General features: G+C 51.9%; 3 protein-coding genes across 10 annotated transcripts; 1 reads left to right on the top strand and 2 right to left on the bottom strand.

Annotated features, from left to right (window-relative positions):
• Positions 1-23,451: 23,451 nt before the first annotated feature.
• LOC119942875 (calpain-15-like) lies at positions 23,452-185,034 on the bottom strand. Of its 8 annotated transcripts, none has more exons than XM_038763897.1 (26): positions 184,448-185,034; positions 153,860-153,953; positions 131,083-131,174; positions 104,033-104,244; positions 99,778-99,954; positions 93,527-93,661; positions 88,293-88,328; positions 86,182-86,275; positions 83,060-83,163; positions 80,669-80,809; positions 77,430-77,511; positions 76,097-76,234; positions 75,795-75,950; positions 74,966-75,106; positions 74,525-74,634; positions 37,971-39,426; positions 31,445-31,653; positions 30,388-30,571; positions 30,080-30,303; positions 28,178-28,303; positions 27,914-28,066; positions 25,909-26,070; positions 25,368-25,597; positions 25,018-25,184; positions 24,536-24,714; positions 23,452-23,646 (listed from the first exon to the last, which is right to left on the bottom strand). In XM_038763897.1, the coding sequence occupies exons 1-26, from the start codon at positions 184,859-184,861 to the stop codon at positions 23,469-23,471; spliced, it is 5,394 nt and encodes a 1,797-aa protein (XP_038619825.1). In that variant the 5' UTR covers positions 184,862-185,034; the 3' UTR covers positions 23,452-23,468. The 8 variants fall into 8 exon arrangements, with proteins under 8 accessions (XP_038619825.1, XP_038619826.1, XP_038619827.1 ...); XM_038763898.1 differs by having other exon boundaries at positions 75,795-75,926; XM_038763899.1 differs by lacking the exon at positions 93,527-93,661.
• A 5,231-nt stretch (positions 185,035-190,265) lies between these two features.
• On the bottom strand, positions 190,266-198,116 carry LOC119942706 (peroxisomal 2,4-dienoyl-CoA reductase-like). Its single transcript, XM_038763606.1, has 8 exons — positions 197,961-198,116; positions 195,217-195,285; positions 194,982-195,033; positions 193,727-193,862; positions 191,941-192,065; positions 191,758-191,851; positions 191,342-191,446; positions 190,266-191,023 (listed from the first exon to the last, which is right to left on the bottom strand). Exons 1-8 carry the CDS (start codon positions 198,044-198,046, stop codon positions 190,806-190,808), a joined length of 885 nt encoding a protein of 294 aa, XP_038619534.1. The 5' UTR covers positions 198,047-198,116; the 3' UTR covers positions 190,266-190,805.
• Positions 198,117-200,097: 1,981 nt separating this feature from the next.
• LOC119942463 (protein mago nashi homolog) lies at positions 200,098-206,084 on the top strand. The gene is made up of 5 exons (XM_038763293.1): positions 200,098-200,278; positions 202,263-202,321; positions 202,821-202,931; positions 204,596-204,678; positions 205,918-206,084. The coding sequence occupies exons 1-5, from the start codon at positions 200,191-200,193 to the stop codon at positions 206,015-206,017; spliced, it is 441 nt and encodes a 146-aa protein (XP_038619221.1). The 5' UTR covers positions 200,098-200,190; the 3' UTR covers positions 206,018-206,084.
• Positions 206,085-210,669: the final 4,585 nt, after the last annotated feature.

Raw genomic sequence — 210,669 nt, 5'->3', positions numbered from 1 at the left:
TGGGGCATCTGAGGCTGGGGAGGAGCAGGCCTCTGCTGCCCCGCACTCCGCAGTGGCCTGTAACGCCTCCACCCGCCCGCCAGCCGGGGAACAAAGTAGTCTTTGTCGGGGATTTTGTTCTCTCCAAATAGACAGCCTCTGCCCCGCAGGGTCGGCATGAAAAATGGATGTGGGGGCGCGGGGGGACGGCGGTGAGCGGAGGAGCGGCGATCGATCACCCAGCCCTGAAAGCCACACAGCTGGTGCGGCTTCCCAGCGCCCGCCCCCCACCTCATCTCTGTCTGTCGGGGCCCAGAGTCTGCCCCTCCGAGTCGACGGCCAAGGGCTGCCCTGTAGATCTCATCCCCACTGGAGCTGGGCAGGAGGCCGGGGGGCCTAGGGGGAGAGGCCGCCCCGGCCTGCGACCCTCCGCTCACCCAAAAGACCCCTCCTCCCCTCCCAGAGGAACGGGATCCCTTGGCTTTTGAGGAGGGAGATGAAGCAGCCTGGCTCAGTGGAAAGAGCCCGGGCTTGGGAGTCGGAGGTTGTGGGTTTTGATCCCAGCTCCGCCACTTATCAGCTGCGTGACTTTAGGCAAGTCCCTTAACTTCTCCGGGCCTCACTTCCCTCATCTGTGAAATGGGGATGAAGACTGTGAGCCCCACGTGGGACAACCTGATGACCTTGTATCTATCCCAGTGCTTAGAACAGCGTTTGGCACACAGTAAGTGCTTAACAAATACTTGTTAGCTTGATTAGCTTGAGCATTCACTGTGTGCAGAGCACTGTACTAAGCACGTGCTAAAGGGGTCCTTAAGAAGACCCCCGCGGGGGGCTACCCCCAGGTACAGCTTCTATGGGGTGGGGGCCCAGGTACACATAAGTACTGGCACACATATACCCACACCTGCATCAGAAAGACACACCCTTGCCCATACTGAGAGCTCACCTCCTCCAGGAGGCCTTCCCAGACTGAGCCCCCTTTTTCCTCTCCTCCTCTCCATCCCCCCTGCCCTACCTCCTTCCCCTCCCCACAGCACCTGTATATATGTTTGTACAGATTTATTACTCGATTTATTTTACTTGTACAGATTTTCTATTCTATTTATTTTGTTAATGATGTGCATCTAGCTTTATTTCTATTTATTCTGATGACTTGACACCTGTCCAGATGTTTTGTTTTGTTGCCTGTCTCCCCCTTCTAGACTGCGAGCCCGTCGTTGGGTAAGGACCGTCTCTATATGTTGCCAACTTGGACTTCCCAAGCGCTTAGTCCAGTGCTCTGCACACGGTAAGTGCTCAATAAATACGATAGAATGAATTAATGAATGTGCAGCCAAGACAGAACCGGTACCTGCACAGAATGCAGCTGCATATGCACAACCTTGCACACACACAATCAATCAATCAATCAATCGTATTTATTGAGCACTTACTGTCTGCAGAGCACTGTACTAAGCGCTTGGGAAGCACACATCAGTACACACATCATCTCTCACACACACACACACCAACCTCTCTCACACACACATCCGTGCACACATCAATATGTAGATTAGGAACTCACCTGAACAGAGACGCCCACCACCGGGACTCTAATTATTCCCCTTTACAAGTGGGGAAACTGAGTGAATTCATTCATTCATTCATTCAATCGTATCTATTGAGCGCTTACTGTGTGCAGAGCACTGCGCTTGGGAAGTCCAAGTCGGCAACATATAGAGACGGTCCCTACCCAACAGCGGGCTCACAGTCTAGAAGGGGGAGACAGACAACAAAACAAAACATATTAACAAAATAAAATAAATAGAATAAATATGTACAAGTAAAATAAATAAATATATAGAGTAATAAGTATGTACAAACATATATACATATATACAGGGGCTGTGGGGAGGGGAAGGAGGAGTGAATGACCCAGTAGCAGCAGTTGTGGCAGATCCACAATTTGAGTCCTTGGTCGACCACACATGTGCACATATACAAACTCACACACGCTTGTGCATACACACAAACCCCATGCACCCACACCCAAATGTTTTTATTCTGATAGTATTGACACCTGTCTACATGTTTTGTTTTGTTTTGTTGTCTGTCTCCCCCTTCTAGACATTGAGCCCGTCGTTGGGTAGGGACCGTCTCTATATGTTGCCGACTTGTACTTCCCAAGCGCTTAGTACAGTGCTCTGCACACAATAAGCGCTCAATCAATATGATTGGATGGGTGAATATGCACATTATCCCCCTTTAGACTGCATGCTGATTGTGGGCAGGGAACGTTTCTATTCATTCTGTCATAACTCTCCCCAGCGCTTATTACACTGCTCTGCACTGTAGAGCACGGATGCTCACCAGCCATTCGGGAAGGAGAGACGGAAGGGGAGTGGGAGAATATTTTTTTCGCTGCCGCCTTCTCTATAGGCCCCAGGCCACGGAGTCAGGAGGGGCAGGGGGCATGGGTGGATTTCTCCCAAACCATAATCATAATAATAATGGCATTTATTAAGTGCTTACTGTGTGCAAAGCACTGTTCTAAGAGCTGGGGAGGTTACAAGGTGATCAGGTTGGCCCACGGGGGGCTCACAGTCCTCATCCCCATTTTACAGATGAGGTAACTGAGGCCCAGAGAAGTGAAGTGACTTGCCCAAAGTCACACAGCCGACACTTGGTGGAGCCGGGATTTGAACCCGTGACCTCTGACTCCAAAGCCCGGGCTCTTTCCACTGAGCCACGCTGCTTCTCCCATACCATCCCCTGCCCTGCTCGCCTCTCCTGCATCCCAAACCAGGGCACTCTCCGAGCTGCTCCTGGGGGTAGAAACCTCCAGCACCGACCTTGAATGGACTCTGAGGGACAGCAGTGGCCAGGGCCACTCATTCATTCATTCATTCCTTCGTATTTATTGAGCACTTACTGTGTGCAGAGCACTGTACTAAGCGCTTGGGAAGTACCGGGAGAACGGCATGGCGAAGTGGCTAGAGCCACTAGTGAAGTGGCTAGAGAAGGTCATGGGTTCTGATCCCGGCTCTGCCTCTTCTCTGCTGTGTTGCCTTGGGCAAGTCGCTTCACCTCTCTGGGACTCAGTTACCTCTGTAAAGGGGCGTTTAAGACTGTGAGCCCCACAGGGGACAGGGACTGTGTCCAACCCGATTTGCTTGTATCCACCCCAGCGCTTAGTACAGTGCCCGGCACATAATAAGTGCTTAACAAGTGTCTCAATTATCATTATTATCCCATGGGAGAGCGGGCCTGGGATAGAGCCGAGCCAGGACGCGGCCTCACGGAAGCCCGGCTGGAGTGGGCTCCAGGACCAGGAAACCGAGGCACACAAAGTGGGTTCAGAAGAGGCTGTGGATCTGAGAGGGGAAGGGCTCCCAGCTCCCCTGTGCCCTCAGAGGGCACTTCCAGCTGGGCCCAGAGCAGGCATTGGCAGATGTAGCCTCAACGGGCCCATCTGGAACTCACTAGGGAGATACCCAGGAGAACTGTCACTCCTCCCTCCTCCCTATGCCAAACCCTCTGGGGAACTGGGGGAGGGGGCGGGGGGGCGAAGAATCCAGCCTTTCTCCTCCCCCTCCATGCCAACTTGGGGACAAAATCCAAGTCTTTGCTCCCCCCCGGCCGTAGGCAAGTGTCCTGGTGCCCGTGGCCAGTTAGAGAGGGACCTGAAGGCTTCCTCGGGGGCGGGGGCTGCTCGCCCACCACTCACATGGAGCTGGCATGGGCCTATGGTTGGGTTGCAAGCAGGAGTGCCGATTGGTGGACCCACGGGGCCGGAGGGAGGGGGTGTACAGCCTCTTCTGGGGGTGCAGGGCCTTGACCGTGAGAAAGGAGGGGGAACGGGGCATGGACTGCTTTTCAAGCCAGCTCTGAGGGGGTTGGGGTCGGTGCTCTCCGGGTCCCAGCTGTGGGTGTGATGGACACCCCCCTGACCCCGGTTCTCAGCTGTGGGGGCCGATGGACCCCCATTTCCCAGCTGAGGGGGAAGATGGACTCTGGGTTTCCAGCTGTGGGGGCCGTGGGTCCCCAATTTGTAGCTGTGAGGGGAGGGCCACTCGGTTGGGGTTCATGGGTCCCACGTCCCCCATCCCAGGACTGGACTCCCAGCCTCACCCCCTGGTAATCTCCAACCAGACCTGAGAGCCTGCCCGCCTGCCCCTCCCCAAGTTCTTCCCAGAGCCAAGACCCCCCAACCCCTCCTGTTTTCCCTCTAGCAGCAGTTCTGGGCTGGGGGTCTGTGTCGGGGGGCCTTCTCCTGCCTACTCCTGTCCTGAGCGGAGAGCATCCCCCTGACCCTCAGTGGGACCTACCTCCGCCCCTTCCCCTCCCTCCCTGGGGGGCCCGCCCCACCCCACCATCCGAACATGCTTCGCTCCGTCATGTGGAGCAGGGAGATTGGGGTGGGGGGCTTCTTCATCCTCCCCACCCCCAGCCCCGGTCCAGGACGTCGAGGAAGTGAGAGATTCTCTCTCTCCGGAGAGGCGGTGGTTGTCCGCCGGGGAGCGACTCGGTTTGGATAACTGACCCTTGGGGTCTCCAGTCTCTGGGCGTCCAAACCCACCCAGTGCGGACACCCAAGGATCGGGTAATCGGCTGCCTGCAGTCCTCTGCTCCATTGGACTCGTCCCTTAGGGTTCGTAAAGCAGCACCCGAAGTTATCGAGCATTATTTCATTAGGGAGCCCCTTCCCCTCCTCACAAGAGGCTCTATAAGAGCCTAAACTCCATCTGCAGACACACATGCTCACACATGGAAACACACATGGCACACACATGTGCGCGAACACTCGGCACCCCGAGAATCCTCCCACCCCCGTCCCCGTCTCCTGAGAGCGGAAGAGCTGCAGCTCGGAGCTTGGGCAGAGCGGCCCCTGGCACTGACCCGCGCTCAGTCCCCAAGCCCTGGCAGACACGATACCTGAAGCGAAAATGTCTGGGGCCGTCTAACTCCCCGAAGGATCCTTCCCCCTTCCTCCCGCCACCAAGGTACCTACTTTCCAGAAAACTAGCGTTGAGCCTCCTGGAGTCCATGGGAATGCCCCCAGTCTCCCCGGGCATCCCACCAAGCCTTTTCCCCAACCTCAGCTCTGGTCACAACTCCATCCATCTCCCTTCTGCCCCCTCCCAGCCCCTGGCTGTGACAGAGCAGCATGGGGCTTACCTTTCCACGGCTCCCTTTCTCGCTCCTGCTCTGGTTCTTTCTCTTCCTCTCTCTCTCAGTTTCTCCGTCTCTCCCTCTCCCCCACTGCCCCCCTCCACCCTCTGTCTCTCTGTTCTGCCGGGTGCTCTCTCTCTGCAGGAGTGGGAAGTGTCTTTCCTCGAGCGGAGCGTGGCTATATATTGTCTGCGAGCCTGGCCTTAGGGCACCATGGTGCGGCCCGCTTGCTTGCCTCTGCCCCTATATGGAAGATGCCATCACATGCTCGCGGCCCCCCGGCCCTCTGGATGGGCGACCGCACAGAAGGGAGGAGGGGGGCAGGGAGAGGAGACAGTCTGACTTCTGAATGAGGGGCGAGAGCGGCGGCTCGGCGAAATCCCCCCCAGCCTCAAACCCACCTAACCCAACCTGGCTCTTCCTTCTGTGGTCTCTAGGCCCCTGGCTGGCCCTTTCGAGTCCGCTCCAACCCCTTCTGCTTGGCTCCAGATATCCTGGCCTCCACCTCTCTGGGAGCAGAGGTGGGGCACCCCCTCCGATCAGCGCATCCCTCTGCCCGGATTGTCTCCCCGGCATCCACATCCCACCCGCTCCCCTCCCGCCACTCAGAAGGTGAATCCTGGATGACTTAGGGGTCTTCTAAAACACCAGGACCGCTTCTAGGAGGAGGCTAGGGCTGCAGAGGTCCCCTTAAACTTCCAAAGGGTGTGGCCAGGCCCACCCCGGGACCTCCTGTGCCCAGACTTCCATGGGCTCCTGGAACCAGGAGCATGTTCTGCACACAGAAAACGCTCAATAAATACAATTGAATGAGTGAATGAATGAATGGAAGGAGAGCAGGAGGTATAGAGCAGGTCCAGAGGTAGCCCAGCACTCTGGGAACCATCAGCCGAAAAGGTACCTCTTGCTACCAAGACCCTCTAAATTTGTTGTTTAATGGTTTTTCAACCTATCGATCAATCAGAGGTGTTTACTGAGTGCTTACTATGTGCAGAGTACTTTTACTAAGCGCTTGAATCCGTACGACGCGACAGAGTTAGCAGATACACTCCCTGTCCACAGTAAGCTTACCGTCTATAGGGGAAGACAGACATTAATATAAATAAGCAGTTTATGATAGAGAATTTAAAGATGTGCATATAAATGCTGCAGGGTTGAGGGCGGGATGAAAATCAAATGCCCCAAGGTCACAGATCCAATTGCAGAGATGACACAGAAGGGAGAGGGAACCGGGGGAAAAGACGGCTTAGTCAGGGAAGGCCTCTGGGAGGAGATGTGACCATAATAAGACTTAGAAGGTAGGGAGAGTGGTGGTCTACTGTGTATGTATATGTATATTTATATGTATATTTACTATTCTATTTATTTTATTTTGTTAATATGTTTTGTTTTGTTGTCTCTCTCCCCCTTCTAGACTGTGAGCCCGTTGTTGGGTAGGGACCGTCTCTATATGTTGCCAACTTGTACTTCCCAAGCGCTTAGTACAGTGCTCTGCACACGGTAAGCGCTCAATAAATACGATTGAATGACTATGGAGGGGGAGAGAGTTCCAGGGAAAGTGGAGGACACGGACAAAGGGTCAATGGCAAGGTAGACAAGACACAGTGAGTAAGATGGTACTAATACTTAATAATAATAATTGTGGTGGTATTTGTTAAGCGCTTACCATGTGCCAGGCACTGTACTACGTGCCGGGGTGGATACGAGCAAACTAGGTTGGACACAGTCCCCGTCCCATATGGGGCTCACAGTCATAGTCCCCATTTTACGGATGAGGGAACAGAGGCACAGAGAAGCAAAGTGACTTGCCCAAGGTCACCCAGCAGGCAAGTCCTTCTGATTTCCAGGCTTGTGTTCTAGTCCCTCCTTTGTCTCTCATCTCCCCACCCAACTTTTTATCTCCCCCCACTACTGCATCATTGAGTCAATCTGTCAATCTATTTATTGAGCACGTCCTGTGTGTGGAGCACTGTACTAAACACTTGGTAGAGTCACAACAGAAAAGGAAACATCAACCCCGCCCATGAGGAGTTGACCTTCTAGGGGCAGCGAGATGAGACACCAGAATAAATCACGGAGAGGGGAAGCAATCTTAAAGCGATAGATAGGAGTGCTGTGTCAGTGTAGCGTCTATCAAAGTGCTTAGGGAATACGGAGTCAATCAATGAACGGTATTTATTGAGTGCTCACTATGTAAAGAACACTCATAGTTAGTTATGGTATTCGTTAAGTGCTTACTATGTGCCAGGCACTGTACTAAGCGCTGGTGGATACAAGCAAATCGGGTTGGACACAGTCCCTGTCCCTCGTGGAGCTCATAATTTCAATCCCCACTTTACAGATGAGATAGCTGAGGCCCAGAGTAGTGAAGTGACTTGTCCAAGGTCAGACGGCAGACAAGTGGCAGAGCGGGGATTTGAACCCGTGACCTGACTCCTAGGCCTTGGATCTAGACTGTGAGCCCACTGTTGGGTAGGGACTGTCTCTATATGTTGCCAACTTGGACTTCCCAAGCGCTTAGTACAGTGCTCTGCACACAGTAAGCGTTCAATAAATACGATTGATTGATTGATTGATCTACTAAGCCATGCTGCTTCATCATCCCCTTCAGTGGTATTTACTGAGCACTTACTATGTGTAGAGCACTGTACAACGCTCTTGGGAGAGTACAGTACAACAGAGTAAGCAGTCACGTTCTCTGTCCACTGTAGTAAACGCTTGGAAGAAGACTACCACAGAGATGATCTAGTAGGAGGGGAGATGAGAGGTTAGACAAGGAAAACTTCCCAGAAGAGGTGTGATATTAGTAGCGCTTGCTCCCAGAAGCATTTAGGTACTGACGCCATCCTCCCCGACTCTGACACTGATGTCCATATCCTTATACTTTTCTGTGTTCCCCTACCTGTAATTTATTTTGTTGTCTGTGTTTCAGCATGTGTGCATATGTGGCTCTACGTAGGACAGGGCTCCTAAGGGTGACCATGTATATAGGTGTGTGCATGTGTATGTGTGTTGTGTGTATGGGTGCAGTGTGCACGAATGCACCCTTTTAGACTGTGAGCCCACTGTTGGGTAGGGACTGTCTCTATATGTTGCCAACTTGCACTTCCCAAGCGCTTAGTACAGTGCTCTGCACACAGTAAGCGCTCAATAAATACGATTGATGATGATGATGATGAATGAATGAATGAATGAGGCAGAATGTGCATGGGTAGGATTGTGTGTGAGCGATAGCGTGTGACAGGATGGTTATGCGTGTGACCAGCGTGGCTCAGTGGAAAAGAGCCCGGGCTTGGGAGTCAGAGGTCATGGGTTCGAATCCTGGCCCCATCAGCTGTGTGACTTTGGGTAAGTCACTTCACTTCTCTGGGCTGCAGTTCCCTCATCTGGAAAATGGCGATGAAGACTGTGAGCCCCACGTGGGACAACCTGTTAATCTTGTATCTACTCCAGCGCTTAGAAAGGTGCTCTGCACATAGAAAGCGCTTAACAAAAACCATCATCATCATCATCATCATCATGTAACGGTGCTTACAGAGTTGTGGCACTGTAGAAATGTAAGTGATGGTTTGCAAATCTGCGGATTACTGGGGCTGTGTAGGTGAGTGTGTGCGTCTGTGTGACCCTCCAGAGGAATGCAGATAAGAATGTTCAAGTGTGCATGTGTATGTGTGTGTGTAACAATAGGCATGTGTGTGGAGGAATGTAAATGACATTATGTGAGTGTGGCCATGTATGAGTTTGTGTGACACTGTGTAGGAATATGAGTGACAGTGTGAAAGTGTGGGCATGTGTGTAACCCTGGGCAGGTGTAAGTAGAGGAATGTGAGTGCTAATGTGTGAGTGTGCGAGCGTACGTACGTGAAGGGGTAAATATGTGTGTGTGACTGTGTCTAGGAATGAGACAGTGTGTGACCATGTGGGTGTTTGTGTGTGTATGTGTGTGTGAAAGATGTATGCCCAGGTAGCCCTGGGCTGCTTTTCCCCTGCCCGCAGGATGCAGCAGGGGAGCCCGGGCGGTCCTGGAGAGGAGTGTGTGGGGCCATCGGCGGCGGAGCTCCCGTGTGTGCGTCTGTGTGTGCATGTGTATGTGTGTTCCCGGCCCTCCCCGCTCCCACCCCTTCCCCTGTGCAGTGGTTTCTGTCACAAGGAATCAGCCCAGCTGTCGCCCAGCCCTCCCCAAAGCCGGACTGACGGCTGTCTCTGCGGCCCATCCAGCCGCGGCTAACGTGTCAGCGAGCCGAGTGCCCCGGGAGGGAGAGATGCACACACAGAGATAGAGAGAGCGAGAGAGACAGAGAGAGAGGGGGCCCCGATTTCCAGGCAAACGGAGACTAGGGAGTCACCCCCATTCCTCTCCACCCCCGCCCCCTGCTCCGGTAAGAACTGGGCCTACCAGTCTGGGGGTTATGAGGAAAGTGCTCCTTCCATCTTCCCCATAGGCACCAGGATTGGGCCTGGCCCCGACTCCTGGGGGAGGAAGAGGGTCTCCCCTCCATGGGCACCAGAGCCAGGGAAGAAGGGAGCACCCCTGACAGGGACAAGGCCTATGAGACCCCCCCAGCTCTCAGCTCTGCCCCACCCCACTCCCAAGTCTCTCCCAAATGTTGGAGGCTCCCCCAGACCTCAGAGCAACAGACCCCGCGATGCTCCCCGTGGCTCCCACCCCTGGGACTTCTCCAGCTTGGCTGCCCTGAGTATAAGTCAGTCCTTTGTCGGTCTTCATCCGGGCCTGTCCAGGCCTAGGGATTCCCAGACCTCCGGCAGGGCCCTGCCGGGCACCTGTGCCAGCTGGCCTGGTGGCCTCCGCCTGCTAGCCACTGGGCAGAGGCGGGAGCAGCCAGGGCCAGAAGGCAGGGTTGGACTACTAATAATATCTGTGGTATTTGTCAAGCCCTTACTATGTGCCAAGCACTATCCTAAGCGCTGGAGTGGGCCCAAGCAAACCGGGTTGGACACAGTCTCTTTTTCCATGTGGAACTCCCGGTCTCCATACTATCCAGAGTCTGCAGCCTGGGTTCTTTTCAGGACCGCCCTTTTTCTTTCTCTGCTTCTCTCCGGTAGAGGAGAGGATTAGATAAGGCTGGAGGGGAGGACAGAGACCTAGTGCAATGGATTGTCTTGGTGAAATCTGAGATGGGGGGGGTGTTTGGGCCCCTGCAGGAGGGGCCAATGGAGGTAGCCTTCCCCTGCCCCTGTGGTACTTGGCGGCTCCGCCACGTCTGCTATGTGACCTTGGGTAAGTCACTTAACTTCTCTGGGCCTCAGTTACCTTATCTGTAAAAAAAGGGAGTAAGGGCTTGAGCCCCACTGGAGGACAGGGACTGGTCCCACCTGATTAACACGTATGTACCCCATTGCTTAAAACAGTGCTTGGCACATTAGTACCGTGATTATTATTATTATTACTTGCTGGGGACAAAGCTCAGTCCCACACCAAAGTTCCCTTCTGCATCCTCCTCCTCTTCTGCCACCTCCTCCTGCTCTTCTTCTCCTCCTCCTCTTCCTCGTCGTTCAGCATCCACATCCCAAGCCTGACAGCGGCCTGTCACTTCCATTCCTGCCGGGTGGGATGAGTCTGACTGACAGTGCGGGCCCCGGGGGCGAAGGACAGGGGAATCCCTCCCTGCATATGTTTCTCCCCCCATGTCCTCCCTCCCTCCGCTCTCCCCCAGGCACCCCCGACCCGCGGCCTCCGTGGAGAGTCGTTTATCAGGTCCCCGGGGCCAGCCCGGGCCTCAGGGCCATCCCTGCTCCTGAGCCAATGTTGGGGGTGGGCGGAAGTGGGGGCTCATGGGAGCCGGAGCACTTTGGGCCAGGGGGACAGGGGCACGGAGAGGAGGGGACGGCTTCTGTCGCATCACATCAGCATGCCCTCGCCTCTTCAGTAACTGTTTCGGGCTGGGCCACCCCTCCAGCTGGGCCAGAGTGAAGCAGGGCCTGCTAGGGGAGGGGAAGGGGGTGATCGCACACCGAGACCCCCAAGACCCAGCCCCAAACCGGCTGAGCTCTCTCCTTCCCCCTACACACACAGTCACCTCCTCAAACTTGCCCACCTGGGCATCTCCATACTCCCATAGACATTCCCATGCACCCCATAAGCAGCTCCGGCTTAATTCTGAGGGGTACCTCTCTATCTCTCATTTTACAGGCTCACTGTTACCTTCCCCACTTAGCCCCAGTGCGTATTATTTCTCTTTGGTTGGAGGATCACTTAACTGACAGTATATTTGGTTGATTTTAGTTGGCACTCGGGAAATACCACTGACTGATTAGGCGTGTGGTGTATCTGTGTGTATGTTTGGGTCCCCTCTAGGGCTCTGAATCTCAACCCCTGAAGCCCCATCCAAAAGCCCTCCCTTGTTCACGTACCCTTCCTCCTACAGAAACACATTTATCCAACTCATATTCACGCCCACAGCCCCCACAGATGGACAATCAATCTATAAATCTATTAATGGAATTCACTGAACACTGTACTAAGTGCTTGGGAATATAAAATACAATAGAGATGGCACCAATCAGTGATCAATCAGTGGCATTTATCAAGCTCTTACTGTGCACAGAGCACTGTACTGATGGGGTCAGAGGAACAGGTGAAGAGGGTGGATTTTGAGAGGAGGAGGGAGATCTCCTCTTGAGACACTGTTGGGAAAGATGTGAGAGAAAAAGCAAGGGCAGGAGGAGAGTAACGGGAGATTTTAGGGAGATCACGCCTAATGGTTTCAATTTTCTCCATAAAGTAGATGGCCAGGTCATTAGGGGCAAGGGATGGAGGAGAAATGAACCCCGTGGAGTCTAGCCCAGCCCCCAGGTTACATCCATCTACCCCAGAACTTCCATGGAGACGGGGAAGTAGCAGCCAGAGGGGCTTGGGAACAGTAGGAGCAGAAAAGCTTCCGGGAGCAGAGAAGCAGTGTGGCTTAGTGGGAAGAACACGGGCTTGGGAGTCAGAGGACATGGGTTCAAATCCCGGTTCCTCCACCCATCTGCTGTGTAACCTTGGGCAAGCCGCTTAACTCTGGTGCCTCAGTTACCTCATCTGCAAAATGGGGATTGAGACTGGAAGTCCCATATGGGGCAACCTGATTACCTTGTATCTACCCCAGGGCTTAGAACAGTGCTTGGCACCCAGTAAGCGCTTAACAAATACCATAATAATAATTATATTAGTAGTAGTAGGGGAATTTGGCTTTGGGTCTGTGGGGGCTGGCCAATGAGAAGTATGAGTTCTCACCACTGCTCCTCAGTTTACCTATCTGTAGCCAGGGAGACAATAATAATAATGATAATTGTGGTGAATGTGTCTGTTTATTGTTGTAGTTTACTCTCCCAGGTGCTTAGTATAGTGCTTTGCACAAAGTACTTGCTCAATAAATACCATTGAATGAATGGTGCTTGTTAAGTGGTTACTAACTGCCAGGCGCAGGATTAGGAACAGGAATTGAATTCTCATTTAACTGAGGCCCAGAGAAGTGAAGTGACTTGCACGGGCCCGGGAGTCAGAACGTCATGGGTTCTAATCCCAGCTCCAAAACTTGTCTGCTGTGTGGCCTCGGGCAAGTCACTTCACTTCTCTGTGCCTCAGTTACCTCATCCATAGAATGGGGATTGAGACTGGGAGCCCCATGTGGGACAGGGAGTGTGTCCAACCCAATTTGCCAGGGAGTGTGTCCAACCCAGGGCTTAGTGAGGTTCCTGGCAAATAGTAAGTGTTTAACAAATACCCAAATTATTATTATTTCACAGCAGGAAGGTGTTGGAGCCAGAATGGGAACCCCGGGACCTCAGATTCCACTTGTTTCCACTAGGCCCCATGCTCAGGCCATCACCTGCTGACCATAGAAAGCCCTCTTTTCCCCACCTTCCCGGGTGGTCTCTTCCCATTCACTCAACCCACCCTCAGCTCGCTGTCCTCACCGCACGTACATTCGCGGGCACATGCAGATACACACACTAGCACAGACACAAACCAGCAGCTCAGCAGCAGCAGCAATTACCTCTTCGCTCCCAGCTGAAAGGGGCCATATGGTCGGCAGAGGAAACGAACTTGTAGTTTCCCGCCCCCCAGGGCCCCGTCGGGCCCGGCCTGTCACAGCGGATTTTCCCCGCCTCAGTGGTGGGCCTCGCGCTGAGCCGAGGAGGACCAGGGAGGGACCCCGGCTCCCCACTCCCCAGCCCAAGGACCCCCCCCGCCAGCCTCCTAGACCACCCCCCCTTCACAGAACCCCGCTTCCTCCATCTTCCAACAAAACCCCTTTCCGCACCCACCCCTCCTCCCTTCATCCTCTTTCCCTCACAGAAGTCCCCTTCCTCATCCCCCACAGAACCCCTTCTCACAAATACCCCTCCCCTTCATCCATCCTCCCTCGCAGAACCCTCTTCCTCAATTCCCCCATCACAGAAACTCCTTCCTCAGCCATCTCTCTCCCAGAACCCCCTTCCTCCAATCCCCCACAGAAGCCCTTTTCACACACTCATTTCCCCTCCCTCAGATGCCCCCCTTCCTCAACTCCCCTCTTCCACAGATTCTCCTTCCTCAATCCCCTTCCCTCACAGAACCCCTTCTTCAAATCCCCCACAGAATCCCTTCTCACAACCCCGTCCCCTTCACCCCCTACAGAACCCCGCTTCCTCAGCCCCGTCTCTCACAGAAACTTCCCCTTCCTGAATCATCCCACAGAACCCCTTTCACACATACCTCTAGTGCTTTGCACATAGTAAGCGCTTAACAAATGCCATCATCATCATCATTCATTCCCCCTCCTTCACAGACCCCCTTCCTCCACCCCTGCCTCACAGAACCCCCCCTTCCTCAACTCTCCTCCCTCACAGAACTCCCCTCTCCCCTCACCCTTTTAAGGTATTTGTTAAGCACTTACAATGCCTCAAGCACCGTTCTGAGCGCTGGGGTAGATACAGGCTAATTAGGTCCCGACACAGTTCCTGTCCCTCCTGAGGCTCACAGCCGAAGTAGGAGGGAAAACAGGTATTGAGTCCCCATTTTACAGTTGAGAAACTGAGGCACAGAGAAGTCGAGTGACTTGTCCAAGGCCACACAGCAAGCAAGTGGCAGAGGTAGGAATAGAACCCAGGCCCTCCGACTCCAAGGCCCGAGCTTTCTCCATTGGGCTTCGCTGCTTCCCCTTCCTCAAATCCCCCGCAGAACCCCTTCTCACACATGCCCCTCCCCTTCACCCCCCTTCCTCCATCCCCACCACAGAACCCCTTTTCACTCGTACCCCTCCCCTTCATTCCCCCTTCCTCACAGAACCCCCTTTCCTCCATCCACCCCATAGAACCCCTTCTCAATCACACCCCTTCTCTTCATTCCCCTTCCCTCGCAGAACTCCCTTCCTCCACCCCCCTCACAGAAACTCCCTTCCTCAATGCCTACTCCCTCACAGAATCCCTTCTCAGACACATCTGTCCCTTTCCTCTCCCCCCCGCAGAATTCCCCCTTCATCAAATACACCTGTCCTCCCAGAACCCCCTTTCCCAACCTCCCTCCTTCATAGAAACCCCTTCTCACACACCCCCCTCTCCTCACAAAACCCCCTTCTTATGTAGCTCCTCCCTCCCAGGCCCCACTTCCTCACAAATACACCGTCCCCACCCAAAGTTCCCCATTTTCTCCCCCAGCCTTCTTCTCACAGTTCCTTCACACTCCCCCCTTCATGCCTCTCAATCTCTCCATGGTCATGAACCGGACAAGCCCGGGCATGTGACATTGCAGGGGTTGCCCCGGACACGCTGTCACGCTTTGATGACATAGCCACCACCTTGCTGCTTTCTTGGGATCCTAAAGGGTTTCTCTAGTGGAGCCATGAGCCCCCCACTTGTTCTCCCAGGGTCCCCACCCAGGTCAGTTTGAAGTCTGGCCATGGCTGAGGGAGGGAAAATAAAAACTGGACATAAGAAGTGAAGCAGCACGGCGTAGAGGATAGAGCACGGGCCTGGAGTCAGAAGGACATGGGTTCTAATAATGGCTCCGCCACTTGCCTGCTGTGTGACTTTGGGCAAGTCACTTGACTTCTCTGTGCCTTAGTTCCCTCATCTGTAAAATGGGGCTTGAGACTTTGAGCCCCACGAGGGACAGGGACTGTGTCCAACCTGATTTGCTGTATCCACCCCAGGGCTTAGTACAGTGTCTGGCACATAGTAAGCACCTGAATACCACAATTAATTAGAAAGTGTCCAGTAACATAGTGGTGTGGGACGAGGGACAGACCAGCTGAAAGTCGGACTATAAAACTGGAGAAGTGGTCCCTCGATGTACAGACCCTCTCGCCCCTAGCCAGCATCCCCAACCTTCACAGATTCCCTGTTCACTCCCTCTCCACTTCCAGAGTACCTGTCCAGGTCTCTCCTGGCCCAAGAAACTCTCCTATTGGCCCGTAACTCCTGGAAAAGGTTGAGGGGAATGGCAGGGGGCTGGAGGGGTGGCTAGAGCCAGGCTGGGGGTCAAGGGGGCTAGGAGGGCCAGAACAACGCCCACCACCCAGGTGCAGCAGGAGGTCCAGGAACAGGGAGTTGGGCAAAAGTCCAGTGGTTACCCATCCATCCGCATCAAACAAAAACACCTCACCATTTAAAGCAATCACCTTGCACCTCTTACCTAACCTCCCTACTCTCCCTCTGCAACCCGGCCTGCACACTTCTAACTTCTAACTCTTCTAACCTTCTCACTACCTCCATCGCCTCTATCTCGCCATCAATCCCTGGCCCCACATCCTGCCTCTGGCCTGGAACGCCCCCCCGGCCCTGACACCCTCAAATCCTACAATCACTTCCCCCACTTTCCATGTCTTATTGAAGGGACATCTCCTCCAAGAGGCCTTCCCTGACTAAACCCTCATTTCCTCTTCTCCCACTCCCTTCTGCATCGCCCTGGCTTGCTCCCTTTATTCATCCCCCCTCCCAGCCCCCAAACACTTATGTACATATCTGTAATTTATTTATTTATATTAATGTCTGCCTCCCCCTCTAAGCTGTAAACTCGTTGTGGGAAGAGAATGTGATTGTTTATTGTTATGTTGTACTCTCCCAAGCATTTAGTACAGTGCTCTGCACACAGTAAGTGTTCACTAAATATGACCGAATGAATGAATGAAAGGGGAGCCGAGCCAAAGCCGTCCCGTTCCCCCTCCTTTCCTTCTCCCCTGCTCTCCCCTTCCTCTCCCACTCATTCCCTAGATAGCCCTCCTCTTCCTCTCCTCCCTCATTCCCATTCCCCCTTTCAATCTCCTATCCCAACTGCATGACCCCTTCACCTTCTCCCACTCTCCCTTTCCCACCCCTTTCCCTTCACTCTCAACTCTCTTCTTCTTCTCCTCCATACCCTCCTATCGATTAATCCGTGACATTTATGGAGCTTCTTTTGTGTGCAGAGAACTGTACTACGCACTTGGGAGAGTCTAGTATGGTTGGCAAACATGATCCCTGCCCTGAAGTGGGGGAGTCACAGTTAAATCAATTGCACGTAGGATACGGACATCAAGGGTACCACAGGGTTAAGGGTATGGACACAGGTGCCTAAGCAATGCAGAGGGAAGGGAAAAGGGGATGGGGAAGTGAGAGGTTAATCACCCTCCTCTTCTCATCCTCTTCTCTTCCCTCCACCTTCCTTCCTCTGCATCCTCTTCTCTTCCCTCCACCTTCCTTCCTCTCCATCCTCTTCTCCCTCCACCTTCCTCTCCTCTGCATCCTCTTCTCCCTCCACCTTCCTCTCCTCTGCATCTTCTCCCTCCACCTTCCTCTCCTCTGCATCCTCTTCTCCCTCCAACTTCCTCTCCTCTGCATCCTCTTCTCCCTCCACCTTCCTCTCCTCTGCATCCTCTTCTCATCCCTCCACCTTCCTCTCCTCTGCATCCTCTTCTCATCCCTCCACCTTCCTCTCCTCTGCATCCTCTTCTCATCCCTCCACCTTCCTCTCCTCTGCATCCTCTTCTCATCCCTCCACCTTCCTCTCCTCTGCATCCTCTTCTCATCCCTCCACCTTCCTCTCCTCTGCATCCTCTTCTCATCCCTCCACCTTCCTCTCCTCTGCATCCTCTTCTCATCCCTCCAACTTCCTCTCCTCTGCATCCCCTTCTCATCCCTCCACCTTCCTCTCCTCTGCATCCTCTTCTCATCCCTCCACCTTCCTCTCCTCTGCATCCTCTTCTCCCTCCACCTTCCTCTTCTTCCTCCACTTTCCTCTCCTCTCTGCAGCCTCCTCTCCATCGCTCTCTGGCCTTCTCTATCTCCTCCCAAAGGCAAAGGCGTTTCAGAAAGGCCCCAGGAGGGGCCTGCAGCCTCTGGAGCTGGAGTGGCCCATGAGGCTAGTGTGTGCCACCGCCAGCAGCCAGGCCTGAGCCCGGAATCCCTGGGGGGCTGGGGGCTGGGGGCTGGGGGCAGGTTTCCTCCCTGGCTGGAGTTGGCAGCCTCCCCGTGGAGGCCCGAGCCCGGAGCCCCGGGGGTGTTTCCTGGGTGTCGCAGTTGTGTGCCCCTTGGGCCCTGGTGCTGGTGGAGCCTCGCCCGCCGTCTGACCTGCTATTTTGCCCGGCCAGAGTTGGCAGCGCGGGCCGCAACGCCCCTGTCAAATTAGGCAGGCAGGAGCCCGCGCGAGGCCACCGCCACTAATTTGTACATTAACTGGTTCTGACAGAATATTTTACAAGTGAAAACACAGAAACGTCCGCGAGTCACCACGGGAGCCAGCCGGCCAGCCGGTCAGTCAGCCGGCCGCTTCATCCCCTCGAGGGGAGGGACAGGACGGGGGTGGGGGGCAGCACAGGGGAGAGGGTCACTGGGGATTGGGGTGGGGGATGGAGGGACGGGGCCTGAGGACCCCGATGGGTCCCGGAGGGAGTGGGAACGGATGGCCTAGCGGCAAGAGCCCAGGCTTGGGAGTCAGAGGCCGTGGGTTCTAATCCCGGCTCCGCCACTTGTCCGCTGTGTGACCTTGGGCAAACCACTTCACTTCTCTGGGCCTCAGTGACCTCATCTGTCAAATGGGGATCAAGACTGTGAGCCCCATGTGGGGCAACCTGATGACCTTTTATCTAGCCCAGTGCCTAGAACAGTGCTTGGCACATAGGAAGCACTTAACAAATACCATTATTATCATGATTATGGATAGTTAGATGATAGGTGGGTAGTGGATGGATGGGTGGGCGGATGAACGAATGGATGAGTGGATAGGCAGGTGGGTGGCTGGTTGGACGGATGGAAGATGGGTGGATGGGCGCCTAGGCAGGTGGGTGTACAGATGGTCGACAACCTCCCATGGTCACTACTTGCTGGGGTCGCCTATTCCATCTCCCGGGGGTTAGGCATCCAGCACAGGGTGCCTGGTCTGGGGCTCTGCTTCCCGAGGCCGGTCCGCACCCCCGGAGAGGACCCGAGCACTCTGATGCCAGTGGTCCACCTGGTCCCTGGGGGAGCCAGGCACAAGCCTCCCTCATCGTCAACATTTGAAGGACAGCCTCCTGTCAGAGCCGCGTAATAATTAATAATTATGGTACTTGTTAGGCGTTTAACCCAGTGCCAAGCAATGTTCTAAGCACTGGGATGGATAAAAGGTAATCAAGTTGGACACTGTCCCTGTCACACACGGGGCTCACAGTCTCAATCCCCATTTTAAGAAGTGGTTTCCCCAAGGTCACACAGCAGACAAGTGGCAGAGCTGGGATTCGAACTCACAACCTCAGGCTCTTGTCACCAGGCTGCACTGCTTCTCAGTACAGTGGCCAAACAGCTTTCTGCACCCAACCCTAAGCTGGGTTGCTGAAGCACAGAAACCGAACCACTGGTCCCTGAGACCTCCGGACACCTCAGTCTGGTCCAAGAATTATCTGAGCTCCCTCCGACCTGGTGCGGGGGAAACGGAATCCATCCCGTCCTTGACATCAATGAATCACCCCCCTCCCCAGTCCACCAGGGAAGATGGGGTGGACAGAGTCCGGTCTCTAGGAGACCCCCGGTCCACTGGGGAGAAATCGACTCCTCCCCAGGTGCTTCCTTGGGCAGGCTGTGGGGTTCTGGGCTGTGCTGGTGGGAGGGCTTCCTGGAAGAGGGGGCCAAGAACTGGGATTTAACAAAGGGGATGTGTGTGTTGGGGGGAGACGGGTGTGTAGCGGGCTGCCCCACGTGGGAAGTTGGACTGTGGTGGAAGTGGAGCAAGGATGGATGGGCCAGAGCGAGTGGGCGGGAGGAGCTGGAGAACAGACAGGGAATACGGGGACTCCCAACCCGGAGAGAAGACGGTCCGGACTGGCTGCGGGATATCATCCCATTCTGCGGTTATCATCCCCTCCGGGCAATACCTGGATTCTCACCTCTCTGGGCTTCTCCTGCTTCCCACCTTTGGGCTCAGCTCTCTCTTCTGGGTTGGGGCGGGGGGGCCTCGCAGGCCGACTCGGTTGGATGCTGGGGGGGCAAGTGGAAGTGGTTGTTACAGTGAGAATTTGGGGTCCTCTGGATGGAGGGGTGTGTGTGTCAGGGGTCCACGCTCCTCCTCCTTGGGTTGCCATGGGGATGGCGGGGTTACCCGGTTTGGTGGAGTAGGGTGTTGGAGGACTACGGGCCTGACCCACCGTGGGCACCAAGGGGTTAACAGTGCACTGATTTTTCAGACCCTGCAACCCTGGCTCCTGTCACAGTAGCAGTGGGGCTTAGCAGAAGGAGCCTGGGAGGATGTGGGTTCTAATCCCACCTCTGCCACTTGTCTGCTGTGTGACCTTGGACAAGCCACTTGACTTCTCTGGGCCTCAGTTATCTCATCTGTAAAACAGGGATTGAGACCGTGAGCCCCACGTGGGACAGCCCGATGACCTTCTATCTACCCCAGCGCTGAGAACAGTGCTTGGCTCATAGTAAGGGCTTAACAAATACCATAACAATAATAAAAAATTAATTCTCTGTGCCTCAGTTCCCTCACCTATAAAAAGGGGATTAAGACTGTGAGCCCCACGTGGGACAACCCGATGACCTTGTATCTACCCCAGTGCTGAGAACAGTGCTTTGCTCATAGTAAGCGCTTAACAAATACTATAACAATAATAAAAAATTAATTTTCTGTGCCTCAGTTCCCTCACCTATAAAATGGGGATTAAGACTGTGAGCCCAAGTGGGGCAACCTGATGACCTTGTATCTACCCCAGTGCTGAGAACAGTGCTTGGCTCATAGTAAGCACTTAACAAATACCATAATAATAATAAAAAAATTAATTCTCTGTGCCTCAGTTCCCTCGCCTATAAAAAGGGGATTAAGACCGTGAGCCCCACGTGGGACAACCCGATGACCTTGTATCTACCCCAGCGCTGAGAACAGTGCTTGGCTCATAGTAAGCACCTAACAAATACCATAGTAATGATAAAAAAATTAATTCTCTGTGCCTCAGTTCCCTCACCTACAAAAAGGGGATTAAGACCGTGAGCCCCACGTGGGACAACCCGATGACCTTGTATCTATCCCAGCACTGAGAACAGTGCCTAGCTCATAGTGAGCGCTGAACAAATACCAGAATTATTATTACGTGCCCCATCTGTGGCTCCGGGCCCCAGTCCTTCGCCCTGGCCGGTGGGAGGTCGGGTGAGGGGTCCGGTGGGGGCCGGGCCTGCGCAGACAGTTGGCGTGATCTGTTGTGGCAGCTTCGCCCGCTGCCCGGAGCCTGCCTGGAGCGAGCCTCGCTGCTGCCTTTAATTGCTTTCAGACTCGATAGGCCCGGCCTGGCCCGGCCCTTGACAGCTCTCAGCGCCCACACCGGCATAACTCCCCCGAACCCACCCCCCAAAACACACACAACACACGTATACACTCTCCCTGTAGTGGCTTCAGGCCTAGTCCCACTGCTGCCTGCCCCAGGGGGAAGGGGGCTCTGGGGCTGTCCTGACGGCGGGGCCTGGGACCCCCAGCATCAGGATGGGGGCGGCGGGCAGCACATCTCCCCCAGGGCCCCGCTTGCCTCCCTCCACCCCCAGCTTTCGAGGCCACTGGGCCCCTTTCACCACGTGCGTCCCCCAAAGCGGCAGAGTGGGTGGGGGGCGGCCTGCAGAGTGTGTGTGTGTTTATGCACACGCTGCTGGTGTTAACTGGTAGCCCCTTGGGGAATGTGGGGTCCCCGAGGGCAAGTTGGGCCTCGCAGCAAGTAGGGAGAGGGTGGCCGGGAGAACTGGGCGCCCGGCTGCACCTCATTTTTCTGGGAGAAGTCGAGGCTGAGCAGAGGCGGGGAGAAGTGGAAACCTCCCCCACCTCCCCGTCCCCCCAAACCTCTCTCCATCTGTTCGGGCCTGGATGACTCTGATGAGTTCAGACAGGGCCTCCTGAATGCAAAGATGTTTTGCCTGGGAAAATCTATTACAAGTTCCTGTAAGAAAGACAGAAAGTCTCTCCTTCTGTCTCCCGAGCTGGTCTCTGGCTCCCGCCCGAGGCCGCGCAAGAGCGGCTGGTCTCTGCGGCCTCCTCTGCCTCGCTGCCCCTGCCCCCCGGGCATCCAGGGGCACCCATCGAGGGAGAAATCCGCCCCCTCCTCCTCCACCCCTGCATGAGGAGGCATCGACAATCCGCAAGAACCGGGGGGGAGGAGGGGGCTGGTCCTGGGGAGACTGGATTAAAAAACAAAACTTTTATTTGGTCCGTCGGAGCCTGAGTTTGCAAACCAGCCGGGGAGGACTGCTACTGTACAGGGGCTGTGGTTCTGATTTGCAGTTGACAAAATATCCTATGTTTCCGAAGAGCTGGACAGTATTTACAGGGTTAAAAATATTCACAGCTCAGAGAGCAGAAGGGGGGTGCTGGGGGAAATAAAAAGACCGGAGAGTGTGTGTTTGTGTGTGTGCGAGTGCATGGAGGGAGTTTTTTTGGACGTTTAAACAAAAAATTTTAAAAAAACCTGCCAAACTCAAAACACGAACACGAAACAACGAAGGGAAATAAATGGTTCCAACAAGAGCCTGGCTCAGGACTGCTGATGGCGGGGGTCTGGGGGAGGAGTGGGGGTTCCGGCTCCTTCCTCCCCCAGCTCGGACAGTCGGTGGACACTCCCCGCTCAGGCCCCCGACCCCTTGCCGGGTACCCCCCTATGCGAGGGTCCTGGCACCCCTGGGCACCTGTGGCTCAGGCCGGAAACTCGGAAGTTGGGGCTCGGGACTGGATGACCAAGATGACCAAGGGGTGTGTGTGTGGGGGGTGTCATCCCCAATCCAGACCCTTAGTTTAACCTCTCCACTTCTCGCCCTCCTCCCCGGGGCCGGAACGCGGCCCGGGCGAGGTGGGCAGCGCCACCGGGAGCCTGGAGCCTCGAGGTCGGGTCTGTGGGCGGGGAGACGACAGGCCCCCGACCTCCGCTCCGCACAGCAGCCCCCTGCGACGGCGGCTGTTCCCGCAAACCCCAGGGGGACGTGCTCTGGGGCCCCTGGGAGCCTTCAGAAAGAGGTGGGTCCCTCTGACCCCTCCCCAGGCCGTCCGCCCCCACCGCCAAGCTCATGGCTTCTATCCTAGCACTGCTCTCCGGGAGTTGCATAGTATCGCGGTCTCGTGCTGGGCAGGGGCTGGACTGGACTGGACGCCCCCTGGTTTGGAAACCACCTTTCTCCACTTGGCTGGAAGGTTTGTCAATGGTCCAAGAGGTTCAAACACCCGCGGGGGCAAGCCTGGCCACCCCCGCCCCTGCCCCACGGCTGCTGGCCAAGCCTTTCCCGGGAGCCCAGACAGTGGGCAGGATCAGAGGGCCACCCCCAGGGCCAGGGCTGAGGCCTGCAGGGAACAGGGTGGCAACTGGAGTGGGGGAACCTGTCCTTTCTGCAGTCAGATAGTTCCCTGCCAGGCCCCCAGGCCCATCCCACCCCCAGAGAATTTTGGTTTTGCTGGAGACCCTGGGGGTGGGGGGCTAATTCCGCTCCCACACCCCCGTCGCTACTGTGCCGAGGGTTTGGCTGGGGCTGGGTGGGGTGGTGTGGGGCCGGGGAGAAGCCACCGAGCTGGGGAGCCAGGGCCACCCCGGGCGTCGAGGTATTTGGTTGGCAGCAGCAGGATACCGGTGTCCCAGCCAGAAGAGCAGAGACGAGGTGGCTGGGGGCCGGCTGGACAGACAGACAGACGGATGGACGGTGGTCCTGAGATTTCCACAGTTCAAGCATCGTTCTAGGTCCCCCTCCTCCGCCTCCATCAAGGGCCGGTACCTGGAGCGGCCGAGGGGCCGTGGGGTGCGGGCCGGAGTCCGCCCGTGGCGCCCGGGCTTGGGAGGGGGACGTAGAGCGGCGGGGGCTGACGGGAGCGGACGAGGCCGGGGCGAGACCACAGCCGGCGGAGATGGCGCGGGGAGGGAGGGCGGGCGGGAGGGCGGCGGGGGTCATAGAGGCCGAGGGCCGTGCAGGCCGGCCACCTCCACCGTGAGCTGGGGGTTGTGTGTGCCCTTGGTGGCCAGCCAGTCGTTGAGGAACGGCTGTGTGGCTTTGCGGTGGGCCAGGCGGTGGGTAATGGAGAAGCCGGCGTTGCCCTCCAGCTGGGAGAGGATCACCAGCACCTGCCTGCAGAGGGAATGGGGATGTCATGGGGGGTGGGGAGGAGGGCACGTGGGCAACCCGGGAGGGGCCCAGGCCTGGACTTTGATTCTCCCCCCACCCCCTCCCGGACTCCAACACTGGGTCGCTTCCTGCTCTTGCAGAAGAGGGTGTGATGGGGGCAGAGGGGTGGCACCGCTCCTCTCCCCCCAGGCTGGCTGCGGCCCCACCCAGTTAATTCCCAGGCTGAAGGGGGCTTCCAACTCGGTTATACTGTACTCTCCCAAGCAGTTAGAACAGTGTTCTGCACACATAAGTGCTCAATAAATATGACTGATTGGATGAAGACAGGTGGGGGGGGAAGACAGAGATGAAGGGGGAAGGCAGAGAGATGGGAGACAGAAGAGGAAGACAGCTGAAGGAAGTGGGGGGAAGACGGTCAGAGGGGGAAGAGAGAGGTGGGCAAGACAGGGACCGAGAGGGAAGACAGACATGGGGGAGATGGACAGGACAGGGACGAGGAAGGGAAGAAAGAGCAAGGGAGAAAGTTGGCAGGGAACAGAGAGGGAAGACGACATGGAGGTGGGGAGACAGTGCGGACTAGCGGAAAGAGCTCAGGCCTGGGAGTGAGAGGACTTGGGTTCTCAGCTCCGCCGCTTGTCCGCTGTGCGACCTTGGGCAAGTCACTTCGCTTCTCTAGGCCCCACTTTCTCATCCGTAAAATGGAGATTCAATCCCCACCTCCGTACTACTTAGACCAGGATCCTCACGTGGGACGGGGACCACGTCCGACGTGACAGTACCACACCCACCACAGTGTTTAGCACATCCGAAAGTGCTCAACGGACACCGCAATCACCATCAGCACATCATCGGGACGGGGAAAGGGGGTGGCCAGCCCCGTGCCCAGCCTTACCGGTGCAGGGGCGGGACGCTGTCCTGGGTCTTGAGGCTGCCTCGGGTGGACACCACGTTGAAGCTGTCGGTGCAGTCGCACTGCACGTGCAGATAGGACTTGGGGTGCCGGTTCTCCACCACCACGATCAGCCCCGCCCAGCCGTGGGTCAGGTAGTAGCACGTCATCCCCTCCCGGCCCTAGGGGCGGGGGGCAGTGGCCAGTGGCGTCTGCCCCCGCAGATGGAGGGACCCCATCCCCCCGCCCACGGGCCCCGGGTGGGGGGACTCGGACTCGCGCCGGGGCTGGGTGCGGAGTGCCACAGGAACGGAGTGGATGGTGCCCGGCTTTGAGGGGAGCGAGGGCACTTGAGGGGATGGGCTCACCCTCGCCGGGACACCGGCTGGGTCCCCGGTGCCATCAGAGGCCGGAGAAGCGGTCTTCCGGCTAGCCCCGCCGGAATCCCTCCCAGGTCTCCCCTGAAGTCCGCGGCCGGCACTCACCTCGTGGCGCTCTCCCTTGTTCTCCGTCAGGAGGATGATGGCGTCGGCCAGCGTGGTGGGCCGGGCCTCCATCTGCTCCACCATGACCAGCCGCGAACTGTAGATGGCCAGGATGTAACCGGGGGGCTCCGGGGCGCTGCGGCCCCCTCCGCCGGTGGGGCTGGGCACTGTGCAGGGCGGATCGGAGGTTCAGCAACAGGGCACCGCTGCGCCTCCCCACCCCCATGGTCCCGCTGGGCGGGGGTCTGGTCCAGGCGGAGGGAGGTGCTTCCTCTTTTTCCCTTTCCCACCCGGGCCGGCAAGCCCCCCGCCCCAGCCTCCTCCCTCTCTCCTTCCTCCCGGGCCCTTACACTGGGCGGGCAAGGGGCCCGGCAGGCTGGGGCTCCAGTGGTTGAAGGCGCAGCAGACGACCGCGTACTCGCCCGGCTCCAGCATGACGTCGCAGTTGACAAACTTCTTCACGGCCCTCTTGCTGTGGGCCAGGAGCCGGCCCAGGCACAGCCGGCTGCCGCTCGTGAAGGTGGCCCGGAACACCATGATACACAAGTCCAGGAGATGGCTGTCCACCGCGTCCGAACGCCTGTGGTGGGGGGGAGAGGCGGGGCGGCCGGGGTCAGCGCCGGCCGGGGGCCTGGGGACGCAAGGGAGGGCGCAGCCTGGGAAAGCAGAGGTTCAGGGGACACTGTCCGTCCTCTGCTTGCTGGCTGCCCTCCCTGCTGCCTTCTCCGGAGGCACACCCCCGGCCCATCCCAAATCTAACCAGCCGAGAGCCTTCTCCCTTCCTCCTGCCAGAAGGAAGGGAAGGGAAATGAGGAGGGGAAGGGGAAGGGAGGTTGGAGAGAGGGCGAAGGAAAGGGGAAACACATCGGCCTGGCCCAGCCCGGCACCCACCGGCTGCCCTCCTGGAAGAGGGCACACTCCAGGGCGGCACGCTCCAGCACGGTCAGGGAGGTGACCACCACGGGCCCGTTGGCCTTGTTGGGGAAGGTGCCCTGAACCCGCACTTCGTGCCAGTCTGAGTGGATCTTGCAGATGTCCACCGAATCAAAGTACCTGCAGGAGGGGGAGGACAGTCAGCCCACCCTCACCCCCACAGCACCCCGTCCCCCGATCTATCTTCACATCTTTCTCCCCCTCTAGACTGGAAACTCCTAGGGGCAGGGAGCACGTTGTACTGGACTCCGCTCCCCAGCCAGAGACAACCGAGCGGAGATCGGCCAGCCTGGGCCGGATCCCTGGGTCCCGATCCTGCAGGGCTCCCTCCACGGAGGTGCTCCCTCACCCCATCCCCGGGAGGGGCTCTGAGATGGGGAAGAGACCCTCTCGTGTCCAGGGCAAAGGAGGGGGTATAGGACGCTGCAGCCCAGGAGCGCCTTCTGCCAGGTGGGCCCCAAAGCTGGAGGAGCAGACACCCACCCACCCAGAAGCCCCAGATCAGGTCACCTGCCATATCTGAGCCACGCACAGAACCCCACTGGGGGTGCTCGATCTGCCCCGCTAATCAGGGGCAGACCAGAGCGGTGGAGGGGTCCCAGCCGCCCACAACGTCAGAGGCGAGTCCCCAGGGGGATGCTGGGAGGTAGCCATCCCCACTGGAGGGGATGCCCCGGGCTGGCTGTGGGGCCTCTGATCACTCGCCCTAGCCCGGTGTCCTCCCCGGGGGCGGCAGGTTCCCCACGGTTCGTGGTGGCCGCCCGGATTTCTGGGGTGGGTGTCTGCTTTCTTCCTCATGCTCCTCCCCTCGGGTGGCCCTTGGGGCCACCTGGGCCTGGTCCAGCTGCTCCCCGGCATCCGACCGCAAGGCACTAAGGCACGGCCAGGCCCCAGACGTCCCTCCTCTTGGGCAGCCCCGGCCACGGACACCCCCAGGGCAGCTTCCGCTGGGGAGGGAGGGGCACAGGGGCCACCCTTAGCCTAGCTAACTGGGACCCGGTAGAAGCAGCAGCAATATTAGGAGCTGCAGTAATTAATTTCACTTTGTGTATCTGTCCTTTTACACTGCTTTAGGGTTTCAAGGTTTCACTGCCCCTTGGTGTGTCTGTTCTCGGTCTCCTCTCCCGCTTTCTCTTAGGTTGGGAGATCTCTCATTCATTCATTCACTGTTGTATTTTACTGAGTGCTTACTGTGTGCAGAGCACTGTACTAAGCGCTTCTGTCCCTCCCACCCCTGGCCAAGGTCCAGGGACTAGTTCTAATTCCCACCCATATGTCTAGTACCTACCCCAGTGCTTAGTACAGTGCTTGGCACTTACGTACCACACACTTAAATACCACAATTGCTGTTATTATTATTACCATTAATTATAATCGTGGTATTTGTTAGGTGTTTACTATGCGCCAATCACTGTACTAAGTGCTGGGGTACATAAAATCAATCAATCGTATTTATTGAGCACTTACTATGTGCAGAGCACTGTACTATGCGCTTGGGATCTAAGGAAGCTAATGATAAAAGATAAAAGATCATTAGGTCTCACGCAGGGCTCACAGCCCAAGGAGGAGGAAGAACAGGCACTGGATTCCCATTCTACAGATGAGGGAACTGAGGTACAGAGAAGTGAAGTAACTTGCCCGAGGTCATTCAGCAGGTAAGGGGCTTGTAGGGATTAGAACCCAGGTCCTCTCACTCCCAGGCCCGTGCTCTTTCCACTAGGCCATGCTGCTTCTGTGTTCTTCCCCAGGGCTGAGTACCATGCCCCGCATGCAGTAAGCGCTTAATAAATACTCTACTACTGGGTGCCGGGCACTGTACTGAGCGCTTGAAAGGTCCAACTGAACCTGAGCCCTATTCCAGGCCTGCAGAGAGCCTCGGTTCAAGCACCGGGAGAAGCCGGTGCCCAGCCCTTCCTGGGCTGCCCCCCACCCCGGGGCGGGGACCCCCGCTGGCCTCCATCACCTGATGAAGTCGCTGTACTCCATCCAGAAGACCCCCTCGCTGCTCCCGTGGGGCATCAGCTCCTGCCGCAGGTGCCCCGGCCAGTGCGGCCACTCGTCCGACCAGCTGCCGTGCCAGGAGAAACGGCCCCAGGGGTTCCGAAGGCGGAGCAGCCTGGGGGGGCGGGTGGGAAAGGGGCTGGGAGACCACGCCGTGGGTGCCCCGCCGCCCGCTCCCCCGGGATCCCAGCCCGCTGGGCCCCGCCGGCCCGGCCCCCTCACTCACCTGAAGCCCTGGACGTCTCGCACGTCCAGGACGGAGTAGGCGTGGCGTGGGCGGAGGCCCATGCCCTCGTAGGCCACGTCGTCCACCTTCATGTTGCCCCCTCCGCACGAAGCGCCCATGAGAAACCTGCAGCGTCGGCAGGGGAGAGCGCAGCCGGCACTGACCGGGCACTGTCGGCTCCCCGCCCGGGGCGGGACACACCCGGCCTGCCCTGTGCACCACGGCTCACCCTACAGCTGGGCACCAGGCCCAGAGGGGCAACCTGGGTCCTCCCTCTCTCCACCCCCCTTCAACCTGACCCCCGTGCAATGGGCCCGGACCACACGTTCAAAGTCCCCTCCTCAGAGGTCCGTGCCCACCAAGCCCGGCAGTGCTTTGCAGGTGAAGAAACAGGACCCCAGGCACCATCCCGCCCCCAAGGCTCCTTGGAAGTCTCAGGCCGGAGAGTCGCCTCAGTTTCCCCTGAGTTCCAAGCAGCAACGGAGCCTTTGACTGTTGACAAGTGAAGCTACTGTATCTTCCCACCAGTTCTCAACTAGGCAGGGGGTAGGGGGGATACTGAGGCACAGAACGGCAAGAACATTCCACTTCCTGGTGGGGGAATGAGGAGCAAGATGCCCTTGCCAGACGCCCGGGCTGGGGCTCATTCTGCTCCTGGGGCCATGTGATGGGTGAGGTCCACCCTCACTCCCACCCTTCTCTAGGGAGGATGCATCCTGTGAAAGGTGGACCCCCCCGCCCCCCTAATCCCTTGGGGATTGCCAACAGGGATCCCCACGCCCCCGGAGATGGGGTAGAGCGATGCCCACTGGGATGCGCCCGTGGCTTGCCCCCCAAGGCAGGCCTGCCCCAAGCCTCGGCCCACGCGGCCCCCACACCTCCTAGGGGCGATTCATGCCCCTACCTGGGTGCTACCGTGCAACTCCCCGCCGCCGCCACCCCGCAAACATCCCCCCAACTCAGGGTCACCCTCGCTATAATGGAAAGGCCACAAGCTCGATTGCCAGTGCTGCCGAGGACCCCCTGGCATCAGGACCCCTTGCGGGTGGAGCGGGGAGGGACCGCTGCTCGCGAGGGGGAGTGGATGGGCCCCGTGCACGGGAAGCAGCAGCCCACTCTCGTCCCCAACCCCCTCTCAGCCGGTGGCCTGGGAGGGAGAGGGTCCCTTTGGCCGCTCCTGCTCCCACGCAGCCCACGCCTCCCCCGGGCCAGAGAACAGGAACCCAGGACTGCCAGGGCAGGTGATCGCCCCCTCAATGCCCCGCAAACCACGGCTGGGACTCTGAGCTTCCCCCGACCCACCTCCGTGAACACTCGAGGGTCCCCCCCCGTCTCCTCTAGCCTCCCTCTGCCCCCACACTGCCCCCTAAGCCCACAAGGACCCGCGAAGCCTCCCTCTGTCCAGCTCCCCCGAGATCACGAGGGCCCTCTAGCCTCCACGGCCTGGCTCGCCTCCTCCAGCCCCCGCTAAGATCGTGAGGGCCCTCTGGGCTCCACACTCCCATCTCTGTGAGTTCAAGAGAGTCCTTTGGCCTCTTCTGGCCCGGCGAGCCTCCTGCCACCCTCCACCATGAGCTCGCGAAGGCCCTCACGACTTCGCCCTCCCATCTCCGTGAGCTCCTGAGGGCTCCTTAGCTTCCCTCAACTCACCTCTGAGTCCCCAAGAGCCCTCTGGCTTCCGCCCTCCCATCTCCGTGAGCGCCCGGGGGCCCTCTAGCCTCCACCCTCCCATCTCCACAGCTCACAAGGGCCCTGTAGCCTCCGCCCTCCCATCTCCGTGAGCTCCCGAGGGCCCACTAGCCGGCCCCGCGCCCACCTCTTTGAACCCCAAGGGTCACCCTGGCATCTTCCTAGCTCAGCGCTCCTAAGAGCTGAGCCGCAGCCCCTCCCGCCTCCTCTTACCCAGCCTCCTTAGAACTCAGCATTTTGGCCCAGATGAGGTCAGTGTCAATTGGCTCCTCGCGGGGGTTAGTGGAGCTGACCTGCAGCATCAGGCTCTCGCACGGGGCGCCAGTCAGGGTGGCCAGGCCCTCAATGGCGCGCCCGGCCTGCAGGGCGAAGTAGGACCCGTGCAGCTTGGCCAGGGCCTTCTCGATGAGGGCCACCCACAGCTGCTTCCGCTGGGCCTGTGGGCGGGGGGCAGGCCGGGTCAGAGCCGAGGCGGGCGCCCCCCACCCTGCCGCCACCCCCCGCCCCGGCCGGACGCCCACCTGGGAGAAGAGGAGGAAGCCGCAGTCGTCGCAGGGCAGCATGTCATCCACCAGCACCGTGGTCCACGTGCCATCTTTGCACAGCCGCACCTGGTAGGCCCCCTCTGGGCACAGGCCCCGGGTGACCATCACCCGCTCCACCAGCTCGGGCCGCTCTGCCAGCACGGCCAGGGCGCTCAGGAACCTGCCGGGAAAGGGCGGGGGTCGGGTCACTCCCGGGCGGCCCTGCCCAGTCCGGGGTAGCAGGGCACGGGCACCACCCATTCCTATTAATGATTATGGTATTTGTTAAGTGCTTACTATGTGGAAAGCACTATTCTAAGCGCTGGGGGGATACCAGGTGATCAGGCTGGCCCATGGGCGGCTCACAATCTTCACCCCCATTTTACAGATGAGGTCACTGAGGCCCAGAGAAGTGAAGTGACTTGCCCGAAGTCACACAGCTGACAACTGGCAGAGCAGGGATTTGAACCCATGACCTCTGACTCCAAAGCCCGGGCTCTTTCCACTGAGCCACGCTGCTTCTAGGCACTGTACTAAGCAGAGGGAGAGTCCCCCTGCGGCCGGCCCTGCCTCCTCCCAAGGAGCCGCCCAACACGGATCTGGACAATGAGGCCGGAGGGGGGTTGGGAGACGAGACGGGACTGCCCCGGCCCTGCACCCTGCCGGCAGGTGGACCTCAGAGTTAAGTGGGGAGGGGGTAACGGGATCGAGAGGTCCCAGACTACGTTCTGCCCTCCTGGCGGCAGGTCGGAAGGGTATCACCTACCCAGCAGCACCAAGCAGCCCGGGAGCGCCCAGCTCCGCCGTCAGAGACCCCTCCGGATCGGCCTCGCGGTGCCTCTGAGCAGGAGGCCGGCCTCACGTCTGCCAGGCCCCGGCACCACGGGGCAGATGGCATTCTGTGGTCCAACCCACCCGGAAAGGGGTCGGTTGGGGACGCCCGATTTAGGGGGGCTCACGAGGGAAGGCAGAGGATCCCAACCGGGGGCACTGTCGGGGAGAACGCAAGAACGATCTCCGCTGCCCCCGTGGGAGATGCCACGTGCTTCCTCACCAGCAGTTTCCCAGAAGCCCTTGCAGGATGTCGGAGGGCCGCAGCGTCCGGAACACCGACCAGTCCTCCCCCTGGTCCTTGAAGATGGCGCAGTTGATCTCGTGGGGCCGGAGCCACTGCCGCACCCTCAGCTGGACGCTGTCCCCTTCCGGGAAGCCCACGGACTCGGGTCCAGGGGGGAAGCTGTCGTCCACGAAGTTCACTTTGTTCTTAAAAGAAAGGGTGAGGAGCTCTCTCAGGGGGCTGCAGGGCCTCCCCTTCACCAAGGCGGGAGGGTCCTGGGCTCCGGGGCCGGCCAAGTGGGAGGCGGTCCCGCGCCCAGACTACTAAGACACCTCCCCTAGGGGCCCGGAGCAAAGAAGGGGAGAGAGAGACTCAGGTCGAGATGGGGGAGGGGGTTTCCTGGGGTGCTGGCTGACTCCCAGCCTGCTCCCTGACTGGGGTGGCAGGGTGGTGCCCTAAAAATCCCTCCAGCAACCCCGCCCCCTGCAGAAAATGGCTTCCTTCCCTCTGGGAGATTCCCCCCAACTCAATAGTTTCCTCATTTTCAGTAACTTCCCCACCTCCTGGCCCTAAATGCTTCTCTCCCCTCTGGTAAGTTTCTCCCTGCTTCCCTAAATGGTTCCGTCCCTTCCTGGAGATCTCCCCGCTAGCCCAGATGGGTCAGTTCCCTCCCCTCCAGCCCCCCACCACTCCCCCTGGCTCCTGAAGCCCCCGGGTCTTCCTTGGAATAATAATAACGATTATGGTATTTGTTAAGCACTTACTATGTGCCAAACACTGCTCTAAGCGCTGGGGTAGATACAAGGCAATCAGGTTGTCCCATATGAGGCTCACAGTTTTCATCCCCATTTTCCAGATGAGGCAACTGAGGCCCAGAGAAGTTAAGTGACTTGCTCAAGGTCACACAGCTGACAGGCCGAGTCGGGATTATAACCCACGATCTCTGACTCCCAAGCCCGGGCTCTTTCCGCTGAGCCATGCCGCTTCTCAATCCGACTCCAACTCCGGCACTAGGGTCCCCGAGGTCCGGGCCACCCAGGTTTGAAGGCATTACCCCCGTAATTGTTTACCCACAGTGCCGCACTTCCTCCTTAAATCAGCGCCACTTATTAAAGTCGCTAGGTCATTACCAGTTCTTTATGCGATGATGTTATTTTTAGGCGGTGAAACGTGCAGAACGGCAGATCTTCATGCTGCAGAGCTGGGTGGGTAGGGGGGAAGGGGCACAGTGCCATGGCGGGGGGGACGGACTAGAGAGGAGCGATGCATTCGAATCAAAGGCTCTGGCCCGGCCGGGAGTGCCCTGGCGGCTGGGAATCTGGCACAGGCTCTCCCCGCAGCTAAGGGTGGTCAGGCGGGGAGCCCCAAGACCCTCGGGCGGTGGGATCGATGAGCGAACGGGCCCACCCTGCTCCCGGGTTGCATGGGGGCTGCTGACCACCTGGACGGGGCGCTGGCACGCTACTGCCAACTGCGCCAATGGGGAGGGGTGGCGGCTGGGCAAGGGATGAGCTGAAATGGGTGGGGGCGGGAAGAGGGATGGGGAGGGATGCGAGGAAGGAGAGGGGAGGGAAAGGGAGGAGAGGTGGAGGGTAATAGGGACAGCGAGAAAAGGTGGGGGGCAGAGAGGACTGCAGAGGTGGGAAGGAGGTGGGGAGGGCAGGGCGGGTGGGAAAAGGGGAGAAAAGGGAGGGGAGGGAGGAGCAGGAAGAGGCACAAGGGAAGACGGGGACTGGGGAGAGAACTGAGGAGACAGACCTAGGAAAACAGGGAGAAGAAGGGTGGAAGGAGTGGCGAGAGGGGATACGGGAGGGAGGAGCAGGGAGAGGGAGCTAGGCAGCCTAGACCTGGATTCTTTTTTTAATGGTATTTGTTAAGCGCTTACTATGTGCAAAGCCCTGGTCACCTTGGTGTTATCCTTGATTCCTCTCATTCAACTCACATATTCAATCTATCACCAGATCCTGTAGGCTCAGCCTCCACAACACCACTAAAATCCGCCCTTTCCTCTCCATCCAAACTGCTACCACGTTAATAAAATCATGTTTTCACTCCCGCTCTGATTACCGTATCAGCCTTCTTGCTGACCTTCCTGCCTCTCCCCACTCCTTAAGCATACTTCACTCTGCTGCCCGGATCATTTTTCTACAGAAACGTCCTGGACACTTCTCCCCACTCCTCAAAAACCTCTAGAGTTTGCCCATCCACCTCACATCAAACAGAAACCCCTCACCACTGGCTTTGAAGCAGTCAAACCCCTTGCCCCCTCCTCCCTCACCTCGCTATTCTCCTACTACACCCCAGCCCGCACACTTGGCTCCTTTACTAACCATTTCCTCTCCATCCAAACCGCTACCACGTTAATCCAAGCATTATCCTATCCCTCCTGGATTACTTGCATCAGCCTCCTGGCTGATCCCTCAGCCTCCTGTCTCTTGCCATTCCATATTTCACTCTGATGATGGGATCGTTTTTCTATAAAAACGTTCAGCCCATGGTTCCCCACTCCTCAAAACCCTCCAGAGTTTGCCCATCCACCTCCACATCAAACAGAAACTCTTTCTTGGCCGTTGGCTTTAAAGCATTCAATCCCCTTGCCCCCTCCTACCTCACCTTGCTATTCTCCTAACTACAACCCAGCCCGCACAGTTGGCTCCTCAAATGCAGTAACCTTCTCACTGGACCTCAATTTCGTCTACCTCGCCGCTGACATCCTGCCTCCGACCTAGAACTCCCTCCCTCTTCCTAGCCAACAGACGATGACTCTCCCCACTTTCAAAGTCTTATTGAAGGCCCATCTCCTCCAAGAGGCCTTCCCAGTCTACGCCCTCCTCTCTTCCGTGTCTCCCTGACTCCCTTTATTCACCCCCCACTCCCAGCTCCACAGCACCTATGTACACATCTGTCATTTATTTTATTTACATTAATGTCTGTCTCCCCCTCTGGACTGTGAGCTTGCTGTGGGTAGGGAATGTGTCTGCTATATTGTTACAGTGTACTCTCCCAAGTGCTTAGTACGGTGCTCTGCACACGGCAGTCAATAAATACGACTGACTGACTCGGCTCTCGTTTTTTTTATGGCACGTGTTCCTCATCATCAACGGTATTTATTGAGTTCTTACTCTGTGCCAGGCACTGTACTAAGCGCTGGGGTAGAGAAGCAGCACGGGCTTGGGAGTCAGAGGTCATGGGTTCAAATCCCAGCTCCGCCAACTGTCAGCTGTGTGACTTTGGGCAAGTCACTTCACTTCTCTGGGCCTCAGTCACCTCATCAGTAAAATGGGGATTAAGATTGTGAGCCCCACACGGGACAACCTGATCACCTTGTATCCTCCCCAGTGCTTAGAACGGTGCTTTGCACATAGTAAGCACTTAACAAATGCCAAAACTATTATTATTATTACAAGATATGGGTTTTTTCATGGTATTCATTATGCACTTACCAACTTGTACTTCCCAAGCGCTTAGTACAGTGCTCTGCACACAGTAAGCGCTCAATAAATATGATTGATTGACTGATTGATGTGCCAGGCACCGTACTAAGCGCTGGGGTGGATACCAGGTTGGACACAGTCCACTGTCTCACATGAGGCTCACTGTCTTAATCCCCATTTTATAGATGAGGGGACTGAGGTCCAGAGAAGTGAAGTGACTTGTCAAAGGTCACACAGCAGGTAGGTGGCAGAGCTGCAATTAGAAACCAGGTCCTTTGACTCCGAGGGCCACACTCCTTCCACTGTTCTCTCTCCCCCTCGGGCTGTGAAGTCCCGTGTAGGACAAAGGGTGCAGCTAATCTGATTGTATTGTATCCACCCCAGTGCTTAACAAATACCACAATCATGGGACAATCGCATCGCCCTCAGTGTGACTTTGAACCTTGGGTCAACTCTATATAATAATAATGATAATGGTATTTGTTAAGTGCTTACTAGGTGTCAAGCACTGTACTAAGCACTAGGGTGGAGGCAAGATCTTCGGGTTGGACACAGTCCCCTGTCCCACAGTAAGGGGATTTAAATGTCATTATTAGGGTTAAGCACTTACTATGAGCCAAGTATGACACAGTTACGGTGTCTGTCAGGCGATTATGTGCCTGGAGTAGATAAAAGCAAATCGGATTGGACAGTCCCTTAGGCGCTTACTATGTGCCAGGCACTGTACTAAGCGCTGTGGTAGATAGAAGCAAATCGGGTTGGACGGGGTCCCTGTCTCGGGTGGGGCTCACAATCTCAATCCCCATTTTCCAGATGAGGTGGTAATTGAGGCCCAGACAACTAAATCAATATGCCCAGGGTCACACAGCAGACAAGTATTCTGTATATACATAATTCTATGTCTACATATAATTCTATTATTCTGACGGTTTTGACACCTGTCTACATATTTTGTTTTGTTATCTGTCTCCCCCTTCTAGACTGTGAGCCCGTTGTTGGTAGGGACTATATGTTGCCGACTTGTACTTCCCAAGCGCTTAGTACAGTGCTCTGCACACAGTAAGCGCTCAACAAATACGATCGAATGAATGAACGAACCGGGGGCTCACAGCCTGAGGAGGCGGGACAACAGAAGAACCAGTGAGACCGATCACCCACACCACCCCCTCAACTGGTCTGCTTTGCCCTGCCCTCTGCCAAACAGCGTCCTTCAATCCATCGGTGGTATTTATTAAGTGCTTGCCACGTGCAGTGCGCTGAACTTCCCACTTCTCTCCCAACTTTTCTAAAAACTTCACTTTGGCTGTGCTCATCGCCCCCTGCTCACCGAGGCGATTCAATCTGGTCTCCTCGGCCTCTTTCAGACAGGCGGGCAGGGAACGTTGTACTGTATTTTCCCAGTAGGCATTCAATACCTACTCTTGAGTGATGGACTGATCGAGGACAGGGGTGGTGTCCAGCAACCTTACTGGACTGTACTCACCCAAGCGCTTAGTACAGCGGCCTGCATACAGTAAGCGCTCGATAAATACCACGGGTTGACTGATTGAGGGCAGGAATCGTGTCTACCAACAATACTGGACAGTACTCTCTCTTTCCCAGCGCTTTGTACAGTGTTCTGGCCCCCAAGAAGCCCTGAGTAATTGACTGAGAGATCGCACGCGCTCAATAAATACTACTGATGGACACCCAGCACCGGGAGGGTGAATTCACCAGTGTCCTGACCTAAGTACTACAGGCTGGCTTTCCCCAGTGGATGGAAAGCCAGCCGGGGACAGGGACCGGGCTATCTCCCTCCTTTTGGAGCCTCGCCTTGCCGTTGCCGGTTTGCCAGCGTGCCTTTTTTAAGCTCCGTATGTCCTCGTGCTGCCATCCAGTTGGCCGAAGCCGCCTCTGCACGGCATTGGGGCCTAGTGGAAAGAGCACGGGGCTGGTGGGTGGTAGGAGGTTCTGATCCCAGCTCGGTCCCCGGCCTGCTGGGTGACCTTGGGCCACTCGCCTCACCTCTCTGGGCCTCAGCTTCCTCTCTTAGGGAGGCAGCCTGACCAAGTGGAAAGAGCCCAGGCCCCGGAGTCAGGGGATAAGGGGTCTAATCCTAGCTCCACCCTTTGCCCGCTGGGTGACCCGGGGCTAATCTCCTGCCTTCTCTGGGCCTCTGTTTCCTCATCTGTAGAGAGGAAGGAGAAACCCCCGTTTTTCTCCTCCTCAGACCGGGAGCCCGACGAGGGGCGGGGGCTCTGTCCGACCTGATCATTTTGTATCTGCCCCGGCACTTAGAGAAATTCTCATTATGACGTGTAAAGAAAAACAAAGTCCGTTCTTCAGATCTCGTGGGTTGGGAGCCCCAGCAGGGGCAGGGCCGTGTCTGATCCGATGACCCGGGACCTGCCCCAGCCCTGTGTGCGGGGCTAGACGGTAGTGCTCACCCCGAGTGGCCATAAGCCTGCTGCCCTGGGTTGCTAAGGGGAACTGTGGTGCCCCCCTCCCCAGGGCGGATTCAGTACATATTTACTATTTTATTTATTCTATTCTATTCATTCATTCAATCGTATTTATTGAGCGCTTACTGTGTGCAGAGCACTGTACTAAGCTCTTGGGAAGTACAAGTTTGCAACATATAGAGATGGTCCCTACCCAACAGCGGGCTCACAGTCTAGAAGGGGGAGACAGGGAACAAAACAAAACATACAAACCAAATTCTATACTATACTATATATATATATATATATACAATACTATATTCTGAACTATTCTATTTATTTTGTCAATGATCTGCATCTAGCTTTACCTCTATTTATTCTGATGACTTGACACTTGGCCACATGTTCTGTTTTGTTGTCTGTCTCCGCCTTCTAGACTGAGACCGTTGTTGGGTAGGGACCGTCTCTACGTGTTGCCGACTTGCACTTCCCAAACGCTTAGTTCAGTGCTCTGCACACAGTAAGCGCTCAATAAATACGACTGAATGAACGAATGAATCCTGGCCACCCCTAGACCGTGAGCTCCCAGAGGGTGCCTTCTCTCTCTGCCCAGCGCCTCAGCTGGTGTGCCCGGGCTGAGATGGGCGGCGGCAGGGCGGGCTCACTCACCTCCCGGCAGAAGAGGACGATGTTCTCCCACAGGGCCTTGGCCTCGCCCTCGTCCGTCAGGCGCCGTTTCTCCACGTGCATGCTCTCCCGCCGCTTCAGCGGCTTGCCGCCCTTGCGCTGGGCCAAGTAGAGCTGCGGAGTGTGGCAGGCGGCGCAGTGCTTCGCCTTGGCCTCGTTCAGCAGGGTGCAGGCCGGGCACGACCACTGGCTGGGCCGCTCGGCGGGCGGCGGCGGTGGGCAGGGGAAGAGGCGGGCGGGCTCCCGGGGCCGCCCCCCGCAGCAGCAGCTGCCCCCGCCGCCCTTGTCGGCAGCGCTGCAGTCCGGGCAGCGGGGGGCCGGCTCGGCGGGCGCCGTCCCCGCGTGCTCCTGGAAGCCGTGCAGTTTGGACGAGCCGCACGCCTGGCACCGCTGGGCCGCGGTGGGGTTCTTCAGCGTACACTTGGCGCAGGGCCAGGTGGTAAAGTCGGGGCTGGAGGGGCTGGCGGGCGTGAAGCGGACCGTGTCGCCTGTTAGGTCGATGATGTCGCCGCCCGGCGGGGCACAGCTGGCCTCGCTGGCGGCCGGGGGCCGGGCGCCCGAGCCGCACTTCCTGGACCCTGCCGGGCCGGGGTCCACCGCCCCCGTCGCCTCCTCCTCCAGCACGCTCAGCCGCTTGGTGCCCAGAAGCTCCTGGAAGCGGGTGGCGGGCCGGCCCTGCCCCTGAGGGGACCCCTTGGGGCCGGGGGCCGCCTGGGCCTCGGGCGTCCCCGGCTGCAGCTGCGGGGGCACCTCCCTCCGGCTGCGGGGGACGGGGTTGTTCTGCGGGGCGGGGGCGAAGGGGCCGGGCGTCTTGGGCCCCTCGGGCTCGGCGGGGGCCGGGGCCCGTCCGCCGGGCGGGGGCTCGGAGGGGTCGGCGGGCTCGGGGGGCTGGCCGGGGGCGACCTGGAAGCCGGCGGGGGCGATGACTTCGGGGACCACCAGGGCCTCCGGGGGGATCTTGGGCAGCGAGAGCCGGCGGGGCCCCCCGCAGGCCGAGCAGGAGTTGGCCGCCGGAGTGTTGTGGAGGGTGCAGCGCGGGCAGGTCCAGCCGCCGGCCGCCTCCGTCTCCGGGGGGCTCTGGCCGGGGGGCTCCCCGCCGGGCCCCGCCTCCCTCCCGCCCGCCTTGGGCTCGGCCAGGACGGCGGGCGGCTTGGGCAGGAGGCCGTTGATGGCCGGCAGCGGGCAGGCCCCGGGCGCCGGGTCCGGGGTGAAGCCGCACACCTCACAGGCCCCCTTGCCCAGGAAGTTCCGGAAGGTGCAGCGGGCGCAGGGCCATTTCTGCTCCTCCACGCTGAGCCGCAGGATGTGGTTGAGGTCGGGCTTCTGCCGGGGGGCCTCGCAGATGGAGCACTGCCGCTGGCCCACCGGGTTCAGGAAAGTGCAGCGGGAACAGGACCACTCCCGGGCCGCGGCCATAGAACCCGGCGAGTGGCTGTGGCTGCAAGAGAGAGGCCAGGTGGGGTCACCGGGAGGGCTGGGGAGAGACACGCCGTCCCGACGACGACGGGGGCTCCCTTCCCTTTCTGGGAAAAATCCACGCGGGGCAGCGGGAAAGAGCCCGGGCACAGGAGGCTCTGGCAGTTGCCCGCTGTGTAACCTTGGTTTCCTCCTCTGTGCAATGGAGGTTCTACCTCCCCTTTAGACTGTAAGTCCCATGTGGGACGGGGACCGTGTCCAATCTGATCAACTTGTATCGACCCCGATACTTAACATTCATTCATTCAATCGTATTTATTAAGCACTCACTGTGTGCGGAGCACTGGAAAGTACAATACGACAATAAACGGTGACATTCCCTGCCCACGGCGAGCTTGGCTTAACGAACGTAATAATAACAATAACGACGACAACAATGATCATGATGATCATCTTCCCTGGTCCCTCCCGCTTGCCCGCCCTGCACTCGGGCCTCGCCAGGAGACTGTCAGCTCCTTGAGGACAGGAAGGGTTGGCCCCCGTTACTGTTCTCCCCTCCGGGTTTCTGCCCACAGTGATCAAGGTAAGCCACACGACCCAGGGAGCAGATCCCGGCCGTTATCACTGACCTTCACTGATCCTCCACTTCCTCCACTGTAAAACGGGGATTTTAATACCCGATCTAAGCCAAGAGGGCAGGGGTTAATCAGGGAAGCCCTCCCGGAGGTGGTGGCTTTTAAAGGGAGGACGGCTGTGCACCCCTTGAGCATTCTGATCCCCATCTCAGCCCCACAGCACTAATGTCCACGCTTTACTTCCTCTTTATTTTAAATGCCTGTCTCCCCCGTGTAGAACGTAAGCACCTACTACACTCTTCCAAGAGCTCAGAACGCTCCTCGGCACATAGCAGGCGCTCGGTAAGCACTACTGACCGAGCTGAACTGAGAAAGAGCTAGTTGGTGGAGAGGGCTGTAGTCACTGAATAGGAAATTTGACTTGGGTTCAAAGACGAGTGGGCAGCCTAAATGGCGGATTCTACGGTGGGGCAGAGTTTCACGCAGCGAGACCGCAGGGAGAAGAGGTTGGAGAAGGAGAGGCCAGTTAGGAGGCCGTCCCAGAATCTGTGAAGTGGTGATATTGATATTCACCCCACCCTCAGGCTCATAAGCACCAAATGACGTCCATCTCCGTCATTTATTGTCATGCCTGTCTCCCCCTCTACATTGTAAGCTCGTTGTGGCCTGCAAACGCTTCCACCAACTCTGTTGGACTGTGCTCTCCCAAGTGCTTAGCATGGGGTCTGCCCACAGTAAGCGCTCAATAAATACCACTGGTTGACACTCTAACATAGAAAACAGACACTGTCTTTTGAAGAGTGTGTGTGCCTGCGTAAGGGAAGCACAGTTGTGTACTGGCCTCATGTAAGTCGCCGACCTCGGCGTTCTTTCTCAGCTAGTTGGCAGTGTGCTAACGGAAGTGCTTAGCGTGGGGTCTGCACATAGTAAGCGCTCAATAAATACCACTGATTGATTGACACTCTAGCATAGGAAACAGACACTGTCTTTTGAAGAGTGTGTGTGTGTAGGGGGCTGCTGATGGGAGCACAGTTGTGTATTGGCCTCATGTAAGTTGCCGACCTCGGCATTCATTCTCAGCTAGTTGGCAGTGTGCTAACGAAAACATCTTGAAAGAGTGGCTGCTACCAGTAGCCCCACTTCCTGCTTGGGAATATGCCCCATCATTTACTCTATTTATTTATTTATTTACTTATTTTACTTGTACATATCTATTCTATTTATTTTATTTATTTATTTATTTTATTTTATCATCTATTATTCTATTTATTTTACTTGTACATATCTATTCTATTTATTTTATTTTGTTAGTATGTTTGGTTTTGTTCTCTGTCTCCCCCTTTTAGACTGTGAGCCCACTGTTGGGTAGGGACTGTCTCTATATGTTGCCAACTTGTACTTCCCAAGCGCTTAGTACAGTGTTCTGCACACAGTAAGCGCTCAATAAATACGACCGATTGATTGATTGATTATTTTGTTTTTGGTAAAAGGTATTGTTAAGCACTTACCTTATTCCACGCACTGTGTCAAGCACTGGGGTAGATGCGAGTTAACCAGGTTGGAGACGGTCCCTGTATCACAAATTAATCCTCATTTTTCAGATGAGGTAACCGAGGCACCGCAAAGGGAAGTGACTTGCCCAAAGTCACACGGCAGACAAGTGGCGGTGCCTGGATAGAACCCGGGTACTCTGACTCCCAGGTTCATGGGTATCACTGGGTGTCTACTGCATCAGGTTCTTGAGACAGGAGCCCCCGCCTCGAGTGGCTTCCAATTCCGGGCACGGTCCCGGGCCCCATTTCTAGCGCAGCGTCCAGCCGGGAAAAATTTCCCGGTGTCCAGCCGGGCCGCAGCTCCCAGCCAGTCACCGGGGGCCTGGAAACGGCCCGGTCTTGGGTCCAGCTCAACCGGTTGATCCCACACGGATCCCCCTGATCCCCCCACGAGACGTCAGCCCCTTTACTCTCCCAACTCCATTTGACCGAAACCTCCACCCGCTCACACGGTGGGGCAGCTGCCCCATGAGGTCACTGGCACAGGAGGGAGGGTCAATCAACGAGGAACAAAGGAGCCACGCTGTCCCAGCCAGCAAACCTCGAGGAAAACAGCCACTGACGTCAACGGGAATGCTCCAGGGCTTGCTGGGATCGGGGGCGGGCGAGGATCTGCGACGGGACCATAGTCGTTGCTCTACAACTCCCCAGCCCCCCTTATTCCACAGCCTCTCAACTTCCCCCATCCCCCAGGGCGGGCAGTGATGCTGGGCACAGATGGTCCTTGCAGGTATGTTGCCAACTTGTACTTCCCAAGCGCTTAGCACAGTGCTCTGCACACAGAAAGCGCTCAATAAATACGACTGAATGGAAGTAGCAGACCCGGGTTGCCCATGGTTCTGTGCGGGTCGCCAGACCCACAGCACATTGTGATAGCGTCCAGGAGCCCCAATGTGGGGGTTGTCCCAAACCTGGTTCCTGGAGAACCCCTGACCCGAAGCTCCAGAGCCGCGGTGCCCCGGGAGTTCAGGTACCCCTTCCGAGCTGCGGCAGAGGGAGACTGGCGCTCATTCATTCATTCAATCGTATTTATTAAGTGCTCACTGTGTGCAGAGCACTGTACTAAGTGCTTGGGAAGTACAAGTTGGCAACACATAGAGACGGTCCCTACCCAACAGTAGGCTCATAGTCCAGAAGATATGAAAGCCCCTGACGGAAAGGCATCGCCTGCCTCAGGCATGCCGGACGGAGGCCGACCTCCTGGCAACCGGTCAAACAGTCACTTATACGCCGCAGTAGCAACATCGCTGACTCTGGTTCTTTCCTGACATGGCCCAGTGGTCTTGAAATCAGAAGGTCGCGGGTTCTAATCCTGCCTCTGCCACTTGTCAGCTGTGTGACTCTGGACAAGTCACTTCACTTCTCTGGGCCTCAGTTACCTCATCTGTAAAATGAGGATTGAGCCTGTGAGCCCCATGCGGGACAGGGACTGTGTCCAACCCGATTTGCTCGTATCCACCCCGGTGCTTAGTACAGTGCCTGGCACACAGTAAGTGCTCAACAAATACCACAGCGACGGGTTCTCCGTCGGCCAGAGCTGCTGCTGTCTGGGACCACCGCTGGCAGGACCTTCACTAGGGCCACCCCTGGCGGCTGGGCCACGGGGAGGAGGAGACGGGCTGGGGGAGACGGTCCGGGCATCTCCTTTCCATCCATGGAGAAGCAACGTGGCTCAGTGGAAAGAGCCCGGGCTTTGGAGTCGGAGGTCAGGGGTTCAAATCCCGGCTCCACCAGTTGTCAGCTGTGCGCCTTTGGGCAAGTCACAATCAATCAATCAATCAATCATATTTATTGAGCGCTTACTGTGTGCAGAGCACTGTACTAAGCACTTGGGAAGTACAAGTTGGCAACATATAGAGACAGTCCCTACTCAACAGTGGGCTCACAGTCTAGAAGGGGGAGACAGAGAACACCACCAAACATATTAACAAAATAAAATAAATAGAATATCAATCAATCAATCAATCATATTTATTGAGCACTTACTGTGTGCAGAGCACGGTACTAAGCGCTTGGGAAGTACAAGTTGGCAACATGTAGAGACAGTCCCTACCCAACAGTGGGCTCACAGTCTAGAAGCCCACTTAACTTCTCTGTGCCTCAGTTACCTCATCTGTAAAATGGGGATTAAGACTGTGAGCACCCTGTGGGACAACCTGATCACCTTGTAACCTCCCCAGTGCTTTGCACATAGTAAGCGCTTAATAAATGCCATCATTATTATTATTATTGTTATCTGCTTTCAGCCCCTGTGGGAGTCCTCCTCCTCCCACCCCACCAGCTTTCCCTGGTTCACTCCTCGCTCCAGGCCCAGGGAAGCGCCCTCTCGCCTGACCCCACTTTCCCAGGCCACAAATAATTCAATCGTATTTATTGAGCGCTTACTGTGTGCACAGCACGGTACTAAGCACTTGGGAGAGGACAATATGACAATAAACCGACAAGTTCCCTGCCTTCAACGAGCTTATGGTCTGGCCCGGCAGCTCCACCTGGAACCTTGAAAGCCAAGTCCCCAAATGATTGGGGAAAGTGTGTGTGTTCCCGAGGACCTGGGCAGGCCCCACCCCGGCCGGGCCGCCCTCTGCCCCCACTGCTACCGTTAGTCAATTGATGGGATTTGAGGGCCGGCGTGTTAGGCATCATACTGAGAGCTTGGGACGCGGATTAGACAGCCACACGCTTTTCCGTGCACACCAGGCCCTACCCGCAGCCCCAGCTGAACTCTGGCTGGGGCGTGACAGGAAGCGATAGGAGGTGGAGGGGGCAGCCCTCGCTGTCTCCCAGGCTTCCCTACCCACCTACAGCCAGTCTCAAAGGCTGAGCCCACCCCCACCAAGCCCTGGCCAGACATACCGCAGCCAATGACCAAGGCCCGGCACTGCGCTTCTGCCCGGGCTGGACCGGCCGGGTATGCATCACCCCGGTGCCTCGGTTTCCCCAGCGGCCATGCAGTGGGGGCAGTGTCCAACCCCCTTAGGGCTGTCGAGGGGATAAGGTGCTACCCGGCTCTGAACCCATCTCCCTCACCCTATGGGCTCACTAATGCTGCTATTTAATTATTAACTCAAGTAGCCAACCAGTCCTCCTCCTCCCTTTGGCCGTGCCCTTTGGCCGTGCTCAGCCCCTCCCCGGGCCGAGCCAAGGGCCTTGCCTCCCAGTCACTGGAGGGCCCTGCTCCCAGTATGCTCTGTGAGCGCCAGGCTGCAGGGATGAAAGAGAAGCAGCGTGGCTCAGTGGAAAAAGCCCGGGCTTTGGAGTCAGAGGTCATGGGTTCAAATCCCGGCACTGCCAATTGCCAGCTGGGTGACTTTGGGCAAGCCAATTCACTTCTCTGGGCCTCAGTTCCCTCATCTGTAAAATGGGGATGAAGACTGTGAGCCCCTCGTGGGACCTTATCACCTTGTAACCTCCCCAGCGCTTGGAATAGTGCCTTGCACATAGTAAGTGCTTAATACATGCCATTATTATTATGATTATTATGAAAGCTGCTGCCACGTGCCCCCGGCATTCCCCACCGGACAGCAGGCCATGCCGCCGTCCCAGGAGCAGACACCGGCTGTCCTCCTCCGTGCTTCCGAGGAGTCCCCATCCTGTCCTGCCTTCCACAGCCCTGGCAGGAATGAGAGGAACAGCTGCTGAGCGGAGCCTCCACAAATCCTGGGAAGATGGGTGGCTACTGGCGTTCTCACTGTGGCTATGGCTGGGCCATGCGTTTTCTGAACCCCCCGTCTCTCCCCACTCCACTTCATGCTGCTTCCTGGATCATCCTTCTACAAAAATTCATTCAATCGTATTTATTGAGTGCTTACTGTGTGCAGAGCACTGTCCTAAGTACAAAAATGCTCAATGTTTCCCCACTCCTCAGGAAAGGTTTCCCATCCACCTCGGCAACAACAAACACTCCTCACCATTGGCTTTAAAGCAGTCAATCACCTTGCCCCCTCCTACCTCACCTCGCTACTCTCTTACTGCAACCCAGCCCACACACTTTGCTCCTCTAATGCTAACCTTCTTACCGTTCCTCGATCTCACCGCTGACTCCTCACCCAAATCCTGGCCTGGAACACTCTCCCTCCTCAAATCCGACAGACAATTACTCTCTCCCCCTTAAAAGCCTTATTGAGGGCGTATCTCCTCTAAGAGGTCTTCCCTAATCCTCCCCTTCCTCTTCTCCCACTCCCTTCTGTGTCACCCTGACTCACTCCCTCTGTCCTTCCCCGCTCCCAGCCCCACAGCACTTATGTTCATAGCTGCAATTTATTTATATTATTTCCTGTCTCCCCCATCTAGACTGTAAGCACACTGTGGACAGAGAACGTGTCTGCTTATTGTTGTACTGTACTCTCCCACGCGCTTAGTACAGTAAGTGCTCTGCAAACAGTAAGTGCTCAATCAATACGACTGAGTGACCCACGAGAAGCCTGAAATTCTGCTCCTCCAGCCACAGATTCCTACTGACTTTGGTTTTTATTCTGGGTATCGGATTCTTTGTCCTTGTCCCTTACGCTGCTTTAATGATTTATTGTTCCGCTGCTCTGGATGTGCTTGTCTCTTGTTCTCTCCCCAGCCTATATTTGCAGACCAAGCCCCACGGCACTGCAGTACACACCCGTAATTTATTTATTTCTATTAATGTCTGTCTCCCCCTCTAGACTTTAAGCTCGTTTTGGGCAGGGAATGCTCCTTCCGACTCCGTTGCATCGTATTCTATCGATCCGCTTTTAGTCTGCAAGCCTTGAGAAGGGCAGCGACTGGATCTGATAGATCAACCAATCAATGGTATTTCGCTAGTGCTTTATTCTATACACTGTACTAAGCACTTGGGATCCGGTAGGGAGACAAACCCCTACCCTCAAGGACCTTACAATCCAGAGGGGGAGATAAGACATTAAAATAAATTGCATATACGGCAGAATGTAAGGATATATACGTAAGTATAGATAGAAATCCTTCTTTTCAACCACCATCTCTTCACCTGCCTTTTCTCCCACACGACCACCCTGTTCCCCCGCAGAGACTTCCAATCTTTTGACCCCAGCAGATTTTCTCCAGTCATCACGCCCCATTTAGCCTCCATACCGAACCTACCTTCCCTCGACGACCAAATCGACGCCCCTCAACACCACCCTCTCTACTGAACTCAACTGACTCGCTCCCCTATCCTTTCAGCGATCTCCTACCACTAACCCACAGCCCTGTCCGCCTCCAGTCCGCTTCCTTCAGTCCTGTCAACGAACCACTGAGTGTTGCTGATGGAAATCCAGATACCAGGCTAACCACACCAACCTCAACTTCATCCCTACCTGCCCTCTGCCCTCTCGTCCCTCGGGCAACATTTTCTCAATCGATCAATCAATCATATGTATTGAGCAATGCACTAAGCACTTGGGAGAGTACAATATAACAACAGAACAGACTCATTCCCTACCCACAATGAACTTACAGTCTATATCCCCATAGGCTTTAAAGCATTCAATCACCTTGCCCCCTCCTACCTCCCCTCTCTAATTTCTTACTACAAACCAGCCCACGCACTTCACTCCTCTAACGCCAACCTATTCGCTTTACCTCCATCTTGTCTATCTCGCCACCGACCTCTCGCCCACGTCCTGACTCTGGTCTTGAACGCCCTCCCTCTTCGGATCCGACGGACGATCACTCTCCCTGCCTTCAAAGCTTTAGAGAGGGCACATCTCCTCCAAGAGGCCTACCCCGATGGAGCCCTCATTTTCTTTTCTCCCACTCCCTTCTGCGCTGCCCTTGCCCTTGGATTTACACCCCTTGTTCACCCCTCCCTCAGCCCCACAGCACTTATGTGCAGATCTACAACTTATTTCTGTATATTAATGTCTGTCTCCCCCTCTAAACTGTAAGCCTGTTGTGGGCGGGGAAAGTGTCTACCAACTCTGTTATATCGTACTCTCCCAAGCGCTTAGTACATGCTCTGCACACAGTAAATGCTCAATAAATACAACTGATTGACTGGTCCTTATTTACTCCCATGCCCGTCGACCCAGACAGTTGTTTCAGATGTTTCAAACACCCGGTTTCCCCGTCACCCATGCCTTGCCTCTAATGACCTGGCCACTTAGTTTATGGAGAAAATTGAAACCATCAGGTGTGATCTCCCTAAAATCTCCCCAGCTCCCCTCCAGGCCCTTCCTCCTCCTGCCCCTTCTTTAATTCTCTTGCCTCCTCTCAAAACCCACCCCTGCCACTTGTGGCTCTGACCTCAGCTCTTCTTCGCACTTCGCCAAAGCGCTTCCTTCCTCCCTGATCCTCAACTTCAAATGCTCACTCTCCAAGGGCTTCTTCCCCATTGCTTTTAAACACGCTCACGGCTTCCCTCTCCAGTTACGATCCCAACTCCCTCAGTCGTATTTATCGAGCTCTCACTGTACTACATGCTTGGGGGAGTACAAACCACAATATAACAGACACGTTCCCTGCCAAAAACAAGCTTACTGTCTAGAGTCTTCAGTCCTACCAGTCCTCTCCAGACGCCATGAGCGAGTTGTCGACACCCACCGTCTCAACTTCCTCTCTTCGACTTCCTCTAATCTGGCTTCCACTCCCTGAAACTGCCCTCTCTAAACTCACCAACCAACTCCTTCCTGTCGTAGTCAACGGCCTGTACTCCACCCTAATCCTCCTCAACCACTCAGATACCTGCGGCACTCCCTTCTCCTGGAAACGTTATAATAATCTGGCATTTGTTAAGCACTTACTATGTGCCAAGCACTGTTTAAAGTGCTGGGGGAGATACAAGATAATCAGATGGCCCCACGTGGGGCTCACAGTCGTCACCCCCGTTTTACAGATGAGGGAACTGAGGCACAGAGAAGCTAAGTGGCTTGTCTAAGCAGACAAGTGGAGGAGGCGGGATTCCTCTGACTCCCAAGCCTGTGCTCTTTCCACTAATCCACACTGCTTCTCTAAGCATTATTCAGCCCTGGCTTCACTGATACTGTTCTCTCCTGGCTCTCCTCCTATCTCTCAGGCCACTCATTCTCAATCCCTTTCTTGGGCTCCTCTTCTGCCTCCCACCCCCTAACTGTGGGGGTCCCTCCAGGGTCAGTTCTGGGTCCCCCTCTATTGCCCATCTACACCCACTCCCTTGGAGAACTCATTCACTCCCACGGCTTCAACTACCACCTCTACTCAGACGATTCCCAAATCTACATCTCCAGCCCTGACCTCTCTCCTCTCCGCCTCTGCAGTCCTGTACTTTCCTCCGGCCTTTCAGGACATCTCGCTGACTCCTCAAGTTTAACATGTCCCAAAGGGAACTTTATTTACCTCCCCGCCTCAGCCTCCGTAATTTATTTATATTAATGTCTCTCTTGCCTTCTAGATGTGGTCAGGGAACGTGCTTACCAAAGCTGTCGCGCTGTACTCTCCCAAGCGCTTAGCACTCAATAAATACGATTAAGTGCTTAATATAGTGTTTTATCGCATACTAAGTGTGTAACGAACACCATAATCATATTTGTACAATGGTACTTCCTCAAGGCCTCCTGAGAGCTAGACACTATACGAAGCACTAGGGAGAGTATGACAGCCACCAGAAAGATGCTTCCTGCCCTCCAGGAGCCTGGCGGAGACTACTTGTGGTCCAAACCGCTCTAAAACCCTCCCGGACTGCAGGGTTTCCTCATGTCCCACCATTTCTAATCCTCTCACCTCAGTCCCGCTGAAGTCCTCCAATTGCCTGCCAGACTGTAAGCACCTCTTTATTTCATTTTTTAATGGTATTTGTTAAAGATTTACTATGTGTCAAACACTGTCCTAAGCACTGGGGTAGACCTGCGATGATCAGGTCGGAGGGCACAGACTGTGCCAAACAACCCTAGTCACGCTGCGAGAGAAGCAGCGGTGGCTTTGGGGCTACAGCCGGGGCTTGGAAGTCAGAAGGACCTGGGTTCTAATCCCAGCTGCGCCACATAATAATAATAATAATAATAATAATAATAATAATAATAATAATAATAATAGCATTTATTAAGCACTTACTATGTGCCAAGCACTGTTCTAAGCACTGGGGGGGGGGGGGGATACAAGGTAATCAGTTTGTCCCACGTGGGGCTCACAGTCTTAATCCCCATTTTGCAGATGAGGGAACTGAGGCCCAGAGAAGTGAAGTGACTTGACCAAAGTCACACAGCTGATAATTGGCAGAGCCGGGATTATGAACCCATGACCTCTGACTCCAAAGCCTGGGCTCTTTCCATTGAGCCACGCTGCTTCTCTACGCTTCTGCTGTGTGATCTTGGGCAAGTCACTTCGCTTCTCTGGACCTCGGTTACATCAACTGTAATAATAATAATAATTATTTGTTACGCGCTTACTATGTCTCAGCCACTGTACTGAGCGCTAGGGTGGATACAAGCAAATCCGATAGGACACAGTCCCACATGAGGCTCACAGTCTCAATCTCTACTTTACAGATGAGGTCACTGTGGCACAGAGAAGTGAAGTGACTTGCCCAAGGTCACGCAGCAGATAAGGGGCGAAGCCGGGATTAGAACCCATGGCCTTCTGAATTCCAGGCCCGGGCTCTACCCACTACGCCATGCTGTGCGGATTAAGAGTGTGAGCCCCATGCCGGACAGGGACTATGTCCAAACTGATTAAGCTGTATCTACCCCAGTGCTTAGAAGAGTGCTTGGCACATAGTAAGTGCTTAACAAGTACCACGATTATTATTTATTATTCTAAATGAGCAGTGTGGCTCAGTGGAAAGAGCCCGGGCTTTGGAGTCGGAGGTCATGGGTTCAAATCCCACCAATTGTCAGCTGTGTGATTTTGGGTAAGTCGCTTCACTTCTCTGTGCCTCATCTGTAAAACGGGGATTAAGACTGTGAGCCCCCTGTACGACAATCTGATCACCTTGTAACCTCCCCAATGCTTAGAACAGTGCTTTGCACACAGTAAGCGCTTAATAAATGCCATTATTATTATTATACGCAGTAAGTGCTCAATAAATACCACTGGTTGAATGACTGGGTGATTCAAGAAAGAGCCCATGCCATCCTTGTCCAGCCTCTTCCCCGCCTGTAGGGCACCAGGACTGGAATTTTCAGACGGGCTCCTATATGCTGCTCATCCCAGGGGAGGAGCGTTAAAACCTCGGGACCGGGAAGAGGGCCCCGGACCCCACCTGAGGCTTCGCCCGGGGTCGGTGAACCAGCCGCTGTCCTCGACCGTCTCCTGCTGCCCGTTTGGCATCGGCAGGCGGGTTGCTCCGGGCCCTGCCCACCATGGGGGGTGCTGACTCTCTGCCCCCCTCCCTCCGACCTCCCTCCAACACCCACAGTGTCCCACGACACATTCCCACGGTCCACCCCGGTTGCACAGCAGGTACGACGCCACATGCAGCGTGCCCCCCGACACCGAATTACCACAACGGATCAGCAACACACCGACAAAGCGACTATTAGACCATCTGCCATAGCACACGCCCACTCACACCCCGACGCACCGTACCACGGAGCAGCTGCACAACAACATACTGGCTGCTGTACGCTCTGCTATACAAAGTTGGAGCTTCATGCCAATATACCGCATGGCACGCCGGCTAGGTAGCGGCTACTAGGCACTCTGCCACGCAACATACCAGCGCCACACCGACACGCCACACAACACAGCGGCCAAAGAGCGGAGAGGCTGAGCCCGCACGGAACGGGCCGGGGCACGACAGCATGGAAAGGGCCCGGTGGCTTTGGGATGGCTGGGGTGGGAGAGGAGGGGCCTGGGCTTTGGAGTCTGGGTCCCCCATGTCTCCCCGGGCCACCAGTCCCCAAAGCCTGACGCTCAGCCAAAGTTTAGGAGGGAGTGGGCCGGTGTCCGGCTGGGAGACCCAGAGCTCTAGGGACCGAGACCCACCTTGGGGCAGAGGCCGTTAGCCCAGGGGGACGGGGACCCGCCCAACGGAGACCGTGTTCTTGTGGGGGTCCCGTGCAGCAGCTGGGGGACAGAGGGTCGCGAGGATAGGAGGGATGGAGGAATGGAGGATTGGGGGCCCGGTGGGCAGGAGAGTTGAGAGGAGTGGAGAAATGGGGGGGCCCAGAGGGAAGGGGGTTCGGTGGGTTGGGAGGATGCGGGGGATAGGAGGGTCAGAGGCCTGGGTGTGACTTAGAAAGAGCCCGGGCTTTGGAGTCAGAGGTCGTGGGCTCTAATCCCGGCTCCGCCACTTGTCAGCTGTGTGACTCTGGGCAAGTCTCTTAATTTCCCTGTTCCTCAGTTACCTCGTCTGTAAAATGGGGACTAAGACTGTGGGCAAGTCTCTTAATTTCTCTGTGCCTCAGTTCCCTCATCTGTAAAACGGGGGATGAAGACTGTGAGCCCCACGTGAGACAGCCTGATTACCTTGTATCTACCCCAGCGCTTAGAACAGTGCTTGGCACATTGTAAGCGCTTACCAAATGCCATCATCATCATCATTATCCAGCGGTTGGGAGGACGGGGGGGATAGCGTGGCTCAGTGGAAAGAGCCCGGGCTTTGGAGTCAGAGGTCAGGGGTTCAAATCCCGGCTCCGCCAACCATCAGCTGTGTGACTTTAGGTAAGTCACAACTTTTTAGAGAAGCAGCATGGCTCATTGGAAAGAGCACGGGCTTTGGAGTCAGAGGTCATGGGTTCAAATCCCAGCTCCGCCAACTGTCAGCTGTGTGACTTTGGGCAAGCCACTTAACTTCTCTGGGCCTCAGTTACCTCATCTGTAAAATGAGGATTAAGACTGGGAGCCCTAAGTGGGACAACCTGAACACCTTGTATCCTCCCCAGCGCTTAGAACAGTGCTTTGCATATAGTAAGCACTTAACAAATGCCATCATTATTATTATTATTAGAGAAATGGGAGGTCGGGGCCCGGAGGGATGGAGGAACAGGGGGTCAGGAGGAGATAGGAGAGATAGAGGATGGAGGGGGCCGGGTATGGGGAGGATTGGCGGCCCAAAGCTTCCCGACAGCCCCACGCCCCCCCCAGCTCTTACCTGCGCGCCCTGGGCTGGAAGAGTGGGTGCTGACGGGTCCCGAGGACGCCCCCCCACAGGGGCCCCCCGTGCCCGCTCCTGTACCAGCCTGCCGCCGGGGGCCCGGGGTACGGCGGGCTGGGGAAGCCGTGGTCCGACTCGGGCTCCGCGGCCAGCGAGGAGGCCGAGCTGCCCATGCTCCCCGCGGGCGGCCCGGGGCCGGGGCGGCGGGCCGGTGGGGAGGGCGGGCGGCCACCGCAGGCATGGACGGGCGGAGAGAGCTCCCAGCGCCGCAGAGAGGGCTGGCAGGTCTGGTGCCGGTGAGAGACAGAGACACAGAGAGAGACGGAGAGACAGAGAGACAGGAAAGAAGAAAAACAAAGACGGAAACAACAGAAAAAACAACCAAAAAAACAAAAGAAAGCAAGAGAGAGAGAGAGAGAGAGAGAGAGAAAAGAAACAGAGTATGACTGAAAGGAATACAGCTCCCATCGGAAAGGAGAGGCTCCCAGCACGTCTTGGAAGGATCAGACGGGTTTACAGAGCCATTTGGCGGTTAACGGAGCCCCGTGGAAGCCCAGCCCCTGGCCCGCTTCGGGATCTTGGGCCAGTCCCTTGACCTCCCCAGGCCTCAGTTTCTTCATCTGTAAAATGGAGAAGCAGCGTGGCTCAGTGGAAAGAGCACGGGCTTTGGAGTCAGAGGCCATGGGTACAAATCCTGGCACTGCCAACTGTCGGCCGTGTGATTTTGGGCAACTTCTCTGTGCCTCAGCTACCTCATCTGTAAAATGGGGATTAAAACTGTGAGCCCCCACCCCCTGGGACAATCAGATCACCTTGTAACCTCCCCAGCGCTTAGAACAGTGCTTTGTGCAGAGGTAGCGCTTAACAAATACCATCATTATTATTATTATTAAAATGGGAGTGCGATCCTTATCCACCTATCCCGCTTCGACTATGAACTCAGGCGGGGGACGGGGCTTGAGTCCTATCTGACCGGCATATAATCGTTAGGAAATATTTGTAGTATTTGTTACGTGCTTGCTGTGTGCCAAGCACTGAGCTAAGTGCTGGGATAGGTATCACACGATCGCCTCAGACAGAGTCCTCATTTGGCCTTCAGCTCAGTGCTTTGGCACCCATTAAACATTTAACAGGAACCGTAATTATTACTATTATTCTTACAAATGGTTTGGGGGCCGGAGGGGACCCATCCTAGACACTGGGGATGCCAGTAGAAGCCTTTGCCCACAGAACCCCCGCAAATGGCTGCCACTCCCCAATTTATGGTATTTATTCAGTACCTCCTGGGTGCAGAGCACTGTACTGAATGATTGGGAGGGTGTAATATTCGTTCTGATGCCTACCGTTAAGGAGCAACAAGGATCTCTTGTGTTGACCAGTCTACACTCCTGTATTCTCCCTCCCTCCCTCCCCTCAATCTATTGAAGGTATTTATTGAATGCTTATTCTGTACTGAGCACTGTACTAAATGCTTAGAAGAATACAATAAAGTAGTAGACACAACCCCTGCCTTTAAGGGGCAAAAAGGATCTTGTATTGACCAGTTTATCCCCCAGAATTTTCCCTCTCACCCCTCAACCAATCAATCAATTGTATTATTGAGCGCTTACTGTGTGCAGAGCACTGTACTAAGCACTTGGGAAGTACAAGTTGGCAACATAAATCAACTATTTATTGAGCACCTTTTCTGTTCTGAGCTCTGTATTGAGAGCTTGGAAGAGTACAATAGAGAACACAGCCCCAATCCTTGCCCTTAAGGAGCAAAAAGGACCTTGTATTGACCAGTTGATTGCCTATATTCTCCCTTTCTCCCCTCAGTCAGTGGTATTTACTGAGTGCTTACTCTGCATGTGGGAGAATGTAGTGGAGTTAGCAGATATAATAATAATAATGGCACTTATTAAGCGCTTACTATGTGCAAAGCACTGTTCTAAGCACTGGGGAGGTTAAAAGGTGATCAGGTTGTCCCACGGTGGGGGGGGGGGGGGGGCTCACAGACAGTCTTCATCCCCATTTTACAGATGAAGGAACTGAGGCACAGAGAAGTGAAGTGACTTGCCCAAAGTCACACAGATGACAAATTGGCGGAGCAAGGATTTGAACCCATGACCTCTGACTCCAAAGCCTATGCTCTTTCCACGGAGCCACGCTGCTTCTCTACCCTACCTTTGAGGAGCTTATAATTTAGCACAGGAATTGGATACCAAAATAAATTTCAGGGAGGAGCAAGCTGAGAAGGTTTTGGGCGGTGGAGGTGAGCGAGCGGTGAGGGGGCTCAACAGTCCGCAACCCGCCCCGGCAGGCCGGAAAACCTGGTTCCACCCAGGTCATGCCTGCGGTGCCTCGGTTTCCCATCTGTGAAGAGGGGACAGAGCCCCGGACCTCCACCCAAGGTAGCCGGAAGCTCGCTGCGGGCAGGGAATGTGACTGCTGTATTGTTATATTATACTCTCCCAAGCGCTTAGTACAGTGCTCTGCCCAGAGCGCTCAATAAATATGACAGAGACGTGGCTTTGATTGCAAAAGAAAGGGCTTTAGTTTTCATTCATTCAGTGGTATTTTCTCGAAGGGAGAGAGTGGGAAGGAGTACCCCCAGACTGCCCAGAGGAAAGGGATGGGGGGGCGAGTCCCCCCGCCCCCCCCAGTCCCTTGATCCCCAGCAGTAGGGGCAAAACCCCAAAGGGCTCCCCAGGGCTCGGGGCGGGGGGGGGGCAGAGAGACAGTGAGAAGGCAAGGGGAGAGCACAAGGAGGGAGGAGAGAGATCCGGGTGAGAAAATCCATGGATACACCCCGATCCCACAGGGGAGCTGGGCCATGGCCTTAGGTTCAAGAAGCGGGAGGGCCGGGGGGAAGGGAGCCCAGCAGCTCCATCCGAAGCCCCGACCGGCCAGAACCTCCCGGGCACAACCTCTGGAGCCCGTCGCCTGGGCAACCAGATGAGCGTGCCAATCTACACGCACACGTAAACACTCACGCTCGCCCGCCCGCCCCACGAGGCTGCGCTTGCAAATTCTGAGGCCGGGAGACGGGGGTATATTCCAAACCCGGGAGCGGGAGGAGATGCAGCCTGGAGCGGGCCGGAGGATGGAAGCGGGCCTCGGGTACTCTGGAGGGCGAAAACACGGTGGGGGGGATCCCCCTCTCCTCAGCTCTCCCCAGTCACTCGGGGGGTCACCCGCTGGGCAGCAGAACCGGGCCCGAGAGGCAGGAGGAAAACCCGGATCGGCATGGGGACAGAGGGCTCCCTCCCCGTCCATGAAGTAAACAGGCGATGCCCCCGATCTCCTAAGGGTAGTATTAGTAATATATAATAATACAAATAATGATGATGTATGTGCCTCGCAGTGTACTAAGCTCTGGGGTAGAAACGAGACAATTAGGGACACCGTCCCTGCCCCACCTGGGGCTCACGGTCCAGCGGGGAGTGAGAGCGGGAATTCGATCCCCCAAATGAGGCCCAGAGAAATAAAGTGACTTGCCCAAGGTCACGTAGCAAAGCGGTAGGGCTCGGAATCGAACCCAGGTCTTCTGACTCCCAGGCTCCTTCTTCTTGACTGGAAGCCCCTTACGGGCCGGGAAGATATCTACTGACTCTGTTGTTCTGTACTCTCCCCCAGACGCTTAGCACAGCGCACTGCATCTGAGCGCTCAATCAATGCTATTGATGGATGGTTTGATTGATGCTTCCCCGGTGCACATCTCCTCCCCATCCTTCTCGTCAGCCCGTGTTAACTATAATGATGAAAACACCACCAGCGCAGGCAGAGGGCATGAAGCGACTTTGCCGTTCCCGAGGCGGCACCCTCCGGACCCAGTGGCCCGGGGCCAGCGCAGCCCACTCCTCACGGCCCCCCGGCTGCCTCGCTGCAGCCGTGACCTCTCTGCGCCTTGAGGGTCACCCCAACGGACCACGAGGGTAGAGGGCCCCAGGGGTGGGAGGAGGGTCTCACTTGCAGTCCTGTGTTATCAGAGGGGCAAGCTGGGCAGCCACCCCACCCGCCACCTGAGCACAGACAGACGTGGCAGGGCAGCACCCCATTTTAAGGGTGTGGAAACCGGGGCCCGGAGATATCTCAAAAGCGGGGGCCGGGAGGAGAGCCCGGGTCTCCCAACTTTGGCCCGGAAAGCCCCCCTACCAAGCCTTGAGCAGAGGAAGAGGGGAATCTACCTTCACGTCAGACGGGGCTTGGGGGTCAGAGGACCTGGGTTCTCATACCACGCGCCCGCTGCCTGACCTTGGGCAAGTCGCTTCGCTTCTCGGCGCCTCAGCTATTTCATCTGTAAAATGGTGATTAGGACGTGAGCCCCACGTGGGACAGGGACCGTGTCCAACCTGATTAGCTTCTATCTGCCCCAGCGCTTACAACAGTGCCTGGCACAGAGTAAACGCTTATCAAATACCACTAACACAATCCAAAAACATGAGACCCTCTCATGAGAATGTAAGAATGCAAGCTCCCTGCAGGTAGGGCACATAATCTTGGGGTTCTCATGGACTTTGCATCACACACAATAGGTGCTCAATGGATACCATCCCGACTACTACTGTTGGCTTTTCCCAAATGCTCAGTACAGTGTGCCGCACATAATGGGTGTTCAATAACTGCCATCACCCTGACAACTAGGCCAGCTAGCAGGGGCAAATTATTTTTGGGGGGCACTCTGGAGTGCATCAGAAGCCCGCGTAACAAAATGCTGTCGGCATTAGTGTTCGACTATTGAATTTGAGGGTGGAACTGTTGTTTCTAGAGAAGCAGTGTGGCTTAGTGGATAGAACACGGGCCTGGGGGTTAGAAGGTTCTAATCCCGGCTCCGCCACTTGTCTGTCGTGTGACCTTAGGAGAGTTACTTAACCTCTCTGCGCCCCAGTTCACTCATCTGTAAAATGGGGATTAAGACTGTGAGCCCTTTGTGGGACAGGGACTTTGTCCAACCCGATTACCTTGTATCAATCCCAGTGCTTAGAACAGTGCCTGGTACGTAGTAAGTGCTTAACAAATACTATAATTATTATTATTGCTATTTAACTGAATTTATGCCTATTCTTTTCCCGCAGCACTCTCTCCTCTCAGTAGCCCCTACTGTGTACTAAGCACCTGGAGAGTATAAATAGAGCCAGAAGGCACAATTCTTGCCCTTGGGAAGCTTAGCCTATTGTGTGAAGCACTGTATTAAGCATTTGGGTGAAAAGGAGTCAGAAGGTATGATCTCTACCTCAAGAAACTTCCGTCGACTGCATACAGAGTACTGTGCTAAGTGCTTGGGGGAGTTCAACAGAGTAAAAATAAAGATGGTATTTGTTAAGCGCTTACTATCTGCCAAGCACTGTTCTAAGCATTGAGGTAGATACAAGGTCATCAGGTTGTCTCACATGGGGCTCACAGTCTTTATTCCCGTTTTACAGATGAGGTAACTGAGGCACAGAGAAATTACGTGACTTGCCCAAAGTCCCACAACTGATGAGTGGCGGAGGCGGGATTAGAACCCATGACCTCTGACTCCCAAGCCCGGGCTCTTTCCTCTAAACCACGCTCCTTCTCGAGTAAGTAGGCATAGCCCCTGCCCTTAAGAAGCAAGAAGGATTTTGCATTGACCAGTCTATCACCACCCTCCTTCCCCTCGATCCATGGTATTTACTGAGCACTTCCTCTGTGCACAGCACGATACTAAGTGCTTAGGAGAGTATAGCAGAGTCAGAAGGCATGATCCTTGCACTCAAGGAGCTGACAGGGAGATGGGGGAGACAGGCCCAAAACTGCTTTCAGAAAGAGCAAGAAAAAATGGTCATGTAGACGAGTAAATGCTTAAATAGTGGAGAATGTGGGTCGCCACGGACAGAAATGACTAATAAGCCCGGGAGTGTGGAGAGGACAGTGGGGGGGACGTGCTCTGGGAAGATGAGAGAGATTACTTAGGCCGAGGATAAAAGCTGCCCCCTCAGAGGCTCTCAGACCCCTCCGCGGCTGCCGACAGAAGTGTCCACGGAAACCGCCACCTTCCCACCTGCCACAGAGGGTCTGTTCCCGTACTGCTCCCCGTGCCAGGGATAAAAGCCACTGGCGGCGTGCCTCCCGTCCCTTCGGAAGCCACCTCAGCTCTCCTGCCCCGCGCTCTGGGGTGGCTTCCATCCCACCCTGCTTTCCACTGCCCCGATGGGAACGAGGAAAGTGGCCGCAGAGCGAGGCCTCCTCGACACCCCAGGAAGCCCGGTGGCTGTTCTGCACACAGTAAGTGCTCAATAAAACCACTAATGATAATGAGGAGGAGGAGAAGGCATAGATCGTAGCCACCAGCTCCTGCAAGCGCTCAGTACAGTGCCCGCATGCTCGGCCCAGCCGTCCTTCGGCCGCCTGCGTGTCTGGGCTGAGCGTCCGGCTGGGAGCTGGGCCACTCCCCGCGGAGGTCCGGCTGACTGGATTTCCGGAAACGGTTTCCGATCCCGGAGGTCCCCCGGGGATTTGTTTGGAGGCTGGGCCACCGGCACCGAGGACCACCCGTGGCAGGGGGGGAACGGGAACGGGTGGAGGGCCAGGGCTGGGGAGGGGGCGGTTGCCGGAGCCCCTGTTGGAGGGATGTACAGCCAGGACGGGGGAAGGTATGGGATCCAGGGTCCCACCGGAAAGGGGACCCTGTCGACCACTGGAACGAAGCCCGGAGCGCCGAGCCCTCTCGGACAAACTCTCTGGCGGGGGCCGGGTGAATGCCTCCTGCCCAGGAGGTCGGCTGCCCCATCCAGTACCGGGCAGGGAGAATGAGTGATGGGCAGACCTGGTTAGCCCACGATGGAGCCAAACGGCCCAGCCCCACAGCCCCCATGCTGGGGTGGGAGCGGAGAGAAGGCCACACTTTCGGAGAGAAGCCCGCGCTTCCAGATCCAGAGGGCTGTCTTGGGTGGGTGGGGGGGGTCCCCTTGAGAAGCTCCCTCCCAGCTGCCCCTGCCGAAGCTCACGAAGAAGCAGCGTGGTTTGGTTGGAAGCAGCGTGGTTAGAGAAGCAGCGTGGCTCAGTGGAAAGAGCAAGGGCTTGGGAGTCAGAGGTCATGGGTTCGAATCCCAGCTCTGACATTTGTCAGCTGTGCGACTAGGGGCAAGTGGCCTAACTTCTCTGTGCCTCAGTTCCTCATCTGTAAAACGGGGATTAAGATTGTGAGTCCCACGTGGGACAACCTGATCACCTTGTATCCCCCCAGCTCTTAGAACAGTGCTTTGCACATAGTAAGCACTTAACAAATACCAACATTATTATTTATTTATTTAAGTGCCCCGGCCTGGGAGGCCGAGCACCTGGGTCCTAACTCTCGTTCCGCCACGATCTGCTGGGTGCCCTTGGATGAGTCACCTCACTTCTACGCCTTTCAGTTTCCTCCCCTTTAAACTGTGGACTAATTACCTGTTCTCCCTCTTCCTTAGGCCGTGACCCCCATTTGGGATGAGAGGTTTGTCCGACCTGATTGCCTTGTATCTACCCCAGCACTTAGCTCCGTGCTTGACAAACTATAAGCGCTTAATCAGTCAACGGTATTTACTGAGTGCTTACTGTGTCTTAAATGCTTGGGAGAATACATGTTAGCAGACGTGTTGGCTGCTCACAAGGAGCTTACAGTCTACAGGGAGCTTAACAACTACCACAGTCACTACTGTTGTCATTATTACTATCCGCCGCTTAGAACGGTGCTTGGCACACAGTAAGTGCTTAACAAATACCGTCGTCATCATCATTAGCCCCGTTGGGTTGTATTACATATCAGTGGGCAGAGGGAGAAGGAGAAACGGCTTTGGAAGCACGGGAACAGAGGCAGTGCGGCCCAGTGAAAGGAGTCAGAAGACCCTGGCTCTTATCTCGGTTCTGCCCTCGGCCCGCTGGGTGACTTGGGGCAAATCGCTTTACCTTGCTGAGCCTCAGTCTCCCCATGTGTAAAACGGGGAGAAAAGATCCCTGCTCTTGCTCCCTCTAAGAGGGTGAGCCCCGGGCTAAGACAGGGAAGGGGTCCGACCCTCCCTCCCAGCATCTCCCGGCGAGTTCCAACCTGGGCACGGACCAGAGGGACGGGGATGGGCTAGTCAGAGGGAGAAGGGGAAGGGGCCCAGGTGATGCCAAGTTTCCCTGAGCTTCCTAAAGAAGGGCAGCCGGAAGTCTCTGGCCGGCCAGTCTGTCCCACTGGACGCCGCCGTGTCCAACGGGCTCCCGGTTCTGCCACTGCAGCAGTCCAAGATAACAATGCAGGAAGGAAGATAGCGGAGGAGAGGTCACACAAACACACACACACTCCCGCGGGGAGTCTGGCCTCTCCCAGATCCTCTCTCTCCCATCAATCGGATCGATTGGATTCCCACGCTGATCTTCCCCCTCCGAACCCAGGGCATGGCCCAGGCTCCCCTGCCCACTCGGGGGGGACAAGATATCAGGACCCCGAGCTGACGGGGGCCGGGAGGCTGGCAGAGGCACCCGGGCCTGGCCCCAGTCCCCGTCCGGCCCGTGTCCCGACCCTCCGCAGGCAGCGGGGAATATTTCTGGTCCGCTGATCCCGGAAGGGAGAAGGAGCCTTCTGGTCCCTCCCTCACAGGTGAAGTGAGACGGATGCAGCCTCATCCTTGTCCTTGAGGACGAGGTGTGTGCCCGGGCTTTGGGGGGAGAGGGGAGGGAAAAGATCAAGCAGCATCATCTTCACCCAGTGACCCCCGGACCTTCCGACTCCTCCCGCGGCCACCCTGCCTTTCGGTGGGGTCTCCACCGCTGTAACGGGCTTAGGCCCCTTCCCTGTGCCGACCAAGAACACCTTAGTGTACTGAAAGGCCCCTCTTCAAGCGACTTTTCCAAAGGCGTATATACGCCACAGAGGCCCGTGGTGTTGCTTACACCGATCTAAATCAGGTTTGCAACCGATCTGGCCCAAACCAGCTCCACTTCTCTCCCCAAGAGCCGATGTGGCCAGTTCCCACACTGGGAGGAGGAAGAGGGGTGTTTTTAGCCCCTTTTTACAGATAGGGATGCTGAGGTCAGAGGTTAAGTACTTCCCCTTTCAGTCACTGGTCCAGGAATAGCTACAGAGACCCTCACTCTCCGGGAGATAAGGCCCAGGGCCCCCAGGCCCCACCAGGGGCAGGCCGGGGGCCAAAAGATAAGGTGCATGGGGATGATAAGAAGCTAGAGGGAACTCGGGACAGGAAGAGAGAAGAGGGAATCTAAGTCTTCCTCCAGAGAATTAAATCTGGGAGGCCTGGAATCTGGGGGAGCCCACCTCCCGATACGGAGGGAGACCCTCTCCCTCTTCCAGGGGAGCCCCTCTCCTGATATGGGGGAGCCTAACTCCCTATCCAGGGGGACTCCCCCCCCCACCCACATCCAATCCAGAGGGAGCCCACCTCCCAATCCACACCCCCCAGCAGATGCTGGCGTCCGACAGGATTTGCCTCCAGACTCTCCTTCCACTGGGCAACGGTGTGCGAACGGGTGGAGTACTGGGGCCTGCCCGCTGGTGACTGGACACCCTCCATGCCCGCCCCCGACCCCCCAAACCCCAAATATCTGCTAGAAGCGGCCTGGTGTAGTGGACAGCGCACGGGCTTGGGAGTCAAAAGGTCATGGGTTCTAATCCCGGCTCCGCCACGTGTCTGCTGACTTCACTTTACTTCTCTGGGCCTCAGTTCCCACATCTGGAAAGTGGGGATTAAGATTGTGAGCCCCCCATGGGACAACCTGATCACCTTGTATCCCAACAGTGCTTTGCACATAGTAAGTGCTTAACAAATACCATCATTATTATTATTATAAGTAATTTTGGAGGCCCCAGGGTTGAGATGATGGGGTGTCCCTGCCCAGCCGGAAACCGAGTCGCCGATCCGAAGTCGTACGGCGCTCTTCCCCACGCGGACCAGCCGAAGCCCCCTCCACCGGACAGACCTACCCCGACTTCCAGAACCGACTCCCAAGTTTCCCCATTTCCGGGACATTGGCGGCGGAGCTGAGCACCCCTGAGCGGAAATTGTGACCCTCTTTAGGGTCACCGGGCTCTGCCAGTCTGGTCAACCTGACTGTACCCCGACTTTGCGTCCCACCTCCCTGGCTTGGGGTCTCACACGGGCACCTCAGGGTTCACGCTGGACACCGGCCAGGGCTGGCACGACATCGAGGCTGGCACGACATCGAGGCTGGGAAATGAGAAAGCCCCGATGCCAGGGGCGGCAGGGGACCCTGGCATCCCCGCCACCGCGACCCTGGGGGTTTCTTTGGGGGCCCTTGGCACCTTCTCTGAGGTTTCCCGAGGGCGGAAGGGGAAACTGAGGCCCACCCAAAGAGGGGGAAGAGGGCAATGCCAGCAGACATCCTGCCGTCCTGGCCTAGGAGTCGGAAGGTCATGGGTTCTAATCCCCACTCAACCACCTAATAGTAATTATAATGATGGTATTTGTTACGCGCTTACTACATGCAAAGCACTGTTCTAAGCGCTGGGGTAGATATAAGGTAATCAGTTGGTCCCACGTGGGATTCACAGTCTTAATCCCCACTTTACAGATGAGGGAACTGAGGCCCAGAGAAGTGAAGTGACTTGCCCAACGTCACTCAGCTAACAAGTGGCAGAGCAGGAATACAAACCCACAGCCCACCTGCCTGCTGTGTGACCTTGGGCAAGTCACTTCATTTCCTCCAGGCCTCAATTCCCTCATCTGTAAAATGGGGATTAAGGGTTTGAGTCCTATGTGGGACAGGGACTGTCTTCAACCTAACTTGAAGCTACTCCAGCGCTTAAAACAGTTCTTGGCTTTGACTTTGGGCAAGTCACTTCACGTCTCTGGGCCTCAGTTCCCTCATCTGTAAAATGGGGATGAAGACTGTGAGCCCCACGTGGGACAACCTGATCACCTTGTAACCTCCCCAGCACTTAGAACAGTGCTTTGCACATAGTATGCGCTTAATAAATGCCATAAAAAAACCAGTGATTGGCACATAGAAGGTGGTTAACAAACACCCTTATTATTATTATTGTATGCACCCCAGTGCTTAGTACAGTGGCAGGCCACACAGTTGGCACTTAACAAATACGCAATTATTATTATTAGACAAGCAGCGTGGCTTAGTGGAAAGAGCCCAGGCTTGGGAGTCAGAGGTAGTGGGTTCTAATCCCAGTTCCCCGGCTTAACAGTTGTGTGACTTTGGGCAAGTCACTTAATAATAATAATGGCATTTGTTTAGCGCTTATTATGTGCAAATCACTGTTCTAAGGGCCGGGAAAGATACAAGGTAATCAGGTTGTCCCATATGGGGCTCACAGTCTTGTTAATCCCCATTTTACCGATGAGGTAACTGAAGCACAAAGAAGTTAAGTGACTTGCCCAAAGTCCCACAACTGACAAGTGGCTACGTCAGGATTTGAACCCACGACCGCTGACTCCTAAGCCTAGGCTCCTTCCACTGAGCCACGCTGCTTCTCTAACATATACACGACGAGGGTGCCTCAGTTCCCTCATCTGTCAAATGGGGATGAAGGCTGTGAGCCCCCCGTGGGACAACCTGATCAACTTGTACCTACCCAAGTGCTTAGAACAGTGTTTGGCACATAGTATTCATTCAATCGTATTTATTGAGCGCTTACTGTGTACAGAGCACTGTATTAAGCGCTTAGAGATGGTCACTACCCAACAACAGGCTCACGCTTAATAAAGACCATTATTCTTATTATTATTCTTATATCCACCCCAGCGCTTAGTACAGTGGCTGGAAACACAGCAGTCGCTTAACAAATTCATTCCATCGTATGAGAAGCATTGTGGCTTAGTGGCAAGGGCCCGGGCTTGGGAATCCGAGGTCATGGGTTCTAATCCCGGGTCCGTCGCTTGTCAGCCAGCGCTTAGAACAACTTGTACTTCCCAAGTGCTTAGTACAGTGCTCTGCACACAGTAAGCACTCAATAAATACGATTGAATGAATGAATATAAGAATATAACAGATCCATTCCCTGCCAACAACGAGCTTACGGTCTTGTTAAGCACCTTCCATGTGCCAGGCGCGGTATTAAGCTCAAGGGTAGATATAAAATCTCAGTTTGGAGACAGCCCATGTCCCACATGAGGCTCAAAGTCTTAATCTCCAATCTACAGATGAGAGAACTGAGGCCCAGAGAAGTGAAGTGACTTAACCAAGGTCACAAAGCAGACAACTGACAGAACCTTTCTAAACTGTGAGCTCGTTGTTGGGTAGAGACCATCTCTATATGTTGCCAACTTGTACTTCCCAAGCGCTTAGTACAGTGCTCTGCACACAGCAAGCGCTCAAGAAATATGATTGAATGAACTGTGCACATAGTAAGCGCTTAACAAATGCCCTCATTATTCTCTGGGCCTCAGTTCCCTCACCTGGAAAGTCAATCAATCGTATTTGAGCGCTTGCTGTGTGCAGGGCACTGTACTAAGCGCTTGGGAAGTACAAGCTGGCAACATATAAAGGGGGACGAAGCCTGTGAGCCCTACGTGGGACCGCCTGATGACCTCGTATCCTTGTAGAGAAGCAGCGTGGCTCAGTGGAAAGAGCCCGGGCTTTGGAGTCGGAGGTCGTGGGTTCAAATCCCGGCTCCGCCAACTGTCAGCTGGGTGACTCTGGGCAAGTCGCTTCACTTCTCTGGGCCTCAGTTCCCTCATCTGTCAAATGGGGATGACGACTGGGAGGCCCCCCTTGGGACCATCTGATCACCTTGTAACCCCCCAGCGCTTAGAACGGTGCTTTGCACATAGTAAGCGCTTAATAAATACTATCATCATCATCATCATCCCCCCCAGGGCTTGGCACGTAGTAAGCGCTTAACAAATACCGTCGTTCCCATTACTTACTGAGCGCTTCCTGGGTGCAGAGCGGTGCACTAAGCGCTTGGGAGGGGGCAAATGGTACCACAATTAGGATGATGATGATGATGGTCGTTCGTAATTTGGGGTCCCCCCCCTCCTCCTCAGGATGGGGGAGGGTCTGTGGGGGGGGACCCCTCCCCTCACCACACAAACACACAAACCCACACACAGACACACACTCACCTCCGCCGCTCCACAACTTGGGCCTCCGGAGGGAAAGGGAAGGGAGCGGGTAGCCTAGAAACTCTTTTTTTCCCTCAGCGCCCTCGACGGCCGCCCTCCTTCCGCCGCCTCCGTAGCGTAGCTCCTGCTAGGCCGCCCCGGCGGCTACGGCGCGCGGGCCGCCGAGAGGCGCGCGCGCGCGCGCTTGGACTACAAGTCCCAGAAGGCCGCGGGGCCGCCCGGCATGCTGGGAGTTGTAGTCCCCACTGGGGGAGGAATCTGGCGGGGACGAGAGGTGGGAACTACAACTCCCAGAATGCCCGGCGGCTGGGCCTCAGGGTGGGGGGGCGGTGCCTCAGGTCGTGCGGGAGGCGGCCCCATCCTTTCCTCAGCCCCATTCATTCATTCAGTCGTATTTATTGAGCGCTTATGGTGTGCAGAGCACTGTACTAAGCGCTTGGGAAGTACATACAGCCCCCTCCGAGGAGGTCGTCCCCTTGACCGGTCCTAGTTAGTCATTCATTCGGCCGTGTTCGCTCCCCCTGGTAACAGCTGCTCTTTTCCCGGCATCCTTTGGGGGCAGGCGTCGCCCCCGTCCCAGGCCCAGAGAAGCCCCTCAGGATCAGCCTGTGGCCGCCATCGCTCCCTCACCCCCCACCTCGGCTCCATTGACTGTCACCCCCACATCCCAGGGAAGCATTGTTGCCCAGTGGAAAGAGCCCGGCCTTGGTAGTCAGAGGTCATGGGTTCGAATCCCCACCCCGCCACTTGTCAGTTGTGGGACTTTGGCCCACTTCTCTGGGCCTCAGTTACCTCATCTGGAAAGTGGGGGTGAAGACTGTAAGGAAGCCCCACGTGTGACAACCCGATCGCCTGAAGCAGCGTGGCTCAGTGGAAAGAGCCCGGCCTTGGGAGTCAGAGGTCATGGGTTCGAATCCTAACCCCGCCACTTGTCAGTTGTGGGACTTTGGCTCACTTCTCTGGGCCTCAGTTACCTCATCGGGAAGGTGGGGGTGAAGACTGTAAGGAAGCCCCACATGGGACAACCCGATCGCCTGAAGCAGCGTGGCTCAGTGGAAAGAGCCCTGCTTTGGAGTCAGAGGTCATGGTTCGAATTCCGGCTCTGCCACATGTCTGCTGTGTGACCTTGGGCAAGTCACTTAACTTCTCTGAGCCTCAGTTCCCTCATCTATAAAATGGGGATTACGACTGTGAGCCCCACGTGGGACAACCTGATCACCTTGTATCCCCCCAGTGCTTAGAACAGTGCTTTGCACATAGTAACCGCTTATCATATGCCATCATTATCATTATTATCCCTCCCAGCCCTTAGAACAGTGCTTGGCACATAGTAAGCACTTAGCAAACGTCATTATTATTATTATCCCACAGTCCAGGCTTTACTGACGCCCAGGGGGCCACCCCCTGCCCCCCAAACACACACATCACCCCCAGCCCGTGTCCCCTGTCAGCAGGCGGCTCCAGCCCCCCACCCCCATTCCGCCACTTGTCAGCTGTGTGACTTTGGGCAAGTTACTTGACTTCTCTGAGCCTCCGTTACCTCAGAACATAGTGCTTCACGAATGCCATCATTATAATTAAGGCAAGTTATTTCTTTGAGCTTCAGTTACCTCATCTGGAAAATGAGGATTAAGACTGCGAGCCCCATGTGGGACAACCTGATCACCTCGTATCCCCCCAGCGCTTACAACAGTGCTTTGAACATAGTAAGTGCTTCACAAATGCCATCATTATTATTAGGGCAAGTTACTTCTCTGAGCCTCAGTCACCTCATCTGGAAAACGAGGATTAAGACTGTGAGCCCTACGTGGGACAACCTGATAACCTCGTAACCCCCCAGCGCTTAGAACAGTGCTTTGCACATAGTAAATGCTTCACAAATGCCATCATTATTATTTGGGTAAGTTCCTTCTCTGAGCCTCATGAGCACCTGTATGTATGTTTGTACAGATTATTTATTTTACTTGTACATATTTACTATTCTATTTATTTTATTAATGATGTGTGTATAGCTATAATTCTATTTATTCTGTTGGCATTGACCCCTGTCTACTTGTTTTGTTTTGTTGTTTGTCTCCCCCTTCTAGACTGTGAGCCCGTTGTTGGGTAGGGACCGTCTCTATGTGTTGCCAACTTGTACTTCCCAAGCGTTTAGTACAGAGCTCTGCACACCGTAAGTGCTCAATAAATACGATTGAATGAATAAGCCTCAGTTAGCTCATCTGGAAAACGAGGATTAAGACTGTGAGCCTCCCGTGGTACAACCTGATCACCTTGTATCCCCCCACAGTGCTTAGAACAGTGCTTCGCACATAGTAAGAGCTTAACAAATGTCATCATTATTATTATTCCTCCCCCGCTACACACGCAGGCTCCCCACCCTCCTGCCCTCCGCCCCCCAAGCCTGGTTCTGCTGGGCCCGGTAGGAGCGGCCTCTGCCTCTGAGAGGTCATCCCATCCATCCCCCTGCTTCCAGAGCCTTTCCCAATCCCTCCCCAACCTGCGTCCGGTTTCGAGGGTGCTTTCATAAGCACACGCGCATACCCGCGGACCTATAGATTGGGGAATTTCCAATGACTTCACCTTCCCCAGCAGCTCCCGGAAAGGGATGGGGGAATGAATCAAGGTTGGGTTGGTTCCTGCTTCTCTTGTCCTGCAACCCAGGCCCGGGGTGCCAAACCTAACCCTGATTCCCTGCAGGGCGTGGATGAGATATGCCCACGTGTCCCAACGCACAAATGGGCCCCCGGACCTCAGAGCGGGAGCCCTGGGCTTCCTTTCCGGTCACCCCCATTGCCCTGCCCTGCTATCTTCTGAAAAATGTCCCCACCGGTTGTGTGGGAATAACCCAAAACATCGTGGGCTTCTTTGAGCCCAAGACCCCGACCGCATCTTTCTTGCTGTGTTCCACCCTACACCGCTGCTATCACCCTCCAGCTCGTGACAAGCAGCAATGCGTTGTGGATAGCGCTTAGTACAGTACTCTGCACACAGTAAGCGCTCAATAAATACAATTGAATGAATGATAGAGCACGGGCCTGGGAGACAGAAGGTCCCCCACTTGTCTGCAGCGTGACCTTGGGTAAGTCAGTTTACTTCTCTGGGCCTCAGTTACCTCATCTGTAAAATTGGGGTGGAGACTGTGAGCCCCACCTGGGTCAGGGACTGTGTCCAACCTGGTTTGCTTGTACCTGCCCCAGTGCTTAATACAGTGCCTGGTAAGTGCTTAACAAATACCATAGTAATAATTATTATTATCCCAATGGTTTGTGGATGTCCTTGCTGGATCACTGGATGGAGAGAGACAGGGATAATAATAATAATATGGTATTTGTTAAGCGCTTACTATGTGCCAAGCACTGTTCTAAGCGCTGGGGGTAATCAGGTTGTCCCACGCAGGGCTCAAAGTCTTAATCCCCATTTTACAGATGAGGTAACTGAGGCACAGAGAAGTGAAGTGACTTGCCCCAGGTCACACAGCAGACGAATGGTGGAGCCAGGACTAGAACCCAGGTCTTCTGACTCCCGGGCCCGAGCTATTTCCACCAGGCCCCGCCGCCGCTTCTCTCTCACTCACCTTCCCCCAGCTCTGCGTGAACCGGGCAGGGCTCCTACGGCAACCGCCGACTTCCTGGAGAGCGGGACGACTTCCAGTCAGGCGGATGGACGGATGGACCGACGGAGGGGTCCCCGGAGGCGGGGGCAGGGCCAAGGCCGGAAACGAAATCCAACTGGGCCTTGAGATCAGAGCCCTCGTCCAAATCCCTTCTCCAAAAGGGGTCGGAGCTCAACCCGGCCCACCCCTTAGAGTCGGGGACCCCTCCAGGCTTCTCGGGGGTCCCAGCTGAACCTCCTCTTCCATCCCTCCCCTGCCAAGGTCTTCCAGTCTGCGTCGTCTCTGCACCCGGATCTGTGACCTTCAGACATTTGATATTCACCCCACCTCACCCCAACCCCAATCCCACCGCACTTATGTGTAGATCTTCAAATTATACAATCAATTGTCTATTTATATTATCATCCTCTAGACTGTAAGCGCGTTGTGGGAAGGGAATGTGTCTGCTAATTCTGTTGCGTTGAATGCTCTGCACGTAGTAAGCGTTCAATAAATACCACTGACGGATCGATTTGCCTGCCCTTCTCTGGAAGTGAGGGGATTGAAGCCAGAGGGGCTGGAGATGGGGCTCCCCGGGGGGACTCAGCCCCTCGGTAGCCTGGGGCGGGGTGTTGATTCAGTCAGGGGTTGGGGTGGGATCTGGAGGCAGGAAGAGAGGCATATATTATCATCATCACCATCATTCTCAGAGAAGCAGCGTGGCTCAGTGGAAAGAGCCCGGGCTTAGGAGTCAAGGACGTGGGTCTGTGGGCAAGTCACTTCTCTGTGCCTCAGTTACTTTATCTGTAAAATGGTGATTAAGACTGTGAGCCCCATGTGGGGCAACCTGATTACCTTGTAGCTACCCCAGCGCTTAGAACAGTGCTTGGCACATAGTAAGCGCTTAATACCGTCATTATTCTCATTATTCTTCCGATGGTCTCTGCAGTAGCAGCACCGTCCTTCAGGCTCTTTGGCTCCACCTAGTGCCAGGAAAGGGGTCTCATTTTACAGAGGAGGAAACTGAGGCACAGAGTCCAGGCCACCCAGCTCCCCGTGGGCAGATGGGCACGTCCCCCTGCCCCCTCCCAATTCTCCACCTGCAAACACAGGCACACAAGCACACCCCCACAGACTGTGAGCCCGCTGCTGGGTAGGGACCGTCTCTATATGTTGCCAACTTGGACTTCCCAAGCGCTTAGTACAGTGCTCTGCACACAGGAAGCGCTCAATAAATACCATTGAATGAATGAATGCGTGCACACATCTACAGCTATGGGCATGCACGTGTACACAAACCCACAGGTCCGTGCATGCATGGGCATGCACACGCGGTCACCCGCTCGCTGCGCTTAAAAAGGCTGCTGGTTATTGGGGAGCTGTGTGCACTCTCTTGGGAGGGCGGCCATGGCTGAACTGGGCAGCTTCTTCACCACTTCTCCCCTCCACCCAGCAGCCTTCTAGACTGTGAGCCCGCCGTTGGGTAGGGACCGTCTCTGTATGTTGCCAACTTGTACTTCCCAAGCGCTTAGTACAGTGCTCTGCACATAGTAAGCGCTCAATAAATACGATTGATTGAATAAATGAATGAATGAATTGGGGCCCTGTCCACTCCGCGGCTCCCTCAGCATGGCCTCTGGAAAGTCCAGTTTGCCCCCGTTTGTCCCCGGAGCTCCCAGTTAGAGCCAGCCGGTCCTCAGCGCCAAGCAGAGGGAATTCCCAGGCCTCCTCTAACTCCCAAATCCCGCCACACCTGCCCCACCCCCATGGCCGCCCCGGCCACTTCCTGTCACTCCCGCGGGAAGAGCCCCGGCCATTGGGGGCCTATGACGGCCTCGGTGAAACAGCCTTACCTTTTGGAGCCCCCCATCCTCCCAGCCCACCCTGAGCTTGGCTGGGCCCACGGATTTGGCTTCAGGGTCCTCTCTGCCCCCGCCAGCCCCCTCTCCCTTCAGCTTCCTAAACACATCTGTGTGTTCCTGCTTACTCCGTTGGCCACTTCGGTATTTATCACTCGCGCACCTTGTCCCGAATGGGCCGGCAGTTTGGGGAGGCCGGGCTCCCACTGGACCGTAAGCCCCTCGAGGGCAGCACCTTCACCTTGGACTTCTGCTGTTTTTTCCCAGGGACGCTGCTGATGCTGTCCAACTAATTTACCCTGTGCTCAGGGAGAAGCAGCTCTCCCATCTACCTGGAATGAAGACTGGAGATACCAATAATGATAATAATGGTATTTGTTAAGCGCTTACTCTGTGCCAAGCACTGTTCAAAGAGCTGGGGTAGATACAGGGTAATCAGGTTGTCCCACGTGGGGCTCACACTTTTAATCCCCATTTGACAGATGAGGTAAAATGAAGCATAAAGTGACTTTCCCAAGGTCACACACCAGACGAGCAGCGGAGCCGGGATTAGAACCCACGTCCTCTGACTCCCAAGCCCGTGCTGGGAGGCTGGGGGCCGGGGGAGGTTCCTTTTCTGGCCGGGATGAGAGGAACCGATTCCGGTTAAGGGGCTGCCAGGGGTCAGCTGGTGGACTCGCTGCAGTCAGTGCCCTATGTGGACGGGGCGGGGGTCTCAGGCCAGAGGCACTGCTGAGAGCAGAGCAGAGGGCCCCAGCCTCACCACTAGCCTGGTCAGCCTGGAGGTGGTCCTGGGCCGGGCCGCCCGCTTGACCTGGAAGCGGTCCCCTTCGCAGGGATCATCGATCGGAAGGATCATTCCGAGCAGGGTTCCGATGGCTCAGAGGCCGGATGCAAGCCACGACCTGGAGAGGACTCCCGGGCTCTCCGAACCGAGTCTCCGTCCGTCCGACACCCTCTCCTGCCCCAAGCTCCCTCTATCCCAAAGAACCAGCCCTCCAGGCCTTGTCGGGAACAGCTTTTAATCAGACAAAGAATCGGTCCATCATTAAGACAACACGGGTTCTCTTCCCTCGGGCTGGACGTCCCCTATCCCCTCCCCGCCCTTTCCCCGGGCCGGACTCCCAGCACCGGTGCTGGGGGGTGTGTGGAGGGGAGTGCGCTCTCCGCAGGGGTGAAAGCGTGGCCAGTGTGTGCAAATCAGTGCTCCGTTCGCGGTGCGGAAACCTTTCCCGGCGGCGATTCCTATTTACAGTTACAGTACCTCTTAGTGACCCCGGCAGGGACGAGGGGAGTGGGCGTCACTGGGGATACGGGCCCCCAAGTTGAGAAGGCAGCGCTCTGATATTTATAGATTTTGTACATATACATATATATATATATATTTATATAGCTCAGGTGTGTACACGGATAGTTTTAAAAAAATTGACCGCCCTCCAGTCTATAAAAAATACCTACTCTACAGATAGAAAAATTTCTCCTCCAAGTATACATTGATTTACACACAAAGCTTCGCCCAAAATGTACAACACGAGACAGCTTCCTGAAATACGGGGGTGGGGTGGGGAGGGCCAGGGTTACCAGGTCACCCTCTGAAGGGTCCCTGGGCCCTTAAGAGGGAAGGAGTTCCATCTTGACCCTCGCGTCCCCGGGACCCGCGGGGCTTCTGAGCTCACTGAGAGGTCTGGGGGGCGGGGGGAGCGGGTGAGGGACGGGGGCAGTTTGGGACGGGTCACTACTGACCGGTCCACGTCGCTGGAAGAACCTGACAGAGTTGGATGGGGATCCGCGAACGGGCTCTGCCCTTCCCCGGCCGGCCGAGTATCTCTTTTGGATTTTTTTTTCCGTCTCTTCCATTTTCTCCGTAAGACATCATCGTTCCTCCCTCCTTCCCCTGCCCCTCCGGGCCCCTGGCTCGCCGCTGGCGGCCTCTGCCCGACCGCATCCTCAAAGAGGGAACCCCCTTGGCGTCTCCGAGTGGAACCCGCTCGGTGACAGAAGCCGGGGTCAAAACTAAGGCTAAGCCGGGATACCCCACCCCCTTGAGACCCTCTGGGGCTAAAGGGGTGGGGTGGTCTGGTCAAGAACGCCCGTCTGGGAGGAGGGGGTGGGAGTCGTGGGGACTGCAGCCTTCGGTGAGGTTCACAGTGGGGGTCTGCGCTGGTCTGGCAGGGTAGAGGTCAAAGAAAACCTCTTCTCAAAACAGTTTGCAACTGGACTCTCCCCCTCTGATCATTCTTTACCAGAAAATGCTCGGGTTGGTGGTGTCGGAGGGTCAGATCTTAAGAAAAGCGTAAGCTTCTAGGAGAAGCAAGCCTTTCCTGTCTAATGGATGCTCTTCCCTCGACCGGGAACGGGAATCTGACTCCTGCTCTACTCGCCTCAGCTGGGAAGGCGAGCAAGGCCGTTGGGGGTGGGGGGCAAAGCCTTCCCGTTTGACGACCTGAAAACCAAATGAAGGGAAAAGGCTGCTTGTGCCCTACCCCAGCTGTGGAGGATTCCTCCATGTGTCCATACCTCAGCACCGGGGCTCTGCCCGCAGACCAGCCTGGGGTCCTCACGAGCCCAAACCCCCGGGAAGGGGTGGGCCGGGCAGCCCGACCATCATTCCCCCCAGGTTGTGGGGGGCCCGGACACCGCCAGTTTGGGGGCCGTGGCGGCCGGCTCGGGCCGGAACAGGCATGAGGAGAGGGCTGCCCCTCCGGCCACAGAAAGGTTACGGCTCTCTCCGTTTCCCCTTCCCTCCACGGAGCTGTGCCTCGGCCCTAAGTCCGGGGGGGAGAGTGGGAGGAAGAAAGGAGGAATGCCACGGCGGCGGGGCCTCCGCCCGCGGAGCGCCCGACCAGCCCTCTGTGCCGGGGACGCGAAGTGCGTCGGTTCGGGGATGGAGATGAGGCTGGCACGGGGCAGGAGGGCGGCCTCAGAGCACAGCCCAGACAGAAGCGCGTCTCGTTTCCCTGCCGTTCCTACCACCCAAAGCCCCTAGCGACCGGGGAAGGAGCCCCGGGATGCCGGGAGGAACGCTGCCCCGCCCTGAAGAGACCCCCGCCCAGACCCTCGAGCCCTCCTTGGACATCTCATTAAGTCGAGGGGTAGCCGGCCCCCTCTTCCCTGCCTTCGCCTGGGGAATTCTGCAGGGCCAGGCGGGGCCAGGCCGGCTTCAGCTGGGTCAAATTCATGTCCGCCCACTGCTCTCCCCGAGCCCTGGGGCTCCCCTGAGGACCCCCGCCCATCGCCACCCCCAGGGTCCCCCGCTCCCCTGCCACGCTCCTCAGATTCAGGGAGCGGGGTTTGGGGGGCTTCATCTTCTCCCCTTCCCGGGAGGGTCTCCGGTTCAGCCCTCGGGGCCGGAAAATGACGGCAGCAAAAGACAAAGCGTGGCGGGGAGGGGAGAGTCCTTCTTCTATTGCTCTGGGTGAGTCCACACCCCCGCAGGGCCCTCCTCCTGCCCGGGAGTCCAGGGAGAGCCCGCCCGCCCCGCTCCCTGGGGGCCGGTGGGCCGCTCTGGGCTGCTGCCGCTTACTTCACTTCCAGGATCGATGGGTTGGTTTCCATGATGGCCACGATGATCCTGTCGATGTAGTCCTGCAGGCGGAAGTTGATCTCCTCCTGCTTCTGAATGGCCTCCATCAGCTGTGCCGGAGCCGGGGCGGAGCGGGGAACGGGGGGAACGTTACCCGGGGCCACCTGGGGCCTCTCCCAGCCCCGGCCCCCTGATCCCCACCTCCACCCCGTCCTGGCCACGTCTGCATGGGCACACATGTATGTGCTCACACACACACACGCATACACACACACACACACACACACACACACACATACATTGGGGTAGTGGGAGGTGCCAGAGAAGGGGAAGACACACTCCAAATGCCCCCCTCCCCTCCTCCCAAACAGGCCCGCCCGTGCGGAGGCGGCTCCGGTCCAAGCCTGAGGCCGGCAGGACCCGAGCTGGGCTCGGCCCTACCTCGTCGCGGGAGACGGAGCTGATCTCTGCGGCCAGCGACTCGGAGAATGAAGCGGAGAAGAGGTTCTTGGCCCCCTGGATACTGAGGTTGATGATCTGCCCGTTGAGCTCATCGTTTTGCTCCTTGAGATTCCGGTTATCCTGAGTGACGCAGATGGGCGGAGGGCCGTCAATCCGCCAGGCAGGCCGTGCGCCTCGCCCGCTCGCCCTGGGTGGGCCCAGACTGCACTTCTACCCTCCGCCCACCCAGGGGCCAGGACGGTGGGCCCCTCAGGCAGCCCGGACCCCCATCTGGGGTGACCCCAGGCCGATCTCCCCGGCCACGACGCCTGGGGCTCGGACGGTGCCGGCGGCTTCCTCTGGCTTCGCTTCCCCGACCCGATGCCGAGGGCCAGGGCTTCGCTTCCTGGCACCGCTCGGGCCCACCCTGACGGCCCCCCGGGAGGGCATCCGGGGCTCCTCCGACAACCGGCCACGTGCTGAGATGTGTCTCGGAGGGGCAAGTGGGCTGTTGGACTGTAAACTCCTTGAGGCAGGGACTGTTTTCAGCTCTTAGCACAGTGCTCTGCACACAGTAAAGGCTCAGTCAAGACTGCTGACTGACTGATTGATCCCCGTTGTGCAAATGAGGTAACGGAGGACCAGAGAAGTGAAGTGACTTGCCCCAGGTCACGCGGGAGACAAGTGGCGGAGCCGGGATTAGACCCCAGGTCCTTGTGGCTCCCGGGCCCGGGCTGTAGGCCTCGCTGCTTCTGGGGGGTTTTGGGTGGTCCCTCCACACCCACCCCGCCCGGTGGGTCGGCCTCCCGGGCCCCCGCGGCCCAAACACCTGCTTGAGCCTGCGGATCTCCTGCTCCAGCTCGTTCTCGCGGGTGCGGCTGTGGTACTCCTGGAGCCCCACGCTGCTGCTCCGGCCCCGCCGCTGCTCCGCTTCCAGCTTGAACAACTGCAGCTGCTCCAGCTGCTTGCGGAGGTCCTCAATGAGCTGCCGGCGCACGCGGAGCAGAGGGGAGGCGCTGGCGGGGGATGCCCGGACCCCGCGCCCCGCCTCCGGTCCCTCCCCGGGAGACCCCGAGAGACGAGCCTGGGCTACTCAGGCCCCGGGCCGGCCGGCTCTGACCCCCGCCTCACCTCCTGGGTCGACTCCTTGTCCTTCTGAAACTGGTGGCGCTCGTGACTCAGCCTGTCGCCCATCTTCCTCTTGGTGTCCTGCTCCTCGCTGAGCTGGACGGCGAGGTCTTCGATCTTGTCCAAAAGCTTCCGCTTCTCCTGCCGAAAACCGAGGTGGTCGGGCCCGGGATCTCGACCCCCGAACCGGGCCGCCCCGAAGCGTCCCCCAGCTCCTGTCTCGGCCGGGCCGGGACGTCCTAACTCTCTCCATCCCTCGGGGACTCGGGGAAATTGGCTCGGAGGACTGGCCTCGCCGCCCCTCCACAGGGTAGGACAGTTGTGGGGGAGTGGGAATGTGTGTGTGAAGGATTGCGCATGCATGTGTGCCTTCACCAGAGTGCCCAGGATCTCCCTCGTAAGGGCCACTATTTACAGAATGAAACAGAACCAAAACCGAGAAAGGCCAAATGACAGGATGGGGAGAAGGGGCTCAGAGGGGCCGGAGCGCGGGGCGAGGACTTCCACGAGGGAGGAAAGGCGTGTCGAGAGGAAAAGCGTATGACTCACACATCTTTCACATCTCCCTTGGGTTGTACTCTCCCAAGTGCTTAGTACAGTGCTGTGCACATAGTAAGTGCTCAATAATACCACTGATTGATTGATTTCCACTTCCTCGGCCGCAAACCCCCTGACTCTGGTGCCCATTTCTCCTGCAGGTGTGGGATGGGGGTGTCCATCTTGGTGGCCAGGGCGGGGAAGCGGGGGGCTGCATCCCTCCTTGGAGGTGCTCTGCCTCCTCCCTCGCCCACGGAGGGGGTTGCGGGGGAGAAGGGGATGGCAGTGAGGGGACAGATGCGGTAGTACTGTGAAAAGGGAGCCAGCTGAATCCGGTCTGGGCAGAGGCGCTCGGAAAGGAGAAGCCGGCGATGGGATGGGGCGGGGGCACCGGAGATCCTGCGGTCTCTGGCGTCCTGACAGCAGCTCTCCGGGCAGTGGTGTGGGCTGGGCCGGGGCGGGGACGTGAGGTGAGAGGGAATGAGCGCCGGGCACTCCAAGGGAGCCCATGTGGACGAGCCCCTGATGCTCGGGGAAGCTCGGCTGTGGGTAAGAGACCGTGATCTTGCTGGCTGCTCGATCTTTAAAGAAATCTCTGGGACCCTACGGCCCATGGATGGTGTCTGAATACTGGAGGGACAGGAGGAGTGGGACCATGGGGAGAGAGCCTACGGGGCTCAGAGGAGACTCAAGTCTGGTCATTCCCTGACTGGGAAAATCTGGCAACGGGCCCTGGGGAGGAACACCCCACCCTGCCTCACCTCCCCTACCCACCCCGGGCCCGAGCGGGCTCCCTCACCTCCTCTAGCCGCTCGATATTGGCCTTCAAGCAGGGGGTGCAGGACCGGAGCTCGCTGTTTTCGTCATCCAGCTGCTGCAGCCTGCGGGAGACCAACACAAACCCTCGTTCTCCTTCGCCCTCCCCACAGGGCAGGGCTCACCGGGGCCAAGGCCTTTCCCCGCAGAAAACCACACGCTCAAGTCGCGGCCCGGGACTGTGGGACTGAGCCAGGAAACCAGGGGGTTGGAGGAGAGTTGAGGGGCTTTGGGCGGCTGAAGGAGGGAGGAGAGGGAAGGGAGCCTCCCCCACTAGACTGTAAGCTCCTTGAAGGCAAGAACTGTGCTTACCAATTCTGTAGTACTGTACTTTCCCAAGTGCTTAGCGCAGTGGTCTGCATGCAGTAAACCCTCGGTAAATACCGCTGATCGACTGAGTGATTGATTGATTGCCCCGAGGTGAACTCCAGATTCCTATCCCGCCTAAGGGAGGTCCTCTCTGGCTCCCCATCCCACCAACTCTAGTGGGCCCTACCTGTCCTGCCTTCTAGCTAAGTGGGGAAGGAAGCTGTAATAATAATAATAATAATGTTGGCATTTGTTAAGCGCTTACTATGTGCAAAGCACTGTTCTAAGCGCTGGGGGGGAAACAAAGTGATCAGGTTGTCCCATGTGGGGTTCACAGTCTTAATCCCCATTTTACAGAATTGGTAACTGAGGCTCAGAGAAGTTAAGTGACTTGCCCAAGGTCTCACAGCAGACATATGGGGGAGCCGGGATTCGAACCCATGACCTCTGACTCCAAAGCCCGTGCTCTTTCCACTGAGTACCAGCCTGGCTCTGAGCCAGAGCCCAGGGGGATCTGTTGACTGGTTACGGAGGCCAGTGTGCTAATGGACGGTGCCGGTTGGCTGTGTCTCCTCTGTGGGCTCCCCTCGGGAGTAGTCAATCAATCAGTCAGTGGTATCTATTGAGCCCTTCTTGTAATAATAATAATAATCACAACAATTATAGTATTTGTTAAGCACTTACTATGTGCCAACCACTGTTCTAAGCACTGGGACAGAGACAGGTCATCAGGTTGTCCCATGTGGGGCTCACATACCCATTTTACAGATGAGGCAACTGAGGCACAGAGAAAAGGAGTGACTTGCCCAAGGTCACACAGCAGACAAGTGGCGGAGGCGAGATTAGAATCCACGTCCTCTGACTCGCAAGCCTGGGCTCTTGCCACTAGGCCATGCTGCTTCTTGTGTGCAGAGTAAGCACGTAAGCACGTGGGGAAGTACACACAACACAGCACAGTCCACGAGGAGCCTCCAGTCATTAAAGTAGACTAGGGGTGGGGGAAAGAGTAGAGCAGGGATACTGAGTTGACCCTTGACCCTAAACTGCCGCTCCTGCCCTACTCCATGACCAAGGCCATTTCTTTTGCACTCCCCTGCCTGGAATTCCCTTCCCAACAGAGTAAGCCAGACCTCAGCCCTCCCCACTTATTGAAATCTCACTTCCTCCAGGAAGTCTTCCCCAATTCACTCCCAACATCTGTGGAAGCACATGTTCCTGCCTTTATCCACCTTTCTCTCTGACCTTTCCCTCTGCGTAGGCCAGCTTGACCACTTTGGGTGTGCATGATGGGTTGACTGACTCCAGGCTTGGTTGCTTGATTCAATCAAATAAACCCATATAAACTGCTTAACTCAAACTACCCGGTTACTTGATTTACTCAAAGCCAAGCCCAATCTTTTAACCGACTCAAATAACTTGGCTACACGATTGACTCAAACCGAGTAGCCAAGCTCGATCTGAGTCAAGCGCATTACAACATGGTAAAACCACTCTCTTGAACTAATCAAGCCCCTGGTCCTGTATATCACCTTATCGAAGGAGGGCCAGGATTAAACAGAAAACGCCCCAGGAACTCAGTGCTTTCTATCCTGAAGTATTTCTCTTACTGTATTGTTCTATCATTAAGATGTACATAAAGAATCTCTGTATTACCTGAAGTTGAGCTGGCCTGGATTAGCAGGAGAATCTCTACCACTCAACGCCTCTCCCTCCTACTGCCGGCTGAAGCGCTAAGAATAAAACTTGTCTAACCGTCATACCCTTTTCTAAACACAACGTAGAGTGTGTAAAGTTTTTTTCCATCGAACATCCCAGATCACATCAACCCTTCGGCTGCCTCCAGTGTTTCGCATCCACTCCTTGTAACTTTTTACGCCTCTCTCCACCATTCGGGTGTAAGCTCCTTGTGACCAGAAGATGTGTCTTGTGTTTTAATTTTACTTCCCTGGGCATTTAGTACAGTGCTTGGTTCCTCGAAGGAACTGCGTCTTGCTCGGTACAGGGTGTTGAGGTATTTTTTTCTCCCCCTTCAACTGTGATCCCCTAGGATGGGGGACAGGAGTGTGTCAGATCTGATTGTATGGTATCTACCCCAGTGCTCAGCAGGAGCAGTGGAGCCTAGTAGATAGAGCACGGGCCTGAGAGTCAGAAGAACCTGGGTTTTATTCCCAGCTCCACCACTTGTCTCCCGTGTGGCCTTGGTCAAGTCATTTCACTTCACTGGGACCCTGTTACAGCATCGGTAAAATGGGGATTAAGGCTGTGAGCCCTATGTGGGATAAGGACTGTGTCCACCCGGATTAGCTTGTCTCTACCCCAGAGCTTAGTACAGTGCCTGGCGCACAGTAAGTACATAACAAATACCATTTAAAAAAGCACTTATAGTTGAGAAGCATAGTGGGCAAGTCACTTCACTTCTATGTGACTCAGTTACTTCATTTGTAAAATGGGGATTAAGACTACGAGCCCCACATAGGAAAGGGACCGTGTCCAACTCAATTATCTTGCGTCTATCCCAGAGCTTAGTACAGCGCCTGGCATATAGTATATGTTTAACAAGTACCATAAAAAAATATCCTCAGGATGCAATCCTGTTCTCTGAAGGGACAGCTGGGTCAGGTCACACCCCTCATTCGTTTATTCATTCATCCATTCAATCGTATTTTCTGAGCACTTACAGTGTGCAGAGCACTGTACTAAGCACTTGGGAAAGTAATAATACAACAGAACGGTGACTTTCCCTTCCCACGATGAGTTCACCAGGATCCTGGGCTCTGTCTCCTTTCCCAAGGGGAGAATCTGTCCAAAAACGCCAAACCACTGGCAAAGGCCTTCTTTTCCCCTCCCACCAGGTGACTGCGGGGTCCCCACAGCCCCTCAGGACCCCCCCCCCCCCCCCCCGATCTCCCCTACCTGGCCTGGAGATTCTCAATCTCGATGCTCTTCTCTCGCTCCATCCTGCACAGGAGGTCTTTCTGCCTCCGAATTTCTTCGAGGATCATCTCGTCCGCTTGCAACTCCTGCTCTTTCAGCTGCTCCTCGAGGGCGTTGGCTCTTTGGAAAAGAAAGAGGCGGGAGGTGAAGGGAACCCCGGAGCTTGCTCTGCGTACACCATTGCGTGGCCCTTTTTTCCCTACCTCCTCTACCTAACAAGTGAGGGGCTACTGATGAATACAGGAGGGCATTCATGACCTACAGTGGTCCACTGGGGTTACCTAAAAGCGACGAAATGCTTCCTCCCAGAACCCAAGGCAGCCTCTGAGTACTGAAGCCATGGGCAGAGGGAGGGAGGTGAGACTCTAAACGCATGCTGGGAGAATTTCTTCCCATCTCCACAGCATCTGTCAGCTCTGAATCCTCATGTACCTCAGGTCTCACCCTCCCCCAGGCATAAGCTGTGTGACTTTGGGCACCCACTTAACTTCTCTGTGCCTCATTTACCTCATCGGTAAAATGGGGATCAAGACTTTGAGACCCATATGGGACAACCTGATAACCTTTTATCTGCCCCCACGCTCAGAACAGTGCTTGGCACGTAGTAAGCGCTTAACAAATACCATCATCATCATCAAGAGAAGCAGCGTGGCTCAATGGAAAAAGCACGGGCTTTGGAGTCAAAGGGCATGGGCTCAAATCCCGGCTCCGTCACTTGTCAGCTGTGGGACTTTGGGAAAGTCACTTAACTTCTCAGGGCCTCAGTTCCCTCATCTGTAAAATGGGGATTAAGACTGTGAGCCCCCTTGGGACAACCTGATCACCTTGTAACCTCCCCAGCGCTTAGAACAGTGCTTTGCACATAGTAAGCGCTTAACAAATGCCATTATTATTATTATTATCATCATAAGCTATTCCTTAACGGAGAATGAGGCTCCTGGAGACCATGGTGATTTATCGATGGAAAGATTGGAATGTTCTTTCACACACCCCAGCCCCAAATTTCTAACTTTTTGGTCTCAGGGAGAGCGGGTGAGCATGGAGAAATGCCACACTTAATTAATGGGGTCGATCAGCGGGCATCTCCTATGCCAATGTCTGTTCCCATTCCCCTACCAATACCTGCACTAGGTTCCCTCCCTGCCACCTTGATTTCTCCCATTTCTCTAGAAGCAAATTGAAGGGAAAGGTGCCACTAGCTCTCTTGCGGCGACTCTGAAATCACTAAGAATCTTCCCAGAGGGCGGGAGGGTCCCTGACAGGAATTGTTGCATCCAGGGCACTGCCATCCCCTTGGGGAAAAGCAATCTGGTTTTCGCCCAGATTCTACAAGGGATTGGAGAGAGCCCCGGGACCGGTTCACACAAAGTAAATTCGATTCCTTCGAAAGGGCAGAGTCCGGGCCTGGATGTGAGAAGGATCTGGGTTCTCATCCCGGCTCTGCCACTTGTCTGCTCTGTACAGATTTATTACTCTATTTATTTTACTTGGACATATTTACTATTCTATTTATTTTGTTAATGATGTGCATCTAGCTTTAATTCTATTTGTCCTGACGACTTGACACCTGTCCACATGTTTTGTTTTGCTGTCTGTCTCCCCATTCTAGACTGTGAGCTGGTTGTTGCATAGGGACCGTCTCTATATGTTGCCAACTTGTACTTCCCAAGCGCTTAATACAGTGCTCTGTGCACAGTAAGAGTTCAATAAATACAATTGATTGAATGAATGCTCTGGGATCTTGGCCAAGTCACTTCACTTCCCTGGGCCTCAGCTCCCCCATCTGTAAAATGGGGATTTTATTCATTCATTCAGTGGTATTTACTGAGCGCTTACCGTGTGCAGACCACTGGACTAAGCACTGTGAGGCCCATATGGGACATGGACTGTGTCCAACCTGATTAGCTTGTATCTACTCCAGCAATTAGTACAGTACCTGGCTCATAGTAAGCGCTTAACAAATACCATAAAAAGCAAAAGAAACCCCTCCCAACCATTTGCCACCTCCCTTCTGCTTCATTCGAGAGGGGCCTCACGCTCAGACTGTTTTGGGACACTGAAAATAATAATAATAGTAATATTTGTTAATTGCTTACTATGTGCCAGGCACTGTACTAAGCCCCAGGGTGGATACAAGCAAACTGAGTTGGACACAGTCCCTGTCCTACGTGGGGCTCACGGTCTCTATCCCCATTTTACAGATGAGGTAACTGAGGCCCTGCCACACAGCAGACAAGTAGCAGAATCAGAATTAGAACCCATGACCGTCTGGCTCCCAGGCATGTGCTCTATCCGCTCCGCCAGGATGTCGCCCAGACCTCCCTCAAAAGGCCCCATATATCCCCCCAATGAAACATCCGAGGGGCTCACCTGTGCACCAACTGCAGGTTTTCCTGCCTCAACCGGCTCTGCTGTTCTCCGTTGGCAGCTGTGTCCTTCTCCAGCTCCGTCACCCTCTTCTCCAGGAAGACCACCTGGGTGACAAAAACGGGGGAGCCTTACTCCAGGCCCCGAGGAACCAATGATGCCTCTCCCCACCGTGCTGCCCTGGCTCCCCTCGGTCAGGGGGGTGGGAGGAGGGAGCGTTCTCGGGCTCAAGAAACTGCAGGCCAAGGATCTTGGCCGTTCCCATGCTCTATGCATGTCCTAGAGCGGTGCCTCCTCCCGACACTGAGGTGAGACATATCTAAAGAGGCTTGTGTGAGTGGACAGACAGAAAGATGTGCCGGGAAAAGCGGGTTCTGGCAGGACTGAGTGTACACTGCTCCTCTCCATGACGGAACTGAACGGCCGAATGAGTGAGTGAATGTGTGAGGGAATGATAAAGTGAAAGTGTAAGTGAATGAATTCCCACTGGATTCATTTATTCCCCTCTACTCAAGTACTGCTCTCTCCGCTCACGGCTTTTCTGCTCCCCCGCCACCTCTGAGGGCCGCTTCCTTTGCCTGATTCCTAAGTTACGGTGAGCAGGCGTGGCTGAAGCTTAATCCTTTCCAGGTTTGCCGGCGCTCGCCCCGACCGTGAAGCTGCTTTGACCGAAAATGACCCGTCCGAAGGCCCGGAACCTCGTTCCAGAGTCTCCGAAACGTTCACCGCGCAGAATGCCAGCCTCAAGATCTCGGTGAGATTACTGCCACGAATTAGTCGCTCCTTGAGGTGAAGGGACCTGAGCAGGGGCAGTCTGCCCGAGAGCTGTTCAGACGGGGGACACTTAAATCGGGTCTCTTCTCTCCGGCCTCAGGACGGCCCAGCTCCGGTCTTCACTACGAACGGAGATGCGCTCCTTCTGTCCTCTGTGCCATGCCCACACTCTACTGCTAAAGGGTGGGGCAGCGCCATTATGAGCACAGCAAGGTGACGGTGAATGAGAATGCTTGAAAAAGAAAAATTCTACTAATGGGAAAATCTGACAAAATCCACTTGGAAAATTCAGGGAAGGAAAGGCCCCGGAGTTTTGAAAACTCCTCCTACTCCTCCTTGAAACCGAGCTTTCAAAACAGCATCTGCCGAGTGTCAGACGTAGCTACAGAGCTAAGTTTAGAGTAGCCAAGGGAATCCCGGGGGAAATCCTTATTAAAATCATGTCTCTTAAAAGAGGTCTGCCCTGATTATACTCTCGTCTCCCCTACTTCCTCTCCTTTCTGCATCAGCCTTGCACTTGGATTCGCATCCCACCCTCAGCCTCATAGCATTTATGTCCCTATGCGTCAATTATTTTCACGTCTGTCTCCCTCTCCAGACTGAAGCTCCTTGTGGGTAGGGAACACATCTACACACCGTGTCACATCGCACTCTCCCAAGTGCTTAGTACAGTGCTCTGTACACAGCTTAATAAATACGATCGACTGACTGACAATAAATTTGACCGATTGACTAATTGATTGAAATCCTCTTTCCACGACCCTAAAGCCTTCGGGGCTTTTGCCAATGGCATTTGGACTGTCAGACTAAAGCCACCTAAGTGCCGTACCTTTTGACCTCTCTACCTATGGACTCTGTCACTCTGTCCTCTTTCCCTCTTCCTCTCTGCCTGCCTCTTTCTCTCTCCATCCAGACCGTCCAGCGCACAGCTTCTCTCAAGGTGTGACTTGCCCAAGGTCACACAGCAGACATGTGGCAGAGCTGGGATTAGAACCCCTGACCTCTGACTCCTAAGCCCGGGCTCTTTCCGCTGAGCCACGCTGCTTCTGGAGTCAGAAGGTCATGGGTTCTAATCCCGGACCTGCCACTTGTCTGCTGTGTGACCTTGGGCAGACCCCTTAACTTCTCTGGGCCTCAGTTATCTCATCTGTAAAATGGAGATTTAAGATGGTGAGCCCCATGTGGGACGGGGACTGTGTCCTACCTAAGTTACATCTACCTTAGCGTGTAGAACAGAGCGTGACACACAGTAAGCGCTTAACAAATTACCATCATCATCTTCATCTCTGAAATTGCTGAAGGAGGAGGTTCACGCACAGTACCCTCGAAACAAAGATCTCTCGAGGAAAGTATTCCCACGTACTGCTCCACACACAGTAAGCGCTCAATAAATACAACTGAATGAATGAATGCTATCAGAAAAGGGGGAAAGATTGGTACTGTTACCATCAGGAGAAAAAGTTCCTTTGAGAAGAAGATTGCCTGGGAAGAGATTACCGCTTACTATCAGCAAAAGAAAGGTGGCCACTGGACACAGGACAGCGTGCTACATTTTTCCAGGAGTTTATGGAAGCCTAGTCAGATTATGGTATCAACCTCCTTACTGGTCTCCCTGCCTCCAGTGTCTCCCCTCTCCAGGCCACACTTGTCTCTGTGCCCCATATCCTCTTCCTAAAAAGCTGTTCTTCCCTCGCTTCGCGACTCCGTTCCTCTCTAAATCGAAAGGAGACTCCTGACAATTGGCTTTAAGACCCTTCGTCAGCTCCCCGCTTCTTGTCAATCCACTCCCCTCTCCTTCTCCACCCCAGATCGCCTTCTCCGTTCCTCCCGGGCCCACCTTCCAACTCGACTCTCCCGCCTCCGGCCCTCTCTCCCCTTTCCGAGCCAGCGGACCACGGTTCTTCCTATCTTCAAAGCCCTACCGAAATGCCACCTCTTCCAGGGTGCTTTCTCCGATCTGCTTTTCTCCTCCTCGGATCGCACCCTCCCAGTTACCCCCTCGGCGCTTTTGCGCTCGTTTCTCCTCTTGTCCCTCTTGGATGGACCGTTTTATCCGCTCTAGTATTTGAGCACCTCTTCTGCCTTCCTGAAAATTATTTTCTATTCCTCTCCCCTGCTGGGCTGGAAGCTCCTTTTGAGCCGGGATCGTCCCGGGTATGTGTTTCGTGCTCTTCCAAGCACTTCTCCCAGCAAGTGCACAGTGAGACCCGTCGGTTAGTCAGTCACTTGTATTTATCGAGCACTTCCTGTGGGCAGAGTACTGTACTAAGCGCTTGGGAGAGGACGATATAACACAGACACACTCCCTGCCCACGACATGCTTACAACCGGTCGAAAGATTCCCCGGGTACCTTGTCGGTGATGTCCTCCTCCGTGATGCCCACAGGGTCTCGGTAAGGCTCCTCCATCACATCCCCGGCCAGCTGGCCTGTCTGGTGCAAGTGCCTATGGCCAAGCAGAAACAACCCGATGCCAAGCAGGTTCCACGTTTGGGCGGAAATGATATAGAGGGATTTGAGTAGGACTCCAGTGAGCACCGAGACGCCCCAGCCGGCCAGAAACTGAGCCTGGGTGGCCCACGCCATGGCCCACGCTCCCCGGCTGCGAGGAGCCACTGGGCTCAGGTCCCCGGTCCGGGCCCTGGCCCTCCTGACACAGGTGGAGATGGCATGGCCCCAGCAGGGGAAGAAAACAGCTTTATTTGCCACGTTCCTCTTCTCTTGCTCTTTGGAATAGGCCTCCAACTCCTCAAACCGGGCATGTGGGAGGATAGCACTTTGTTCTCTGGGGCAATTAAAAGGGAAAAAGGGAGGGGATGCCTTTTGGATGGACTCTAATCTCCCCGAAGCTAGTAAATTATTAATTCTGACACTACGGTCGGTAGCCAAGCTTCATCACCTGCACCCATCTCTATGGGATTTCTGAATTAATCTGGCACGCTGGGGAAAGAGGGCTTTTTTTTTGACATTCCAGAATCCCCAGGGTCGTGTGGTTCAGCCCCCCACAGGGGACTGACTTTGCCATCCAGGCAGGGTGCTGAGATCCATTGCTTGGAGAGCCAAACGGATGGGATTTCCACAACCTCCCGAGGCCCCCCGGATCGGCTAGTGTCTAAGCTGATTGGGTCATCGCCATCTGCGCTTGGTATCCAGCGCTTAGAACAGTGCTTTGCACATAGTAAGCGCTTAATAAATGCCATTATTATTATTATTATTATTATTACAGTGCTCTGCATACAGTAAACGTTCAAATATATACGACTGAATGAAGGAATCTGTGTTCAGCCAGAAGCTCTGGCGTATAGGAGCTGCTTTCTACTCGGTAAAAAAAATTTTAGTGTCTTTCTCCCCCGTTACACTATAATCTCCTTGAGGGCAGAGATTGCTTCTACCAAATGCAGTGTACTCTCCCAAGAGCTCTGTCTAGTGTTCTGCAGGAATTGCCCGATAAACACCACCGATTGATGGATTAATTATAATCACCCTAGTAGGGAGAGAGACGGTAGAATAGATTAGGGATTGGGGAAACAGTAGCGTATAAATAGTGTTCTTCCCAAACTGCCTCCCTCACTACTGGGGAGTAAACTTCGGAGAATTGGACTCTGAACTACGATTGTGGCTTGGTTTTACCTCCTCCTGCCAATCAATTAATCAATCAATCGCATTTATTGAGTGCTTATGGTGTGCAAAGCACTGTACTAAGCGCTTGGGAAGTACAAATTGGCAACATAATCCCTGGCTATTTCTCCCAGAAGGTATGCTGGGAAATGGTATTATATTTATCATACTTATATGATTTCATCCTTGACCCCCCACCCCTACTCTCGGCTCTGCCACTTGTCAGCTGTGTGACTCTGGGCAAGTCACTTCACTTCTCGGGGCCTCAGTTCCCTCATCTGTAAAATGGGGATGAAGACTGTGAGCCCCGTGTGGGACAACCTGATTACCTTGTATCCCCCAAGTGCCTAGAACAGTGCCTTGCACATAGTAAGCGCTTAGCAAATACCATCATCATTATTATTATTCTCTGGGCCTCAGTTACCTCATCTGTAAAACGGGGATTAAGACTGTGAGCCCCTTGTGGGACAACCTGATTACCTTGTATCCCCATCCAGCGCTTAGAACGGTGCTTGGCACATAGTAAGCGCTTAACAAATGCCAGAGCAAATTAACAAACAAATTAACAGAGCTACTACCACTACCAATGCCACCATGTAGAGGGCTGAAGATGAGACTCAGAGGCAGCAGCCATAACTAAAGCTTCTTCTAAACCCACCCGCCTCCGCCCTACCACCCACGGTGTCAGAAGACGCGAAATCGTGACCGGCAGCCCTCTTCGGCTGCCAGAGACCGGGGGCGATTCCTGCAAGGAGTCCACTTGCCTGCCTGCCGGTCTGCTTGCCCTCTCCCAAGTTTCCGACCCACGACTGCTCGGGCCCGGGGAAGGAAGAAGAAATACCTACCTTGCTACCTTCTTGCTGGAGAGCCTCTTATTCGGACTGTGTCGGGGGGACAGAATAACAGGAAAACAGAGTCAGGAAAACAGACAGAGGAGGGCAAGGGGAAACAGGAAATTCGAACGAAAGATACGGGGATGGGACGTATCCTTTCCCGACCACAAGCGCGCACACACACACACACACACATATACAGTCATGCAGTGCTAAGCCTTGAGGCTAACTCCATGCAAAGCACATACAAAGACACACACAGACGATCGTGCAGTGCTCAGCTTGGAGGCGACCTCCATGCAAAATGTCACAGACCCGGCCAGCGGCGCCCTTCTGTCCCCCGCCACTTCCCCAACTGAGCTCACTCACCCCTGGCTTGAGCGGTCGGCCCCCACTTGCTCACCAGGGTCCCCCGACACCAACCCCAAACACCGCCCCAACCAGGACTGGCGTTGAAGGGAGCGAGGGCACGGAGGGCCACTGTTGGGTCGCCCGTGGGGGAAGGCCGGACTCTGGCTGGACGGCTCTTCCTCGTGGCCCGTGGAGACGCCTAGGGAGCGATACCCCTCCGCCCGGGGGCACCAACGCCGGGCATCTCGGGGCTTGGCGCGGCGGCCGTGTTCTCCGCCCCGTGTGGCCCCATCGCCGTTCCGCTCTGCCTGTCCAGCCTGGGCTCCGGGACCTCGGTCTCTCCCGCCGTCGGCCCATGCCAGGGATGCGGGACGCCCCTCTTCCCTGCCAGTTTCGCACCGGACCGGGCCGACGTACAGAGGGAGGCATCGCTTGAGGGAGGCCTGAGGTTGGGGCTGGGGTTTATTCTCTGGCCAGACAATGGGCACTCTTCTGGCTATGGGACACACCTCTGCTCCCCCAGCCCCACCCTGACGGGCCCTGGCGATTCCAGTTTCGGACACGATCGCGGCACGGCCCACAAAATTCATCAGTGGGCTCTCGCTGGCTTGCGGGTTCCCTGGTTTCATCCACGATAAATCAGGGTGGCTAAAGTCCCTCCTCAATGGCAGTGGGAAAGCTCTTCCTTTTGGCGTTCCCCCCGGAAGGAACTCAAGTTTATACTGAAGCCAAATGTGCTCTCCCTCACTTTAGTGGCCTGCCCAAATCCTTTTGCCCACCCAGAGAGAGGGACTTTTCTTTCCTCGCCCGACCTAGCCCAGACCACTTTCTTGGGGTTCTCCTCCTTTGGCTTTTTGAAAGAACTGCAAAAGCCCATTTTGTCCATGTCTCTAGGCACCCTCGCAGGGAAGGAGGTGGGTTGAATCACAACCGCGCAAGAAATCTCTCATTTTGGAAAACGTTTCTCGGGATCAGGGAGAAGAAAATCCTTTCGATCGATTCCTTGGGGAATCAGCTCTCTCTGAATGCAACAGACGGACCCGGGCGGCCCACCGTCCGACGGGTGGATTTTGACAAGTCCCACCGCCGGCCCCTCTGGTGGGGCCATGTCGGCTGCGATGGCCACATCCAGAACTCCAGGCCACCAGCCTGGAGGCCCCAAAATCAACTCCGCGGATCGCCAGCTGATTATCAATGATTCCCCAACTAGCACTTCACAAAGTGGGCTGGCAGGGGACGGACAGATGGCTATCTTTATTGTTAAACTCAGGGTAGCCTAATGGCAAGAGCTCGGTCCTGGGAGTTAGAGGACCTGGGTTCAAGTCCCGGCTCTGCCACTTGCCTGCTGGGTGACGTTGGTCAAGTCATTTCACATCTCTGGACCTCCTCTGCTGTAAAATGGGGATTCAAGCTCTGTTCTCCCACCCACTCCGATGGAGAACTTCCAGTGAGACAGGGACTGAATCTGACCCGATTACCTTGTATCTATCCCCCACTGCAGTGCAAACTCCTTTTGGGCAGGGACCGTGTCGCTTCCTTATTCTGTACTTCCCAAGTACCCAGGATGGTAGATTTTGATCCCCTATCACCAACTGTGAGCCTGTCCAAAGGCAGAGATGTCTAATTCAATCAATCAATTTTGATGATGAGTTTGATGATTTTGATTCTAATTCAATCAATCAATCGTATTTACTGCCTGCAGAGCACTGTACTAAGCACCTGGGAGAGTACAATACAATAGAGTTGGTGGACACAAACCCAGGTCACAAGGAGCTAGAGGGGGAGAAAGACATTAAAATAAATTATGGATACGGACATAAGTACTGTGGGGTCGATGGAGGGGTGAGTAAAGGGTACAAATCCAAGTGCAAGGTTGATGCGGAAGGGAGAGGAAGTGGGGGGAATGTGGGCTTAGGCGGGGGCAGGCCTTTGGGAGGAGATGTGAATTTAATAAGCCTCTGAAGACAGGGAGAGTGATTGTCTGTTGGATATGAAAGGGTAGGGAGTTCCAGGCTGGAGGGAGGCCATGGAGGAGGAGTCCCACATGCACACTCTTTCCCAGCGCTTAGTACAGTGCTCTGCTCACAGTAAGCGCTTAGTACATACGATGGTTTCTGCAATGCACTCCACCCAGCGGGTGCTCAATTTGTCTCTTAAGAGCAATATCTGCAGAGCACGCTCGGGACTAAAGCTCTCTGCTACTCCTGTTGGGAGATTCCACTTGCACCCGATGAAGAGCTTCTTATTTAGTGGTTTCACCAGCGGAGAAGAATTATACTTTGTTGGACCTGTGATGACTTTAATTATATCGAGCAATTCTCTCCTAATAAATCAGTGTGGAGGGAACCGCATAATGTCCGCACAATGCTAAGACTATTCCGAAAATTTGATGATTTCCCAGTATTGCTTTTTAGTGACGAACAGCCTGACCTTCACCTCGACTTGAAGGGAAAAAAATCTTTATTTTTTATTTCTTGTGGTATTTGTTAGAGACTTACTATGTGCCAGGCTTTGTACTAAGCGCTGGGGTAGATTCGAGATAATCAGGTTGGACACAGTCCATGCCCCACTTGGGGCTCACGGCTTTAATCCCCATTTTACAGATGAGGTAACTGGTGCACAGAGAAGTAAAATGCCTTGCCCAAGAGGCGGAGTTGAGATAAAAACGCAGATCCTCCGACTCCCAAGCTCCTCTCACTCAGCCACGGTGCTTCTCAATCTTTTTTCAAACTTGAATTCCTCAGCCCTCCCCTGGCCTCCCACCACCCCTCAAAGGTGGTGGATTAGGCAATTTGGGAGGAGCCCTGACTCTGACACCAGGAGGGTGGGGTGCTGCCCTGTCGCGGGCCTGCAAATCTGTGGCTGTAGACTGCACAACCATCCTTTCCGTCTCCCGAGCCCGCAACCTTGGCGTTATCCTTGACCCCCCACCCCTCACTCAACACACATAATCAACCCACCACTAAATCCTGTCAAGTCCCACCTTCACATCGCTAAAATCCGCCCTTTCCTCTCCGTCCAAACTGCTACCGTGTTAATACAATCATTCATCCTATCCCACCTAGATTACTGCATCAGCTTCTCTGCAGACCTCCCAACCTCCTGCCTCTCCCCACTCCAGTCCATAGGTCACTCGGCTGCCCAGATTATCTTCAGGACGTCACCCCCGCTCCTCAAAAGTCTCCAGTGGTTGCCTATCCACCTCCGTATCAATCAAAAACTCCTCACCACTGGCTTTAAAGCTCTCCATTACCTTGCCCCCTCCTACCTCACCTCACTTCTCTCCTACACACTTCGCTCCTCTGGTGCTAACCTTCTCAATGGGCCTCAATTTCACCTGTCTTGCCGCTGACCCCTGGCCCCCCTCCTATCTCTGTCCTGGAACATCCTCCCTCCTCAAATCCGCCAGGCATTTACTCTCCCCCGCTTCAAAGCCTTACTGAAGGCCCATCTCCTCCAAGACGCCTTCCCAGACTAAGACCCACTTTTCCTCATCTCCCACTCCCTTCCATGTCACCCTGACTTACCCCTTTTGACCTTCCCCCTCTCCCTGCCCCACAGCACTTACGTACGTATCTGTAATTTTATTTATTTATATTGATGTCTGTTTATTTGTATTATGTCTGTCTCTCCCTCTCTGGACTGTGAGATCGTTGTGACACTCTTTATTCCCATATTGTACTTTCTCAAGTACTTTCTCAGTGCTCTGCACACAGTAAGCACTCAATGAATATGGCTGAATGAACGAATGAGCGAACCTCCTCACTGTACTTCGATCTCTGCTGACCTCTAGCCCACATTCTGCCTCTGGCCGGGAACCCCCTCCTTCTTCATATCCGTCAATCACTCTCCACACCTTCAAAGCCTTACTGAAATCGCATCTCCTCCAAGAGCTGTAAGTCTTCATTTCCTTTTCTCCCACTCCCTTCTGCAACGCCCTCGGATTTGTTCCATTTATTCACCTCTCCCTCATCCCACAACACTTACATTCATATCCATAATTTATGTATTTATAATAATAATGATGATGATAGCATTTATTAAGCGCTTACTATGTGCAAAGCACTGTTCTAAGCACTGGGGAGCTTACAAGGTGATCAGGTGAGGTAACTGAGGCCCAGAGAAGTTAAGTTGTTGTCAGCTTGTACTTCCCAAGCGCTTAGTACAGTGCTCTGCACACAGTAAGCGCTCAATATGATTGATTGATTGATTGATTAAGTGACTTGCCCAAAGTCACACAGCTGACAATTGGCAGAGCCGGGATTTGATTTATGCTAATGTCTGTCTCCCCCTCTAGACTGTAAGCTCACTGTGGGCAGAGAACGTGTCTACCGGCTCTGTTATATTGTACTCTCCCAAAGCGCTCAGTATAGTGTTCTGCGCACAATAAGCACTTAATAAATACAACTGATATGATGAACTCCCTGTGGGCAGGCAACACGCCCACTGAACCTATTATATTGTTATACTGTACTCTCCCACGCACTTAGTTCAGAGTTCTGCACAGAGTAAGCGCTCAACAAATACGACTGAATGAATGAATGAATGAATGAATGGACGCTTCCAGATTAAGTGGGGTAGAGCGAGATCAGTGGACCCGTGGACCTGCCCGCATGCAGGGTGGATGGAGGAAGCGCTGACGGCCCGACACGCCAAACCGATCCCATGCAACGGACCCGCTACGGGGTTGAAAAGAAGATTCCCATTGTCAGCTGTGCCATCGCCTTCGACTCTGAGAGTCCCGGGGCCTCCCCCCGGGGAAAGGTGCGGGGGCACCCTTGGACACTGAGCCATCGTGGGTCGGGACTCGGGACGGGCGCGGCAGGCCGGCGACAATGAGAGCCTCCCTTTCTTCTTCCGGGCGCCGACGGGGTGCCCCCAGCTGGGGCCATTACCTATTCATTTCAAGATCATTCAGGCGGGCGGAAAGATCCTCGAGGCGGTCGATTTGTTTGTGGCACTGGCTACAGTAAAACTCAAAAGCCTCATCAGTGAGGAGGCTGTGAAGCTTTGCTGCGAATGGGTTGACGCTAGAGAGACCAGAAGGGGCCGGTTAGCCGGAGGCCACGGGCTGTCACCTTTCCGCCAGTGGCTTCCGCAAGTTTCTGGGTTTATGTTTTAGGGAATTTGTTAGGCACTTACTATGCGCCAGGCATCGTACTAAGCGCTGGGTTAGACACAAAGAATCACGTTGGACGCTGTCCCTGTCTCACGTGGGGCTCACAGTCTTAGACGCAGCATGATTTAGTGAAAAGAGCGCGGGCTTGGGAGTCAGAGGTAAAGGGTTCAAACCCCGGCTCCACCTCATGTCGGCTGTGTGACCTTGGGCAAGTCACTTCACTTCTCTGTGCCTCAGTTCCCTCAACTGGAAAATGGGGATTAAGACAGTGAACCCCACGTGGGACAACCTGATTACCTTGTATCTACCCCAGGGCTTAGAACGGTGCTTGGCACACAGTAAGCGCTTAACAAACACCATTATTATTATCATTATTGCTATTAATAGCCCCCGTTTTACAGGTCTCGGAGCGCTCTGCCAGAACAGTGGGCAACCCAGGCTAGGGTGGTGGGCCCGTTTTTAAGTGGGTGCTGGCCAGAGAGGGCCCCGGTCGGCCGAGCCCAGCTTCGGGGGCGTGGGGGGCTGCAGGGGACACTGGGGTCGCTGGAAGGGTTTGCTACCTCCACGGAAATTTCACACCTCACCATCCAGGGACGCCGTACCATGGGATGGACGGCAGTGGAGGTGCTCCCATCCGTGCCCTTGGGCTCTGGGCAGCTTACAATCACTAGAATGTCAGCACCTTGAGGGCAGGTATCAGGTCTAGTTACTCTACCTCATTCTCCCAGACACTTAGCACCATGCTGGGCACACAGCAGGCGCTCAACAAATACTGGACCTATCGACCCCCACCTCCCTGCCCAGCCAGAACACAATGGCTCCTTGGATCGGTTTTGATGCCGCCCACCCGGAGGGGGCCCGGGGATGGTACTGATGAGCCAGACTTTACTCGGGAGTACAGGTTGATGCCCATTTTTTATCAGGCAATTCCACAGGGGGAGGTTGGGGGAGGGCATTTAACGTCGTCAACACGAAACTTGTGGAAGCCGTGCTTTTACGTGACAGGAAAAGTTAACAGAGAGGGATAGCGCTGGATAGAAAACTGTACCTGGAAAGCAAACATAAAAAACATCAGACAAGAATACCAGGAGGACAGGTGAGCGGAAACAGAAATGTGACCCGGAAAAGCGACGGGGACTTAGAAAGAGCCCAGATGAGTAGTTCTTGCTTGGGTAAGCTGAATTCAGTCTCTAAAGTAGATCTTAGAGGGCAGAGTTGGAGAGGACAGAAGCAAAATGAGAAAAGGTGAGAAGGTCTAGGTTTTAAACAGGGCAGTTATGGAAGCTTGTCTCTAGACCATAAGCGCGTTATTGGCAGGGAACGTATCTACCGACTCTGTTATACTGTACTTTCCCAAGCGCTTAATACAGTGCTCTGCACACAATAAGTGCTCAATAAATACCATTGATTGATTGACTGATTATGACATGGGGGCCAAAGGGGAAGGAGGCATCTGAGTTTCTATTTTCATGGACCGGTCTAGTGAAGTCAAAGTCACTATTCCACAGCCCCCGACAGCAACTGCTCGTAGAGGTGAAATCTTGGTTACAAGGTTCCCTGAAGTACACTAACCCCCACGATGACCCCGGGTTTCATATGGCAATCTCCTTGAAGGGAAGGGGGTTCTTGCTCTGGTCCCTGCCAGGTATTTTGAGTCCCACCCCATCTTTTTACCTCCCCAGAAGCCCTGCGATGACCTGGACTTTACTGCACACAGCAAATGGGGAAGAGAGGTCCCATTCTGCCAAAGAATTTTAACTCACTGATCTAACTAAGTCTCTCTCTCCCCACTAGACAAAATCCCCAGACGTTCTGTCCCTGGAATGAAAGATTCCCTTTGCTATTTCAGCAGATTTGATCTCACGTAGCCTAAGGTGGCCTGAGCCAAAAGGTGGCCGTTTTGCAGGCGCATCTCCCAGGGGAAAGGTCGCAAAGAGAAAGGTGCTCCCTGTGGGCATCATCATCATCAATCGTATTTATTGAGCGCTTACTGTGTGCAGAGCACTGTACTAAGCGCTTGGGAAGTACAAATTGGCAACATATAGAGAGAGTCCCTACCCAACAGTGGGCTCACAGTCTAAAAGACTGTGGGCATGGCCCTGTGAGCTGTGGAGCCGTCTTTCCTCTCCAAATTGGGCAAGGGACTCCAAGACAAAGGCCCGGGGACAGGTCTCCCAAAAGACCTTGGAGGGACTGACTCTCTCTTTAGTGTTTGCACCCACCAGGAATCCCCACCCGAAAAGGGGTGAAAGCGGAACGGGGACCCGGTGACTGGAGAAATAGTGGCACGTTGATCCTAGCCCCTTACCCACAATTAGCCTGGACACGTGCTTGGTTCCGGGCGACGGCTACCGATTGCCGGGAACCCACCTGCTTCCTGGACCTCGCCAGTTCCAATTCAGCCCCAAACCCCACTACCTTTCCCTTTAGAAACCAAACCTGATTCTTGGTTAAAACTCTTCGGCGGAGAAGAAGTGAGGCGGCTATTTGCTTGGAACTCGAAAGAGCGCTCAATCCATACCATACCATAGCAAGCACTCAGTACATACCACTGACTGATCGACTGGCATGCCGGGACTAGACCGTGAGGCCTACCTCCAGGTTTCCATTCGGAGGACAAAAATCCGCTCCGCACGAGGACAGATTGTCGGCCCGCAGTGAGAGACACCCACTTCGGGTAGGTTGAAGGGATATACGCATTGATCATCAGCTCTCATTCAACAATCAGAACCTTTACTTCTGAGGAAGAAGAGAGGAAGAGGGGGGACATAGCTTCCATTCTTACACTCCTTGTGGCCAGGAACTGCGCCTTCCAACTGTGGGAATGTATCTACCAACCCTGTTATATTATGATCCCCCAAGTGCTTAGTACAGTGCTCTGCACACAGTAAGTGCTCCATAAATACAGCTAATTGACTGATTGACTATGAGCCCCGTGAAAGACAGGGACTGTGTCTGACAATAAAAATAATAATATTTGTTACGTGTTTACTATGCGCTGTTCTAAGCACTGGGGTAGATACAGGGTAACCAGGTTGTTCCACGTGGGGCTCACACTTTTAATCCCCGTTTTCCAGATGAGGTAACTGAGGCACAGAGAAGTCAAGTGACTTACCCAAGGTCACACAGCAGATAAGTGGCAGAGCCAGGATTAGAAACCACGCCTTCTGACTCCCAAGCCCGGGCTTTTTCCACTAAGCCACGCTACTTCTCGACTAACCCACACTTGACTGCTTTGTATCTATCTCAGTACTTAGTAGGGTGCTTGGTACAAAATAAGTGCTTAAAAATACCATAATTATAATTACTATTAGGTTTCTGTTCTCCCACGCACAGAGTACAGTGCTGTGCACATGGTGGCTGCGCAATCAATACCTACTGACTGATTCCCAGTGGGGTAAAATCCTATATACCATTCACCGTCCTGTTTTGCCGTAGCAATTTCAGCCTTCCTTCACATCCCTCTTGCACCAGGCCGACAGAACATGATGGACCATCGCCCTCAGACATCAGTTCCCCACAGAAAAATGAGCCTCAAGCCAACAGAAAGACCGTGAATCATGTCCCCTGAGGGAGAGGGGCCAGAAGCAGCATGGCCTTGTGGATGGAGCATGGGCTTGGGAGGAGTCAGAAGGTCATGGGTTCTAATCCCAGCTCTGCCACCTGTCTGCTGTGTGGCCTTGGGCAAGTCACTGCACTTCTCTGGGCCTCAGTTCCCTCATCTGGAAAATGGGGATGAAGAACGTGAGCGCCATGAGGCATAGGGACCCGATTTGCTTGGATCCATCCCGGCGCTTAGCACAGGGCCTGGCACACAGTAAGAGCTTAACAAATGCCAATTATTATTATCTCTAATTCCGACCTCTGCCTTCTTTCCCAGGGCTTAGCTACCACTGCTATTACTACTACCAACAACTACTGTCCTGAGAAGCAGCGGGGCCACGTGGATAGAGCACGGACCTGGGAGTGACAAGGACGTGGGTTCTAATCCCCGGCTCCGTCGCTTGTCTGCCGCTGTGTGATCTTGGACAAGTCACTTCACTTCTCTGTGCCCCAGCTTCCTCATCTGTAAAATGGGGATTAAATCCTCTTCCCTTCTACTTAGAATGGGAGCCCCACGTGGGAGAGGTACCGTGCCCAACCTGATGACCGGGTATCTAGTCCGGCGCGTACAGCATGCGCTTAATAGATACCGTAATCAATTAATTAAACATTTCCGGTCTGGGTCTGTGCTAGTTTTAAGCTTGGGCTTGTGGGAAGGTCCTGAACAGTGCACTGGGCCAACATTCATTCATTCATTCAATAGTATTTATTGAGCGTTTACTGTATGCAAAGCACTGTACTACATGCTTGAGAGAGTACTATATAATAACAAACGGACGCATTCCTGCCCATGGGGAGCTCGCAGTCTAGAGGGGGAGACGGACATTAATATAAATAAATAAATTACAGATGCATATGTAATATTACACATATGAAATATATACACATATGTAACATATACACAGAAATATACGGCAGTTCTTCCATATGGCACCTCTAGACTGCAAGCTCATCGTGGGCAAGGGAATGTGTCTGTCAACGCTTTTATTTTGGACTCAACCAAGCTCTTGATACAGTGCTCTGGACACGGTAGAAACTCAATACATATGATTGAGTGATTGACTGATTCTCCAAGAGGTTAGCCTTCCTGTCGCCAGGGAGGTGGCCGGTATAAGAGCTGGGGCCAGAAAGAAAGAGAACATTCAATCTGCTCTCTCCCTCCTACTTAGCTTCGCTCCTCTTCAGCTTCGACCCATCTCCACACGTCGCTCCCCTAAGGCCAACCGACTCACTGGGCCTCCCTCTCATCTCTCTCTCCTTCGACCTCTTGTTTACGCCCTCCCTCCTGTCTGGGACTCCCTTCCCCTGCTTATCGAACAGGCCACAGCTCTCCCCATCGTGAAAGAGCGCTCTATAAATACTTCTGATTGTTTGATTGATTGATTCAAAGCCCTTCTAAAATTGCAGCTGTTCCGGGAGGACTTCCTTAACTAATCTCTTCTCTCTCCACCCTCTTTCCCCACCTAATGCAATCCATCGATGGTATTTATCGAGCCCTTACTGCGTGCAGAGCACTGTAATGAGCGCTTGGGAGAGGCTGATACAACAGAGTCGGTAGAGATTGGGGTCCTGAGGATTGCATCGCCTCTGCCCTCGAGTCCTCAACCACTAAGCACTTACGTGTTCATTCCAGCTCCCATTCCTGACAGCGTTTATGTCCAGATCTTTACACTCTGTTGCTTCTCCTACCTGTAATCTGTTTTCAAGTCCATCTCCCCCGCTGGACTGTAAGACCCCCTGAGGGCAGGGATCACGCCAACTGACTCTACCGTACTCTCCCAAGCGCTGGGTACAGAGCGCTGCCCAGACTACGCGCTCAACAAACAAGATTGACTGACTGGATGAGGACAGGATGCCTCTGAAAGGTTTGGACACTGAGCACAGAACCATGTTATGGCAGAGAAGACTGTGAGCCCACTGTTGGGCAGGGACTGTCTCTATATGTTGCCCACTTGTACTTCCCAAGGGCTTAGTACAGTGCTCTGCACACAGTAAGCGTTCAATAAATACGACTGAATGAATGAAAAGAAAGCGGCAAACTGCTGAGTAAATTGCCGACGGGAAGAATTCTGACTGTAAATGCCGTTCCCCTTCAAGGGATTAAAACCTATATTGCAACATATTTCATTTTTCTCTCAGAGAACTCATACAACTGATATGGTTGAGCAGTAGTCGGAGAATGAAGAGCTCGGGGCCACCGGGGACAGAAGTGCACTGTGGGACTCGGTGCGATGGGCCGGGAGACGGTACTTCGGTCGACACTCGATGACCAAAGCGCCGGACCGGAGGTGATGGATGAGGTCACCCCGGGCTGCTTCACTAAGTTCGCTCCTCCTTAAGAACCAGGTGGGACCCGGGGCCGAGCGAGCGCGGCCATTTGGGCAGCCGCCCCCTCCCGCTGCCGCCGCCTGGCCTGGGCTTTACCTGGGAGACAGGAAAGAGGAGCTGTTAAAGGCGGTCTCTCCGTCACACAGGTTCTCTGAGAAGAGTTCGGCTTCATTCCCTTCTCCGTAGTCCTCAAAGTGCTCTTCCCCGCTAATCACGGTCACGATGGAGTGATTGTGGAGGGCGGAGCTCAGAGGCAGGCCGTGTGGGTGGGATCTGAGGGAGCAAAGGGCACATACACACACACAAAAAGAAGGTATTGAAATGCTGACAAGCCCTCCCTGATTTAACTTATGTGCCTTCCGGCTACCTTTAAAACCCAGGGGGAAATGGGCAGAATTCAGGATGTTTTAGCCACAGAAAACATGCTTAGCTTTTAACAGGACACATGTCTCTTATTTAATGAGTGTTTGGGCTCATGCTCACCCACACACACACACAGACACATCCCTCTATGGATAGCCAATCACCTAAATCCTTCCCTTAATCAATTAACTGGTATTTGTTAAGCTCTGACTAGGTGCCAATCACTGAACTAAACCCTGGGGCAGATACCAGGTATTCAGTTCCCCACCACAATCAGGTTTCACAATCTAAGTATGAGGGAAAACAGGAATTGAATCCCCATTCTACAAAAGAGGAAGCCGGAGCACAGAGAAGCTGAGTGACATGGCCAGGGTCACACAGGAGGCAAACGGCAGAGGAGGGATTAGAATCTGGGTCCTTTGACTCCCAGGTTTGGGATCTTTTCACTAGGCCACGCTGCTTCTCTACTTTCCCCAAGAAGCCAGCGACCGGAGTTCTGAGAAACAATTCCCATCAGACAGCCTGTGGTGGCTTCCAAGATTAGATCCAAGATCCCGTTCCCTCATCAAACGCTAAAGCTCGCTTCTCCCAGGTTCCGAGTGCCCATCCGCGGGTTTGCGTGGGACAGAGGGATCGCGTTAGAGGAAGCAAGCAATTGTGGTGAGTTTACCATCCTAAAGAACACAATCGCTGCCCACTTTCAGGTCAGCCAGTTCACTATTCTTATTTCAAGTCCCTTAATACTTTTCCATCTAAAAATAAGCACTCCAAATTTTTTTTTTCATGGTATTTGGTAAGCGTCTACCAGGTACTGTTTGAAGCACTGGGGTAGATATAAGGCAATCAGGTTGGGCACAGTCCGTGTCCCAGTCGGGGCTCACTGTCTTCATCACCATTAGGGAAACCGAGACCTGGCAAAATGATTTGCCCAAGGTCTTCAGGCCTGGGCTCTATCCATGCTTTTCCAGCTGAGCCCGATGGGGTCCTAAGGTTAAAAACGGTAGCCTTCCCCGAAGGCAGCTGGACAACCAACCCCAGGGAGTATTCAGAATTCCAAATAATTGACAACTGAGTCACCCGGTGACAAGAAACAGTTGGTTTGAGGTCTCCGCTCGCTGTTCCCGACGGTTTCCAACCAAGATTTCTATCCACCTGTGGCGAGTTTCTGGGCTGCTTTAGACAAAGGACTTTGGGGGCTTAAAGTGCCAAGCCGGGCTCCATGGAAACTGAACAAGGAAAACAATACGTGGAATGTACAGTGACTTGGAGGAATTTCCCGCCTTCAGATATTTGTGAATAATCAAAACCCTTTTCCCTGCTGTCCTGAGAGGGCATTCATTCAATCGTATTTATTGAGCGCTTACTGTGTGCAGAGCACTGCATTAAGCGCTTGGGAAGTACAAGTTGGCAACATATAGAGACCGAACAGCGGGCTCACAGCCTAGGGCAGCAGGGCGGCAGATGTAGTCCGAGAAGCGCGTGGCCTAGGGGAAAGAGGCCAGGCCTCGGAGTCACAGGACTTGGGTTCTAATCCCCGCTCTGCCCCTTGCCTGCTGTGGGACCTTGGGCAAAACACTTCACTTCTCTGGGCCTCATCAGCAAAACAGGGATTCAATCCTGTTCCCTCCTACTTAGAACGTGAGCCCCACGTCGACAGGGACTATGCCCAATCTTGATGATCTTGCATCTACCCCAGCACTTAGGACAGTGCTTGGCACCCAGGAAGCCCTTAACAAATACCACCATTAGTAGGGGGAAACCGAGGCCCGAAGAGATGGGATGGTGGGATTGAAGCCCTCAATCAGCTCGCCTCATCCTACCTCACTTCAGCCAATTTCGGAATGCAGTCTTTCATGTCTACAAAGTGCTGATTCCCCCCAGGAAGGTGGGCAAGGTCCGTGCCACGACGGCCCTCCTCAGAGCCAATAACGTTTCATTATTATTATTATCATCATCATTATTAATAATAATAACTGTGGTATTTGTTAAGCGCTTCCTACATGCCAAGTCCTGTAGGGATACAGCATGACCCTGGGAGCCAGAAGGTCGTGGGTTCTAATTCCAACTCTGCCACCTGTCTGCTGTGAGACCTGGGGCAAGTCACTTCACTTCTCTGGGCCTCAGTTCCCTCATCTGTAAAATGAGGAGTGAGACTGTGAGCCCCATGTGGGACAGGGACCGTATCCAATACGATTTGCTTGTATCCATCCCACCTCTTAGGACACTTCGTGGCACACGTAGTGAGTGCTTAACAAATACCACAGCTGTTATTATTATTACTAAGTGCTGGGGTAGAAACAAGATATTCAGGTTGTACACAATCCCTCCCCCCCATCTTACCTCCTTCCCTTCCCCACAGCACCTGTATATATGTATATATGTTTGTACATATTTATTACTCTATTTATTTTGCTTGTACATATCTATTCTATTTATTTTATTTTGTTGGTATGTTTGGTTTTGTTCTGTCTCCCCCTTTTAGACTGTGAGCCCACTGTTGGGTAGGGACTGTCTCTATATGTTGCCAATTTGTACTTCTCAAGCGCTTAGTACAGTGCTCTGCACATAGTAAGCACTCAATAAATACGATTGATGATGATGAATCCCTGTCCTACATGGGGCTCACAGTCTAAGCAGAACTTTCTTGTGGCCTGTTTTTGCTTACAGAAGAATTCCAGCGCGGACATCTAATAACGGCCAATCTGCAAGCACGTCCAGGAAAGACAGCACGGCTAAATCTTATTTCCGCAATCACCCGGGGACCTCCCCGTGTCAACATTCCTGCGGTGCCCGGACTGAGGATGAAGGATGTTTCCCCTTGGCCCTTTCCCTGCCTGATGGTAAACAACTGCTTCCCTTTTTCCTTCCCCCCTGGCCAAATGAAGACCGGTTTGCTGAACTGCATCTTCCCCAATACTTTGCTCATTTCTTTGTAGACGGCAAGTGCTTAATAGTTACTGTTATTAAGGCACGATTCCTGCCCACAGTGAGCTCACAGTCTAGAGGGGGAGACACATGAATATAAATAGATAGATAAATAGATAAATAAATAAATAAATTACAAATACAGACCTGCTTTGGGGGAGGGGGGAGGGAGGATGAATGAAGGAGCAAGTCAGTGCGGCGCAGAATGGAGTAGGCGGAGAGGAGGGCTTAGTCAGGGAAGGCTTCTGGGAGGAAATGTGCCTTCAATAAGGTTTTGAAGTCAGGGAAAGAAATTATAATAATAATGGTATTTGTTAAGCGCTTACTATGTGTCAGGCACTGTGTTAAGCGCTGGGAATGGATACAAGCAAATCGAGTTGATACTCATGTGAGGCTTACAGTCTTAACCCCCATTAAGATTCCCATGAGGGAACCGCGGCCCAGAGAGGTGAAGTGATTTGCCCAAGGCCTCACAGCAGACAAGTGACAGAGCCGGGATTAGGACCCTGGTCCTTGTGACTCTCCGGCCCGTGCTCTAACCACTAGTCCACCCTGCTTCTCACGTTGCTTGTGTCTGTGGCCCCCATTTGACAGTAAGCAGCCTGAACGCAGGGAATGTTGGTCTCGCCACCAAGCGCTTAACCCAGTGCCAAGGGCCTAAGAGGTGCTCAATAAATGTCCCGGATTGAATGACTGACTGAATTTTCCAAGCAGCTGTTCCCTTTGCCCCGTGCGGCCCTGGCAGCACCCAATCCAGCCCATTTTTTATTTTTCACTCTGTTTCGTTCTGATGTGTTCAGACTGCTTCCTGCTCGGTCTAGGCCTTCCTTCGCCTTTCACCGTCTGTAGAGGAGTTCTGCCCGTCTCCCCGATTTGACCGTGAGCACCCGGAGGGCTCCTCCTCGCATCCTGCTCCGATGCCCTTCCCCAAGTGCTTGGTACAGCGCCCGGCCTACCCCACTGATAAAGAGAATGAACTTCTTGCCCCAGAGAGGTGGACGTCTGTGGCGCCCGACGGGCGATCGTCTGGGGAAGCCGGCGGAGGCCGTCCCGTGGTACGTACGTTGCGGGGGTGAGCGGCGACGACCCGTTCTCCGGTTCCTCGGCCGCGTCGGCGATCTCCGAGTGCACGGCCGAGTCGATGGCGCTGTCCGTTTCCACCTCGTTGTGCATCTCGGGGTGCACTAGGGTGCCGGTATCCTCGTCGGTGAAGGTCTCGCATTCGCTATACGTGCTCTCAGACCCCATGTAAGCGCTGTCCGTCACCTCATTTGCCTGCGGGTAGAGGAGGAGGCACAGACATCGAGAGAGAGAGCAAGAGGGACAGAGAGGGGTGGGATGAGGGAACCATGAGAGATTATTCACCTCTATTCAATTACTTGACATTATTTATTATAAATGATTTATTCACACCAATGTCTACCTCCCCCTCTAAGCTCATTATGGGCGGGGAACATGTCAGCTAATTCTGTTGTATTGTAATAATAATAGTTATGGTATTTGTTAAGCGCTTACTATGTGCCAAGCGCTGGGGTAGACACAAGGTAATCGGGTTGTTCCACATGGGCTGGCAATCTTAATCTCCATTTTACAGATGAGGGAACTGAGGCCCAGAGATGTGAAGTGACTTGCCGAAGGCAACACAGCAGACAAGTGGCAGAGCAAGGATTAGAACCCATGACGCCCAGGTCCGGGCTCTAGCCACTAGGCCATGCTGCTTCCCTCTACTTTCATTCATTCATTCAATTGCATTTATTGAGCGCTTACTGTGCACAGGGCACTGCACTAGGCGCTTGGGAAGTACAAGCTGGCAACAGACAGAGAGGTCCCTACCCAACAACGGGCTCACAGTCTACAGGGGGGAGACAGACAACAAAACAAAACAGGTGGACACGTGTCATTCCCAAGCACTTAGTACAGTGCTCTGCACATAGTAAACGCTCGATAAATACCTCTGATTGACCGACTACTGTGAAAAGTTCTTAGAGAGTCCTAGCACAGGGCTTGGCTCTGCTGTATCAAAATACATTTTCCCCCAACATCTCACACATTCGTTCCTGGCAGCCCCTTTCTTCAAACTGAATTCTCTCTTTCCCATATCTACTTGCCATGTTCAGCGTAAACGACGGTGACATATTTCTCCTGGTCGGATCTTTTACCTAAATTTCTGATTCTGCCGGGGACCCAGAAGCTAGAGAACCCAGGGATTTTTCAAGCCTGACAGATCAAAGTCGAAGAACCTTGGGAATAAAATTAGATGGCCTGCTATCCTGGAATTCCCCAGGTTGCCTCCTGAAGAGGAAGTTCCCGTTTAGAAGGTTGTTTTCGGCGGTCTTCTTGTCTAGCCCTTTGGAGCTCAAATGATAATCATGATTATAATTATGATACCTGTTAAGCGCCTACGATGTGCCGGGCACTGTAATAGGCGCTGGGGTGGATCCAAGCAAATCGGGTTGGACACAGTCCCCGTCGCACCTGGGGCTCACGGTCTCCATCCCCATTTGACAGATGAGGTCACTGAGGCCCAGAGAAGCGAAGTGGCTTGCTGCACAGCAGACAAGTGGCAGAGCCGGGATTGGAACCCATGACCTTCTGGCTCCCAAGCCCCGGCGCTAGCCACTGTGCCATGCTGCTACTGCTGCTTCAGCCCTGGCAGAGTCTTCTGCACAATGTCTATGCCAGGCCAGCCCTGGCACCCGAGCGAAGAAGGGCTTTCAATGCAGCTTTGTCTTCCTAAATCAATCAGTTGTACTTATTAATAATAATAATAATAATAATGTTGGCATTTGTTAAGCGCTTAGTTATTAAACACTTACTGTGGGCAGAACACTGTACCAAACACTTGGGATAGTACAATATAACAGAGTTGGAGTTGGTAGACACGGTCCCTGCCCTCATTGAGCTTTCAGTCTAGACGGGGAGATGGGAATTAATAACGGTCCCGCAGAGCAGTATTTGTTAATGACTGTATTTGTAAATAATGATGGTATTTGTTAATACCTTCTAGACTGTGAGCCCCTTCTAGACTGTGAGCCCACTGTTGAGTAGGGACCGTCTCTATATGTTGCCAACTTGGACTCCCCAAGCACTTAGTACAGTGCTCTGCCCACAGTAAGCGCTCAATAAATACGATTGATTGATTGATTAAGTGCTTATTATGTGCAAAGCACTGTTCTAAGTGCTGTGGGGATACAAGGTGATTAGGTTGTCCCACATGGGGCTCACAATCTTAATCCCCATTTTACAGATGAGGTAACTGAGGCACAGAGAAGTTAAGTGACTTGCCCAAAGTCACACAGGACTTAATATGTGTCAAGCACTGTATTAAACACTAGGGTAGATACAAGATAATCAGGTTGGACACAATCCCTGTCCCACATGGGGCTCACAGTCTCCTATCCAAGCACTTAGTTTGGTGCTCAGCATACAGTAAGTGCTCAATAAAAGCCATGGATTGTTTGACTGACTGACTGAAGTCTCAGCCTTTGTTTCTCTCATTAAACTCTCCCAGTAATAATAAAAATAATAATTATGGTTATGATTATTATGGTACTTGTTAATAATAATGATAGCATTTATTAAGTGCTTACTATGTGCAAAGCACTGTTCTAAGCACTGTTAAGAACTATGTGCCAAGCACTATCCTAAACGCTGGGGTAGATACAAGCTAATCGGGTTGGACACAGTCCCTGTCCCACATGGGGCTCACAGTCTTAATCCCCATTTTACAGAAGAGGTATCTGAGACACTGAGAAGTTAAGTGACTTGCCCAAGTTCATACAGCAGGTACGTGATGGAGCCAGGATTAGAACCCAGGACCTCTGACTCCCAGCCCCATGCTCTGTCCTGCAAGGCACGCCGCTTCTACAGTAGAATAAATAACTGGATTAAAATGGGGATTAAAACCGTGAGCCCCGTGTGGGACCTGGACTGTATCCAACCTGATTAGTTTCATTCACTTATTCATTCAATCGTATTTACTGAGCTCTTACTGTGTGCAGAGCACTATACTGTATCTACCCCAGCGCTTAGTACAATGTCTGGCACTTATCATCATCAATCACATTTATTGAGCGCTTACTATGTGCAGAGCACTGTACTAAGCGCTTGGGAAGTACAAATTGGCAACATATAGAGACAGTCCCTACGCAACAGTGGGCTCACAGTCTAAAAGACTAAAAGTAAGCACTTAACAAATACCATAAAAAAAGAAGAAGAAAATAAATGGATGGGGTAAGGCAGAGGTAGGGGCAGCCAAGATGGAGAGAAGGTTCATTTCCCTCTAGACTGTGAGCCCGTTGTTGGGTAGGGACCGTCTCTATATGTGTCACTTTGGGGAAGTCACTTCACTTCTCTGGGCCTCAGTTCCCTCATCTGTAAAATGGGGATTAAAACCTGTGAGCCCCCCGTGGGACAGCCTGATCACCTTGTAACCCCCCCAGCGCTTAGAACAGTGCTTTGCACATAGTAAGCGCTTAAGAAATACCATCATTATTATTATTATTATATGTTGCCAACTTGTACTTCCCAAGCGCTTAGTCCAGTGCTCTGCACACAGTAAGCGCTCAATAAATACGACTGAATGAATTAATTCCCTAGCCACCTCAAACACCTTCCTCTGCACACAGGAAGCGCTCAATAAATACGACTAAATGGATGAATTACCACTCCGGCCCCCTGACCATCCCAGACCTCTCTCTATCTCCACCACCCAGGCCCCTTCAGCTCTCAGGGTGTGAAATTTGCTCCAGGGCACAAAAAGCCTCATTTACCCCCACTGCAGTTAGATTAAAACAGATGACATTGTCTCCCGCAAGGTCAGGAGGTGGAAATGGAAAATCCTAAGTAAGCCATTAACCGCCAAGCAAAAGCTAAACTTTAATCTTGACAGGCTGGAGAGGAGACTTTTAAATGTTCGCAGGGGCCACAGAGACCCAGGTCTTGGATCTGACCATCACGGAGCCCAGAAGACCAGATAATAATAATAATAATAATAATAATAATAATAGTATTTGTTAAGCGCTTACTATGTGCAAAGCACTGTTCCAGTCGCCTCTGTTCTTCCGAAGGCTCCGAGGAGCAGCGTGGCCTAGTGGGAGTCAGAGGACCTGGGTTCTAATCCTGCCTCTACCACTTGTCTACTGAGTGACTCTGGATGAGTCGCTTCACTTTCCTGGGACTTGGTTTCCTCATCTGTAAAATGGGGAGTCATTACTCCTACTCAGATTGTGAGCTCCCTGTGGGAAAGGGACTGCCTCCAACCTGATTAATCCCAGCGCTTAAAACACTGCTTTATCAGTGAGCGTTTATCAGATATAATAATAATAGTAGTCTCTTAACTGTAAGCTCCTTGTGGGCAGAGAACATGTATAGATGTCTGTATGTATTTATTACTCTATTTATTTATTTTATTTGTACATATTCATTCTATTTATTTTACTTTGTTAATATGTTTTGTTTTGTTGTCTGTCTCTCCCTTCTAGACTGTGAGCCTGCTGTTGGGTAGGGACCGTCTCTATATGTTGCCAACTTGTACTTCCCAAGTGCTTAGTACAGTGCTCTGCACACAGTAAGCGCTCAACAAATATGATTGAATGAATGAATGAACTCTGGTGTACTGTACTTCTCCCAAGTGCTTAGAATAGTGCAGCAGCGTGGCCTCGTAGATAGCGTACGATCTTGGGAGCAAGAAAGACCAGACTTCTATTCATTCATTCAATAAAATGTATTTATTGAGCGCTTACTGTGTGTAGAGCATTGTACTAAGCGCACAACTAGGCAACATTTAGAGACAGTCCCTACCCAACAACGGGCTCGCAGTCTAGAAGGGGGAGACGGACAACAAGACAAAACATGTAGACAGGTGTCAAAACCATCAGAATAAATAGAATTATAATTATATGCACATCATTAATAAAATAGAGTAGTAACTATGTACAAGTAAAATAAATGGAGTTATAAATCTGTACCAAGTGCTGTGGAGAGGGGAAGGAGGTAGGGCGGGTGGGGGGAGATGGGGAGGAGGAGAGGGAAAAGGGGCTCAGTCTGGGAAGGCCTCCTGGAGGGGGTGAGCTCTCAGTAGGGCTTTGAAGAGGGGAAGAGAGCTAGTTTGGCAGATGTGTGGAGGGAGGGCGTTCCAAGTCAGGGGAAGGTCGTGGGCCGGGGTCTGACGGCGGACAGGCGAGATCGAGGCCCAGTGAAGAGGTTAGCGGCGGCAGAGGAACGGAGGGTGCGGGCTGGGCTGGAGAAGGAGAGAAGGAAGGTGAGGTAGGAAGGGGCGAGGGGATGGACAGCTTTGAAGCCGAGAGTGAGGAGTTTTTGCTTGATTCAAAGTTTGATAGGCAACCTCTGGAGATTTTTGAGGAGGGGAGTGACATGCCCGGATAATCCAGGTAGCAGAGTGAAGTATAGACTCAAGCGGGGAGAGACAGTCCCATGTCCCCGCCCCCCCCCCCCAACAACAGCCATCCCCATTCCTGAAAACAAACTTAGGTTCCTAGGGTTTTTGTTGCTCAAAAGGTACCTGTCAAAAGAACACCCTCAAATTACATTATTTTCATCTGTGCAAATCAAAGGCCTTGAAGTTAAATATCATAATGTGATTCAAAATACAAGGCTTTCCGTGGCCCAACATACTTGAATTCCTGTTTAACTTCTGCCATTTTTGAGGCGTCAGGGTTTCTCACCAAGTAATCAATCAAACGATAGTACTCTTCTGTACAGGGCTCTGTACTAAGCGTTTGGAAAGGTCAAGTCGGCAACAAATAGAGACAATCCCTACCCAGCAACGGGCTCCCGTGATCCCTGCCCACAAGGAAATTACCACGAAGCCTCTTTTCCCCACTGGGTCGCCCATATTGAGGATCCAGGGCATCCAGGGTAGTTGCCGAACGCGGCCTTTTCATTCAATCGTATTTACTGAGCGCTTACTGTGTGCAGAGCACTGTACTAAGCGCTTAAGGGCCTTGGTTGGGTCCCTCTATGTTCAGAATGTGGAAACTCTGATGCGTCTCTTTCCCGCATCGTTACAAGAACTCTCAGTAAATCAATAGCGCTTCTTGATAAACTGATCCTCTAGTGAGGCAGCTGAGTACATTAGGAATAATCACAATTATTCCACTTGATGAAGTCCTGTGGGTTTACTTTAATATCTGTCTCCCCCTCTAGACTTTAAGCTCACTGTGGGCAGGGAATTTGTCCACCTACTCTTCTGCTTGTCTTCTCCCAAGAGCTTAGTACAGGGCGGAGAAGCCACGGGACCTGGGTACTAGTGCTGACTCCACCACTCGTTTGCTGTGTGACCTTGGGCAGGTCAGTTCACCTCTATGGGCCTCAGTTCCCTCCTCTGTAAAATGGGGATTGAGACTGTGAGCCCCACCGTGGGACAGGGATTATATCCAATCCGATTACCTTGGACGTACCCCAGTGCTTAGTTCAGTGCCTGGCACAAAATAAGCGCTTAACAAATACCATTAAAAAACAGTAAGCGCTCAATAAATACCACGGATGATGTTTCTGTTGCTCTGCCCAATAAAAGCCGACCTATTGACCTGTGCTGTCAGCATTTTGGCCCCGTTTTTAAGGCTAGTCTGGCATTCCGGAGATAACCTCACTTCCACTGTCCCACAGGAAGACGGAAACGTGATAGGGAGGGATGTGGCTTCCCAAAATTGCTGGGTCTGAAAATCTCACATCTTCATTTCTCCTTACCGATCAATCTCTGATATTTATGGAGCCCTCACTATGTGCAGAGGACTGGATTAAGCGCTTGGGAGTGTACGATTCCATCGAATTTGTAGACGCCTTCCCTGCCCATGATGAGTTTACAGTCTGGATGGCTTACAATCTATTGCCAACTACTGTTCTGATTGGCAGAAGACTTTTAGGGCAATTATGGGGTGGAATGGGCTTAATCTGGTAGGGACAGCTGACCTCCAATAATAATAATAATGATGGCATTTGTTAAGCGCTTACTATGTGCAAACCACTGTTCTAAGCGCTGGGGGGATATAACATGATCAAGTTGTCCCACGTGGGGCTCACAGTCAATCCCCATTTACAGATGAGGTAACTGAGGCTCAGTTACTGAGGGGATAATTGTGGTATTTGTTAAGCACTTACTATGCACCAAGCACTGCACTAAGCGCTGGAGTGGGTACAAGCAGATCCGGTAGGACACCATCCCTGTCCCACATCGGGTTCACAGCCTCAATCCCCAGTGTACAGATGAGGGAAACGAGGCCCAGAGAAGTGAAGTGACTCTCCCGAGATCACACAGCTGGCAAACGTGGGGAGGGAGGGATTAGAACTCACAACTTCTGCCTCCCTGGCCCGGGCTCTACCCACTGCACAGGCTTCTCAGCACACGGGGCGGCCACAACGTCGTGGTGTCGTGCTCACCAATGTCCGCCAGGCGGCGCCCAAAAGACGGCAATATCACGGAGGGGGTCAGCGAAAGCCGCAGGGGTGTCGTGCTCACTAATGTCCGCCAGACGGCGCCCAAAGCACAGCAATATCACGGAGGGGGTCAGCGAAGCCGCAGGGGTGCCGTGCTCACCAATGTCCGCCAGGCGGCGCCAAAAAGGCAGCAATATCACGGAGGGGCCAGCGAAGCCGCAGGGGTGTCGTGCTCACTAATGTCCGCCAGACGGCGCCCAAAGACGGCAATATAACGGAGGGGCCAGCGAAGCCGCAGGGGTGTCGTGCTCATGAATGTCCACCAGACGGCGCCCAAATACGGCAATATCACGGAGGGGCCTTATTCATTTATTCAATCATATTAATTTATTGAGCGATCAATGTGTGCAAAGCGCTGTACTAAGCGCTTGGAAAGTACAGTTCAGCGAAAGGGAGAGACAATCCCTGCCCACACGGGGCTTACAGTCTAGAAGGGGATAATTGTGGTATTTGTTAAGCACTTACTATGTACCAAGCACTGCACTAAGCGCTGGGGTGGGTACAAGCAGATCCGGTAGGACACCGTCCCTGTCCCACATCGGGCTCACAGCCTCAATCCCCAGTGTACAGATGAGGGAAACGAGGCCCAGAGAAGTGAAGTGACGCGCCCGAGATCACACAGCTGACAAACGTGGCGAGGGAGGGATTAGAACTCACAACTTCTGCCTCCCTGGCCCGGACTCTACCCACTGCACAGGCTTCTCAGCACACGGGACGGCAACACCGCAGAGGTGTCGTGCTCACCAATGTCCGCCAGGCGGCGCCCAAAAGACGGCAATATCACTGAGGGGGTCAGCGAAAGCCGCAGGGGTGTCGTGCTCACTAATCTCCGCCAGACGGCGCCCAAAGCACAGCAATACCACGGAGGGGGTCCGCGAAGCCGCATAGGTGCCGTGCTCACCAATGTCCGCCAGACGGCGCCAAAAACGCAGCAATATCACGGAGGGACCAGCGAAGCCGCAGGGGTGTCGTGCTCAGCAATGTCCACCTGAGGGCGCCCGCAGACGGCAGCCTCCTGCACGCTACCGGGCCTCACACTGTGCTAAGCGCTGGGACCGATACAAACAAATCGGGGTGGGCACAGTCCCTCGTCCCACGTGGGGCTCACAGTCTCCATCCCTATTTTACAGATGAGGGAACTGAGGCCCAGAGAAGTCAAGTGACTTATTCATTCATTCAATCGTATTTATTGAGCACTTACTTTGTGCAGAGCACTGTACTAAGCGCTTGGGAAGTACAATGTGGCAACATATAGAGACAGTCCCTACCCAACAGTAGGCTCACAGTCTAAAAGGAGTCACAAGGTTTGGTGCCATCTGTCTGCTGCATGGGGTTGGCTCACGGGCCTGGGAATCATCATCATCATCATCATCAGCCATATTTATTGAGCGCTTACTGTGTGCAGAGCACTGCACTAAGCGCTTGGGAAGAACAAGTTGGCAACATATAGAGACAGTCCCTAACCAACAGTAGGCTCACAGTCTAAAAGGATTCACAAGGCTTGCTGCCATTTGTCTGCTGCATGGGGTTGGGGAACGGGCCTGGGAGTCACAAGGTTTGCTGCCATTTGTCTGCTGCATGGGGTTAGGGCACGGGCCTGGGAGTCATCATCATCATCATCAATCGTATTTATTGAGCGCTTAGTGTGTGTAGAGCACTGCACTAAGCTCTCGGGAAGTACAAGTTGGCAACATCTAGAGACGGTCCCTTCCCAACAGTAGGCTCACAGTCTAAAAGGTGTCAGAAGGTTTGCTGCCATTTGTCTGCTGCATGGGGCTGGGGCACGGGCCTGGGAGTCACAAAGGTTGCTACCATTTGTCTGCTGTATGGGGTTGGGGCACGGGCCTGGGAGTCATCATCATCATCATCATCATCATCATCATCAATCGTATTTATTGAGCGCTTACTGTGTGCAGAGCACTGCACTAAGCGCTTGGGAATTACAAGTTCGCAACATATAGAGACAGTCCTACCCAACAGTGGGCTCACAGTCTAAAAGGCGTCAGAAGATTTACTGCCATTTGTCTGCTGCATGGGGTAGGGGCACGGGCCTGGGAGTCACAAGGTTTGCTGCCATTTGTTTGCTGCATGGGGTTAGGGCACGGGCCTGGAAGTCATCATCATCATCATCATCAATCGTATTTATTGAGCGCTTCCTGTGTGCAGAGCACTGCACTAAGCGCTTGGGAAGTACAAGTTGGCAACATATAGAGACAGTCCCTACCCAAACAGTAGGCTCACAGTTCAAAAGGAGTCACAAGGTTTGCTGCCATTTGTCTGCTGCATGGGGTTGGGGCACGGGCCTGGGAGTCATCATCATCATCATCAGCAAGCATATTTATTGAGCGCTTACTGTGTGCAGAGCACTGCGGTAAGCGCTTGGGAAGTACAAGTTGGCAACATATAGAGACTGTCCTTACCCAACAGCAGGCTCACAGTCTAAAAGGAGTCACAAGGTTTACTGCCATTTGTCTGCTGCATTGGGTTAGGGCACGGGCCTGGGAGTCATCATCATCATCATCAATCGTATTTATTGAGCGCTTACTGTGTGCAGAGCACTGCACTAAGCGCTTGGGAAGTACAAGTTGACAACATATAGAGACAGTCCCTACCCAACAGTGGGCTCACAGTCTAAAAGGAGTCAGAAGGTTTACTGCCATTTGTCTGCTGCATGGGGTCGAGGCACAGGCGTGGGAGTCACAAGGTTTGCTGCCAATTGTCTGCTGCATGGGGTTGGGGCAAGGGCCTGGGAGTCATCACCATCATCATCAATCGTATTTATTGAGCACTTACTGTGTGCAGAGCACGACACTAAGCGCTTGGGAAGTACAAGTTGGCAACATCTAGAGACAGTCCCTACCCAACAGTAGGCTCACAGTCTAAAAGGAGTCAGAAGGTTTGCTGCCATTTGTCTGGTGCAGGGGGTAAGGGCACGGGCCTGGGAGTCACAAGGTTTGCTGCCATTTGTCTGCTGCATGGGGTTGGGGCACGGTCCTGGGAGTCATCATCATCATCATCAATCGTATTTATTGAGTGCTTACTGTGTGCAGAGCACTGCACTAAGCGCTTGGGAAGTACAAGTTGGCAACATCTAGAGACAGTCCCTACCCAACAGTAGTCTCACAGTCTAAAAGGAGTCAGAAGGTTTGCTGCCATTTGTCTGCTGCATGGGGTTGGGGCACGGGCCTGGGAGTCACAATTTTTGCTGCCATTTGTCTGGTGCAGGGGGTAAGGGCACGGGCCTGGGAGTCACAAGGTTTGCTGCCATTTGTCTGCTGCGTGGGGTTGGGGCACGGGCCTGGGAGTCATCATCATCATCATCAATCGTATTTATTGAGCACTTACTGTGTGCAGAGCACTGCACTAAGCGCTTGAGAAGTACAAGTTGGCAGCATATAGAGACAGTCCCTACCCAACAGTAGGCTCACAGTCTAAAAGGAGTCACAAGGTTTGCTGCCATTTGTCTGCTGCATGGGGTTGGGGCACGGGCCTGGGAGTCAGAAGGTTTGCTGCCATTTGTTTGGTGCAGGGGGTAAGGGCACGGGCCTGGGAGTCATCATCATCATCATCAATCGTATTTATTGAGCACTTACTGTGTGCAGAGCACTGCACTAAGCGCTTGGGAAGTACAAGTTAGCAACATATAGAGACAGTCCCTACCCAACAGTAGGCTCACAGTCTAAAAGGAGTCACAAGGTTTGCTGCCATTTGTCTGCTGCATGGGGTTAGCTCACGGGCCTGGGAATCATCATCATCTTCATCAGTCGTATTTATTGAGCGCTTACTGTGTGCAGAGCACTGCACTAAGCGCTTGGGTAGTACAAGTTGGCAACATATAGAGACAGTCCCTACCCAACAGTAGGCTCACAGTCTAGAAGGAGTCACAAGGTTTGCTGCCATTTGTCTGCTGCATGGGGTTAGCTCACGGGCCCGGGAATCATCATCATCTTCATCAATCGTATTTATTGAGCGCTTACTGTGTGCAGAGCACTGCACTAAGTGCTTGGGAAGTACAAGTTGGCAACATATAGAGACAGTCCCTACCCAACAGTAGGCTCACAGTCTAAAAGGAGTCAGAAGGTTTACTGCCATTTGTCTGCTGCATGGGTTTGGCGCACGGGCCTGGGAGTCACAAGGTTTGCTGCCATCATTTGTCTGCTGCATGGGGTTAGGGCACGGGCCTGGGAGTCATCATCATCGTCATCAATCATATTTATTGAGCGCTTACTGTGTGCAGAGTACTGCGGTAAGCGCTTGGGAAGCACAAGTTGGGAACATATAGAGACAGTCCCTACCCAACAGTGGGCTTACAGTCTAAAAGGAGTCAGAAGGTTTACTGCCATTTGTCTGCTGCATGGGGTAGGGGCACGGGCCTGGGAGTCACAAGGTTTGCTGCCATTTGTTTGCTGCATGGGGTTAGGGCACGGGCCTGGAAGTCATCATCATCATCATCATCAATCGTATTTATTAAGCGCTTACTGTGTGCAGAGCACTTCACTAAGCACTTTCGAAGTACAAGTTGGCAACATATAGAGACAGTCCCTACCCAACAGTAGGCTCACAGTTCAAAAGGAGTCACAAGGTTTGCTGCCATTTGTCTGCTGCATGGGGTAGGGGCACGGGCCTGGGAGTCACAAGGTTTGCTGCCATTTGTCTGCTGCATGGGGTTAGGGCACGGGCCTGGAAGTCATCATCATCATCATCAATCGTATTTATTGAGCGCTTACTGTGTGCAGAGCACTGCACTAAAAGCTTGGGAAGTACAAGTTGGCAACATCTAGAGACAGTCCCTACCCAACAGTAGGCTCACAGTCTAAAAGGAGTCAGAAGGTTTACTGCCATTTGTCTGCTGCATTGGGTTAGGGCACAGGCCTGGGAGTCATCATCATCATCAATCGTATTTATTGAGCGCATCCTGTGTGCAGAGCACTGCACTAAGCGCTTGGGAAGTACAAGTTGGCAACAGATAGAGACAGTCCCTACCCAACAGTAGGCTCACAGTCTAAAAGGAGTCAGAAAGTTTGCTGCCATTTGTCTGCTGCATGGGGTTGGGGCACGGGCCTGGGAGTCACAAGGTTTGCTGCCATTTGTCTGCTGCATGGGGTTGGGGCACGGGCCTGGGAGTCATCATCATCATCATCATTCGTATTTATTGAGCGCTTACTGTGTGCAGAGCACTGCACTAAGCGCTTGGAAAGTACAAGTTGGCAACATATAGAGACAGTCCCTACCCAACAGTAGGCTCACAGTCTAAAAGGAGTCAGAAGGTTTGCTGCCATTTGTCTGCTGCATTGGGTTGGGGCACGGGCCTGGGAGTCATCATCATCATCATCAATCGTATTTATTGAGCGCTTACTGTGTGCAGAGCACTGCACTAAGCGCTTGGAAAGTACAAGTTGTCAACATATAGAAACAGTCCCTACCCAACAGTAGGATCACAGTGTAAAATGAGTCACAAGGCTTGCTGCCATTTGTCTGCTGCATGGGGTTGGGGAACGGGCCTGGGAGTCACAGGGTTTGCTCCCATTTGTCTGCTGCGTGGGGTTGGGGCACGGGCCTGGGAGTCATCATCATCATCATCAATCGTATTTATTGAGCACTTACTGTGTGCAGAGCACTGCACTAAGCGCTTGAGAAGTACAAGTTGGCAGCATATAGAGACAGTCCCTACCCAACAGTAGGCTCACAGTCTAAAAGGAGTCACAAGGTTTGCTGCCATTTGTCGGCTGCATGGGAGTCACAAGGTTTGCTGCCATTTGTCTGCTGCATGGGGTTAGGGCACGGGTCATGGGTTCAAATCCCGACTCCATCACTGGTCAGGTGTGTGACTTTGAGGAAGTCACTTAACTTCTCTGTGCCTCACTTCCCTCATCTGTAAAATGGGGATGAAGAGTGTGAGCCCCACGTGGGACAACCTGATCTCCTTGTAAACTCCCCAGCTCCTAGAACAGTGCTTTGCATATAGGAAGCACTTAATAAATGCCATCATTATTATTATTATTGTTATCACGGAGCGGCCTCAGAGAAGCCCCCCCGGCAGGAAGGGCTGTGAAGCCGCAGGGGTGTCGTGCGCATGAATGTCCACCAGGCGGCGCCCAAATACGGCAATATCACGGAGGGGCCTTATTCATTTATTCAGTCGTATTAATTTATTGAGCGCTCACTGTGTGCAGAGCACTGTACTAAGCGCTTGGAAAGTACAGTTCAGCAAAAAAGAGAGACAATCCCTGCCCACACGGGGCTTACAGTCAAGAAGGGAATAATTGTGGCATTTGTTAAGCACTTACTATGTACCAAGCACTGCGCCAAGCCGGGATTTGTACAAACAGATCCGGTAGGACACCGTCCCTGTCCCACATCGGGCTCACTCACAGCCTCAATCCCCAGTGTACAGATGAGGGAAACGAGGCCCAGAGAAGTGAAGTGACTCGCCCGAGATCACACAGCTGGCAAACGTGGAGAGGGAGGGATTAGAACTCACAACTTCTGCCTCCCTGGCCCGGGCGCTACCCACTGCACAGGCTTCTCAGCACACGGGACGGCAACAACGCCGTGGTGTCGTGCTCACCAATGTCCGCCAGGCGGCGCCCAAAAGACGGCAATATCACGGAGGGGGTCAGCGAAAGCCGCAGGGGTGTCGTGCTCACTAATGTCCGCCAGACGGCGCCCAAAGCACAGCAATATCACGGAGGGGGTCAGCGAAGCCGCAGGGGTGCCGTGCTCACCAATGTCCGCCAAGCGGCGCCAAAAAGGCAGCAATATCACGGAGGGGCCAGCGAAGCCGCAGGGGTGTCGTGCTCACTAATGTCCGCCAGACGGCGCCCAAAGACGGCAATATAACGGAGGGGGCCAGCGAAGCCGCAGGGGTGTCGTGCTCATGAATGTCCACCAGACGGCGCCCAAATACGGCAATATCACGGAGGGGCCTTATTCATTTATTCAATCATATTAATTTATTGAGTGATCAATGTGTGCAGAGCTGTGTCCAACCTGATTAACTTATATCTACCTCAGTGCTTACAGCATTGTTTGGCACACAATAAGCTCTTAAATACCATAAAAACAATTTTTCTTCTTGTACTAGTGTACAATAATATCATATATTGTATTATGTATTATTATTATTTTCATCTAGACTATCCCTTCTAGACTATTTGCTTATTGTGGGCAGAGAATTCATTCAATCACATTTACTGAGTGCTTACAGTGTGCAGATGATGATGATGATGGCATTTGTTAAGCGCTTACTATGTGCAAAGCACTGTTCTAAGCGCTGGGAGCACTGTGCTAAGCGTTTAGGAGAGTACAACACAGCAATAAACATTCCCTCCCTACGACAGGCTTACAGTCGGAGTATATGTCTCCCACTTCAGCTGTATTGTCCTTTCCAAGCGCTTAGTCCAGGACTTCGCACAAAGTAAGTGTTAAATGAAGGTGATTGATTGATTGATCACTGGTTGATAATAACGGAGGTAAATCCTGGCCGACAGTGCATAGGTTCACTATTAGATGATGGCGAAGCCTTGCTGTTGTCTTACGCTGTCGAGTCGTGTCCGACCCATAGTAATGCCACGGACACATCTCTCCCCGAACGGCCCACCTCCAACTGCCACCGTTCTGATAGTGGATCCGTAGCGTTTTCTTGGTCAAAATACAGAAGCAGTTTACCATTGCCTCCTTCCGTGCAGTAAACCAGAGTCTCCGCCCTCGACTCTCTCCCCGTGCCCAGCACGGGGGGGTTTTGATTTGGAGCAGATTGCCTTCCGCTCTGCTAGACACTGCCCAAGCTAGGAATGGAAGGAAAGGACTCTACTTGACTCCCTCTCTCGTAGTCGAGACTGGTAGAGAACTGGAAATTCTCCAGGAGCGACCCTGAGAGGAAGGGGAAACCTGCTTCTAGTAAATGGAAGTAGAACTGGAAATCCCCAGAAGAGCTGCCAAGAGAGCGTCTGGAGGCTAAGGAGCCTCTTCCCCCTCGGAAATGAATCCCCGGGTCTCCCCGGCCGGGGGGACTTGGCTTTGATCGAGAAAACATCGCCACAAAACCACTGGTCGGAGACTCTCTTTCCCGGCCAGGGCCCGCCTTCAGGATCCTGGGGTTCGCTCAATGAATGCTTCTTGGGATTCAGGGAGAGTTGTCCCCTGGCTGGGATAGCTGACTTCCTCTTTCATTGTACGGATGGTATAGTCCATGCTGAAAAAGGTTTTAGGTTGCCTTACAGATACCAGGTCCAAGAAAGATCGCAACATCTCTCCTGCCTAGAATTACTGAAGCAGCTTGGTCTAGTGGAAAGACCCCGAGCCTGGGGAATCAGAGGCCCTGGGTTCTAATCCCAACTCTGCCGCTTACTTGCTGTGTGACCTCGAGCAAGTCACTTTACTTCTCTGTCCTCAGTTCCCTCATCTGTAAAATGGGGATTAAATCTGTGAGCCCCTTGGAACAGTGATCAACCTGATAGTCTTGTATTCATTCATTCATTCATTCAATCGTATTTATTGAGCGCTTACTGTGTGCAGAGCACTGTACTAAGAGCTCGGGAAAGTACCGTACAACAATCTACCCCAGTGCCTGGCACATAAGTGCTTAACAAAAAAGCTTTTTTGTAAAAAGACGCATACGAGGGCGGCTTGTATTCATAGAACAGAATAGTTCTGAGATCCCCATGACAGAGTCCAACTCCATGGTGCTATTGTGAGGACGCCCAGGGCAACGATCATTCCTTCTGCTCCACGGGATGCACGGCTGCTTCCAGGAATTCACCCGGCCCCAGGAAGACTGGGGCGGAACGGATTCTGAGGAAAAGAAAATCAAGCCCCAATCCACTTGCCCCAGATGGCATCGGCCACTGCCTTCCCCTTCTCCCCGAGCGGTCCGGGACCCCCGTAAGCCCACCTGCTCCGGCCGCAGGGTCACGACGCCGCGCTTCCTCGGTCTGAAAGCACTTGGTCCAAGTTACGTTTTATAATAACAATAGTCGGGCTACTTGTAGAGTGCTCTTTGTGGACTAAGCACTGTCCTAAGGGCTGGGGTAGATACAAGATCGTCAGGTCCCACATGGGGTTTCACAGTCTAAGTAGGAGGGGGAACAGGTAATGACAACCCCATTTTGCAGACGAGGGAACTGAGGTACGGAAAAATGAAGTGACTTGCCCACGGTCACCCAGCAGACAAGCGGTGGAGCCGGTATTAGAACGCAGGTCCTCGGACTCCCAGGTTTTTTTTTTTGATGGCATTTATTAAGCGCTTACTATGTGCAAAGCACTGTTCTAAGCGCTGGCACTATTCTAAGTTCTGGGCTCTTTCCACTCGGCCAAGCTGCTTTGCTTTAACTTGTCTCTGGGGTCCAAAAAAACGGCTTCTGGCAAAAGTAAATCATTCTGGTCTACTACAGAGGTGAGGAAATCAGAGGTGGCACTACACTGAAGGTGACCCCAGCATTATCCGCTTGTTTTCCAAGAAACTTAACAACACCAGTACACAAAGTAGAAGGGAAAGATGGGAAATGGTGGGGCCTAGGGGAAAGAGCCCGGGACTGGGAGCCAGAGGTCCTGGGTTCTACTCCCGGCTCCGCCACTTGCCTGTTGTGTGACTTCGGTCAAGTCACTTCACTTCTCTGTACCTCAGTTCCCTCATCTGCAAAATGGTGATTCAGTCCCTGTTCTCCTTCCTACTTAGACTCTGAGCCCCACGTGGGACCTGATTAGCTTGTATCTACAGTGCTTGTAGCTACAGTGCTTCTTTGTGCAGTGCTTGGCACATAGTAAGCACTTAAATACCACAATTACAGGATGTGGGCATCATAGTCTGCTGGCTAAGATTCCTCAGGGTAAAAGCTGACCTCTTCTTCCATTTCGAGGTGGCTCAAATTGAACAGAGGTGATCAAATGGAAAGGTCTTTTCCAGACGGAGCAGGACGACTAGGAACACATGGATATTTAGTGATCATCAATGTGTTGGGAGCTGGGAATCACTCAGAAGGCTACAGGAGCCATTATAAGGCGCAACAGTAATTGTAGTAGTGAGTACCGTCCTCCCTGACTCACAAGCCTGTAACCTTGGCCATAGCCTTGACATATCTCTCTCACTCGGCTCAAACATTCAATCTGTCACCAAATCCTGTCGGTTCAACCTTCACGACGTCGCTAAAATCGGCCCTTTCCCCTCCATCCAAACTGCTACCACTTATATCCTACCACTTACCCAAACTGCACCCTTTATTCATCCCCCCGTCCCAGCAGCACAGATTTTACGCACATATCTGTCATCTGATTACTTATATTAAGGTCTGTCATCCCCCCTCTAAACCGCAAGCTTGTTGTGGGCGGGGAATGTATCTGTTTATTGTTCGTTCAATCATTCAATTGTATTTATTGAGTGCTTACTGAGTGCAGAGCACTGGACTAAACACTTGGAAAATACAATTCAGCAACAGAGACAATCCCTCCCCAACAACGGGCTCACAGTCTAGAAGCGGGGAGACAGACAACAAGACAAAACAAGTGGACAGGCATCAATACATTCTAGTGTACTCCCTCAAGCACTTAGTACAGTGCTCTGCACCGAGTGAGCTCTCAATAAATATGATTGAATGAATGAATGAATATCCCACTTGATTACTGCCTCAGCCTCCTAGCTGGCCTCCCTGCCGCCGACTCCCCTCCACTCCAGTCTATACTTAATAATGATAATAATTTTGGTATTTGTTAAGCGCTTACTATGTGCCAGGCACTGTACCACGCACTGTGGTGGATACAAGCAAATCGGGTTGGGCACAGTCCTTGTCCCACCCGGGGCTCACAGTCTCAATCCCCATTTTACAGATGAAGTAACTGAGGCCTAGAGAAGTGAAATGACTTGCCTAAGGTCTCACAGCAGACAAATGGAGGAGCCGGGAATAGAACCTGTGTCCTTCCAACTCTCAGGCTCGGGCTCTACCCTCTATGCCATGCATACTTCAATCTGCTGCCTGGGTCATTTTTCTGAAAAAATCCCCAATGGTCGCCCTCCTCATCAACCAGACAATCCTCACCGTCGGGACACTCCTTACCGTCGGACTTTCATCAGTCAATCCATCGTATTTATTGAGCACTTACTGTGTGCAGAGCACCGTACTAAGCGCTCACCCACTCCATCAGCTCACCCCCTCCCTACCTTACCTTGCTGATTTCCTCTCACAGCGCGACCCGCACACTACGCTCCTCTGACGCCAACCTACTCAATGAGCCTCGATCTCGTCTATCCCACCACCGACCCCTCACCCACGTTTCCCCTCAGGCCTGGAATTTCCTATCTCTTCATATCTCTCTGCCTTCAAAACTCTTTGAAAATCCCATCTCCTCCAAGACGCTTTCCCAGATTATGCTCTTCAGTTCCCCTATCCCCTCCCACCCTTTGAAAATCCCATCTCCTCCAAGACACTTTCCCAGATTATGCTCTTCAGTTCTCCTATCCCCTCCCGACCCCGCAATGACTATGAATTTGGCTATATACCCCTTAAGCACCTCGATACTCACCCCAGCTCCACAACACTTTCCTATTTTCTCTACCCCTCATCTATTGGAATGTTTGTCCCCCCCGTAGACTGACAGCTCATTGTGGGCAGGGACCAGGTCTACCAATTCTAAACATTCAGCATAGTACTCTGCACACAGTATTGGCTGCTTATTATGTGCTGTGCTAAATGCTGGGGTACATAAGGATATAATGAGACCAGACACAGGCCCTGCTCCCCTCAAGGCTCATAATCTAAGCAGTACGGAAAGCAGAGATCCCCCATTTTACAGATGAGGACACTGAGGCCCAGAGAGGTTAAGCGGCCTGCCCAAGGTCACCCAGCAGGCCGGTGGCAAAGTTGGAAGGAGAATCTGAGTCTCCAGAGGCCCAGACCTGTGCTCTTTCCATTAAGCCCCGCTGCTTCCCAGCATAAAGCCGGGCTCTACCAGCCCTGAAGATCTACGAGCCAAATAAATCAACCAATCATATTTACTGAGATCTTACTATGTGCAGAGCACTGGACTAAGTGCTTGGGAGAGTACCACACGGCAGAATTGGCAGAAACGTTCCCTACCCATAATGAGCTTACAGTCTAGACGGGGAGACAGATGTTACTAGCAATAAATACATGCCGGTTTTGAACCTAAGTGCCATAGGGCTGAGGGAGGGGTAAGTAAAGGGCGCAAATCGAAGTGCAAGGGTGACACAGAAGGGAGAGGGGTGGAGGGGAAATGAGGGCTTAGACGGGGAAGGCCTCTTGGAGAGGATGTGCTTTTAATAGGCCAAATGAAAGTTTTCAAACATTCAAAAATCTAGGGAAGACTTTTTTTGGTACGATTTATGCTCTCCATTTCCCGAAAGTGTTTCTTCGGCCTACTTATATTACTGTAGTATTTTGAGGGTTGAATTAGTCTTTTACTGATAAATTTGGCAGGTAAGGTGATGCCCCCAGGAAGTGAGACAGCTGTCGTTTGGGATGCTTGGGATGGTATTCCCAAACCAGGACACTTGGGATGGTATTCCCAAACCGGCCATTCTGGCTCCAGAAGGGGTCAGGTGAGCCCCCTCGGACAAAGGGGATAGGGGGAAGAACCCACCCCTCCAGTCCGGCTTTGAGCCAGGGGGTTGCACACCTGTCGCTCAGTCTGCTGCCACAGTACCCAGACCGAAACCCGGAACACGGACTCTACACGTCGCCGGCCTTCCGCAAGATCCATTTGGGGAAGCTCCCCACCTCTTTTGCTTGTGGCTACCAAATTCGCCTCGCTCCTGGGATAGTCATCACAACAACAATCACAACTGTGGTATTTGTTAAGCGCTTACTAGGTGCCAAGCACTGGACATCTGAGAACATCAGGACCATGTGGAGTTCACAGTCTAAATAGAAGGGAGAACAGGGACTGGATCCCCATGTGACAGATGAGGGAATCGAGGCCAGGAGATTGTTTTTTCATTTTTTTTTTTATGGTATTCGTTAAGTGCTTACGAGGTGCCGGGCACTTTTCTAAACAATGGGGTAAGTACAAACTGATCAGATTAGACAAAGTCCATCTCCCACACGCGACTCACAGTCTTAATCCCCATTTTACAGATGAGGTAACTGGGGCCCAAAGAAGTGAAGTGACTTCCCCAAGGTCACACAGCAGACAAGTGGCGGAACCGGGATAATTAATGTAGAAGAATTGTGTTAGGCTGTGGTTTCTAACTTTATTGCAACTGAACGTCACCCGAGGCAATGCCAATTTGACCCTCCCACCACGCCTTCCTTCCAGAGTAAACAGGAACACCAGAGCCTAGCAGCAGCGTAAAAATGGGCAAAAAGATCCTTCGGAATCAAAGTGAGTCCTTTCAGGATTCTGAGGAACGGAGCGGAACACCTGTCTCAAAGCGAGAGATGCGATTTCCAGGCCGGGTCCTTGCGAGTTCTTACCTGGAGCCGGAGGGAACTGTCTGTGGGATTTGGGTTCGGCCTGCCGGGGGCTAGCTTGGCTCTCGCCTCATCCGTGGCTCCACCACACAGAACGGGAGTGTTCACCTGAAGGCATATCCGGCCCTTCCAAACAGCTCCTTCTAATCCTCTCCCAGACACGCTCTGTTAGCCTTCCAACTCCATCCCGCCAACCCAGGGATCAGGAGGAGGAAGAGGAGGGGGGAAGCAAAGTTCAGGAAGTGTTCCGTGCCGGGATTTTACCGGCGATCCCCAGGTCTCGCAACAGAGCGGCTGTTGTTCTTTCCCTACTGGCCTTCCCGATAACGACGAGGGGGAGAGAACGCCCAGCTCTCGGCCATCGTCCCCTAGGGTGGCTCTCCTCTCCCCCGGGGAACGGGGAGGGCAGTTGGCAGGGACGAGGAGAACGCGGACGACCAGGAAATGGAAGGGTGGAAACAAGGTGTCGGGGCCGTCGATATTACCCGCCTCGTTCCGCAGCTCCTGGGGGGCGGGGATCAGGTGTGCCGGCTCAAGCGTCTAGTACAGCGTTCTGTCCGCAGTAGGCATTCAAATCAATCAATACAAGGGAATGAATGACGGCATCTTTCTTCACTGCCTGTGTCCTCCTCCTCCTCCTCTCACCTGCCCGCTCCAACTGTCCCTGAGAATCCTGCCTCCCATGGCTTTCTTTCATTCATTCAGCTATTGAGCTCTTACTGTGTGCAGGGTGCTGTGCTAAACGCTTGGGAGAGTACAATACAACAATAAACAGTTCCCTCTTCATTTTTGCCCCGTGGGCTCTCTCCACCTTGAAGTTTTAAATCAATCAATGGGCAATCGGCCTCTCTGGGCCAAGTTCTCTCATCTATAAAATGGGGGTAAAATATCTAAGCCCCCTCCTTCCTCTGCTCCTCCCCATCCCCCACGCCCTACTTCCTTCCCTCCCCACAGCACCTGTATATATGTTTGTACAGATTTATTACTCTATTTTACTTGTACATATTTACTATTCTATTTATTTTATTAATATGTTTTGTCTCCCCCTTCTAGCCTGTGAGCCCGCTGTTGGGTTGGGACCGTCTCTCTATGTTGCCAACTTGTACTTCCCAAGAGCTTAGTACAGTGCTCTGCACACAGTAAGCACTCAATAAATACGACTGAATGAATGAATGAATGAATGAATGCTGGTGGGAAAAGCCAGGGAGTCAGAGGACCTGGGTTCTAATCCTGGCCTGCTGTGTGACCTTGGGCAAGTCACTTTATTTGCCTCTTCCTCAGTTTTCCCATCTGTAAAATGGGGGTTCAAAGCCGGCTCTCCCTCCAAACTCAGAACGTGAGTCCCATGCGGGAGAGGGACCGTGTCTGACCTGATTAACTTGTATCTACCCCAGCACTTAGAACAGTGCAGGTCACGTAGTAAGCACTTAACAAACACCCATATGATAATCTGCTCCTTCTCAGATTGTAAGCTGGGGACTGGGTTCGATCTGATGCTCCTGCAATCACTCCAGTGCTTAGTGTAGTGTCTGACACGGACGTGCTTAATAAATAGCATAATAATGCTTTTCACGGTCTTCATTCAGCTCAGACCACGAGCTATTATTACCGGGTAAGCAGGAGAAGATACAATCATCAAAAAAAGTGAAGAAATCTGCTTGGCTTGGTTACGTGCAGTGCAGACTGAAGAATTGGGGGTCCCTTTCTAGATTTTAACTCCACTGCAATGTGCAAAAAAAGCCTTGAAAACATCATTTTTCCAAATTCAGGGTTTAATGACAAACTTCTGAATCTCACCAACTTGTATTAGAAATGCATTTTTCTTTGTTTAAGTCTCTCTTTCTTTAAAGCTGTCTTTACTTGGGTCTCTGCCATGTTAGCCTTCCGGTTTATTATAAATCTCCGGGGAAGCAGCATGGCTGAGTGGGGAAAGAATGAGCTTGGAAGTCAAGAGGACCTGGGTTCTAATCCCGGCTCTGCCGAGCCCCTTGTTGGGGAGGGATTGTCTCTGTTGCTGAATTGTACTTTCCAAGCGCTTAGTACAGTGATCTGCACCCAGTAAGCGCTCAATAGATATGAATGAATGAATGAAAAACCTACTTTCCTACTCTAACCTGAAGCAGTTTGGCCCAGTCACTTTAGAACACGGAGCTGGGAATTAAGGGGAAAGTAGAGCAATTTTGAGGAAAAACATTTCTCCGTAGCTACTTTCCCAGCTTTCTAGAAGCCACACTGCCTTTCAGAGCCTGAAGATCATGCCCTAATGAACGCATTTGGATCTGTACTCTTTGGACATGGGTTCTAATCCCGGCTCCATCGCTGGTCTGCTGTGTGACCTTGGACAAGCCACTTCACTTCCCTGGGCCTCAGTTCCCTCATCTGGAAAATGGGAACTGAGACTGTGAGCCCCATGGGGGACAGGGACTGTGTCCAACCCGGTTAGCTTATATCGAAGCAGCGTGGCTCAGTGGAAAGAGCCCGGGCTTTGGAGTCAGAAGTCATGGGTTCAAATCCCAGCTCTGCCAATTGTCAGCTGGGTGACTTTGGGCAAGTCACTTAACTTCTCTGTGCCTCAGTTACCTCAACTGTAAAATGGGGATGAAGACTGTGAGCCCCACGTGGGACAACCTGATCACCTTGTAACCTCCCCTGCGCTTAGAACAGTGCTTTGCACATAGTAAGCGCTTAATAAATGCCATTATTATTATTATTATTATACACCCCAGCACTTAGCACAGTGCCTTGCATATAGTAAGCACTTAACAAATGCCAAACTGTACTTTCTAAGCGCTTGGTAATAATGATGTTATTTGTTAAGTACTTGCTATGTGCCAAGCACTGTTCTAAGCGCTTAGTACAGTGCTCTGCACACAGTAAGGGCTCAATAGATAAGGTTGAATGAATGAATGAATGAAATACCATTACAAAATCAGTATTCAGTAAAAACCATCGATTGATGGATTGACTGATTGGAAGACTAGTCATTTGAATCTGAGATTCGCCCTCCCACAAACAGTTTCACTTTCAGGATTTAGTCCGTAGGGGACAGGGTTGTATCGCAATGCTCTGTACTGTTGAAAGCTGCCGTGCAGACAAACACAAACTCAAAGGCTTTGTAAAGCAATTAGATGAAGCTACCCCAGGAATTTTAATCATCCACTAGATTATAAACTCCTCTACTAGACTGGAAAGCAACGTGGCTTAGTGGAAAGAGCCCGGGCTTGGGCGTCAGAGCCTGCGAGTTCTAATCCCGGCTCCGCCACTTGTCAGCTGTGTGCCTTTGGGCAAGTCACTTCACGTCTCTGGGCCTCAGTTCCCTCATCTGTAAAACGAGAGGCAGAGTGGCTCGGTGGACAGAGCGCGGGCTTGGGAACCAGAGGTCATGGGTTCTAATCCCGGCTCCGCCACTTGTCAGCTGTGTGACTTTAGGCAAGTCACTTGCCTAAGTGTCTCCCCCCTAGACTGTAAGTTCATTGTGAGCACGGAATGTCACTGTTTACTGTTGTATTATACTCTCCCAAGCACTTAGTACAGTGCCCTGTACACAGTAAGCACTATATAAATATGACCAAGTGAATGAATGAATGAATGAATGACAGGGCAAACAGCCAGCCCAGTCTATAGCCAGTCAACCCTGGGCTCTGTTGACTCTGGATCATTTTGCCCCTCTCCCGCTGGCTCCCATCCCGCCACCCCGAGCGCACGGCCAGAATCAGGCATTCCCTACTTTTAGTTCAAGAGCCTGAGGAAGGGATGGACTTCCCTCCGTTTCCCCATATGCCCCGCGCTCCACAATCCAGCCCTCACTTCTTCACCATCACAGTCCCATGGGAGGATTGGGTGGAGCCCCGGGGTGGGATGGAGCGGGACCGCGGGCCGCGTTTTTCGGATTCGGAAGATCTATTTTAGCCGACCGAGCAGGGTTTCTCTTCGACCCGGCCGCTCGTGGGGCTCCCAGGACCCCTCCAGCGGCCGGGTGGCCACTCGAGTCGCTGTCAGAGGGACCAAGGCGGTCAGTGGGATGAGCAAACCGGGACCGAAATCTAAATCTGCTCCAAAAGCCCTTCTCCATGCGCCTGGTCTGACTCAGTGGAGTCAGGAAACGGTTTGCTGAGACGATAATTGCAGCAACCGGGCCTCCTAGATTTCACACCCAAAGACGCGTGGCGAGCCAGAAGGCCACAATTACAGATGACATGACACTGTGATAACGGCTCTGCATATGTTGGCAGGGGCGGGGAGGGGGCAAATGGAGCCAAAGGATGCAATGAGTCAACTGCTTTCAGAGAATGGAGGAGCTTTTTATGGAACTTGACTCTCGGTGAAATTAAAACAAAATTTTCAAAAATTTAAAAAGAACGCAAAACCTCGCCGTGTCCTCGGCTCTGCCCTCTCAGACAGCCCGGCTCTTGGCGGGGACTGTGACATCACGGGACGGCTGGACGATTCCGGGCAGCCTTTCGGTCTCACAGGGTCAGACTCACGGCCCATGTAGCCCCCGAGGCTTGCAAATATCACAGCGTGGACTCGGAGAAAGAGCCCGGGCCAGGGAGATTGAGGACCTGGATTCTCAACCTGGGACAAGTCACTTTTTTTTTTTAACGGTATTTGTTATTCGTTTTCTGTATGCCAGGTACAGCAGTAAGCGCTAGGGAAGGTACATAATAGGTTGGACAATGCCCATGTCTCACGTGGGGCTCAGAGCTCAGCATAGTGCCCGGCATATAGTATGCGCTTAACAAATACCATAATTATTATTATTACTATTTAATCCCCCTTTTACAGATGAGGTAGCGGAGGCACAGAGAAGTTACAAGTGATTTGTCCAGGGTCACGCAGCAGACAAATGGCAGAGTCCGGATGAAAACCCAGGTCCTCTGACTCTCAGGCCTTTGCTCTTTCCACTAGGCCACACTGCTCCCCGCTTCACTTCTCAGGGCCTCAGTTTCCTCCTCTGTAAAATGGAGATTAAATACCTGGTTCCCCTCCTACTTTAGACTATAAGCCTGATGAGGGACAGGGCCTGTGTCCCTCCTGATGATCTTGCGTTTACCCCAGAGTTTAGCGCAGCGCTCGGCAAGTATATCATTCTTCTCGTTATTATTCCAATTATTATTCTGACAGCACGTCTCAGGACGCTCTAAGGGATCAGAAGCCCACAGATGAGGCCGTTGAAACTTGAGAGGTTGGAAAAAGCCCGGGCTTGGGAGTCAGGGGTCATGGGTTTTAATCCCAGCTCCGCCCTTGTATGCTGTGTGACCTTGGGCAAGTCTCTTCACTTCTCTGGGCCTCAGTTCCCTCAACTGTAAAATGGGGATTGAGACTGTGAGCCCCACTTGGGACAACCTGTTTACCTTGTATTTACCCCAGCGCTTAGAACAGTTCTTGGCACATAGTAAGCGCTTAACAAGCGCTTAATATTATTATTATTATTCCTGTCCTGTTGACGAGGGGATCACTCCAGCTTCCTCCCAACTGCAACGCTCGGGTTAAAGGTAATCTAGCACCGATCCAGAAGGCGGGGGTTCTGAAGTCGGACCGAGGCCAGAGTGTGTCCGTCAAAAAGGACGACACGACCCATGAACAAATTCGGGAGTCTGGAATCCTGTTGTTTAATACCCTCCTGAAGCCCATCAGACCACCCACTGGATCTCCACGGGGGTTCCGCTTCCATTTCTTCTAGACTGTGAGCCCGTTGTTGGGTGGGATTGTCTCTATATGTTGCCCATCTGTACTTCCCAAGCACTTAGTACAGTGCTCTGCACACAGCAAGCGCTCAATAAATACGATCGAATAACACTAACAATAATAACTGAGGTCTTTGGTAAGCGCTAAGTGTGGGCGAAGCACCGTTCCAAGTGCTGGGGTAGATACAGGATAATCTGGGCCCACCTGGGGCTCCCAGTCTAAGTAGGAGGAAGAACACGTACTGAATCCCCATTGTGCAGATGAGGGAACTGAGGCACGAAGAAGTGAAGTGACTTGCCCAGGGTCGCACAGCAGGCGAGGGGCAGAGCCAGGATTAGAACCCAGGTCCTCTGTCGCCCAGGCCCGGGCCCTATCCACTAGGCCACATTGCTACGGTACAGCTGTAGCCTGTCAAATCCATAGGGTACTGAATCCCAAGTAACACGGGCTCACGGGCGCGCTGGGGCACACGCGTGCAGATGCGACACACACATACGCACGCCAACACACACGCTCTCCCGTTTCTGGTTTCCCTTCCGGCACTTGCCTCGTAGGTAACGAAGTCATCAAATTCATCGGGGCAGGCCGGGGGGTCGTCGTCCTGGGCGTAGCCGATGTCGTACAGCTGGCTCTCGGGGTCTGCTCGGGGCCGGACGGACAGAGATAAAGAGACACGGAGAGAGACAGAGAGAGAAAACACTCAGCCTTTAAAGATGTCGCTAAGTGATGGGCCCTTGGTAAAAGGACAGGAGGTGAAGGGCCTGGGGAGCAAGACGCCTCACCACCAATGGGGGCTCTTATCATCAATCAAGCCCTCAACTATTTATTGAGCGCTTACTGTGTACAGAGCACTGTGCTAAGCGCCTGTTGGAAACTCGTTCCTTACCATGAGGATTACTATTATTATGCAATAATAACGATGGTGATGATGATGATACGGGTAATTGTGGCACTCGTAAAGCACTTACTATGTGCCCGGCACTGTACTGAGCGCTGGGGTCGACACAAGCTAGTCAGGTTGGCACACAGTAAGCGCTTAACAAATGCCATCATTATTATTATTATGGTGAGGACACCGCTTTTCTCCCGGCTCTCTCGGGAGGATGAGGAGGAACCTAAAACGGGGTCACTGTTGGAAGAAACTTGGGCCACCTCCCCAGGGAGGCTTGCTAGGACTTAGAAACTCTCAAGCCGTCTGGATCGATTCCGGCTGGAGTGGAAAATCAATAATTCTCAGTAATCGGTGTCGTTTCTAGCCATCGGCAACGGAGGGTGGACTCGGAATATCAAAGAGGCCGACAGCAAAGCAAGTTAATCCCCTCCCTGGCCTTGGAAAAACTCATTAATTCTGCATGGGTTGTGAGCTTAACTGCCCAAACCCTTCCCCACCGAATCTCTATTCCAATCAACAATCAAACCATCAGTGGTACTTACTAACTGCTCACTGTGAGTAGAGCACTGTACTAAGTGCTTAGGAGAGGACAATACAACAGAGTTGTAGTCATGATCCCTGCCTACAAGGAGCTGTCAGTCTAGAGGTGTAGACAGACATTAAAATAAATTACAGATACCACCACCGTCACCAACAGTGGTACTTACTGAGCGTTGACTGTGGACAGAGCACTGTACTAAGCGCTTGGGAGAGTAAACACAACAGAATGGGTAGACTCGTCCCCTACCCACAAGGAGCTCACAGTCTAGAGAGAAAGGCTTCAGGACATGTGGGTGGAAGCTACTCTAAGTACTGTAATATGGGGTTCGGTTATTTGGTCTCTTAAGTTTCTCCGCTCCACAATTACTACATAGTCCTCAGCGAATCAAAGAGTATTCTCTATTCTCTCACTTGGATGTCACGGAGAATAAAAGCAAGGACATGATTTGCTGGAGACGACTGCCTTTGCCTCAGTCTTGGAAAATCAAAAAGAATCGTCATCATTGGTGGTGTTTACTGAGTGCTTGCTGTGTGCAGAGCACAGTACCAAGTGTTTGGGAGAATCTGGTACAAGAGGATCGATAGACACATTGAGAAGCAGCGTGGCTTAGCGGACGGAGCCCGGGCTTGGGAGTCAGGAGGACCTTGGTTCTAATCCCGGCTCCGCCACCTGTCTGCTGTGTGACCTTGAGCAAGTCACTTCATTTCTCTGTGCCCTCATCTGGAAAATGGGGATGGAGACTATGAGCCCCATGTCGGACGGGGACTGTGTCCAACCCAATTTGCTTGGATCCACCCCAGCGCTTAGTATAGTGACTGGCCACAATTATTATTATTATTGTCATTATTATTATTCCCCTAGCCTGGAACTCTTTCCCCCTCCACATACGTCAGACCACCACTCTCCCCACCTTCACATCTCCTCCAAGAGGCTTTCCCCGATTAAGTCGTCTTTTTCCCGGCCCTCTCTCCCTTCTTTGTTGTCTCTGCACTTGGATCTGTGACCTTTGGGCATCTGATACTTGCTCCACCCTCAACCCCGCAGCCCTTATGTACATACGTATAAATTATATATTATAAATTACTTAATTATTCATACTAATGTCGGCCTCCTCCCTAGACTGCAAGCTTGTTTTTTTTTATGGTATCTGTTAAGCGCTTCTTATGTTTCAAGAACTATACGAAGGGCTGGGGTAGATACAATTTAATCAGGTTGGACACAGTCCCAGTCTCGCGTGGGGCTCACAGTCTTAATCCAGATGAGGGAACTGAGGCCCAGAGAAGTGAAGTGACTTGCCCAAGGTCACACAGCAGACAAGTGGCAGAGCTGGGATCAGAACTCAGGTCCTTCACTCCAAAGACGATGCTCTATCCACTAGGCCAAGCAGCTTTTCGTGGCCAACTAAGGTGGGCGTTGATGGATGCAGATTTGGACTGGAATTATTCATTCATTCAATCGTATTTATTGAGCGCTTACTGTGTGCAAAGCACTGTACTAAGCACTTGGGAAGTACAAGTTTGCAACATATAGAGACAGTCCCTACCCAACAGCGGGCTCACAGTCTAGAAGGGGGAGACAGACAACAAAACAAAACATATAAACCAAATAAAATAAATAGAATAAACACGTACAAGTAAAATAAATAAAAAATAGAGTAATAAATATGTACAAACATATATACAGGTGCTGTGGGGAGGGGAAGGAGGTAAGACGGGGGGGGGGGATGGGGAGGGGCCTTTCATAATTCCATTTATGCCTGTTTACTGTCTATCAAGCCCTCCACCCCCCGACCGTGAGCCCCTTGTGGGCAGCGAATGTCTCTCTTTATTGCTGTATTGTACTTCCCAAGCACCTAGTACAGTGCTCCGTACACAGTAAGAGCTCAATAAATACGATTGAATGAATGAATAGCAGTAACACAGAGAAGCAGAGAAGCAGCGTGGCTCAGTGGAAAAGAGCCTGGGCTTTGGAGTCAGAGGTCATGGGTTCAAATCCCGGCTCGGCCAACTGTCAGCTGTGTGACTTTGGGCAAGTCACTTTACTTCTCTGGGCCTCAGTTCCCTCATCTGCAAAATGGGGATGAGCCCCCCGTGGGACAACCTGATCACCTTGTAACCTCCCCAGCGCTTAGAACAGTGCTTTGCACATAGTAAGCGCTTAATAAATGCCGTCATTATTATTATTATTATCATGGAGGAGCCTCAGCGAAGCCCATTGTTGGGTAGGGCCCGTCTCTATATGTTGCCAACTTGCACTTCCCAACCGCTTAGTACAGTGCTCTGCACACAGTAAGCGCTCAATAAATACGATTGAATGAATGAATGAATGAAGCCCCCCCCCCCCCCCCCGCCGCAGGGCGGGCTGAGAAGCCGCAGGCGTGTCGTGCTCACCAATGTCCACCAGACGGCGCCAAAACACAGCAATATCACGGAGGAGCCTTATTCATTCATTCAATCGTATTAATTTATTGAATGCTTACTGTGCGCAGAGCACTGCACTAAGCGCGTGGAAAGTACAGTTCAGCCAAAAAGAGAAACAATCCCTGCCCACACCGGACTTACAGTCTAGAAGGGAATAATTGTGGCATTTGTTAAGCACTTACTATGTACCAAGCACCGCACTAAGCGCTGGGGTGGGTACAAGCAAATCCGGAGGACACCGTCCCTGCGAAACATGGGGCTCGCAGCCTCAATCCCCAGTGTACAGATGAGGGAAACGAGGCCCAGAGAAGTGAAGTGACTCGCCCGAGGTCACACAGCTGACAAACGTGGCGGGGGGGGGCGGGATTAGAACTCACAACTTCTGCCTCCCTGGCCCGGGCTCAACCCACTCACTGCACAGGCTTCTCAGCACACGGGGCGGCAGCACCGCAGAGGTGTCGTGCTCACCAATGTCCGCCAGGCGGCGCCCAAAAGACGGCAAAATAACGGCGGGGCCAACGAAGAAGCAGGGGTGTCGTGCTCACTAATGTCCGCCAGACGGCGCCCAAAGCACAGCAATATCACGAAGAGGGTCAGCGAAGCCGCAGGGGTGCCGTGCTCACCAATGTCCGCCAGACGGCGCCAAAAAGGCAGCAATATCACGGAGGGGGTCAGCGAAGCCGCAGGGGTGCCGTGCTCACCAATGTCCGCCAGACGGCGCCAAAAAGGAAGCAATATCACGGAAGGGGTCAGCGAAGCCGCATGGGTGTCGTGCTCACCAATGTCCGCCAGACGGCGCCAAAAAGGGAGAAATATCACGGAGGGGCCGGGGAAGCCGCAGGAGTGTCGTGCTCAGCAATGTCCACCTGAGGGCGCCCGCAGACGGCGGCCTCCTGTACGGTCCCGGGCCCCACACTGTACTAAGCGCTGGGACCGATACAAACAAATCGGGGTGGGCACAGTCCCTCGTCCCACGTGGGGCTCACGGTCTCCATCCCTATTTTACAGATGAGGGAACTGAGGCCCAGAGAAGTCAAGTGACTTGTCCAAGGTCACACTGCAGCCAATGGAGGAGCAGAATCAGAACCCATGACCTTCCGACTCCTCGTTATGGGCAGGGAATGTGTCTGCTAATTCTGGATTCTTCCAAGCTCTTAGTACAGTGCTCTGGGGTAGGTACAAGATTTTCAGGTCAGACACAGTCCCTGTCTCACATGGAGCTTGCAAGTCTAAACAGGAGTATCGAATCCCCATTTTACAGTTAATAATAGTATTTGTTACAGATAAGGTAGCCGAGGCCCAGAGAAGTTGAGTGACTTACCCAAAGTCACACAGCTGACAAGTGGCAGAACTGGGATTAGAACCCATGACCTCTGACTCATTAATTCATTCATTCAATTGCATTTATTGAGCACTTACTGAGTGCAGAGCACTGTACTAAGCGCTTGGGAAGTGCTTCTCCAATGAGATGAGGAATGATATGAGGAACAGAAGAGGAAACTGAAGCACAGAGAATTGAAGTGACTTGCCCATGGTCACAGGTAGGCAGGTGGCACAGCCAGGATTATTATTATTTTTATAGAATAATAATGGTATTTGTTAAACCCTTACTATGTGTCTATCACCTTTCTAAGCGCTGAAAGGCAGCCTGGCTCAGTGGAAAGAGTACAGGCTTGGGAGTCAGAGGTCATGGGTTCTAATCCCTGCTCTGCCACGTGTCAGCTGTTTGACTTTGGGCAAGTCACTTAACTTCTCTGTGCTTCAGTCACCTCATCTGTACAATGGGGATTAAGACTGTGAGCCCCATGTGGGTCAACCTGATTACCTTGTATGTCCCCCAGAGCTTAGAACAGTGCTTGGCACATAGTAAGCACTTAACAAATGTCATCATCATTATTATCATTATTATTACAAGCTAATCAGGTTGGACACAGTCCCTGTATCAGGCTCACAGTTTAAATCCCCACTTTCCAGATGAAGGAACTGAGGCCCAGAGGAGCAAAGTGACTTGCCCAGGATCACACAGCAGACAAGGGGCAAACCCAGGGCCTCTGACTCCCAGGCCTGAGCCCTCTCTGCCTGGCCCTGCAGCTCCCCACGGTCGCCTCTACATAGTTGATTTCATTTATCAGCCCAGTCATCGCCAGATCCTGGCTGGGTCTTTCCTGAGAGAGCATCTCAGTTTAGATGGTGAGACCCCCTGCCCCCCGCCAGCCCCCTACCCTCGACTCCCTGCCCATGGCAGATTCTTGCCTGGCATTACCGTTCTCGCTGTACCTTTGCTCGAAATTGTTTACTGAGATTTCTGTTCTTGATTAGTGTTTAACTTTCAGAAATGCTCAACACAGATAAAAATCTTCCAGTTTGAGGCTAGAGTCTGCTGTGCCATTTTTTTTTGCTTATAGTAATAGTAATAATAATACTATTATTTTCACTAATTTTCAACTGACTAATCATTTTTGTAATCATTAAATAATGATTAATCATTTAAATAATAATTTTTAAAGCCCATCTCCTCCAAGAGGCCTTCCCCAACTAAGCCCTCATCTCCCCACTCCCTCTTCCTTCTGCGTTGCCCTTCCGCTAGCATTTAATAATAATAATGATAATAATAATAATTGTGGCATTTGTTTAAGCACTGTCTATGGGACAGGCACTGTTCTAAGCGCTGGGATGGATACAATTTAATTGGGTTGGACACAGTCGCTGTCCCACAGGGGTCTCACAGTCTTAATCCCCAGTTTACAGATAAGGTAACCGAGGCTCAGAGAGGTGAAGTAACTTGCCCAAGGTCACACAGCAGATAAATGGTTTGGTGGCGATTAGAACCCAGAACCTTCTGACTTCCAGGCCCATGCTCTATCTACTAGGCCACACCGCTTCATATTTGTCCCCTTTATTAACCCCCCCCGCCCCCAGCCCCACAGCACTTATATCCCCATCTGTATTTGTTTTCATATTCATTCATTCATTCATTCAATCGTATTTATTGAGCACTTACTGTGTACAAAGCACTGTACTAAGCGCTTGGGAAGTACAAGTTGGCAACATGTAGAGATGGTCCCTACCCAACAGCGGGCTCACAGTCTAGAACGGGGAGACAGACAACAAAACAAAACATATAAACCAAATAAAATAAATAGAATAAATATGTACAAGTAAAATGAATAAATAAATAGGGTAATAAATATGTACAAACATATATACACATACACGGGTGCTGCGGGGAGGGGAAGGAGGTAAGGCAGGGGGGATGGGGAGGGGCCTTTCATAATTCTATTTATGCCTGTTTACTTATCTGTCAAGCCCTCCCACCCCCAGACTGTGAGCCTTTTGTGGGCAGCGAATGTCTCTCTTTATTGCTGTACTGTACTTCCCAAGCACTTAGTACAGTGCTCCGTACACAGTAAGAGCTCAATAAATACGGTTGAATTAATGAATAGCAGTATCACAGAGAAGCAGAGAAGCAGTATCGCAGAGAAGCAGCGTGCCGCAGTGGAAAAGAGCACGGGCTTTGGAGTCAGAAGGCATGGGTTCAAATCCCAGCTCTGCCAATTGTCAGCTGTGTGACTTTGGGCAAGTCACTTCACTTCTCTGGGCCTCACTTCCCTCATCTGTAAAATGGGGATGAAGAGTGTGAGCCCCACGTGGGACAACCTGATCTCCTTGTAAACTCCCCAGCTCCTAGAACAGTGCTTTGCACATAGTAAGCGCTTAATAAATGCCATTATTATTATTATTATCACGGAGGGGCCTCGGGGAAGCCCCCCCGGCAGGAAGGGCAGTGAAGCCGCAGGGGTGTCGTGCTCATGAATGTCCACCAGACGGCGCCAAAATACAGCAATATCACGGAGGGGCCTCACTCGTTTATTCCATCGTATTAATTTATTGAGCGCTCACTGTGTGCAGAGCCCTGTACCAAGCGATTGGAAAGTACAGTTCAGCAAAAGAGAGAGACAATCCCTGCCCACACGGGGTTTACAGTCTAGAAGGGAATAATTGTGGTATTTGTTAAGCACTTACTATGTACCAAGCACTGCACTAAGCGCCAGGGTGGGTACAAGCAGATCCGGTAGGACACTGTCCCTGTGAAACATGGGGTTCACAGCCTCAATCCCCAGTGTACAGATGAGGGAAATGAGGCCCAGAGAAGTGAAGTGACTCGCCCGAGGTCACACAGCTGACAAACGTGGCGGGGGCGGGATTAGAACTCACAACTTCTGCCTCCCTGGCCCGGGCTCTACCCACTGCACAGGCTTCTCAGCACACGGGGCGGCAACACCGCAGAGGTGTCGTGCTCAACAATGTCCGCCAGACGGCGCCCAAAAGACGGCAATATCACGGAGGGGCCCAGCGAAAGCTGCAGGGGTGTCGTGCTCACTAATGTCCGCCAGAAGGCGCCCAAAGCACAGCAATATCACGGAGGGGGTCAGCGAAGCCGCAGGGGTGCCGTGCTCACCAATGTCCGCCAGACGGCGCCAAAAAGGCAGCAATATCACGGAGGTGGTCAGCGAAGCCGCAGGGGTGTCGTGCTCAGCAATGTCCACCTGAGGGCGCCCGCAGACGGCGGCCTCCTGTAGGCTCCCGGGCCCCACTCTGTACTAAGCGCTGGGACCGATACAAACAAATCATTCAATCGTATTATTGAGTGCTTACTGAGTGCAGAGCACTGTACTAAGCGTTTGGGAAGTGCTTCTCCAATGAGATGAGGAATGATATGAGGAACAGAAGTGGAAACTGAAGCATAGAGAATTGAAGTGACTTGCCCATGGTCACAGGTGGGCAGGTGGCGCAGCCAGGATTATTATTATTTTTATAGAATAATAATAATGGTATTTGTTAAACCCTTACTATGTGTCTATCACCTTTCTAAGCGCTGAGAGGCAGCCTGGCTCAGTGGAAAGAGCACCGGCTTGGGAGTCAGAGGTCATGGGTTCTAATCCCTGCTCCGCCACGTGTCAGCTGTTTGACTTTGGGCAAGTCACTTAACTTCTCTGTGCTTCAGTCACCTCATCTGTAAAATGGGGATTAAGACTGTGAGCCCCATGTGGGTCAACCTGATTACCTTGTATGTCCCCCAGTGCTTAGAACAGTGCTTGGCACACAGTAAGCACTTAACAAATATCATCATTATTATCATTATTATTGGATTCTAAATCCCAGCTCTGCCACTTACTGGCTGTGTGACCTTGGCCAAGTCACTTCATTCCTGTGTGCCTCAATTCCCTCAACTGCAAAAGGGGCATTCAACATCTACTTATGGGACTTGATTATCTTGTGTCTACGTCATCGCTTACTACAGTGCTCTGCACACAGTATGCATTTAGTACTATTATCAATCAATCGATGGTACTTACTGAGCACCTTTTTTAAAAAATAGTACTTGTTAAGCACTTACTGTGGGTTAAACACCGTCCTAAGCACTGGATCGGAGACCGGTGAATCGGGTCGGGCACAGTCCCTGTCCCTCATGGGGCTCTCAGTCCAAGCAGGAGGGAGAACAGGTATTGAATCCCCATTTTGCGGTTGAGGAAACCAAGGCCCAGAGAAGTGAAGCGACTTGCCCAAGGTCATGCAGCAGGTAACTGGTGAAATTGGGATTAGAACCCAGGTCTTCTGGCCCCCAGGCCTGTGCTTTATCCACTAGTCCACCCTGTGAGTCCCATGTTGCTTACTATGTGCAGAGCACTGTCCTTCACCCTGGGAAAACACGGAGCTGGTAGATGTGATCCCTGCCCACAAGGAGCTGACAGTCTACAGTTTACTAACCATTACTACTACTAGCTTACAGTCTACAGTTTACTATTACAACTACTAGAAAAGCTAGCTTAGGTTCCCTAGTCTTGCCACGAGGTAGCTCAGGGCAGACAGAGCCCGGCTCGGGTCTGGCTGCAAAAGACAAATTAATGAGGACACGTCAACACGTCTGGATTTGGGAAATGACATAATCAACTTGAAATCCCAGCTCTTGTGCTTCCTGCCCTGATGAATCTTTCACACCACGCTCTTTCAACTTTCAAACCGGGAAGAAAAAGACGAGTTTCTGGAGTGGAAAATTCCCAGGCAGGCCGAGCAACACTTTGGCTCCGACGGAATGAGATAAATGCCAGAAATGACCCATTTTGAGCAATTCCCTGCCTGTCTCATCCTGAAATGAGGCCTGTGGATATCGCCATTATCATACCCTTGCCACTTCTCTGGAATCTGGGTCATTGGGCTATATTATCTGCCATGTTATTCGAGGCAAAAGAAGATTGTCTGCACTTGTTTCTGAAGAACTAAAAGCAAAACCAAAATCTTTTGTGGGCAGGGAATGTGCCTGCTTATCGTTGCATTGTCCTCTCCCAGTAAGCATTCAATAAATACGGCTGAATGAATGAATCCAGACAACCTCCAGTTCCAATCTTGGTAATAGGGGCACCTATGGTTTATTTTATTATTATTACATCATCATTTTTATTAGATTTGTTAAGCACATACTATGTGGCCAAGCACTATTCCAAGTGCTGGGGTAGATACCTGTTTAAGTCAGTCTCTGTCCCTCACAAGGCTCACAGTCTTAAGTAGGAGGGAGAACAGGTACTGAATCCCTATTTTACGGTTGAGGAAACTGAAGCACAGACAAGTGAAGTGACTTGCCCAAGGTCACACAGCAGCCAAGTGGTGGAACCCGAGAATCTGACTCCTAGGCCCGGGCTTTTCCCACTAGGCCAAGCTGCTTCCCATCAATCCTAGTGGGAATAGCACAGGCCTGGTGGGATCAGGGAGGTTGGTTTTTAGTCCCAGCTCTGCTCCTGGCCTGCTGGGTGGTCCTGGGCACGTCACTTCACCTCTCTGAGCCTTAGTTTCCTCTTCTGTAAAGTGGGAAATAAGATACCAACTACTCTTCTCTCTCTTTAGCTTGCGAGCCCACCCCCCGTGAGATCAGGGCCGTTTCCCATCTGATCATCATCCAGATTAAACCAATCTGATTGATTAAACCACAGCACTGGTTTAATGGCACTGGTCTGGGGTTAATGGAATTGGTTTTCACAAGGAAACCTAACTTCTGGTGTGTTTCTGGGTGGAGAAGGAAAATGATGATGATGATGATGGGGGGGGGTGTATCTGCTAAGCGCTTACTATGTGCCAGGCACTGTTTGAAGTGCTGGGGTAGATACACACTAAGCAGGTTGGACACAGTCCCTGCCCCACTTGGGGCTCACAGTCTTAATCCCCATTTACAGATGAGGTAACTGAGGCACCGAGAAGTGAAGGGACTTGCCCAAGCTCACAAAGGAGCCAGGATTAGAACCCAGGTCCTTCTGACTCCCGGGCCCGGGCTCTACCCACTAAGCTGTACTGTGAAAACTAGCCAAGTTGTTCATAAAGTGAGAAGTCATTGGAAATCTATGTTAGAGCTCATTAAGCTTCTTGTACAAAATAAGTACACTACGCAATGAGTTGAAGTGCATATGACTGTAAGCTCATTGTGGGCAGGGATGTAACTACTGACTCTCTAACACTGCACTCTCCCAAGCATTTAGTACAATGCTTTGCACACAATAAGCAAACAAAAACTACGACTAACTAAAATACACCCTGCATGTGACAGGAGCACATCTAATCTACTTGAGATAGATCACCTGTTTGAAATTACCTAGACATCTGTAGATATATTTATAGTATTATAAAGTATCTATATTAACGTCTGTCTCCCCCTCTAGACTGGAAGCTCACTGTGGGCAGGGAACGTGTCTACCAATTCCATTGTATTGTCCTTTCCCAGGCGCTTAGCCCAGCGCTCTGAACACAGTAAACGCTCAATAAATACCACTGATGATGCTGATGACGAGGCCTGGAGCCGGAGACTATCTTCTCCACTCTGGGTCGGAGCAGTTGTGAAAATATAGGCTGTCTGCGTCTCCCGCTTTAATCTCCCCTCTCCCTCCCGCCCCACAGCACTTAAATATATAATCTGTCATTTTATTTATTTGTACTGATGTCTGTTTATTTGTATCGATGCTGTCTCCTCCCCTCTAGACTGTGAGCTCAATATGGGCAGGGATTGCCACTTTATTGATTTATTGTACTTTCCCAAGCGCTTAGTATAGTGCTCAGCACTTAATAAATACGAATGGAGGGTAGGCTGACTTTAATCAATCAATCAGTGGTAGGCATTGGAGTGCTTACTGTGTGCACAGCACTGTATTAAGTGCTTGGGAGAGAACCCTGCAACACAGTTGATGATGATGATGATGGCATTTGTTAAGTTGTAGACACGCTCCTTGCCCGCAACAAGCATGCTGCCTAGAGGGGTTGCTGACATAATAATAATAATGATGGCATTTGTTAAGCGCTTACTATGTGCCAAGCACTGTTCTAAGCGCTGTGGGGGGGGATAAAAGGTAATCAGGTTGTCCCACATGGGACAGTCTTAATCACAGTCTTAATCCCCATTTTACAGACGAGGTACCTGAGGCCCAGAGAATTGAAGTGACTTGTCCAAAGTCACACAGCTGACTAGTGGCGGAGCCGGGATCAGAACCCATGACCTCTGACTCCCAAGCCCGGGCTCGTTCCATTGAGCCACGCTGCTTCTCACATCCAGTCGGGGTTCAAGAGCTGCCCTAAAAACAAAACCCTACGGCTCCGAGAACTGGCGGACGGTTCCAGTGTGAATCACACTCTATTCCTGGCCCGGGTTTGAGAGTCTTGCCCGGTTTCCACAATTGGCACCAATTAGCGTTCTGTAGCTCCTCTGATTCATCAGTCTCCAAACCGGTAATGAAATCTTTTGAGTTGGGATTGTTTTGGGGAGGATCAGCTTGGCATTTGATTTGGATAGGTCTCTCCCGAGCAGTCATTTCAACATTTTAAAATAGTCACCGGCTGCAACAGGCTTCTCCCATTTACACAGAAAAACCTTCCCGGTTTCTCTGAGGCCTTTGGGCTTTCCTCAGCTCCAGGTTTCTTGTTTCCTACAAAGATTTGAATAATGTAAGAAAAAAATGCCTTCTCGGGAGGAATTCTTTCTCTGCCCTTTTCCCTTTCTGTTCCCGGCTCCAGGGCAGGATGAGGAAGAGCACAGACCCGGGCATTCAGGCCGCCACTGGACACGTGGCTGCATCTCAATACTCAACACTTGTGGGCCGGGAAGGGGTCTTCCCATTCTGTTGTACTAGACTCTCCCAAATGCTTAGTACAGTGCTCTGCACACAGGAAGTGCTCGGTAAACACCATGGATTGCTGATTGATTAGTTCACCGCTCCAACTGCTTAGCAACACTTCCCAATCACTTGAACAACAGCATTGACTGGAATCAACTTTCTCACCCAGCCTCATTCGTTCAGTCGAATTTATTACGCGCTTACTGCATGCAGACCACTGCACTAAGCACTTGGGAAAGTACAATATGACAACAAATGGTGACATTCCCTGCCCTCAACGAGCTCTTAGTCTACAGCCTCCTCCTGGCTCCTCTCCCACTACCACGTTGGAAACGTTCTCCACCTTCGGCTTCACTGACACTGTCCTCTCCTGGTTCTTCTATCTCTCTGGCCGCTCATTCTCTGTCTTTTGCGGGTTCCTCTTCTGCCTCCCACCCCCTAACTATGGGAGTCCTTCTTTCATTCATTCAATTGTATTTACTGTGCAAAGCACTGTACTCCGCTCTTGGGAAAGCCCGGTATACTCTCAAGGCTCAGTTCTAGGTCCCCTTCTATTCTCCATCTACACACACTCTCTTAGAGAACTCATTCGCTCCAGTGGCTTCAACAACCAACTCTACGCAGATGATTCCCAAATCTACCTCTCCATCCTTCATCGCTCTCCTTCGCTGCAGTCTCATATTTCATCTTTTTTTCACGGTATTTGTTAAGCGCTTACTGCATGTCAAGTACTGTTCTGAGCGCTGGGGTAGGTGCAAGTTAATCGTGTCAGACGCCATCCCTGGCCAAATGGGGCTCCAACCTAAGTAGGCAAGAGAACGAGTACTGAATCCCCATTTAGTAATTGAAGAAACTGAGGCACAGAGAAATTAAGTGACTTGCCCCAAGGCATACAGAGATGGAGCCGGGATTAGAACTCAGGTCCTCTGGCTCCCAGACCCATGTTTTATCCACTAGGCCGCTCTGCTTCATCCTACCTTCGGGACAACTCTACTTGGATGTCCCGTCGACACATCAAACTTAACATGTTCGACACAGGACTACTCATCTTTTCACTCAAACCCTGGCCTCCCCGGGCTTTCCCATCACTGTAGACAGCACCACCAACCTCCCTGTCTCACAAGCCCATAACCTCGGCATAATCCTCAACTCATCTCTCTCATTCAACCCACATATTCAATCTGGCACCAAATGCCGTGGGTTCAACCTACACAACATGGCTAAAATCCACCTTTTCCTCTCCAGCCAAACTGCTACTACGTTAATCCAAGCATTTATCCTTTCCCACCTGGATGACTGTAACAGCCTCCCTGCTGACCTCCCAGCCTCCTGTCTCTCCCCACTCCAGCCCATACTTCAGTCTGCTGCCTGGATCATTTTTCTACAAAAATATTTAGCCCATGGTTCCCCACTCCTCAAAAACCTCCAGGGGTTGCCCATCCACCTCTGCGTCAATCAGAAACTCCTAACCATTGGCTTTAAAGCAGTCAATCCCCTTGCCCCCTCCTACCCCACCTCGCTACTCTCCTACGACAACGAAATTAAGTGACTTGCCCAAAGTCCCACAACTGACAAGTGGTGGAGTCAGGATTAGAACCCATGACCTCTGACTCCCAAGCCCGGGCTCTTTCCACTGAGCCATGCAGCTTCTCCTAATATGATTGATTGATTGATTGACAGATACCACCCTGCTTGAGTACTTCACTCCTTTAACGCCAACCTAGTCACTGGGCCTTGTTCTCATTTCTTTTTTTCTTTAAAATGGTATTTGGGGTTTTTTTTGTTTGTTTTTAATGGTATGTGTTAAGCACTTACTATGTGCCAGGTATTGTGCTAAACGCTGGGGTAGATACAAGTAAATCAAGTTGGACCCAGCCCATGACCCACAAGGGCTCAGAAGGCTCAGTCTTGATCCCCATTTTACAGATAAGGTAACTGAGGCACAGAGAAGTGAAGTGACTTGTCCAAGGTCTTTCAAGTGAACTCCTTACAAAAGCCCTCCTTCCTGCCTGCAATTCCCTCCCCCAGTCGCATCTCTCAGGTCTCTGTTCTCCCCACCTTCTGGCATTTGTTAAGTGCTTATGATCATTCAATTAATTAACGGTATCTGTTGAGCACTTGTGTGCACAGCCCTCTACTAAGCATTTGGGAGAGTATACTAGAGTTGATAGACACAATTTCTGCCCAAAAGGAGCTTACAGTCTAAAAGGCGGTGGGGGGGTGGGGGGAAGGGGGGAGAGACAGCAAATTAAAGATAGGGAAAGCAGCAGAGCATAAATCAGTCCATCATATTTATTGAGTGCTTACTGTGTGCACAGCATTTTAGTAAGAGATGGGGAAAGTACAATGTAACAGAGTTGGTCGGCACATTCCTTGCCCACAAGGAACTTACAGTATAGAGGGGGAGACAGACATGAAAATAAATTACAGCTATGGACATAAGTGCTCTGAGGCTGAGGAGGGAGTGAATAAAGGGTGCAGATCCCAACACAAGGGTGATGCAGAGGGAGTGGGAGAAGAGGAAATGAGGACTTTGGTGGGGAAGGCCTCTCGGAGGAGAAGTGCTTTTAATAAAAGTGGGGAGAGTGGTGGTCTGTCTGATACGAATGGGGAGGGGGTTCGGGCAAGAGGTGGGAAATGGGCGAGGGATCGGCGGCGAGATAGTTGGCATCAAATGAACCTGAGTGCTGGGATGGGCCGGGGGCAGATAGCGAAGGGTTAGGGGCCACGGACCCAACTGACACAGGAGAGGAGGATAGGTGGGGAAAGAGGGGTTAATCATCAAGAGAGGCTCCCTGCTGGGCTAAGCAATGGGGAAATTCAATACAATCAGATCAGGCCCGGTTCCTGTTTCTCATGGGGCTCACAGGAGGGACAACGAGGATTTAATCCCCATTTTTCAGATGACAAAACTGAGGCCCAGAGAAGTAAGTGACCCGCCCAAGTTCACACAGCAGGCAAGTGGCAGAGCCAGGATTTGAACCCTGGCGTCCTGACTCCCAGTCCTGTGTTCTTTTCACTAAACCACACCGTTTCTGCAGCTGGGCCCAACCCTCTGCTCTCAGGACACCACCATTTATTTCCCGCAGCAATGTGAGGGGATAACTCGGCAAGTTAGTTCCCAATGGAAACATTGCGGCCTTCGCTCCCCTTTTCAACTCCCTCCAAGCCCGGTCGTCTTTGTCCGACCGTCACTTTTCCGGATTTTATAAGCAGCCGAACATCCTTTCAGACACTGATGCCATCACGTAAATTTAAAGGTCCACGTGAAATGTGTCCCGTTTTTCTGTTTGTGGTGGTGATTTTCAGCCCACTGTAAACACCATCTGTCCCTCGTAATGCTCCAATTTCCGGTTCCCAAAACCCTCTGCGGCCCTTCCATGGAAGCCCCTCTACTACCATTACCCTCTTTAATCAGCCCCATCACTTCCCATTCCTCTCCCTGAGCCTCCTACTCCCAATTTAATTGGAACTGAGCCGCCTTCCATTTACCCCAAGCTGAACATCACGGACGTTCAGGAAAATTGGCACTTTTCAGTGGCAAACAGAGCATGAGAGATTGAGTGTGTATTCGAGGACCTCTGTTTTAGGGTTCTTGTTGCCCTACCCAAGGCCCAAATATTTCAACACTTTAGCTTGCATCAGACTTAATTTTCCATTCCAAGCTGGTTCATTTTTAATCAGGCCTGGAGTCTTTCCAAGTTAGAAGCATCTCCACAGAATCTGCCAGTTCCCCCCGGGCGACTGACCTCCTAAGCACTAGCGGGAAAATGAAAACCTCTAAGGCCAATTTCCGTGAAGATCAACTCCTTCCCTCTTTCACCGGGAATCCCGGGAATGTGTCCCACCTGACTGTCTGGTATCTACTCCAGCTCTTAGTACATAGAAAGCACTTTAAGGGACTCAGTGGAGTCAGTGGACATGGGTTCCAATCCCTGCTCACAAGAAGCTTACAGTCTAGAGGGAGAGATGGATATTAAAATAAACGGCGGGTGTGTATGTAAGTGATGTGGGGCTGAGGGTGGGGTAAATATGAAGCATCTAAAGGGGACAGATCCGAAAGCACTGTGAACCCCCGTGGGACAACCTGATCATCTTGTAACCTCCCCTGCGCTTAGAACAGTGCTTTGCACATAGTAAATGCTTAATAGATGCCATTATTATTATTATTATTATTATTCCACCTGAGTCTGTAATGAGAAGAATACCTGTGGTACTTGTTAAACACTTACTACCAGCCAAGCGCTGTATGAAGCGCTGGAGTAGATATAACACAATCAGACAGGGCACAGTTCCTGTCCCACATGGGGCTCACGGTCTTGAACCCCATTTTACAGATGAAGTCGTTGAGGCACTGAGAAGTGAAGTGATTTGCCCAGGGTCAAATGGCAGATGAGTGGTGAACGTCGAATTAGAACCCAGGTCATCCGATTCTTTCCACTAGACCACACTGCTTCTCACGCGGGGAGAGCTGTGATCTGTCAGATTTTGAGGGAGGGAGTCACAGGCTTGGGAACAGTGTAGGCGGGAGGCAGACAGTTAACGGAGAGGGTCAGCGTGAAGGCCACCTGGGGCCATGTGATTCTTGGTGGTCCCTATTTATTAACTGAATGACGACTGTACTCTCCTTGAGGGTAGAGCTTCTCTCCCAGGGATTTAAAACAGTACTCGCCACATGGCAGACGCAGGGTAAATACCAATGATTGATCGGTGACATTCGTTGAGAGCCTGGGGAGCGAAGCACTGCATTCAGGGCTTGGGGTGGGTATGAGCCATTCCTTCCCTGCCCTCAGAGAGCAGGTAATATTAAGGAAATCCCCCTTGCTGATCTTCGCTTTCCCACCACAAAGGCCGTTGGGAGGCGAAACTACTGGAAATGATGACGCACGACGGAGCTCCGCGCTTCTGAAGCTTCCCCAAAGGAGAGTCATGTGATGAAAAGCGGACTGCTGGGACATGAGTAGGGGGCTGATGTTAACCTGTGACCATGGACAATGTTTCTCTTTACGTCGCTCAGCGCTGTTATCCGCGCTTAGAACAGTGCCCGGCACACAGTAAGTGCTTAACAAATGCCATAATTATTCATCACTATTATTATTATCCAATCCTCCCCTCCAGACTGTAAGCTCATCGTTGGCAGGCAACACAGCAGCAAACTCTGTTGTAGTGTCCTCTCCCAGGCGCTTAGTACGGTGCCCTGCACACGCACAAAGCGATCAATAAATACCGTCGATTGACTAGAATTATGACCCCAGCAGACCCCTCCGCCGGGCTTGTCATCGTGGCTAACTGCAAGATCCCTGGCTGCTTCTGCTCTAATTTCTTTTCCCAGCGGCCTTGGCCCGGTGGTCATCAGGTGGAAAATCTTCTTTGGCTCGGTGTCAGGTCCCCCCTGAATCGCTGGCGCGTCAGGTCGGGCGGCTACGGCTGAAAGCGACTGCGACGGAAGGGACGCTGGGGGATGGCGGCTGACCCGCAGCGAAGCATATGTTTCCTCTGGCGCTCCACCTGCTGATTTTTTGGGTTTTTTCTAAGAATACCTCGCTCTGCTGCCCAGATCGTTTTCCAAAAAAAAACCAAACCCACTCAACGTTCACATCTCTCCTTGCCTCAAGAACCTCCGGCAGTTGCCCATGCACCTCTTCATCAAACAGAGGCTTTTCACCACTGGCTTTAAAGCAGTCGATCAGATCTCCCCGTCCTGCCTGACCTCGCTGATTTCCTACTCTGGCCTAGCCAACGCGTTTTGCTCCTTTAACATCAGCTTACTCATTGGGCCCCGATCTCATCTATCTCACGACTGACCCTTTTCCAACAACCTCCCTCTCTATACACGTCGGACCACCGCCGTCAAAGTCTTATTATGGTCACGACTCCTCAAGAGGCCTTCCCTAAGTCCTCTTTTCCCCAGCTCCCTCTCCCTTCTCCGTTGTCTTTGCACTTGGATCTGTGAACTTTGGGCACTTGATATTTGCCCCATGCTCAGCCCCACAGCCCTTAGATGTCCATATCTAAAAATTATATCTTACACATTTTTTATTTACATTAATGCCTGTCTTCCGCTCTAGAGTGTCCCTCCATCGCCTGTCCCGCCATCGACCCCCGGCCCACGTCATCCCCCGGGCCTGGAATGCCCTCCCTCTGCCCATCCGCCAAGCTAGCTCTCTTCCTCCCTTCAAGGCCCTGCTGAGAGCTCACCTCCTCCAGGAGGCCTTCCCAGACTGAGCCCCTTCCTTCCTCTCCCCCTCGTCTCCCTCTCCATCCCCCCATCTTATTTCCTTCCCTTCCCCACAGCACCTGTATATATGTATATATATTTGTACATATTTATTACTCTATTTATTTATTTATTTATTTTACTTGTACATATCTATCCTATTTATTTTATTTTGTTAGTATGTTTGGTTGTGTTCTCTGTCTCCCCCTTTTAGACTGTGAGCCCATTGTTGGGTAGGGACTGTCTCTATATGTTGCCAATTTGTACTTCCCAAGCACTTAGTACAGTGCTCTGCACATAGTAAGCGCTCAATAAATACGATTGATTGATTGATTGATTGAGTGTGAGCTCACCGTGGGCAGGGATCATGTCTACCAACTCTGTTTTACCATCTTCTCCCGAGCGCTTAGTACAGTGTTCTGCACACACTAAGAACACAATAAAGATCACTGACGATGATGACGATGAAGACGACAAAACAATGATTCTTAAGTCCACTGTTGTCAGTGCAGAGACCTTATGTTTGGGGCTGAAGAGTTAGTGGGGTTTTTTTTATAGTATTTATTACGCACTTACTATATGCTAGGCACTGTTACAAGTGACTTGCCCAAGGTCACAGGGCAGGTGGCAGCAGGAGAAGCAGCACGGCCTGGGGGATAGAGCATGGGCACGGGAGTCATGGGTTCTAATCCCGCTCCAACACTTGTCTGCTGTGTGACCTTAGGCAAGTCACTTCACTTCTCTGTGCCTCAGTTCCCTCATCTGTAAAATGGGGATTAAGACTGTGAGCCCCATGTGGGACAAGCTGATTACCTCGTATCTACCCCAGGACTTAGAACAGACCCTGGCATATAGCAAGCGCTTAACAAATACCATAAAAAAAAAAGATAAGCGGTAGCAACGGGATTAGAACCCAGGCCCTCTGAGTCCTAGACCCAGGCTCTACTAGGTTAAGGGCTTACTATGGGAAAAGCCCTGTAAAACTGCTACGGGGAGAACAAGATAATAGAAATAGAAGACACAACCCCCTGGCCACAAGGATTTACAGCCTGGAGGGAGGAGTTTATGGTGTAGATGGAAGCTGATCTGTCTGTTTGGCCTGCAACAGGGGAGAGGAAACTGCAGCACACAGATGTGGAATCACCCAGCAGGAACAACCAATTAGCCTCCGCCTGAGACTGCAGGTCTATTTTACATAACAGTCTTCGCCTCTTATGATGGTCTGGTGTTTTCTTGTTTCATTTGTAAAATGGGGATTAAAACTGTGAGCCCCATATGGGATGACCCGATTACCCTGTATCTACCCCAGCGCTTAGAACAGCACTTGGCACATACTAAGTGCTTAACAAATACCATCATTATGACTAATGACTCCTGAGGGGTCAGTCATTAGTCCCCGCCTCCAGCTTATAATCTCAGAATGGGAGCCCCTAAGGGGCAGGGACCGTGTCTAATTCCCATGACCCTTTTCCCACTCCCTCCCTCTCCATATGTGCCAGACCACCACCACTCTCCCCCACCTTCAAAGCCTTACTAAGGTCACATCTCCTCCAAGAGGCCGTCCCCGACTAAGCTCTCTTTTCCCCAACTCCTTCTCCTTTGAGAAGCAGTGTGGCTTTGCGGAAAGAGCCCGGGCTTGGGAGTTAGAGGTTGGGGGTTCTAACCCCAGCTCCGCCACTTGTCAGCTGTGTGGCTTTGGGGAAGTCACTTCACTTCTCGGTGCCTCAGTTACTTCATCTGTAAAATGGGGGTTAGAGTTGTCCAAGGGGGACAACCTTATTACCCTGTATCTACCCCAGCGTTTAGAACGCTGCTTGGCACATACTAAGAACTTAAAAAATACCACCACCACTGTGCTTCATCTATGCATTTGGATCTGTGACCTATGGGTATTTGATATTTGGCCCACACTCAGTCTCACAAGCACTTATGTCCACATCCGTAATTTATTTATTTCTATTAACGTCTGTCTCCCCCTTCAGATTGCCAGTTCCTTGTGGACAGGAAATGCATCCACCAACTGTTACGCTGTACTTTCCCAAGCTCTTAGAACAGGGCTCTGCACCCAGTAAGAGCTTAACAGATACAATAGATTGATCAATAAATACATAGATTGACTGACTGGATTCTTTCCCAGCACTTGTTACAGTGCCCCACACATGGGAAGTGGTTGATAAATACAATTACCACTAAGACCCGCACTGAAGAACTGATGACTGGGCGAGGGTTTCGGCAGGCTCACTGGCCTTCTCTTCTCTTGGCCGGTTTTGTTCCCAATGGGGCACGGAGGGCAACATGGGAGTAGGAGATCTCACACCTCCCCTCAAAATCCACCCTCGCCACCTGCGCCTCTGACCCCATCCCTTCCTATTCTATTAAAACATCTGGCCCCTCCCTCGCTCTCCAATGTTTTTTTCTCCACTGCTTTCAACCATTCTCGTGTCTCCCCTATGTAAAACAAAGTTCCTTGACCCCATGGCCCCCTCATGTTACCATCCCATCTCCCTCCCACCGTTCCTCTCCAAACTCCTCGAGCGAGTTGTCTATACCCGCCGTCTCCACTTCCTCTCCTCCAATTCTCCGCTTGAGCCCCTCCACTTCACTCCATCACAACTGCCCTCTCAAAGGTCACCATTTATCTCCTTCTTGCTAAATCCATGCCCTCTACTTCATCCTAATCCTCCTCGACCACTCGGGTGCCTTCAACCCTGGAATCCAACCCCTCCTCCTGGAAATGTTACCTGACTTTGGCTTTTTTTAATGGCATTTATTAAGGACTTAGGATGTGCCCGGCACTGTTCTAAGCACTGGAGTATGTACGACATAATAAGGTTGGGCAGAGTCTGTGTGCCACATGGGGCTGACAGTCTTGATCCCCATTTTACAGATGAAAGAACTGCGGCAAAGAGAAGTTAAGTGACTTGCCCAAGGGCACACAGCAGACAAGTTGCAGAGCCAGGCCTCACCAGCACTGTCCTCTCCTGTTCTCCTCCTGTCTCTCTGGACACTCATCCTCAGTCTCTTTCGCAGGCTCCTCTTCTGCCTCCCACCTCCTAACTGTTCATTTCTGGGACCCCTTCTAATTCTCCATCTACACCCATTCCCATGGGGAACTTATCTGCTCCCATGGCTTCAACTATCATCTCTATGTGGATGATTCCCAAATCTACATCTCCAACCCTAATCTCTGTCCTTCTCTACAGCTTCACATTTCCTCCTGCCTTCAGAACATCTCTACTTGGATGTCCCCCTGACACCACAATCTTTACATGGTCAAAACAGACCTCCTCATCTTTCCACCTAAACCCGACCCACCTCCTCCCAACGTTCCTGTCACCGCAGACGATATCTCGTAAGCCCGTAACCTTGGCATTACCCTCTATTTATCTCTCTCCTCTCTCACGTTCAACCCAGTTCGATCTGTCACCAAATCCTGTCAACTCTATCTTCACAACACTGCCAAAGTCTGCCCCTTCCTCTCCATCCAAACTGCTACCACGCTGACCCAACAACTTACCCTATCCCGCCTTAATTACTACATCAGCCTCTTCGCTGACCTCCTTGCCTCCTGTCTCTCTCCACTCCTGTCCATATGTCACTCTGCTGTCTGGATCATTGCCCAGATCGTCTTTCTAAAAGACTTTCAGTCTGCTTCTTCCCACTCCTCAAGAACTTCCAGGGGTTGCCCATCCAACCCCCCATCAAACAGAAACTCCCCACCATCGGCTTTAAAGCACTCAATCGTCTTGCCCCCTTCCACCTCACCCCACTGATCTCGCTCCTCTGGCACTAACTTGCTCTCGATCTTGTTTATCTCCCCACCGACCCCATTCTCACATCCTCTCTCCGGCCTGGGACTCCCTCCCCCTTCAAATACTCTGTTGTATAGTACTCTCCCAAGTACTTAGCACAGAGCTCTGCACACAGTAAGCACTCAATAAATACCTCCGATTGATTGATTAGAATCCGGGTGTCTTGCCTCCCAATCCCATGCCCTTTCCGTTATGCCAGGCTGCATCCCAAAGTTTGGAGAGGCTTGGACGGGAGCAAGGGGAGAGGCTTGGAGGGATCGGGGATTGGTCGGTTTAACCGTCGGCCAACTGACCTCCGTTTTTGATGGCTGTGATCCCTCGGTAGAAGTCTGCGAAACTGATGATGCCGAGCCCGCTGGGGTCCAGGTATTTCGTCAAGTCCTTTACCTGCAAATACAAAATCGGAATTAGAGCCTGGTCCAAACTTCCCGACGAGGCGACAGAGGAGGGCCACCTAGTGAGAATTCATTGGCCAAAGGGAAAACTCCGGGACTCAACAGTGCATCGACATGCTGGCCAGTGGAACCTGGGGCAAGAGGCAGTCAAAATAGCGCGGGGGTCGGTGGGGGACCCTGAAAAAATTGGTTGCCTAGTAGAAACAGCCTGTGCCTGGGAGTCAGAACACCTGTTCTAAAGTGAGTGCTCTTTCCTGCTCGGCTTTGGCCCGGCCTTGCCTCCACTGTTCTCATTGGGTCCTCACAGGTGAATTCAGCAGGCTAGCCTCTGAACTCCAGAAGGATGCCCTCCTTTTTTAAAAAAATTATTTGTTAAGCACTTACTGTGTGCCAGGCCCCGAACTAAGCACTGGGATAGATCCAAGCTAATCGAGTTGAACACAGTTCCTGTACCACATGGGACTCACAGTCTAAGCAGGAGGGAGAACAGGTTTTGAATCAGATGAGGGAACTGGGGCCCAGAGAAGTGAAGTAACTTGCCCGAGGTCACACAGCAAACAAGTGGCAAAGCAGGGATTAAAACCCAGGTCCTTTTGACTCCGAGGCTCGTGTGCTGCCCACTAGGCCATGCTGTATCTCACTGTAATCGCCCCTCCATTGTAATGATCTTAAAAGGGCATCTTATGAAAAAGAAAATCCCCCAAACCACGTAAAGCTCCAGGGAGTTGGCGGGAGATTCCTGCCCCGCCAGAGAAACCAATTCGTCTAGTGGCCCAGCAGCACAAAGGCTGGCATTCCAGGCTTCGGCTGCTTTTCACCAAACTCTGGAGAGAGAAGAGGATCAGGCTGCAGCCCACTTACGGGTGGGGCATCTGAATGACCCTGCTTTAAGTGTGAGGGTGAAAATTGACAGAATTTGGAGAAGAAGGGGGAGGTAAGTGGTGGGGAATGGAGGTTTGGGGGAAAACCTAGGGTGGAATTAACGGGAGGGAGAAATAAGAGGGGGAGAGGCGGGATGGGGAAAGGGGACGGGGAAGTGAGGCATGGGAGATGATGGATGGGGTGTGATCGGGGGAGGAGGGAGGGTGGAAGGTGAGATGGAGGAAGGTGACAGGGCAGAAGGGGGCAGGAGGCGACGGGGCGGGAGGCAACAGGAGAAGACGATGCGGGGAGGTGAGGTGACGGCAGGAGGTGAAGGAGGGAAGTGATGTGGGGAGGTGAGATGATGGAACAGGAGGTTGATGGAGAGAGGAGATGTGGGAAGGTGAGGTAATGGCAGGAAGCAACAGGGAAGGAGGTGATGTGGGGAGGCAAGGTGACCTTGGGTGACCTCGGGTGGGAGGTGACTGGGCAAGAGGTAACGGGGCAGGAGGTACCCAGGCGGGCAGTGGCAGGGAAGGAAATAATAATAATTAATAATTATGCTATTTGTTAAGCGCTTGTTACGTGCCAAGCACTGTTCTAAGCACTGGGGCAGATACAAGGTAATCAGGTTATCCCACATGAGACTCACAGTCTTCATCCCCATTTGACAGATGAGGTTACTGAGGCCCCGAGAAGTTACGTGGCTTGCCCAAGGTCACACAGCAGACAAGTGGCAGAGCCAGGATTAGAACCCACATCCTCTGACTCCCAAGCCCTCTTTCCATTCTGTGGGGAGGCAAAGTGACAGGGTGGGAGGCAACCGGATTGGGAGGCGACGGGGGAAGGCGGGGTAACAGGGCAGGAGGCGACAGGGCGGGAGACATGACGTGGGAGGCTACAGGAGAAGGTGATGTGACAGAGTGGGAGATGACAGGGCGGGAGGTGCCGGGGAAGGCGGCCACGTGGGAAAGTGAGGTGACAGGGAGGGAGGTATCGGGGAGGGAGGAGAGGTGATGCAGGGAGACGTGGTGACAGGGACAGGCGGAAGCGTGGCGACGGAGGTGAGGGGGAGAGATGACAGAGGGCGGAAGCCACCGAGGGCGGGAAACAGAAGCAGCAGCCAGGCGGAAGGCTCCTCTTTGCTGTCGGGCGATCTGCAGGGTGGCACCTCTCTCCCCAGTGCCCGCCATGAGTAGGGCAGAGCCCCGGCCTCCAGGGGAGCTGGCAAACAGCAGGAGTCCCTGGAGAGAACGTGGAGTGTGAAGAAATGCCACAGGCCCACTGGACTGGAGAAGTGTCCACCAGCCAGCCGGCTGCAAGGCACCGCAAGTGGTGAAAAGCCCGGTGGAAGGATCTTTCTGCAGCCCTTCGGTGGAAAGATCTTTCGGCTCTCTCTGCCCTGTGGTGTCTGGCTCTTTTTTTTTTTAACGGTGTTCGTTAAGCGCTTACTAAGTCCCAGGCACTGTACTCAGCACTGGGAACGACACAAGCCAAACGGGTAGGACACAGTCCCTGTCCCACACGGGGCTCACAGTCTCAATCCCCGTTTGACTGATGAGGGCACTGAGGCACAGAGGAGTGAAGTGACTTGCCCAGGGTCACAAAGCAGGCAAAGGGCAGAGCCAGGATTAGAACCCAGGTCCTCTGACTCCCAAGCCCGGGCTGTGTCCCCTAGGCTATCCCGCTTCCCAATATAAAACATATATTGCCTAAAACTTTGTAAATATATACAAAGTATATAAACTATATACTAGGTATATTTACAATGCTGCATCCTACAAAACCACCAGTGACTTGCTGCATATTGTCGAGAACGGAGAGCCGTTTCCTAAATGGCTTCACAGAAGCTTTATAAGGATGAGAGACAATAGCGGAAATGGTGCCAGGCAAAGCAAACATTAAACACTGCCTTTTTGTGTACATAATGTGCCGGGACCTTGGATTCGTCATTTATCTTTCCAGGATTCACCACACCCACAGACTAATAATAGTCACTGTGGTATTTTTTAAGTACTTATTACGGGCCAAGCACTACAGGAAGTCTGGGGCGGGACGGGATGATCAGCTCGGACACAGTCCCTGTCCCACACGGTCCAAAAGGGAGGGCAAACAGATGTAAAATCCCCCTTTCTGTAAGGACGAGGAAATTGAGGCCCAGAGACGTGAAGTGAGTTGCCCAAGGTCATACAGCAGCCAAGTGGCAGAGCTACGATAAGAACACATGAACCCTGGAGGACCAGGGATGGAGGTTAATTCTCTCTCTTTTGTATTTTTTCTCAGTGATTAGTACTGTGTTTCGCCCCCAGTAGGCATTTAATAAATACTACTATTGCTATTACAACAGGTAACTTTGGACTACTTTGTGCAATCAATAATAACCATTTTCAATCTCTTTGGCACGCTACTCCTCTGTCTCCCACCCTTTTTAAGGGGGGGCCCTCAAGGCTTAGTTCTGGGGCCCCTTCTGGTCTCCATCTACACACACTCCCTTGGAGAATTCACACTCTGCCATGGCTTCAACGTCCATCTCAATGCGGATGATTTCCACATCTACATCTCCAGCCCTGATCTCTCTCCTTCTCTACAGTCTCACATTTCCTCCTGCCTTCAGGGTATCTCTACTTTCACAGGTCCAAAACAGAACTCATCTACCCCAGTAGTAAGTGCTGGGGTAGATACAAGCCCACCAGGTTGGACACAGTCCCATATCCCACGTGCTGAATGCCTGTTCTCCCTCCCGCTTAGACTGTGAGCCCCATGTGGGGCAGGGACTGTGTCTAACCTCCTTAACTTTGCATCTGTCCCAGTGCTTACCACAGTGCTGGACACCTAGTCAGTACTTAACAAAGAACATAAGAACATCAATATATAAAGCACCTTAAAACAACCACAAATCAACTGTGCTTCTCAACTGGACTGATTTTTAATAACTAGCAATAATTTAATAATAACGTCAATAAAAATCAGTGATTATTTCATTGTAAAGAACCATCACAAGGCTTTCTAAATTGCATTTCATCATCAGAAGTGCCTTGATGGTTTGCATCTACTGCCAGCTTGAGCCGAAAGCCTGCAATTCATTTATTAATGAAAAAGATTTCAATCAATTAATCATATTCAATGGGTGCTTACTATGTGCAGAGCACTGTACTAACGGCCCGGGAGAGTACAATAAAAGAGTTGGGAGACACGTTCCCTGCCCACGATGAGCTATTTCAGTGGTCTTCTTCCTTCCCCAGATCCCCAGATACTTTTTTCCCTATATTATGGTAATGAAAGCTTACATTCTTTAAAAACCAAAATATGGCCACCCACCTCAAATCTGTTGTGGTTTTTATATTATTTCACTTGGGGGTCACCCGAATTATTTCACAAAGTGCAGATCAAATGGAATCTATAAAAACTGGATAGTAAGAGCAACGGGGTCTGACGCGGTTTATTTGGGGTGGAGAAATCTCAAATTATGCATTCAAAAGACAGGGCCTTGAGACAAAATGTACAAGGCTGAGTGTTTTCCGGATCACTTTCCCAGGCAGGACAGGGTGTGGAAACCTAGAACTATCCCACCTGTGACACTCCAAGCAAGTTCCACGTTGCATCCTAAAATAACCCTCCCTCGACCCCACGGCTCCCTCTGGATATGGCCCCATCTCCCATTCCTTGCCAAACTCTCTGAGAGAGTTGTCTACATCCAGTGCCTCCGCTTCCTCTTCTCCACTTCCCTCCTTGAGCCCTTCCAATCTGGTTTCCACCTCCACTTGGCAGAAACCACCTTATCCAACATCACAAATGAGGAGCAGCGTGGCTTAGTGGCAAGAACCCGGGCTTGGGAGTCAGATGTCGTGGGTTCTAATCCTGACTCTGCCACTTGTCAGCTGTGTAAATTTGGGCCAGTACTTACCTTCTCCGTGCCTTAGTTACCTCCTCTGTAAAATGGGGATTAAGATGTGAGCCCCCCGTGGGACAACCTGATCACCTTGTGTCTACCCCACCACTTAGAACAGTGCTTGGCACATAGTAAGCGCTTAACAAATACCATCATTATTATTCACACGGAGTAGAGTCTACTGAGTCCCACGTGGGGCTTGATAATCTTGCATCTACCCCAGCGCTTAGTACAGTGTTTGGCGTATGACACGCGTTTAACAAATACCATAATAATTATTGCTCTACCTTCACAACACAGTTAAAATCCACCCTTTTCTCTCCATTCCGATTTCTAGGCTGATCAAAGCCCTTACCCTATCCCACCTTAATCACTGCATCAGCATCTTGAAAGACCTCCCTGTCTCCTGTCTCTCCCCACTCCGGTCCACACTTTACTCTGCTGCCCAGAAGGTTTTTCTAGAAAAAGTTCAGTCCACGTTGCCCCACTCAAGAGCCTCCAGCAGTTGCCTATCCACCTCCACAACAGAAATTCCTTACTATCGGCTTCAAAACGCTCAATCAGTTCGCCCCCTCCTACCTTACCTCGCTAATTTTGTACAACCCAGCCCACTCATTTCGCTCTTCTAATGGCAACTGCTCCCGGAACCGCGATCTCGTCGTCTATCTCGCCACCAACCCCTAGCCCACATCCTCCTTTCCTCCCTCTTCAGACCGACAGATGATCACTCTCCCCACCTTCGAAGCCTTATTCCCCTCCAAGAGGCCTTCCCTGACTAAGCCCTCATCCCCCCCATCCTTCTCCCTTCCGTGTCACCTACATCCTTGGATCTAGCCCCAGACACTTAATATTCACACACACAGCTCTGATGTCCATATCCATAGTTACTTTTAGTGTCCATCTCCCTCTCTAGACTGTAAGCTCCTTGTGGAACGGAGACTGTGTCCACCCTGATTATCTGGTATCTACCCCAGCGCTTCTGGCAGCACACAGTAAGAACTTAAAACACCATTTTATTAAAACAAAAACCCGGCCAGCCTATCGGGAGCAGGCCGTGCTCGCCTCTGGGGTGACCACGGCCCCTGTGGGCACACTTTAGGTGCAGTCTGAAGAAGGAGGATTTTTCATCGCTTCTAGCTTCTAGGTCCTCGGAGGCAAACAGGATGTGAGGTGGGCTCTCTAACACCTCACAAAAATAGCTCGGTGTTTCGACTTCAAAGGGCCAACTACTGCCTGCAGAAAACCGCCCGGGGAGGGGCATGCAAAACAATCAAAGCCTGACTGCCTCTTGACTGGCCCTTTCTTTTTGAAAGGCTGAAAGGCGAATCCTTAATTACATAGTGTGGTCCAGGGTGCCAAACAGCAGAGTTCCAGGTTCTGCCATGGGACATTTGTGTGTGCCTGGCTGCCTTCATCAATCAATCGTATTGAGGGCTTCCTGCGTGCTGAGCACTGTACGAAGCGCTAGGGAGAGTACAATCCGACAGAATCAGCAGACACGCTCCCTGCCCGTAACGAGCCTACAGTCTAGAGGGGGAGACAGACATTAATATATATGTCTACACTGGGGAAATCCATCTCACTGCCCTGCCCAGAGAGAGTTTCACACCTCAGTTAGGAAGAACATACTATCCCAGAATTGATTATTTTTATTTATTCCCCCGCTCAGGTTCACACCTGGAAAGTTTCCAGTACTCTACTAGTCTCGGCTATGGGAGGGAGAGTCCCATCTTCCCTCCCAAAGCCATTCAGCCACCAACCCCTCCGTCCTCCCAGGCCGGAAGCCTCGACTCTTCCCTCTCCTTATCCTGACAAATCCTGCCGCTTTTGGGAAACATTGTGCTGTTTTGCTAAGGGTTTCCTATGTGCCAGACACTTAACTAAGCGCTGGGATAGATATGATATAATCTGGCTGGACAGAGTCCCCGTCCCACATGGAGCTCTCAGTTTTAATCCCCATTTTAACAGGTGAGGGAACTGAGGCCAGAGAAGTGTAGTGACTTGCCCAAGGTCACACAGCAGACAGGTGATGGGACATGAGAATACAGGTCCTCTGACTCCTAGACTAGGCCATGCCGTTCTCCCTCCCCCTCAGAATGTGAGACCCATGATAACCACCATGGTGAGGTGGCGAGAGTCCTGCCCTGGGAGTCAGAAGGTTGTGAGTTCAAATCCTACCCCACCACTTATCTGCTGTGTGACCTTGGGCAAGTCACTTCCCTCCCCATCGCCCCTACTCCCACCCTCTGCTCTACCCCTGGTCCTGTCCCACAGAATATGTGCATATTTATTATTCCACTTATTTTATTAATGATTTGTGTATATATATATATGTATATATATATATATATAATTCTATTACATTGATGCGACTGATGCCTGTCCACTCACTTTGTTTTGTTGTCTGTCTCCCCCCTTCTAGACTGTGAGCCCGCTGGGTAGGGATTGTCTCCCTTGGTTGCCAAATTGCACTTTCCAAGCGCTTAGTATGGTGCTCTGCACAAAGTAAGCGCTCAATAAATACCGACTGAATGAATGAACTTCTCTGTGCCTCAGTTCCCTCCTCTGAGAGATGGGAATTAAGCCTGGGAACCCCATGTGGGGCAGGAACTGTGTCCAACACGATTTGCCTGAACCCACCCCAGTGCTTATTTTATTACTCTGTTTATTTTATCTGTACATATTTATTCTATTCATTTTATTTTGTTAATATGTTTTGTTTTGTTCTCTGTCTCCCCCTTCTAGACTGTGAGCCCACTGTTGGGTAGGGACCGTCTGTACATGTTGCCAACTTGTACTTCCCAAGTGCTTAGTACAGTGCTCTGCACACAGTAAGCGCTCAATAAATATGATTGAATGAATGAATGAATGCTTAGTACAGTGCCTGGCACACAGTAAGCGCTTAACAAATACAACAGTTATTATTATTATGTGGGAGAGACCAAGTCCAGCTTGATTATCCAGTGCTTGGCAAATAGTTGGAGCTTAATAAATGCCATTATTATTATTATTATTACTAAATTCCAAATCATTACTATTATTATTTTTATTGTTGTTGTTGTTGCAAGGCCCTTTCCACTGCCAGGCTGCTTCCCTGCCCCCTGCAACTTTGCAAATGGCGAGGTCCTGGGGTGGCTCGGCAGTCGCTGCCTTAAAAAGTCTCACCTTGAGCAATGGGGCATCAGAGGACTGCCCCCTCCTAATAATTATAACAAGAATAATTATATAATTATGGTATTTATTAAACACTTAGTACAAAACACACACTGCTCAAAGCCTTGAGATGGATGCAAGTTAGGTCGGATGCAATCGGGCAGAGGAGCAACATGGTGAGGCCAACAGAGACCGGCCCTGGGAGTCAGGAAGTCATGGGTTCGAATCCCGGCTCCGCCACTTGTCTGCTGTGTGACCTTGGGCAAGTCGCTTCACTTCTCTGGGCCTCAGTTACCTCATCTGGAAAATGAAGATTGAAACTGTGAGCCTCACATGGGACAGGGACTGTGTCCAAATCGATTTGCTTGTACCCCCCTCAGCGTTTAGACAGTGCCTGGCACTTAACAAGTGCTTAACGAATACCATTACTATAATTATTAATAATTATATTATAATATTTATTTGTTGTATATAATAATAATAATCCCTGACCCCCAAAGGATTCAGTCAAAGTAAGAAGAAGAACCAGTATTCAGTCTCCATTTTCTGAGGCACAGAGAAGTGAAGTGACTCACCCATGGTGATCCAGCAGGCAAGTGCGGAGCCGGGATTAGAACCCAGAACCTCTGACTCCCAGCCTTGGGCTCTTTACATTAGGCTACACTGCTTCTCCTAGCACCCTTCCTGCTGCTGGAAAAATCTCTTGCCTTTGACTGGTAGTGGTCTGGGGAATGCTCAACTGAATGGCAAGGGACCAAATTCATTCACTCAATCGGATTTATTGAGCGCTTACTGTGTGTACAGCAGTGTACTAAGCGCTCGGGAGAGTACAATACAACAATAAACAGACATTCCCTGCCCACCTGAGATGCACCACTGGGTTTCCGCAGACACTGAAGGGGCAGGTGGACGCGAGAGGTTCAATCTCCTCCTTGGTTTTGGACGGCCTGGGTAGAAAATGGAGGAGGCTCTCCCCTTGCCCGGCTTCCCTTCCCTCCCCCACTAAAGCCAACCCCCCACAACTGAACAGCCTTGGGACAATGTCAGGGAGCTGATCGGTCCACGGGCCTGGCCTCAGGAGGCAGGAAAATGAAGCGACTACATTGGGGTGACCAGTCAGAGGGGGCGGCCACAACTGCAGGCGTGAAAACGCCCGGCTTCCCTCCGCCCAAGTTGGAAGTGGTGCCCTTGGCAGTACTGGCCAAACCGTTACCCCTCCAGCTGAAATTTAAACTGCAGGAATCATTTCCTTTCTGCACGCTCAACTTTTAAGGGAGAGAGTGGACTTCGGAACTGTTCTGTTTAAAATGGAGACTCGAAGCCACCTGACGTTAGATTTAAGCGCTGTTTAATTAGGCTTCAGAGAGCCTATAAAAGTTCTGAGGACCTCTGAGGAGTGTGGCAAATTACCTACGTCGCCAACAGCATTTGGAGCCTAGATTTGACTCTGAGAATTCAAAAAACACCTCCTATGAGTCCCGGACGACTGCAGTGTCCGCAGTCCTCTCCAGAGCTAGAAAATCTGCCTGCTGGAAATACAACGCTACTGAACGCACTTCCCCAATGCAGTCAAAAACGCATAACCTCAAAAAAATGTTCCTTTCTGGAGGAAGCCCCATAAAAACCTTTTCCATGTCCAGGAAAACAATGAGCCCAGGAGGGGAAAATGAACGGAGCGTCTCGGCTTTCATATTTTCCAGGAATTTTACCAATTTGAAAGTGGTTCAGGACAGGACTGGATTCATGACCAGGTTCACTCCAGCTTTAGCGGTGAGCGGCGTAGAGAAGCAGTGTAGCCTAGTGGATGGGGCCTCGGGTCTGAGAGTCACAGGATCTCGGTTCTCAGCCCGGCTCTGTCAGTTGTCCGCTGTGTGACTTTGGGCAAGTCACTTCGCTTCTCTGGGCCTCAGTTCCCTCATCTGGAAAATGGGGTTAAAGACTGAGCCCCAGTGTGGGACACGGATCGTGTCCAATCTGATTATCTTGTAACTTCCCCAGTGCTTAGAACAGTGCCTGACACATAGTAAGCGCTTAAATACCATTAAAAAAAAGTCACATACTTCTCAGCACCTCTACTCTATTTGTGTTTCCATCTATAACATAGATTGCGTCAGTTGGGTGGAGATGACCTACTTTTTGTGGTGCTGAATGAAAGGCCCAATTCACAGGAATTATAGCTTTAAAAAATACAGGTTCTCTAGTAGAAGCTTGGTGCCCTGTTTCAGAGAAACTTGGAATCAGTCGATGGAATCATTCTAGTAGTAATGGTACTTATGGAACATTCATTACACATAATCCATTAATGGTATTTATTGAGAACTTACTCTGTGAAGAATACTGTACTAAAAACCTGGGAGAGTCCAAAAAACAGAGTTGGTCGACACAGTCTCTGCCCACAACGAGCTAGACTAAGAATTACGAGAAGCAGTGTGGCCTAGGGGAATGAGCCCGGGTCTGGGAATCAGAGGACCTGGGTTCTCATCCCAGCTCCATCACTTGTCTGCTGTGTGACCTTGTGCAAGTCACTTCACTTTTCTGGGCCTCCATTCCCACTGCAAAAATGGGGATTACAACTGTGAGCCCAATGTCGGACAGGGACTGTCTCTCACCTGCTAATCTTGTATCTACTCCAGCATTTAGTACAGTGCCTGGCACATAGTAAGCCCTTAACAAAAACCATTGATAAGAACAACAACAAAAAGCCAGACATTATGAACTCCTTGTCAAAGCATTTTCTATGCAGGCCCCGTCGATGGCCGGAGCGACCTCAATAAATACCACTGTGTGAATGCTAGTTTGACTGATGTAATTTATTTATTTCTATTAATGTCTGTCTCGCCCTCTAGACAGAAGCTCGTTGTGGGCAGGAAATATGTCTGTTTATTATTGCATTGCACTTTCCCAAACACTCAGTACAGTGTTCTGCACACAGTAAGCGTCCGATAAATACGACTGAATGAATGAATCGATCGACTGCAGCTGAGTTCCGATGCTAGGCCGGAGCGCCAGGGTCCGGCGGGAGGAGGACGCTTGTCGGCCCTTAGGATGCCTCCCTGGTCATGAAATCCTGGACTATGGCACGAGAAACGTTCACATGACCGAAGAAGCACAAGGATGCCAGAGTCCTGTGATCAAACCCCTCCGGTGCCATCACTTGATGGCTATTTTGCAAGCAGGAGTACGTGAGACCACGGTGGGCTAAGGAAGAGATGACTCTTCCAGAACAAGTGATTGAGGTCATTAAAGTTACTGATTAAGAGGACTGATTTCTCAAGAGAAAGTCAGGTGCTGACCTGACAAGCTGTTGGACCTTGGGTGTTGCGGGAATTCTCGCTTTCTTCGGAAAAGTTTGGTGCCCTTTGTCAGAGAACCTTGGAATAAGTCGATGGTATTTACCAGACTAAGCGCTCGGGAGAGTCCAGTACAACAGAGCCGGTGGATACGTTCCCTGTCCACAAGCAGTTTACAGTCTAGAGCTCGGAGACAGACTAATGTATATAAATGTATTATAGACGTGGACATAAGGTTTATGGGGCTGAGGCGGGGGATGAATAAATGGTACGGAGCCAAGTGAAAGGGGGATGCAGAAGGGAGACAGGGAGGAGGGAAAATGAAGGCATAGTCAGGGAAGGCCTTTTAGGAGTGATGGGATTTTAAAATAAGGCTCTGAAGGCTGAGAGAGTGACTGTCTGCCGCATAAAGAGAGGGAGTTCCTGGCCAGAAGCAGAATGTGGGCGAGGGGTAGGCGGTGAGATAGACAAGATAGAGGCACAGTGAGTTGGTTGGCACTGGAGGAGCGAAGTGTGCAGTTTGGGTTGTAGATTAGTGAGATAGTGTGTAGATTGGAGGGGTGAGCTGATTGGACAGAAAGGAGTTTCCATTTGATACGGAGGTGGGTGGGCAACCACTGGAGATTCTTGAGGTATGGAGAAGATGTGGGCTGAATGTTTTTTTAAAAGGCTAGAGTAAACTTGAACTGGGTAGTTGAGATAGAACGGTCTTCACAAGTTCTGATTGCTCTAAGACAACTGTGCGGCTGCTGGCACTGGCATTCTAAGCAGCATCTAGCTTTGAGGTTAACACCCATTTTCAACTATCATTGACAACATCACTCAACAGCGCAGAGTGAACCATTCCAGTTGCGGGAGACTATTAAGTCCCAGGTCTGACCCTGGGGCAGGGGAACAGGGCGGACAGGGGGCCCTGAAAAATGGTGCTTCTAAAGCACTCTGACATCTTATGCAGGATTTGGCGAGGCTTGGCATATGTACGCATCCTTATGTTCTTTTGCTTCCCCCTACCTGGAATTTATTGTAACATCCGTCTCACCAGCTAGACTCATTCAATTGTATTTATTGAGCGCTTACTGTGTGCGGAGCACTTGACTGAACACTTGGGAGAGGACAAGACAACTAGATTGTAAGCCCCTTCAGGGCAGGGATCAAGTCTGCTTACCACACCGTACTCAGTGTTTAGTACAGTGTTCTGTACACAGTAAGCGCCCAATCAATACTATTTATTGATTGATTGGGACCAGAAAGTTCGCTTGTACTATGTGCCCAACACCGTACTAAGTGTTGGGATAGATGTTAATCGGGTCCTACGTGGGGCTCACAGTCTAAGTAGAAGGAAGAAAGGGGACTGAATCCCCATTTTACAGATGAGGGAACTGAGACCCAAAGAAGTGAAGTGACTTGCCCAGGGTCACACAGCATACAAGTGACCGAGACGGGATTAGAACACAGGAACTCTGACACCCAGGCCCAGGGTCCTCTTTCCACTAGACCATCCTCCTTTTCTCCTCCCCATCTCAACTCTCTCACTCTTTCTCTATCTCTCTTACGCTCTCTCCCTCGACACCACCTCCCCGAGAAGGGTTCTGAAATTCTCATTTTAAGCCCAATGGTCACTTACATTTGTTCATTGACACCATAATACCTCAGAGAATCTGTAAGAATACCGAATACCTGTAATAGAGTCCTCACTGGTTCCTAAGCTTCTCCACTGGTCTGTCAGCTCCTCAGGGGCAGGGATCTTGTCTAGCAACTCTATTTTACGGTGTACTCCCAAGGGCTCGTTAGCACATTCTGCCTACAGCAAACGCTCAAAAGGGAAGCGGCGTGGCCTAGCGTAAAGAGTCCGAGCCTGGGAGATGGAGGACTTGGGTTTTAATTTCGGCTCTGCCACTTGTCTGCTGCGTGACCTTCGGCACTGACCTTTTCCTTGACTCAGTTTCTTCATCTGTAAAATAGGAATTCATTGCCTGTTCTCCCTTCCCCTTAGACTGTGACCCTGTGTGGGGCAGGGACTATGTCCCACCTGATGATCTTGTGTGCACCCAATCCTCCTGTCTCTCCCCGCTTCAGTCTATACTTCACTCTGCTGCCTGGATTATCTTTGGACAGAAATGTTCTGGGGGTCACTCCCCTCCTCAAAAATCTCCAATGGTTGCCTGTTAACCTAGGAAATAAAGCAAAAACTCCTCATTATTGGCTTCAAAGCTCTCCATCCCCTTGCCCCCTCCTACCTCACCTCCCTTCTCTCCTTCTCCAGCCCAGTCTGCACCCTCCGCTTCTCTGCCGCCATTAATCTCCTCACTGGGCCTCCTTCTTACCCGTCCTGCCGCCGACCCCCAGCCCACATCCTTCCCCTGGCCTGGAATGCCCTCCCTCCCCACATCCGCCAAGCTAGTTCTCATCCTCCCTTCAAAGCCCTACTGAGAGCTCACCTCCTCCAGGAGGCCTTCCTAGACTGAGCCCCCTTTTTCCTCTCCTCCTCTCCATTCCCCCCCCCCCCCCCCCGCCTTACCTCTTTCCCTGGGGAGGTTACAAGGTGATCAGGTTGTCCCACGGGGGGCTCACAGTTTTAATCCCCATTTTACAGATGAGGTAACTGAGGCACAGAGAAGTTGCCGAAAGTCACACAGCTGACAGTTGGTGGACCTGGGATTTGAACCCATGACCTCTGACTCCAAAGCCCGTGCTCTTTCCACTGAGCCAGGCTGCTTCTCAATAATAGTGGCATTCATTAAGCGCTTACTATGTGCAAAGCACTGTTCTAAGCGCTGAGGCAGATCTAAGGTAATCAGGTTGTCCCACGTGGGGCTCACAGTCTCCATCCCCATTTTACAGATGAGGTAACAGGCACAGAGAAGTGAAGTGACTTGCCCAAAGTCACACAGCTGACAAGTGGCAGAGCCGAGATTCAAACCCATGACCTCTGACTCCAAAGCCCGGGCTCTTTCCACTGAGCCACGCTGCTTCCCTTTCCCTTCATGCTGACCACTGCCTGTTAAGGAATGCCAACCAGTAATGAAGTAGCTTAAATCCTGGTTTATGGTAGGGTTCCCATCCGTAAGGCAGAACAAAAATGTGGATTGCTTCAGGTCAGACATCCACACCTGGTTTCAACCCTATGAACTACCCAGCAGTTGATAAGATAACCCTTCCAAGAAGTAAATAGGGATGATGAAATTTTCCAGAACCAAGAGGCCCATAAGGAGAGGGTAGCTAAGACTGTTACTCTTGCCCTCCTCAGCCTTGTGCTCCAGGCGTCGTCTCTAACCCGGAGCCCCATGAATAGAGTCCCTGCTGCCTTGGGGCATCCCCAGGCTGCATCCTGCGTCTACCAAGAAGCCCAGGGCGGAGGCCTAGAGGACAGAGCACGGGCCTGCAAGTCGGAAGGTCGTGGGTTCTAATCCTGACACCACCACTTGTCTGCTGTGTGACCTTGGGCAACTCTCTTCATTTTCTGGGCCTCAGTTACCTTCATCTGTAAAATGGTGATTAAGACTGTGAGCCCCTCATGGAACAACCTGATTAGCTTCTATCTACCCCAGTCCTTAGAATAATGCTTGGCACATAGTACGCGCTTAAACAAATACCATAATTACTACTATTACAGTATTTGTTAAGCACTTAGTATGTGTAAAGCATTCTTTCATTCAATTCAATCGTATTTATTGATGATGGCATTTATTAAGCGCTATGTGCCAAGCATTACTGAGCGCTTACTGTGTGCAGAGCACTGTACTAAGCGCTTGGGAAGTACAATTCGGCCACATATAGAGACAGTCCCTACCCAACAACGGGCTCACAGTCTATAAGGGGGAGACAGACAGAAAAACAAAATAAGTTTTCCCAAAGCCCCATCTGTTCTAAGTGCTGGGGCAATCAGGCGTGTTTACTGAGCACTCACTAATGTGCAGAGCACTTGGGAAAGTACAAAATAAGAGAGTTGACAGACGCATTTCCTGCCCACAGTGAGTTTGGTCTAGAGGGTAAATCCACGTTAATCAGGCTGGATACCATCCCTGTCCTATCAGTCTTGGCAATGTTGCGAAGCTGAGACCGGCAGGTTTTAGTGACGGCTTGGATGTGAGGGGTGAATGAGAGAGCCGAGTCCAGGATGACACCAAGGTTGCGGGCTTGTGAGACGGGAAGGATGGTAGTGCCGTCAACAGAGATGGGAAAGTCAGGGAAAGGGCAGGGTTTGGGAGGGAAGACAAGGAGTTCAGCCTTGGACATACTGAGTTTTAGGTGGCGGGCAGACAACCAGATGGAGATGTCCTGAAGGCAGGAGGAGATTCAGGCCTGGAGAGAGGGGAAGAAAGCAGGGGCAGAGATGTAGATCTGGGTGTCAAAGGGACACCCAGGGACTCAAAGGGACTCTTCCTCTACATATAACCTAAAACAAACTTCAATTTCAACTTCAACTGCCACCGAAACAGTGGGGCATTACTCCTAGAATGTAAACCAAGGGAAAAATTTAAAACTTCTAACGATCATTTTCTGGGGTTTAGAAAAATCTGGAAAAATCTGGGCAAGGTGGCGAGAAACTGAACAAACTCACAAAAAGAAATACCTTGAAACCCAAATTCTACAGCTTGGTGACTTTCCTTTATGTTCAGTTATTTAACTTGAATGGCAAGACTTGCTGAAACATTCAAAATGAGTCTGTTTAAAAAGCTCTCTCAACTTTTTCTGCTAGCCACTAGCTCTGGCCAAGGCCCGCGGTTCGACGGCCCTCTGAATACGTACCTCGAGCAGAACGCTTTGGTGTGGGCACTTCCTGTAGATTTTGAAGATTGATTTTAATACGACTTCTCCCACCTATCTTGAAGTTATAACCCCGCGTTTTTGACGGGCAGGAAAAGTCATTTACCCAGAAGTGAGCGAACATTTCACTGACAGTCTGGAGGCAAATTAAATTATTTATGAAAGCAGGCTGAGAAAAATCTGAAATGAGCGGAAAGATTCTGCTGTCGACGAGTCTAAAAATCACTGAATTCTTTCGACTGCAGCAGCATGCTGTCAAATGATGCTGTTTTTAGAATGGGAACTTCAGAACCGAATAATAATAATAACAATAATAACAGCTGGTTTTGTTAAGTGATTATTATGTCCCAAGTGCTGGGGTAGGTCAATCAATCCACCTATGGTTTTCACTGAGCGCTTACTGTGTGCAGAGCACTGTACTAAGCCCTTGGAGAGTACAATACAAGAATAAAGACACATTCCCTGCCCACAACGAGCTGATCATCATCTCAGCAAAGGCCTATGGGTCTGTAGTTAAATCGGGTCCCACGGGGGGTTACCCGTCGAAATGGGAAAGGTTTGCCGTGTCTTCACGGTGTCGGGGAAGGGCAGCATGGTGTTCGGAAGGAGCACAGCCTGAAACTCCCTCCCCTTCCAGTTATTACAGACTAAGGCCCTCCCCGCCTTCAAAACCTTACTAAGAGCACATCTCATCCAAGGGGCCTTCCCCGAGGAGGCCCTCGCTTCCCAGCTTCCTCTCCCTTCTGCAGCGTCCATGTGCTTGGGTCTGTGACCTCTGAGCATTTGATATTTGCCCCACCCTCAATCCCACAGCACTTATGTGCACATCTTTAAATGATGTATTAAAAATTACAATGAGAATAACAGTTATAATAATTGTGGTATTTGTTAAGTGTCTATTACGTGCTACGCACTGTACTGAGCGGTGGGGCGGATATGAGTAAATCGGGTTGGATGCAGTTCCTGTCCCGCGTGGGGCTCACAGACTTAATCCCCACTTTACAGATGAGGTCACTGAGGTACAGAGAAGTGAAGTGACTTGCCCAAGGCCCGGCAAGCAAACAAGGGGAAGAGCCGGAATTAGAACCCATGACCCTCTGACTCTAAGGCCCATGCTCTATCCACTACGCCATGCTGCTTCCCTAATGGAGAGGGAGGTTTGAGGCAGGAACTCGGTGATGACTTGACAGTACGGGCCCCCATCCCTTCCGAAGACATCCCTTAGCCTTCTCTCCTCCCCCCACAGTGGTCGCTCAAGAAATACTACCTCACTTACTACATACTACTACTACTTCTACTCTTATGACCACCACAACTACTACTGCTATAGTAGCTTTTCGATTCTATTGACTGTCAAGTACTTGTCCCCAAGCTGCCAGAAAACCAAAAAAACCACACACTCCAATCTTGTGGCTTGGTTGCAGGCTATGAGGAAATAGTGGTTAAATTGCAACACTGTGCCACCAAGAAGTTTCCTAACACACATTTAAAGACGGATAGAGCACAGGCCCGGGAGTCAGAGGCCTAGGGTTCTGACCCTAGCTCCTCCACCTGTCTGCTGTTTGTTCTTCACATTGTAAAGTGCTCAATCAATCAAAGGTATTTATTGAGCGCTTACTGTATGCAGAGCACTGTACTGAGGGCTGAGAGAGCACAATATAACAGGGTGGGTAGACACATCCCTGCCCAAAAGGAACTTACAGTCTAGAAGGGGAGGCAAATATTAATAGAAATAAGTTAGGTTCAATAAGTAGGAGTGACTGATTGATTATGGAATTTGACTGTAACACAGACTAACCAAGTTTTCTTTTTTTTAAAAAAAAAGACGGTATTTGTTCAGCACTTACTACGTGCCAAGAACTGCTCCAAGTGCTGGGGTAGATGCAAGGTGATCAGATTGGACGCAGTCCCTGTTCCACATGGGGCTCGCTGTTAATCCCCATTCGACAGATGAGGCAACTGAGGCACGGAGAAGTGAAGTAGTTTGGCCAAGGTCACACAGCAGGCAAGTGACGAAGGTAGAATTAGAACCCAGGTCCTTCTGGCGCCCAGGCTCTAGCCACCAGGCCATGCTACTTCTACCAGCAATTTGGACAAAATGTAAAAATTCTTGTACTGCTGTTCCCGTTCCCAATGGTTTGCTTTTGATGTGATCCTCGAAACCACTTTTTCTAGAAAATATTTTTCTCTTAAAATGCTGCCCTTTGCTGAGAAACGTCAACCTCTTCAAAGGTCTTAGTGATTTCAAAGACACTCTCTATAAACACCCTGCATTATCCATGCCGTTCTCAAGTGAAATTGTTTTTCAAGGTGAAGAACCATCAGAAATTAGTTCAGGTTCTCATAGAATTCCCCCAGAAGTTATGACTTCGGATCTTATCATTTAAAGCCTTCTGTTGAAGGAAAAAACTGGCAGCCTAACACTAGAAGAAGAATTTTGGTCACAGAAGGACTGCCTAATGGCTCGAAAAGAACTTTTTCCATTATAAAGCAGTGATTCTGTATTTTTTAAAATAAATCTTAATTCCCCAAAATCCAGTTGCAACCAAATGAAATAGTCAAATCAATTCAGAAGAGCTTTTAAATCAAATTCTCAAAAAATAAGGGTAAACATTCTTTCAAACCTCTGAAAATATATTGTTATTTTCTCTTTTATCCAATTATTTTCAAATGCTTTGGGGGGAAAAAAACCTGTCCAACTCTGAAAATGGTTTACCATCTTCTGGACAGAAACAAACAACCTAACCAATTAGGTGATTCATTACCCAGAAGCTAAGCTCTGGCTTCTATTTTAACTAAACCAAATACACACTATTGAACAAGAAAGCGCAATGAATGATGTAAAATAAAATGACACAATTACTCGTAAAAACCCCAAAAGGTCAGACTCCCCTGCACACAAAGGTCCAATTTACAACTGGAGCGTAGAGTGAGAGAAGTCTCAAGAAAACCCTCTCTAGAAAGGCACCATCACTGGGGGAGAGACTATAAACAAGGGAAGGAAAGGGCAAGATTCCAGCTGGAATCCCAAATTTACATTTCCCTACAGCTCGGGCCTGCTGCTTTCCAATCAGTCAATCAATAGTATGTATGGAGCACTTACTATGTGCAGAGAACTGGACAAAGATCCTGGGAGAGTATAATGATAATAAGAATAATAAGCAGCATGGTGTATTGGATGGAGCCCGGGACTGGGAGTTAGAAGGTCATGGGTTCTAATACCGCCTCCGCCACATGTCTGCTGTGTGACCCTGGGCATGTCACTTCCTACTCTGTGCCTCAGTTACCTCATCTGCAAAATGGGGATCGAGATTGGGAGCCCCAAGTGAGACAGGGACCATGTCCAATCCGATTTGCTTGTATCCACCCCGGTGGATAACAAATGCCATAATTATTATTATTATATCTGTCATTTATATTAATGCCTGTTTCCCCCCCTCTAGACTGTACGTTCATTGTGGGCTGGGAATGTGTCTGTTTATTGCTGTACTGAACTCTCCCAAGCACTTAGTGCAGTGCTCTGCACACAGTACGCGCTCGACAAATACGACAATGAATGAATGAATGATACCTACGAAACACTTCAAGAAGCAAGACGAAACAGCCCACAAGCCAAAAGCTCCCTATGGAAACCGCTCAAGGCTGGAAAACCTCAACTCGCTCGATCACTTGACCACTGGCATTTACTGAGCGCCTACAATGTGCAGAGCACGGTACTAAGCGTTTGGGAGAGTACGACGCAACAGGATTAGCAGACACGTTCCCTGCTCCCAAGGAGCTCACAGCCTAGAGCTTAGAACTGCAGTTAGGCATGAAGCTTGATCCCCTATGACTTATAGTACTTATAAAAGCACGTTCTACCTACCAAACATGGCAGGGGCACTGGGGCAGAGTCAAATGATAATACCAATAATGCTGCTTCCCTAAGCGGCATGGCCTCATGGCGAGAGCACAGGCCTAGGAGACAGAAGGACCTGGGTTCCAATCCTCATTCTGCCACTTGTCTGCTGAGTGACTTTGGGCAAGTCACCCAACTTCTCTGAACCTCAGATACTTCATATGCAAAATGGGGACTAAGACTGGGAACCCCATGTTGGACAAGGGCTGTGTCCAACCTGATTAGCTTGTATCTACCCTAGCGTTCAGAACAGTGCTTGATGCCTAGTAAGCACCTAACAAATTCCATTATTATTATTACTATCATTAACAATAGTAATCATCACATTTGTTTAATGCTTACGATGTGCCAAGCGCTGTAGTAAGCACTGGGGTTACAAACAAGATCATCAGTTCCCATCCCTCAAGGGGCTTACAGTCTAATGGGAAGGGGGAACAGGTATTGAATTCCCATTTGTGAGAGGTGAAGTGACTTGTCCAAGATCACCCATCAGGCAAGCGGCGGGGACGGGATCAGACGGAAAATAACAGATCGGACAGAGTCCCTGACCCACCCGGGGCTCACGGGCCAAGGCCACCAAACACTGACCTTTCCCCTCCCCGAGAGTATCCCAGCCGTCCTGACTCGGTTTCCAGCTGGCCTATCCTCACCCCGCTGACTCGGATCCTGTCTACTCCGCGGAATCCAAGGGCCGGCATTCAACTCTGAAGGACCGACAATATGCCAGAAGCTGTAACAGGTCTTCCAGGAGCAAAAACGAGTCAGAAAATGGGACGGCTGAGCTCAATTCAGTTTTGATTCTAAACAGAAGTCATTCATTACAAATTATTATTAGTAATTGTTATGGTATTTGTTGAGCGCTTACTATGTGTAGAGCACTAGGCTAAGCACTTGGGATGGTACGCTACAGCAGAGTTCCCTGGCCACAACGAGCTTTTATGAGAGGTAAAAGGTGGCCTACAAAAATGTGAGCCCCAGTGAGAAATAAGGACGCTCATTTATAACCTCTTCAATGAGTTTAACAGGAACACGACCTAAGCGGATGCAAAATATTTGGAGGAAAACTGAGAGAGCTGCGCCTACTCAAAGAATTTCCTTCAGCTAAGAGACGCTCCTCTAGAGAAAACAAAAGTGGTCTCTCCCGGTAGGAATTTCCCTGAGCTTTTATGCTGAATCCACTTGGCTGAAAATAAGAGTTGAAAGTAGCAAGGCTGAACTCTGAACGCACGCACCTCCTGAGACATCTCCATGAATACATTCCACTTAACAGGACGAAAATACAAAATATAGTTTCTGCAAAAACTGCATCTCCTGGGTGGCATGCCTTTAAAAATATCAGCAATATTGGTGCCAATAACTCTATGTGCTCATTTCACCCATTTCTCTGGATTTTTTAATTGAGTAGTAGCAACCACATCCCCAATGGACTTTGATACTCATCTTTGATGCGTCTACTTTAGGCGACAATTGGCAGAGCCGACATTTGAACCCGTGACCTCTGACTCCAAAACCCGTGCTCTTTCCACTGGAGAGTAGGGTTTTTTCTGCTAAACTCTCATAATAATAATAATAATGGTATTTGTTAAGCGCTTACTATGTGCGAAGCACTGTTCTAAGCTCTGGGGTTGATACAAGGCAATCAGGCTGTCCCATGTGGGGCTCACAGTCTTCATCCCCCTTTTACAGATGAGGGAACTGAGGCACAGAGAAATGAAGTGACTTGCCCAAAGTCACATAGCTAAGTGGTGGAGCCAGGATTAGAACCCACGACTAGATTAGATTAGAACTCACGAGTACTGGTGGCATTGCTCCTCACACTTCTGATTCTGATGCATTATGGATAGGCCAGAAATCAGGATTTTAATGGAATGAAACTTTAGGATACTTTGAAAGGGAAGCCTCTAGGACCTCCAGGAAGCCTCTAGTCTCACTGCCGATCCTTGAATGGAACTCCCTCCTCCTTTATATCTGACAGACCACCATTCTCCTCACCTTCAAAGCCCCTACTAAAAATCACATCTGATTCCAAAAGGCCTTTCCTGAGCCCTCAACCCCCCTGTTCACCTCTGAACTTGGATCTGTTCCCCTTAAGCACTTGATGTTAGGGTTAGGGTTATTTCAAAGTATGCCCTTTTGAACATATCTGTTTCTCCTACAAATTTATTTGAACGTATCTCCCCCTCGAGTCTATAAGCCCCTTTGGGGCAGGGAACAGGTCTGTTGATTCAATCGCATTTATTGAGCACTTACTGTGTGCAAAGCATTGTACTATGCATTGGGAGAGAACAATACAACAATAAACAGACACATTCCCTGCCCACAGTGAGCTTACAGCCTACCAATTCTACTTTACTGTATTCATCCAAATGCTTAGTCTGGGGCTCTGCAAACAGTATACACACAATAAATACCATTGATTGATTGCTTGATAAAGATCCTCAGGTAATTTCCACCTCCTGCCAACAGGCCAACTCCACGGTCACCTAAACTTGGCACACAGATTCATAAAACAACCCTTACCATTCCTATTCCTGTTGCTCTCTCTTCCGCAATAATTGTGATCTTAGGCCTTCCCAGACTGAGCCCCCTCCTTCCTCTCCCTCTCCTGTCCCTCTCCATCCCCCCGGCCTTACCTCCTTCCCCTCCCCACAGCACCTGTATATATGTTTGTACATATTTATTACTCTATTTATTTATTTTATTTGTACACATTTTTTCTATTTATTTTACTTCGTTAATACGTTTTGTTTTGTTCTCTGTCTCCCCCTTCTAGACTGTGAGCCCGTTGTTGGGTAGGGACCGTCTCTATATGTTGCCAACTTGTACTTCCCAAGCGCTTAGTACAGTGCTCTGCACACAGTAAACGCTCAATAAATACGATTGAATGAATGAATGAATGAACCTTTGTTTAAGGGCTTACCCTGGGATAAATTCAAGATCATCAGGTCGGACACAGTCCCTGTGGCGCTCCCAATCTGAGGGGGAGGGAGAACGGGTATTTAATTCCCATTTTACAGCCAAGAAAGCTAGCCACACTTGAACATGGTAATATGAACCTGTGCTATCTAAAGGGGTTAGAATTTAAAGCCCGAGTCATCACACTTCATCACAAATCCCACGGAGACTGTAAACTCCTTGGTGATAGGGATCGACTCTACCGACTCTGTTGCGCCGTACCCTTCCAAATACTTTACAGTGCTCTGATCACAGTAAGCGTCAATAAAAACCAGTGTTTAAGAGCTTGTATCAGTCTGAGGACTCTCGCCAACACTGTTGGTGCGTACCTTCAATATTTAATGAACTGTTCTGTAAAAGGCTAGACACCTCCAGGTGGGCAAAAGGCTTTAGACTGGAAGCTCGTGGTGGGCAGGGAGCATGTCGGGCAACTCTCCCTCTAGACTGTGAGCTGATTGTGGGCAGGGGCTGCCACTGTTTATTGTTGTATAGTACTTTCCCAAGCACTTAGTACAGTGCTCTGCACACAGTAAGCGCTTAATGCGACAAAGAATGAATGCTGCATCGTTCTCTCTCAAGCACTTAGTCCAGTGCTCTACACATAGTAAGTACTCAATACCGTAGATTGATTTCATGAACAAATTGGTCCTACTACAAAATTTTAAGAAAAACCCAGTCCATCCTGACATGTTCACAGGTCTACATGCAATTTTTTTGCCATACCTTTTTTGGTGTGTGAACTAAGGATACATCATCATCATTAACAACGGAATTTATTTATTCATTCATTCAATCGTATTTATTGAGTGCTTACTATGTGCACAGCACTGTACTAAGTGCTTGGGAGACTACAATATAACAGAGGTGGTAGACACCTCCCCACAGCTACCACTGTTTGGGCATCAAAATATTTGCAAGTTTTACAGTAGAGTGTAGAAGAAGAAACAGCCTTCCTCACCAACCTGTAACCCAATAGCCATCACCGGATTAAACAGTCCCTTGTTAGTTTTATCAGGAAGAAAACCACGTATCAATTATTCCTTTCGCAAGCGGTAACTAGGTCACCTTAAGCGGCACAAGGATAATGGCTCAGGGAAAGACGTTTAAAGAGGTTTTCGATTCAATGGGGAAGAAGGGGGCTGGTATTAAACAGGTGCTTATATCTAATGTTCAACTCTTATTTCTTAAAACAGAATTAAAAGCTGATGGACCGTTCATTTTTTAACCGGTGTTGTTCTGGCTGCACCTGAGCAAACTTAGGGGAGTTACATAAAAATCAAAGATGGCTATTTCTTACCGATCCAGATTTGCTTAGACACTAAAAATCTCCAACACGAGACAAAGGCATCTTGAGAGAACAACACAAAAAGATGTCATTCTAGGTTGGTATTTGGCAGAGAAGAGTCCCAGGACACTTAGGATTACACACAGGGGATCCCCTAGATTATACAGGGGGCTCCCCGGATCTCCTCTGATTACGCTGGCCTCAAGTACACGCATTCAAGAACACTAAGAAAGCAGCACACTGGTCTAGTGGAAAGAGCCTGGGAATCCAAGAACCTGAGTTCTAATCCCAGTTCCTCCAATTTGCCTGCTGTGTGACCTTGGGCAAGTTGCTTCCCTTCTCTGGGCCTCAGTTTCCTCATTTGTAGAATGGGGGACGAAATGTTCTCCCTCCCGCCTGCTAGACTGTGGGCCCCAGGCGGGTCAGGGCCTGGGTCTGAACTGATTATCATTTACCTACCCCAGTGCTTCACACAGTGCTGGTCACCTAGTATCACCCTTGACAAATACCTCAATTATTATTATTATTATTAATGAAGGCTCCTCTATTGAAGGCCCGAGAAACCTCTATTGGAGTACATGTAGTTGAAGTCTTCAGTTATCAGAAGGATAGACATGTAACATACGTTTGGCAGGTGAGTATTCGTTAACTGTGAGAAGCAGTGTGGTCTAGTGGAAAGAGCCTGGGATTGGAAGTTGGAGGACCTGTTGGCTCTGCCAAAGGCTTGCTGTGTGACCTTGGACAGGCTGCTTCGCTTTCCCGTGCCTCAGTTTCCCTGTTCTCCCTCCTGGTTAGACTGTAAGCCCCGTGCAGGACGGGGACTGTGTCCACCCTAATTAGCAGCATGGCTCAGTGGAAAGAGCCCGGGCTTGGGAGTCAGAGGTTGTGGGTTCTAATCCAGGCTCCGCCACTTATCAGCTTTGTGACTTTAGGCAAGTCACTTCACTTCTCTGTGCCTCAATCGCCTCATCTGTAAAATGGGGATTAAGCCCCACGTGGGACAACCTGATGACTTTGTATTTATCTTAGCACTTTGAATGGTGCTTGGCACATAGTAAGCGCTTCAAAAATACCATCATTATTATGACTATTAGTATTACCCTGGCGCTGAGAACAGTGTTTGACCCATAGTAAGTGCTTAAATGCGAGGCATTTGAAAAAACTCTCCAAAAATAGCAGGGGCCTATCCTCATGCAAAATTTCAGACGCCCAGACACATTGTTGGGAGAGGGCTTTGGGTTCATTCATTCAATCGCATTTATTGAGCACTTACTGTGTTCAGAGCACTGTACTAAGCACTTGGAAAGTACAATTCGAAAACAGAGGCAGTCATTCATTCATTCAATTGTATTTATTGAGCGCTTGGAAAGTCCAAGTCCAACAGAAAGAGACAGTCCCTACCCAACAATGGGCTCACAGTCTAGAAGGGGGGAGACAGCAAAACAAAACAAGTTTGCCCAACGCCCCGTGTAGACAGAATGATGGTTAGAGAAGCAGCGTGGCTTAGTGGCGAGAGCCCGGGCTGGGGAGTCGGAGGTCGTGGGTTCTAATCCCGGCTCCGCCGCTTGTCAGCCGAGTGACCTTGGGCAAATCACTTCACTTCTCTGGGCCTCAGTTCCCTCACCTGTAAAATGGGGAGGAAGTCTGTGAGCCCCACGTGGGACAACCTGATGACCTTGTATCTACCCCAGCGCTTAGAACAGTGCTAAAATAAAGACGAAGACTGTGAGCCCCACGTGGGACGCGGATCGGGTCCAATGTTATTAACTTGTACCGACCCCAGTGCTCAGACCAGTGCTTGGCCCATAGTAACCGCTTAACAAGACTGTGAGCCTATTGTTGGGCAGGGGTTGTCTCTATTGGTTGCCAAATTGTACTTTCCAAGCGCTTAGTCCAGTGCTCTGCACACAGTGAGCGCTCAATAAATATGATTGATTGATAGTAAGCGCTCAATACGACTGAAGGAATGAATGCTTGGCACATAGTAAGCCCCACATGGGACACCCTGATTACCTCGTATCTCCCCGAGCGTTTAGAACAATGCTCATTCATTCAATCATATTTATTGAGAACTTACTGTGTGCAGAGCACTGTACTAAGTGCTTGGGAAATACAAATGGGCAACAGAGACAGTCCCTCCCCAACAACAGGCTCACAGACTAGAAGGGGGGAGACAGACAGCAGAACAAAACAGGTAGACGTATCAAAACCGTCAGAATACATCATCAATCATCAATCGTATTTATTGAGCGCTTACTGTGTGCAGAGCACTGTACTAAGCGCTTGGGAAGTACAAGTTTGCAACATATAGAGACAGTCCCTACCCAACAGTGGGCTAACAGTCTAAAAGAATTATAGCTATGTGCTTGGCACATGGTAAGCGCTTAACAGATGCCCTCATCATCATTATTATAGTAAGTGCTTAACAAATACCAACATTATTATTATTATTATTAGAGAAGCAGCGTGGCTCCGTGAAAGGAGCCCGGGTTTGGGAGTCAGAGGTCATGGGTTCAAATCCCGGCTCCACCGCTTGTCAGCTATGTGACTGTGGGCAAGTCACTTGACTTTTCTGTGCCTCATCTGTCAGATGGGGATGAAGACTGTGAGCCCCACGGGGGCCAACCTGATCACCGTGTATCCCCCCCCAGCACTTAGAACAGTGCCTGGCACATAGTAAGTGCTTAACAAATGCCATTATCATTATTATTATTATTCTCTGTGCCTCCTCTGTCAAATGGGGATGAAGGCTGTGAGCCCCACATGGGCCAACCTGATCACCTTGTATCCTCCCTGGCGTTTAGAACAGTGCCTGGCACATAGTAAGCGTTTAACACATGCCATTATTATTATTATTATTCTCTGGGCCTCCTCTGTCAAATGGGGATGAAGACTGTGAGCCCTATGTGGGCCAACCTGATCACCTTGTATCCTCCCCAGTGCTTTGAACAGTGCCTGGCACATAGTAAGCGCTTAACAAATGCCATCATTATTATTACCTGTGCCTCCTCTGTCAAATGGGGATGAGGACTGTGAGCCCCACGTGGGCCAACCTGATCACCTTGTATCCTCCCAGGCGCTTAGAACAGTGCCTGGCACAGAGTAAGCATTTAACACATGCCATTATTATTATTATTATTATTCTCTGGGCCTCCTTTGTCAAATGGGGGTGAAGACTGTGAGCCCCACGTGGGCCAACCTGATCACCTTGTATCCTCCCTGGTGCTTAGAACAGTGCCCGGCACAGAGTAGGTGCTTAGCAGATGCCCATCATCATTATTATTGGTTAACGAATACCAACATTATTATTCATCCAGTCAGTCGTTTTTATTGAGCGCTTACTGTGTGCAGAGCACTGGACTAAGCACTTGGGAAGTCCAAGTCGGCAACATATAGGGACAGTCCCTACCCAACAACAGGCTCCCAGTCTAGAAGGGGGAGGAAGACGATAATAATAACAACAATAATAATGGCATTTATTAAGTGCTTACTATGTGCAATGCACTGTTCTAAGCGCTGACAACAAAACATGGAGACAGGTGCCCAAACCGTCAAAATAGAATGAAAGCTCTATGCACATCATTAACAAAACAAATAGACTGGCAAATCCTGTTGGGTATGGACCATCTCCATATGTTGCCAACTTGTAATTCCCAAGTGCTTAGGGAAGCAGCGTGGCTCAGTGGAAAGATCATGGCTTTTGGAGCCAGAGGTCATGGGTTCAAATCCCGGGTCTGCCTACTGTCAGTTGTGTGACTTTGGGCAAGTCACTTCACTTCTCTGGGCCTCAGTTACCTCATCTGTAAAATGGGGATTAAGACTGTAAGCCCCCTGTGAGACAACCTGATCACCTTGTAAACATCCCAGCGCTTAGAACAGTGTGGTGCGCATAGTAAGCACTTAATAAATGCCATCATTATTATTAGTAGTACAGTGCTCTGCACACAGTAAGTGCTCAATAAATACGATTGAATGAATAAGCATGTACAAAATAAATAAATAAATGGTGATTTAAGAGGATGCTTCAAGAGAAGCAGTGTGGCTCCGTGGAAAGAGCCCGGGCTTTGGAGTCAGAGGTCATGGGTTCAAATCCCAGCTCCGCCAATGGTCAGCCACGTGACCTTGGGCAAGCCACTTCACTTCTCTGGGCCTCAGTTGCCTCATCTGTAAAATGGGGATGAAGACTGTGAGCCCCCCGTGGGCCAATCTGATCACCTTGTAACTTCCCCAGCACTTAGAACACTGCTTGGCACATAGTAAGCGCTTCATAAATGCCATCATTATTAGTGTTAGTAGCAGAGTGCTCTGAACACAGTAAGCGCTCAATAAATATGACCGAATGAACAAGCATGTACAAAAGAAATAAATAAATAAATGGTGATTTATGAGGATGCTTCAAGAGAAGCAGCATGGCTCTGTGGAAAGAGCCCGGGCTTTGGAGTCAGAGGTCATGGGTTCAAACACAGACTCCGCCAATGGTCAGCACACAGTAAGCGCTCAATAAATACAACTGAACGAATGAATAGGTAAACAATAAATAACTAAATGGTGATTTATGAGGATCAATCAATCAATCGTATTTATTGAACGCTTACTGTGTGCAGAGCACTGTACTAAGCGCTTGGGAAGTACAAGTTGGTAACATATTGAGACGAAGACTGTGAGCCCCCCGTGGGACAACCTGATCACCTTGATCACCTTTTAGACTGTGAGCCTACTGTTGGGTAGGGATTGTCTCTATATGTTGCCAACTTGTACTTCCCAAGCACTTAGTCCAGTGCTCTGCACACAGTAAGCGCTCAATAAATACGATTGATTGATTGATTGATGATTGTAACCTCTCCAGTGCTTAGAACAGTGCTTTACAGGTAGTAAGTGTTTACTAAATGCCATTATTATTATTATTATTGGCACAGTGGAAAGAGCACGGGCTTTGGAGTCGGCGGTCGTGGGTTCAAATCCCGCTCTGCCAATTGTCAGCTGTGTGACTTTGGGCAAATCAACTTCTCTGTGCCTCAGTGACCTCACCTGTAAAATGGGGATGAAGACTATGAGCCCCCTGTGGATCAACCCGATCACCTTGTAACCTCTCCAGCGCTTAGAACAGTGCTTTGCAGGTAGTAAGCGGTTACTAAATGCCATTATCATTATTATTGGCACAGTGGAAAGAGCACGGGCTTTGGAGTCGTAGGTCGTGGGTTCAAATCCTGACTCCACCAATTGTCAGGTGTGTGACTTTGGGCAAGTCAACTTCTCTGTGCCTCAGTTCCCTCACCTGTAAAATGGGGATGAAGACTGTGAGCTCCCCGTGGGACCACCCGATCACCTTGTAACCTCCCCAGCGCTTAGAACAGAGCTTTGCAGGTAGTAAGCGCTTACTAAATGCCATTATTATTATTATGGGCACAGTGGAAAGAGCACGGGCTTTGGAGTCGGCGGTCGTGGGTTCAAATCCCACTCTGCCAATTGTCAGCTGTGTGACTTTGGGCAAGTCAACTTCTCTGTGCCTCAGTTCCCTCACCTGTAAAATGGGGATGAAGACTGTGAGCCCCCCGTGGGACAACCCGATCACCTTGTAACCTCTCCAGCGCTTAGAACAGTGCTTCGCAGGTAGTAAGCGCTTACTAAATGCCATTATTATTATTATTAGCACAGTGGAAAGAGCACGGGCTTTGGAGTCGTAGGTCGTGGGTTCAAATCCTGACTCCACCAATTGTCAGGTGTGTGACTTTGGGCAAGTCAACTTCTCTGTGCCTCAGTTCCCTCACCTGTAAAATGGGGATGAAGACTGTGAGCTCCCCGTGGGACCACCCGATCACCTTGTAACCTCCCCAGCGCTTAGAACAGAGCTTTGCAGGTAGTAAGCGCTTACTAAATGCCATTATTATTATTATGGGCACAGTGGAAAGAGCACGGGCTTTGGAGTCGGAGGTCGTGGGTTCAAACCCCGGCTCCGCCAATTGTCAGCTGTGTGACTCTGGGCAAGTCACTTGACTTCTCTGTGCCTCAGTTCCCTCACCTGTAAAATGGGGGTGAAGACTGTGGAAACCCCGTGGGACCACCCGATCACCCTGTAACCTCCCCGGCGCTTAGAACAGTGCTTTGCAGATAGTAAGCGCTTACTAAATGCCATTATTATTATTATTGGCACAGTGGAAAGAGCAGGGAGTCGGAGGTCGTGGGTTCAAATCCCGGCTCCGCCAATTGTCAGCTGTGTGACTTTGGGCAAGTCAACTTCTCTGCGCCTCAGTGACCTCACCTGGAAAATGGGGATGAAGACTGTGAGCCCCCCGTGGGCCCACCCGATCACCTTGTAACCTCCCCAGCGCTTAGAACAGTGCTCTGCACATAGTAAGCGCTTAACAAATGCCACTATTATTGCTATTACCTGCTCGGCCCCATAGACGGTGGCGAACTGGACGAACTCTTCCACCCGGACCAAGCCGTCGCCGTCGGGGTCGAGGGCCTCGAAGACGGCCCGGAGCCTGGGCCCGTCGGGGGGCTCCTCGGGGAGGGGGACCCCGGCGTCCGGGCCCGGCGGGCCCTCCCTCGGGCGGAGGTCCAGGGCGCAGAGGGACACGGGCCCGGGAGGGATGCTCTCCTCCACGGCCAGCCGGGCCGGGGGGTCTTCCCGGAGGAGGCGGCGTCCCCCGCTGAGGACCGGCTCAAGGGGCCGGGGAGGGGAAGAGGGCGGCGGTGGTGGTGGTGGTGGTGGTGGTGGTGGGTGGGGGCGGTCCTGCTCCTCCGGGGGCGCGGGGGCCGGCGCCATGCTGAGGCAGGCCGGCGGCCGGTCCGCCTCCATGGCCGGGCGACGCGCGGCCCCCGCCTCAGGGACAAAGGACGGCGGCGGCGGCGGGCTGAGGAGGCCGAGGCGGCCGTCGTCGGGGCTGCCCGGGGGCCGCCCCCGCCGCCATCTCCGTCCCCGCCCGCTCCCTCCTCATCTCCTCATCACCTCTCCTCAGCGCCGGCCGCCATGGCCGACGGGCGGCAAGGTGAGGGGGAGGCGCGCGCACCGACACCGCGCCCCCCTCCCTCCCGCCCGGCGCGCGTGCGCGCGATGACGTCACGCCCCCTGGCGCGCGCCTCGCGTCGTCGCCTCAGGCCGCTGAGGGACGCCTGAGGGTCGGCCGGCTGGCCCCTTCCTTTCTTCCTGCATTCAACCGTATTGACTAATAATAATAATAATGATGGCATTTGTTGAGCTCTTTCTATAATAATCATCATGGCATTTGTTAAGCTATTATTATTAATAGTAATAATAAAATAATGGCATATGTATATATGCTTGTAATGACGCCTGAGGGTCGGCCGGCTGGCCCCTTCCTTCCTTCCTTCCCTCAACCGTATTGATTAATAATAATCACAGTAATGATGGCATTTGTTGAGCGCTTTATATAATAATCATGGCGTTTGTTAAGCGATTATTATTAATAATAATAATATAATAGTGGCATATGTATATATGTTTGTAATGACGCCTGAGGGTCGGCCGGCTGGCCCCTTCCTTCCTTCCTTCATTCAACCGTATTGATTAATAATAATCACAATAATGATGGCATTTGTTGAGCACTTTCTATAATAATCATCATGGCGTTTGTTAAGCGATTATTATTAATAATAATGATATAATAATGGCATATGTATATATGTTTGTAATGACGCCTGAGGGTCGGCCGGCTGGCCCCTTCCTTCCTTCCTCCACTCAACCGTATTGATTAATAATAATCACAATAATGATGGCATTTGTTGAGCGCTTTCTATAATAATCATCATGGCATTTGTTAAGCGATTATTAATAATAATAATAATATAATAATGGCATATGTATATATGTTTGTAATGACGCCTGAGGGTCGGCCGGCTGGCCCCTTCCTTCCTTCCTTCACTCAACCGTATTGATTAATAATAATCACAATAATGATGGCATTTGTTGAGCGCTTTCTATAATAATCATCATGGCGTTTGTTAAGCGATTATTATTAATAATAATAATAAAATAATGGCATATGTATATATGTTTGTAATGACGCCTGAGGGTCGGCCGGCTGGCCCCTTCCTTCCTTCCTCCACTCAACCGTATTGATTAATAATAATGATAATGATGGCATTTGTTGAGCGCTTTCTATAATAATCATCATGGCATTTGTTAAGCGATTATTATTAATAATAATAATATAATAATGGCATATGTATATATGTTTGTAATGACGCCTGAGGGTCGGCCGGCTGGCCCCTTCCTTCCTTCCTTCCCTCAACCGTATTGATTAATAATAATCACAGTAATGATGGCATTTGTTGAGCGCTTTATATAATAATCATGGCGTTTGTTAAGCGATTATTATTAATAATAATAATATAATAGTGGCATATGTATATATGTTTGTAATGACGCCTGAGGGTCGGCCGGCTGGCCCCTTCCTTCCTTCCTTCATTCAACCGTATTGATTAATAATAATCACAATAATGATGGCATTTGTTGAGCACTTTCTATAATAATCATCATGGCGTTTGTTAAGCGATTATTAATAATAATAATAATATAATAGTGGCATATGTATATATGTTTGTAATGACGCCTGAGGGTCGGCCGGCTGGCCCCTTCCTTCCTTCCTTCATTCAACCGTATTGATTAATAATAATCACAATAATGATGGCATTTGTTGAGCACTTTCTATAATAATCATCATGGCGTTTGTTAAGCGATTATTATTAATAATAATGATATAATAATGGCATATGTATATATGTTTGTAATGACGCCTGAGGGTCGGCCGGCTGGCCCCTTCCTTCTTTCATTCAACCGTATTGATTAATAATAATCACAATAATGATAATGATGGCATTTGTTGAGCGCTTTCTGTAATAATCATCATGGCATTTGTTAAGCTATTATTAATAATAATAATAAAATAATGGCATATGTATATATGTTTGTAACGACGCCTGAGGGTCGGCCGGCTGGCCCCTTCCTTCCTTCCTTCATTCAACTGTATTGATTAATAATAATAATAATGATAATGATGGCATTTGTTGAGCACTTTCTGTAATAATCATCATGGCATTTGTTAAGCGATTATTATTAATAATAATAATAATGGCATATGTATATATGTTTGTACATATTCATTACTCTATTTATTTTCCTTGTACATATCTATTCTACTTATTTTATTTTGTTAGTATGTTTGGTTTTGTTCTCTTCCACCCTTCAAGGGCCTACTGAGAGCTCAGCTCTTCCAGGAGGCCTTCCCGGACTGAGCCCCTTCCTTCCTTTCCCCCTCGTCCCCCTCTCCATCCCCCGCATCTTACCTCCTTCCCTTCCCCACAGCACCTGTATATATGTATATATGTTTGTACATATTCATTACTCTATTTATTTATTTTACTTGAACATATCTATTCTGCTTATTTTATTTTGTTAGTATGTTTGGTTTTGTTCTCTGTCTCCCCCTTCTAGACTGTGAGCCCACTGTTGGGTAGGGACTGTCTCTATATGTGTTGCCAGCTTGTACTTCCCAAGAGCTTAGTACAGTGCTCTGCACACAGTGAGCACTCAATAAATACGATTGATTGATTGATCCCCCTTTTAGACTGTGAGCCCACTGTTGGGTAGGGACTGTCTCTATATGTTGCCAATTTGTACTTCCCAAGCGCTTAGTTCAGTGCTCTGCACACAGTAAGTGCTCAATAAATATGATTGATTGATTGATTTGTTGAGCGCTTACTATAATGATAATCATGGCATTTGTTAAGCGATTATTAATAATAATAATGATGGCATTTGTTGAGCGCTTACTATAGTAATAATAATCATGGCATTTGTTGATGGCTTACTATGCACCAAGCACTGTTCTAAGCGCTGGGGGGATACAAGGTGATCAGGTTGTCCCACGTGGAGGTGAGCTCTCAGCAGGGCCTTGAAGGGAGGAAGAGAGCGAGCTTGGCGGATGGGCAGAGGAAGGGCATTCCAGGCGCGGGGGATACAAGTAAATAAATAAATAGAGTAATAAATATGTACATACATATATACATATATACAGGTGCTGTGGGGAAGGGAAGGAGGTAAGACGGGAGGATGGAGGGGGGGGGCGAGACGGTCCCTACCCACCAGCGGGCTCCCAGTCTAGACTGAATGAAACTGAATCGCATTGAATTAAATTCATTCATTCATTCATTCATTCAATCGTATTTATTGAGCGCTTACTGTGTGCAGAGCACTGTACTAAGTGCTTGGGAAGTACAAGTTGGCAACATATAGAGACGGCCCCTACCCAACAGTGGGCTCATAATCTAGAAATGCGATTGAATGAATGAATGATGTCCTCTCCCGAGCGCTTAGTACGGTGCTTTGAGTCCAGTCGGCGCTCAATAAATACGATTGAATGAATGAATGCACGCTGACAGTTGGGGCGGGCGCGCGCGCGTGGAAGCTGGCTCCTGACAGAGAGGGAGGTGCGTGCGCGCGGCCGGAGCGGAGCTGCGCATGCGTGCGCGCTCCCGGGCTCGGCTACCTGCGGGTGGCCCGGAGCGGGGGCGCATGCGCATTCCGGCCTGCTGGCCCAGGCGTCGCCCGCGGCTCTGAGGTAAACCTGGGGCCATTCAGTCAATCAATCAATCAATCAATCGCATTTATTGAGCGCTTGCTGTGTACAGAGCACTGGACCCCTCTCCCTGCTCCACAACACTTGTGTTAGGAGAAGCATTGTGGTTCCCAAAGCGCTTAGTCCAGTGCTCTGCACACGGTAAGCGCTCAATAAATACAATTGAATGTGCCACTGACTGTGACTCCCAGACTGAGCCCCCTCATTCATTCAGTCGTATTTATTGAGCGCTTACTGTGTGCAGAGCACTGTACTAAGCGCTTGGGAAGTACAAGTCGGCAACATATAGAGACGGTTCCTACCCAACAACGGGCTCACAGTCTAGAAGGGGGACACAGACAACAAAACAAAACTTATAGACAGGTCCTTTCCTTCCCCACAGCACGTGTATATATGTTTGTACATATTTATTACTCTATTTTACTTGTACATATTTATTCTATTTATTTTATTTGGTTTATATGTTTTGTTTTCTTGTCTGTCTCCCCCTTCTACACTGTGAGCCCGCGGCTGGGTAGGGACAGTCTCTATATATTGCCAACATGTCCTTCCCAAGTGCTTAGTACAGTGCTCTGCACATAGTAAGTGCTCAATAAATATGATTGAATGAATGAATGAAAGAGCCCGGGGTTTGGAGTCAGTGGTCGGGGTTCAAATCCCAGCTCCACTGCTTGTCAGCTGTGTGGCTTTGGGCAAGTCACTCCAGTGCTTATTACAGTGCTTTGCACAGATTAAGCACTTAATACCATCATCATTATTATTATTACTTCACTTCTCTGTGCCTCAGTGACCTCATCTGGAAAATGGGGATTGACTGTGAGCCCCCCCCATGGGACAACCTGATCACCTTGTATCCTCCCCAGCGCTTAGACCAGTGCTTTGCATATAGTAAGCACTTAATAAATGCCATCATTATTATATGTACATATCTATAATTTATATTGATGCCTGTTTACTTGCTTTGATGTGTATGTATCTATAATTCTATGTATTTATATTGATGCCTGTTTACTTGTTTTGTTGTCCGTTTTCCCTCTTCTAGACTGTAAGCCTGGTGTGTGCAGGGATTGTCTCTATTGCTGACTTGTACTTTCCAAGCACTTAGTACAGTGCTCTGCACACAGTAAGCACTCAAAAAATACAATTGAATGAGCATACTAGTTCCTTGAAGGCAGGGTTCACATCTCCTTATTCTCTCCCAAGCACTTAGTAGACTGCATTGCACCCATTAGGGGGTAAGCTCCTTCAGGGCAGGGTTCAATCAATCCTATTTATTGAGTGCTTGCTATGTGCAGAGCACTGTACTAAGCACTTAGGAGAGTAAAATATTAACAAACGACAGACATTCCCTGCCCACAACGGATTGAGTCTACTTATTCTCCCCCAAGGACTTATTCATTCATTTATTCAATCGTATTTATTGAGCGCTTACTGTGTGCAAAGCACTGTACTAAGTGCTTGGGAGAGTACAATCTAACAACGCATTCCTGCCCACAAGGAGCTTAAAGTCTAGTCTTAGTACACTGCACTACACCCGTTAGAGTGTAAGCTACATAGGGGCAGGGTTCCCAAGCATTTAATAGACTGTAACATTAGCGTGTAATCTCCTTGAGGTCAGGGTTCATATCTACTGATTCTATTACACTCACCCAAGCGCTTAATAAAAGTGTTCTGTACAAAGAAAGCGCTGAATACCACTGACGGACTGATTGATCGAGGTCAGGGTGCTGTTGTAGTCTCCCAAGCGTTCAATACGGTGCCTAGAACTCAGTAACTACTACTACCATGAGCAGCAACATACAATTTGTGATATGCCCCATAAGCCGTTGGCTGATCGCAGGCTTTCTGCGGGGTGTGGGAAGAGGGGGTGGAGGGGTAACAGTGTTAACTGAGTGTATACTGAGTGCCACGCGCTGTTCCAAGCACTTGGAAGGGACGGCAGAAGTCTGAGATGTTCCCTGCCCATAAGGAACTTCCAGTCAAACAGGTGAGGTGGGCAGAGAAATACAGTGAACAGAGAGAGGAAGGCACACAGATGCTGAAGGTGGGCAGAAGCAAGTGAGCAGAAGTCTAAGGCCACAGGGCACCCATCCCCGGGAGACCCCGGATGGCCAGTGAAGCCCCCTGAGGAGGAGAGCTCGTCACTTAGAGTTTAGCAGAGAAGGATGCGGCCGCCGACGGAGCCAAGAAGCCATTGGAGGACGTCAGCCAGCTGCCGCCGTCCACCACCAAGGAGGCCCCCGTGACATAGGATGCCAGGGGGCTGGCCAGGAACAGGGCGCTGTGGGCGATCTCCGTCTTGTTCCCCAGCCTCCGGAGGGGGATCTCCTGGACGGCTCTGCTCATGTGGGTCTGGGAACCCCCTGGAACCAAACAGCCCCGACTGAGCGGCCACTCTCTCCCTGCCACCCACTGAGAAGGGCACTAGGGAGAGGAAATCATTGGGGGCGAGAGGTGGGGTAGCCTAGGGCCGGACCGAACCAGCTGAAAGCGGCTGCAGGGCATGGCTGGTCCCATGTGCCACTCTTCCGGGCTCCTCAGCGTGGGGCAGTGTGGTCTAGCAGAAGGAGCTTGTATTCGGGCACCCCCCCGTCCCCCGCCTCACCCAACAGAAAGGACGAGTGTTGACCCAGATGCCTCCCTCCGTGGCCCCGGCTGGACCCGCCCCGTATATGCCTTACCGAGACGCCGCATGCCCTCGGTGCCGCTGATGGGCCCGGGGGCCAGGCTGTTGACCCGGACGTTGTAGGGGCCCCACTCCACGGCCAGGTGCCGGGTCATGGCGTCTGCACCGGGGAGCAAAAGAAAGGAAAATAACCGGTGGCAGAGAGTCACTGGGGGCGGTCAGCCAGGGGCAGGGATGAGGGAGAGCTGGGCAGAGAGCCACAACAGCAAAAGCGAGGAACCCGGGTGGGTGGTGCCAAAGCAGCCCACGGTTCACTGGAGTGGGAGGCGCTGCTGACCTCGAGGAGGTGGGACCACCCCACTGACCGGGCACCCCCGGGCACTGGGGTCGCCCTAACTGGGGCGTGGAACCGGGAAGAGAGTCCAACCCGGGAAAGCGGAAATAAGGCCCCCGCCCGAGCCGGGGACAGACCTACTGCAGCCTTGGCGGTTCCAGCATGCACCTGCAACGCCTGCCCTTTGAAACTCAGCGTGGCCGTGATGTTAATGATCACTCCTCCGTGGTCCTGGAGCAGACAAAAAGAGCGAGGATGGGGTCCGGCCGGAGGACCGGGGGAGCGGTGGAGTCCAGGAGACCGGCTCCGGCCCCGCCTACCTGGAACCATTTCTCGAAGAGCACTTTGGAGGCGTTGAAGGTGCCGATGGTGTCTATGTCGATCACTGTCTTGTAGGCGTTGAAAGACAGAGCCTTGGCTGGGCACAGGAAGTTACCTGCCGCACCTGAGGGGAGAGAGAGGATGGAGAGTGAAGGGATGGGAGGCTCTGTGGGGGCGGTGGCGGAGCTGTGCACAGAAGGGGCACAGACCCGTCCGTCCCCTGGGCGGGAGCGGGAGCAGTAGCCCTGTTTTGCCTGAAAGCCAGGGCAGGCGAGCAGCAGAGCAAGGTTCGCCCAATAACCCGCCGTTTCTACTGCTGCTCCCTCTGCCCTGGCCCGCAACTGCGGGCAACCCACTCCCCATCCCTGGCCACCGCCAGCCCTAGCTTTTGACATTGGGCCATCTCAGTCTGGAGCTGACCGGGATCTGCTTGGATTGGACCCGGACCCAAATCCTAAAGGCTGAACAGTCCCATTTTCCTAGAATCCTCGGGGCCAGCAATGGCTGGGGTATGAGCTGGACCCGACATGGTTCAGTTTCTCAGATGCCCTGAGGATGGGCCAGATGGGGCCGCCCAGGGTGGCCCCTCAGTCCTCAGGGACCTCGATGTGCCAGTCTCGGTACTGTGCTGCTGCAGGCCCCGGGAGCATTCGCCATGCGGGTGTGGCTGGTGTCGTGGCACCCATTCTCCCCCTCTGAGGGGCACCGGGCGGCTGGGACGAGGACAAGAGTAGGCCCACCCTGCCTCCGTGGATCCTTAGAACAGTGCTTTGCACATAGTAAGCGCTTAACAAATGCCATTATTATTATTATTATTATCCTCCCAGACTGGATGGGGGCATCCTGCTCCACAATGCCATGGGCAGCTCTGGGGGAGGGAGGGCACATTTCGGGTTTCTAACAGTCCCTCTCCCACACCGAAGGACACAAACCCAGGAGCCCGGCCCCTGAGGCCCACGACTAAGCTGACCCACTGAGTCCCTGGCCAACAACTCTCGCCAGAGGCCACAAGCCGGAGTGAGTGTTGCTGGGGCTTGGGGTGTTCCTGTCATTCCCCCCTGGCCTGGGCCAGGCCTCCTCAGGGGACAGGGAGGGAGGCAGCTTGGCCTAGGGGAAAGAACACGAATCTAAGGGCCAGGAGACCTGGAGTCCCTGCCACCAACCTGCTGTGTGGCCATGTGCTAGTCACTCAACCCCTCCCTGGGCCTCAGTTTCCTCCTTGGTAAAATGAAGAGAAACTCCCCACTTGCCCTCCTTCTGAGGCAGTGAGCCCCTTGTAGGACGGGGCTATGTCCGATCACCAAAAGTATTTATTGAGAGCTTACTGTGTGGAGAGCATTGTACTAAGGGGTTGGGGGAGGGCAACATTACGGAGTTGGTAGACATGCTCCCTGCCCACCATGAGATCTGATTGTCTTCCATCTACTCCAGCGCTGAACACGTAATAGGCACTGAATAAATGAAGTAATTATTAGGTGGGAGAGACAGCCCCTAGCTAAGGTTAGGAGAGAAGGGTTGTCCCAAGGAATTGGTAAGACACTGGACAATTGAGAACTCGCCAGAGCTGAGGCCCAGTGTGTCTGACAGGGCTAGGTTGTTTTGGCTATGGAGGCTGGGAAGGAGGAAGTTGGAGAGGAGGGTTGGGAGGATGGGAATCGGGACAAAGGCAGACCTGCCCTTGCTTGGTTCGGGCTGGCCACTGACAGTCTCCACGTGGCCACGGAGTCCCTGATCGTGGGACTCGGAGCCACCGGACTGATACCGGGCCCCGCCGAGGGACCTCACCGTTGATGAGAATGTCCACCCGGCCCAACTCCTTCAGGGCCGTGTCGACCGCCGCGGCGATCGTCTGGGGCTGCCGCACGTCCAGAGACAAAGGCAGGCATCGCTGGCCCGTGGCCACCCTCAGTTTCTCGGCAGCCTGGACCGGGAGGAAGGAGTGGTGGAGAGAGAGAGCAGAGGGAGAGAGAGACGAAAAGCAGAGAGAGATGAGATGGGCAGGCGGGAAGGGAGGAGCAGCGGAGAGATAAGAGATGAGAGGCGGGAGGAGACGAGAGGCAGAGGTGGACCATTGAAGTGAACGAATGAAGACTCAGGGAAAGGGCAGAGGGAGGAACGGGGGGAAAGCCGGGAAAGGAGAAGAGAGGTGAGATTCAGCCTTCCTCCCCCGGTCCTCCTCCCGTCTTTCGGGGAGAAACCCGTCCTGGACAGGGGGCTTGCTCCCACCTGGGGCTGTGAGCACCCCCCTCACCAACTCTCTAGCCAGCCGAGCCCCGGTTCCAGGAGGCCGGGAGCGGCTGTCCAACCCTCACCCAGTTCCCTGCCTTCAGGTAATTGACAATCCAAAGGGGGAAGCGCAAAGTTCAGGGCAAATTCAGCGCCACCTTACAGTAAACAGAGGAAGCCCCAGACCTCGGGCCAGCCGGCACTGATCCGGGACCCCTCCACCACAACCCGGGGGCTGGGTCGACTCAGGCCCCAGCACAGCAGGACTCTGTGTCCTTCCTGGTCAGCCAGGCGAGGAGGAGGGGGAAGAGGGATGGGGGCCGGGGAGGAGGGAGAGGGACAAGGGGAAGGAAGGTAGAGAAAGCATGGTAGATCACAGCTGCAGACATAACGGCCCACGGCCAGGTTCTGGGGGCCCCACACAATCAAGGATGGAGGGCCCCCGGGGCAACCACTGAGCCCTCCCAGTTCCAGGAGCCTGGCTCCAGGGACCAGGAGACCCTGGGTGTCCTCGGCTATGCCAGCTGGGGCTGCCCCTGGGGGACGTGGAGGTTTCCCGTGAGGGGGCCGGGCCCAACGGGAATCCGGAAAAGAGCCTGCTCCCGACGCCACCGCCGGCTGGGTCGCAGTGCTCCGGCCCAGGATTCCCCTGGGGGCAGCGGGCACCCGGGCCACGCCACGCGGCTCGGAACGCCCAGCTGGGCCACGGCCACGGGATCTGCCGGTCCAGAAGGGTGGGGGTCACCACGACGACAAGATCAGAGTCCCCCGGCGCCCCCCAGCCACAACGGTCTATGCAGGGGACCCGGCTCACCTCAGAGACTCTCTGCAGGCTCCTGCTGGCGATGACGGTGCGGCAGCCGTGTCTGGGGGAGGGGGCCCAATGCCACATCTCAGGGCACCGCGGAGCATGGGTGCAGACCAGATGGCCACCTCCCCTGCTGCCAGGGGCAGGGCTACCCTCAGGCCCGGGGGGCCAGGACCCCATGATCGGGCAGGGGAGGGCAAATATGGAAAACCAGACAGGCTCCCCTGGGCTGAACCGTTACCTCATGAAAATCTCAGCAATGCGGAAGCCGATTCCCGAGCCTCCTCCGGTGATGAAGGCCACCTTGCCCCTGTGGATGGACAGTCAGTCAATCAATCAATCAATCAACCAGTGATATTTACTGAGTGCATACCGTATGCAGACAACTGCACTAAATGCTTGGGAGAGTCCGATACTACAGAGTTGGTATACCCATTCCCTGCTCACAAGGCGCTTACGGTCTAGGTGGGGAGACAGACCTGAAAATAAATTGTGGATATGAACATAAGTGCTGGGAGGCTGAGGGAGGAGCGTATATCAAGTGCTGAAATGGGCCAGATGACGACTACAGGAGATGAAGCTTTAGTTGGGGAAGGCCTCTTGGAAGAGGTGTGCTTTTAATAAGGTTTTGAAGGACGGGAGAGTGTTTTAACAAATACCAACAACAACAAAAAAAACCCAAAACAAAACAAGGACAGTGTCAGCAAAACCAAGGTGAGATAAGTCCAGGAAAAGGGGGCGGTTCAGTGTCGAAAGCAGCTGATAGGTCAAACAGGATTGGGACAGAGCTGAGACTTGGTGAGGACAAGGTCACTGGAACCTCGAAGCGGGCGGTTTTTGTGAAGTTCAGGGTGCAGAAGTTAGGGACCGTCTCTATGTTGCTGACTTGTACTTGCCAAGCGCTTAGTACAATGCTCTGCACACAGTAAGCACTCAATAAATACAACAATGAATGAATGACTTAAAGGAGGCGAAGTGGAGGCAGGGGGTGCAAACAACTGGTGTATACTTCTATTTATTTATATTGATGCTACTGATGCCTGTTTACTTGTTTTAATGCCAGTCTCCCCCATCCTAGACTGTGAGCCCGTTGTGGGTAAGGATTGCCTCTATTTGTTGCCGAATTGTACTTTCCAAGCTCTTATTACGGTGCTCTGCACACATTCGTTCAATCGTATTTATTGAGCGCTTACTGTGTGCACAGCACTGTACTAAGCGCTTGGGAAGTACAAGTCAGCAACATATAGAGACAGTCCCTACCCAACAACGGGCTCACAGTCTAGAAGGGGGAAATAGACAACAAAACATTTAGACAGGTGTCAAAATAGAATAGAGTTATAGCTATATGCACATCATTAACAAAATAAATAGAATAGTAAATACGTACACACAGTAAGCGCTCAAGAAATACCACTGAATGAATGAATGAATGGTTCGAGGAGCTGGGCAGGAATGATAGAAAGGTGAAAGGCTGATACATGGAGTCAAGAGAAGGTTTTTCAAGGTCAAGCACTTAATCAGTTGTATTTATTGAGCAGTTCCTGTGTGCAGAGGACTGCACTAAACGCTTGAGAAAGTACAAAACAAGACAGTTGGTAGACACAATCCCTGCCCTGCCCTTGACCTAGTCACTGTATTTTTGTCCTGCCTCAGTTTCCTCACTTGGATTGGGAGCCCTGTGTGTGTCCGACCTGATTATCTTGTATCAATCCCGGCGCTCAGTTCAGTGCTTGTACCTAGGAAGGGTTTAAGAGATTCCACCGCAATTATAATTATGTTATCTCACCTCTCGGCCTCTCAGGTCCCTCATTGGAAAAACGGAGGTAAAGCAGATTTTAAGTCACTCAAGCAGCAAGGTGTGTGTCCTGTCTGATGATCTTGTAACTAACCCAGGGTTTAGCACATGGTTAAGTGCTGAGTACTACAGCAGTACTACAGCGCCTTCCGTGTGCACACCATTATACTGGGCGGCTGGTTGTGAGCAGGAGACGTATCTACTAACTCTTTTGGACTCTCCCAAGCACTATGCACAGTGTTCTGCACACAGTAAGCGCTCAGTAAATACGATTGATTTATTGAACACCCAAAGTCACATTCCGGGATCGGGAATCAAGGGCGAGGTTGGGCCTTGGGGAAGTCACTTAACGTCTCTGTGCCTCTGTTACCTTGTCTGTAAAATGGGGATTAAGACCGCGAGCCCTACGCGGGACGGGGACTGTGTCCAACCCGATTTGTTTGTAATAAGAATATTTGTTAAGCGCTTTGTGCCAAGCACTGTTCTGCGCGCTGGGGTAGTTACAAGCTAATCAGGTTGTTCCACAGGAGGCTCACGGTCTTAATCCCCATTTTACAGAAGAGGTAACTGAGGCCCAGGGAAGTGAAGTGGCTTGCTTAAGGTTACACAGCAGACAATAGTAATAATTATTATTATTATGACGGTATTTGTTAAGCACTTACTATATGCCACAAGCACTGTTCTAAGCGCTGGGGGGGATACAAGGTGATCAGGTTGTCCCACAACACATAGTAAGCGCTTAATAAATGCCATCGTTACTGTTATCAGTAATAAATACCAACATTATTATTATTATTATTACCCCAGCGCTTGGAACAGTGTATAGTAAGCGCTTAAGAAATACCAACATTATTACCGTTATTACAGAGAAGCAGCGTGGCTCAATGGAAAGAGCACGGGCTTGGGAGTCAGAGGTCAACCGACTCTGCCAACAGTCGGCTGTGTGACTTTGGGCAAGTCACTTCCCTTCTCTGGGCCTCAGTTGCCTCATCTGTAAAATGGGGATTCAGACTGTGAGCCCCACGAGGGACAACCTGATCACCTTGTACCCTCCCCAGCACTTAGAACAGTCCTGTGCACATAGTAAGCGCTTAACAAATGCCATCATTATTATTATTATTATTACCCAAGTGCTCGGAGCAGTGCATGGCACATAGGAGGCGCTTAATAAATACCAACATTATTATTACCGGAGGATGTCCGGGCTGAAGAGGCAGGAATATTCACGGAGGCAGTCATCGGTGGCCACGTCCGGCGGCGACGGTGCCCCTACCATCGTGCCCTCGGCCAGGGCTCCCTTGGCACTGAGAGGGCAAGGAAAGGCCTAACAGTCCTGACCACACTCCGGCCGCGGGGGCTGACGGGACTTGTAGTCTCGGGCCGGGCCCGATGCTCAGGAGGGGCGCAGGCGCAGTGCGGCTCCGGGCGGAGGGGCGCAGGCGCAGTGCGGCCCTGGGCGGAGGGGCGCAGGCGCAGTGCAGCCCTGAGAGGAGGGGCGCTGGCGCAGGCGCAGTGCGACCCTGGGCGGAGGGGGCCCTGGCGCAGGCGCAGTGCGGCGCCGGGCGGAGGGGCGCTAGCGCAGGCGCAGTTGCTTCTCCTTCCATTCATTCATTCATTCATTCATTCAATCGTATTTATTGCGCGCTTACTGTGTGCAGAGCACTGTACTACTACTACTAATAATAATGATGGCATTTGTTAAGCGCTTACTGTGTGCAAAGCACTGTTCTAAGCGCTGGGGAGGTTACATGTGGGACAACCTGATCACCTTGTATCACAGTCTTCATCCCCATTTTCCAGATGAGGTTACTGAGGCGCAGAGAAGGGAAGCGACTTGCCCAGAGTTGCACAGCTGACAAGTGGCAGAGGCGGGATTAGAACCCAGGACCTCCGACTTCCAAGCCCGGGCTCTGAGCCACACTGCTTCTCTGTTCTCTGCCCTTCTTGGACTGGGAACCCCTTGCAGAACGGGGTCTGTGTCCAACCACATTCACCTGTAATAATAATAATAATCTTGTTTTTCCTTAAATGCTTACTGGGTGCCAGGCACTGTATTAAGCGCTGGGGTGGATACAAGCAAATTGGGTTGGACTCAGCGTCCGTCCCATTTGGGGCTCACGGTCCGAAGCCCCATTTTTCAGACTCAGAGAAGTGAAGTGACTTACCCAAGGCCACATAGCAGGCAAGTGGCGAAGCCGGGATTAGAACCCTTGACCTTCTGACACCCAGGCCTACACTTGTCATCTGTGTGACTTTGGGCAGCTCCCTTCACTTCTCTGGGCCTCAGCTCCCTCATCTGTGAAATGGGGATGAAGACTGTGAGCCCCCCGTGGGACAACCTGATCACCCTGTATCCCCCCCAGCACTTAGAACAGTGCTTGACACATAGTAAGTGCTTAACAAATGCCATCATCATCCTTCTCTGGGCCTCAGTTCCCTCCTCGGCAAACGGGGATGAAGATTGTGAGCCCTACGGGGGACCACCTGATCACCTTGTAACCTCCCCAGCGCTTAGTACAGTGCTTTGCATCATCATCATCATCAATCGTATTTATTGAGCGCTTACTGTGTGCAGAGCACTGTACTAAGCGCTTGGGAAGTCCAAGTTGTCTCTATATGTTGCCAACTTGTACTTCCCAAGCGCTTAGTACAGTGCTCTGCACACAGTAAGTGCTCAATAAATACGATTGATGATGATATAGAGACAATCCCTACCCAACAGTGGGCTCACAGTCTAGAAGGGGGAGACAGAGAACAAAACCAAACATGCTAACAAAATAAAATAAATAGAATAGATATGTACAAGTAAAATAAACAGAGTAATAAATATGTACAAACATATATACAGGTGATGGGGAAGGGAAGGAGGTAAGATGGGGGGAATTACTATTACCCTATACCTACCCCATTGCTTACAACAGTGCTTGGCACATAATAAGCACTTAAATACCATGATTAGTATTATTATTATTATTGTGCTGGGCGCTGGGGAGAGGACAAAGCCAGCCCTGCTTCGTGAGCCCACTGTCTCTATATGTTGCCAATTTGTACTTCCCAAGCGCTTAGTACAGTGCTCTGCACATAGTAAGCGCTCAATAAATACGATTGATTGATTGATAGAACCGCGCTCCCTGAGCCCGCCTTGCTCCCGCGCGCGCACGCGCACTACCGCGTCCCCGCCCTCCTGCAGCGCAGGCGCACGGAGAGGAGCGCGCCCGCTCCCTTCGACCAATCGGAGCGTCCCTTCGCCCTGCCGCCTATAGGGGGAGTCGCGAGCGCCGGGGGACGTGACGTCACGGCGCGCAGGCGCCCTGGTGCCGGGAGGCCGTCCGTCCGTCAGGCAGGTGGGCGGGCGTTGCGGTGAGGCGGGGGTCCGTCCGTCCGTCCGTCCGTCAGCCCGGTTTGTTCCCGGGGTCCGGCATGGCGAGCGACTTCTACCTGCGCTACTACGTGGGACACAAGGGCAAGTTTGGGCACGAGTTCCTGGAATTCGAGTTCCGGCCGGACGGTGAGCGGCGCCAAGGGAGGAGGGGTCGAGAGCCCCCCCCCCCCGCTTCGGCCCACTTCCGGTTCCGGTTTGGGGCGGCAGGCCACGTGGGCGGCCCCGGGCTCTGCCAACCGCCTTACACGCTGCTCTGCACGCAATAAGCGCCCAATTCATAATAATCATCATCATAATGCTGCATATTCATATATATATATCCTGTATATATGTTTGCACATATTTATTACTCTATTCTACTTGTACATACCTATTCTATTTATTTTATTTTGTTAGCATGTTTGGTTTTGTTCTCTGTCTCCCCGTTTTAGACTGGGAGCCCACTGTTGGGTAGGGACTGTCTCTAGATGTTGCCAATTTGTACTTCCCAAGCGCTTAGCACAGTGCTGTGCACATAGTAAGCGCTCAGTAAATACGATTGATGATGATGATGATGATGCTGGTAGTTGTTAAGCGCTTACTAGGTGCCATGCACCTTTGTAAGCGCTGGGGAGGATACAAGGCGATCGGGTCATAATAATGATGATGGCGTTTGTTAAGCACTTACTAGGTGCCAAGCACTGTTCTAAGCGCTGGGGAGGATACAAGGTGATCAGGTTGTCCCACGTGGGGCCCACAGTCTCCACCCCATTTTGCAGATGAGATAACTGAGGCCCAGGGAATCATAATAATGATGATGGTACTTGATAAGCGCTTACTATGCGCCAAGCACTGTTCTAAGCGCTGGGGAAGATACAAGGTGATCAGGTTGTCCCACGTGGGGCCCACAGTCTCCATCCCCATTTTGCAGATGAGATAACAGGCCCAGAGAATCATAATAATGATGATGGCATTTGTTAAGCACTTACTATGTGCCAAGCACTGTTCTAAGCACTGGGGAAGGTACAAGGTGATCAGGTTGTCCCACGTGGGGCCCACAGTCTCCATCCCCATTTTGCAGATGAGATAACTGAGGCCCAGAGAATCATAATAATGATGATGGCATTTGTTAAGCACTTACTATGTGCCAAGCACCGTTCTAAGCGCTGGGGAGGATACAAGGTGATCAGGTTGTCCCACGTGGGGTCCAGTCTCCATCCCCATTTTGCAGATGAGATAACTGAGGCCCAGAGACTCGTAATAATTATGGTGACATTTGATAAGCGCTTACTATGTGCCAAGTATCGTTCTAAGCTCTGGGGAAGATATATGGTGATCAGGTTGTCGCACGTGGGGCCCACAGTCTCCATCCCTATTTTGCAGATGAGATAACCAAGGCCCAGAGAATCATAATAATGATGATGGTATTTGATAACTGCTTACTATGTGCCAAGCACTGTTCTAAGCGCTGGGGAGGATCCAAGGTGATCAGGTTGTCCCACGTGGGGCCCACAGTCTCCATCCCCATTTTGATGGTATTTGTTAAGCGCTTATTAGCACTGTTCTAAGCACTGGGGTAGATACGAGGTCATCGGGTTTCACAATCTTCATCCCCATTTTACAGATGAGGGAACTGAGGCACAGAGAAAGTTAAGTGACTTGCCCAGGGTCACACAGCTGACAAGTGACGGAGCTGGGATTAGAACCCATGACCTCTGACTCTCAAGCCTGGGCTTTTGCCAGTAAGCCACACTGCTTTTTAGACAGTAGACAACTCCTGCCCACTAACAGCCTACACACCAGAGGGGAAGATTGACATTAAAATAAAATTACAGATGGAAACGTAGGTGAATGTTGTGGGGCAAGGGGTGGGCCGAATAGTTCATTCAGTCGCATTTACTGAGCGCTTATGGTGTGCAGAGCACTGGATTAAGCGCTTGGAAAGCACAATTCTGCAGAATATAGAGACCCAGCAACGGGCTCACAGTCTAGAAAGTTGTGTTCATGCTTTACAAACTTATCTTGTGACTCCCCCAGCACTTGGTACAGTGCTTGGCACATAGTATGCTCTGAAAAAAATGCCAGAATAATTTTACCCATTGTAAAATGTTTTATTTTTTTCTTCCAACAGGGAAGTTGAGATACGCCAACAACAGTAATTACAAAAATGATGTCATGATCAGAAAAGAGGTATGACATTCGAGATAATCCGGCTTTTCATATTCTGTCGTCTAGCCTGTTTCCGTCCAGCATCGTCACCTATCGAAGTAATTTACAAGGACACGAGGCCGTAATGCAGTGCTACTGCCGGATCAGTCCATTTTGCTCATAATTCTGTCGCTAACATCAGTTGGAGAAACAAGTGACAGTGGTTAGCGTCTCCTGAATCCCAAGCCCGGGCTCTTGCCACCAGGCCACACTGCTTCTTAAAACACCAGCATTATATGCTCCCCGGATCATGGGCTTCGTCATGTAACCGAGTGTCCTTTTATGTCCGTAATTCTCACCGTGTATTTAGTTTGACCGCTCATTGCCTCTCCAAGGCCACTTTTCCTTTGAAACCAGGACCTCGGGTGTGGCTTTCGGGCTTGTTTCTCCAGAGAAATTGGAAAATCGACAGACCGATATATGCGTTTGGCATTTGCCTCCGAGATGGCTACCTGAAATCTGTATTTTCACTGGCTTGCAGGCTTATGTACACAAGAGTGTGATGGAGGAACTGAAAAGAATCATCGACGACAGCGAGATCACAAAAGAAGACGATGCTTTGTGGCCTCCCCCGGACAGAGTCGGCCGGCAGGTTTGTATCGAGTAACTCTTCTAAGCGAGAGGAATCTTACTTGTCAGGGGATCCTGAAAAAGTCTCGGCTTTGCTTTAATCTAAAATGGAAGTAACTAAAGTCTTGACCCTTCCTTGTTTTTCCTTCTCCGTTGGTACTCTGGCATTCAGCCCTGCACCCAGCATTCATTCATTTTTATTGAGCACTTACTGTGTGCACTGTACTAAAGGCTGGGAAGAGTACAGTGCAACAGGGAATGTGTCTATTGTGTTGTACACAACACAGTCCATGCCCACAGCACGAGATAATCTCATCACGGTGTGTGAAGACAGATGCCCATGTCAGGTTTATCACTGTATCTAAGAGTACGGAATATCTGTAGGGGAACAAGTGCGCCTTAAGCAACAAATGTCTCCCGCTTTTACCGGTCAGTACCGTGGCCACCCAATCTTCACCATGTGTGGCGGCCCTTCTTCAAACTCATCCAGCCACCCTCTGGGCTAAAGAACAGCCCATCCCTGCCTGTCTTCATACACCGTGATGAGATTATCCCGTGTTTCGTTTTTGCAGGACAGGGTGTGAAACCCGAGTTGACTGAATCTGCAGGCTGGCTCTGTGTGATGCTCGGGCCAGACGGGGCTTGACCCTGCATTCTCGCCCCACTATCCCCAACTCATTAGCCTCTGCTCTCCCTCCAAGAATGAAGGCGGCAAGAGGCCTTGGACTCCACTTCCTTTCTGGATTTTTCTCCCTGGTGTCCCCTTCAAACCCTGAGAGAGAACTCCAGAATCTGTGCCCCTGCAACCTTCCCAACCAAACTATCAGTGGTATTTATTGGGCGCTTACTGTGTGCAGAGCACTGTACCAAGTGGTTGGGAGAGTACAGTGCAACAGAGTCAGTGGGCTCCCTGGAATTGCTGTTTTTTAGAAAAATTGTTTTTGGTATTCGTTAAGCACTGAGGTAGATACAAGTTAATTAGGTTGGACAAAGTCCTTGCCCCACATGTGGCTCACAGTCTAAGTAGGAGGAAGAACAGAACTGAGGCACCGAGAAGTTAAGTGATTCGCCCAAGGTCATGCAATAAGCAACTGGCAGAACTGAGATTAGAACCAAGGTCCCTTGATTCCCAGGCCTGGGCTCTTTCCACTAGGCCATGCTGTTTCTCATTTTATACCAGCTACTCCCAGGGACTTTCTCTGAATCGTAAAACATTCCCAAAATATGGCCGAGCCGCTCCTTGCCACTTCAGGCTTCTATTCCCTCTTGGAGGTGAGCCACTGATTATGTAAACAGGTTTTTTCTTATCATAATGGTAAAATGTATTTTAGACTGTGAGCCCACTGTTGGGTAGGGACTGTCTCTATATGTTGCCACCTTGTACTTCCCAAGTGCTTAGTACAGTGCTTTGCACACAGTAAGCGCTCAATAAATACGATTGATTGATTGATTGATTGAAAGCAGTTTGGAATAGACTGTAAGGTAGTCATTTGAGCTGTTCTTTTTGGCCACGAGCAGCTGAGAAGGGTTGAGTGGCGCCCATGGGAAGAAGCAAGAGAGGGTCTCGGGCCAGAGGCAGCAGGGGTGCTTCCAACACCTTCAGGGAAGGAAATGAGGCGGGCTCAGTAAGGCGACCTGTTTAGACTAATTCGTGTTTCATTTCAATCATTTTTAAAACGTATCTAGGAACTAGAGATTGTCATCGGCGACGAACACATTTCCTTCACCACGTCTAAAATCGGCTCCCTTATTGATGTGAATCAGTCCAAGTAAGTCTATCGAGCCTTGCTCACGTGGGTGTTTGTGTGAGGTGTTTGCGGGACAATTCAGTGGCAGTCTGCCCAGGGCACACGGGGTGTGTACTTTGCCTTAAGAGGCGCAACTGACATCACCAGGTAGATCACCAGATGAGGGGACAGACTCACCTGGTGATGTCAGCTGGAGCCCCACCAATTTCGGGAAGGAGGGAGGGCATTAGTGGGACAAAGGGGAGGTCAGGGAAATACTTAAATATGGAGATAAATGGCTGATCGATCCCATTACCTCAGGGAGACCTTGCTGTTGTTTTGGGAAAGGAGGCAGTGACGATGACAGACTAGCAGGGTGCCAGGCCAGCAACAAGCCCCCTTCCCCACTTTCAGAACCATTCAGGCAAAGACTGTAGCTCATCTGCAAATGTATGCCAGGAATCTTAGAGTGGAATTTTTAAAATCCTCATTTTTGTCCAGGTATTCATTCACCTGCCAGTTAAATCTCTATGAGGTCTGGGGTTTAGAGAGGATATTTTTTGTGGGGCAAATTTTAGTAGAGGCACCCCCAGGAAAATACACGTACTTGGAGCTGGAAACGTGAAAGGATTGGAACATTTCCAAATCCAAAAAGAATGACAAGGGTCTAGTTGGAGAATGTTATTATTCTTATAAGTCAAATAAGGTCTTATAAGTCAAATAGGGATTAAAAATATTGCTTCTGAACACCTTACCACCCAGTGAAATAGATTAATTTAGTAAAATTCAAAGGTAAACCATTGTGCTGTGCATGAATTCATACTGTAGTGAGATCAACTATGATGGAGGAAAATTAGACGTTTTAAAGCGGAAATGAGTTAGCGGTGAGGTTTGCCCTTGTGATTTTGGCCAAGTCACTTAACTTCTCTGGGCCTCAGTTACCTCATCTGTAAAATGGGGTTGAAGACTGTGAGCCCCTCGTGGGACAACCTGAACACCGTGTAACCTCCACAGCACTTAGAACAGTGCTTTGCACATAGTAAGTGCTTAATAAATGCCATCATTATTATTTGTCCAGATTTTGAAGAAGCATTTGACATTTACTCCTGCAGAAGTTTGAAAATGTTTTCACTGGGGGCGGGTGGAGAATGGGGTGTGTGTGCCTTTATTTCTTTCTTTTGTAAACCTTAGGTAGCTTGTTTCTGTTTTTTCTTCTTGCGGAATTGTTTAGATTATTTTTCGTTACAGGAACTAAACATTAATTGTTCTCTCCTGCTCTAGGGATCCCGAAGGCTTACGGGTATTCTACTACCTGGTTCAAGACCTCAAGTGTTTGGTGTTCAGTCTCATTGGATTACACTTCAAGATCAAGCCCATTTAGACTGTTGGCTTTGAAACTGGGTGTGGGGGGCTTTTATGTTTATCAAGAACTTTTTTTTACCACTCTGTACTTGTTGGAGAACTCATTTGCTCCCCCGGCTTCAACTACCATCTCTATGCAGATGATACCCCAATCTACATCTCCTCCCCTGCCCTCTCTCCAGGTTTGTCTCTGTCACCTGGGGTGGGTTCTTTTGGGAATCGGCACAGCAAGAGAGATAGATCGGGGACAGAAAGTCTGAGTTTTCATACAAATTTTATTCCATGAGGTGAACTGAATTATTTAATTATTTTAGATGTGGTGAACTGAACTTCCCTTTTGGAAGGAATATACATGTGGTGGTGTACATGCCTGTGGTGAGGCAGATAGATACCGCCTATGAGCACTTCCCACCTGCATTACACACTCATGGTGAAGCGCCCTTCCAGCCCCACAAGCATTCAGCAAGACACTCACCCATCCCACGCCTCTTCCCTTTATGCAGGCAGAGCAGGCAACCCGTGCTCTGAGCAGAAGGGACACGAAACCAGCTGCTCCAAGAACCGAACATACAATCCTAACCACAGAATTGTGAGGAAGTAATCTGCAGCATCATAACACAAATGATTGTTTGAAATAACAGCCTTTCCCAATAATTAATTATTCTTCATTCTTAGATATTCATAATTTAACAATTATTTCCGATCATCATCCTTCTGCTGCTTTCCAATTCCATGGGATATGATGCCTAATAAAGCTTCCCAGTCCCTTAAAAGGAAACACAAAGACAAAGTAGACATCCAGGTCTTTCCTTTTACATATGTATGAAACAGAGGGACAAACATTCATCTGTTTCTAGCCCCATTAGCCAAACTATAGTAGAGACAACATGCAGATCAACCTAACAAGAATGAACAAATAAACCCCATTTTGAGTACATTCAATTTGTAATACTCAACAATTAAACCCTTACTTTGTGTGCAGCCGTCACCTCAAACTCAAGATTAATGGCTGACAAAATTTCTCAGCTTAGTCCTATTAAAGTTAACTCTTAGGAAAACTCCAGATTCAATTATCATTCCAAATTTCCTTTCGAATCCAACCTTTACCCCAACAATATTCCTTTACACCAAATTTTAACATTCTAGTTTATCAAAAATTACACATGTGAACATGTCTTCTATACATTTGCACCATATAACTTGGTTAATTCCACAGTAAACATATCAAGGCAAGTTTCCTTATTTAAGCCATCATGTTTATACTGGCTAGATATACCAAAATGACAGTTTGTACTTGCCTTTTACCAATTTAGCAAAATCTAATGCAGTAGAATTTCAGAAATAGTGATTAATAGTGATTAAATCATCACTCCTACAGGCATTTCTAGCCAGGAAAGCAATTTCAAATTCTCACCCAATCGCCTCCTTTGCAGTTTCACACTTAAATTTGCTTGAGGAAGGCAACCATTTACTTGAGTAACCCTTTGCTAGAAGGCCTTTCCTCAAATTTCTTTTGAATCTTCTAAACTGACTGCTCCAGCCCCTCAGAGGCTTTTCTTATTCCAATAAGGCCCTGAGGAAAGTTGGTTAGATTTCTTACCCCCATGCCTCAGTTGCAGTTTTCTGCAACTTCCAAGAATAGCTGAGGGAAGGGAAAAGGATAAAAAACACCAGACAAAAGAAATGACAACCTGTGGAGCCACACAAATTCAGTTAATTTCTCCTCACACTGCACAACACACATTTTGACAACACTGGCCAATTCATTCAAACATAAAATCCTTGACACACTCACACAGACCCACGAGTAGAGCCAAATCCCCCCCATCAAATGAGATGTCAATTTCCATCCCCCCCCCCCCCCCAACAAATACCTAAATCTTCAACATTCTTATTCCTTCCTGAGACATAGGGATTCCTTCTCATTTATATTCACTCCATTATCTCTTTAGAGATAAACTTTGGGGACTTCCACGCTGTTTCCTTGAGCCTTTCACTCTTTTCCATCTTTATAACTTTTCTTCATCAGGAAGGAGATGTCCTGGCAGTCATTCACTAGGTTATATTGGGGGGGGAGCGCCAGGACTGTGGCCAGGTGTCCGCTGTCGGGGGCCCACCAGATCTCCCTTCTAGCCTCCTTACTCTGGAGGGCAGAGCCATTGATGTGGCCCCAGGGGTCCGCACCCTCAGGATATTGGGTGGGCATCCCATCCAGCTCCTTTAGTTCCAGCCACATGGCCACTCATCCCTAGATCACTCGCCCTTTACCGGCCAGCAGCAAGGCTCAGTTGGGTGTCCTTCCTAGCAGCGCTCCAAGTTGTCCTCTGGCCCCGGGCCTTTCCCACCCCGGGCAAATGGCAGTTCAGCAGACTGGTCACTTAACTACCATCTCTCCAGCCTCCCCCCCGCACTCCACTTCCCTTTCTTTCCCCTCCTTTAAAGCCCATATCATCTGCCTCTACCACCCCCTCCAGATTCTTGTAGCCGTCATCTACGTCCCCCCTGGTCCCACCTCCAACTTCATTAACCATTTTGACCCCTTTCTCACCTTCCTTTTTCGAAAAAGCCTCCTGGGCTCTCTGTCACCCATCTTCCTCACCATTTGTGACCTGTCACGCGGGAGTGGGTTCTTTGGAAGCTGGCGTGGTGAGAATCCATTTCTGTGTTCCACACCTGTGGCTCAGCCTCCTAGCCTTGCAGCCCCACAAGTTTGGACTGTCAATCTAGTGGTTTGGGTTATGGGGGCAGCATCCCACGCATATTTCCAAGTTTCGCCTTGCTGGCTCGGGCAGTCAGAGCTAGCATTTCATCTTGAGGTGCTCAGCACCCCAGTTCACCTTTGGACAGCCCCGTTCCTTCCCCCCGACCCCATCCCTCACCCCCAACCATCAGGCCACCTAATTCATTAGGAAAATTAACGCCATCAGGTCTGAGCTCCTCCATCCCTGCTGCTCTCAACCCCCTCTTCTACTTTTCCATCCTTCCCAGCAGTATCTTCAGAGATCTCCCTCAAGTGCCACCCCTTCCACCTGTCTGTGCTTCAGACCCCATTCCCTCCCACCTTATAACTCTCACTCCTTCCCGTCTCCCCTCAACTTCCATCTTCAACCACTCACTCTCCAATGGCTTCTTACCCTCTACCTTCAAACATGCCTACTTTCCCCCCATCCTAAAAAACCCTCATTTGACCCCAACAGCCCCATCTCCCTCCTACCCTTCCTTTCCTAACTACTAAAGCGAGTCATCTAAACTCACTGCCTCAAATTCCTCTCCTCCAACTCTCTCCAGGACCCCCTCCAATTGAGCTTCCGTCCTTTGAAGCCGTCAACCATCCCTCCCCTTTCTCTTCAACACGCTATCCGATCTTGACTTCACTGACTCCATCCTCTCCTGGTTCTCATCTCTCTAGCCGTTCATTCTCAGACTCCTTCACAGGCTCCTCCCTGCCCTCCCGCACCATCCCCTAAACTGTGGGGGCTCCTCAAGAGTAGTTCTTGGTCCCCTACTATTCTCCACCTATACTCACTCCTTTGGTGAATTCATTCATTCATCTTCAACCGCTCACTCTCTACTGGTTCCTTCCCCTCTGCTTTCACACATGCCCACGTCTCTCCCATCCTAAAAAAACCCTCTCTTGACCCCACCTCACCTTCTAGTTATCGCCCCATCTCCCTCCTACCATTCCTTTCCAAACTCCTTGAACGAGTCATCTACACACGCTGCCTCGAATTCCTCAACGCCAACTCTCTCCTCGACCCCCTCCAACCTGGCTTCCATCCCCTACATTCCACAGAAACTGCCCTCTCAAAGGTCACCAATGGCCTCCTGCTTGCCAAATCCAACGGCTCATATCCTAATCCTCCTCGACCTCTCAGCTGCCTTTGACACTGTGGACCACCCCCTTCTCTTCAACACGCTATCCAACCTTGGCTTCACAGACTCCGTCCTCTCCTGGTTCTCCTCATCTCTCCGGTCGTTCATTCTCAGTCTCTTTTGCGGGCTCCTCCTCCCCCTCCCACCCCCTTACTGCAAGGGTTCCTCAAGGGTCAGTTCTCGGTCCCCTTCTGTTCTCTATCTACACTCACCCTCTTAGTGAACTAATTCACTCCCACGGCTTCAACTATCATCTCTACGCTGACGACACCCAAATCTACATCTCTGCCCCTGCTCTCTCCCCCTCCCTCCAGGCTCGCATCTCTTCCTGCCTTCAGGACATCTCCATCTGGATGTCTGCCCAAGACCTAAAACTCAACATGTCCAAGACTGAACTCCTTATCTTCCCTCCCAAACCCTGCCTTCTCCCTGACTTTCCCATCACTGTTGATGGCACTACCACCCTTGCCGTCTCACAAGCCCGCAACCTTGGTGTCATCCTCGACTCCTCTCTCGTCACCCCTCACATCCAATCCGTCACCAAAACCTGCTGATCTCACCTTCGCAACATTGCCAAGATCCGCCCTTTCCTCTCCATCCAAACCGCTACCCTGCTCGTTCACTCTCTCATCCTATCCCGACTGGATTACTGCATCAGCTTCCTCTCCAATCACCCATCCTCCTATCTCTTCCCACTTCAATCCATACTTCACGCCGCTGCCCGGATCATCTTTGTACAGAAACGCTCTGGGCATGTTACTCCACTCCTCAAAAATCTCCTGTGGCTACCAATCAACC

Source organism: Tachyglossus aculeatus, chromosome 21 (assembly GCF_015852505.1).
Source record: "Tachyglossus aculeatus isolate mTacAcu1 chromosome 21, mTacAcu1.pri, whole genome shotgun sequence".
In the NCBI taxonomy this organism is placed as follows: Eukaryota; Metazoa; Chordata; class Mammalia; order Monotremata; family Tachyglossidae; genus Tachyglossus; species Tachyglossus aculeatus.
The sequence above is the reverse complement of the archived record's forward strand: the minus strand, read 5'-3'. Positions and strand labels throughout refer to the sequence as shown.

Coding starts and splice junctions, on each gene's coding strand:
- LOC119942706 (XM_038763606.1), bottom strand. CDS start 198,046: ATGGTAGGGGCACCGTCGCCGCCGGACGTGGCCACCGATGACTGCCTC. Junction 193,863..194,981: donor GCCTGCAGAGAGTCTCTGAG/GTGAGCCGGGTC, acceptor CTCCCGGTCCAG/GCTGCCGAGAAACTGAGGGT. Junction 191,447..191,757: donor AACCGCCAAGGCTGCAGTAG/GTCTGTCCCCGG, acceptor TCCCCGGTGCAG/ACGCCATGACCCGGCACCTG.
- LOC119942463 (XM_038763293.1), top strand. CDS start 200,191: ATGGCGAGCGACTTCTACCTGCGCTACTACGTGGGACACAAGGGCAAG. Junction 200,279..202,262: donor ATTCGAGTTCCGGCCGGACG/GTGAGCGGCGCC, acceptor TTCTTCCAACAG/GGAAGTTGAGATACGCCAAC. Junction 202,322..202,820: donor ATGTCATGATCAGAAAAGAG/GTATGACATTCG, acceptor ACTGGCTTGCAG/GCTTATGTACACAAGAGTGT.
- LOC119942875 (XM_038763897.1), bottom strand. CDS start 184,861: ATGGAGGCGGACCGGCCGCCGGCCTGCCTCAGCATGGCGCCGGCCCCC. Junction 75,951..76,096: donor ACAAGGAGTCGACCCAGGAG/GTGAGGCGGGGG, acceptor GTGCGCCGGCAG/CTCATTGAGGACCTCCGCAA. Junction 75,107..75,794: donor AGATCCGCAGGCTCAAGCAG/GTGTTTGGGCCG, acceptor TGCGTCACTCAG/GATAACCGGAATCTCAAGGA.